This window comes from Phocoena phocoena, chromosome 2 (assembly GCF_963924675.1).
Source record: "Phocoena phocoena chromosome 2, mPhoPho1.1, whole genome shotgun sequence".
NCBI lineage: Eukaryota > Metazoa > Chordata > Mammalia > Artiodactyla > Phocoenidae > Phocoena > Phocoena phocoena.
Genome location: NC_089220.1, coordinates 108974822 through 109263179, shown reverse-complemented (window position 1 = coordinate 109263179; position 288358 = coordinate 108974822). Strand labels below are relative to the sequence as shown.

The window sequence follows — 288358 nt, the reverse complement described above, 5'->3', positions numbered from 1 at the left end:
GGCTGCACCCATGTTTTCTGCCACCAGCACTGTAGGGAGCTTCATGGCTTACAGATTCCCATACTCAGGTGGGGAAACTTCGCTTCCAAGGGGTGTCACACCTAACACAGTAAGCCCTGAGGAGAAGAATTTTAGAGCGATCTAATGGATAAGTACTCTGTCCCACCCCGCCCCCGCCCAGCCCTGATGTATAGTGGGTTTTGTTTTTTGTTTTGTTTTGCATAACTTTGCCTCTTATGAAATCCTTTAAAACGTGACTAAAATGGGATTAAGCATAGTTAGGCTTGTCTTTTAAGAAGAGGACAAATCTGACACCCTTTTCTGACGCAGTCCCCCTTGGGGAAAGCGCTCCCTGCAGCTTGGCCCCTGAGGGGGCAACTCTGAGAGGGGCATCAGGGGAGGGGCTACCCTGGGAAGAGGCATCTTGGGGAGTGAGCGTGTCGGGGAGGGGGCCGCCCGGGGAGGGCGGGGGTGAGACGCGGGCCACAGCTAGCCGGCCGGGCGGCCGATGATAAGGCGGGAGCGGCCCGTCGCCACGGCGGCCACGGCCGGGCGGGAAGGCGGGAAGGGGCCCGGCCGGGCGAGAGCAGATAACGCCCGGCGCTCGGGCCGCCGAGACTCGGAGACGCCGCGGCCGCGGGAGATAGAGGCGCCCGGGCTCGGGCGCGGCTCCCGGCCCCCCGGCGCCCACAGCGGGCAGGTCCGGGGACGGCGGGCGCGCCCACGGCCCGGAGGGGTTAGGGCCGCGCAAGGTCCGGGACCGCCCCGCGACCTCAGCGCGCCCGCAGCGCCGGGCCCCCAGCGGGCCCCCATCAGCGCTGGGACCCTGGCCTCGGCCCAGATCGGCCCCGTGACCCCAGACAAAAGTCTCCCCTTGGACTTCGGTTCCCTCCTCTGTAAAACGAGGGCATTGGGGAATCGTTAATAACCTCTCAACACAGGGCGTGTGACAGGCTCTTTACAGTGTACAAGGGCCACTCTCTGTTACCGAGCTTGGCTCTCCAAGAGCTCCAGAGGAGAGTTCTGGTGACACTGCCTGCTTCTCACAGATGGGGGTTAAGGAACTGGCCCTGGCCACCTGGCCCCTGAGCATCCCAACAGGGTCCAGGACCCAGAGCTCCACACTTCCTTACCCCACAAAGAGGGGCCTTCCCCCCTGCTCCGAGGCTGACAAGGAAATCTCCAACAGTGGCATTTGCATTCTGCCTTTTCAAATTCCTCAGATTCCCCACATAAAATTCAGTTGGCTGCCAGACAGCCAGGGAGGAGGAGGGCTGGGAGAGGCCTCACAGGGGCAGCCAGGAGCCATAAACTGGCCCCAGCTCTCCAGCAGAGAAACAACTTTGGGAGTGGGTGGAAATTCACACACACACAGGGAACCTCCCTTTAATCACCCCACTGCCAAAATTAAACATCTCCTGACAGCAGCAAGCCGGCGCTGACTTCTCCCCCTGGCATTCAAAGCCCTGCCCATCCTGGCACGGACTCTCCTGTACCTGCCAGGCCTCCACGGCACACTTTCCACTGATGCAGTTTGCCTGCCTCAATGTCTCACTCACCCTCTTGGCTCCTTGGCAATCCTAAAGCCTTCCTCTTTCTCCCCCACTCACCCCCAGCAAGGATTTAACTCTTCATGGTGCCTTCCTACAGGATTTTCAAGGGTTTGGTTTTTATGTTTTGTTTCGTTTTGTGCTTTGCATTAAATGACCTTCAGAACCGTGCCCCGAGTAAGATTTGACTCCTCTGTAATACAGCCGCCGCTGATTGCATGCCCACTGTGTGCCAGGCCGTTTCATACAGTATCAAATGCTGTCAACAACCCCAGGAGATAAGAGATATCGCTCCCATTTTACAGATGAGGAAAACTGAGCTTGGAGTGGTTCAAGAGGTCACAGAGCCAGGAACCGGTTTGACCTAACTCCAGATTCGGGCAGAACATGAGTAAAAAGCAACTGACTAGGAGACCTTGGTTCTTCTAGGCGTTTTGTCACTAACTCAGCGCTTGGGCAAGCCCCTCTCTTTTTCTGGGCCTCAGTCTACTGGATTACAATGGAGATGACAGCTCCTGCTTCTCAGGGCAGTTGAGGGACTCTGCAGAGAGCTGGACATGAGGCTGGACCTGCAGGCCAGCCCCTCCTCCAGGGGAAACTGCAGGTTATGGGTATCCACTCTTTCTCCCCCAGGAGAAAGCACCGCCTCATGGAAACTGAATTATCTGTGCCCCACCCCCACCCAGGTGGGCCTCTCCTGAAAGTCAGTGTTCCATTTCCCTCTGGAGCCTGGGCAATACTGTCAGTCTCCGGGGCCCGAAGCCTCTCTGCGCATGCCCCTGACCTTCTGCCCCGTTCCTCCTCATCCCACTCCCAGGCTCTCATGACCCATCTCTCCTCCCTCATTCAAACTTGCTGAAGAAAAAGCCACTCCATCAGTCTCTTACAGTTGAATATGAATGAGGTCAAGTTAGTAGCATGTTCTTCCCAAAATATGCATGTTATCAGCCTGGGATTCTGGACGGTTACTAATTTGGGGTAATACGTCTCTCCCTCTCCGCAGGCAGGAAGGCTGGTCCTGCCCAGTGCATCTGGAGTTCCATATTTTTATATTTTTATTGGTTTTTTCCCCCCTGCCCTCCACATCCTGAGCTGGGGGAGAGAGTTTACAGGAGCCCACTAATTAACAGAGAACAGAAGCCTTGTTTCATAAATAAAAGCATAGATACACTGTAGGAATAGAAATGCAGAATGCTCCCTGGAGAGTGTTTAAACTTTTAAAAATATCCCCCCCAGGGTCTGGGCAGGTGAACCCTGAGGGCTTTCCCCTGGGGGCAGGGGCACTGGCTGTCCCTCAGGAGAAGGGAGGTTCCTTGGGCTCTGAGCTGGACTCTTTTGCAGCGTGGCCTCCAGCTCATGGTGGCCCCCTCTGTGCCCATTCCTGCCCCAGCTGTACCAGCCCTTCCCAACGTGGGTCTCTGGGCAGGGGGGAGAGAAGGGTTAATGACGGCTGTCCCCAGGGTTAGTGGATCTGGGTTCCAGTGTGGTCAGGTGGGGCTATGAGACCTTAGGCAAGTCACTGGCCCTCTCTGGACTTTCCTCTGTCTGAGGAATGGAAGGTACCGGTGAAATGAGCCGTGAGGTCTCCTCCCACTCTGAAGTCCTGCACTCACTGCACTTTATAAACAAGGCCGTTCTGGGAGCTGTAGGCAGACCCAGAGCACACGTGTAGGTGGCTGGCTGGACTTTGGCCTGCAGGCTTAACCCTCAAATCACTTCAGATGTGGGCAGCTCTTCATCCTCATGACAGCACAAAACAGCCTCTACTGTTATACCAATTTCACAGATGTGGAAACGGAGGCTCCGTGTTTGACCTGCCATACAGACCCCGTGAAGAAAGCTAGGCAGAAGGGACTTGCACCTTTCTGCAAATGTGGAAACAGGGGTCTAGAGAAATCCAGCAACTGTCACAGTCCCAGGGCCTTGCTCAACCAGGGTAAGAACCCCTGGAAGCACAAAGTGCAGGCTGAGCGACCGTGGTGAGTTGCTGCCCTTCCTGGGCTGTTTCCCTGCGACCCGAAACTAAAGGGATGGTGGTGTGGATGCTCTCACTCAGGAGCAGCCACGCTAAAACGGCCCCTTGATGGAGACACACCTCCTCTTCCCTGAGAGCGCAGTGGTCTGTGTGCGGCCATCTGGTGGCCAGGCCTCATCACTGCAGAAGCTTCAGAGGCTGGGAGGCTCAGGGCCTTCTGGTCCAATTTCCCAGTTTCCAGAGACAATCTGCAAGAGAGGTTTGACCCTGGATCATAAGGCGACCTGAAGAATTCAGGGAAGCTGGTTTGTCTGCTGGAGCAGCTTCCACTCTGGCCCTGACAAGAGAAGTGTTTCTTCCAGGGACCTGGGGAGCTGGGCCGCTTGCAGAAGCATCTTGCATTCTCCCCTGCCTCACCCCCACCCCACCCCTGCCGACATCCCCTGCCCTGAGATCCCTGTGCCCACAGCACAAGGGGAGACCAAGGCTTAGGAAGCCAGCCCTTGATTACAATCATACAGCAAATAAGGATGAGGGCAGGCTCCAGGATTATTTCAGTGCTTACTGTGTACATCAAAGCCTAACTTGCTGTGTGACTTTGGACAAATTACACACCATCTCTGAGCCTGTTTCTTCTATGCTGGTCAAATGACATAATGTATGCAAGCGTCTTTGCATATAATAATGAGCTGTGCTTATCATTACTGTTCTGGCAGATGTTTCCATTGTAACTTCTCCTGATCCTCTCCGTGGTAAGGGGTCCTCGTAGCCCCGCTTCACAGAGGAGGACGCAGGACCTGAACAACTTGCCCTGGAATACATTTAGTAAGTGGTTGGTCAGGAATCCAAACACCGGCTATTTCAAGAAATGCACACTGAAGGCAAAAGGGGCACAGAGGTGTGATGCTAGAAGCCTACTTTTACTATTTTTATACAATTTTTAAAGGTTACGCTCCATTTACAGTTATTACAAAACACTGGCTATATTTGCCATGTTGTACAATACATCCTTGAGCCTATCTTATACCCAATAGCTTGTACCCTCCCCCACCCCATATTGTCCCCCCCCGCCACTGGTAACCATTAGTTTGTCTCTATATTTGTGAGTCTGCTTCTTTTTTGTTATATTCACTTATTTGTTATATTTTTTAGATTCCACATATAAGTGATACCATATAGTATTTGTCTTTCTCTGTCTGACTTATTTCATTTAGCATAATGCCCTCCAAGTCCATTCATGTTGCTGCAAATAGCAAAATTTCATTCTTTTTTATGGCTGAGTAGTACTCCACTGTGTTTATATATATACCACCTCTTCTTTATCCATTCATCTGTTGATGGACAACTTAGGTTGCTTCCATATCTTGGCTATTGTAAGTAATGTTGCTATGAACATTGGGGTGCATGTATCTTTTCGAATTAGTGGGTTTGTTTTTTTCGAATATATACCCAGGAGTGAAATTGCTGGGTCATATGGTAGTGCTATTTTTAGTTTTTTGAGAGACCTCCATACTGTTTTCCACAATTGTAAGCCTACTTTTAGATGGTTCCGAAGAAAGGAAATATGGGAGACAGAGAATGATGAAGCAAAATGGGACAGAATGTAAACAATTGATGAATCTGGCTACAGGTTATACAGGAGTTCTCTGTTCTATGTTTTTTATTATTAATTAATTTATTTATTTTTGGCTGCACTGGGTCTTCGTTGCTATGCACGGACTTTCTCTAGCTGCAGCGAGTGGGGGCTACTCTTCATTTTGGTGCACAGGCTTCTCACTGCTGTGGCTTCTCTTGTTGCAGAGCACGGGCTCTAGGCGCACGGGCTTCAGTAGTTGTGGCACACAGGCTCAGTAGTTGTGGCTCACGGGCTCAGTAGTTGTGGCTTGCGGGCTCTAGAGCGCAGGCTCAGTAGTTGGGGTGCATGGACATAGTTGCTCCGTGGCATGTGGGATCTTCCCGAACCAGGGCTCGAACCCACGTCCCCTGCATTGACAGGCGGATTCTTAACCACTGCCCCACCAGGGAAGTCCCCTCTGTCCTATTTTTTTGCAACTTTTCCATGAATTTGAAATTATATCCCAAAAAATGTTTTAAAGGCCAGCTATTTCAAAATTCTACCTAGTCTCATCTACCACACTCCTGGGGAACAGATGAAAATCCCGGCCTCTCAGCATTCTTTGCTTCTTTTTTTTTTTTTTTTTTTTTTTTTTTCCGGTACGCGGGCCTCTCACTGTTGTGGCCTCTCCCGTTGTGGAGCACAGGCTCCGGACGCGCAGGCTCAGCGGCCGTGGCTCACGGGCCCAGCCGCTCCGCGGCATGTGGGATCTTCCTGGACCGGGGCACGAACCCGTGTCCCCTGCATCGGCAGGCGGACTCTCAACCACTGCGCCACCAGGGAAGCCCAGCATTCTTTGCTTCTGACCGGTGGCCCCATGCTTGAGTCCTCAGTGGGATGTGACTGCTGGCAACAGACCTGCAGTCCCTCCATAGGAAGCCAGAAGTGCCCCTGCCCAGCAGTCAGCATCACCCCGGTCCCCCAAGCCTCCTCAGGGCCTCTCCTCAGCTTCCCTGTTTCCCAACCCCCCACCTCGCTCCCGCCCAGGTCCCAGCCAGGCTGTGGTGCGAGGCCGAGGTGGGGTTTATTTATAAGTTCCCGCTGATTATGAATCACTGGAGGAACTGCCTGCAGACTGGAGACAAAAGTCTGGGGCCGGCTGGCCGGGAGGAAACGCTCTTTACATTTGACTTTCCCCTCTGGCACAGGCCACCCCGCGCCTGGCCAGGCTCTGCCAGCCCCTTCTGTTCTCAGAGGCAGAGGTGCATTGGCCGCCAAATCTTGTCGGCCTGTCCGCCTTGCTGTGTAAACAGGACCTGGACCTGGCGGCCCGGCCCCGCGCTGGAAACGAGCCTGCCTTCCGCAGCCTGGCCACTTCCTCCTCACATCTGGAGACTCCTCAGAGTTCAGATGAGGGCTGGTGGTCAGGAGCGAGGAGAAGCTGGGGTTTTGCTCTGCTGCGGTCTTCATCAGCCTTGATGGAGGATCAGTGGACAAACGGAGGAGCAGAAGACTCTTAGGCAGCCGTCAAAGCCCAATATAAATGACCCCTCCTCAGAGTCTGCCCCCCATTGTAGTTTGTAGTTTTGTTACATTCAATTAACATGTACGCAGCACCTACTATGTACCAGGTTCTGTGCAAGGTGCCTGTGAGACAGGGGTGCATGAAGATAGCTTATTCATATCATCATTAATTCTTTTGACTCAACTATAAGATTCTTACAGGCAGACAGAGTTAATGTCTGATTCATGATCCACCTGATCTTACAAAGTGCCTAGCTTGGTTCCTGCACATAGTAGAAGCTCAAAGTCTCTGTTGCATTGACCTGGATTAAACTAGGGCAGGAAAACTACAAGGAGCCCGGGGTTCAGCCCACTCCCCTTTCAGGGCCTCTGTCCCCATCTGCATTGGCATTCCGTGACCTGGGAGCCATGTTCCTTCTTGGCGCAACTTGGTTTTCCTTTATGAATATCTGAACCAGGTTTTCTATCTGAGTAACTAATAATGTAGGTGATTTGATTTCAGGAGGTGCTAGAAACCCTCCTCCAAACCTCATCCCGAAACATCTTCCCCACTCCTCTGAGAGGTCACCAACTTTGAGGCATTCTCCTTGGTTAAGCATTGCCCTCTCTACCTCCAGGTGAACGAAGGGAGTTCCCTCTGGAGGGTTGACATTATATCCCCATTTTACAGATGAGAAAACTGCAGCTCAGAGAAGCGACACACTTGATCAGTGCTGGTACAAAGGAGAGACAGGTTTTGATTTTTTGTTTTCTTTTTTTTTGGCTGTGCCAAGCCGCATGGTTTGTGGGAGCTTAGTTGCTGCAATGGAAGCGCGGAGTCTTAATCACTGGACCACCAGGGAATTCCCAAGAGATGGGTTTTGAACTCAGACATCTGCAACTAATGCCTAGGATTCTTCACACAGAGTTGTACTAACTCCCCTTTATCTGATGCCGTCTCCCAGAAGAAGAAAATGGGAGGGAAGATGGAAGTCAACTTCAGAAGCTTGCTGTGCCAGAAGTTCCAGGCCGTGCCCAGTGCAATCTTCCTATCACAACATTCATTAAAATCCCCATTTAACAGATGGAAAAATTGAGGCTTGGAGAGGTTGTGATGGGCTCAAGGTCATCAAGCTAATGGTGGCAGCCAGGACCCTTGTCAGACCCCCAGCACTATCTAGACAGCCTGGGGTTGGTGTAATTCCACAGAACAGCCAGGTTGTCAGCCCAGGCGTGGCTGTGAGAACTGCAGCCAGAGGCCTTTCTTATAATGAAAGGCACAGGAGAGGGACAAACATCTGAAGGTTTTATTTTTTTTTTAATATTTGTTTATTTATTTTGGCTGCACCAGGTCTTAGTTGCAGCACGCGGGATCTTTCATTGTAGCATGTGGGATCTGTTAGTTGTGACATGCATGCAGGATCTAGCTCCCCAACCAGGGATTGAACCCAGGCCCTCTGCATTGGGAGTGGGGAGTCCTACCCACCGGACACCAGGGAAGTCCCCTGAAGGGTTTTTTATTCCAGTGGCTTCTATCTCACCTGTCTCAAGGCTTTTGCAAGACTTCTGCACAGCTGTAAAAAGCAAAGCCTTCTCCTTTTCTCTATTGAGAAACTTCCCCTCCACTGCCTGGCTCTGGAAGCCTCAGCAGGGGAGTCAGTGTTACCAGCAGAGACTAAAATCCCACTGGCCTACTAACTCAGGGGCTCAGGTAAATCTGTCCAAGAGTCAGTTTCCTCGTCTGCTCGTGCAAAAGGGGCATAATATTAGCAATTCACAGAGCCGTCTTTGGGCTGAAATGACTTAAGACATGAAATATCTTCATAGAGTGAAATGGGAGCAGAGAGACGGTCATTATGGTGGCTTGTAGTGGTCTCATTATTTCACAGAACAGTCCTTCCTCACCCCCGAGATCCTCAGGTCCCTGAGGGAGGAGAGGAAGGGGACAGCCACTGCATCCTGTTCTTCATCTGTACCTTCTTCTCCTCTTATTCCTCCGCATCTGTCCCTGCACACTACACCTAGCAAACTGGGATGTACTCCGTCAATTCCGGCTGATGGCTCAGAGTGATTAGACCTGGAAGCAGAGGAAGGGGCTTGGGATTTCTCCAAGTCCTCCATGGCCGAAGAATTCTGGGAGACGAAACCCCCTGAACGAGGTCTCCCACAGCCTCTTGCCTCAGCCAGCGAGCAGGTTGTTTCACATCCACCGTCCCAATTAAACTTCACAGCCATCCTACAAATTAGACCCCCTGAGGCCCATTTGACAGATAAGAAAACCAAGGCTCAGAGAGGCCAAGTGACTTGCCCAAAGCCACTAGACTAGTGGGTGGTTTCCAAAAGAGGATCCAAACTGAGACCAGGGGATCAGAGGTACTAGTTTCAGTATCTGAGGGCTTGGTGCCCAGGAAAGACCCAGGTCTGAATCCTGGCTCAAACTCCCATGAACTGTGTGACCTGGAGCAAGGTCGCTCACCTGAGGCTATGTCTCTATAAATGAGGATAATGACACCTATTTGTTGCTGGGAAACCTAAAGGAGACAAGGGATGCGTACCCCCCCCTCCATTTGGTGCTTGGCATGAGTGGAGCCAAATCAACGTTCAGGGGTCATCTCCCTGCTGCCCCCAAGGTTCACGCACTCTAGGGAGTCTTCCTCATCAATGATGACCTCCCGCTCCAGGTACAGGGGGCCCAGCTGGAAAATGTGAACCCACTGGCCCTGAGCTCCGAAGTCTCTCTCTGCGTGCTGGTGTCTGGCACGGTGCCTGCTCGGTAAACATTGTTGAATGAATGGATGTTGATTGGATGCTGGGAGTTTGGCACTGCTGCCCGTTTGCTGTTCCAGGGGACAATGGGACAGCCTCTGAGGACTGGGGGGGCTGTCCCGGAATGTCTGAGGGGTGAGGTCCCCAGGCTCGTGTGCACTGCTTACAGGAAGCACGCTAGCTCAAGCATGCCTGATGCCAGCCAGCAGACACTTCCTGGCTGGCAACAGTCTCCTGCCTCCTCTTCCTCCCCACCTCGGACCTGCATGCCTGCAACCTGGGCTTCTCCCCTTGCCTTGGTTCCCACCCTGGGATGGTCGGCTGGGATTCTCACTGCCCTCCTCACCTCCTAAGGACCCAGGACCACCTTGTCCAGAGCAGAGTCAGAGGAGCCAAGTGATGCACACACGCTTCAGAAGAAAAACACTTCCAGCAGTTCCCCTGTGTGAACGGCACAAGGGGAAACTGAGGCCCGGAGAGGTTACAGCAGTTTCCCAGGGTTGCACAGCAGTACAGACTGGGGACTCCCACCAAGAGCTGGGATCAATCCTACTTCTCCAGTCTTTGGGCAAAACCCTCCTCTGGGCCCCTTTTTCCTCCTCTGAAAAGTGAGCAGCCTTCTGCCCCTTCCAGCCTTCTGACTAGGAGTACACGCCCTCTTGTGTGACTCACCAAAGACCCCCATCCATTCTCTCTCCTGTGCTTTATTTCAGTGTCAGAGACTGGGGTTTTAGCTCAGGAGTGCTAATAATCCCTCACTTGCATAAACAGTACAGTTTTAAAAATCGCTTTTCACACACAATACTTTAATTTTCCCTACACCCCGTTTTACAGATGGGGAAACTGAGGCCCAGAGGGGCTGTCCCTCGAGCTGGCCAGTGGCAGAGCTGGGATTTGAACCTGTGCTTCTGAGGGGCTGTGTCTTATGCATCCTCCTTGCTCCCTTAGCCAGCCACAGGGCCAGGCATGAATCAGATGCCCAGTAAACCTGTGTGGGGCCTGACATGCGCATTTAAACAGTGGGCGCGGGGGGTCTTCTGGAGACCAAGCCCCTCTCAGGGAACGGGTTGGACCTTCAGACCCACAGCGAATCAGGGCACATGGGGGTACCCACCCATGCACCCTAGTGGTCACCAGAGCTGGGGAGTAATTCCCTCAGTTTCCCCATCTATAAAATGGATATCCATGTCTTAGGGATGCTGTGAGGACCCACTGGTGTCCAGTCACCTCCCTCCACCAGCCCCAGGCAGCAGGGCTCTGCCAAGCTCTGGGGTAAAGGCTAGGAGCTGGCCCTGAGCCACCAAGGCAGGCTGGGATCCCCACACCCCCATCTCCCAGCTTCAGCGCAGCTCACATCAAAGCTGAGCCACTCACCTTGCCCGCCAACCCAAACCTGGCTGGCCGGAGTGGCAGCGGCCAAGAAAAAGGCTGGGCTGACAGGGGTTATTTGCTCTCCAGCTCTCAGTGATTGTGGTATAGTGACTGCGGTGGCTGGCAGAGTCAAAGGGGACACTGTTCTCTGAAGCCAGGGCTCCCCCAGGGTGGGAGGGAGGTGGCTACCCACAGCCTGAACTCAGGCTGGCTCCGGGCCTGGCACAGGCCTCCACACTTTAACCCTGCCAGAGTGGTTCAACAGTCTGCACTGAACAAGCAAACTGAGGCGCAGGGAGATGAAATGACTCATCTAAGGTCCTACAACTAGTGAGGGGCAAACCAGGTCTGTCTGACCGCACTAAGGGCAACGCATGACTCCAGCACCAAGATCCGGCCATTATCTGTTTCATGGTAAGCCCCCACTGAGAGCTGGACTAGATTGACTTGAGTACCTACTATGTGCCAGGCCAGCTGCTTTTTGAATGTCATTTGACCTAAAACTGAATAACTCAGAGAAGGAGGCATCACTAGCCCCATTGTACAGATGAGGAAACTGAGGCTCACCCAAGATCCACTTTAAATACCCACAGGCCCAGGATACTCTTTAGTAGCTGAGCAGGGCCCTCTCAGGGATGTATTGTACAGCATGGGCAATTGGCTATATTGGCGTATAACCTTTAAAAATCGTGAATCACTATATTATACACCCATAACTTATATAATATTGTACAACTATACTTCAATTCAAAAAGAAAAAGACAGAGAACAAAAGCACCCAAAGACATCCTCTCGACTCCCAAATAATGCCCCTATGTGTGCTGCCTATACTGCTATCTTACCTTTCTATAGCCAGTTGGATTGGAACCTGTCAAAATGTGGACAGTAAGTAATTTAGGGTAACTGAGCATGTTGTGAAAATTTTGGATATTTGATATTTTAGAACCCACTTTTTATTTTGGTCTGTTGATTTCCAGTAGATTAAATTTTGGGATTTGTGTAGTGTATAAGTAATTGCAACTTGAATAATACTTGATTAGACTTTCACTTGCAATAGTGACTCTACTTTTCATTTCATTATGGTAGCAACTGTGTTTTGTTTCACGCCTGTACTCCTCTCTCTCCCCAATATTCAGCATATAACTTTGACCAATAAAAATCAAGTAATGAAGAAGATGGCTAGCTGGTTCATATCTCAAAGGGCTCTGCAAGGGTTCACTGGCCTCATTTGTGCTCTTGATATATTAAAGACATTTATAAGGGCAAACCGAGTATTAGTGAATACTTCAGGTGTTTTATGTTTTTAATGTGGAATGAAGTACACCCACACAAAAGGAGAGAGGTGGGGAAGGCTACATCATGGCCGAAAGGAAAGATCCTGGGTAAGGAGAGAATATGCAGAGTGAGGTGGAACAACAAAAAGTGAGACAAGGGAGGATGCCTGATGATTCCGGAGTGGGCACGGAGCAGCTGCAGGTATGTGCAAAAGGGGAGGCCGAATGAACGGATCAGCTGCATCAGGGCTCCTGATCCTTTCTGGGGTCTAGGATGACCTGGTCCTGTCCCTTTCTCCTTGGCGAGATCATAAGTGTATAGGTTGGATGAATTACCAAAAAGCAAATACAAGAGTATAACCTCCAAAACCCTGCTTTTGAAAATAAGGACGTTCACCTAAGCAGCACAGAAGCACTTGGGGAAGCCAGACTGAGGGAATCAGTGTAAGACTCTGCGTTTCTAAGCAGCTCCCTGGGGTTGCTGGTGCTGCCAGCCTCCTACTGCAAGTGCGCTCCTGAACTCCCAGCACTGGCACCATCTAGAGCTCAGTGGAAATTCAGAATGTCAGGTTGACCCCATGCATATGAGCGTTCGTCAGCTGGGCTCTTAAAAGCTATCAAGAGCCCACCTCCAGGGGTTCTAATTTAATTGTCCTGGGGGTGGGGCCTGGGCATCCGTGTTCTTGACTGCTCTGCAGGTGCCTCTGAGGCACAGTGAAGGTTGGAGCTCCACAAGTGAACACCCATGGAGTCATGAGTCCTTAGTGCTGGAAAGACCTGACTCATTACCCTGTTCGACTGCCACCTTTTATGGAAGACAGAAATAGTTCCCCAAATGGACAGCAACCTATCTGAGGGCACATCATGTATGAACAGACCATCAATTATTAAAACAGGAAGTGATCTTTTTTTTTTTTTTGGCTGCGCCATGGGATCTTTGTTCCCCAACCAGGAATTGAACCCGGGCTCTTGGCAGTGAAAGTGTGGAGTCCTAACCACTGCACCGCCAGGGAATTCCCAACAGGAAGTGATCTTGGAGTTCAACCAGTTCAACCCCCTCATTTTGCATTGAGAAAAACTGAGGCTGAGGGAGGACAGGACAGCTGGGAGGGGCACTAAAGTCTAGGACTCGTTTCCATCACAGCAAGCTGTCTCTCGGCTGCCCTCGTCTCCCTCCAAATGTCAGATTCAGACCTAGCAAAGAACAAGCCCTGTGCACTGCTCACTTTTCAGCTGCAAATGGCAAAACTCTTTCTCCCCTAAATTTCAGAATGTGGATTGAAGACCTTCTCAGTCACTGGGGTTACAGTATTAAAAATGCAGCTCGGCAAGAAACCAGAACTCCATGAAGGGGATACTGATAACTGTTACTATATAGCTGCTGGAAATGAACCCTAAACTGATAAAACATAAATAAATTAAGAAAAAATATTTGCCAGTAATTATGACATGCCAAAGATTCATTTGATTATGTCCTTCATATGTAAAGCATTTTTACAATTAGTAGAAACAGACAACTTAAAAGTGGGCAGTGGATATCAGGAAAAGTATAAAAGGCTCATAAATGTAAGAGGAGGTGTTCAACTTCACTTGCGGTTGAAAAAACCCGCAATTTTAAACACTGGGATACAGCACTCACCTATCAGATAAATAAAGATTGAAAAGACGGCCTGGCCATAAGGTGGGGAAATAAGCAATTGCCCACACAGTGTGTGAACATGTAAATGTACAAAAATTTCACTTTGTATATTCTTTGACTCAGTAAATTCCACTTCTAGAAAGTTACTCTGCAGATAAATTCATACAAGTGCACAAAGATTAGGTACAAAGTGTCATATCAGCACCGTTTGCAATAATGGAAAACTGGAAAGGACCCAAATGTCTATTAATGTGGTCATGCAAACAATGACAAAGCCTCACGTGTTCCCACTTGGAAGGGTCTACATGCTGCACAACAGTACGTAGATTACGATGTTATTTGTATAAAAACTTACACGAACGCTCACGTGTGTAGATCATATATGCACAGGAATGTCTGGACTTAAACACTGCTAGCATTAGACAATGAGGTGGAGGGGGACGGATTTCATTTTTTACAAAATCTCATATAATTCTGCAATATTCACTCAAAAGCACATACGACGTTTGTTACAAGTAATTTTTCATGCCATTGGGCTGTGCTTCCTATGAATTCAGTGGTTGCTGGAGACCGTGCAGTTCTGGGGGTGGGGGAGCAACACACTGGAACTTCTTAGAAGGACGCAGGGAAGGCTCATTTTAATAGTCATCGGCCACCAGTACGACAAAATACATGCTCTATTGCCTATGAAATCCATTGTTTAAATTAGACAATAAAACACATCTAATTATATTCATAGATATGTCTTTATATCAGGCTATTGGCTAAAAGTAATCATCAGCTCACTCCCAGAAGAAATTCAGGGAGACGAAACAAAAGGGAAGTGGCAGCAGGTTTGGTATTAATGGCTTATGATAGCACGGAGCTGTATGAAAACTCTACCGTGTCCACCTGCTATCTTCCCAGGGTCCAGGGGCTGTGAAGGGCCCAGGGGGTGGAGGAGGGTCCCAGCTAGAGATAGGACCTCTTCTCCCCGGAGATTCAAGCAGGGCAACAGGAAGTCTTGGCCTTAATTTGCAAACTGAGAAAGGAGTGCCTGTAGCGCCTCCTTTTGCTGAGCAGGTCAAAGGCCCCTCAGGAGGAAGGGCTGGGGACAGGAGCAGGGACACTTGCTCCTGTGGGTAGCGGCAGAAAGTTGCCCACAGTCCCCAGCTGCCGAGCCCTGGATCTGGTTTTGTCATAGGATGAGTGCATGCTGCCACGCCCCCATGACATAGCAGCCCCTCCTGGTCCCTCTCTGCTCTCTAGACACATCCTGTCTTCAAGACACAGTGGGTTATTCTTCCCACCAATGCACAGGGCATCAGAGCTGGATGGAACCTGGAGACCCCCTGGGCCAATCCCCTCATTTTATAGATGGGAAAACAGGTCCAGAGAGGAGAAGGGATTTGCCCAGGGTCACCCAGAAAGTTGGTGGCAGAGCTGAAGCTGGGCCTTTGAGTGAGACAATGTCACAGCCTCTCCCCACACTTTTCTGGATTATGCCTGGCTGCCCCCTCCCCACGGCCCCGTCTGTCATCCAACAAATACTTACTGAACACTTGCAATTTGCCAGATAACGTTCTAGGCCCTGAGGACACAGCAGTGTGCAAAACAGACAAAACTCCTACTCCCGTGGAGCTGACGTTCTACCTTAATCCCACTACCTACCTGTTATATTTGAGGGGGAGAGACATGCTGTCCTGCTGCAGCCCGGAAGGCCTGGTCAGCAAAAAACGCTCTGCCCATGTCTGTGCTCTGCATGCCAGAGGACCTTGCCCCTGGAGGAAAAGGAGCATCAGTCTAGAATGGCCCAAAAGGCTCCTGAGTGCCCAGTTCTGCAGGGGTAACAGCCCCCCACCCATGAAAATCCTCTCCTTTGATTCTTAGAAGCACCCCACTGAGCAGATACTCATATACCCATTTTACAAGTGAGGAAACTGAGACCCAGAAGGTGAAGACACCAGGCAAGTAAGCATCAGGACTGGGCTTTCTCCTGCCCTCAGGCCAGGGTCCTGGACACCATGCAGGCAGGGACAGGCTGGGCGGAGCAACGGGAACAGGGTGCACTTTCTGCAGGCTCCCGCATTTGGAGAGGAGAGAGGGGGCTCCCCTGACTTTTTCTCAGGGTGCTCAGAGAAATTCACGTTGCCTGCCCTGTCTGGGGGATGCCAAAAGGACCAGCCCTGATTCAGGTGGTAGCACCCCTGTTGTGGGACTCTGGTACCCAGAGCGGAGTTCATAACCATGAAGGGGTACCAGGCTTTTTTGTGATACTGAATGGAAACCATGAACCCTCTAAGAATACAGTAAGTCCCCTGCGTATGAACCTTCAAGTCGCAAACTTTCAAAGGTGCGAACGTGTGTGCAAGTCCCTGTATGCCAGCTGTCGTACCGTGCTACTGTACTTTTCAAGGTACTGTACTGCCAGATTAAAAATGTTTTCTTTATTTTTTGTGTTTTTTTAATGTACGTATTATTTGTGTGAAAAGTATTATAAACCTATTACAGAACAGTACTATATAGCCGAGTGTGTTAGTTGAGTACCTAGGCTAACTTTGTTGGACTTACGAACAAATTGGACTTACAAACGTGCTCTCGGAATAGAACTCGTTCATATATAGGGGGCTTACTGTACCCTATTTGTCCCCATCACATCATTTTGCACACAAATTCCTTGAAGCCCATCCTTCACCACGCTGGGCAGTGGTAGACCCTCCCAAGGAGCCTCCTTTAAAAGGCGAGGAAGCACGCTATGGAGGTGAAAGTTCAGTGCCCCCCCAGGGTATCTCCTGCCTCTCCAGAGAATCTCTAGTTGAGGGGCCTGCAGACCATCCTGGGAGGCATCTCTGGCCAGGCCGTGCTGCCCAGATGGCACGTGAGTGCCCCCTGGGGGCAGCTCATCCAAGAGTCCCAGAAAATATAGAGCCACCCCCTTCACTGGCATTTAATTTGATGCCAAAATTTAGTGAAGAGCTGTCATTTAACATACTGTTTTTAAATTAAAATTGTCAAAGATGGGTGTTACAATGTTCTAAAATGGCTGTTACTCTGCTCTAAATTTTAGGACAAAACCTTTCAAGCTACTTCAGTCTCCTGACAATAGGAGTGTTTACCCTGACTTCAGGGGGGTGACCATGTAATAGTATTGACCTCTCTCTGCCAGGTTTTCTCGGCTATAACATGGTCATAATACTACTTCCTCCCCCATAGGACTGTTGTTAGGGTTAAATACATGTAAAGCACTCAGAACAGAGTCCAGAACAGAGTCAGCGCCCAACGAATGGAATCTTTTGTTACTATTACTACTGTCATTATTATTATTGAAGGCCTTAGGTGTTACCATCTGAGAACCTCTGCTGGTGCCAAGCCTTCACTAAACAAAAGGACCTGGGTTCAAGCCCCACACCCATCAGGAACCCAGGCTCTACACACACACACACTCAAGTCCCCCAGTCACTCCCCAGCTCCCGCACTCTATGGGGGCACCAGGGCCCACAAGTGTCTCCAGCAGCTCAGAGGTGAGCCACAGCCGAACACTCCCCCTCCGTGTTTGCGGGGTCCTGCCAGATCTGAGGGGCTCAGTGCTGCTGGATCAGAACGCCAAAGAGTGAGATGTGCTGGGTAAGAGGTGGCGGGGAGGGGGAGACAATCCCCATGAAGAGCACTTAGTCATATAAGTGACCCTGAGAAGGGGCGAGACACCCTGGCGAGGAGCCAGGAGACCAGGCATCTAATGCCCGCTGGCTCACTTCTTGCTGTGTTACCTTGGACAATCTACTTTCCCTCTCTGGGCCTCAGTTTTCCTCTGGCAGTGAGGCGGGCGGGTCTCACTGGTTGAGTCCAAGTCCTCAGGGGCCCTGGCTCTAACTGCTGCCCTCTTGGTACAGGACCAACATATTTCCTTTGTCCAGACCCACAGGCAGTGTCCTTTCCAAAGTCTAAGAGCTCAAGACTTTGTCCCCTCCAGACTTTCCAGGGCTCATATGGGCAGCAGCAGGCGTTCTCACCCGTGTGGGTACAAACAGCAGTTTTGAGAATTGGAAGGAGCTCGACAGTCCCTCTAAAGCCAGCCCTCTATTTCATGGCAAGGTGACTGGGGCAAGAGGGAAGGGAAGTGACCTGCCTAAGGCCACAGAGACAGGATGGGCCCAGGGGCTCTGCCTCCTGGCCCTGTTGATCCATAAGCCCCTAGGACTACCTACCACCTTCAATGAAGGCCAGTCTTGGCAGGCTGCCAGCTTGGGGGTAGGAAGTGCCAAAAACAAACCTTACTCTTTTACTGGGGGTGGGGAGGGCTGGAGCTGGCCTCACCCAGGAGTCTTATCCCCACAAATCAACTTCCAAGGCCTGGTCTGCCTAGTACCCCATCCCGAATATAGAGCACAGAAATGGAGGGCATTTGATCCTGTCCCCCCGCCTCACCCACCAGTAATACCAGGCTGAGGGAGGGGAAGGGAGGGAGGGAAAGAGGGAGGGAAAAAGATAGGGTAACAGTTCATCCTGCTTTACCCAGGACTGGCCGAGCTTTAGAATCGAGAGGCCTTCATCCCAGGAAACACCCCTCTCCAGTCTGGGCAAACAAGGGAAGCCAGCCAGCCCCACCTCCCTGGGCTTGATCAGGTCTTCCCAAGCAGAGCTGGGCCACCAACCCCCATGGCCCTGGGGACACACAGTTGACTAATGATATCAGAGCAGTATGTGACCTCCCCAAGAAAGAGAATGGAAGGCCACATTGACCCTCGAGGACCCTCAGATCACTGCTGCCTTACCCTGTTAGCAGAGCGGCCTACACTGGTGGTCAGTCCCCGGGATTCCAGAGGACAGCATCCCTTGCTGCCCACCCAGCCCCCAGCCCCTGGGCCGCAGGGAAGAAAGACAATGGAAACCAATGATGAAATCCAAGATGTCCTGGGAAAGCTGCTAAGCACGCAGGCACCAAGGGGAGCCCCCCCTAACAGGGGAATTTCTGGGGGAGCACATCTAGACAGAGCCGTGAGCACCTCACAGAAGTTTCTGGGCCCCAGCAAGGCCTCAGAATCAGCAAAATGATTCTCAGGCCCCCGACAGAGGCACTGAAGTCAGGAGATTGTTGCTTGATGGAAGTGAGACACCCCCCCCCCCCCACCGTGAGGAAAGAGGGAAGAACTCAAACCACCTGAGATCAGATTTGTACCACTCCCCTCTCCTGCTTCCCCTCCGCAAGGAGGGCTCCCAACAGAGAGCAAGTGGAATCACAGAAAAACACATTTCTATCTCTTGCCCAACTGAACCACTAGCCTGAGACTTACTCCAGACACATTGCCCGACTCACTCCCCGAAATCCTCCCTTCCGGTCCCCAAATGCCATCAAACAAAGCTCTGAAGGAAGGATAGAGAAGCCGAGAAGGCACATCGGCATCACTGTCTTGGGGTTGGAACAGCGACTCTGCCACTGACCCGCCAAGAGCCGGCCCCAGGTTCATGAAGCTTCTGAGGTACAAATGTGCTCACTCCCATACACTGACCTTAACTCGGAGCCATTTCCTCCTTCCACTAGAGCCCTCGGTACCTGAGCAGGCTGCACCAGCTGGTCACCCATGTGACCTCTGGTTCTACGGTCAGGCTGGCTATCCGTACCCACACGGGGCTCATGAAACAGCAACCTCTGATAGAACACAACTCCAGCTTTCAGGAGGGCCCACTCAGCCCTGATTAAATCCTGCTGAAAGCTCTGGCTGGCCCTGGCCAGGCCCCATGCCCCGCACACACCTGTCAGGAATGAATGACCCTTTATACCAGACCCGTCCTGGAGACCCCAGCCGTCAGCCCTGCACCCCAGACAGCCCCCAGTGCCACCCTCAGTCTGGAAGTCCCCCTTCACACACTCACACACATTTTGAATGACCCTGAGTGTTTGAAGCCACAGAGAGGTGGGTTGGGCCGCCTGCCCAGTCACAAGGCACGGATGGGGGTGGGGCCACCCTCAGGTGCAGCCAGGCCTCCAGGTGGAGGGAATCTAGCATCTGCCAGCACTTCTTGCTGGATGCTCCTCCAGAGCCAACCAGAGCCTGGGTATCCAGGGAGAAACAGGCTTTTTCACTGGGGCACTCACCTTCGCTCTGGGGCTAGGACAGGGAGGGTACATGAGAGAGAAAAGGATGGACAGAGGTGCTGACAGGAGCAGGAAAGAGACCTAGCTCAGGCACTCTTCTAGAAACATTCCCTGCTGCCCATCACAGGAAGTCGCTGCCCTCAGCTGTCACTCCACAGGGATGCAGAGCTTGGTCCAAAGCTGCGTCCTGCCACGAGCACACGGCCCTGTCCTCCTGGGTCATGAATAGCCCACAGCAACCCCTTCTCCCGTGAAGCCACCTGGTCTCTTCTGGGGACCCACCTTGCAGCTTCTCCTTTTTTTTTTTTTTTTTTTTTTTTTTGCAGTACGTGGGCCTCTCATTGTTGTGGCCTCTCCCGTTGCAGAGCACAGGCTCAGCGGCCATGGCTCACAGGCCCAGCCGCTCTGCTGCATGTGGGATCTTTCCAGACCGGGGCAAGAACCCGTGTCCCCTGCATCGGCAGGCGGACTCTCAAACACTGCGCCACCAGGGAAGCCCTCTTTATTTCTTTATGGCTGAGTTGGGTCTTCATTGCTGTGCGTGGGCTTTCTCTAGTTGTGGCAAACGGGAGCTACTCTTCGTTGTGGTGCGCGGGCTTCTCGTTGTGGTGGCTTCTCGGTGGAGCACAGGCTCTAGGCACACGGGCTTCAGTAGTTGTGGTACGCGGGCTAAGTAGTTGTAGTTCGCGGGCTCTAAAGCGCAGGCTCAGTAGCTGTGGTGCACGGGCTTAGTTGCTCCGTGGCATGTGGGATCTTCCTGGACCAGGGCTTGAACCCACGTCCCCTGCATTGGCAGGCGGATTCTTAACCACTGCGCCACCAGGGAAGTCCCTACTCATGCAGTTTTTCGGGTTAAGTGTTAGGGATGAGGGTTAGGTTAGGCCTGAGCTATCTAACATGGGGACCACCTGCCATGTGTGGCTTTGGAGAGTGTGAAATGTGGCCAGTCTGAACTGAGATGTGCTGTTTGTGTAAAATGCCCATGAGATCCGAAAGATGTGGTAGATAAAAAAGTATATAAGATATCTGATTAATCATTTTTATATTGATTATATATTGAAATTATAACATTTTGGATATAATGGGTTAAAGAAAATATATTTTTAAAATTAACTCTACCTATTTCATTTTACTTTTATAATGTGGCTATAAAGCAATTAAAATGATACTTGTAGCTTAAATTATATTTCTATTGGACAGCATTGGGTTCAAGCATTCCCTCCCCTACTAGGTTATAAGCTCTCTGAGAGCAGCAAGGGCAGCTTGGGTGAGAATAAAGCCTGAGACAGATCATGAAAGGTCTTGAACGCCAGGCCGAGGGGTCTGGAGTTGGCCTTTGGGCAGCACTGAATCTGGGAAGCGGTTCTTATAAAGTCAGCTCCATACACGTGCCACCTAGGAAGATGCACTCCCAGAGCCAACCCTGGCCCCACGAGGGAGAGGAGGAGGTGGTATCTGAAAGGAGAGTGTTGTTCAGGTGGGAAAAGGGGGACAGGACATCCAGGTGGAGGCAGCTGTCTGAGCAAAGACTCAGGAGCAGCAGAGTCAGGCCTTGTTTGGGAGGGGACCAGAGAGAAGGCCAGGAGAGGAGGGGAAGGAAAAAGGGTTAGGAAGAGGAGACCAGCCGAGAACAGTGAGAAGAGTAGCTGTCTTTGAAGGAAGTTACTTCGGGGGAAGGAGTCCGGCTCATTTCAGACAGACAGACAGACAGACACACACACACACACACACACACACACACACACACACACACATTCTGGAGAAAATCTCCCAGCCTTCTTCCTCCCAGAGGAAGGGAGGCCCCAGGTGACACTGCTGGCCTCCCCCAGCAGCCCAGTCTCCCCGCCACCCCTCCCTGAGCCAGAGCCCCTGACACCACCTGAGCTGGCCCTGTCTGCACTGGCCCAGAGGCAGTCTTGGAACTGGTGGAGAACAGAGCAGAAGAGGGGCAGCCTTGGGGGCCAACATTTGCCCCTGATTCCTGCCCCAAGACAGATGCTGGACTTGGTAGGGTCAGGCCCTTGAGAAGGCCTGTTTCTCATTTAAGAAGGAGCTAGGTCTTCAAAGGGCCTGGACTTATCAGGGAACAGGACCCAGGTCCTATCTCTCCCTCCTCTATTCTAGTGACAAGCATCCAGACAGAGAGGGGCGGTTCTTAGCATCATGGCCCCCACGAGGCAAGACTCAGACCAAAGAAGGCATTGGTGCCAAGGGGGTTTCTTTTTGGTTATCAGAGGATTTAGAGAGGTGGGGTGGGGGGAGTGTCAGTAAACTACAGCTCAAGGCTCACACGGCCTGTTTGTACAGCCCATGAGCTAAGAATAATTTTACGTTTTTAAATGGTTGGGGGAATAAAATCAAAAGATGAATAAGTTTATGACACATGAGAATTCTATCAAATTCAAATTTCAGTTTCCCTAAATAAAGTTTTATTGAGACACAGCCATGCTCATTCATTTATGGATTGTCTGTGTCTACTTTTAGCACAGAGTTAAGAAGTTAGGACAGATGCTATGTGGCCCACAAACTCTAAAATATTATTTATAAAAACATTTGCCAACCCAAAAGTTACTGATTTTGAGGAGCTACTCTAAATCTGGGTCCCAAGTTCTGGTCAGACAGACCTGGGTGGGAATCCAGCCCACCGTTTCTTAACTGGGTAGCTTTGGAGATAATAATAGGATCAACCTTGAAGGGTGGCTGAGGGTGAGATAATGTATGTACATGCTTGACAAATGTTAGCAATTATCCTTACTACAATTATTATGCCTTGTAAGTGGAAGAGTCTGGAGACCCTCAGATCTCCATCACCAGCCCAGACGTTGAGCGCCTGCAGATATGCCAATATTTGGCCTGACCAGAACTGGCCTCACGCTCTGTGCTCCCAAACCTGCTCTTCCTCTTGAGCCCCCCATCTTGACTGGTGATGTTAGGGAGTTGTGGGGACAGTTGGCAAGTGCCACTCACCATAACTTCCAAATACCAGTGAGTCTGGGGTGGCAGCTTACAAATGTAAGCAGGTGAACCAAGCAAGACTTAGCAGCCAGACAGTGAAAGAAGAGATGGGGGCGATGTGTGTGCCATTGCCCTTGTGCCAGGCAACCCTGATGATCCTTATGAGGCCAACGGTGTTACTGCCATTTCACGGAAGAGGAAACTAAGGCTCAGAGAAGCCAGGTAACTTGCCTAAAGTCACACAGCTACAAAATGGCAGGAATGGGAGGTATATATAACACATTTCACGTAATTTGAAATTCCAAATGTATAAAAGAGTGCAGTAAAAAGTCAGCCTCTCAACCCTGACTCCCAGCCACCTAGTTCTCTGTCCTGGAAGCAACTGGCCTTGTTTGTCCTTCCAAAGATATTCTGTGCATATTCAAGCAAATATGAAAAAATACACATACACATATTTAGATAGATATAGGTAGCCATCCTTCCCTCCCTGTTTTTGTTCTTTATCCAAATGGTAGTAAACTGTATACACTGATCTGTGTCTTGCTTTTATCACTTACAATATAGTTTAGAGATCTTTCCATATGAATACATAGAGAGTAATGTCATTCTTTTTCACATGGTATTCCATTGCATAAATATATCATGATTTATTTACCCAAGCCTATATTAATGGACATTTGGGCTGTTTCCAGTCTTTTGCCGTTAAAAAAATAATGCTGCATGGAACTTCCCTGGTGGTCCAGTGGCTAGGGCTCTGCGCTCCCAGTGCAGGGGGCCCGGGTTCCATCCCTGGTCGGGGAACTAGATCCCACATGCCACAACTAAGAGTTTGCATGCCACAACTAAAGACCCCATGTGCCACAACTAAGAGCAAGCACAGCTAAATAAATAAATAAATATTAAAAAATAATACTGTAACGAATAGCCTTGTATTGATATATTTGTTGCTTCACGCATATGTAAGTATATCTGTAGGATAAGTTCCTACAAGTAGAATTGCTGTGTTTGTAGTTTTGAAAGATAATGCCAAACAGTCTATGATAGAGATTGATCCAGGTTACAATTCCACCTGTAACACGTGAGCAGAGAGCCAGGATTTGAATTCAGGTCCACCTGGCTCCAATGCCAGGGCTTGTTCTGCTACACCATGACCATCACTGCCACCTCGAGAAAGGCCACCTCTGCATCTTGGGTCCTCCGGCTCACTCACCTGGAAGGCCTGCCTCCTCTTCCAGGAGACCTCAGCCCTGCCAAATGCCCCATGGACGAAGGTGAACTATGCTTCCCTTAAAACCCTGTCCACCCACTGTTGGTCCTACCTCATTTCCAAGCATCTAACAGCTCTCTCCGTGTTTCCTGGGGGTTACTCTTTCCCCTCCAATGTCCCTTTGAGGACAGAGATGGTGCCATCCGTCTGCAGGCATGGTACCTGCCATGTGGGACCAACTCAATAAACGTTTGCTGAATAAATGTGTCCAGTTTTCAGGCCAGATACATAGATGTTGTCCCTGATTTCTCCTTCCCTTTCACCCTCAAGATTGAACTGATAACAAATCCTGTTGGTTCTACCTCCAACAAGATTTGGTATTACTAAATTGGTACTACCTTGGTACTTCTTGAATCCTCCCACTTGTCTCATCTCAGCTGCCACCTCCTAGTCCAAGCCACTATGATCTCCCACGCGGTTTATTACAATGGCCTCTTACCTGCTGCTCCTGCCTCCACGCTCAGGCCTTCCAATCCACTCTCCATATCTCGTGCTTTGTGGACAAAACCGTTAACTGTTCTTCCAATATCCATTCCCAACCTTTGCATTTTGTCTGGGCACCTTTCCCAGCCTGCCTTGTAGCCACGTGGGACCACGGGACTGAGATCTGGCTTCACAGGTGTGAGCACTTGTGATAGGCATGGCTTCCATCTGCCCTTAACAGGGAAGGGCACAACTTCTACCCCCCTCTAACCCTTCCCACTGCTGGGACATGATGAACAGTCAACTTCGAGATGGAGACCGGGCACTGAGAATGACAGAACCACAAACTAGGAGGAGCCTCAGGAGGCCTCTGGGCAAAGGGCAGGGTACCTGTCAGGGACACTCTAAACAGGAGTCCTGACAGCACTGCCCATCCTGTCTCAAAACCTGAGAGCCAGCCAGCCAGAGAGTGGGAATACAGCAGGAAGCAAGACCAAGTGTCTCTGAATTTAAAAATTTCTTGAGAGTTGACTTGGAGCTCAGCCACTGAAATGTCATTCTACTGGATTCCTGCTGCTGCTACTACTACTACTACTACTACACACACACACACACACACACACACACACACACGTGTGTGCTCACTCCTGGCACCTCTCTGCTAGGAAAGAATGCAGCCTTTTCCCTTCCGTCCATCATCACTTGCTTTTCAGACAGCCTGCATTCCTCCTCCCTGAAGTCAGCAGCCTCTTGTCCTGGCCAGTTACAGAGAAACTACACATACTCAATGATCCATTCTACTGGGTGAGTTCTCTACTATCTGGGCTGAAGGAAAAGCAGCAGAGAAACGGTCCCCCAAAATGTGATCAGCACACAAAGTACATATGTAAATATATCCCCTTTATCTATAACCATGAGTGTCCACTATGGGCTGAGCACTTAGCTGGGTCTTACAGGACCCACAAACAGGGAGAAGCAGCAGCCCCTGCTCTCAGGAAAGGAGGCCAGTATTGGTGACCTCATGTCATTCAGAGCTCAGATCTGTGTATAATCCATACATGTTTCACAAGCTATCTTCCCCACCTGCCAAGGCCACCTGTCCAATCCCTCGGCAAGTTCTCCTGTGTCTTAGTTTTCCAAAGTTATTTCATATGCTCTCACAGGAAAGAAAAGCTAATAAACATCAGTTTTTTACCCTCTCTTTTGTTTCCTACTGTAGCTTTATAGTAAGTTTTGAAAACAGGTAGTATAAATCTTCCAACTTTGTTCTTTTCCAAATTGTTTTGGCTTTTCTAGTTCTTTGCTTTTCTATATAAATTTTATAATCAACTTTTTAATTTCTACTGAAAACATCCTGATGGAACTTTAATTGGAATTGTATTTAATCTATAGATCAGTTTGGGAAAATTTGACACCTTACCAATCTTGAGTCCTCCGATCCATGAAAATAGTATATCTCTCCATTTGTTTAGGTTCTCTTTGATTTCTTTCATCATTTTGTAGTTTTCAGCGTACATATCTGGCACCTAGTATTACATTTCATGGGTTTTGGTGCTGTTGTAGATGGTGCTTTTTAAAAATTTATTTCAATTTCCAATTGTTATTGCTAGTATACAGCGATAGGATACTTTTTTTTTGTACAGTGACCCTGTATCCTGTGATCATACTAAACTTATTAGTACTAGTAGCTTTTCTGTAGATATGGGGGGAATTTTCTATGTAGACAATCTTATATGTGAATAGTGATTCGATCTGTCTTTATTTTTTCTTGCCTTATTGCATTGCCTGAAACAACCACTGTAATGTTGAAGAGAACAGCAAGAATGGGTATCTTTGTTTTAGGTCTTCCCTTTGTCCTTCATCTCAGAATGTCTCTCCTCCAGCAATTTACTGCTGACATTGGTTATTTACTGCTTGCTAGCTTGGTGATGAGGAGTGGAGGTGTTCACATTTCTTATTCTCAGTGATCCTGTCCCTCCCTCAGCAGTAAGAAATCTGTAATGATCTGGATCCACTCCTTTTTCTGTCTCTCCTCCATGGATTCAGGAGGCTTTTTCTATTCCCTTCCTCCTAGTTGCAATAGATCTTTCCCTGTGCCCTGAACACTGCCCTTTGTTCCCTAAGCACCTTTTGTTTGGTGGTAGAGAAAGGGTGGAAGCATCTGGGGCAGGGCTTTGCTCCTTTCCTGAAGTGGCTACTGGATATATACCACAGGCCTTCCTTTTAAAAAGGGTTTTCTACCCTTTTAAGAGCGTACCATTCTTCCATGGCTTCCATTGGCCAAAATTAAGAAGCCCTCTGATCCAATGACAATCTAAGGATTCTCGTTGTGCCCAGGTGACCCCTCCTCTCTGAGAGCCAAGCTTTGTCCTGGACTATGTCCCTCGGCCCGACTCTTGTCCAGGAGCCTTCTCTGACCCAGTGCCCATTCCACAGCTCTGCACCCAAACACGTCTGCATCTCAGGGCAGCACCAGCTCACTCTAGGGCCCGCACAACAATGAACATAACCTTCCCCCATTTTAACCATGAGGAAACAGGCTCAGAGCAACTGAGTGATGCCCGCACAGTCACACAGCCAGGCAGTGCCAAAGCCAGGATTCAAACTGGCCCTCTCCCCACAGTGCTCATCAACCACCGTCAGTTATTCAGTCAGATATCTGTGAGGTGGGATGGAGGCAGGATTTTTTTTAGGACTGAGGAAATGATGAAGATCTTTGAGTTTGTGTGATAGCAGGCAGTGGAATAGGACTAAGACTGAAGATTCAGAAGAGAAGGGGATACAAGGGGAGGGAGGTAGATGTGGATTAAGGAGCCATTTCAATTGGATTAGCAGGGGAGAAAGGGAAGAGTTTAGGGCCTTAGAACTACAGCTCCAAAGCAGATGCCTCTCTCTTGGCCTCCATTTTCTCCAGTGCTGGGAGGCACAGGGACCAAGGCTAGAATTTGCAGGACTCCAATCAGTGGCCTCCAAAGGCAACTTTCCCTAGCAGCCTTCCCAGCCAGGGAACAGGAATGGAGATAAGATATGGACCCCCAGTGGGGTGGGGCAGAGGGATTAAAGCACTGCCAGAAAGAGGCAGGTCAGACTGTGGTTGCCCAGAGGGATCATGGCCTGCTGCAGGCAGTCTGGGAAGGCTACCTGAAGGAAGTGGACCCAGTACATAGTAGTCAGTCGATACATATATTTCATAATTGCTGTAAATGTCCCAGGAGACATCTGGGGATGAATTCTCTGAATCCTTGGCTGGAGCTGATGGTGGAGACACTGCTACTGCCATCACTTCGTGTGCCTGAGCTCAGGGGAGGCAACTATGTCCTCCCAGTGACAGGGAGATATCTGCTCCTGGGCCTGGGGGAAGGCACAGGTGGCTATCTGTGCCAGGTGGCAGGAGTAAGAGATGGTGAAGGCATGGAGGCCAGGGGAGAGAAATGGTCTCAGCATGAGGGTCTTAAATGTCAGTGTAAAGCCAGAGACTCTGTGACCGCTGCCCGAGCACAGACGGGGATGTCACATATGCTGCTGGGGTCTTTCGTGCACACGCCATCTTTGCCTGTCATGTCTGTAGCTGTATTTCCAGTGTGCAGAACTGCACATGGTACAGAGTAGGTGCTTGACAAATACGTAAGTATATGAATACATTTAATCCTCATAATATCTACTTTGCAAAGGAGGAAGCTAGGATCAAAAGGCATTCAGACCCAGCCCTTGTGGGAAGCAGAATTCTAAGAATGAATCCCAATGACCCTGACCTTGTAGGAGTCCCCCAACCTTTGAGTGTGGGTGGTATCTGTGAATATGATGAGATATCATTCCCATGATTATGTTATGTTATATGACAAAAGGGAGATTATTAGGTGGGCCTAATCTAATCATTCAAGCCTTTTAAAAGCAGAATTTTCGCCAGCTGGTGGCAGAAGGGGAAATCAGACAGGTTTGAAGCACCAGAAGGATTCAATTCACCATCACGGGCTTTGAAGATGGAGGGGTCACATACAAGGACCAAAGAGTGGCTTCTAGGAGCTGAGAGTGACCCCAGATGACAGACAGCAAGGAAATGGGATCTTAGTCCTATAACGGCAAGGAACTGAAAACTGCCAACAACCTGAATGAGCCAGGAAGTGCATTCTTCCCCAGAGCCACCAGATAAGGGCGAGTCGCGCCTTCATTTTGGCCTTGCAAGACCCTAAGCGGAGAACTCAACCATCCCCACCTGGATTTCCGACTTGCAGAACTGTGAGCTGATCAATACATGTGGATTTAGCTGCTAAGTTTGTGATCATTTGCTGCACAGCCACGGAAAACTAACACAGCCCTCATACACAACACACGGAGCCCGCAAGTGCCAGCCCGCAAGTGCCACATCACCCTTGGAGCATACAGGGCTCACGATCCACACACACCACAACCCCCCAGTCTATTGCAGGCCCATCCCACCCACAGGTGCCTCAAAGTGCCCTCAACACTCACTGTGTAAAGTGTTCCGAGAAGCCTGCTGGAGACTGAGGGCGTTTCCTGCTGCCAGGTCCGCTCCCAACTGGGCCAAAGGTGGCTACCTGTCAAGCAAACACTCATGCTCTCTCTCTTCAGGGCACAGTTGTCCCTGGGACGTGGCTGCCTTGGCCCGAACTACATTTCCCAGCTCTTCTTTCATCTAGTACGGCCCCATGATTGGTTCTCACCAGTGGAATGTGAGCAGAAGTGGTGTGCCATGTCCCAGACAAGGTTGTTAAGAAGAGGGTGTGTCCCTCTGTTTCCCCATTCATCCACCGAGTGAATGGAACACTAAGGCCCTTAGAGGCTCCTAGAGCCACAAGCTAGAAGGAGCCTTGGTCACCATGGAGAAGAACCACCTGCCAACCAGGAACACCTGCATTGGACAGTTATGAGGATGAATATTGTTATTGGATTAAGCCACTTAAGTGGGGTATGGGGTGTTGGAGGGTGCTCTGTGTCACATTAGCTCGTGTTACCTTGTTATACCAGCCCTTGTTCTCCTGGCCCCTCCTCTCAGGTCAACCATAGAGAGAGGCTGGGGGGCCTCAGGTCTGATGGGTCTCCTGGACAGGGTACGCTCCCCTCCTCCCCTGACTAAGGAAAACCATGGAGGTCCCTGTAGCTGTCCACATTTGCCCAGTGGCATCCTCCACATGCTCAGTTCTGGGTTGGGGCCGGGCTTGGGGTCACCTCTGACCCTTGCTTCTCTCTCACCTCCACACCCAGTCATCTCCCGTGTGCATCCCCACGGCCACTGCTCTGGGCAGGCCCCATAGGATCTCACTTGGAAGTCAGCAATAGCCTCACACTTTTCTAACACACCATGTATTTGTACCTCGGAGACCTTTCTGAAAATGCCGATCCCGTAACACCTCTCCCTGCTCTACAGCCTTCAGTGGCTCCCCATTGCCTTCCAAATAAAGCCCATTTTCCCACTCAGTCCAGCCTTCTTTTCCATCAGAGCCCCTCAGGGCCTCAGTGGTGTTCCACACCTCACCATTCCCCCACAGGCCTCCCTGCTCAGGTGAAATGTGTAAATAAAGCACCTACCACAAAGGCACATTATTAGCAATGATGACAATCGTGATCAGCTGAAACAACCTCTCCTCCTAATCTAAGTCCAACCTGTCCTTCCAGATGGCCCAAATCCCACCTCCTCTGGGGGCCTGTGAGGGTTAACTTTATGTGTCAATTTGATTAGGCTAAAGGATGCCCAGATCACTGGTAAAACATTATTTCAGGGTGTTTCCAGAAGAGGTTAGCATTTGAATCAGAGACTGAGTGGAGAAGATGCCCTCACCAATGCAGTGGGCGTCATCTAATCTCTTAAGGGTCAGAATAGAAATAAAACGCAGAGGATGATGAATTTGCTCTCTGCTTAAGCTGGGACAGCCATCTCCTCCTGCCCTTAGATATCGGTGCTCCTGGTCCTAGGGCCTTTGCACTCAAACTGGGACGTACACCACTTGCTCCCCTGGTTCTCAAGCCTCGGGGTTTGGACTGGAACTTCACCACTGGATCTCCTGCACCTCCAACTTGCAGGTGGCAGGTTGTGGGACCTCTCAGCCTCCGTAACTGCATAAGCCAATCCCCCATCATAAATCTTTCTATATATCTACCTGTACATCCTATTGGTTCTGTTTCTCTGGAGAACCCTAATACAAGGCCCTCCCAGATGCTCCCAGCAGGCACGAGCCCCCCTTTCCTCTGCTCACCTTCTAGGACTTGGGTCACACAATTCATCAACACGGCTCATTACCAGGTGTCACAGGTTGGGTTCTCTGAGAAGACTTTAAGATGGAGCTTTAGGTGTAGAGTGGCCACTCTGCCACTCTCCCTGGTGGCAGAGTGGTTGAGAGTCCGCCTGCCGATGCAGGAGACACGGGTTCGTGGCCCGGTCCGGGAGGATCCCACATGCTGGGGAGGGGCTGGGCCCGTGAGCCATGGCCGCTGAGCCTGCACGTCCGGAGCCTGTGCTCCACAACAGTGAGAGGCCCGCGTACTGCAAAAAAAAAAAAAAAAAAGATGGAGCTTTAGGTGTAGAGTGTTTATTAAGGAGGCCCTTGGATCAACACCTGTGGAAGGGAGGGGAAGAACCAGGTGTGGGCAGAGGGAGAAGTTGAGCTGTGGTGCAGATCCAACCCCATGGGCGCTCTGGAGGACATGTGCCCTTGAGGGGTGTCCTGAGTGGGGCTGAGATGGACAGGTCTTTATATTCCTGCCTCAGTGAGTCAGGCGATGTGGGCCATCTGGGAAGGGCTGTAACCTTAGTGAAGCAGCTCTTGGCAGCTGGAGCCATCCCAGAAGGCCTGACAGTACTCCCAACCGCTGGGGCAGCAAGTCCTTCCTAGAAGGAGGATCTGGGCGCATCTCCCTGTCCACCACAATTTGACACATGGCTGTCACCTCTCCCACCCACTCCAGGCACAATCCCTGGAGGCAAGCGAACCTAGAGGCTGAGTCAGCGTTGTACCTTTGCCTCCCTTCTCCCACCCCAAACAACCTCCAAAGCCACCATCTTCAGCACAGACCCCAGGGCTAGCTGAGTTCAGAGGGTGTCTGTAAGCTGGGGGTGGGGTAAGCCCAGGCTGGGGTGCAGGGGGGTCTAGCTGGAAGCCGGCAATCTGGGTTCCCTGCATGGCCTCCTGATGCTGGTCCTCAGAGAGCAAATACTGCCCGCAGGACAGGATTTATAGAGCTGTGGGTTTGTGTGTTGGTTGTCACACTGATGGGGCATGGGGCACCATTAGTGGGCAGGGGAATTGTCCTGCAACAAAAAACTGTCCCTGGTCCCCAGCTGTTGAAAAACCTTTCTAAATCTCCAAGTTGAGAACTTAACTCTGTTCTACATATAAACACAAAGTGTTTTGTTGTACGGCTTTAAAAGCATACACCTAATTTTCTAGGAATGCAGCTACTACATAAATCAAGGGGAGATGCGTACTTGGCTTAGTTTGGAATTTTATCAAGAAATATCCTCTTTCAGAAAATTGTGTCAGGTATTTGACTCACCAGAACAACACCCCTGAATTCACCTGCGTTTCACCTGTTACGTTCTTAATGCTTCTATTTATAGCTAAAGCCAGGGGTCATTAAACATGCCAAGGTCTTCTTAGTGTAGTGTTGCTTAAACATTACAGGCTGAAAAAAATTTTATTTTATTGTCAATGACTTTCTTTTAATTTCTCCTTTACTTTACAATTAAGGCAGTATATTTGTTTTTTAATTATGTGTCTGGATTGGTTGTAATATCTGTGGCTTTCTTTTCAAGATGATAAAAGGGGTGCCCACAATACTTTATGTTAGAAGGAGGGTGATGGGTCTCACCCATCCTCAGACCTGGGTGTGTGTCCTCATCTTGGGCCTGACCTATCTCCCAAACTCACCCCATCACCCCCCACCACTGCCACCACCGCCACCATGGAGAGGTGGGCTTTAGGACCTATGGGGGGAGGGTGCCCTCTGCAGGCTGTCAGCCTTTCTTTCTGGAAAACAGGGCCAAAGGAAGCCCTGGATTTGATGATTCAATCTGGGACAGAGCCAACTGGAGTGATCCTTATCTCGCCATGTCTGTTTCCAAAACACCCTCCAGATTCACCGTCATTGATCCTGAGCCCTCCTACCATACTAGGGACCTAGGTGGAGGTGCAGAGGGGTGATGGGGGAGGGGAGAGGTGGAGCTGGCCCCCTCCCCCTTCCATGGGAGCTTAATGGAGTTTGGAGCCCAGAGGCAGGCCTCTCCCAGCCTGGCCCGCTTCATGGGGACAGCTTCCAGGCTTAATTCCCACTCTTCAAGGCCGAAGATTTTTGCAACACCTCCCTGGGTACTTCAGCCAGCGATGCTGGGCTCAGGCTGGGCATCTCCCAGGGCAGAGGCAGAGAGATGCGCCCACCACCTAACTGAGCTTACACAGGGGGCGTGAGTGTGTCTGAAAAACCAGGAAGGTGCCTCAGGGCTAAGGAGTAGGGCTACGAGTAAAATACAGGATGCCCAGTTCATTTCTATTTCAGATAAACAGCAAATGATATTTTTAGTATAAATATGTCCTATGCAATCCTTGGAACATACTTATGCTAAAGAAGTATAGGTTGCTCATGTGAAATTGAAATTTAACTGGGTGTTCTACATTCTTATTTGCTAATTCTGGCAGCCCTCCTTACAAAACAAGTCCATGTGTCTGTGTGACACAACATTGTTAGTGCGACTGTGTGAGTGTGTAGGGGCCATGCACAAACCCCAAAGTCACCGTGGGAAGGAACACGTGGAAAATGCTACCACAGTGAAGGCCAGGCGTGAGGTGCGTGCCTGTCAGTGAAAGGGGGTGGGTGAGCCCATGTGGACCCAGCCTCAAATCCTGGGCCTGTAACCCAGAGATTCTCAACCTTAGTGGGGCTCCAGGGTCCTCTAGGGTTCAGATTCCCAGAACTACCCCTCCACACACATGCACACCCCACTCCCAGATTCTGGCTCATTCAGCCGGGGCTGGCAGCTGGCTCCTATTTCTCACATACCATTCACTGGGTCGCCAGTTTTGTCATCAATGCCAGTTAAGGCCTGGATCTGGGCCTTGAGGAGTAGGAAGCAGGCAGGGGACTTCCTCAAAGGTGAGTGATGGGCTCAGACCCCCAGTGGCTGCACTGGCTGGGGCCCGGCTTATCTTCTGAAGTTGGCAGTCCAGCCTCCTGGACAAAGGCCATCCTCCATCCTCCTGGTGGTCTCCTGCCTCCCTGTGGAGAGGAAGATTCTAGCATGAATGATACTGTTCTGATGAAGAAACTGAGGTCACAAGACAGGGCCAGGACTGGAACCCAGCTTACCTGAGTGCAAGCTGATGGAAGGACCAGGCTCCAGTGTGATGTCCACCAGCCCCAGCCTGGGTCTCCTCAGCCCCCTTCCCTCCCCACCAAGGAAATGACCGCCATTGCTTCTGTGTCTCCCAGCCCGGCCAGGCCCCATTTCAAACAGCCTGTGTGCTGTCCCTTCTCAGCCCATGTGTTCCAAGCCCCTGATGACCTCCTCCTCCCCCGCTCCTCTGTGCTAAGTAATGTTCTGCACACTGGCTGTCCCTGCTCTGACCGCACCATGTCAGGATGACTGTCTGTGGCTCCCTCTACAGCTGAATGCTTTAAGGGTCCAGACCCGGTCTCCTGCACCACCGTGTCCCTCGGCACGGTGTTCCGGGAGTGTCTGAGGAATGAATGGGGGGAACTGGTCTCATCAAGTGGCCACCAGAACCGACTTTTCACACTGTCCTCAGGTGCCTGAATATCAAGAAGCCCAGTAGCGGCAGACGCCATCTTCCAGGAACCTAGGACTATCAGCTGTAGGATGCGAACGCCTTCTGATTAGAAATGAACCAAAACAATCACACGTCAGTACGCGCTTACGTGGCCACACTGAATGAGGCCAAGTCCTTAAAGTTCAATGGCATGGATATTTAAACATCTTAGGGTCACATAGAATTCAGAGGCCTTAGGGCTAAATGAAAAATTCTATTCGTATAGAGTTATTAGTTTCCTATTGCTGCTGTAACAAATTATCACAAACAGCGGCTTACAACAAAACCAATTTCTTAACTTACAGTCCCAGATAACACAAATCCCAAATGGGTCTCACAGAGCTAAAATCAAGGTGTTGCAGAGCTGCATTCCTGCTGGAGGCTCTAGGGTAGAATCTGCTTCCTTACCTCCTCCAGCTTCTAGAGCCATGCTGGCTCATGGCTCCCTGCCAGCCAGCAATCACATCACTCTAACCTCTGCTTCTGTTATCACCACTCTCCCTCTGACTCTCCCGCCTCCCTGTTTCTCTTATAAGGACCTGTGATTACATTGGATCCACCTGGATAATGCAGGCTACTCTCCCATCTCAAGATCCTTAACGATCATGTCTGTAAAGTCCCTTTTGCCATGTAAGTTATATATTCACAGGTTCTGGGTGAATATGGTTAGGATATGGACAACTTTGGGGCAGTGGTATTATTCCGCCCACCACACTCAGTTTAAGAGTCAAAATGCAATCAGGTTATCAGCCTGAGAGGGGAGCTGCACCAGAACTGGGAAGTGTGTGTAAAATTTGGCACCAAGGATACGGGCTACTTGAGACTTCCCTGGTGGTCCAGGGGTTGGCAGTCCGCCTTCCAGTGCAGGGGACGCAGGTTCGATCCCTGGTTGGGCAACCCGGACTGCACACGCCGCCGGCCAACTAAACCTGTGCTCGGCAACTACAGAGCCCGAGCGCCACAGCTAGAGAGAAGCCCAAGCGCCACAATGAAAGATCCTGCATGCCGCAACTAAGACCTGATGCAGCCAAAAATAAACTAAATAACTAAATATTTAAAAAAAAAAAAAAGGATATGACCTACTTGACCATGACATTGATATTAAGAAGTAATCTGTATATGTTCGGCACTTATAATGCTTGTAATGTATAAGATAATTTGGTCTTTTAGAGTGACGGCCTTTAACCATTGAAAGTGTAAAACTGAGTAATTTAAACTGAGGGTTTTAAGTTGAACGCTTAACGAGTTTATATACAATACTAGAACCTATAAGAGAACTTTAAATTCACCATATTTTAACTTTTACTATTATTTAATTTAGATTTTTTTTTTTATGAGTTTAACTTAATTGGTTTTGTAAGGATTACTTAGTACTCAGGAAGGAAGCTCTTCTTGGTTAAGTTAGAAATGGAGTACTGAAATAGGAAGTCTCATTGTTTTTTTTTTTTTTTTTTTTTTTTGTGGTACGCGAGCCTCTCACTGTTGTGGCGTCTCCCGTTGCAGAGTACAGGCTCCGGACGCGCAGGCTCAGCGGCCATGGCTCACAGGCCTAGCCGCTCTGCGGTATGTGGGATCTTCCCAGACCAGGGCACGAACCCGTGTCCCCTGTATCAGCAGGCGGACTCTCAACCACTGTGCCACCAGGGAAGCCCAGAAGTCTCATTTTTAAACAAAGTTTAAAATACTTTAAGATATTTGATTGAGTTTATACACTGGACCAAACATTATTGCGAGACCTCTAAAAGGAGGTTGTTAAAATCTTCTGCACATAAAGAGAATATCAAGATTTGCAAGCTGAACTTAAAGTCTAGAAGGAAACCCCTAGTTTCACTTGCCCTTTAGCTAGAGGGGAGAGGTGTTGCACTGGGCCAGCCACAAGAGCCTGAGGAAAGACTATAGTGAGGTCCCAAAGAACTGCATAGACCCGGGCCGTCACGTCAGGCAATACTGGATGGATGCCTCTGGCTGCATTTTTTTAAATTCATATTGGTATTGTTGTTTTGAATTTTTTTTTAATTTCAGAAAAAGCAAATAAGTACATTTTTATGTACATTTTTTTCATCTTTTCAGTTTTAAAAAAAATGGGGTACAGTTATAGGATCAAAGAATTTAGTAGGAACACTATCATGTTAGAATTGAATTGGAGAGGAACTTTACTTTCCGTAAAGGCAGATTTAGGTGACTCAGACCCACCTTGCTAATGAAGGCAACTTAAAGAAACTGGCCATGGCCCTTCCCTCCCTGGTGGCACAGTAGCTAAGAATCCACCTGCTAGTGCAGGGGACACGGGTTCGAGCCCTGGTCCAGGAATATCCCGCATGCCACAGAGCAGCTGAGCCCGTGCCACAACTCCTGAAGCCTGCGCGCCTAGAGCCCGTGCTCCACAACAAGAGAAGCCACCGCAATGAGAAGCCCGTGCACTGCAAAGAAGAATAGCCCGCTGGCAGCAACAAAGAACAGCCAAAAATAAATTAAAAAATTTTGTTTTGAAAAAGAGTAAGGGTGGGAATTCCCTGGCGGTCCAGTGGTTAGGACTCAGCACCTTCACTGTCAAGGGCCAGGGTTCAATCCCTGGTTGGGGAACTAAGATCCCACAAGCTGCACGTGGCGCAAAGAAGAAGAAGAAGAAAAAAGAAAGGATAAGAGTGAACCAGAAACAAACTGACCTTCACAGGTTCTATATTCTGGCTTTGATTATCTGGGTAAGTCATGAGCTCTTCAGCCTTGAAACGACTGAGGTGATCCTGGATGCCTGGCAGAAGCTCACTAAAATCCTAACTGAAGGACAATGACTTCCTTTTAGGCCTCAAGTAATTTTTTTTTTTTTTTTGTCTGAATCTCTGGGAGTGGAGCTCAGGTGATTCTAAGATATAACCAAGCTTAAAAACCATCAGACAAGCCCATGGCCCATAGCTGGTGGGAAGCAGAGCCAACACAAGAATTCCATGTCTCAAGGGAGTGCTCTTTCTTTCATCCCAAGAATTGGGGAGTCCCTCGACCACTGGCTCTTTGGGGTCCCACGAGCTGCAAGGCAGTGCTGGATGCGTGGGCTCCACAGACAAGTCTTGGCTTCTGTGAGGCCAACATGCTTCCTCCTTGTCCTTCTTTGACTCCAGAACTCGGGCCCAGACAGCTAAAGCCCAGGGGAGAGCGGGTGACTCAGACACTTCCTGTTTTCTTGGCTACAATGACAAGGGGATGGAGACAGCCCAGGCAGGGTTCATGGCCTAAGAGAGGGGTCCTGGAGAGAGGAGGAGGTGGGAGCTGAGGGCCCCCTGCCGTGAGATGTGGGAGCAAGCCGGGCAGAGCCACATGGGGTGGAGATGTGGTTGGCTGGGTGGCCAGGTCAGCAAAAGAAGGAGGATTGGGGACCAGCTTTTCTTAAAATGTGTAGATTTTCTGAGTCCTTAGGGGTTGAAGGAGAGACCTCTGCTTCTGTCTGGATGTTTGGTTCAGGCAAGCTGGGAGACTGAGTAGGTCAGGAGGAGCTCTACACAGGGAGGCAAAGGACCTGGGTTGTCCTGTCCCTGCCCTGCCGTGAATTACTGTGGGACCCCGAGCACAGCCCTGGCCATTCTGAGTCCCTGCTTCCTCTTCTATGAAATGGAAAGGGGCTGAGCTCTGAGAGATCCTGAGAGTCTAAGAAAAACCCTAACCTCTCTCAGCCTTCAGAGCACTGTGCAGGCTCTGGGGGACTCTTCATGGACGTGATTTTGATTTCAAGTTGCCTACCCTGAGAGGTAGGAGGGGAAAGTGCTATCATTACCTGATGGCTATTGGAGTCATAGATGACCAGGAAGACCAAGAAAGATGTGGCCAAGGGCGTGTGGGAACGGGGACCTGGATGCTCCTGGTGGCCCAACTTGGTCACTCCCTTCCTTACATGACAGCAATTTGGGGATGCTTATGAAAAACCATACATATTGGAATCTTGGCCTCAACTATCTCCCTGCTGGGATCATCCTCCGGAAGTGATCCTAAATTCAGGAAAGGCATGTTGGAAAGGAAGATATTCACTAAAGTGGATTTTGTATTAATGAGAAGTTAAACACAGCCCAGACATCCAGCAATAGGAAACTATAGGCTGTAGAATGTGTATTAGGTACCTATTTCTGAGTAGCAAGTTACCCTCAAACTTAGTGGCTTAATTAACAAGAATTTATTATCTCAGAGTTTCTGTGGCTCAGGCATCCAGGCCTCTGGGTCAGGGTCTCTCAGGAGGCTGCAATCTAGGAGTTGCCTGGGGCTGCAGTCATCCCAAAGCTTGGCTGGGAGAAGATCCACTTCCAAATTCACTCACTTGGCTGTTGGCAATCTCAGGTCCTTGCTGGCTCTTGAGGGAGACATCAGTTCCGTAGCTCGTGGGACACCCTGTGGCACGGCTCACAATATGGCAGCTGCCTTTCCTCAGAGCAAGTGAGTGACCTGGGAAGCACTCAGTCCTCCTGTGACCTGACCCCGGAAGTGACCTCCCCTCATTTCTGCTGTATTCTCCTCCTTAGAAGTGAGTCACTAGGTCTAGTCCAGGTTCAAGGGGAAACAAAAATTACACAAGTGTATGAATACCAGGGGACTGTAGGGGAGGGAAGAATTCTCCTGACCCTCTTAAGGTCCCTGGATGGATCTGAAAATTAAACTGACAAAGGCAGATGAACAGAAGAGCATGCAAATGTATTTAAGTTTTACGTGACACAGGAGCCTGCATAAGGAAATGAAGACCTGAAAAAAGTCCTGAGTGTTTTTACGTTGGGTTTGATGAAGAGTGGGCACCTTTATAAACTAGGTCTTTTGCTTTTCTACACATGAATTCATTTATGCATCTTTTTCCTCCCAGTTATTTATCCTCTAAACTTAAGTAACTAATTTTCTGCCCCTGAGGGCTGAGGGGCTGGGTAGGAAGGAGTCCAGGCCTCACATCTGTCCTTGAGCCTGTCTGAGCAATAAGAAGGTATAAATTCTCCCACTGAGACAGCCTCAGGGATGTGTTCCAGGCCAATTGGAACCATTTCTAATCTCATTGCATATTCCTGGGTTTATTGGAACCTGAGGAGTTGCGTTTGGGGGTGATCCTGAGGGCAGCATTGTCTGGGGAGGATTTGGTGTATAGGGGGTGGTAAGGATTGGAGAGGCAGAGGAAGGGACCCAGAGAAAAAGGGGAAAGCTGTTGACACAGTGGAAAAACACCTGAAAGTTGGAGTCTCAGACCCTGGTCATGCCAGTCACTTGAGTGTGACTCCTTCGAGCCTCAGTTTTCTCATCTGTAGAATGGGATGAAAATGAGTAACATGGCCCTTCCTCATTCAGTAGGGTTAAGTGAGATTGATTATGCACAGAAATCTACTCTGTAAACTGTAAAGCTCTTGACCAGTGATGGTTTCCTCAGGGATTACCTAGAGCAAACATACCCCCCTCTTGCCACTGAGCTCCCAGCAGGAGTCAAGTCCTTCCCCAACCATGGGCAGAAGGCAGTGTTGGTTCCCACATTCTGAGCTACGGTTCCATCTCATCTCTAACTGGTTATGTTGGTTAAATATTGGTGTTGAATATTCTTCAGTTAAAAAGAACGAGGTTACCTCTAGAGAAAGACGACTTGGCAACATCCATCGAAAGATCAATTGACTCAGCAATTCCACGTTTAGGAATACACATACGGGTATGAAATTACATGAACAGGCATATTCATTGCAGCATTCTTTGTGAGAGCAAAGCATTGTAAAGAAAAAAAAAATGCCCATCCACAGGCGACTGGTTAGATCAGTTATGGAACATCTATACAATGGAATGCTGTGAAGGCATTAAAATGAATGAGGCAGTGCTGGGTGCACTGATCCAGAAAGATCTCCAACATATATTATAAAATGAAAAAAAAAAGCATGTTGCCAAACAATATTACCAATCTAGCTCTGCTAATGTAGAGCATCAAACAAAACCTCTTCTATGTACCCAATTTCCATGAAAATACAGAGAAAATGCAGGGAGGGACGGTGGCCAGTTGTCAGAAGTGGCCACCTGGGGGAGGGATGGTGGGAGAAGGGAACAAGGAAAAGGGGCTTACCCTTTTTTACTCCATATATTTCAGAGCTGGTTGCCATTTCTTTGCAATGTGAATATATTCATATGTTTTCTGTATGGTTTTTTAAACTTAAATAAATATATATGTATTTCTATTTATATATGTAATATACAAAAGCCTTAGAATCTTTCACTGTCTTTGAAATTTTGGATCCCTGGCGATTGTTTCAGAAAACTTCTGAGCCCATGTTTGGAATTTGTGGGTACTTCCTCCTTAGGAGAGAGTCGCCAGCAGGGCTCCGTAAGACCCTCTCTGTAGATGGACCAAGGCTCCCCTTTTCCAAGATGGCGCCTCATCCCAGGTGATGTGCTCTGTGTAGCTCTGTCAGACCTGTCAGACCAGGACCCCAGACCTCCCCCACCAAGCCTGCTCCCTGCCCAGGGATGATCCCTTGCGCTTGCTCTCACACCTTCTGTGCAAGGATGAGGGAAAACAAAACCGAACCAAAAAAACCCTTCATTCCTTAAACAACTAGTATTCAATGCTGGATAAAAACAGAAAAGATTAGAGTCTAGTGAAGAGACAGACTCCAATCAGTCTCCTAAATAGGAGTGAAATGAGGTCTGCCACAGATGCTCTGGAAGACAGACTTAGAGAATGTTCTGAGGAGAGAAAAGCTGCGGAGGTTTCTCCTCCATTTTTACTGAGACTCCTCCCCTCTCCACACCCCACATCCTCACCCTTGCCGCCCTCCATGACCTGGAACCTGAAGGCTTGTGTGGGAGGTCTTCGGCAGCTGGCCCAGGGGCTCCCCACGAGCGAAAATGAGGGGAGAAAATGCGAGGCGGGACCTGGGAAATCACCAGCAGATAAGCCCAGACCAAAGAGCTCCGGTGGGGAAGCGCTGGCTGGGCAGCTTGGTCCCGGACACGTCACCATCATCATGGCTTGTTCCAGCCCTCCAAGACCACTATTCAGACCGTCATCCCCTCCCAAACTTCCGCCTGCAGGGGTCCCAGGCAGCAAGGCCACTGGTGAGTGGGTTCTTTGGGTTTGAAATTGATGGTTTCACTGCCAATGCCAGTGTCTGGACCAAGAAAAGAATTCTTCGTATGTGTGCCCTCCAACACTGTGTGTGTGTGTGTGTACACACATGCATACTCTACACACAGGTTCATACTCTGTGGATAGGGTATCAATTCATTCCAGATTTACTGGAACAGCCTCAATTTCACATATTTGGCCACCACAAACCATTGAAATATCTTGAAAATTCCACTATGATTAGGCAGAACTCCTTCAGTCTTGTTCCAAAAAAAGGATTTGAGAACTAGCTTGTATATACCTCAGCAGAATTTAAAAATAACAGACAAGGAAATCGCAGAGAAGGGAGAGTAAGATGACACAGAAATGCATAACATGTCCTGTACACATGCTGGAAGCAGGCCACAAATGTATCTCAGAATTTCCAAGCAGCCAGAAATCAGAGGGAAAGATGATGACATGGATTCCTGCTTCTGAGACCCATGGGAATTTCCCCCAAAGTCCTCAGAAAGATGCAGCTTGACTCAGTTCGAAAGAAACAAATTCATGTTCCATATCTTAACAGTGGTTTGGTTACACGTGACTGCAGTTGTCAAAACTCACCGAAGAGTGCATTTAAGATTTGTGAGTTTCACTGCAAGCAAATTTTACCTCGAAAACAAAAGAACCATAATATAGTTAATGATATGCCTACCGAAGGGTTTAGGGGTGAAGTGAACTGACACTCGCAGCTTACTTTTGAAATGCATCCAAAAAGTAAGATGAATTGCCGGGTGGAGAGAGGAAAAGAGGGATGGACGTGTGATGAAGCAAGTATAGTCTCAGTGGTGGGCACAGAGTGTGGGCAGTATACACTTTCCATTTTTCTGTGTTTGCACATTTTTATAATACAGGGTAGGGGCTCAGAGAAATGAAGTGGACCTTGGAAGTTACCATCAACACTCGGAAGGTAAAAGGCCCTGGGTTTTGTTCACAGAGCCAGAACTAGCAGCAGCCCTCAAAATCTGCTGACACCCTAGGCACCTTGCCCTCAGGCAGTGACTGGTGTTCTGGGGAGCGGAGCTTTGGCCTCAACGGACAGAGAGGTCTGGCTCCTGCAGAGCCCACAGCACAGAGGGATTTTGGCATCTCCCAAAGCTCTCCGATCATGGAAACCCCTTGTCAGAACATCAGGGAGCATCTACCCTCTGAGGCTCTGTGCCTCACCCAGAGAGCCCTTGTGAGTGGCAGAGCTGGATTTCAGCCTTCACAATATGATGGCATTGATGATGGAGATAGTTCGTTTTTGTTTTTGTTTTTTGGCCGCACCACGTGGCTTGCAGGATCTCAGTCCCCGGACCAGGGATTGAGCCTGGGCCACGGCAGTGAAAGCGCCGAATCCTAACCACTAGACCACCAGGGAACTCCCACAGAGATAGTTTTGGGGCTTTTCTCTCTGCCAGGCGCTGCATGAAGCATTTACATCTATCACGTCATTTAATGCTTAAGTGTGGCGAGCGGGGGCTACTCTTCCTTGCGGTGCGTGGGCTTCTCACTGTGGTGGCTTCTCTTGTTGCAGAGCACGGGCTCTAGGCGCGCGGGCTTCAGTGGTTGTAGCACGCAGGCTCAGTAGTTGTAGCTCACGGGCTCTAGAGAGCAGGCTCAGTAGTTGTGGCGCACGGGCTTAGTTGCTCCGCGGCACGTGGGATCTTCCCGGACAAGGGATCAAACTCGTGTCCCCTGCGTTGGCAGGTGGATTCTTAACCACTGTGCCATCAGGGAAGTCCCTGTCATCCCCTTTTATATATGAAAAATGGCTCAGAGAAATTCAGTAACTTGTATGGAACACTCAGCGGGCAGATGCTGAGCTGGGATTCAAAGATGTACTTGACTCCAGAGACTCTGATCCTAACCACCGCCCTCTTCCGTTCCACAGGCCACTCTCCTCATCCCTCCCACCTTTCCCCCACTCTTCTCCCAGTGGTTTGTCACAGAAGGACTTGTCTGCTCCATCCTCAGAAGAAAACTCAGGAGAAAGTCTGACTCAGGCCCATAGTGCTCCTTATAAACCAAGCACCCCACTCCTGCCCCTGTACTCCTGCTTCCCAGGACTGCTCTGCACCCCAGAATGGGCTCCTTTCCCCAAGAGAAAGGAGACACACACACACACACACACACAACACCAACCAACACCCTGATGGGCTCAACCAGCCCCACTCTGATCCCTGCAAATCCCCTGCCTCCATCCCAGCCCAGCTCCTGCAGAGACAAGACAACCTGAAAACAGCCTGTCACCTCTTTAATGAACCCAGAGCTGAGGAAGACTCCAGACAGCTGGTAGCCAGCCTCCGTAGAGGAGGAAATGAAGGCCCAGAGAGGGGCAGTGGCTGGCCCAATGTCACACGGCACTAAACTTTGTCTCCTGGGACTTGTCCCCTTAGCTCCAGGCTGGGCAGGGCTGAGTTGGGCTGCAGAGCTGGTGGGAAGAAGTGAGGGTTGGATGGGGCCTAGAGGCCCCTTCCTCTCCAGAGAGAGAAAGGTTAGCTCCTAGGACCAGGGAATAGAATGGCTGGGCCCTGCAGTGCCAGCAGGGATAGTAGCTCTCATTCTAGATAGGGAGAGAGGAAGTGCCTGTCACTGGAGCCCACGGCCAGTTCCTGGCGACATGGATCCCCAGTGTCCTTCCCACGCCAGCCCCTCAGTTCCCTCGGAAGGATCCAGAGGTACAGAGCGGGCTGAGCTGAGCCTCTCCCATGCCCACACCCACTGCACCCCTGTGCCTTGGACCCATCAGTGCTCCCAGGACGGAAGACCAGACATTTTGCTTTTACCAAGTCCCTTCCTAAAAGTCATAGAGCTTAGACTCTGGCCTGGGCCCTACAGAGGCTGCTGGCAGAGGGACCCCCCACTCTGCAGCCCCTTGCGGGGAGAGAAGAGGGGGAAGACAAAGAGGCCCACCCATCCCCCAACACACCTGCTCTTCAGCCAGGCCTGGCCTCCAGGGACTTTAGAACACCCCACCCACCCAAGGGAAGGGTTCTACCCTGGTTGCTCCAAGCCTCCGGCAGGGCCCAAGCAGCCCTGGAGTGGGATGGGGTTGGGAGGAGCGAGGGTGGGTGGTGGTGGTCACCCAGCTGTGAGGCCCACATCCTTCCAGCTTGGAGCCTGTGGAGGAGAACGGGGATCAGACGGTGGAGACTGGGTCTGCAGTCAGACCCCAAGCAGCCCCTGGCCAGGCCAGGCTGACTAGCCCCTCCCTCATCACAAACACTAGGCCCCTGGCTCTGAGAGAAGGGGGCATTTTTCAGAGATGACATCAGGTCTTAAAGTTTTATGTTTCCTGCCAACCTCAGCCTGGAGAGCAGAGTCCCCAGGGCCCACAGGCCTGGCGGGGCAGGTAGCAGCGCCAGTGCAGATAATGCACCACTGGCCTTGGACTCTCACGGCAATCCACCCACAGGCCGCGAGGGTGACGTCCAGTGGTCTGCTCACCTGAGGATGCAGCCCTGCCTGGTCACTGTAGGATAGATGCAAGAGGAGAGGATACCAAGCTGCCAGGTCCCCCAACACACCTCAGAGCCTTTGCTCACACCGTCCCCTCTGTCAGTTCCCACGCCCTACGTGCTCCACGCCATCTGGCGAGTGCTTCCACATCCTTCAAGTATCTTGTCCAATGTCCCCTCCCTCCCTGCGCCTCTATAGTGCTCTGTCCATCCTTCCATTAGAGCCCTGATCCCTGGCACAGTGTTTATTTTTATTGATTGATTTGATTTGATTTTTGCACAGCACTTAAAACCACCTTGCTTTCACACTCCCTCTGGCCTCCCTGTCCCGCAAGATCCCCAACCCCTGGAGGACTCAGACCAGGTCCCACCTCACTCTGGCAGAAAGAAATTAATCCACCACAAAGGGGTAATAAGACCTGTCCCGTTAAGGATCTACGGTGGGGCTTAGCTGAAGGTAGGGAGGCTGAAGGTTGAGTGAGATGCAGGGAGCCGCAAGTCGGGGGAGGGAGGGGAGGGATATGGAGAGGTGAGGGCACCATAGTGAAGGAAGCACAGTGGGGGCCTCCCTGGCAGCCTGGGTGGAGAGCAGGAGGCACTGAGCTTCCAGGGAGGGTGTGATCTAGCTGCCACTTGTGCTTTTTTTTTTTTTTAATATATCTTCTGTTTTTTTTTTCTTTTTGGCCATACGGGGAGGCTTGTGGGATATTAGCTCCCGGACCAGGGCTCTATCGACCCAGGCCCACAGCAGTGAAAGCGCCGAGTCCTAACCACTGGACCGCCAGGGAATTCCCCAGACAGTCGTGATTCAATGAGTGAGTCAGTAAAGGAATGAATGAGGGATCCAAAGAGAGGAGAGTGATGTGGGAGAACCAAATTTACCTTCTACAGTGAACTTTCTCTGGCAGCAGGAAGGGGTGGACACAGAGACAGATGCCCACACACACTACTCCCCGCCCAGCCACCACCTGGAGTTTCACAGGCTGAGATGGGCTGAAGGCAGCACACTGGGCCCAGAAGGGACCAGGGGACTGGGTCACTGCTCCTCTACCCTGGGAGGGGGCTGACTGGATGCCCCGGGCCCAGGGCCAAGCTTCCTGGCTGCTGACTCAGGACCCGCTGGCCAGCTCAGCATTCCTGCCCTCGCCACTGAATTGGGGCTATTGAAGCTCTTTGTAGGGGGGGTTAGGCCACTGGCCACGCCCCCAACCAGAGCCTTCGCTGGGCTGAGGCTCTGCTCTTGGGGTGGGGGGCACACAGGCCCTGAGGGGGTCAGTCTGACAGTGCTCTGCCCACCAGCTGCTACTGTGGGAGTGTCTGCGACCGAGGACAATCCTGGGTAAGCTGGCTAGGCTGACATCAGAGAGGGGAGCCCAGGGAAAGGAAATTGCCCTGACCCTTAGGACAGAAGACCCTGGGATGGTGACCCTGCTCATGACCCCCGGCTTGGGGAGGGGTCTGTCTCTTTGCATAGGCCACAGTGTGTAGGTGGGGTGCTGCAGCGGCTCTGTGGGTTGTCCTGCCAGCCCCATCAGACTGGAGCGTCCCTAAGGCAGAGTGCTTTCCCCATCAGACTGAGGCCATCACAGGGTATAGGCTGGGTCTCCCCCATAAGATAGGGACAGGGGTGGTTTGAAACGTTGCCTACCAGGCCCAGAGTTCCCCACGCCCCGTCTTTGTCCTCCTTAGTGTTTAACTTGGGAATCATATCTGGAGAACAGCCTCAGCCTGTGCTGGTGGGTCCCAGCAAAGCCAGGGACTAGCTGACCCCAGAAGAACCAACACTTCTCTAGATAAAGCGCCTCCACCCCGTCCCACCTCCCCCCCTCCTTTTTCCCCAAAGCCAGGATCTTCCCCCCCAAGCCCTGGCTGCATGGGCGTACACCTGTCGGATGTGCTTTTTCAGGTATGGGCGAGAGCCGGGTGCCATGAAGCCAGTGAGGGCTGTCACTCTTTGGTGGGTGCTACTGCTGGTGTCCAGGCTGGGGGCCACCATGACGGAATCCCTAGAAGAGGCCTCCTTCTACTATGGAACCTTCCCACTTGGTATGTCCACTCCTCCGGTGGTCTGTCCGTCTGTCCATTTGTCTGTCAGATTGCCTACCTTGGCTGACTTGTCAAGGAGCTTGGTGTTTTAGCTTCCTTATAGGTAGGATGGGGAAAATAACCCCATGTAGTTGTTCTGAAATAAAAGAAGTTCCTAACAGAATTTTTTTAAAGTTACTGTATAGATAGTAAATGCAAATCAGAGCTAAAATGGTGCAGATAAATGCTTTTAACGTATTGTGTCTCCCCCCCCTCCCCCCGCCCTACCACACATGCTCCCACTCCTAGGGAGACAGGGCAGGCTGCTGGGGAGGGGGCTTGCCTTGTGGCCTGGGAGGCACAGCCCAGGGTCCCAGTACTGGGTGGGGAGTGGGAGGGGACTCAGAGCCCAGCTTGGGGTCTCCGTTTGCAGGCTTCACCTGGGGCGTGGGCAGTTCCGCCTTCCAGACTGAGGGTGCCTGGGACCAGGACGGGAAAGGGCCCAGCATCTGGGACACCTTCACGCACAGTAGGAAAGGGAATGTGCTTGGGGAGGAGACTGCAGATGTGGCCTGTAACGGCTACTACAAGGTCCAGGTGAGTGATGGGCGTGCATGTGTGTGCATGATTGAGCATCACCTAGGGAGAGCTGGGGGGTGACAGACATATTGGGGGAACCCGAGTGACAATGTCAACCAAGTGCTCTGCTAACCATCCCCAATCCCAGTGCAGCTGAGCGGGGAGGGGTCGGTGGTGACTGGGGCTTGGGGAGGGAGTGCCAGGATGTGGGAAGGTGGATGAAGGAGGAAAGGAAAGTTGGGCCCCACCTGAGCCAGTGCCTTAGTCTAAGCGATGGGCAGCTGAACGGCTGAGGCCATGACCCCAGGGCCTACAGGCCACAGTAGCCTGAACCCCTGGTCCCTGCATGGGACTGGGCCCCCTGTGGGAAGAGCGGGACCAGCTCATCCTCTGTCCCTTTGCTCAGCACCCACTTTCCTCTCTGGATTGGGGATCCATCACCCTGATGGATTTCTCAAAGCATCCTCATATCCTGCATTTTACTTGACTCCTGGCATAGCCCCAGGAGTAACGGGGGCAGGTGGCGTCACGCCTGTTGCGTAGATGAAGAGTACGTACAGGAGGGGCCTTAGTGGGGTCCGGCTGACCCTGCCCTGCACCCACCTCTGTCTGCACAGGAGGACGTCGCTCTGCTGAGGGAGCTGCACGTCAGCCACTACCGGTTCTCCCTGTCCTGGCCCCGGCTCCTGCCCACGGGTGTGCGAGGTGAGCTAAGGCCACACTGCCCCAGCCCAGGAGTGGCCCCTTTTGGCCGTGCTGGCTTTGTGGGGACACCAGAGAGTCCTGGGCGGCGAGAACAGCCCATGAGCACAGTTTCCTTAGCAGCAGCTCTCACGGGTTCTGCAGGTAGCTGGGCTCCCAGCAGTAGCTATTCCACCATCTGAGACCCGAGTGCTGGTGGGCTGAGGGCGCCTTCAGGCCTACAGAAAGCTCCAGGGCCCAGGAATAGTGCATTCAGAAGGTCAAGGCCAAGGTCCTTTCTCATCAAGTCCCCCCTTTTATTTCGCCTTCAGCTGACGGGGTGAACAAGAAGGGAATCCAATTCTACAGTGACTTCATTGACGCCCTTCTGAACAGCAACATCACCCCCATCGTGACCCTGCACCACTGGGATCTCCCACAGGTGAGGCTGCGCAGGCTCAGAGGCCCAAGGGGAGCTCAGCTCAGCAGGAGGGAGCCTGATCTGGGCACTTGGGGTTGCCAAGGTGGAGGCAAAGACTGAGGTCTGGGCTCTGGCTCGGGACAGGAAGATGGCAGGGAGTGAAGAAGAAATCTCCCAACTTACCCACGTCATTAAGGTGAAGTGGGTCCTTCCGGGAGTGAAGGCTGGGTTCAAGGTGGAAGGGTGAGTCCCAGTGACAGCTGAGCCCACCCCAGGGCCCGAGTCTGAGCCCATCGTGACCCTGCACCACTGGGATCTCCCACAGGTGAGGCTGCGCAGGCTCAGAGGCCCAAGGGGAGCTCAGCTCAGCAGGAGGGAGCCTGATCTGGGCACTTGGGGTTGCCAAGGTGGAGGCAAAGACTGGGGTCTGGGCTCTGGCTCGGGACAGGAAGATGGCAGGGAGTGAAGAAGAAATCTCCCAACTTACCCACGGTGGGGAGGTCCCACTGGTTTAACTGATGTTTGTAATAAGTGGTAAGCGCAGATTTTGATGTTTTCCAAAACATTTGGCCTGGAAACGACAACTCAGACTATAAAGAAAGAAGCATCTTTTGAGTAAGAGTTGATGGAATAATGAGCAAGTTTGTTTAGCCTTTTCTCCCCCAGGTTGTTAGAACTGTATGTGCTCATATACGAGCACCCCCTCCCAAGCGATTTCCATAAAGCCTCGACATGCTTAAGAACCTCACAGTTAGACATCACTATTAAAGCAGTTTTTTTATTCGTTCAACAAGGCCCTGTGGTATCACGGCCCAGCTGGCAGAGGAGCCGCTTATGTACCTCTCTGTGACACAGGGTGGTGGGAGGTCAGAGGACAAGACATTGGCTTCAGGGAGGTGATGGGGAGAAGATGGAGTACTATCCATGCTTTAGAGGGTGGGGCACCTGCTTTTCTCTCCACCCCTCTGTTTGCAGCTGCTCCAGGTCAACTATGGCGGGTGGCAGAACGTGAGCACGGCTAACTACTTCAGTGATTACGCCAGCCTATGCTTCGAGGCCTTTGGGGACCGGGTGAAGCACTGGGTCACTTTCAGTGACCCTCGGGTAAGCAAGGCCCCGCTCCAGGTGGGAAAACCCACTTTCCAGGCAGGAGTGTACCCTGTCACTTCTCACGGGTCCTGTGGTCCCCACTTGCCATCCCTGCAGACAATGGCAGAAAAAGGCTACGAGACGGGCCACCACGCACCTGGACTGAAGCTCCATGGCACGGGCCTATACAAGGCGGCACATCACGTCATTAAGGTGAAGTGGGTCCTTCCGGGAGTGAAGGCTGGGTTCAAGGTGGAAGGGTGAGTCCCAGTGACAGCTGAGCCCACCCCAGGGCCCGAGTCTGAGCCCAGTCGTCTGCCACCTCACCTTAACATGGTCCCCTTCCCTTCCATGAGGATCTATGAGGTAGTGTCCTGCCATCCAGGACTCTGCTGGACACTGCAGCCCAGATGACAGCGTGACTGCTCCCTATAGCGCTTGCAATCTAGCCAAGGGGCTGGAGCACATGCATGTGAAAACTTGTCACCTACAGGTCTAAACTCTTTTGTGAGGAACGGTGACAGGAGGAAGTGGGGGGATGACAGTGAGCTAGGGGCTAACATCTTCAGTGACCGAGCAGAAGTAACTGGAGGTTGGTGAATGACAGCAGCAGGAAGGAGTTAGGAGTGCTTGTCTGGTAGCATGGACTTCAAAGGACCTGGAGTTTTTGAAGGAGGGAAGAGAAGTCGTTTGGAAGCAGCAACAAAGAGCAAGACAGGCACTCTCCTAAGGTGTGTGGGGTGTGAGGGGAAAAAAATGGCGTCTGCTGGAAAGAGCTGCCGTGGCTGCGGTCTTTAGGGGCAGTCAGGCTCAGTTAGGGCAGAAATTGAGGGGGACATTGAGAGGAGACAACGACGGGCGAATTACAAGGCTATTGGAAAGGCTTGAGAAGTGGGGGGTGGGGGGGGGTTGGTCACATTCCAGGACATATATGAGGGTCCAGGTGACGATGACTGGGGAACAGGGGTGCGAGGCATGATGGCCCCAATGGACTCTCAACAGAAGGTGGACAATCTGATCAGGCGGGCAGGCAGGGGATCACTGGGGACATACCAGACCCTCAAATTCATGTCAGCAAGAGAACTTTCTCATCTTTCCCTATTTGGCTTAGGGTTTCTTAAACTGTGACTATTTAAAGGGCAGGGCTCTGAATGTATCAGTGGGTCCCTGGGAGAGAACATGGAGAGAAGGCAGGTTGGCACATTTTGGATTCTGTTTCTCAAGACTGTTCCAGATGCCTGGTATTATATTTTCCTAACTTCCTGAGCACCTATGCTGAAAGCACTGCCTAGTTACTACAGAGGACGACCAGGAACGAAACAAGACACGTTAGCAAAAATCTTAGTAACAATAAATAACACAGAGTGGTGGCTTATGTGTTTATGCCAGATTTAGAGCAAGTTTCCTCTACAGCACAAAGAAAATGGAGGTCAGAGGAAGGGAGACTATGGATTAGGCTAATCAAGGCTGGACTCATGAAAAGGATAGGACCTAAAATGATCTTTAGAGTTAGGAAGGAGAGAAAGGCCACCTTGGGTTGAAAGGGAGGAGAAAAATGAATGAGGCAGGCATCTCCGATGGGCTCCTTTCTCTTCCAGGCCCATGCCCAAGCCTGGCACTCCTACAACAACACATGGCGCAGCAAGCAGCAAGGTGAGCCCCGCCACCATGTGCGCTGAGAACAGACGGGTGACCAGAGGAGCAATGTCACTCTGCGTGCCACCCCCTTTTCTCTCTCTTCTTATAAGGTCTGGTGGGGATTTCATTAAACTGCGACTGGGGGGAACCTGTGGACATTACTAACCCCAAGGACATAGAGGCTGCCGAGAGATACCTACAGTTCTGCCTGGGCTGGTTTGCCAACCCCATTTACACCGGTGACTACCCACAAGTCATGAAGGACCATATCGGTGAGCCACGTCACGTTTTTAAGACTCCAGATACCACAGCAACAGTATTGAGCTCAAGTGAAATGACCAAAAGGCAGGGGGATAGAAGAACACACTGGGTTGGTTTGGGTGAGGCACTCGAGGGATAAGCCAGCTCCCAAAGAATTTAGAACTGGTTATTCAAACTGGGAGGGTGGGGGACATCCAAACAAATTCTTAGACCTGGAAACTGAGAATTTCAGAATCCAGGGGAAAAAACTTAGCAATTCTCTAGGCTGCTCTCTTTTGTGTTCTGTTCTCCTGTCTCCTCCGCACTCCACTCCATCCAACTGTAGTGAAGTAGGAGTGAGAAGTCAAAGACACAGTCATGGGTGGAGTCAGTCCTATTGCTGGTTCTTTCTGCCACTTGAGAAATACTTTCCAAGCTCTAGTTTCCACAGTGTCAGAGGATAAAGACACAGCTCACAAGGCTGTATTAATTTCGACGCTTTTAACTGCCACATAACAGAAAACTCCAAATAAAATGGCTTGAAAAGTAGGGGATTTATCATCTCACCTGAAATCCAGAAAAGGATAATCCACAGCTAATTAATCCAGCCCTCAGGGTTGTCTTTGAGAACCCAGACTCATTCCATCTTTCCACTCTGTCTGGCACTTTTAGCTAGCTCATCAGCCATTCCCCAAGGCCACAGGATGGCTGTAGCAGCTCCAGGCATCACCTTTACACATCAACACCCTGAGGCAGAAAAAAAGGGAATAGTACTATCATATCTGTTTTTAAGAACAAGAAAAATCTTCCCAGGAAACACCATCTACTCCCAGCTGACTTCCCGCTGTGCCTCAAGGGACAGAATTGTCAAATGCCCCAAGGTGCCCTAGACCACCAGGGCTAGAGAGCCTCAGAGCCTGGGGAGGGGTCAAGACTCCCAGAAAGGATGTGGCCCTTTGGAAGGGGATGAGAAAACAGGGCATGGAAGAAGACAGGCATGGGTCTGTTGGGTAGGCAACCAGCAGTGTCTGGCCATAGGAATCTAAACATATAACTGTGATTTAGAGGTATCAGCCCACACCTCCCTAAAAAAGACAAGGATAACAGTGAAATAGGCTATATCTCATACATCAAGGCTATTTTAGATGTCTGACTAAGAATGTTTCAACATTTCAAAAATTTCCCTTTCTAAAGCACCATTTATCAAGACTTGTCTGGAATAGGAGGCAGCAAGTTCTAATTCCAACTCTGCCACTAACCAGTGATTCTAAGCAAGGTGCTTCACCTCGTCCTGTCTCAGTCTTATCACCTAAAAATGAAGGGATTAGACAGAATAATCTCTAAAAATCTTTTGACAATAACCAGTTCTGTGACATGTTCTGTACACATACACTCAAAATCTTGAGAATGATTTCCTCAAGATGCATAAGGAAAAAGCCCTCACAATGGGACAATGCCCATATGGAACATTCCTGCAGACACACCCCATCATTCACATGCTGTTTGCTCTCTTGGGACCCTCAGAGGCCACTGCAGGCGCTACAAGATTGTACTAAAAAGCCAAATTGATTACCTATCATAGAACAATTCTTGCGCTTAAAGCCAATAATCCCAGACCCCACCAACTCCAACTCTGTGATACTTCAAGTGGGAACAGGGCTCAATTTTTCCCTTATACAATGTGGAGAGAAGGATCCTTTAAGTAGTTTTTTCTTTTTCTTTTGTTTCAGCATTATTAAGTATAACTGACAAATAAGACAATTAATATTTTCTTTAGTAGTGAAAGCATTCTGCCTGAAATCTCATTCACAAATTACTTCCAGGCATCTCAGAAGCACCCCTTCATTCACAATAAATATATGAAGAAAGGTAGTTCTAGACGAGTGCTGTCCAATAGAACTTCTGGTGATCATGGAAATGTTCTGCATGTCCCCTATCTGTGCTGTTCAATATGATAGTCTGTAGCCATTTGTGTCTATTCAGATTCAAATTAAACAAAATTAAAAATTCAATCCTTCAGTGTGACTGAGTTGAAGCTGCAGTCACATTAGCCATATTCCAGTAGCCACATATGCTGAGTGGCTATTGTAGTAGACACTACAGTGATAATTCCTGTGGTTCTTCTCAAGTTACTACATGTAACTGAAAGTAATAACATGCTAATAATTTAAAGGAATTTAATAATGCAATCTTTTCACTCATTTAATCTAAGCCAGCAGTCTCTTTGGAAACATTTTTATGGCTACATTTTAGATCAACTCATAAAAATGTTACTTCTCTTTATACATTGATTTAAAACTTTTTTTGCATAGATTATACAAGGGCATGTTTCACATGTTTTGAAGTACAAAAAAGTGAAAAAAGTTAAGCTTCCTTCCCTCCCCCACCCACTGCTCCTATCCTCCCCAGAAGGAAGTACACTTCCAGAGATGCATTGTGCATGTGTGCGCCAAGAACACTGCTGCTCGGTATGTGTATATACTTGCATGTACTGTATGTATGCAACACTCTGCATCTTTGTTTCACTCGAGCATCCGTCTTGGCACTCGTCCTTGTTGTGTATGAAGCACTGCCTTATTCATTCTCATGGCTGCATAATGTGGTACTGATGGATATCCCATCATGTTTTTAACCAGTCTCTCCTGACAGACCTTCAGGTTGCTTCTAATCTTTTGCTACTCAATCTGTAGTGAAGATCCTTGTACATACATCCTTTTACATGAGTAAAGTGTAGGATAAGCAGATTTAGAATTGGTCGGTGAAAGGACACACACTTTTACAATTTTGAAAGATAGGACATTGCCCAACACAGAGGTGATGTTAGCTTACACTACAACAAGGCCTGAACGTGACCGTGTCTCTCCCCACGCTACCACTGGCCTCCTCCAGTTCCCTTCCCAGAGGCAAGCAAAATTACCAATTTTTGATGTAAGGAATAACCTAGTTCTTTTTTCCAGGTAGCTACACAATTGTCCACACATGTTACTGAGTAATCTGTAAAAATATTACTTTTAAGCAACATAAACTTAAAAATTTTTAGCTAGCATTCAAATGTCAAAATTCCAGTTTGAAAGGCTAAGGTCATAATTTCCACACAGATGAATTCCAAAGCCCAGGATCTGGATAATAGCTTTCATGTCAACATGCCAGTATCATCATGGTACATGACAAGAGAATGATTGTGAGAAAATAAAACTTGGTTAAATTCTATTTTCTTCTCTCATTAGGAAGAAAGAGTGCAGAGCAAGGCCTGGATATGTCGAGGTTACCGGCGTTCTCACTCCAGGAAAAGAGCTACATTAAAGGCACATCTGATTTCTTGGGATTAGGTCATTTTACGACTCGGTACATCACAGAAAGGAACTACCCCTCTCGCCAGGGGCCCAGCTACCAGAACGATCGTGACCTAGTTGAACTGGTTGACCCAAACTGGCCTGATCTGGGGTCTAAATGGCTACATTCTGTGCCATGGGGATTTAGGAGGCTTCTCAACTTTGCTCAGGTGATCATTACATTAGGCTAAAGGACATTTTTTACCTGAATTCATGTTCTTATAGTATAAGCTCAGGTGCCTACATTTTAAAGTTAATTTAAAAACCCAGTTACTTATACTTCAGAAGCTACTCGATATAGGCCTTAAAGAAAGACTAAAAAAGAAAGAAAGAAAGAAAGAAAACAACAAAAAAGACTAATGTGGACTTCTCTAGTGGTCCAGTGGTTAAGACTCGGTGCTTCCATTGCAAGGGGCACGGGTTTGATCCCTGGTTAGGGAAGTAAGATCCTGCACGCCGCACTGCATGGCCAAAAAAAAAAAAAAAAAAAGATGAATGCCTACTATGAAAATCATATATATAGATCATATACATGGTTGTTATACATTATATAAATTATATTCATGTAATATAATATGCACATATTTCATATGACTATATATATAATATACATATTTATATATAAAACTTTAAAATTCTTATCTCATATTTAGTTATTTTGCTGCTCTTCTCACCTGTACTGGAATATGTGGGAAAGAACAAGACCTGAAGCATATTTTCTCTAAAATGATGCTTTGTCAAGAAATATATTCTTCTGTACGAACTTGCCTCCTGCCTACACTTATCTCTAAATAAACATGTTAAGTGGCATCTACTAAATGCTAAACACACCCAATTAGAATATGGCAGCTTTCAATATGTGTTCCCATGATTCCTTTCAGACTCAATATGGCAATCCACCCATATATGTGACAGAAAATGGAGCATCTCAAAAACTACACTGTACCCAATTATGTGATGAGTGGAGAATTCAATACCTTAAAGGATACACAAATGAAATGCTAAAAGGTGAGATACAAACGGTCTTCACATATCTTTCTATTTAACTTGGGCAAAATCTGATAATACACGATTGACTAAAACGTGTTTCTAAATCTCATAGATGAAAACATTTAAGATTATCTTCGCAATACTATTTTTCCAAGAAAATGAAATATATTAAAAATGGAATGTCTTTGCAGCTATCAAAGATGGTGCTAATATAAAAGGGTATACTTCCTGGTCTTTGTTGGATAAGTTTGAATGGGAGAGAGGATACTCAGATAGATATGGATTCTACTATGTCGATTTCAACAAGAAAAATAGGCCACGCTATCCAAAGGCTTCAGTTGAATATTACAAGAAGATTATCACTGCCAATGGGTTTCCCAATCCTCGAGAGGTAGGAATAATTATCAGTGTTACTCATTCTGGATTTTAGAAGAGCTAGGTAGCTGGGGTTTAGAGTTTGGCAAGTGGGCCCATTGTTTCTTTCCCTTTCACCACCTCTCTGCTTGTTTGCTTAGAATGGGGTAAGGACACTGTAAAATGCACTCCTAGCACACAGAGCATTAAGGGCAGACTAGGGTTATGCAGGAGTCCTGTTTACTTTAGGTTATGACAGTCAACAGAAACTGTGATTTAAATGTTATCCTAAATGTTGTATCTTAATGCAAACAAATACTACCTATTCTTCAACATACATGAAAAGTTAAGTAAATTGAATATATAATGACCATATAATCTTCACTTCTTTTCCCACCAAATTGTACAGTGATACAAATGCACTGGTGCCAAAATGAGATTAAAAGTAATAATTAAAAAAATCCTTTAAAACCTCCCATTTTCAATAACCTACAAATTTTTCTATCAGCTCTCTATTCTGTATGCTGCTGCACCTAATGGCAGGGAATATAAGTTGTAATTTAGAGTGTCTTAATTAAAAAAAAACTCATTTGTTTATCCACATTCTTTAGAGTGAGCCTAGTGGGACTATAAATAGAAGCAGTGACTGATAACTATCAGGTATTCACTAGTTTTGCATTACTAGAAAAGACAGTAATTTCATTATTAGAAAAAGATAGCTAGATTATAAGCTCAAGAATAAAAACTGTTCTTTGGCTCCCTCACAATGATGCACATAGGCATTCAATAACTATTAACTGATTTAAACTACGAGCAGATTAAAAAAATATATTTCTTACCCCATATTATTCGAAACATGATTTCAAACAGCAAAAAACTAGTTTAAGACAACTTATCAAGTGGGTTTTTATTAGGTGGAAAGTTGGTACCTCAAAGCCTTGGAAACTTGCTCTATCAACAACCAGATGCTCGCTGCAGGTGAGTTTAACTCTTTGATAATTAAACCATGTAATTACGTATGTAACGGTATTACCAAAATCTCAAAATGTGGACCCACCTTAAGTCAATCTTCCAAAATCACATGATTAGAAATGGACTTTCCTTTACTTTGAAGCAATGTCAAATTTCTATCAGCACTTAAAATATGTTTTAAAAATCTACCATGGGCTTCCCTGGTGGCACAGTGGTTGAGAGTCCGCCTGCCGATGCAGGGGACACGGGTTCATGCCCCAGTCCGGGAAGATCCCACATGCCGCAGAGCAGCTGGGCCCATGAGCCATGGCCACTGAGCCTGCGCATCCGGAGCCTGTGCTCCGCAACGGGAGAGACCACAACAGTGAGAGGCCCACGTACCAAAAAAAAAAAAATCTACCATGAAAAAGAAATATCTACTCTAGTTTGATTCTGAATCATACTGTAAATTTATAAATCTACTATTTATAAATTTATCTACTCTAGTTCAATTCTGAATCATACTGTAAATTTATAAATCTACTATTGTGTTATAGTGGGCTTTGTTGGAAGGAGGGAGAAATTCAACCATTATACCAAATGGAATGAAGAAAAATCAAACACTCTAGATATTATATTCACTCATTCAGCAAGTAATTATGAAGCAGTCACTATTGACTCAAGGGTGTTTTAAGCCCTGGGGACATAGCAATAAACAACAAGGTCCCTGCTCTCACAGAAGGCATTTCTAATGCAACAGGATCTAAAAGGATCAGAGATGTAGAATAACCAGGATGTAACCATGCATCAAGAAATGCCAAAGCATATCATTTGTTTCTTTGAATTTTGTCTTTCTCTATATATAAGAGCAACCAGAGAAATACACTTCCTGTTTTAATGAATTCATCTTCCATGTGGTATCAGAGGTGGAAAATGCTAGACCAAATCCTACCAATTCAACTATTTTTACAGGCCCATATACCACTGTCCCCTCCCACCTCATCTAAATAATCAGGCAAATATTAAAGATGTATATTACATTAAACTAAAATAAACTTAATGTAGAGACATGATGTAGAACTTACTGTTGAGCCCATGAGCTCCATGAGAATTGGGCCTGTGCCTTATTTATCTCGGTAACCAAGGATGCCTGGCACAAAACTTAAAAGCAGGTATTTCGTAAATGTCCACTACAACCGTTAACACACTTGAAATATGCTTATCATTTAACTCTTAAAGACTGTTTAGCTGTGTTAAGAATGACCATGAAAATTTTCAATGCAGAAATTCCTATACCTCTTAAGATATACAATAAACATTTTTGAAAGGATGCAAATGTTTTCCAAGGAATTTTCTTTCCTAAATCCCCCCAAAGAGAATTATAGAAACTGAGGAATATTGGCTGCTAATATTCTGAGTAAGCACTAGCACTGACATACATTTAGACTTTATTACAGTACCTATGGAAGAACCAAATTTAAGCATTCTTAATCCATATTTTCTGAAATATCTTACAAAGCCCTCAGATAATTTTTTTATAACATTTAATTTACCAGGTTCTCTTTTATAGCAAATGAGAATAATTAGCAAGTGTGATGATGCCATTTTCCAAGTTTATCCAGACAACTGAAGCTTTCAGGATGAAGCTGCATTTGCCAAAATGACTACATTCTCATCTGCCATGTTGCTCTCTCCCCCTCCGCAGAGCCTTTTCTAAGTTACATGCAGATCATGACGGAGATCATGGTACCTACAGTCTGCACCCTCTGTATACTAATCGCTGCAGTTCTCCTGATGCTTCTGCTGAGGAGCCTGAGCTGAGACAGGGTCATCCATTTTGTAGCTGCATCTTTCACAGAGAACCTTCGGGATCTTCTTCAGGATCTTCCTCCTTTTGCCCCTTCGAAGGTTTACATACATCTGTTTTCAGGTTCTGTGATAATTACCTTCCCACCACCTCTCTCTCTCTTTTTTTTGGCTTGAGCTGGGATTGAAGAATTAGAAAATAAAAATAAGCGTAAATGAAATAAAAATCACCTGTAATCTCACCCCTCTCAAAGTCAATGTTAATATTTTGCTGTATATTATGCATTGATTTTCATTTTGCAAAAAGGGATCACAGTGCACAAACTGTTTTGTAACTTATCTCATTTTAAAATCTGTCTGGAAATATTATTTTAATGTAGAAATGATTGCCACATTAGCACTGCCCTACACATGACGGACAAAAACAATCCTTTAGATATAACAGTCCTTTCAGACTGTAAATCCTATCAGGCAACCATGAAAAAGCATTAGGTGGGTACCAAGTAAATGAGCATGTATATTTTTCTAAAAGAAATTTTCTTATGCTAAATACCCTTTACTCAATGAAATACCTCAAAGAAATATTATATATTGATTATTTAATTTATATATCTTCTCTGTAACTAAATATTCTGTTTTTTCTAAGTCCATTTTATTCTTAACTATGCTAAAATGCTAAAATTAATATCCATCTATTTGGGTACAAAACATGGCTTAAGAGAAAGAATGATGTTAGGCATTTTATCCATTATCTGATTCTACTTAATGTTGTTTGTGAAACACAAAAACAGTAAGATCGTAGAAAAGGCTATTCCATTAATTCTTTTGGTCAATACTACCTCAAGTTAAACATTTTAAAAAGGGTATTTACATCTGGGACTTAGTCCTACAATTGGGCTGGTTACAACTGTTTTTAACAAAACTTTGCTTTCAATGTCAAATTGGCATGCCTGTTTAGGGTTTTTCTCTTCCATCAATGGTTTTGAGACCACACTCTCCTTCTACTATATATACAGATTTCAAATGCAAAGACATTACCACTCAAAAAAATTTTTTTTTCATTTCTCCGGTTTTAGGATTAAATTGTCAGTTGACTACAGAAGGTAGAAAGGAAATTAAAGATTTGCACTGCTCAGTAACAGCTGGTAAGCCTTTTATGTGATTACTAATAATCCATATCCCAAATGTATTAAATCAGCATTTATGTTGTAGAAAGAAAAAAAGAAAAAAGTAAGGTATTTAAGACATTATAAAGTATTTGCAGAGAACAAAAAGTGAACATACCACCTTACAGAGGGCCCCATCAGCACACTTCACTTGAAATGCACCTGGCTGCAGGTAACCATGTTAGTAAAGGATATCCTTTCTTCCAGGCTACCGTTTAATGTTAATTCAGAAAAATCTATAACCAGAGAGAGAGAGATCAGAATTGAATTCATCAACAATTCATTGAACTGTTTTTCTGCTAAGTTACTGCTGAATTTTACAACAATCAAGAGGTAGTCTGAATGATGTGTCTTCTACTTTAGACAAAAATCAGCATTGACAATTCCTTTTAATAGTCAACCCTCTTGATGCATTGAAAATATGACTAAACAAACTAAAGTAGATTTTTAAAAATTATATATTCGGGGGGAATTCCCCAGCAGTCCAGGGGTTAGGACTCCACACTTCCACTGCTGGGGGCCCAGGTTGGATCCCTGGTCCAGGGAACTAAAATCCCACAGGCTGCATAGTGCAGCAGCACCCCCCCCCCCAAAAAAAAAATTATATATTTTTAATTTGGTAAGCTACTGCTTTATTTTTTAATGCCTCCTCCACTACAGTTAAATATAACTGTCTTCTTCCAATTGTAATATATATTTCAGAAAACATTTTCTACTTAGGGTTTATAGTCTTAGGGCTAGACACGTATCCATTTTTTTCTCCTGAAGATTGTTGTATTTCAAAATCAAATGATACAATTAACATTTAGATGAGATCATGTCCACTTCCTTGTGGGTCAACATTTTGGTTTCCATATTCCCACCATTACCAGCAATCATTTGCCGAGCACCCACTGGGTGAGCAGCACTCTACTGGACACTGTTTTTCTCCCCCATTAACTCCAAGTCATTATTCTCTTTTCCCAGGGCAGCTAAAAGTACACTTTTCTCTCTTCAGTCTTCCTGCTTTTGATGTCAACTGTTTTACTCAAGAGCATCATACCGTTAGGTATCTTGAAAAGCTAGTATTTGACCTAAGTGCTCAGTCCAATGAAATAGAAAGTCTAATTTTGTAAATGCCTATGATCTTTGGCCAAAAATAAATGATTATTGGACTTTAATATCTACAACTGAGGCTTTGTTTGAATAATCTATGACTTTTACAAATGAAGTCCTCCTTTAACAGTGGGTCTTGGTTTGGGCCAAAGGTCACTGAATAATTTCTAGACAAGCACATCAAGAATACATAATGGGTAGAAGAGGTTATGAAGTTCAAGTCAAAATGGAGTGTGAGTGTGTTTCCAAGCACGTAGATATATGATTTCATAAAAATTCCTTATTTTCATAAAAAGAGTCACTGGACCAATACATTAGCAAATAGTTTTAACTCTAACATTCAAAACAACTTTCATTCTTTTTTGAAGCAACCTGCATTAAAAAGACTCTAAAAAAACAAAAAAGACTCTAGAAGATAGGTTCCGTATACTTCACTTATTCAGCATCATTGGAAAAGGTGTTTAATCTTGTATTAATCTCCTAACAGGTTTAATCTTAATGTAATAAAATTTATTTTAAAATGGCATTTTTGAAAAACGTATCACATTTATTCATGTCTTTTAAACTTTAAAAATCATAACACACATGTCTTTAAGAAAAAAAACCTGAAACAACAAATATAGATAAAATAAAATGTTTAAACTGGTGGTCTTCAACGTTCGCTGCACAATGAAATCACCTGGAGAACTTTAAAAATTCTGATGTCCAGGCTCTACCTCCAGCGATTCTGATTCACTTGGTCTGGGTATTAGGACTTTAAAGGCTCCCCAGATGCTTCTAATAATCAAAGCTGAGACCCACCCCTGCCCTCATCATTCCACACCTCAGGGTTGAGCTTTAGTTGTCTCCTTTCAGAGGTTTTTCTATGCCCCAGGCCCATGGTTTTGCTACTGTAAACAATACTGCAATTAGTGATCTGGTCCACAGGCCTTTTTGCACATGTCTGGTTATATATGTGGAATAGATTCCTATTAATGGAACTGGTGGTCCAAAGAATGTATTCTTTAAAATTTTGGTGAATATCACCCTCCACAAAAGCCATACAACTTTACACTCCATCCAGCAGTGCGTGAGGTTCCCCCAAATCCCGGCCAGCACTGTGACACCAAACATGTTGACCTCTGCTAATCTGACAGGTGAAAGATGGTATCTACAGAATATAAATTTATTCCTCTTATTATAGGTGGGGTTGATCACCTTTTGCTTTTAAGATGACATTTAAATTTCCTTTTTGGTAAACGGTTCATATTACTTGCCCATTTTTTCTACTGAGTTATTAATACTTTTCTTACAGATCTGAAAGTTCTTTATATACTAGAGAATGTAGCCCCTTTTCTGAACATGAGCTGCAAATTTCTTTTCCTAGTTTATTATTTGTTTGTTGCTTCGCCTCTGGTATTTTTTGCCACGCAGAAATTTTTTTATTTTTATACAGTTCATTTTCAATCTTTTATAGGCTCCAGCTTTTATATCACACTTAGAAAAGATAGCACGATATTAACTGATGGTTCTCAGGAACATTTGATTTCTTTAGGACTTTTACAGTTCAGCCATATGAATAGAGAAGTTCCCATTATGCCTGAATCAAAATATACTCGGGGGGGGGAGAATAAACAATTTCTGGAAATAATTTTGCAAAATATCAATCACTACAATAGGACTATCTGTATTCCCAGCTTTCAAATACCCTTGAATTCTATCTTAAAACTATCAGATTTAATTTTGGATAATCCTTGCAATATTTGAATCAGCCATTTAAGACTTATACAAATAAGAGATGACAGCCCCACACAATCCATGTGCATAAAGATAACAGTCTTATAGGTACTTACGGAAGGAGGTATAAATAACTGGTGGGTCAGCTAATTATACCAGGGGCAAAAAGACATTCTTTGACACACATAATCTTTGATACAATACTAGAAATCTCAACCCTTATTCCTGCCACAGAGAAGGTATTAGAGCAGAAATATCATAACTGTTTTAAATGGTGCAGAAAAGTGTGAAGTATGAGCTGGCATTTCCATTTTATAACCTATTTTCACACCTACGTCCCTATTGCTTGGTGTCTTTTAATAAAATTTCCTCTAGCTAGGATAATGAGAAAAAGCACTCTTTCATGTTTTTTTTTTCCCCCAGAATAAATAGGTTTATACCTAGAGTTCAGGAAAATTACTTAAAACTAGGCGCAAGAGCTCTAATAATAACCTCTACTAGTAAACTGAGTTTATTTTCTTTTGGAATAATTTACGTGAATAGACTACAAACCATCTCTACCAGGTCTGTGAAAATTCAGATGATCTACAGGTGGGCTGTCACTCAGTTGCCAAACTGTTTTCACCTTCTTTTGACCACTGTTTATTTCCACTCTCCATTTCTGTGGCTTCTCACTAAGGAAAGAAAAAAAAGCAAAGAAAAAAAACCAATCCAATTCCTTCTTTCTATAGTCACATAGTGAAGTCCTTCTGTGGTAAGCACTGAGGAAGAAGAGGTGGAGAGGTCACATTCCTACCCTCAAGAAGCACAGTCAAAAGAGGGAAAGAAACAAGAATGTAAATGATAACAAATTGGTGCAGCCACTATGGAAAACAATATGGAGGTTCCTTAAAAAATACTAAAAATAGAACTACCATATGATCCAGCAATCCCACTCCTGGGCATATTTACAGAAAAGACGAAAACTCTAATTCAAAAAGATACATGCACCCCAATGTTCACAGCAGCACTATTTACAATAGCCAAGACATGGAAGCAACCTAAATGTCCATTGACAGATAATGGATAAAGATGTGGTGTGCCTATATATATATATACATACATATACATATATATATGTGTATATACACATACATACACACACACACACACACACACACACACACAATGGAATACTACTCAGACATAACAGTATGGGCACAGTATGTATCACTGATGATAGATGATACTGACATATCTCTCAGATACCCTGGGCCAGGGTTCTGGATTCCTTGACCTAGAGAATAGGATTCAGCGAGGCAGAACTTTGAGCCCATGTGACTACAGAATTTGCTCATGACATAATTTTACACAGTAACAGTAGGAAATTTTATCTCTCTTTTCAGTAGTTTAACATTGTTTCATACTGTGTACATAAGTGTTCACTCACCCAGTTAAAAACACTGGGTAAACCAAATTTTTATATAGACTACCCTTGCCATATGTTGCTTTTCTCCCCCTTAAAATATACAGTTTAAATCCTTAAAAATTCATGCATAGTACTTTGACATACCTGGGGTCTGTCTGTCTGTTCTTCTCTCATCCACAAGGGATAAACAAACCTACCAGAGCTTGAATATGATTTATTTTAGGGATCAACCCAGGGAAGGGAAAGCCCTTGGGATTTTTTTCTTTTTAAACTATTCACCAGTTAGGTAAATTAGTTCACTAAGGTAAAAAGCATTCAGAGATACAAAGATAGGAAGCTAAAGGAAATGTAACACTGTGCCATTTGGGGCTCTGAAATTGGATTGGATGAACTGAGTAAAGAAAACAACAGATGACCCAGGCTTGAGCTCCCTCATTTCTCATGCACAGTTCCTGGTCCCCCTCGTGACTCCTTTCCTAAAATAACCAAGTGCTGATGTCATTGGGTCATTTACTTACAAGTTCACAGCTTTTAGGAAAAAACAGGGAGTTGGGAAACACCTACTTTTTGAATTAGATATAAATCTTGAAACTTTTGAACTCCTGGCAGCTCTTAAATCAGATGGAACCACAAACCATAAGTATTCTCTCCGGTTGAGCAAGACCAGGAAGTTAGAATAGAATAATTTAACAATTCCATAGTTTTCTCCCTTTCTTCTCCTCTTCATGAAATCAAGAGTGATGAGAAACGGCTCTTTCAAATACCTCTAAAGGTATTGTATCGTACCTCTTTCCCCTCCAAGCAGCCCTCTTTATGCATTTTTGTCCAGGCAAACAAGGACATAGAGTATTGGCAGAAACATGGAGTGCTTTTGTACAGGCCATCTGTACATAAATGTGTAATTAATTTATTTAATTTTCCCATTTGTGTCACATTAAAGCTTTGTACAGTGTTTTAAGTTCTGTTTTAAAATTATTGTATTTTATTTTTATAATCTAGTAATAAAATATTCATTCCGTGTGCAAAAAGAAAGAATGAAATAATGCCATTTGCAGCAACATGGATGGACCTAGAGATTATCATACTGAGTGAATTAAGTCAGACAGAGAAAGGCAAATATTATATGATATCCCTTAAATGTGGAATATAAAAAATAATACAAATGAATTTATTTACAAAACAGTCACAGACATAGAAAACAAACTTATATGGTTACCAAAGGAGAAAGGGGTGTGGAGGGATAAATTAGGTGTATGGGATTAACAGATACACACCATTATATATAAAAGAGATAAACAACAAGGATTTACTATATAGCACAGGGAACTATATTCAATATCTTGTTAATAACCTACAATGAAAAAGAACCTGAAAAAAAAAATAGTATGCATAACTGAATCACTTTGTTGTATACCTGAAACTAATACAATATGGTAAATCAACTTTATTTCAATAAAAATTAAATAAACAATAACAACTCAATTTTGAAAAATGTTGTAATAGAGAAATATCAGACATGGGAGGGGACAATACACGAGGGGTAATTTAACTCAGATTGGGATTGTAGAGTTGGAAAAGAATCCTCAGATATTGTGGTCTTTGAGCTGAGCTTATAATGAAATTAGAAGGAGGAGCTAGTTAAGCGGACAAGATCCAGGATGAAAGAAGGACACAGGCGTAGGCACTGTCAGGTAAGCGTGTGCGGTGTCTGAGGAAATGCAGTAACATAGGGTCTCTGACTCAAAAGGAGAGTGGGAAGGCGTGGTGGCACGTGAACCAGAAAGGCACAGCGGCCGGGCACAGAAGGTCTCACAGACCACACTGAGGTGATGGAACACTGTCCTAAAGGCAAGGGAGCCATTTAAACAGAAGGAAGTCATGATGGGATCTGATTTTAGGAAGATCACTTTGGCGGTCACAGAGAAGGAAGTTAATGGAGGCAGACAGAGCAGCTAGGAAAAAGGATTTTACTGCACTCAGCCCAGGTATGAGATGAGCAGATATGAAATAGATGCAAAGATGTAGAGAAAGGAACAGATTCAAGAGCTTCCAAGGAGGTCAGGACTTGGAAACCATTTCAAGGAGGAAGGAAGTGACAGCAATAAGTGGAAGATAAGTCCTAGGTTTCTGTTTTGGGCATTAGGTGGAGATTAATGATGGCCACTTAAGAGGTCATATGGGAAGGGGAAACGTGTTAGGAAGGGGAGTGAAGAGTTGGGATTTAGAGTCTGAACTACCTGCAGGACGTTAAAGTTGAGAATTCATGTCTAACAGACACCTAGAAACACGGGTGTGAAGCTCAGGAGAAGCTGCAGATATGGGTTATGAATTATCATTAGCCCAGAGGAATTGAAGATTGGGGTGTGAACGAAATCACCCAGGGAAGACAGGAAGTAAGAAAAGAGGGCAGAGGGTAGAGTTCTGGTGGAAACTCACATATGAATGAGGCAGAGGGAGAAGAATTTGAAAAGAGGACCGTTCTCAGTCTTGGAGGTGGGCCAGAGAGGTAGAGTTAAAATTAAGACAGAACCTTATGCCATGAAAACAAAGGAAGGGGATGGGTTCAAGAAAGCAATAGTATTAAATGCCACAGAGCCTTACAAGTGCTTACGGAGAGAAAGAATTAGTGGGCTAGCTAATTACACAAGGAGCCAAAAAACTCTTCTCCTGGAAAGTGTCCTCTGCATTTGCCAATTAGAAGGCCACTGGCAACTTCTGCTAAACAATTTCAGGGGAGTGATGAGGCTTGGCTAAGAGGGAACTATATAGAGGGAGGGTATAAATGGAGTGGCTTCAGTGTGAGAGAAATCTCAAGTCTATTATATGCTGAGAGAAGAGTCAGTGGAGATCATGATTTGAGGCAACCTCGGTGTCCCGCATGGATGGCCGATCTATCGTCTTAGCCTCAGCTCCATACCTCCGCAATCCCCAATCCCAGATCCTTCTCTCACTCCCACAGCCATACCTCTGACTTCGCTGTCATTACCCCGATCACGTTCTTCCCAACCTGTCACTTCCCTTCTGGCTAAAGTTTCTGCCCTATTCTGTGAAGAAATTACAAATTGAGAGAAAAATGAAAGTAGAGGACCAACAGTCTAAAGAGAGCAGACCACAGGTCTGGGAGAAGGAAGAGGGAGGACTCTATCAGACTATGTTCAGGGGATGGGAATCAGATGATTATGGTTTCAGAGGTGAAGCAACTCTGGGTCATGAGGTCCCCATGGAGCAGACACTGAAATTGCCTAGAATCGTGGCTGGACTTGAAGTATAATTTAATTATTAAATTGCTTACTTTTGATATAAGTCTTTTATAGCAGTTGGTCTGACTGGCAGCTGAAAAATGTGTTGCTCATCGAGAGGATTTTGTTCATAAAATTTTATGCAGGATCTAAAAAGAAAAAAAAAGAAATAAGAATTGCTTTTGGAAAAAAATGCCACTTGGAGATAAAGGCTTTCTGTTAGTCTAAAGCTCATAAAGGAAACATTAAACCCCCATCCCAACAACACTTAGGTTAATTTTTTTTGAAAGAAAATTTCACTTTAAAAAAATTAATAGTGGACATATTTCTCATAAATATAAAATATATTTATGTTGAGCTCAAGTAAAGGTGTAACTGGGAAGAAAGAGATATCAGAAAAACAAAAAGGCAAAAGAGAGACAAAGATATAGTCTCCATTGTTTTCCAAGTATGGAGAATTAAACAGTTAACTCACATATACTACTGATCTTTAATGGAAAAAAACCCAGTAACAATTTCAAACTTTCCCTTTACAAGTAAGTCAAATTCTAATTTTGGAAAAGGAAATGGTACATTTCCTTCCACAGGGAAAAATAAACTCGGTTCTTCCACTGGATGGTTCACTTATTTCCAGTTTGAAGCCTCAAAAAATACATGTAAGACACCAGCGATCCATGTGTAAGGATTATTCCAAACTGTTTTTAGTCAAACTGACTGACAAATTCTCTAAAATTTCAGCAACACTATTGACAGAGGTCTGATAATAAAATTCGATTCCATTCAGTTACCATATAGATGGTTGGCAATGATTAGCTTGACCCAAATTTATAAGGATATAAAGAAAAGAGAAGGAACTAATACTTATTAAGCACCTCAAGGGTCAAGTACTTTATATACATTACACCATTTCTACAATGAAAAACAAGATGTAGTGAAAGGAAACTTCCTTAGAAAGGAAGTACTAGATCCAAGTGTCCAACCTGATTCCTCCTGAATCCAAAGCCTTTCCTTCTCATGGCAGTGACTTAGAACCTTTCTGTTACTGTGAAGACAGGGTACAAAAATTCTATCCTAACTGATAGTAAAAAAAAGGCAGTTATTTTGGCTGCAACTATTTCAGAAGAGAGTACATTTTTATGTAAGTAAACAACAGAAACACTTACTGTGTTAAAGAAAAGAGGAGTTCATGTTGAGGTTTAATGAAAAGCATACAACTGACTACTATTTCGAGAATATGGTGGAGTTTTTGAATACGATGAACCTGCTCTTGTGTATCTACTGATGGAGAAATGAAATATTCCTGGAATGAAAAAAAGGACAAGGAAAATAGGGAGTCAAAGAACAAGAGGAATCTCTGGAAAGAATTAACCGTGCCTACTAAACCTCAGTGTGGATGCCTGATTAATAGGGAGGGTAAAAAGAAGACAGGAGGCAGCTAGATAGCCTTCCTCCTTTCAATACTATTCCTCAAACTAAACTCCAAGTCTCCACTGAGAATGTTCTAAGCAAACCATTATACATATTCTCTGGTAAAGGCAAATCACAGAACTGCTTTACCAAGGAGGTCCAAGTAGGTAACTAGTACCACTCTCCAGATGGAAAGAATGGCAAATCCACAAGATAATTCTTAACTTCAACAAACTTGCTAGGTTGATGGGAGTACTCATGTCTAAAAATAGATAGTAAACCTGAAGTAGCAAGAAATTAAGCAAGTGTAGTGATAAGCTTCCACTAACATATATTACTGGTAAACTGGTATGAGGTTTTGGAAAAGAAAGTTGGCAATGTTATGTCAAGCCATCGTAATATGCTCAGATCTATTTCTGAGACCCAATCCTAAGGAAATAATCCATGGTAAATACAGTGGGTGGAATTCTACAATGACCCCCAAGATTCCCACCCCCTGGAATACATGCCTTGTATAATCCATTCTCCCTGAGCGAGGCCAGAATCTATAAATATGGTGGTTTGTTACTCCCATGATTAGGTTACTGATCGACTTTGTTTATTTATTTATTTATTTTTGCGGTACGCGGGCCTCTCACTGTTGTGGCCTCTCCCGTTGAGGAGCACAGGCTCCGGACACGCAGGCTCAGCGGCCATGGCTCACGGGCCCAGCCGCTCCGCGGCATGTGGGATCTTCCCGGACTGGGGCACGAACCTGTGTCCCCTGCATCGGCAGGTGGATCCTCAACCACTGTGCCACCAGGGAAGCCCTTGACTTTGAATTAATCAGAAGGGAGAGCATCGCCTGGTCATTACTATGACCTAGTCAGTGAGCTCTTGAAGCATTAGAGATGCTCTCCTGCTGGCTTTGAAGAAACAAACTGCCACGTTGTAGAGAAGGCCACATGGTAAGAACCCACAAGTAACCTCTAGGACCTGAGGCCAGTACGGGGCCAACAGCTAGCAAGAAAATGGGGACCTTCATCAAAGGGCCACAAGTAAATGAATTCTGCCAACAATAAGCGAGGGAACTTGAAAGTGGATCTTTCCCTCATCAAGCCTCCAGATGACACCTTGATTTCAGCCTTGTGAAACCCTGAGCAGAGGACGCAGGTAAAATGTGCCCAACTTCCAACTCCTAGAAACTGTGAGATAATCCATTTGTGTTCATTTAAGCTTCTAAATTTTGTTAGGTGGCGACTGAAAACTAATACAGTAAGGGAAAAGTTGTGGTCATCTTTTTTTTTTTTTTTTTTTTTGCGGTACACGGGCCTCTCACTGCTGCGGCCTCTTCCGTTGCGGAGCATAGGCTCCGGACGCGCAGGCTCAGAGGCCATGGCTCACGGGCCCAGCCGCTCCGTGGCATGTGGGATCTTCCCGGACCGGGGCACGAACCCGCGTCCCCTGCATCAGCAGGCGGACCCTCAACCACTGCGCCACCAGGGAAGCCCTATGGTCATCTTTTAATTGAGTGGAGGTAATGGCAAGGGAGTAGGAGAGATCCATGGGTAATCCTAAATTACAGTTTAAAGGAAGCTATGCAAAATGTGATAGACTAATTTAATGCAAAATCATTTATAGTTAAATCCAAAATATAGGGACATATTAATTGTCTTACACAGGTTATTCCAAAATGTGAAAATAACACAAGTAGGAAAATAGGCATGGTCCCAGGCAGAGAAGTACCCCAAAGCAGCCCCACTCACCACAGGCTACAGATTACAACGTTCTCCACACCTGCCACCCATATTCCCTGTGGTCTCCTGACAGCTCTGGAAGTGGCCCACCCAGGTCTTTTTCACAAAGGAACAGATCCAGATTGCCTTTCCCCTTTCTCTCTGCCCGTGCTACAACCCTGCCTGGTCTACCTCGGTCTGTCCCCAAGACCCTGCACAGAGAAGAGGTGACAGAGCCTGATGTTACTGATTACTTGGAGGCAGTACAGCCTAGTGAGGGCTTCTCAAGGTGTGGCCTGCTGTAACAGGCAGAAAACCACCCTCAAAAGATGTTCATGTCCTAATCCCAGAACCTGTGAATGTTACAATTATGGCAAAAGGAATTAAGGTTGCAGATGTATACAGTCATTTGACCTTAAAATTGGGAAAGTATCCTAGATTATGCAGGTGAGCCCAATCGAATCATATGAACCCTTAAAACTGGATGAGGGAGGCAGAGACACAGCACGAGAAGGACTTGACCCACTATAGCTGCCTTTGGAGATGGAAGAAGGGGGCCAGGAGCCAAGGTATGGGTTGGACCTTGGAAGTTGGGAACAGTCCTCAGTTTATAGCCAGCAAGAAAAAGGTACCTCTGTCCTATAATTATGAGGAATTGAATTCTGCTAATAACTCAAATGAGCAGGAAGTGGATCCTCCCCTACAGGCAGGCTCCAGACAGGAACACAGCCTGCCAACACCCTAATTTTAGCCTAGTGAGACCCAGACTAGACTTCCGAACTAGAGAACTACAGAGTAATACATTTGTGTGTGTTGCTTTAAGACACTAGGTGTGTGGTAATTTGTTACGGCAGCAATAGAAAACTAATATATCTGCAAGCCACCTGCATCAGAATCATCTGGAGATGGAGACGGTTTGTTTAAAATGACATATTCCAGGGAGTTCCCTGGTGGCCTAGTGGTTAGGATTCTGGGCTTTCACTGCCGTGGCCCGGGTTCAATCCCTGGTCGGGGAACTGAGATCCCACAAGCTGTGCAGTGTGGCTGAAAAAAAAAGACATATTCCAGAGCCCCTAGACCTACTGAGTCACTGGGGCCCAGGAATTAGCATTTTAACAAGCCTTCTAGGAGATTCTCAAAGTTTAAGAACTATTGTGTCAGAAGTCTGGAGTCGGGGGCTTCCCTGGTGGCACAGTGGTTAAGAATCCGCCTGCCAATGCAGGGGACACGGGTTCGAGCCCTGATCCAGGAAGATCCCACATGCTGGGGAGCAACTAAGCCCATGAGCCACAACTACTGAAGCCCACGCGCCTAGAGCCCGTGCTCCGCAACAAGAGAAGCCGCCACAATGAGAAGCCCGCGCACTGCAACGAACTGTAGCTCCTGCTCGCCACAACTAGAGAAAGCCCGCACACAGCAACAAAGACCCAATGCAGCCAAAAAAAAAAAAAAAAAAGTCTGGAGTCAAACCATATTTTAAAAAACAGGCATATTAAATGACTTGAGGGGAATTCATAAAAATGAGGGTACTCATATTTGAGTGCTGAGATTAAGGGTGTATTGGCATTATATTCTAATTTTCAAAATGTTATTACTTTTCTAAGTATAAAAAAATGTATTAAAAGTTTCCACTAAAAATATACACCCTTAAAAAATGTTTAAACTCTGAATAGCAAAAATTAACCTCAAAAGAATCCAGCTGAGTCTTACTTTGCATAATAGATAAAGCTAGAGTTTTCCTATCTTGGCATTTTTATAAGAGACCAGATGTCATTTGAAGATCCATTTTCTAAAAGAATCTTACAACAAATGTCAAGGGTCCTTATGGATGCTCTTTAATCTCCTTAACTTTCTAAATCAAGACACTAGGAAAATAAAAAAGTTCATAATCATGACCCTGAAACCCAGAAGCATCTTTTTTTAAAAAATTTAATTTATTTTTTATACAGCAGGTTCTTATTAGTCATCCATTTTATACACATCAGTGTATACATGTCAATCCCAATCTCTCAATTCATCACCCCCCCCCCCCCGCCGCTTTCCCCCCTTGGTATCCATACGTTTGTTTTCTATATCTGTGTCTTAATTTCTGCCCTGCAAACCGGTTCATCTGTACCATTTTTCTAGGTTCCACATATATCAGAAGCATCTTTTGAATCAATGTTAAGGAACATAACAAATTCTTTGGAAAGTAATCCTTCATGTGTAAAAGAAATGGGTCAAGAGAATATAAAGCAAATATTCCCTTATAAGGCCTATCAAAGAAAGGCATTCCTTAACCGTTTTAGATAAATGAGAGTTGTGGGAGTACAATGGTTTAATAAGCAGGATACAACTTTATGTCAGTATCATACATTTATAAAGAATGAGAAGTGACATTGAATAGGCTACCTTTTTGTCTGTCATATTAGACAGTGTAATTGCCTGTCTTAATTTATCTGTTTCCTAGAACAGAGGCTGGCACAGAATAGACATTTAATAACTGTATGCAGAATGACCGAATAAAGAAAAACCAATTTTAGAATAAAAACTCACCAAATGATTCAAAGATGCAAGTTCTTGGCCTATGAAGAAAAAACACATATATGCAATTAAGCCTTAGGTATTATCTATAACAAATTAAGCAACCTAAGAAAAAAATTTCATAGTTCATATATAAAAGAAATGCTCAAGCTAAACAGTTTCTCACAAAAAGCCAAATTTTCTGGTACATTACACCATAAATATAAATTAATACTTATTCTAAAAATGATCACAGTTTGCCCCTAATAAAAACAACCAAGTAATGGGTATTAAAATAAAAAGCGTTTTTTATTTACTACATTAACCTCAAAGAATCTCAAAACATTTGAATTAAAGACAAACAAAAACTATAGCTAACTTTAATAAAATATCTTTATCGAGCAGGAAGCTAAGGCTCAAAAAATGGGAGTGCTTGTCTCACAGTGAACCAGGGGCAAAGCCAGGACTACAAACAATTAGGGACAAGTACAAAGATAAAATCTGAGAATACCTATGTAGCTTTTAATTTTTTGTGATGCAGCTTTTAATTTTTTGAGCTGGGAAATGGCCTTACCTATGAAAAAACAGATATAATCTTTCTTCAGTTTATCCAAACCAATTTCCAAAAGCATCTGAACTGGAACAATCCCACTGAGAGAAACCGTGTCCATGGTTCCATAGTAAGACTGATGAATGAGCTTACTTAGTAAACTGTTACTCCCACTATGAAGCTAGAAATTGCGAAAAGTTTATAAAGCCACAAATATAAATAGTCCAGTAAGCAAAAGAGAAACAAACTGCAATAGCTAAAAGCTAAAACTTATATTATAACCTTACGTTTTTCATCACCTAAAATATTTGACATTTTCTCATTACTGTCCTTCTATTATCTCTAATTTCCAACACAAACTTCTGCATTTTCTTTTTTTTTAATACTATTTTCACTTTGCACTTGTTGTACATGGTAGCGATATACTTGTAAATATCTCACAAACACAGAAACTCTCAAGAGAAAAATTCGATGGGCAAGACTAAAATGCATAGAATGACTAATGCCAAATAGGGGTAGGGTTTGCATGCTTCTGCTCTGGAGTGTATCTCCGTTCACACCTCGGAAAGTTTCTGTCATTGTCATGAATTGGCAGTTGTGTTATTTAAAATAATTCCTATTAGATGAAGAATCTTTTTGTTTCTAGCTTTTACCTTAGATTTTTCTTCATTATAAAACCACAAATTCATTATGGAAAATCCATGAAGTACAGAAATGTATAATGCAGTTTGAGAAACTCATTTGTAACCCTACCACCAGAGGTGACTATCATATTTTAGTGTATTTGTTTCCAGGTTTTTCTCTCCAAAATTTATATTTTTTATACAATAGTGTATAATCCTTTCTTTTTACTGAACACTGTAAGCATTTCTCCACATCATCTGCAGCAACTATTACATGTGCCATTATGTGGCTATATCATTATTTACTTAGGCATTCCATTAATAGTGAAAACTCAGGTCATTTACAATTTTTGCTACTGTAAATGAGGCTGTAATGACTATCATGATACATAAAATTTTGATACATATTCCTGTGTATGGCCTTAGGATGGCTACATTTCGAGGATCTCAATACATTATCATAACTGCTTTTTAGAGAGTGTTCCAATTTGTACTCTCATAAGTAGTATATGAGAACAATCATTCATAGCAACAGTAACGACAATATTAGTAGCTTACAAATACTGTGCACATAACTATGAACTAGGTGCTAAGTGCTTCACGTGAATTAAGGAACCTGTCCAAGTTTACACAGCTACAAAGTGGCAGAGCTAGAATTCAAACTCAGGCAGTCTGCTCCAGAGCTTATGTCCTTAACCAGTTTGCTATGCTGCTGAGAAAAGGTTCTCACACACACTACTAAACCTACCCATGGCTGTATATCACCACGCTGTAGACTCTGGATGATCAACGTGAAACACTTCACCAAGTCTTGGTAAGAAACCACACCTTGGAAAGCAAGTCAGTCTAACATTACTTTCATGGTTATTTCTGCAGATCAAATATGTCATTCATTTTAAGGATACACAAATGAAGTGGAAGACAAGTATCTGAACTTTATGGATGGGGAAGGGGGAAAGAAATTAAAGCCCCCCTCCCCCCCAAAAAAAGCATTTTTAAAGAAAGAAATTAAACCCATTGCCATAAAATAACATACTTAGTACAATATTATGGAATGTCTTTTCCTAATAATTATAATTTCACTAAGGTATATGTTTTGGCTCATATAAATACAGCATAAAAACCACCTAGGTCTTATACTTCCGGCAAGAGAAAAGAACAGGTTCTACGAATTGCCTTGTCTTAGGAAAATTCTTGAGTAAAATGTGCCAATGCATTATTAGAAATGAGTTTGATAAAACAGGAACCAGATGTCCACACGAGACTAGCAGTACACACTGTATTATTTTCAAAAGACTTAAAAGTAAACCTAAGGGGCTTCCCTGGTGGCGCAGAGGTTGAGAGTCCGCCTGCCAATGCAGGGGACGCGGGTTCGTGCCCCGGTCCAGGAAGATCCCACATGCCGCGGAGCGGCTGGGCCCGTGAGCCATGGCCGCTGGGCCTGCGCGTCCGGAGCCTGTGCTCCGCGGCGGGAGAGGCCACAGCATTGAGAGGCCCGCGTAACGCAAAAAAAAAAAAAAGTAAACCTAAGAAATAACAGGAAAATTTTTATTTCACAATCCTGATGGACACCTACTACTACTCATTTTGCACCACAGCTGCTCAGCAAAATCGAGATCACCCCGTACTGTGAGAAGACACTCCATGGACCGATCAACTGCAACAGAGTCATGTTTCACTGTCTGGAAAAGAAGTGAGTGTCAGAGAATACTCAGTTTATTTTTTAAAAAGTGCAACAGTTGAAGGCCAATAAGCTTTCAAATGCTGCTCTGAGAAAAGGTGGGGTCATGAACACATGCAAAGAGAGACGTGAATGCATCTTCTACAATTTCATCCACTAATGAGGAGATACAAATAAATAGACAGTGAAAAACGGGACCTCTAAAATTGTTTTTAAACTCTGATGCCTAAAAACAAGCATTCAACTTTCCTCCCATGGAAAAATATTTAATTAAATTACCTTTGTCTCAATTTTCCTATTTGTCAAATGACAACATATTAAGTGCAATTTAATAGTACCACCTGTGGCATATTAACATGCCATCTCATAACATTAATATACTATAATAATATCACCCCACAGTATAGTAACATATTCGTTTCCATTTCTCTGCAGTTAAGTGATTAATAATAAATATGTACTAGTTCTCTTTAAAAATATTCATCGGTTCTCAAGGAAAATAATCACTAGTGCTGACATTAAAGACCAACAAAAAACTACTCTCAAAATGCTACCTTGGCTGTAGCAGATCCATCTGAGATTGCATGACGTGAAAGACAACAGTACAACCAAATTTTACAAGCTCTTTCAGTGTGCATTTCCAATAATAATCACTTACCTCTGTGGTCTTTTTCGTAGAATCACCAAATTCATCCAGCTTATTTAAGTCTAGAAAGTGGCAAAAGCTTATTAACTCTGGATTTTATTTATTTTCCTTCATTCCAAATTATTTCTATCCTAATCCTATTTTCAAATGGCAAATGAGGTATTTTAGCAAATTACTTAACTCTCCAATGAAGGTCAAAATAGATACCCACTAGGTAGGGGTGTAAAGATGAACTAAGATACAATGAAAGACCCTGACACACAATGTCAAGCACATGGTAGGTGCTCAAAGGTTACAATCTCAAATATGATTTCAGTATATAAAATGTAAATTAAATAAGTATTATTAATTCTTAAAATCACTGAGACCTTTACAGTTAGCAATTCAGAATGGAAGCTGCCCCTCTCACCATGACAGACCTCATAGCTTTAGATATATCCCAACCAAAAAGAATATCAAGCATAAAAAGACAATTTACTTTTAAATATAGCAAGCTTAAATACCCAGTTAAGGAAAGTAAACAAAAAACAAGCATGAGTTAGGAAAACAAACACCATTCAGAAATTCCTGCACAAGTTCAACAGCAGATTTTGCTTCCAGAGACTCAGGCCATTCAGTTACACCAGTCCTCAAACCATCAGCTAAAACCTGCGAGAGATTAAAAAAAAAACAAACCCAAAAAACTTGTTAGCAAAAAACATAGTTTAATCAGTAAAATGTATTTAGTAATAATATTCGTATATATATATATATATATATATATATATATATACACACACTTTTTTTTTTCTTTTTTACTTGGCCATACCACGTGCTTGTGGGATTTTAATTCTCTGACCAGGGATCAAACCCAGGTCCTCGGCAGTGAGAGTGTGGAGTCCTAATCACTGGACTGCCAGGGAATTCCTAGTACCTTGAATTCTTCAATGTTTAATGAGATGCCAGGAACTGTTCTAAATGTTTCATATGCAGTATGTTATTTAATCCTCACAAAAACCCTGTGAGGCAGATACTACTAGCACTCCCATTTTACTGAGACTAAGAGGTTAATTAACTTGCTTAAGGTCACACAGTAACTGACAGTGCTAGTACATATATCCAGCAGTCTTATGCTAAAGATGGTATTCTGAACTCTCATTATGTGTGCATAGGTGTTATAAAGGATTCAAGACCTATGAGCCTGCCTTGAAGACACTTCTAATTTTGGTTAAGAAGGACTGATAATACAGATGAAATAACTGGGGAACAAAAATGTGAGACTGAGTGGAAGTTTACATAAAAATACCATGAATGTGTATGCCTATACCTACAATATCTAAACTGAACTAAGGAAAGAGGTCGAGGTCAAGATAGGCTGGAATGGCCAGAGGAACGATGTGAAACATTAGCTCAACTCAAATGCAGGAACCATTGGCTACAGAGCAGGGGATAAGATGAAGAAGGTGGGATGCTTCCACCAAGGGTGGCGAAAACACCCAGGAAACAGTGGCAAATAAGAGTACAAGGAATAGGGATTAGACAGAAATAGTGGTCTTAAAACTTAAAAAGATTTTTTATTTCATTTGGAAGACAACAGCCATTGTTGATTTTTTGACAGGAAAATGACATGATCAAGCAGCTAAGAATTCTCCCGTCAGAAATACTCAGGATAGAGTCTAAGGAAAAAAGAAAGTACAGTGTTTCTCAATAAGAGTGAGATCATCCTCCATCCCAGGGAGTCTCTGGAAAAACGTGAAGATAAATTTTGGTGTCACAGTGACTGTGTGTACAGGAGCACTTTGAGCATTTAGTTTGGTGGGGGCCAAGGATGCTACACATCTTGCAATGTGTAAAATGGTCCCAAACCACAAAGAATGATCCTGCCCAAGATGCCCAGAGTGTGTGTCCCTGTTGAGAACAATGAAGGATCATTAGAGTGGTCCAGAAGGGAGGTAATAAGGGCTTTAACTAAGATGGGCACAGTGAGATACCTCAAAGCGAAAAAAACAAAAAACAAACAGTACGTTCGACAGAAAGAGAGAGACAGACAGACAGAAATATATAAGGAATAGAAGAAAAGAAAAAAATCCTACTTATTTATAAAAATACAGGGGATTGAACTTGGAGAGACGATGGCCACGTGCACATCTAAGAGTCTGTGAATTTCTAAGGGAGATTATAACAAAGAATGGACTTTCAACTCCGACAGACAGACATGTATTCGAATGAGTTTTAAACCAGCCCTTCCACTTACCAGTTGCTGACACCTCAGGCAAAATAACCGAACCATCTAGCACCACATGCTGGGCACACAGTAGAGTGGCAGCTTCTAGCTGTGGCAATAACTAGAGATACTTCTTACTAAAGTAAAAGACAGGGTTTCTAGCCTGTGAAACTGAAGGAATGATGAAATCGCAGAAATAAATGGGGGGCTTATTAAGGGGATCTAGTCTGGAGATTTCAAGTTTCATTTTGGACATAGTGAATTGGAGGGAAGAGCCCTCTACTCAAATGGGAACTAATTTGATGGAAGTGGGAAAGATCAGAAGTGGTAGCAGCTTAAAGATGGGAGTCTGGAGTTCCCTCATAAAGGCATTAATCAAATCACTAAATGGACAAGCCCTCTGCCGGGGTGGAGAAAGGAGGGCAGCAACAGGAAGGGAGAAGTATGACAGAAGCCCACAGGAAGGGTCCTGAAAGAGGAGCTCTCAAGAAAGAAGAAAGGTGAGAAAGGTAGAAAAAGTACCAAGTTTTTTACAAATGGGGAAATAATGAGAGGAGGTAAAAGTATGAAAAACACCTGCTACTGTGCTAGAAGCTGAAGGCACAATGGGGTACTTGGCACTCAAGCCTAGTAAGGGAGACAGAGAAGTCAATAAATTACTGTTTGATAAACCGTCTGACAAGGGGGGTGCGTAAAGTTCTACAGCAGCACGAAGCACAGGCAGCATAAGCTATTCTGGGGGATCAGGGCAATCATCTGAGGTGACAATGTCACAGACAGCTAACCCAGCAAAGAGGTGGAAGAAGGGCACACTAGGCAGAACAACACACACACACACACACACACACACACACACACACACACACACACACACACACACACCAGAAAGTGACAGTGTGATGGGACTGGAGCTGCTACAAGCAGGGAGCTCAGTATGGCAAAGTAGGGAGTGAGATTAAGCTAAAGAAATAAGTAGGAGCCAATAAGAACATGAAAAGATGCTCAATGTTATTAGCCATCATGGAAATGCAAATCAAAACCATAATGAGGGACTTCCCTGGCGGTCCAGTAGTTAAGACTCCATGCTTCTACTGCAGGGGGCACCAGTTCAGTCCCTACTTGGGGAACTAAGATCCCGCATGCCTAGCGGCACGGCCCCAAGAAACAAAACAAAAAAAACCCATAAACAAACCATAATGAGATACCACTTCCCCCCCACTAGGATGGCTGTAACAACAATAAAAAAGACAGTATCAAGCACTGGCAAAGATATGGAGAAAATGGAACCCGCATACACTGCTGGTGGGAATGTAAAATGATTCAGCCACTTTGGAAAAGATAGTTTGGCAGTTCCTCAAAAGGTTAAACATAGAGTTACCATATGACCCAGCAACTCCACCCAAGAGATGTGTAAACATATGTCACATAAAAACTTATACACGACTATTCACGGCAGCATTATTCATAAATAGCCGAAAAGTAGAAACAACCAAAACATATATCAACTGATGAACGGATAAACAAAAATGTAGTACATATGCACATTGGAATGTTATTCAGTAATAAAAAGGAACAAAGTATTACAGAAAGTAGATTAGTGGCTGCCAGGGGCTGGCAGGGGTGGGAGGTTTCTGCTAATGGGTATGGGGTTTCTTTTTTGGGTGATGAAAATACCCTAAAATTAAATATGGTCATGGTTGTACAACTCTGTCAGTATACTAAAAACTATTGAATTGTATACTTAAAACGAGTGAATTTTATGGAATGTAATTTCTATCTCAATAAAGCTGTTAAAAAAAAAAGAAAAAAGAAGTAAGTAGGGCAGTGACTGGATATAACTGGTTTTGTACGCCAAGCTAAGACATTTGGAATTTCTACTGCATTAAAATGACTCCCCCCAACGCCCCACCAGGACTTCCCTGGTGGTCCAGTGGTTAAGAATCCGCCTTCCAATGAACTAAGATCCCACATGCCACGGGGCAACTAAGCCCGCTCACCTCAACTAGAGAGGAGCCATAAGGAAAGATCCCGCATGCCGCAACTAAGACCCGATGCAGCCAAAAGTAAATAAATAAACACATAAATAAACAAAATGAGCGCCCCCCCCACACCCCTGAGATGGAATTTGTAGAGTGGAGCTTAAACTACTGAAACATAAAAACACATGCTCATTAATCTTCAGCATCAATCAAAATCCCAGTTAGTAACAAGCAGATTATACACACATTTGGAATTAACTGGCAACTGACTCACCCGGAAAGAGGGGAATCCATCATACGAATAAAACTCAAATACTTCGTAGAAAAGGCAAAAGAACTGTTACCCATTAACTACTAACTGATGAATGTTCCCTTTAACTGCAAGGACAATTACCACACAGTAACGCTGCCCCAATTGCCAAGCACATAACATTTGGAACAAATTTTGAAGAACACAAAACTAACTAACAATGACACTAGCAAACATTTTGATGAAAACATGAGATTTAATACAAGTTACAAATTCTAGAAGGATACTCACAAGGAGAAATTTCAGTTGTCTGTGAAGATGATTCAGAGGACCTCTGGGCTCTCCCAATTCCACCTTAATATTCTAAAAAGTTCCCAGAGTCAGTTTTCACTGGTAATCCCATCTTCTCTGCATCAGGGTCACAGTTATTTGCATTTCAAACTACCCACACATTTAAAAATATATTTCATGAAGCACTAGTGAATTGAAAAAGTAGGTCAATACTGCATTTAGAACACCTTCCCCAGGGATACCATAGGCCCTGCCCATCCCAATACAGTACCCTAAATTCAGGCCACCAGAACCCCTCTCTATACCACAACTGCAACTACATGGAACACATGCTCTCCTACTCCGTCCCACTGAATTTCCAAAAGGACAAGGAGTAGAAATATAAATAAATACATCTCAAGACTCGGTGACAAATTTAGCATTACCACACACCAAAAACAACACACTCCCTCCCCCAATAAATATGCTCATTAGACTTCTAAGTGTTAAATCTACAATGTGCTGTCTTAGCCAGAGGTCAAAGCTTTATAAACCTAAATCCTTAAAAAAAAAACGCGGGGGGGATGGTTTGAAAGAGAAGAAAATAGTAAATGCCAGTACGTAAATTCCTATTGCAGGAAAAGAAAAGCGCTAAAAATATAATTATCCATGAGCCACCACTCTGAGGAAACCACTTGTAACACTATACAGGCCTTTGTGTACACATTTTTAAAAACCATAGTTGAGATCCTACTGTACATATAATTTTGTACTTTTTGGGTCTTTTTTTTTTTCCCCTTAATAATAAGCATTTTCTCTCATTATTAAAGATACTTTAAATCATGATTTTAAAAATATATATACACTATTTCATCATGAAAACCTATTTAAATCATTTTCCCACTGACTATTCAGGTTTTGTTTTTAATATTTTCTAAACACAGCTATGTGACTGCATTGAATATCTTTGTCCATATATTTTTGTTACCAATTCTGATTAATTTCTTAAGAGAGATTCTAGAAATGTAAATATAGGGTGAAAGGTCTGAATAGAATAATGACTCTTGATATGTTGCCAATATCTGTACTCTTTTAAGAACAGCAGAGACTATAAGTCACTGTGATGATTCCGTTTGAGTTCCCACTCAAGAGACTTTATTAATCATAATCGCAGCACTGTGGATAACTGATAGATCAGATCACCTGGCAAAACCTCCACTGGCTGCTCTGGTGAGACTTCAGGGGCAAGCTGAGCCTTTCAGAGATGCCCAGGGAGAGCTAAGCCTGGGGCTGGGCTGGAAGCATGGAGCACTAGCAACAGGCAAGTTCAAAGTAAATCCACACTGAGTAAACACAACAGAAAGAAGCTCCTACCAGAGTTGCAGTTGAAGAGAGTGGAGGGATTTGAAGAATCTCATCCACAGGACTCCAGGAAATATCCAAAGTGATCGTAGTTTGTGAGGCAGCAACTGTATCATCCAAGGCAGTGGACTTAAAGAGCTCATACTGGGCAAAGCCGCTGGCTGTTAACTGAAAGAGTGCATCCAGCAGACCATTAGCTATGCTTTCACAAGGCCAAAGGCCCATTATCAAAATGACTTTGATTCTTTTCCCAAAAGAAAAAGTGTTGAGGACTTCCCTGGTGGTACAGTGGTTAAGAATCCACCTGCCAATGCAGGGGACATGGGATCAAGCCCTAGTCCGGGAAGATCTCATATGCCGTGGAGCAACTAAGTCTGTGAGCCACAACTACTGAGCCCACATACCACAACTACTGAAGCCCATGAGCCCTAGAGCCTATGCTCCACAACAAGAGAAGCCACCACAATGAGAAGGCTGCGCACCATAATGAAGAGTAACCCCTGCTCGCCACAACTAGAGAAAGCCCACGCACAGCAACGAAGACCCAACGCAGCCAAAAATAAATAAATAAATAAACTTATAAAATAAATAAACATGTTTAAAAAAAAAAGTGCCATGCTTTTATCCCAAATGGAAAAATATGACAATTCTTTTTCATCACAAAGATTAGCTAAAAGGCAAGGCATATATTTTCAGTCATTAGTTGATATGAAAATAAACATTTTGATACTACAGAAAAATATCTAGTCATATTAGGAGTGAAAAAACCTTTACACTAGGAAGGCAGATTGGTAGCAGTTTGAAGAAAATAATATGAATAGAAGAGAAATACTTACAGTAGACAAGTGATGTCTTTTCTTGTGTGAATTTTTGAGGTCTTCAAGATTTACAGAATAATTTTTATCAGCTATAGGACATGAAAGAAAGAAAATACTTTACAGGTACAATTCAAAATTACATCATTAGAACTAGAAAAGTATAATCCCTCAAATTCTGAGGGTATCACAACTTAACACTAATGATTGTTGAAATTAAATTTTAAATCACAGATGAAATGTTTTTAAAAGAAGGAAAGTGGAACAGAGGTCAATAATACTACCAAAAGTATAATTAAAGGCCCACTATGAAATTGGAATTATATTCAACTTTTTTATCCTCCAATGAAAACTTCCAAAAATACACACATATAAATGAAATGAAACCCAAATAAAACAGCCATAAACTTCTGTTCGGACTTCTGGAAATCTGTTTCTGGACTATCTCCTACATGCTGCAAGTTACACATTGCAGTAGATTCATGGTGGCTAACACAAGTTCCACTGTGTGCACTTCCCTCTTAACAATATCAAGTTTCAGTAAAGACTACAAAGCAATAAGTATACAAATAAATATATACACACACACACACAAAAGTAAGAGAAGTGAGCTCTCACCTTTACAGGTGACCATGCACAAGACAATTCCTGTGATGATGTTATTGGTTATGATAAGCTCAGCTCCCAGCCAACAGGTACCTTCAGGATCTGAACCATCACACCTTACCCAAAGGGGAGGAAGGGCAATAACTGGCCGATTAATCTTCAAATGGGTCATATTAGGATTGTGAGCCATGGTGTAAAGTCCAATTAACTGCCTTGGAAACAACAGTAGGAAGAATAAATTAGACGTAGAGACTGTCAATCAGTCAAAAGTTTTCTTTTCCAAAGATATCATGAACAGTAGCTACGATTCTGACTCTGATCCCACTTCTGATCACCATCTAAGATTTTATACTCAATTCCAATGTGTGGGGTTTTTCCTTACACCAAGCAATTCTGACACCAGCTGGGTATCCTACAATTCAACTCAATTCTGACACTATCTACCCAAAGATAGCATCAGCTCCCACAGGTTAAAGCCTCAGTCCTACAAGACTGCCTCCCCCCAACTTCCAATCGCCAAATTCCAAGTCAAGGTTGTCATCTGTGTGTCTATAGATCGCAGGTCCCAACAACCCCCTCCTTGGATTAAATTAACATGCTAGGGCTGCTCAAAGAACTCAGAGAAACATTTTACTTGCTAGATTACCAGTTTATTATAAAAGCGTAGAACTCAGAAACAGCCAGATGGAAGAGATGCAAAGGGAAAAGTATGAGGAAAAGGGCATAGAGCTTCCACGGCCTCTCCTAGCAAGCCACTCTCCCAGCACCTCCATGTGTTCACCAACCCAGAAGCTCTCCAAACCCTCTCCTTTTAGGTTTTTATGGAGGTTTCATTACATAGTCACAATTGATTAAATCACTGGCCACTGGTGACTGAATTTAACCTCCAGCCCCTCCCCCCCCGCCCCCCCCCCCAGGTTGGGTGGGACTCAAAGTTCCAACCCTCCAGTCACATGCTTGGTTCCCCTGGCAAGCAGCCCCCATTCTTAGGTTACCTGGTGTGGGGTTCAAAAGTCACCTCATTAACATAAAAAAAGACACCTTTATAGTTCTCCACACCTAGAAAATTCCAAAGGTTTCAGGAGTTGGGTGCCAGGAACAGCAGACAAAGACCAAATATGTTTCTTATTATACATCACAATATCACAGAATCCCAGAAACAAAAATCTGGAAATTAAGTGGCAAAATACATAAAAGTTTCACCAAGTGAAGAAGTGGGAGCAGGGTACACGAGGCAGATCAAGAAGTGACAAAAAAAAAAAAAATGACAAAGTGGGCTTCCCTGGTGGCGCAGTGGTTGAGAGTCCGCCTGCCGATTCAGGGGACCTGGGTTCGTGCCCCGGTCCGGGAAGATCCCACATGCCGCGGAGCGGCTGGGCCTGTGAGCCATGGCCGCTGAGCCTGCGCTCCGCAATGGGAGAGGCCACAACAGTGAGAGGCCCGCGTACCGCAAAAAAAAAAAAAAAAAGACAAAGTGTAGCTACTACAAGCAGGGAGTTCAATATGTGATAGATGGTCATTGGGAGTGGAAGTAGGCTGTGAGATTAAGCAAAAGAAATAACAGAATATGTCACTTATATCTCAGTAAACCTGGGGGGTGGGAGAAAGTAGAAGCCAATAAATATATGAAAAGATGCTTGAGGTCATTACTCATGGAACACTTAAGGAAATTTGAATAGATGGTAATGTAACAATGTTAAATTTCCAGATTTTGATGACTGTTCTGTGGTTATATAAGAGAATGTACTAGATTCTAGGAAATACATAGTGAAGTATTTAGGGGTGAAGGAGCATGATGTCTCCAACATACTGTTAATATTTCATTTAAAAAACTGTGTGTGTGTGACACGTGTTTGTTATACAGATGGGGGAGTGGGCAGGAGCAGAGGAGGAGGAACAAGTGACAGAATCACAAAGCAGAGACAGCAAAATGTAAATAATGGTCAATCTGGTTAAGGGTACACAGAAGTTCCTGAACTATTCTTTTAATTTTTCTGTAAATTTGAGTGTATCAGAATTAAAAGTTACCAAAAATACGGCTTAAAATTTTTTTTCAAAGAGATGAAAGCTAAATTTATTACCAACAGATGTTCAGAAAAGGCATTTCTAAGGGATTGTACTTCAATAAAGAAATACAATAATCCTAGAAGGAAGGTCTGAAATGCAAGAAGAAATGGAGAGCAAAGAAATGATAAGCCTATGGATAAATCCAAACAAACACTGGCTGGAGAAAACAATGCAAATAAATAATGTTCAAGTTATGGGACAGAAAAGCAAAACAGGCCAAACATGACTTAAAATCAAGAAGCCAAGAAAGAAAAGACTGATTAACTACAAAAGATTTTAAAAGCTTCTACACAGCAAAACAAAACAAAAAAACCCCACCATGGGGGCTTCCCTGGTGGTGCAATGGTTAAGAATCTGCCTGACAATGCAGGGGACACGGGTTAGAGCCCTGGTCCGGGAAGATCCCACACGCCACGGAGCAACTATGCCCGTGAGCCACAACTACTGAGCCCGCGTGCCACAACTACTGAAGCCCTTGTGCCTAGATCCCATGCTCCACAACAAGGGAAGCCACCACATTGAGAAGCCCGCGCACCACAACTAAGGGTAGCCTGCGCTCTCTGCAACTAGAGAAAGCCCGCGCGCAGCAACGAAGACCCAAAACAGCCCAAAATAGATAAAATTAATTAAAAAAAAAAACCCACCATGAAAGAAAGTGACTTTGTGAATATTGTTATTATGGTCCTTATTCTCTAATATTGTTATATATATAACCGGATCCTCCAGGACTCCTTGACAGCAAAGACTTCTTGGTTTTGGAGTTGAGGGAGGCCGGGCAGACAGAAAGTCATATGTTGGGGGTGGGTAGTGAAACTGGCAAAGCAGACAGAGGCGGTAGGGTTTCTAACAGGGGCACTACTGGCATCTGGGTGGGATAATTCCTCGTTGGACAGGAGAGCCCCATGCATTGCAGGACATTTACCATCCATGGCCCAGGCCAAAAGCTCCCCTGAATCACTGTGACAATCAAAAAGTATCCCTACATATTTCCAATTGCCTGCTGAGTATGGCACCCCTCATGGAGGACCACTGGATTGGATGCTGAAGGCTCATATGTGTCACTCATAAGGAATTTGGATTTTATCATGAGGCAAAAGAACCACTGAAGGATTTTTAAGCAGGGAAGCAATACAATCAGGCTTTCATTTTATAAAGATCACTCTGGCAGCAGTGAGGAAAAAAGATTGGCAAGGAACCAGATTAGAAATAAGGAAAACAATTACGAAGCAACAACAGTAAACAGTATAGGGGAATGGAGAAAGGGAAGATCACCGCAGTCGTCTTAGTTAGGCTTGGGATACCTATGGTACAGTCAAGGGACAGTCAAGTAGAGCTATCCTTAGAGAATTGAGTATACACATCAAGGGGGAGGCGAAAGGAGAGAGGGAGGGATCTAGCTAGATACATATTTTTTCCCCAATATTTATAAGAACACTTCTATTTAAATCCTACCCTCCACCCCTACACTAAGAAAAAACTTACCTGGCTCTCCCAACTGGTAAAGCAAGTGGTCCAACATTTTCACCAGTAGAGAAATCAGAAATAGCAGTTTCTTCAGACTGTAGCTCTTCAACATGACTTGTTTCTTCCTTTTCTAAAGGCTTTAAAAATGTTTAATTATTTAACCAGGTAAAAGAACACTTAAGGTAACAGTCAACTCTTTACTATGCTAGAACATAACATACTGATTTCTAAACGCTTAAGCACAAAATGACTGGGTTATGACAAGAATCATAGCTACAAATCAATTTGGTAGTAATAAATCTCACTGTCAGAAGCATTTCCACTGTCCTATAAAGATATTGATCTAAGTTGCTACTGATAAAGGAAGTATCTGATACCATCAGAAAAGGAAGTGCTCTACCACGTACCAAATGATATACAAACACCAAGGGAAACCCATGGAAGGCTCCCTGATTTTGTCACTCCACAAACTTGAAGGTTCACAGCCCTTACTCCTTAAGTCTATTCCTCTTAGGGCTATCAGCTCTCATTTGTGTTTCTGATATCCATAATTTTACGAATTAACATTTCCTGAGCATGTACTATGTACCAGTACTGTTGCAAGCTTTCTTTCATTTTTCATAAAAACCCTGAGATAGATACTATCATTAACCCTGTTTTATTGACCTGAAAACTGAGCTAGTGAATGGCTGAATAGCTTGCCTAGAATAACACAGCTGCTGCGCGGCAAAACTAACATTTGAATCTAGGTAGTCTGACTTCAAAACTCAAGTTCTTATCCACTAAGCTCTTCTAGCAGTCAATACTTAATAGGTATCTGACCTAGATGTTTCCTCAACTTTGAATTTCTTCTGCCAGATTCCAGATTTTATTCCCTTCCAGGCCTGGGTTTCCAAATAGTTCCTAGAAGTATCCAAAAAATGTCATTTTTCCTTCCGTTCTACTTTTCAATATCCATCTACCTAAAACTCATGCTTTAAGCTCTACTGATCTTTGTAGAAATAAAGCCCATTTTAATTGTTCCCCAACCAAAAACGCCAGGTAACTCCTCACAACTCCAAGCTGCAGCCTCACTAGTAGCCCGGCCAATTTCCACAAATTCCTCTGCTCACCTTTACCTTTTCCCAGGTAACTCATCTTCACCCGACCAACTTCATTTTTTCAGCTTTTGCTCAACAAACATTTTCCCTTCTATGGGAAAAGTCTAAATTCAACCACATAATTCACCTATAATTATTTTCCAAGCATCTGTCCACCACTGATAAGCATCATTAGTACAAAAGACAAATAAATATGTCCCCTCGTCAGAAAGAAGTTTCTGTGTGTATTTAAAATAAAGAGCTCTCTGTTCATTCATCTCAATCCCGGTCCAGACAGCATGTGGGCCCTAAAGCAGACAAAGATATTCCTTCTAAAGGAACATCCACTTTCCCCTATTAGATCCTGTTCCTATCTACTTCGGGAAACAATATACCCAAGAATGGGTCCTGGCCCCAAAGCAACTGTGTAATGTGACAGCGTTATCAGCACTCAGTTAACATCACTGTTACTGCTCTGCCAAAACAGTTCCCGAACTTCAAACACAAAGGTGCCGTGTGCAGGGCAGAACTAGAGATGCACATGTAGAGAACAAACGTATGGACACCAAGCGGGGAAAGCGGCGGGGGTTGGGGGAGTGGATGAATTGGGAGATTGGGATTGACATGTATACACTAATATGTATAAAATAGATAACTAATAAGAACAATAAGTAAAATAAAATTCAAAAATTGAAAAAAAAAAAGAGAAAAAAATCCCCCACAAAAGTGTAAGGCTGTAATTATAAAGTGATGCAAAAAATAAGAAGTCCCCTCTTGTTACATTTAACAAGCAAAAATTAAAGTAGAAATTTACAAGTCATAGCTACTTATGCTGTGCTGTTCAAAACAGTAGCCACCCACCAGCCACATGTGGCTTTTGAGCACCTGAAATGTGGCCAGATCAAATTGAGATTTAAGTGTAAAATACATACCAGATTTTGAAGACGCAGTATGGAAAAAAGACCTTAAAATCTCATTAATGATTTTTATATTAATTAGGTAGTGAAATGATAACATTAGATAAATTAGATTAAATAAAAGCATTATTAAACATAATTTCAGACCCAGCAATCCCACTCCTAGCCATTTACAGTAAAGAAAACTGTGCTCACATAAAATTCTGTATAAAAATGATTATAGTAGCTCTATTAGTGATCATTGAAGACTGAAAACAACCCAAATGTCCTTCAAAGGATGAATGGGTAAAGAAACTGTGGTACATCCATACCACAGAATACTACTCAGCAGTTAAAAGAAATGAACCATTAATACACAACTTGAATGAATCTCAAAGGCATTATAAAACTGTGTGAAAGAAGCCAGACTCAAAAGGTTACACACTTTTGTATGATTCCATTCATGACATTCTTAAGAAGATAAAGCTACAGTGAGGGAGAAGAGGGAATGATTTTTTTTTGAATTTTTCTTTATTTTTTTATACAGCAGGTTCTTATTAGTTATCCATTTTATAGAGGGAATGATTTTAAAGGGATAGCACAAGGGAGTTTTTTGGGGTGATGGAACTGTTTTGTGTTCTGATTATGATGGTGATTACCAGATTGTAGACATGTGTTAAAATTCACACAACTGAACAACAAATGAAAAAGTCAATTTTACAGTATAAAAATTAATTACCTTTTTTTGCAATGAGGCTACCAGAAAATTTTTAATTACGTATGTGGTTCACATTATCTCTCTGTTGGACAGCACTGTACTTACTACTAAAAGATATTAGAATCCACTGTCACTAACATGCTGACAAGAAAATGTATACATTTGAGATTGTCCACAAGACACCAAATTTGGCTGTTAAGAATTAACCACAAAGCCCAAGCACTACTTACCACTTTTTCCACGATGAATACTGTGTCATTTTCATTTAGAATATTTTTCAAAGGGTTTGGTTGGCCTTTGCTGATCAACTGCACTTGAACATCAGCCTATTAAAAATGGATTAAGGTCCAGCAATGTTATAGATACACACATATATATGTACAAATATTTAAACACATAAAGACCAGTTCTATGCAAGTAACTGGAAAAGAGAATTTGAACAAGATGTAATGGTTTTTTTTGTTTTTTGTTTTTTTTTGCGGTACGCGGGCCTCTCACTGCTGTGGCCTCTCCCGTTGCGGAGCACAGGCTCAGCGGCCATGGCTCACGGGCCCAGCCGCTCCGCAGCATGTGGGATCTTCCCGGACTGGGGCACGAACCCGTGTCCCCTGCATCAGCAGGCGGACCCTCAACCACTGTGCCACCAGGGAAGCCCAAGATGTAATGTTTTCAAAATATAATTTCATTTATTCTTTGCCCATGTTGTTTTTCATGTTGAGAAAATCTAGCTGGGGAATTCTCTGGCGGTTGAGTGGTTAGGACTCTGCACTTTCACTGCCGAGGGCGCGGGTTCAATCCCTGGTCGGAGAACTAAGATCCCTGCAAGCTGTGGCATGGGCAAAAAAGAAAAAAATTCTAGCTCTTATATCTGTTATCTATGTGCTTCAAGGCCCACCTAAAGAGCACCCTGCCTTGTAAGACCTTTTGATTAGGATCACACTGACATCCTCTTCCCCTAATCATATTGGATTTACTGTAATGAACCATAAAATTAGCTCTTCACTAAATATTATCTTTTTTTCTGATTGTACTATGGAATTAGAACTTTATCAGTTTATAGGAACTGCATATTTCTTCATTCCAATTGCAATAAACATTTATTGTAGAAAAGTTTGGAAACAGGTAGTTAAAAGAGATTTTTAAAAACTGATCTATAATTCTACTAGCCAGAGTAGTCACTACTATTATTAGTCTTTTTGGTGTATATTTTGCCTGATCTTTTTCCAGACATATAAATAAATCTATTTAAAGAGAAACATATCGGGACTTCCCTGGTGGTGCAGTGGTTAAGAATCTGCCTGCCAATGTAGGGGACACAGGTTCGATCCCTGGTCGGGGAAGATCCCATAGGCCGCAGAGCACCTAAGCCTGCGAACCACAACTACTGAGCCCGCATGCCACAACTACTGAAGCCTGCGTGCCTAGAGCCCGTGCTCCGCAACAAGAGAAGCCACCACAGTGAGAAGCCCGCGCAGAGTAGCCCTGCAGAAGCTACTCTTCTGCAACGAAGAGTAGCCCACATTCACCACAATTAGAGAAAGCCTGCGCGCAGCAACAAAGACCCAACTCAGCCAAAATAAATAAATAATAAATAAATAAATTAAATAAAATAATAGAAATATATCTGTTATTTTGATAACTCAATAGGATTTTGCTTAAAAAATAAACAGAACATTCTAATGGTTTCATATCATGAACTTCTTTCCATGCCATTAAATGTCCTTAGGCTCTCTAGTACCATGGATCTACCATCACATAATTCCATATTATCCAACATTTGGGTATTTTCAAGTTATATGCTATAACAAACAATTGATAATGGACATCCTTTAAGTACTTTAAGATGAATATCTAAAATCACATTGATATTGTCAAATTGCCTTTCATATATGTCATACCCACATATTTGCATTCCCATCACTTAGGTCAACATATTATTTTCATTGTTTATTTTTACCTCTGTTATTGTTTTAATTTTCATTTATTTGATCACTAATGAGAGTGAACAGCCTCTAATATTATTATTATTGACAAATATCTCTCACTCTTTGAACCTATTTCTTAGTTTGGATATTGAAGCATTTAGATACCAAGTTCAGAGAGCAAAGGATGCTTTGTTATTCTGATCTACTAAGTTCTTGATCAAGTACTGTTGTGGGTAGAATTAAGTCCTCCCAAAAGATAAGCTGAAGTCTTAACCTCTGATTCCTCTGAATGTGACCTTATTTGGAAATAGGATCTTTGCAAATGTAATCAAATTAAGATGAAGATTAACTAGGTTGGGGGGGGCGTGGCCCTAAACCCAATGACTGGTATATTTACAAGGAGAGAGAGATTTAGAGACATAGACACACAGGGAGAATGCCATGTGCTGACAAGGCAGGTATTTCAACAAGCCAGGAAACACCAAGGATTGTTGGAAACTACCAGAAGCTAGGAGGAGGCAAGGAAGGATCCTTTCATAGAGACTTCAGCTGGAACACAGCCCTGCTCACACCTTGATTTCAGACTCCTAGTCCCCAGAACTGTGAGAGAATACATTTCTCATGTTTTAAGAAAACTAATGTGTAGTACATTGTTACAGCAGCCGTAGGAAACTAATATAGGTACCAACTGGTAATAATTCAGATAGGGAGGGATTAATAATACATTTACTTGGATATATTTGATTTTTGAGTTTGGTTAGTGAGAATTCAGATAGTAAGAGATAATTATACAGTTGGCCATTGAAGAACACAGGTTTTAACTGTATGGGTCCACTTATAAACAAATTTTTTTCAACAGTAAACGCTATAGTACTACATGACCCACTGTCGGTTGAATCCACAGATGTAGAACTTCGGATATGGAGGAACCACATATAGGGAGAGTCCACTATAAAGTTATAATCAGATTTTTGACTGTAGACGGCCAGCACCCTTAACCCCTTTGTTGTTCAAGGGTCAACAGTATTTGTATTTTTCTTTCTGTGGTTACTTATTTGTATCCTTTGCCTATTCTTCTATTATGATTGTCTGTTTTCCTTATTGATTTTAAGAGCTTTTTATATATTTTACACACATGGATATTAGCCCATTTATGACTATTTCTCCTCAGCTCGTCTTTTAGAATATAAATTTTAGTTTGCTAATTGTTTTAAGAGATTAAGTTCTATGGGGAGTTTACCTATGGAACACTTGGCATATGCTTAAACTTAATAAATTCATGAATGTTTATAGCAGCTTTATTCATAATTATCAAAAACTGGAAACAATCCAAGTGTCTATCAACTGGCAAAACAGTGGAATACTATTCAACAATAAAAAGGAATGAACTACTGATACACACAACAACACAGTTGAATCTCAAATGCATTACATACTCATTGAGAGAAACCTGACCCAAAAGGCTACAAACTATATGGTTTTATTTATATGACATTCTGGAAAAGGCAATACAGAAGACAGAAAACAGAGATATAAAAACAGATTAGTAGCTGCCAGGGAACAGGGGAAACGGTTGACTATAAAGGGACATGAGGGGATTTTTTGGAGGTGATAGCAATGTTCTTGATTTTGGGGGTAGTTATATGACTAAATGCATTTGTAAAAATTCACAGAACTGTACTCTAAAAGGGTGAAATTTAGTCTACGTAAATTAACTTCAGTAAACTCAACGTTTAAAAACTCAAAATTTTAGGATGATTGAGTTGTTTAAGAACCAAATAAAATGTTCATACCTCATAGATAAATGGATCTTTACAGATTCCTTTCTTTTCTTCATCAAATTCCCTGAAATGCAGAACCACATGTGAGAAATAGAGCTATAGTATTCTGTCATTTAAACTCAGGAGTTAGCCATTACTTTCTCCAAGAGAAAAGCAAAATGCAAAGTATTCATGGCAGTCCTAAGGCATAGTTGAGAAGGGAGAAAAAAGCAGAAAAAGAGTATTAGGTTAACAAGGAAAAAAAAAGAGATGTGATAGAGATTAATAGACAGCTGCCCCAAAGTGGGTACTACTGCTTCTCAGAGGCAGCAGGAAATAAGGTTGCCTACCTCTACTCTTGTAACTTTTAAAACACAGTACCAATTACTATTAAAGTGTAAGTTACTACATGACTTTTGGGAAGTAAAAATGACTGGATTCTGACCTGCCACTGAATCAGCGGGTAACCATGGAGAAGTTATTTAAGGGTCCCAGGCCTTGGATTTCTATTGCTAAAATGGAAGCATCTATCCTCCCTGTTTTCATGAGCTGTCAGTAAAAAATTAGTAAATTTGATAATGCTAAAGCATTTCCTTTTTAAAATGTAAGCATAAAGCTCTAAGATACTTCATAATTATCATTTTATTCAAGAAAGTTGATCCCAAAGCATGTAAACTATTAGCCATTAACATACCAAAATGCACATCAGCCTGATCTACACTCTGAAAGAAAAGAATCTTTAGAGTCCTGAAGGAACCCAACAGAATGGTTTCAGGATACCATTTATTGTTTGATCCACTCTATAACTCACTGAAATAAAAACTACGACTCACATTTTGGAAAAGATTGTGACTTATTATTAAAGAAGTTTAACTTCTATGTATGCATAACTCAGGGATGTTATTCAATCAATCATTCAAGAATCATGTCACCAGTATGTGTATTATGGGCAGGCACTCTGTGGACAAAAAAGTTGCCTGCCATTCTGGTAAACACTGAATGCTGCCCACCATAAAACCATCAGCCATGGCAGCCACCCTGGTGCACCCTGAGGGGAATTCAGGATGCAGAAAAACAGGATACTGGCCCTAGACAGTTAAGATGCGTATCAAAGGAATAATTTCAATGAGTCCAGACTCTTACATCTTCCCATACATGGAAAAGCACTAAAATCAATTAACTTGAGATGTCTGTTCTTGTGATTAGTAGTAAACTTTTGATGTTCAACTACTTTTTTGTTTTGTTTTGCTTTGTTTTTGTTGGTTTATTCCCCCAGCAAAAACTCCTATATATTCTGACTACTCCCTTACCTCTTTGGAACAGTTCTTCAGAGCTATCTGAGAAGCTGATTCCCAGGCTATAGTCCTCAGTAAGGTCCCCAAATAACGTAACTTTTGGGTTTTGGTTTTTTTTTTTCGTCAACAATTCTTTTTTTTTTTTCACACACACACACACACACACACACACACACACACACACACACACTGTATTTTATTTTTACAAGAGATAAATAGACTGACACCAAGCATTGTAAATGGATGACCACAGCAAAAGCAACCATGATTGCAATTACCAAACACGAAGCACATACTACGTCATAATATTTAGTCAACAATTCTTATTAAATGTCCAAGATATAAAACAAATGCATAGCCTCTGGTTCATAGTCTTGACTGTAATCCAACTAGCAAACCAACAATTGCAATACAGGGTGATGAGTCCCAACAGAGGGGAGTGCCGGGTACTGTCGTGGCACAAAGGAAGAGGTTTTGCTAGAGGGCTTGAACTGTATGCTGAAAGCCAAGAGGAGCTCACTACAAGATTTTAAATGAGAAAGATCTCCCTGACCTCCTGATGTGGAGGCTATAAACTTGGAGGCCAGGAAAATAGCTGTGAATAACTTGTAGTACTTCAAAAAAGTTATGATGGTGAACAAAAGCAGTAGGGACGGAGGGAGAACAAGGGCACCTGGTGACTGACTAGATGGGACAGGGGTGGGTGGCAGTGGAAAAGAGAACCAAGTGACAGTCTTGGACTTGGAACTCTTAACTCATAGACAGAATTCAGGAGACTGTCAGATTGTTGGGAATAGATGAATTCAGTTTCACAGACGTTGAGTTTGAGGTCTCATTTGGAAATTTCCAGTAGGTAGGTAGCTACAAAGGCAGTGTGAGGGATACAGGTGGAGAGAAAGACTAACACCTATGAAATAATTAGGAAATGCAAAAGGTCTAAATAAAGTTGTATCAACAAGGGACTGGTTAAATAAACATAAAATAGCCACACAATGAAATATTATATAGCTGTTAAAAACAATGAGATGTATAGGCTCTCATACTGAAAGCTATCCAAGACATTGTTTAAGAAAAAAAAGAAAGAAAAAGCTAGTGATCTTTCTATAATGTTGAAAAACCTGACTAGCATTACCACTTTTGTGAGCAGGAAATAAAAGCAATGAAGACAAATAATGAAAAAGTACGTCATTTAGAAAAGAAGGGGTTAGATTACAACAGTTATCAAAGTGTCAGGCCTGCAGCATCTGTTTCACCTGAAATTGGTTAGAAAGGGAAATTCTTTAGCCCCACCCCAGACCTACTAAATGAGAAACCCTGGAAGGGGGCCCAGCAATATGTTTTGGCAACCTGCCAGGTGATAGTGATTCATGCTCAAATTTGAGAACTACTGGATTCGATTTTTCTGTTGGATACAGAACTGGATGGAATCCCCTTTAGTACCAGTATTCACTATACGAATAAAACGAAGTCTTAAGAGCACTGTGAAACGAAGGTGCTTTAAAGAGCCGACACACCATCACATTATCATTATAACTGTTGCTCATATAACTATCTTGAATAGACTATAACAACACGTTTCACGCCAGCCAGGCTTTAAACAGGTGAAGGATGTCAACATCTAGTTTTCTCTATCCTGGTAGGTGCCCCTAACATACCACAAGTTGTGTGCATTATAAGAGTGAATAATGTGCTTCTTGGAAAACTTGGCACCTTCCACCTCGGGAGACAATGTACACGTTTTCTCCTAAACAAGACTACAAGCAGCAGGGCCTACAGCGCCAGCCCCACACTGTAGCAGGTAATCGGCGTCTCCCCAGCTCCCAGCTCCCAGCTCCCAGCTCCCGGGAAAGCGGACTTCGTCTACAACATTCGCGCCGCTGGAAACTGGCAAGGGGCTAATCCCCAAGGCTGTGGAAAGAGGCTTGGGGCAGGGATCGAATACACCGAGGGAGAAGTGCTGTCCTCACAGCCAAGACAAAAGCATGGGCTACTACTCACTGAAGGAGATGAGCGTAAAACTCCTCAGCAGCTCGGTTGGTTCGCGACCACATCCCGCCACAGTTTGACTGCAGATCCGAAACCGCCAAACTGAAATGCGCGCCAGACGCTGACTTCCGGGGTTATGACCCCCCCCGCCGGGACTACTTTTACCACCACCACCCCCTCAACAGGTCCCGTTTGTCCACAAAGTTAAACTTTTGTTTTATAGCATACAGCTGTTTTTTCTGTCCCAATAGTTTACCATTCCCGTAAGAAAAAGTTAAAATAAGTTGTAACGGTTGAGGGGGAAAAGACACTCGTCTCGCGAGAGTTGGCCTCGCCCCTTTATGGATTACTCCGCGAAAAGGAGTCCCTTGTTTCTAAGTGCTCTTTTTGGCTTTGGAAGTAAATAGATACCGTAATTTGACATATATGAAGAAATAATACGCTATTTTTATTTTTTTAGATTGGTAGAGATATATTTTGTGTCCCTGTATTGGTTTTGAGACGGGGCAGGGTGGGGGACGAGTTGAAGGTTACATACAGAGTGGGAGTGCTAAACTCTTCCTTTTCCTGTGGGAGCCGCCGGGTTGAGAGGAGCGTGGCCTTCTCCTCTCCCCGCCATGGTGAGTGAAAGTTCTCTTCGTTGGACCTTCCTCTGCTCTTGGGGCCTGGCAGGAATGGGCTTGGGGGTTCAGGGCATAAAACCTTCATGAGGGGAAGCGAGGAGAAGGAGATGAGGACCAAAGGGCTTCTGTGGCTGGGATCTGGGAAGTGAGGCTCTCCGGCAGCCATCTTAGAGGCAACGTGTGCGAGCCGGCGCAGGGCGCGTTTGGAAGCGACACAGGAGGACCCCCAGATCGTTCTCGGGCGCAGAAGGACCTTTGGAATTCTGGCTTCCCTTGGGTCTTGAAAGAATGGGTTCCACTGAAGACTTGGAAATTTGCAGGGCCTAAGACTGAGTCTGGGTGAGAGTCAGTTTGGGGTCTTGTATCTCCGTGCCCGGCTTAGTAAGGAATACTTCGTCTTTTGAGAGATTTCGTTAAAGAAAAAACTTGTATTTCCCCTTCTTTCCTGAATTATTGTGTGTTCATCTTAAGAAATGCCTCTGAAAGCATTCTTGTCCTCTTGCTTTAAAATTTAATTGTTGTGTATGTACTGCATAAATAACGTCTGTAGATGTGCCTTGGGGAGTTGAGTGAACAAAATAGGGAAAAAGCACTATCCTTATGAAGCTTCGATCGTAATTGAGCTGGTCAAAGTGCATCGTAATGTTCGATGGTAGTAAGTGCTGTAGACATAGGAAGTTGGAGAGAAAGCAATAATTGGGCTTTATAAACAGTGATCAGAGAAACCTGAAGGAGGTGAGGAAGGGTATCTTTAGGTAGGAGACTGGTTACATCTGAGGCAGGACAGGGATGGTCCTGAGTGTAGGCCTGAGCATCTGGAAGAGTATGGAAAGCGAGGTTGAGCAGGTTGTGTACATCCTGCTTGGGATGTTTTACTTTCAGGTGGTAAGTCTTTGGAGAAGATTGAGCAAGAAGTAGCAGGGCTGTTGTTTTTACTAGTAATTTTTGGAACCTGTGTTTGGAATGGGATGAAGGGGGCAAGGATGGATGTTTGGAGGAGTGGAGCCCTGGTAGATTTGCTGACATTTGGGATGAAAGAGTTTGGACGATGGCATTAAATTGCATTTTCAAACCTTACAGTATGGTTTTGATTATTTTGCTTTCTAAGGCCTCATTTAAAAGTTTAATCATAAAGCGTTCTCTTTGAAAATGATGAAAATTCTGTGGCAGAACTTGAGAATCATAAGTGTCCTTCAAGTATTTACTGATGTTAATAGACCTGATGGTGTGTTGGTAACTTAGCCTTTGTTTTTGGTTTAAGTGTTATCTACCTCATCAAACTCTAGTCTCTTCTGGAACTGAACCGTTAATTTTGTTGGCACGTGAGAAAAGTGCCTCTGACATTGCTTGTCAATATAAATATTTTTTTTCTTTTCCCAGGCGTGTGCTCGTCCACTGATATCAGTGTACTCTGAAAAGGGGGAGTCATCTGGCAAAAATGTCACTTTGCCTGCTGTGTTCAAGGCTCCCATTCGACCAGATATTGTGAACTTTGTTCACACCAACTTGCGCAAAAACAACAGACAGCCCTATGCTGTCAGTGAATTAGCAGGTACGGATTTAGATCTTTCCTGGGTTGACTTTTTAAGAGGTACTTAACAGCAGTGATGAAATTTCACTCCATTGGTCCGTGTTTCTGAACCACATGATTTTCCTGGATGTTCTGATGCTGTTTGCTACCGTGCATGGTAGTCAGAATGGTGTGGTTGGGTAGCTAAAACTTGGGTTTCTTCACAATTTCAGGTCATCAAACCAGTGCTGAGTCTTGGGGTACTGGCAGAGCTGTGGCTCGAATTCCCAGGGTTCGAGGTGGCGGCACTCACCGTTCTGGCCAGGGTGCTTTTGGAAATGTATCCTTTGTTTAACCACCTAGACTAGTCAGCAGTGGCATTTAGCAGGCTGGACCTGTCTTTTTCTTGTTAGTAGTTGCAAAATGATTTATGCTGAAGAAGCTAGTGTCCAGATTATACATTTCTCTAGACAGATTTGAAATCTGGAAGATTTTTCCGTCATAATTTTTAAAGCCAACAGGTTTGACAGTAGGAGGTTTTGCTTGCAGTGATGTCGTAATTTGCGCCTTACTCTGTTCTCAGCGACAGTTGCCTGCTGTCAGTAAGCTGGTTCAGAAGGGTGACGAAAATTCTTACTGAGCAAGGCATAACCTGTTTTTAATTCCTAAAATTTGAGAAATGTGATTCTTAACTGGGAAAACAGATGTGTCGTGGGGGCCGCATGTTTGCACCAACCAAGACCTGGCGACGTTGGCACCGCAGAGTGAATACAACGCAGAAGCGATATGCCATCTGCTCTGCGTTGGCTGCCTCGGCTTTACCAGCTCTGGTCATGTCTAAAGGTTTGTGATATTTTATATTCTAGGAGTCATATAAAATATCCCTTTTTTTCTCTACCTGACCCTTTTCATTGGTGTTAACAGCCTGTGTACATTCACCTCATCCTAGAGTGTCTGGCTAAATTTCCGTCTGCTAAATACTAGTTATAATCATTTCAGTCTTAATCATCAGTGAATACTATGTATCCAGCTCAATCATCAGTGAATACTGTGTAACTGGGGGAACTAATTCAAATAAAGTGATGTCGTATATTGTTAGAAAACTTTTCCATTTTGTCATGTTGCTTTCTCTTTTTATTTAACTGTCAAAGTGATGAGATTCCACTTGATTGGTCCGTGTTTCTGAAACACATGATATTTGTGGAAGTTCTGATTTGGCAAATTGTATACACCATTTTTATTTTGTGGGTTCGATTCAGTTTTTCAAAGGGTGCAGGGTAACCAGGTCACTGTTAATTGGCTTTGTCAGGTCATCGTATAGAGGAAGTTCCTGAACTTCCTTTGGTGGTTGAAGATAAAGTTGAAGGCTACAAGAAGACCAAGGAGGCTGTTTTGCTCCTGAAGAAACTTAAGGCTTGGAATGATATCAAAAAGGTAGATTTTGTGGTCCTTCACACAAATTTGTTGCCAGATTTTAAATTTCAAAAGATTACTGAAGGGGACAGTATAACTAAACCGCAGTGGATGTGAGAGCAAGGACTCTGGAACCAAATTACCTGAGTTTGAAACCTGAAATCATTGCTGTGTTAAATTTAGGCAAGTCATTTTTGCCTCTAGTTTGGTCATCTGTAAAATGAAGTTTTTTAAATTATGAAGATCTATTGCAGGGATCATATATCAGTCAAAATACCAAACCTCCCTTTGTTAGGTCTACGCCTCGCAGCGAATGAGAGCTGGCAAAGGCAAAATGAGAAACCGTCGCCGTATCCAGCGCAGGGGACCCTGCATCATTTATAATGAGGACAATGGTATCATCAAGGCCTTCAGAAACATCCCTGGTAAATCTTGTACTGCTTACGTGTTTTAATTACCTATGCTACGCAAGCTTACTCAGCTTTTATTATGATGAGATTCCACTTTATGGTCTGTGTTTCTGAAACTTCATGATTTTGTGGAACTTCTGATTCTTGGCTGAATGAATGAGCCATTGATGGTTGAAATTCATGATTAAAATACTTCTTGGGTGCTATAAAGATGATTTGTGTTTCTTCTGTTGAAATACAGGCTCCCTAATTCTTGTTTTCCCTTTAAAAGGAATTACTCTGCTTAATGTAAGCAAACTGAACATTTTGAAACTTGCTCCTGGTGGGCACGTGGGACGTTTCTGCATTTGGACTGAAAGTGCTTTCCGCAAGTTAGATGAGCTGTATGGCACTTGGCGTAAATCTGCCTCCCTCAAGAGTAACTACAAGTGAGTGTAATTCATATATTAAACATGGTGTTTATGCTGTGGATAGTGTTCAGAATTGGTTTGCATATTTTCTAAATAATGGATTGTGTTGCCATTTCCTCTTTGTAAACAGATGCAATATGTGGAAATGGTGAGATTCTGAGAAGTGATAGTATAGTGGAAATTCTGATTGTATTCTGTCGAGCTTAAATGATTAAAAGTAATCTTTTGTTGAGGTTCATGGTTTTTAGTCAGTTACATGAGAAATAGGAGTTGAGCCTCTATAGTCAGTGTTTTCTGTTTTCATTTAGCCTCCCCATGCACAAGATGCTCAATACAGACCTTAGCAGAATCTTGAAAAGCCCAGAGATCCAAAGAGCCCTCCGAGCACCACGGTAAAGTTGTGATATTCACTGTAATTCTTGCCTAGCCTCACACTATTGGGTATTTCAGAAATATGGGTAATGTAAATAAACTATAAATATAGTCTCTACCTTTTTATAGCAAGAAGATTCATCGCAGAGTCTTGAAGAAGAATCCACTGAAAAACCTGAGAATCATGTTGAAGCTAAACCCATATGCAAAGACCATGCGCCGGAACACCATTCTTCGCCAGGCCAGGAACGTAAGCAGTAATTTGGGTTTTGCTGATTTATGTTGAGTTTTTAGAAAGATTTGATTCTTAGATTTTCTTCCTAATTTGTTGCAGCACAAAATCCGGATGGATAGGGTAGCAGCAGCACTAGAAGCCAAATCAGATGAGAAGGGGATTCCAGGCAAGAAGCCTGTGATGGGAAAGAAGGGAAAGGAGGCTGTTTGCGTTAAGAAGCTGAAGAAGCCGAAGAAGCCAAAGAAGCCTTTGGTGGGAAAAAAGGCTGCAGTGACCAAGAAACCAGCAGCTAAAAAGAAGCCTGCTAAAAAGCCTGCTAAAAAGAAGCCCACAGAAAAGAAACCCACAGAAAAGAAACCCACCACAGAGGAAAAGAAGGCTGCTGCATAAACTTAAATTTGTTTATTCGGTAAAGGTCAAATCATTTTGGACAGCTAATTTTGAATAAAAACCTGATGATCAAAGAGGCAGTGAGAAACATGACTTGGATGTGTTGTGTGAATCTTGGTTAGAATTTTTTTTACTGACACTGTTCTTCATAATTCAAGCCTTTTAGTCTATAATTCAAGCCTTTTAAGTCTGGTATAAAATGGAGCCTTGGATTTAGTATAAAATCCACGAAGTTGAATGAGAAGTGGGATATTCCATAAATCCAGATATAAAATCCACTTTGTAAGTAACAATGTTTTGAGAAACATGTTTAAAAGACTTCTCCCAGAAATACACAGAAACTCTTTAGTTCCCCTCTCCCATAAAAAAATCACCTTGGAAAATGGGTGAAGTTCGGTTAAAGATCTGACATTTTCAGTAACCACTAGAGGGCAGAATCAGAATGCATTTTTGAAAGTATAGCAGTAAGAAACTGACGTTTCCTTCAGAGGTGTTACAACCTGGTGTTAGAATACAGTTGATGGAGGGAATGCTTGCCACCTTGATATCTGGACCCTTGGTATGAAAAGTGCTAGGAGCTTTTTTTCACAACCACGTGTGCGTTTTTAGTAGGCATGAATGTGTTGACCGAGCATGCGCATGTGCAGAGAATGTACCCAAACGTTCGTCCTTCCCTACTTTGTCATGTCTGGGTCTTGTTTTGCATCTGGCTTTGTTCCCGCTGGCAGTCCATCCTTGTATTCATAGATTAAGAAATCTCAGTTCCTTAGCATGAAAGACACCGTCCAATTTGTTAAAACACCGCTCTGTCTTCCGCGCTTTAATTTGCGCAGGCCTCCTATGAAACCCCTTTCACGTGACTGAAAATCCTCGCCTGCCTGGACCTTCAACACAGGGCTCCTGTACCATGCACCACTATACGCTGGCAATAGTCCCTGCCTTCAAACGCGTCGGCAGGTTTGCGGGAGCGAAAGCAGCCGCCTGACGCAGCACCAGTGGAAGGGTGCCAACAGTGCTGTTCAACTGAAGCACCTGACACATGCTATCTGACCATTTTTATCTCTAGATCCTTTACAGCTCCGAGGCATTTTGCCTTAGGAATCCTCATCATTGGAATCTAGGTTTTTGGTTTAAAACCCCACTTCGTCCGTGGGCCGAGCTCGTCCGCGGAGGAGCGGCCACCCCAGCCGCCAGCAGGAAGCGGCCGCCCCGCCCCAAAGTGCCGCCAGCCCCGCCCGACCCGCTCTTCCGTTTCCGGTAGCGCGGCGCGGAGGTGGCGTCATCCGCGAGTGCCCGGCCGGCAGACAGCGCGAAGACGCGCGATGTTGAGCCGGCTTCAGGAGCTGCGCAAGGAAGAGGAGACGCTGCTCCGGTTGAAAGCGGCCCTGCACGACCAGCTGAACCGGCTCAAGGTGACCCTGCGCCCCCCACTCCGCTCCTCCCTTCCGTCGCCTCGGCGCCCCGGGCCGCCCGGCTCTCCGCGGAGCCCAGGCGTCTGCGGCGCCCGCCTGCTGCCGCCGGTTAGCCCTTACTCACCCGGCCTTCGCGGCTGGACCTGGTGGCTTACCGGCGCCTGGGGGGCTGGATTTGAGATTGTGGGTCCAGCCCTCTAAGAATCTTGATCACGCAGGTCTGGGCTGAGACTCAGCCATCAGTTTGGCTAGTACACCCTCCCCCACCCCCACACCGGACCCCTGCAGCCCCGGAAACGCGGGCGGCCGCACCACGCGCTGAGGAAGGGAGACCTCCCGCAGGCTCGCCTAGGCTGCCCCTGCCCCCCATCGGCCTCCCCTCCCGAGCCCCTATTCTCTTTACTACCTAGTATGGTCGCTCGATACAGCTCTAGTCTCGCAAAGCCGACCGGCTGGCGGATGCGCCCACTCTGCGAAGGGAAACGGTGAGGCCCTGCGAGAAGAGACCAGCCACAAAGTAGTTCCCGGTAGCTCTTATCCCCGGAGCTGTTACCGACTCCATGGCCTTGACGAGGAGTTGAGATTGACACCCATCAGCGGCAGTTCCCAGGCCTCTGCGGAAGTCACCCCCTTCAGCCTCAGTGAGACGCTCCTGCTAATTCCTGTTAGGCACTTCCAGGCTCTCTAAATCCAAGTGAGATGAGGGTTATGAAGGCTGTTTGTAAACTGAGAAGTATTGTCCACCTGCGACCTATGAAAACAGTGCGCTTTCCCTTAGGGTACATGTAATGGCCTGCACTTCTTTATGTTCTGACATCACCGCAGTGCCTGTACCAGTGCCTAACGTGAGCGTGCTGACGATGGCCGCGGCCAGAGCCTAGATTCCTTTGTGCTCCGGGGAACGCTCCCATTTTCCAGTCTTCCTGCCTTCGATTTCTCATTACGGGGTAGACAAGCTTCGGGTGTGTGGAATCAGAAGACACCTGGCTTTATTTAGCGCATGCTTGTGTTTTCTCCCCTGGGCTGCTAGGTCTGGGGGAGTGGAAGCCTCGGCTCAGCTGGACCACCTGTTCACCCTAGGAGAAAGGGGCTGGAAGCTTTCTGTGCTGTTTCCTTAAGAGGTGGGGAAAGCTCGAGGAGCCCACCCTTCCCTCTGGAGCTTCACAGAGCTTACACTGTTTTCACTTCCTCTCATGATGCCCACAGCTTACAGCGTGCTCAGTACATCTCACCTACATCAGTAGCCCAATGACATAGTAAGGAAAGTGTCCTTGACTCTTCTTTTCCAGGTTGAAGAACTGGCCCTCCAGTCAATGATTAGTTCTGGGAGAGAAGATGAGATGCTGTCTTCTCAACCTGCGCCTGAACAGTCACATGATGTAAGCTTAATCAAGTGTGGGCCTGGGGAGTCCATTCTGCTCTTAACGCTGCTTAGCCATCAAATATTGTAAATTACATTATCAAGCCCAAAGGACTCTGGGAAGTAGTGTTAAGAACTTTCCAGTTTAATAAACTGGATTGTCTGTATTACTGTTTTCAACAGGGAACATCTACCAGCTAGCTACACTGTGGTTGACTGTGCTTCTATATTGCCTCGACCTCCCTATTCATCCACTTTCTCTAGTCACTCCAGTGAACCGGGGAGAGTGTGAAGATCTTTGCAGGAAGATGTCAAAACTCTTGCTGTTCTGTGAATAAGCAAGCTTGGGATTTAAAAATAGAGTGTAGCTTCAGCTACAAAGCCTAGTGCTAAAAAATGAGTTCTTGTCCTCATCATATCCTTCTCTCACCAAATGCCCTCAGGAAAATCATCTTCTAAATATACCATATTTGAACAGTTCTCCCAGATGTGTGTTAAGCATGTAAAACTATTGGAAAGCAGCACATCTAAGCCAGCATAATTCTTATGTAAAAACCACATTTGTATGTCAGGTAATAGTCTATCAAATCTAGGGCATTTACTCTGCTCCCATTTTGGCAATGGGGGTTGGGGGGTCAGGGTAGAATTTGGAGAAATAGGAAACTGGCTACAGTTCTTAGTGATAAATATTGCGGATGAAGATGCAATTGAGATTTTATTTGAAAACATTAATTTGTTTTGAGGCCAGTGTTCTTCTTACTAATCCATAATGTGTCCTTGACTAAAGCAGATGTTGGTGCATGTAGACAATGAAGCATCAATCAACCAGACCGCACTGGAGTTGAGCACAAGGAGCCATGTGCCAGAAGAGGAGGAGGAGGAGGAGGAGGAAGAATCAGATTCCTGAAGGGGAGAAGAGCCAGGGTTAGTCACAGGAGTTAAGTTCTAAGCCGTAGGAACTTTCTCTCTTCAAAGAATTCTTGCCATGGGCCCTGTAGCCTCCTTTAAAAGGAAGCAAGAACTTTAGGAGAATGTGTAGTTGTAGAAATGGTTCCATCAATAACTCAAGTTTCAGAGTGCTTTAACCAAAATTAGTGACATACAGAAAAGCTGAGATGCAGTGTTTCAATATTGAGCAATATGGGTGGTGCTGTGTTTATATTCCGGTCAGATTCAGTAATTGTGTTCAAAACCAAAAACTTCCTCTGAAATGCTATTGAGAAGGTCTGGCATTTGCAAAAAGGGCAGAGTTTAAATACAAGCCAGCCTTTACAATCAACAAGGCCTCTTTTAAGAAAACCAATTATAAACACTGTTTGCATGCCATTGAACCCTTGTGAGCAGAGCAAGGCCACAGTGTGGGAGAGATAGATGACAAAGAGGACAGAGGGCCACTTGAGAGCACAAGCTGTTGCCACCTCTCAGTGACATCGTAAAACTGCCTACTAACATGCTTTGTATGGCTGTTATCACATCTAGGTTGAGACATCACTATGGTAAAATGTGCTTAGAAATAAAGATAAATAGTCGTCATGCAGCTTGCTGCTTTCCAGACAGAAACAGAAAAGGGTCAGTTCCTCTGGGGCGAACAATATAGTAGGATGGTTGAAAACCCATTTCTGGACTTAGGAAATGTGCCATTGAAGGATCACTAGGCTTGGGAGGTTGGATTTTGTAATAAAGAGATGATAGTTACAGAGTAAGAGTTGTTAAACTTCGTATTTGAAGTTGAGACTCATTTCTGCATACTGTCCCTTTTCCACTGAATGTACAGACAAGTAGTTGCTTAATTTTATGAAAGTAATTGGCCCTGCCCAGAAAAGCCAAACAAAACACAAACATCCTCCTCAAGCACAGCTCCTTACAAAACTGTTCCAGAAGAGAGCACAGACATATTTGTTAATATTTCATTAAAGTTATTTTGAGCTACTCTTACAGGAAGTAGCCAGAAGTTTAAGTGAGCATGTTTCTTGGAAAACACAGTGTGAAAATTATTTTGCAACAAAAAGCATCAAGGTACACATTTTGGGGTCTAACTTAAAACATGAGCATGGGTTTTTAAGAGCTAGAAAAGTTGGGTATGAATTCTAGCTTGACCACCAGCTGGTTGCTTGCTTTTCACCTTTGCAGCTCACTTTCCCATCTATAAAATGAGAGTACTCGTATCTGCTCTAGCAGTTTTACAGGTCTTTGTGAGACACTCACAAGGCATCCTTTAAAAATCCAACTATTGGCAATTTCCTGGTGGTCCAGTGGTTAGGACTCTGCGCTTTCACTGCCGAGGGCCCGGGTTCAATCCCTGGTGGGGGAACTAAGATCCTGCAAGCCTTGCGGCGGCTGGGGAAAAAAATCTGACTATTATTGGCATCTCAGTAAGGAAGTTTGAGTAAGGAATTTGGCCTGAGGAACTCAAAAAACACAGCAAGAGTGATGTAGGGAACATCGTTCTTGAGAATTAGATCATTCTTGGTGAAAAGTACTAGGAAGAAATCTTTTTGACTCTCAAAATGAAATACCTTTGGATGTGAATAGAGGATTTAAAACACCCCTCAAAAGAAATTGACCTTGGAAGTGTTCAGATCCAGGTTTTAGACACCAGGTTACCCCGTTCATTAGTTGGCACACTGTGAGACATTCTCAGTGGTGGTGACATCCTCTCTGTTAGGAAAAGACCCTGGGTGTGAGTAGGGTGTGGGTCTTAAACCTCGTCTGAATGTTTGTGTATTGAAAACATGTAAGTTAGGCTGTTGACCTAGAACAGATGTTAGCCTCGCAGTGAGAAAAAATAAATGACTGGCTGAGGCAGCTGTGTATATATAGCACTGACCAGTTTTTAAAATCCTGGTTGTATCTCAGGCTCTGATAGATCTAGAGTGGAACTACCTACTCAGGAGATTTACCTAAGTTCTGTTTTTTAATTTGAAAATGAAATAGGCCTTTTATTGTTAAATATATATTTATTTTGGTTTTCTGTCACCTGCTCTCGAAGAAAATGAGGGAAGGCAGCCTCACATATAACCTAAATCTCAGAAGTTACTGTTCAAAGAAAGAAGGGTAGCCAGTTGGGACACAGCTTCATTTTCTGTGGCTTCACTGCCGCCCCACAGTCAGGACAAACCCAGGGCCAGGCACTTGTTTCCTCTCCAGGAAAGTGTCTCAGGTGTAACTGGAGAGAGAAGGGAAGCCATTGCTCAGTGGAGCATAGCAGCACGGCACAGTGCCGGGTGGAGGCTCCAGTGCCAGTCAGGCACCGGCCGCCCCCCAATCCTACCCCCACCTACTGTTTTTCCCTTGTATAAAAAGACGGAAGGAATCAGTGGCATCTTTTCACAGGTCCACAGGAAAAGTGGTTGAAAGATAAGGGTGCTTGCTGAGAAGAACTGGACAAAGTCCAAAGATTAGAATTACAGGAAGCCGCATTAGTCCAAAGCACTGAGCTTGTCCTCAGTGTGGTATTTCCGCCTTCCAGCCTCCTTCCTGTCTTTGCCTTTTCCCTCTCAGTAATGTGTGGCTGCTAAATGCCTTGATTTCTTATGCACTACAGATACTGAAAATCCCTCCACAAAAGCAGAAATACCTTTCACCCTTTGAATTGATAGTATATTTATTAGAATAAGAGATTAGATTTGTTAAACGTCTGGATTAAAATGGTAAAAGGATTTCCATACAGTTTTTAGGCACTATACACACTGTTGTTTACAATAGCATCAGTACTTGGATTTGGGGAAAGATAAATCTCATACATGTTAATGCCTTGATCCATTTGTAACATTCAGAGTAACTCCACCATTTTAGAAACGCTAATCCAAACTTAAAGAGACATAGCACTAAATATCCCACAGGGTATATTTAAAAATAAATACAGAAATACAACCAGAAGTCTACAGATCATCACAGTAGACAGACTGGTGAAGCCCCAGCTATCATGGCAGTGAAGGGCTCTGGCTAGATTTTGATGGAAACCGCTGAATTCTACACCAAAAGCAAAAACAATGAAATAACATGATCTACTCTCTCTGATGCTCATTTTCATAGCAGCAAAGCATGCTTCACATGCACTGCCTGTGAAGGATCTTACAAGGCCCTTCCTACTCAATTGGAAAGAAGGTAAGCCTGGCAAGAATGAAGTACCACCAAGTGTCAAAAGAATCCCAAAAACACAGGCAGCCAGCCTGGGAGAGCAGTGCAGTTTTCAGTAAGAAGGACGACCCACAGTCACCAAAGTTTCACTGTAGTTCAACATTGCACGTTTTGATCATCAGCATACACAAAAATAGCCCCAAGCACAAAGCCAGTCCACTCGGGAATAACGATAGTAATAAGAATAAAGATGAAAATATTGAAAATGACACGAGTAGAATTTTGGCACATGCTGTGTTCTTCATCCTTTGTCATAGGTAAAATGCACATCTGAACAGAGACAGGCATGGGAAGGAGGCCCAGAAGCAACATGGCATGCTGCTGGGCAGGGGACTCGGCTCTTCCCCAATGCTTAGATACCAGCCACGTGGGTGGGTGTGCTGGGCTGGTTAAGGCCGATGGTGGAGCAGAGCCAACCTGCAAAATCCACTTCTTCAGCATCAGATCTCTTGATAAAAGCATGAACCTGTGTGTGAGGAGATGGACAGAAAGTGTATTTAAAAACCAAGGAGGAAAATTCAAGAATCCTGGGTCTGGAGGTTGTGCTACATTTGGAAGGTGCTCTGGGAGCCTGCCCTTGGCCAGTTGCAGGCCCAACCCCCTGGCTCTGCTGGTCTTACCCCTTCCCCAAGCCCACTCTCTCTGAAATGGAGACAGCAGCTATGCCTGCAGTGCCTCGCAGCGTTGTGAAAGGAGCAAAGGAACTGATGGACTTGAAAGCGCATGTTAACGCTGACCAGGCTCTACATGGCATGTGAGTTCAGACATTCAGTATCCCACTCCTCCTCCTACCACCACCACCACCATGTAGGAGACAAAGTTACTTGGTGAGGGGACTGAATCTAAGATAGTACTACAAAAAGGCCCTGTCCCCTTGCAGGGGTGGGCTGGCCCTTTTCCCTGGACTCCCTCTGGCTGCAGGGTCATCCCGGCTTTTCCATTAAACTGATAGGAGGACAGGGGAGATATGTTGGGTATCCTGCAGGCCCCTGATCAGCTGGACTACAGTGGTCAAGGCAGAGCAGGGTATGGGCTCTGGAAGTACTGGATAGATGACTGACGGGAGAACAAATGAGTAAGCAGGTGGCAGTGTAAGAATCTGAAATAAATGACTTACCATGAGTTGCTTCAAATCTGCTCTCTCTGCAGGGTTTTTTATTAAGCTTAAAGGAAGAAAGAGTGTGAGAGCTCTTGCTTGGCACTGGTTCTAATTCAGATTACTTACATGTGCATGCATGCCCGTCCTCCCCACACGCCATAGGCTCTGAGGAAGAGTGCCTAAGCCTTACCCACCTTCCTTTCTTAGCAGAGTGTCACACCCACAGCAGGTTAATAAACGCTTGTTGAATTAAACTAAGGCCAAAAGGCAATATGCCAGTCCCTTTACAGTAAGTGCTGAGCGCAGCAGCTGTTTTGCCCACTGCTACAGTCAGATAGGTCACCGAAGTCCTAGCACTCTGGATGAAGGGCAGCAGCTAAAGGGTAAAAGGCAAAGCTGTGCTCTCCAAGATGGATGGGGAGCCTGACAAAACCAAAGTACTTTCAGAGAACAGGAGGTGACTTACCATTTATTCACAAAATCTTGAAATTCCAGACTGAATACTCCACTGGGCAATTTTGGAGGAGGCTGCAAGTACATGTGAAGACATAAGAAATGCCCGGTGTCCTGCTCCACCCATCTCTCCCTTCCCCACTCCCACCTCTGGGCAGTGCTGCCCTTATCCAGTCAAGGAAAGGCACGGGTGAGAGGCCAGTGGCTGCTACCGGGTTACCCTGTTGGAACCATCAATCTCAAACCAGTAAGAACTGGCGCCAAGTCAGTGTTCTGAGCACTCACTTGTCTAGTGACTGAATAAATCACTGTTCCTCTCTGAGCCTCAGATGACCCTTCTGTGAAGCGAGGAGGTTGGGCTTAACAATCCCTGGGGCCCTCTTTAGCTCGGAGGCTCTACCATTGTACATCTTGGAGTGTGGCAGGGAAACAGAACCATCAATTACCAGGAACAGCAGCTAGGGGGTGTGCAAACCACTAGGCATAGCCCAGCCCGGACAGCACCTGTAAGGCTGGCTAAATAATAAAATGTTTACCCGTCCTGAGCTCTGAAGGAGCACACAAAGGTTAAAAAAACATTAACTGGCAGAGAGCTGGGTCTGGAAGAATGTTACCTACACACTCACCGCAGGAATGAGGGTGTTTGCAGGTATCAGAGCAAGCACACTGGCAGTAGCCCTCTTTCCAGGGTGTATGGTGGAGATCACACAGGGCAAGGCCCTGGGGCACCCTGCTCGTGCACCACACAGCCCCCCACCCTTCTTGTGACCCGTACTGGGGTTCTGTGCAGCTTCCTTGTGAGCTGACTCCCAGACACTGCTCTGATGTGTAACCCAAGTCAACAGGTGATTGGAGACTAAAAATCAAACACTAACGTTACCAGAGGAGTCCAGCCTAGTCCTCTTCCCCTGAACACCTTATCAGAACAGCAGGTGAATAAGCCTGGTCCCAGGTCATGGCCTAAAGCCCAGCTTTTGGAGCCCACGGTGCTGAGGGGGGACGAAGGGACTATTCAAGGGAGAGGCCAGGCAAGGGAGGGGCCGTGTGCCAGCAGAGTGTGAGGTGCAGGCCACCTGTCACCACCGTGCAGCCCCTTCCTGGGAGGTAGGACGGGGGCTAAGAGGAGAAGGTGGGAAGGAAGGAAGAGCACTAGGGGGGACGGGCCTCAGCTGCTTTTCATCTTGGAGCCTGTTTCCTTAGCTGTATAAAAAGGATAACAAAACCAACCTGGCCCACCTGAGCAGTGCTTGGAGCACTCAGTAGGAAAATGAATGTGAAAATATCTAAGAAATAGGTGCACACTAGGTGACTGGCAACGATTTGACCTCAGCCATCCCTTCCCTTAATGTGGCTCCCACCCAGCACGACCCAGTTTAGGTCCCAGCAGGAGAGGATGGCTTTCCGAACACAAATGCAACACATTCTGCCTGCCTTGAGTCCTTAAGCAGCCTGGATCAGATCCCGAACTTCCTGTGTCCCACAGTGCTTAGCATAAAGCTGTGCAGCCAGGCAGTAAAGAGAGCTGAACTAAGCTCTCCAGTAGACTGAACCAGTGACAGTGATTTTTTAACTGCTGGGGTGAGCCAGGATTTTCCCCGCTGAGTTTGTAATGAACAAAGGGACCTATCTGAGCCTTTGGGGGTCTGGTTTTAGAGAGCAGTAAGAAAGCATGAAACTCCACTAGTCTCAAGGAAGAAGAATGCCCTTTACCATGCACTTCAGCCGAGTGGGAGGCCTCCAGCTGCCTCCCAAACAGGTCAGAGCTAGACCATTCTCTTCCTCTACCCATGCTGCTCCGGACACTGAGAGCGCTGGCCTTCCTTAATCATCTGAAATCCTGTCCTGCCCTCAGGCTCCTCCAGCCCTGCCCCATCCTCCTCTGAGCAGCCAGGGTGCTAGTCCCTAGCTTCCCGCTCCCCCAAACCCAAACTGATGAATACTTGTCAGTCCCTTCCTTGATCCTTTTTACATTTAAACATACTGGTATATATATTTCACAAATAATAATCGTCTTTGTATTAAAGTTAGCCAACAGCAATTGAATCACCTGTTATTCCATCACTTCAAGACAATCACTATATCATGTTACTTTCCAGGCTTTATGTGCACATACATGCGTACATAGATTTCTTTAAAGAACCAATCATGGTATACATACTATTTTATAATCTGCTTTTTTCACACAACTAATAGTGGATATTTTCCATATCTCTTTCTGCACTGTCACTTTTTATGTTCATTGCTTTATATGGAGAAAACCATATATTGCAGTTACACATGCATTTACCTTGCCTCCCCTACACAATCTAACAGTCTTTAAGACCTGAGACTGCTTTTCCATTTGTGGATCCCCATCTCACTCCTACCGCCACCCCACAGTGCTTAGCACATAGTAAGTGCACAAGAAATGCTAGGTGAAAAAAAGGAAATGCCTGGTGAATGAAGGATGAGAATGTAAATGGGCAGGGGGAGGCTCCTGAATCGGAGAGAGGAGGAGGGACTCAGAGCTGCATGAAGATGTTCCTGGGGAAGGGACTTCTACAGCCTCTAAACCAGCCACTCAGTTCCAGGATCATGATGCACAAACCAGGACACACAAATCTTGAAGCCCAGGCAGCCCACACTGTGGGGACAGTTCAGAGGTTTCCCAGACAAATCAACTGTGAGTTTTTTTCTTAAGAGGAGCAAATAAATTCCAAAAGCCATGCAGTACCTTACCTCATTGACTATGTAATCCAACAACTCAAAAATTGCCATGGGAGGTCGGCTGTCCATTCCATAAGCTACAGATTTTATAAAAAGAGAAAAGAAAACACTTCTCAGAAACAGAAGGTTATTTGCCAATAGGAGGCTAGGGGTGGGCATGGACCCTAGTGACTAGAACAGAGTCATGGACGATAAAGAGAGAAGAGCCACAGATAAGGCCTGAACACAGAGGGGACCAGCCAAAGCCACGGAGTCAGCTGACCAGGGCTGGAGTCTGGGCTCTGCCGCATCCAAGATTTGTGACCTTAGGTACATCAGCTGACCACTGAGCCTCGTTTTGAGTTTTGTAGAGATGGGTAAAAATTATGTCCGCCCTTCTCCCCTTCCTTACACTGAAAGAGAAGCAAATGAGATAATAACTAAATCCTTTAGAGTTATTTAGTTTTCATTTTCCCTGAACTTGGGTCTCTTCCTCTTGGCTCTCCGGGGCCACAGCCACCAGCCCCTGCAACAACCTGCCATCAGCTACCCCTGCCCCCTCCTGTTTTTCCTTTCCTACATGCCCTCTCCCATGTGGGCCTCATGGAGGTAAAGACCAGGTCTCCCTGGTCAGACAGGAATGTCCTAGCAGGAGCTACATCAGAAGATGATAGCTGGGCCAGGATCTTCCAACACCAGGTTTCCTTCCCAGTTCAGAAAGGCAGGCAGTGCTACACAGTGCTTACCACCTCAGAGTCAGACTTGGCCACTTACAAATGAATGCATGTGGCGAGCCAAGCACTCTGTGCCTCAGTTTCCTCACATCTAAAATGGAAATCAGAGTAGTGCTATTAAAATTAGACAACGCCAGGCAAATCTATGGAGATAGAAAGTAGACTGGTGATTGCCCGGGGGTCTGGGTGGGGCAGCTGGGAGTGATTGCTAATGGAGATGGTTTCTTTCTGGGGTGATGGAAATGTTCTTGAATTACACAGTGGTGATGATTGTACAACATGGAGGAATATACTAAAAACCACTGAACCGTACATTTTAAAATGTGCGTTTTATGTTATGTTAATTTTATCTCAGTTTTTAAAAAAATCTACCTAAAACAAAGTCATGATTTTTAAAATTAGACAATACATAAAAAATACTAGGCGCAGTACCAGGAACACCGTGGGCACTCAACAAATGGTAGGAAGTTGTTGGTAATAATAATTTCCTACACCTGGAGACCCATGCCCCAGCCTGGGTCCAGAGACAGAGAATCAGCCCTCCAGAAACCCCTGACAGCAAAAGACCACCCACAGGCCAAGCTGGGGCCACACCAGGCCACTCACAGCTGAGGGGCCTTCCGGGAGTCCTTGGCCGGGGCGGTGTCTCAGCCGCATCTCCCTCCACCTGGCACCCAAACACCAGCTCCAGCTCCTTGGCATCTGGAGGAGGGATGGGATACCTCCCGACCGCCATCTCAACCAGAGAGAGCCCCATGCTCCAGATGTCCGACTGCACCGAGTAATGAGTCCCCTGGAGTCTTTCTGGCTGCAGGAGAGACAGACACATTTATCACCTGTGAGCTAGCTTGGCCCATGCAGAAGAGGGATGGGCGAGTCCTCATGAATACCTGGGGCTTCCTGCCCCTTTGAGGCTTGTTTGCACTGCAAGAGAGTGCAGGGCTGCCCTGCTTGGTCCCAGCCCTGGGTCCACTGATGCATTTTATCTTCTTCTGCCCCTTCCTCTCCAGAGCTCACATCCTGTTTCAGGACCTCCACTAACCTCTTTAATTTGGCTTCCCACCTGCCCCCACATACTGTATCTACCAAATCCTACCTGGCTCCCGTGGGTCTGACCCCTAACTCCTGTCTCCCCTATAACCTGCCCTGAACTAACAGCATCCTACCCAGCTGGGCCCTGGCTAAGCTTCAGCTGTGGCTCCAGCTTTGCTCATCCTCGTCACTGTCTTGCATGTGCAGGACAGCTTATCCAAAGCCCAGCATGAGAGGCTCATCTTGAGTCCTGAGTCCAAAAACATGAAGCTTCTGGAACATGGGTCATGAATGAGGTATCAGTGGGTAGAAAGAACACTGGCCTTGAGAGTAAGGAAATCTGAGTTCTAAGACCAGCTTTGCCACTAACTCACTGTTCTTGGGCAACATCGAAGAGTAGAAAAGGCAAAGGATCTGGGTTCAAGTCCCAAGTCTGGGACTTACAAGCTAGGTGATCCTGAGCCTCAGTTTCCTGGGGCTAATGAAATGGGACTAACAACATAACAAAATGGGGCTAATGATGATAGTAACAACATAACAAAATACCTGCTCTACTAACTAGGGCACTGGAAAGGTCAAGTCAAATGAAAATGTATGTTAGATGTTGCAAAATGTTATGCAAATATGAGTTGTTATTGGTGAGAATAGTCAAAGAGAAAGAAATATTTCTTATATATATAATATATAAATATTATATATAGTGCTATACAAAAATTATTTTTACTGAGCATTAATTGAAATAGTACATGTATTTCAAGAACCCTACCAAAAAAAAAAAAATCTTTATTCTGACCGTCGTGCACTTATTTAGACATCAAATTCATTTCACCCATAGGATTGTTCACTAACCCCAACACTGAACTATTTTGGAACTGACCATGTAACCACAAACCACTAAACCCTGGATCGATATAAGTTCCAGGGCCTGTTCATCGATTTTGAACTTGATAGTTGGCAGCTGAGTAGCCCAGGGTGCTAGCTGCTCAGTTTTTAGACATTTAGGGAAGAAGCTGAAGAGCTGACGGGCTTCATGCCTTTAGCCACTGGAATGGAGGGGGTGGCGATGTGGGTCAGCGCCAGGTAAGTCATGTTACCAGTGGCTGGAGCCAGTGTGGGCAGGGGACAGACAAGAAGGAATGAGGGTGTGAGCAGGACCTTCCACACAGGGCGGCCAGGAGCAGCTGCCAAATCTTACCTAAGAGGCAAGTGAGAGCCCGCAGTGCAAAGGGGGACTGACCGGCAAGGAAGCCTGGCTTTCAACGCCGGCTCTGCAAGGTGAAGTGGGCAGGTCACTTCACCTCCCTGAGTCTACATTTCCTTGTCTCTAAAATGGGTACACTAATCTTTACTTCATGGGACAACCATATAGATCAAAGAGGATCACCACTCCAGGATGTGAAAGTCCTTGAAGAGTGTACAGAAAACACAACGCGTTAAGATGCCCTGAGCCCCCGTGCCGGCCCCTCCTTCCACCTCCGCGAAGGCCTCCCACTCACTCCAACTAATGCTCCTCTACTCTGCCCTGGACAGCACTCACCCAGAGCCACATTTCCCCTTTCTGAATTGTACTCACGAGCGTGTTAGCCATTTACTCACTCATTCAGTCAACCAAACATTCACTCACTTGCCAAGAATTCCCTGAACATCTACAGCGTGCCAGGAGCCAAACCAGACGCTTGGGACAACAGAGACACCTCCGGCCCTATCCCTGCCCCCCAGGGAGCTGGTTGTATGGGGGAAGCAAGAGAACATGCCAATGTCACCCCTGGGCGCAGTGGAAGCCAGCAGGGCTGGAAGCAGGAAACACCAGGTAGGTGTGCTGTGGTGAGAGATGGGCAGGTAACTGGGAGACATGCAGTGAGGAGGGAGAGAAGAGGCTGGACTGGGGAGACAATTCTGAATAGACTCACAGGAGTTGGGGGTTGCTAGATGCTAAAAGGATGGGGAGCTGGGAAGAGAGGTTAAAGGCTGATGCTCAGGTTTCTACCTTGAAAAACTAAGGAAACAGTGATGCCATTTACCGCTAATGGAAATGGTGGGGCAATGTGGGGTGGGGGCATGTCTGGGCATGTCAGTCTGAGGGTCTGAAGACGATCAGGCAGAGGTCCTGAGGGTAGCTGGAGCTCAATGTCTTCAGAATGGAAGCCAAGCTCTGGGAAACATCCAAGTGCCAGTGAGAGCTGAAGCTGTGATCCTACTATCTCTTCCACTGAGTCAGGGCCCCAGGGCCCCAACCATGCTCCAAGGCCTGTGAAAGGCCAAGACCATCTCCCCATCAGACTTTGATCTCCTCTGGGAGGGGACCACAATGCCTCATCCCTCGTTCTTTCTCACCCACCCCCATCACCCAAGCACAAGGGTCTGGCTCCGTAGGGGAAGGCACCCACTTGGCTTCTATTCCTGATCAGATAAGAAGCTGGAAAAATGGAATGAGGTGCTCATACCGACATGTAGGACCTTGTGCCCACGAAGGAGTTAGCCATGGAGTCGATGAGCTGCCCGCTGACCCCAAAGTCACAGAGCTTGATCTCCCCACGGGAGTTCACTAGGATGTTGGAAGGCTTGACATCTGTAGGGAAAAGAAAACAGAAAAGTAGAGAATTGACACAGGTAGGTTGGGAAGGGGAAGGTCAGCGCTCCCCGGACAGACCAGCCCTGACCACGAATGCCACGACACACCCCAGCCCCCATCACAGAACCAGCCCTTGGCTTAGGAGCACTGGACACCAAGGCCCCTTATTGCCCTTCGTTCAGGGTTCGAGGAAGGGCTGTCAGCAGAGGAATGACAAGCTGCTGTAGAAGCGGGACAAAAAGCCAGTGTTTTACACTCTTTGAGAATCCAGACTGGGCCAGATGACCCACAGGAAGGAGTCAGTTACCATGAATAATCAAGATTTCAAGCTCTGTTGTTTCAACTGCCCCTGTTGGCAAGACACAATATCTGCCGCTGGATCATAAGGTAGGAAGACATAATAAGACCTGGATGCTTGCTGAGGCTACGGACCAAAGACTAAAGGAGGATGGGATGGAGGCAGGAACTCCTATTATTTTTTTGCAGAATGTCCTATAAATATCACTTAAATCTGTCTGGTCAATTGTGTCATTTAAAGCTTGTGTTTCCTTATTAATTTTCTGTCTGGATGGTCTTTCCATTTGTGTAAGTGAGGTGTTAAAGTCCCCCACTCTTATTGTGTTACTGTCGATTTCCTTTTTTAGAGCTGTTAGCAGTTGCCTTATGTATTGAGGTGCTCCTATCTTGGGTGCATATATTTATAATTGTTATATCTTCTTCTTGGATTGATCCCTTGATCATTATGTAGTGTTCTTCCTTGTCTCTTGTAACATTCTTTATTTTAGATTCTATTTTATCTGATATGAGTATTGCTACTCTAGCTTTCTTTTGATTTCCATTTGCATGGAATATCTTCTTCCATCCCCTCACTTTCAGTCTGTATGTGTCCCGAGGTCTGAAGTGGGTCTCTTGTAGACAGCATATATATGGGTCTTTTTTTTTTTGTTTCCATTCAGCGAGCCTGTGTCTCTGCGTTGGAGCGTTTAATCCACTCACATTTAAGGTAATTATCATTATGTATGTTTGTTACCACTTTCTTAATTGTTTTGAGTTTGTTTTTGCAGGTCCTTTTATTCTCTTGTGTTTCCCACGTAGAGAAGTTCCTTTAGCATTTGCTGTAGAGATGATTTGGTGGTGCTGAATTCTCTTAGCTTTTGCTTGTCTGTAAAGCTTTTGATTTTTCTGTCGAACCTGAATGAGATCCTTGCTGGGTAGAGTAACCATGGCTGTAGGTTTTTCCCTTTCTTCAATTTAAATATATCGTGCCACTCCCTTCTGGCTTGTAGAGTTTCTGCTGAGAAATCAGCTGTTAACCTTATGTGAGTTCCCTTGTATGCCATTTGTCGCTTTTCCCTCACTGCTTTCAATAATCTCTTTGTCTTAAATTGTCCATTTGATTACTATGTGTCTCCGTGTGTTTCTCCTTGGGATTATCCTGCCTGGGACTCTCTGCACTTCCTGGACTTGGGTGGCTATTTTCTTTCCCATGTGAGGGAAATTTTCAACTATAATCTCTTCAAATATTTTCTCGGGTACCCCCCCCTTCTCCTTCTGGTACCCCTATAATGCAAATGTTGGTGCGCTTAATGTTGTCCCAGATGTCTCTTAGGCTGTCTTCACTTCTCTCCTTTCCTTTTTCTTTATTCTGTTCCATGGCAGTGAATTCCACCATTCTGTCTTCCAGGTCACCCATTCATTTTTCTGACTCAGTTATTCTGCTATTGATTCCCTCCAGTGTATTTTTCATTCCAGTCACTGCATTGTTCATCTCTGTCTGTTTGTTCTTTAATTCCCCCAGGTCCTCGCCAATCATTTCTTGCATCTTCTGGATCCCCGCCTCCATTTCTTTCCGAGGTCCCGGATCATCTTCACCATCATTATTCTGAATTCTTGGAAGGTTGCCTATCTCCACTTCATTCAGTTGTCCCTCTGGGGTTCCATCTTGTGACTTCATCCGGTACATACTCCTCCGCATTTTCTTTTTGTTTATCTTTCTGTGAATGTGGTTTTCATTCCACAGGCTGCAGGATTGTAGACCTTCTTGCCTCTTCTGTATGCCCTTTGGTGGATGAGGCTATCCAAGAGGCCTGTGCAAGCTTCCTGATGGGAGGGGCTGGTGGTGGGTAGAGCTGTGTGTTGCTGCGGTGGCGGAACTCCTATTATTGACCTCATGCACAGAGCATGTGGGTTTTATAAATGTGTGTGCCAGGGGCTGGGAGCCAGCTCTTGATTCTCTTTCACTGAAGTCACATCCCTAACAGCCTGCTCAACTGCATCTACCTGTTAGTCAGGGAGAGTCTCTTGCTACCAAGGCCAGAGAACTAGGGAGGCCTGAAAGCTGCTCCTCAGGGTGAAGGCACTGCCCCCAGTACCAGCCCCATTCCCCTTCCCTGCACTCGGACCATCCCCACGGCCCGCCCTGGCTCCCATCACCAATATTAGTCCACTGGCTCTTCCCTTTGCCAAGAGGTGAATTTCCAAATGTTTTTCTTCTACCATCTCCTCTGATTCAAACAACTGCCCCGTGAAGCAGGCAGAGCAGAGCCAAGAATTCTCACTTACTGAGACTTGGTAAAGGCCCCCAGGGCTTTGTGGACAGACATCAGCAAAGCAAACAATGAGGCCGGCTCAAGAGCAGGCCAAACCCAGGAGCAAAATCGTAAACCCTGCCAGGGAATCTGACGGAAGTAATACAGACACGATATAGGACATCTGGAGAACCAGAGGAAAAAAATGAAACCCCCATAATTCCAACCTACCAGAGCCACTATTAACATTTTATTATTTTCCCCTTCAATACTCATATGAATGTGTTTATTTATCCTTAAACAGATTCTAACAGATCCATTTAAGTATCTTTCCAAGCGTAAACTGAAAAAAAAAAAAAAAAAAAAATCACCCTCTCATATCCCAGTACGTCCTTCACCTGCCTACCTCCCCTCATCAACCCCAGCCTGGGTCAGGTCCTAACCACAGCCCCCAGCCAGCTCTAGCCTCTCTCCACCCACCACAGGCTCCACCAGGGCAGGGATGCTGGCTATCTGCCTCGCCCCTGTAACTGCAGAGCTAGGACAATATCTGGTACATAGGAGGTGCTCCAAAATGCCTGTGAGTGAATGGAGATAAACTCACCATGTATACATGCACACACTCAGCACCACGGGTGCTGTCTTCTAAGACCCAGCCCTCAACGTGTCACAAGACACGACAGCGCAGGATGCGAGATCTTTCCAAACCCCTTGGCAACCTCCCGTGTCTCTCATGTAGAGACTCTCAGAACACAGGCATCAGAAACACCCTTACAGAGCATCTGGTTCCTCCCCTTCATGGTGGAGACGAAAAGCCTACAGCCCAAAGGGATCCAGGAACTTGACTGAGGTCACACAGCAAAAACTGGATAGAGCAGGAACCAGAAATCAGACCTTGTGATGCCTGGACCTGTCCTCTCCCCACCCTCCCTGCTGCCACATCACTCATTCCCATGTCCACTGAGCTCCTGCCACATGCCGGCACCACACACGTACCTGGGACACAACAGCCAGCAAACTAACCCAGTTCCCACAGTCACAAAGCTTACGCTTTAGTGTGAGGAGACAGACTAAGCAAACCAACAAACCAATGTGCAGATCAGGTGGTCTCAAGTCCATGAAGAAAACAGTAACAAAACCTAGTAAGAGCCCAGACAGTGAGGAGGCTGCTGCGGCGACAGGGAGATGAGGGAAGGCCTGTGTGCAGGGACGGCCCTGGAGCACTGACCCGCGGGAAGTCACGTGGTGAACCGTTCGGCCTCCTGGAGAATTATTTCAAACACACGGGGAGGTTATAAACTTCAGGGGCTCAGGAAGCAACTTTTCATTTGTTTCTTCCCAAGCCTGGGGTTAGGACCGGCCCCGACAAACACTTCCCGCCGAGGAGCCCTTGGTCCTCGTCTCCACAGCACCAAGACCCTTCTCCAACAGAGGACAGATGCCTGACCCTGGAGGCCAGTGTGTGCAAAGTGAGGCTGAGTAACAGGCCGGAGCCGGGAGAGCTGGGCACAGGGAGGCGCCCCAACATGAGTTCCTCCCTCCACCGAAGAACGTCCCAGCCTTTCCTTCCTGCAACTGGACCATGAAGCCCTGAGCTCCCTCACCTTCCAACGTTCCCATGGCCGGTTTAGAAATGACCTGCTAGGCCTTGTTATAAAGCAAAAGAGTGGCACTGGCTACAGAGACAGGGGACCTGTATTCAAATCCTGGCCCTGCCGCCTGCTCTACGTGCAGCCTTCAGCCAGTCCCTTCACTTCTGTAGTCTGTGGTCTGTGTATCAGTAAAGCAGTGATAACAATCCCAGCTCTCGCAACCTCACCAGATGGAGACCAGGATCAATCGAATGAACTGTGGGCATTTAAATAGCACACACGTTACAGGATCACAAAAAATGATTCTTTCACGGGTTGCCCTCTAAGACAGGCAGTTCACAGCACCAGACACCCACTCCCTCACTCCCCCCTGCTGCTCAGACACCACTCTCCAGGCCACAACTGCTGCTCCGGAGCGGCTGCACTGCCTCTGTGACTGTCCTTGTATCTGATTTCTAGTCACATGGCAAGCCAGCCTCCTTTTTTGCAGACTTATATAACGCCACTCTCCTCCCTCCCTGGCTGTGGCTCCTGCTTCCGCCACCTGCCCCAGGGAACTTCGCTGCCTGGGGAGGCTGCAGAGATCCATGCGGGTGGGGGCCAGAGTGGAGCAAAGGGAAACCCTCACGGGGGGTCTCCCTGCTTGGACCACATCCATCCTGGAAGGCAGATGCATACACAGGGCCCCTCCTGGTGACCCTGAAGGCCTGACAAGAAGTTGCTTGGAGACCTGGGCACTCCACTCCACTCCAGAGCGTGTGGCCAGAGCAGCCAGGCCAGGACATGCTCCTTCCCGGCAGCCCCGGCCAAGTCGGGCTCTTCTCTACGGGCAGAAAAGAGGTCAGATAAGGCCAGAGAGATTGTTTCCTCCAACTGTCAGCCTCCTGCATTTGCTTCCCACAGTCACTACCTCTCCTTTCTCTGCTCCCGTGCCCAGCAACTCCTCCCCCAGCCTGTCTTGCACAGTGACCGGCACTCTTCCCATGGGACAGCCCCCCGCACAGAGCCTGCCTGGCAGTACAGTCCAGGCCCCTCAGCTTGCCCTTCCAAGCCCGCTGTCCTGCTCACTTCTGCAACTTCTTGCTGCAGCACGTCTCTGTGTCCACCTTCCCCAGGCTGGGGCTCGCCTGCCTCTCTGTGCTGGTCCCCACCCCTAAAACCTCCTCCTTTCCCACCCACCCGTTCACCTCTACATCCAGGCGCCTGGTTCTTTTGAGTGCCCTTCCCAGCATGGAATACTGCCATGCTTTGGAGCCCTGGGAGGTTTAATCGGGCTTTTCCTGCCACATCTTCCCTAGCAGCAACCTCAAACATTGTTCACATCACAGGCGCAAGCCCTCTCTACTCCCTGAGGCCTCTTCCGGCCTTGGGTTCTCTTTCTGACCCTCCAATACTAGGAGAGTGAGGCTGGGAGGAGCCCCAGCGTGTGGTGGGACACTCTGTATTCCGCAGCAAGCATCCACCACTCTCTGAGCTCCCAGGCTGACAAGCTTCCCTAGGAAACCTACAAGATGCTAAGGTCTGAGACCCAGATCCTGCCCCGGCTCTGCAGCAATGAAGATGGATAAACCCTCCTTCTTCAAAAATGATTAAGGAGGTATTATGAAAAAACTAAGTGGAAGAAAGTATTTTCTTCTCTGCTATTCTCTACACCAGAAATAACCACTATTCAAAGCCTCCTGAGATTTCCCCCATGAGCACATGATATTAACTTGACGTCTGAGCATTTTCTTTCTTTTTTAAATTAATTAATTTATTTATTTTTGGCTGCGTTGGGTCTTTGTTGCTGCGCGTGGGCTTTCTCTAGTTGGGGCGAGTGGGGACTGCTCTTCGTCGCGGTGCACGGGCTTCTCATTGCGGTGGCTTCTCTTGTTGCGGAGCACGGGCTCTAGGCGCGTGGGCTTCAGTAGTTGTGGCTCACGGGCTCTAGAGCGCAGGCTCAGTAGTGGCACACGGGCTTAGTTGCTCCGCGGCATGTGGGATCTTCCCGGACCGGGGCTCGAACCCGTGTCCTCTGCACTGGCAGGCGGATTCTTAACCACTGAGCCACCAGAGAAGCCCCGACTTCTAAGCATTTTCTACTCCTCTTTGGATTAAAGAATTCAGCGGGGTCACTTGTTTATTCTATAAACACTAATAAAGTACCTGCACTGAGCTATGAGTAAGAAGGACAGGTCCCTGTCCCTGTCCAGGCTGTCACCACCAGGGGAGACAGAACTCAACCAATTAGAAGCCAGCCAACCTCGGAACACACCACAACAGCTCTGGTTCATTGAGCACCTACTATGCCAGGCCTTTTAAATATATTGTCTTCTTTAATCCTCACAACAATGGTGTGAAGTAAGCATTATTAACCCCTGCGCACAGACGAGAAACACTGAGGCCCAGAGTCTGGGAGTTATCTGTCAAAGTTACAAAGTAAGGTAATGGCAGAGGCCAGAGTAGAAGCCATAGATTGTTTATCCAGAGGCTAGCTAATCTGGGTCTCAACAACAGAGCAAATGGCAAACCACAGTGGGTTGTACTCCAAAGTTTCAGAAATGCCATTACTAAGTTGTGGGTGAAGGCGGTCAAAAGGCACACACCTCCAGTTATAAGATGAATAAGTCCTAGAGACGCAATGCACAGCATGGTGACTACAGTTAACAATACTGTATTGTATATTTGAAAGTTGCTAAGAGAGTATATCTTAAAAGTTCTCATCACAAGAAAAAAATTGTAACTATGTAAGGTGATGGATGTTAACTAGACTTCTTGTGGCCAATCACTTCACAATATACATGTATATCAAACCATTATGTTCTATATCTGAAACTAATACAATGTTATATGTCAACTGTATCTCAATTTTTTAAAAAGTTGTGGTTGGGAAGCAGGCGGGGGGGGGGGGTCACTCACATTACCAATGAAACAAGCTTTATCTGGGAATAGGAGCTGACTTGGGGTAGGCTGAAATCCTTAAAATCTGGTTGTAAGAGAAAATAATTCTGAGCTCCAGTTTAGTGAGCAAAGCGCTTCCTTCTCAGCTCCAGCTCATTATCCTCCTCCTTGACAAGTTTAACTGCAAGAGACGTGCTGACAGCAGGAACTAGAGGCTGTTTCCCACCTCCTGATTAACAAGTGAGTTCAAACAGTGAGCCTTCGGAGCACGTGTGCCAGGTCCTAACGAGCAGCTATTTTTATCTCTCCACTTTCAAGAGTTTTGCAACCACGTCCAGCAACTGCATTTCAATTTCTGCTTCCCTCCCAAGATTCAGTAGGTTTTTTTTGTTCTTTCTTTTTAATTTTTTATTCTTGGCTGCGTTGGGTCTTTGTTGCTGCGTGTGGGCTTTCTCTAGTTGTGGCGAGTGGGGGCTAGTCTGTGTTGCGGTGTGCGGGCTTCTCATTGCGGTGGCTTCTCTCGTTGCGGTGCGTGGGCTCTAGGGTGCACAGGCTTCAGTAGTTGTGGCATGTGGGCTCAGTAGTTGTGGCTCACGGGCTCTAGAGAACAGGCTCAGTAGTTGTGGTGCACAGGCTTAGCTGCTCCGAGACATGTGGGATCTTCCCGGACCAGGGATCGAACCCGTGTCCCCTGCGTTGGCAGGCAGATTCTTAACCACTGTGCCACCAGGGAAGTCCCTGATTCATTAGTTTTGAAATGCTTTCATTTTCTACCTTTGTGCACCCCTGTCTGCAAATGCAGTGCTCATCCCTGACCCAAAAGGCACACAAATGCTGACCATTAAACAAGAGATGATGTTGCAAGAGTTCAGGATTTGGTTTTCATCAGCACAAATTTGAAATCAGGTAGTAACAACAGCTACAGCAAAAGGTATAGGGGTTACAATAAAGGGAGAGGGAGAGAAGGGAGAGAGAAAAAGAAAAGGGGGGCTTCCCTGGTGGCGCAGTGGTTGGGAGTCCGCCTGCCGATGCAGGGGACACAGGTTCATGCCCCGGTCCGGGAGGATCCCACGTGCCGCGGCGCGGCTGGACCCGTGGGCCGTGGCCGCTGGGCCTGCGCTCTGCAACGGGAGGGGCTGCAGCGGTGAGAGGCCCGCGTACCGCAAAAAAAAAAAAGAAAAAGAAAAGGGAAAAGGGGGCAGTAAAGGCAAGAGTTTATGGATCCTGGATTCCCTGATCTCTCATTTCTAATGAACCCATACTAATGCATGGCAGAGCAGCCCCTATATTACAGATATGGAAATTAAGGCTCAAGTAGAAGCCACTTGCCAAAGACCACAGAGTAACCTTCCCATTAAAAGAACATGCCTTAGAGCAGTATACTTCCCTTTCTAGACTATGTGGGCGACTTCAGGAGACAAGCAGATATTCAGTCTATCACAAAGCCAATCAACCACCTGTGGGCAGAAAAACAACACTGGCTAGCTTGGATGCTTATCATCTGTACTTCAAGAAAGAGAAATTAGCTTAAAAACCTGCTTTGACCTGCTGAAAGCTAATTTTGCTCAGCAGGAGGAGAGGAAATTTTTTAAAAAGATGGAAAAAGGAACGGTAGAGGTAGATCGGAGATCTGTTCAATTTTAAATGGAAAGTGGGAGAGAATTTCTAATAATATCACCATAGTTATGGTGATCCAAGCTGCACCAAAGTAAGGCATTGACATTTGTGCCTGGGTCAGGGTCAGCATGGTTCACCCGTGAAGTCAAGGTCACTCACCAGTCGTTCCTAGCTTAGCTTGAGACAGGTCCTAAAGGAAATGCCTAGGAAGTCATTCGCTCTTGCCAGGTAAGGACAAACGTAAGCTAAGTGGAGCGGGAACATCCTGTGTGACCTACTGAGAAGGACCCTCCCCACCACATACACTAACTGGGAGAAGTGCTCCTCCCTGACTCCAACCAGCTGCTCCAGGTGGAGCGTGACAATCGGAAACCCGTCCCCTGACGCAGGCTGGGCCACTCCCAATTCCCCCATCCCCTGGCATGGTGATCTGGCGGGTCTGGGTATGTGACCAGTATTAGTCCAATTAGAGCCCTTCCTTAGGATTTTCTAACAGAAGCTGGGAAGAGATCTTGCCTCCCTGATAATGAGACTAAAGCCCAGAGGCAGTGGTTCCCATGTGGTAGAGATGGCTGGCCTGAGAGAATAAAGCCAACATCAGAAGAGAAACAAATGAGAGAGAATTAGCAGGTTTCAGGACATTCCCCCCCACCCCCCACCCCCGCCCACCCCCGGGGATGCCGAAATCTGCAGATGCTCAAATTCCTTATATAAAATGATGCAGTATTTGCACATAACCTGTGCACGTCCTCTTGAATGCCTTAAATCATCTCTAGAGTACTTACAATACCCAATACAATGTAAATAGTTATAAATACAATGTAAATGCTATGTAAATGAAGTTTTGCCTTTTGGAACTTTCTGGAATTACTTTTTCCCAAATATTTTTGATCTGCAGGTTGGTTGAATCCGAGGATGCAGGTATAGAGAACCGACTGCACACCATAATTGAAGTATAGCAGCTAATGGCATTTGATTGCTTGGACACAATCTTCCCTAAGGCCAGGCTGCATTCTTATTCTTCCTGAGGTTTGGAGAGCTAAGCCAAAAAACAAAAACAAAAAACCTCTTTTATTGTTTGAGCTAATTCGTGTTCACCAACAACCAAGAACCCTAACATCCACTGATTCTTACCATCAATTGGCATCAAAAATTACATTAAGTAGGTATACAGTGTGGTGTGGAAATGGTAGCACCAACTTTGGGGTTAGGCAGATCTGGATTTGAATCCTAGCTCTACCAGCACGAGCTGTGTGACCCTGCAGGAGGCCAAATTACAGAGCCTCCTGAAGCCTGTTTCCTTGGCTGTCAGGTGGGAACAGTAATTCCTACTTGATGGTAGGTACTAAGGGCTCAGTAAATAAGAGGAACTACATATGAGATACACAGAATGTAGAGTTCAATGTCTCTGAAGCTTGGGGGAAAAATAAGAGCTAACATTTGTTTGAGAAAAAACACAAGCAACAGAGAGAATCAGGTCCTGCTGGGTGGGGTTCCTACCTATGTGGGCCCTCCCCAAGCCCCCACCCCACCCCGTCAGTGCCAAGAGGATCCATGCTGTTCCCCAATAGTCTCTGAATCATTCAGTCTTGCTAGTCTCTAATCCAGATGCCTTCTGTATTCATATTTATTCTACCATCCTTCTAGTCTTTTTTGTTTGTTGGAGGGGAGGGGGGAGAAAGGGTTACCTCAAAGGTAACCCCTTAATTACCTCCCTTCACCTACAGAAGGGAGCTCCATCAACTATTTGCTCCAGGTATGTTTTGCTAGAATACTCAGGGACTTGGGCCTGGGCTGTGTCTGGGATGGACGTGATGCTCGCTGGGAGCTGCGGTGGGGGTGGGAGCCCTTCCTCCTGCCCCTGGACAAAGCAGAGAAAGCCAAGCTTCAGAGCATGCAGGACAAGGCGGCCCAACACGGAGACAGGTGGCCTGGGATCCCAGTGGTCTTCCATCCCTGCCCTGTCCCTTCCTGAGCTCTGGCAACATCTGGCCCTTGGGCTGCCCAAGGGCCCCCAGATCCTTATAAGGAAGTCCTCTGTTCTGTTTACACTGACTCAAGTTGGTTTCTGTTACTTGTAACAAAGAATATTCACCAAGAGGCTTCCACCTCCTCCAGGAAGCCTCGCCTGACCCCTCTACACCCACAAGGCTCCCTTCTCCCTGGAGCTCTTACCATGTATGTCACTTATCATGTCAGTAGGTTTGCCACCTTCTTTTAGTCACATTTTTTCCTCTTAAAAAATCCAAACATTCACAAAAGTAGAGAGAGTGTAACCATGTACCCAACATCAGCCTCAACAATTATCTACGCATTGCCAGTCTTGTTTCAACCAAATCCCTCAGTTTTTCCTTCGTGGGGTGGGAGGGAACAAATATTTTAAGGCAAATTCCAGACCTTATGTCAATTCATTTTCATTCATAAATTTTGTTTGTTTGTTTTTTTGCGGTACGCGGGCCTCTCACTGTTGTGGCCTCTCCCGTTGCGGAGCACAGGCTCCGGACGCGCAGGCTCAGCGGCCATGGCTCACGGGCCCAGCCGTTCCGCGGCATGTGGGATCTTCCTGGACTGGGGCACGAACCCGTGTCCCCTGCATCGGCAGGCGGACTCTCAACCACTGCACCACCAGGGAAGCCCCTCAATGTGCTTTTAAACGCCACAAACTTGACTCTGTTACACATACATGGTCCACGAGTTTCCTCTTCATCTGGTCCTGAGGACAGTTCCAGGAGATGGAGAAGGAAGCAAGATTACCACTAAATGAATGAAGGTAAGGCTCAGAAGTGATGAGGGACTCTGACAGGATCACTCAGGGAGCCAATGGCCGAGCCTGAGGGAACCTTCCATGAGCTTCTGTCTGCAGCCAGGACGCTAAAGGGAAAGGGAAGTAGTGGCTCTGAGGCCACTTGGTGGGTAGCAGCTTTCTGAGGACTCACTGCCTGCCACTACCAGCCAATGACAGCACCGCATACACTTCACAAGGCGGCAGGCACCTCCAACAATAAATTTTGAAACATGTTGTTTCCAAATGGAAAAAGCAAATCCCACCATGTTTGTTTCTAATTAACCCGGTGCTGTTAAGCCTAATGCTGGTTCCCACCCTCAAGCTGAGACGCTCCAATAGACTACGTTGTCACTCTGTAGCGTTGGGCATGGTGAGCTGGGCTCCACCTTGCTAGGGCAGTGGTTAACAAAATCTGCCCCTTCTTTGGTCACCAGGTCACCAGACTTCCAAGTCAAACCAGCTCTCCTGGGCCCACAGTCCTCCTCAGGAAGTTATCTGTAACTGGGGAGAGCGGCAGTACCCCCAGCCCCGAGTTTCCCTTAGAAATGAGGCTTTGTGATGTGAGAAGGAACAGGACACAGCTCTGCCGGGATCACCTCTCAGCCTAGGGTAGCAGGTCTTTCCTAGAGTGAAGAGGCACAGCCTTAGGCCTTGGGTCCCTTCCACCACCCGCCTTGGGGAGGGCCATGGGGCAAACCTTGCGGCTTCCTTCCCTTGCCTTCCCCATCCATCCATACCAGGACCTGGCCTCTGGTCTCAGGGGCTTTGCAGGATAATCTCTCCCAACCTGTGTCCTCTTCACCCTCCACTCGGTGACTAACCCTGACTCAGACCCACATTCTTTCTTCCGGAACCATGTCAACAGCCACCTAACTGACCTCTCTCCCCTCTCGCCTCACCTTAGCTGCAGCAGCCAGAGGCCTCCTCCTCCAAGGACAGCTTGCCTCCCGCCTCCCTTCCCTGTGCAGGAGTGCCCCTCAGCTCCCCACTGTCCAGGCTAAAATCCAGTCCCTGCACATGGCGGGGAAGATCCTCCTCAATCGCTTCAACTAATTCTCACTTAACTCCCACCAATTACCACCAGGAATCCTTTGTTCTAAACACCCCGAACGACCTGCTATTTCCTGCAAGGACATATATCTATGTTTCCCTGCCTGTGTGTCATCATGACTCATGTGTTTCCCTCTACCTGGAATTCCTTTCACTGACACTGTCACTTGCGTAACTTCTCCCTATGCTTCAGAGCTCAGCCCAAATACCACCTCCTCCACGATGCTTCCCGAAAGGGATCTGAGGAAGCGCTTTCCCTCCTCCAGCGTCCCATCTGCCTCACTTGAGATGCTAAGAAACAAACTTGTCTGGAGGCATAATCCATCGCTGTGGGTCTAGCACTGAGGTAATTCTAGAGAACATGACTCACATTTTTTTTTTTTTTGCAGTACGCGGGCCTCTCACTGTTGTGGCCTCTCCCGTTGTGGAGCACAGGCTCCGGAAGCGCAGGCTCAGCGGCCATGGCTCACGGGCCCAGCCGCTCCGCGGCACATGGGATCTTCCCGGACCGGGGCACGAACCCGTGTCCCCTGCATCGGCAGGCGGACTCTCAACCACTGTGCCACCAGGGAAGCCCCGTGACTCACATTTCTAACCAGAGACCACATACTGGATTCCAGCTATTAATCAGCCACTCTGTTTCTCTCCATCTGTAAGGTGGGGCAGTCTAGACAGAGTCCAAAGAAATCTGTTCTCCCTGTAAATTCACTGCCCCCTTGAGGCTGTCAACACACGGCTGGGGGATGAGAGTGGCGGGCAAAGGAAGCAGACGTGTAGCCAAGGCCACCCGCTGGACACCACGGGCAACCTATGGGTTGAGGCTCAGATGACACTCCCCTGCCACACACGGACAGGGACTGTGCTCAGGACAGAGCCCTGTGCGCAGCCTCAGGGGCCACCCTGACTCTCCTCAGGGAAGCCTGGCTGGCAGGATGCCAGGAAAGCTCTGGCAGGGAGGACAGTGCCTTGCAAGGGTCACTGAAGCAGCCACTCAGAAACTCATTACATGCGCGTCTGCCACCAACAGCTTGTAAAACAACAAAACAAAAACAAACTTGGGCCACTTCAAATCTTGCCTATCGGCGCCAATGGCAAGTCTGAATGAAGGGAGAGGAAGACTTTAGAGGTTGAAATCCTGACTGTTGTGAGGACCCTGTTCCTCTGGAGGCTGTTGCTGGGGTCCCTCGAAGTGCCTCGGAGACTCCCAGCTGTCCCCAGGCCTAGGATCCAAAAACACTCTCATAGTCTCTGCAGAGGGCTTAAATCTCATCCTGACCTGAGAGCTCCCTGTTTTCACAAAACTCTTCATCCCGGGCAATTAGGAACTCTTTTGGAGGGTCCTCGGAGCCGGAAGGTCCCAAGGTACAAACGACTCTAGCTCTGCAGAGAACCATCGCAGCTTGCTCCAATCACAGTCTGGCTGGGCGTCCCCTCAGGCCAGCTTTCTCGGTACACTACAGCCCAGGCCACTAATTCAGTGCTGGGCATAAAGATCAGGGAGATTACACACCGCTTCATCTGACAAAAGTTAGAGAAAAATAAGCTGAGACTTAATTTAACACTGTTCTCAGCATTTACTGCTCTTCATCTGCCAGCAACTCCAAGGCAGAAATTATTCACCAGCTAAGTTGTATGAACTCTGCATTGATCTAAATCACATAATGCTTCTTCAGGGTCTTAATCAAAACAAGATTTTTTGTTTGTTTGTTTGTTTATTTATTTTGGCTGCACCGAAGTCTTAGTTGCGCCACCTGGGATCTTTTAGTCGCGGCATGAGGGAATCTTTTTTAGTTGCGGCACGTGGACTCTTAATTGTGGCATGTGGACTTCTTAGTTGCAACATGCAGGCTTCTTAGTTGGGGCATGAGGACTGTTAGTTGCGGCAATGCAAACTGTTAGTTGCAGCATGCATGCGGGATCTAGTTCCCTGACCGGGGATCAAACCCGGGTCCCCTGCATTGGGAGCATGGAGTCTTACCCACTGGACCACGAGGGAAGTCCCAAAACAAGATCTTGATAATGACAGGGGGCTAAGAAGCATGGTGGGCTGGCAATGCAAATCACTGCTTTAAATGGCATGAAGCACAGCTGCATCTGAGCCCCCCCATACACACCTTAACTCATAGCCTAACTACTTAGGTCAGCTTTGGTTGAACTAGACCTCTGACCTCCTGCCACAGTAAGTGGAAAGACTACACAGAAACCTTTGGAGCTAAGCCCTCCCAGAGCTCCAGGATCGGGGAAATACCCTCTCTCCTACCCATGTCATACACCGATTTCATGAAGCACCTCAGGTTAATCAACTCACAGCTGACTTTTGTGCTTAAATTCTAAAGCTTTCTCAGTTGGGGGATTCTTCTTCCCCTTAACTCAGTGGTCAGGAAGCTTCTTCTGTAAAAGGACCAGAGAGAAAATATTTTAAGGCTTTGAGGGCCACACAATCTCTTTCACAAGCAACTATTCAACTCTGCCATTACAGCACAAAAGCAGCCTCAGACAACACTGAAAATAAGCCTGGCTGTGTTCCAATAAAACGTCTTGATGGACACCGAAATTTGAATTTCACATAATTATCATGTGTCACAAAATTCTGAAAAACAAATCTTAGCTTGCAGGCCATACAAAAATAGCCAGCAGGCTGTGCGCTGCCCATTTTGCCCACCCCTGCCTTAAACGCTTAATTATTGTTTTGATCCTGTGTTAGCAGTTTTCTGTCTTTCTGACCCAATGCTTAATATTATCTATAGTGGGACAACTTTTTTCACCGTAATTTGCTTGCTTTCAGAATCTGTTCCTCCCATCGTCTAGTTATAGAACTCCTCTTTTTCATTTGGGATATGCTCCTCCACAATAGCGAGTGTTCCTGCTAGGGTGCCAATGAAGGGACCCCATCAATCCTGCCCCAGAGGTGGTTTCGTAACTCAGGATGGCCCACCACACTACTCTAGTCCCCTGGACACAACAAATGGTCCAGGACTGGGCGGGGTCTCCAAGCAGAGCCAACGAGTGATTCAAGCGCTGACCTAGATGCTGAGGAGGCTGGGCGGAGCTTTCTCTGGGATACGGAGCACTAAGGACTAGAAGTATCGGGCTAGTGAGGTCCGTGCTGCCCCCAGTGGAGAGAATCTGACTGAAAAGGAAGCCCACGTAAGGAGGAGTAAAGCCAAGAGGTGACCAGAGTCCTGAGGCTATCATTTCAACCCCATATTCATCCCTGCCTTTGGACCTCCTGGTAACTCAAGCCAATGCACTCCCTCTTTTGATTAAGTAATCTTGAGTTAGGTGCCTGACACAGCCAAAGAATCCTGACTAATTATATCACATCAGATTCTTTTTGACAGTTGGCAGCATGGCGATTCATGCACAAAACAATGACACTGGCTGTGCTCCACCACGCACGCGTTAGAATCACTTACAGATATGTCTCTTTTCCCCTGTTAGACTCTAAGCCCCCAGAGGACACAAGTCATTTATGAGCCATCTTTATGCCCTCTGCAGTGATTCACCCAGTACCTTGCACTTGGTAGGTATTCAGTGAATATTTTACAATACAAATTAACTTTTCTTTGATGGGGGAAATGTCTACGAGAAGGGCAAGTAAACACAGAGGAACATGTGTGTGTACCTACCCACGACTATCCACCAGAATGTCACCCAGCGATTTCAGAAAAAACGTACACTCCCAGAGGGACCACAGATCTAATCCCCACCTCCCGACCAACAGCCCATAAGCCACGCACACCAGGCTGAGCCGCACAGACGGCTGCTCCCTTTGTACACCCGGAGGAAACAGAATACAATGTCCGCACGACACCAAGGCAGATCACAGTGGACCGCTTCACCATGGATGAAATCCAGAATAGCTGGCCACAACTTCAGACACGGGGAATACTGCCTCTACTTGTCCTGCCCAAGAAGTCCTGTTCCGCGATGGCAGAGACCAAGCACTTCAGGAACCAGAGTGAGAACCTCCTGATCTCCGGGTTCCCGTACAGCATGGACACATCAGAAACATAGGAAAGGCAGCCACAGGCACACTCACAGCAGTGCAGCTCACTAGCACCAGGACACGCTCACCTGGTCGGAGAAAGGAAACTGAAAAACTTTCAAGAGGCTACTACCTAGCTGGAAAAACAGGACCTAAACGGTACCTGAAAACAGTTGCTCACCCCCCAAATACCATTATTGTACTTCCTCTCACTTAAAAAGTAATCTGTAAGTGCAGGTATGCCTAATTTTGTATCACTGACATATTCCCACCCCCTAAAAAAAAAGTTTGAATCAAACTGATATAATTTGCTTGCCTTCTTGAAGAGTCTGTGAGAAACTGGATTTGAAAATTCCTCTAGTGAATGTTTTGAAAAAGCAAAGAAGTGCCCCTAGGGCAACTTGTGCTAAAAGTTACTTTTGTACATTAGTTTTACTTAGAACAGGGCACACCTAGACATCACTTTCAACCTAATCATTTAAAATCCTGTCACCTTTGCCCACGGATGTGCCAACCCGTACCCACACTCAGTAGGAAGGGATGGTCGCTTGATACTTGCATGACTGTCGTGGGAGCGTACGCTTAGGGGCAGTCATGGTGGCCCCCTGTGGGAGGTGACTCAGCCTGCAGCCGCCCCCCCCCCCCGCCCAGTGAGGCGAAGAAGGGCCCGCTGGCCCAGTAGCAGCATCCCTGCGGGAGCCGTGGACTCGGGCAGCTGCTTTTCTGCCTGAGTGACCCAGCCACCCAAACCAGAGGAGCCCTCCCTGGTCCCTATCCCAACACAGTCTGGGGGTTCAGCTTTTCAAAGGTTTCTCTATACTTTTCCAGGCTCCTTCCAGTGAATATGTTTTGAGAAGCCTAAACCAAGTTAGGCTGGTTTCTGTTGCTGGCAGTCATAAAAACCTACTCACTCATCTGCTAAGCAGCAGCTAACATGTGTCAAGCGCTATTCTAAGTGCTTTGCAGGCGTTATCTCCATCCTCACAACCTTTAAGTAGGCTCTAGTTTCTCCACTTTTCTGAGGTTTGGAGAAGTTAAATTACTCGCCCAAGGTTACACAGTAAGTAGCACAGTCAGCATTAGAACCCTGAACTTCTATCACTGTGACAGAGTGAAAAAACTGGCCACAATATTTTGTAGCTCCTCCCAACAAGAGATAAAGTGCATCCCTCTACTTTCTGAATCTTGGCTTGGCCACGTGACTTGCTTTAGCCAGTAAGACATTACAAAAAAACCGGACACAAGCACATGCTTAAATGGTGCTTGAGTACTGGGGTTACCAATACTTGCTACTGAAACCCTAAGACCGTCATGGGAAGAAGCCAAGGGTTTAGCCTCCCAGAGGATGACTGAAAACATGGAGAAGAAGGCCCTGCCATCCCACAGAACTGTACAAGGTAATAAGCTGTTGTTGTTTTAAAACTACTAAGTGTTGGTGTGGTTTATTACACAGCAAAAACTAACTGAAATAATCACTGAGCTATCCCCACCAAGTCAGTATCAACAAGTAAAGAATTTTAAAAAAACATGAGGCAGAGAAAAAGCCTCTTTATTCTTCCCCTTTTTTCCTCAAGGACAGAATGAGAAGAAATGGAGTTTTAATTTCATCAGGAAAGAATATATTTAGAGCAGAGGAGGAACTTACTGGCAGTGAGAAAGCCTAAAGACAGAGGCAGAGAGTCTCTCTCTCTCATTCTCACCCTAACTCAGCTTCCAGGAATCGTTCACTCATTGTGCTTCTGGCTAAGGAACCGAGTTGTGTAAGAGTACCATTTCCAGGCCAGGGCCTTCCAGTGAATTCTTTCAGGATTCTTTCTGGAGAAGACCCACAAACAGCAAGAGGCTGAAAAGCTGAGCGGCCAGGCCAGGGCTGCCTGCACACACACTGCTCACTGGAGCAGAAGTCCTTCTAGCGACTCCCCCTTCTCGGCTGGGCAGGGAGTGAACCCTCCACCAAGACATCTGTCCAGAGACCCGTCTGGCTCACAAAGCAGCTCTGCATGCCAAACAGCAATAACTGGTGGAGCCAGAAAAGAAATTCCTGGGAGAGTGGGAGCAGCAGCACCAGGCGGAAGGGGAAAGCAAGCTGGTTATTCCAGGAATGAGCTGAAACCTTCCTCTCTTTGCAACGAAAATAAAGTGAGCCCTCCGTCAGCAACGCAGAGCATGGCACATACTAGGCACATGGTAGAGAAAAAACCAGGACTAGATTCATGACTGGGTTAAAAGCAGAAGACGTGGGTTCTTAGCCCAGCTTCACTGTTGATTCCTGTGTGTTCTGGCACAAGTCGGTCACACACCCACCCATTTAACAGACCTTTCAGGAGGAGCTAGTCTGCTATCATGTTGGGGACTAGGGATACAAAGATGAATTCGACGTGTTCCCTGATTTGAAAAAATTCACAGACTAGCGAGAGAGACATATAAACTCTCTGAGCTTTGGTTTCTACATCTATAAAACAGGAAAAACACCTATTTCAGAAGGTTGTTTGGAATAATAAGTGAGATAAGCTGCATAAAGCACCTAATACAGCACTTGGCACATAACAGGTCCTCAGTAAACAATGATCATTATTTTTTACAAGAAAGGGATGGACACTGTGTCAAAGGAATACAGAGGCAGAACACTCAATCCACTTAGGGAAGGGGCTGGTTCATGGGAAAGCTTCTTGTAAGAAGAGATGTTTGAGCTAAACAGTAACATTATTACAATTAGCTATCATTCATTAATGACTTTGACTAATTTTCACGACTATATAAGTATATAATTTGCAATTATCGCTCTCTGGCATGAATTATCCTCATTTTACAGATGAATAAATAACTCAGAGAGTTTATACACCCTATCTGTAAGGGAGTTAGGATTTCAACTTTAACTGGCTGACTCCCAAGCCTCCGTGCCATAATACTTAAAAAAGGATTAGCATATAGAATGGATAAACAACAAAGTCCTACTGTATAGCACAGGGAACTACATTCAATATCCTGTGATAAACCATAATGGAAAAGAATATGAAAAAAATGAATGCATATATACGTATAACTGAATCACTTTGTTGTGTAGCAGAAATTAACACAACATTGCAAATCGACTATACTTCAATTAAAAAAACACAGACATGATATACTGATATATTAAAAAAAAAAAAAAAGGATGAGCAGACTTAGTCTAACAAAGTTATGAGTGTGAGGGGGTGGGGTGGGGATTAGAAAATCAGCATTGCCAGGAAAGGCAATAATAGGAGCAAAGGCGCAGCTCAAAAAAGGAATTCAGGGCTTCCCCGGTGGCGCAGTGGTGGAGAGTCCGCCTGCCGATGCAGGGGACACGGGTTCGTGCCCCGGTCTGGGAGGATCCCGCATGCCGCGGAGCGGCTGGGCCCGTGAGCCATGGCCGCTGAGCCTGCGCGTCCGGAGCCTGTCCTCCGCAACGGGAGAGGCCACAACAGTGAGAGGCCCGCGTAACGCATAGAAAAAAAAAAAAAAAAAAAAAAAAGAATTCAATCTCACTGGATCTCAGTTTCCTCACAATTTATATAAAGGAATAAGAAGGGCAATTCGCATTTGTTAGGCCCTTCTATATGCAAAACACCTTGCCAGATGTTTTCCATATGTATAATTTCATTAATCCTCACAGCAACCTAGGAGCAGGCAAGAGGATTCCAATTTATAGATGGAATGGAACGGAACACCTTTACTCCACCAGATCCTTCGACAACACTGACCTCATGGGTCCCTCTAAGTGAGATTACACATATTATTCGCAGCCCCAGAACACAGCCCCATGCTCAAGAAATGTTGATTCCTCCTCTCCTCTCAGCTACTCCTATTTCCTAGAAATTGACACACTAAAATATTCTAACATAAAACACAGAGGTCTTTAAAAAAACACAGATTAAGGTCCATAAACTGCTGGAAAACTGCTCCCCGCCTCAAGCCATACCATACCTCCTACTGACACTTTCTTAATTGTCAGTGGAAAGAAGACAAAATGTAGCCAGTGTAGTTAGAAAGCAGAAGGCTTTCTACAGTTTTGCATTTTAAGTGTATAGTTTGATGCATTTTGAAAAAACGTATACACCTGTGAACCCACCACCAAATCAAAATTTAATGTTTTGATTACGCCAGAGTGTTCTGTCATGCCGCTTTGAAGTTCACCCTCACTCCAGCCCCTCAGATCCCCAGGCAACCACTGATCTACTTTATTACTGTGTTACTATGGATTAAATCTGACAGTTCTAGTAGAATCATGCAGTGTGGACTATTTTCTATAAGGCTTCTTTCACTCAGCATAATGTTTTTGAGATTTGTCCAAGTTGTGTGTATCAACAATTTGTTCATTTTTATTGTTGAGCTGTATTCCGCTGTTCGAATATATTAAAATTTGTTTACTTGCTCAGCTGGTGAAATATTTTGGTTGTTTCTAGTTTGAGGCTATCATGAATAAAGATGCTTATGACATTTGTGCACAAGTCTTCGTGCGGACAAATGTTTTCATTTTTCTTAGGTCGATACTGAGAAATGGAGTTGGTGGGTTGTACGGTTTAATTTTAAAAGAAACTACCGAATTGTTTTCCAAGAGACTGTTCCCTTCCCTGGCTGTGTTTAAGAATCTCTCTTTATCACTGATTTTCAACAACTTGACTTCTCTCTTCTTTTTTTTTTTTTTTTTGCTTCTTGCTTTTTTACAGCTTTATTGGTGTATAATTTTCATACAATAAACTCCATATACTTAAAGTGTATCACCTGATGAGTACATATATGACCATGCCCACAATCAAGATTATAAACATATCTATCACCCCCCAAAGTTTCCTCATGCTCCTTTGCAATTCTTCCCTTCCTCCCCTCCCTTCATTCTCCAGGCAACCACTGATATGTATTTTGTCATTACAGATTAGTCTGCAATTTCTAGAATGATGTAAATAGATTCACACAGCATGTGACAGCTCTTTGTCTCTTTCATGCAGCATCACTCTTTTAAGATTCATCCATACTGCTGCAAGTTATCAACGGTTTATTCTTTTTATTGCTAAGCAGTATACTATTGTATGGACATACCACAATTTGTTTATGCGTTCAACTGTTGATGGACATTTGGGTTGTGTCTAGTTTTCGGCGATTACGAATAAAACTACTATGAACATTCAGGTACAAGGGCCTGATTGGACCTCTGCTTTCTTCTTTTCTTTAGGGAAAATCCTAGGAGTGAAATGGTTGAATGTATCATAGATACATGCTTGACAGTTTATGAAACTGATAAGCTGTTTTCCGGCACAACGGCACCGTTTCACATTCCTATCAGCAGTGACTGAGAGCTCCTGTGGTTCCACGTCCTCGATAACAGAGTTACTCTCTACAGACATTCTAGTGGGTGTGTAGCAGTAACTCATTGTGGCTTTAACTTACATTTCCCTAATGATGTTGAATACCTTCTCATGTGCTTATTTGCCATTCGCGTATCTTTTTTAGTAAAGTGTCTGTTCAAATCTTTCACCCGTTTGTTTTCAGAAGTCACAACTAGTTCTGATACTTTATTGTTCCAAGGATATCATAGTTTATTTTTCCTTCAGCTATTGCTGACATATAACATTATGGTAGTTTGAGCTGTACAACATAAGGATTCGTTATTTGTATATATTGTGAAATAATCACCACAATAAGTCTAAATGAGATCTGTCACCACATATAAGTACTTTTTTTTCTTTCATGAGAATTTTTAAGGTCGACTCTCTTATCAACTTTAACGTATTCGATATAGTATTATTATCTATGGTCAGCATGCTGTTTCTGACATCTCATGACTTATTTATAGCTGAAAGTTTGTACCTTTTCACCTTCAGGCATTTCACCCCAAACACCTGCCTCTGGCATCCGCCAGTCTATTCTATGAGCTGGGATTTTTCTTTTTTAAAAGATTCCACATGGGGCTTCCCTAGTGGCACAGTGGTTGAGAGTCCGCCTGCCGACGCAGGGGACACAGGTTCATGCCCCGGTCCAGGAAGATCCCACATGCCGCGGAGTGGCTGGGCCCATGAGCCATGGCCGCTGGGCCTGCGCGTCCGGAGCCTGTGCTCCGCAACGGGAGAGGCCACAACAGGTGAGAGGCCCGTGTAATGCAAAAAAAGAAAAAGATTCCACATGTAAGGGAGATCATGCAGTATTTGTCTTTCTCTGTCTGAGTTATTTCACTTAGCATAATGCCCTCAAGGTCCTTTCATGTTATCACATGGCAAGATTTCATTTTTTATTTGGCTGAATAATATTCCATTGTATATCTGTACCACAGTTTCTTTATCCAGTCATCTGTCATTGGACAATGGGCTGTTTCCCTATCTTGGCTATTGTAAATAGTGCTGCCGTGAGCATAGGGGTGCATATATCTTTTCAAATTAGTGTTTTCCTTTTCTTCAGAAGTGGGATATACCCCAATACCAGAAGTGGGATTGCTGGGCCATATGGTACTTCCACTCTTAATTTTCTGAGGAAATGCTATACTCTTTTCCATAGTGACTACACCAATTTCCATTCCCACCAACACTTCACAAGGGTTCCCTTTTCTCAACATCCTCTCCAACATTTGTTATTTCTTGTCTTTTTTTTTTTGAATTTTATTTTATTTATTTTTTATACAGCAGGCTCTTATTTGTTATCTATTTTATTAGTGTATACATGTCAATCCCAATCTCCCAATTCATCACACCACCACCACCCCCGCCACTTTCCCCCCTTGGTGTCTCTATTTCTGTGTCTCTACATCTGTGTCCCTATTTCTGCCCTGCAAACTAGTTCATCTGTACCATTTTTCTAGGTTCCACATATATGCGTTAATATACGATATTTGTTTTTCTCTTTCTGACTTACTTCACTCTGTATGACAGTCTCTAGATCCATCCACATCTCTACAAATGACCCAATTTTGTTCCTTTTATGGCTGAGTATTATTCCATTATATATATGTACCACATCTTCTTCATCCATTCCTCTGTCCATGGACATTGAGGTTGCTTCCATGACCTGGCTATTGTAAATAGTGCTGCAGTGAACATTGGGGTGCATGTATCTTTTTGAATTATGGTTTTCTCAGGGTGTATGCCCAGTAGTAGGATTGCTGGGTCATATGGTAATTCTATTTTTAGTTTTTTAAGGAACCTCCATACTGTTCTCCAGGTTTCTTTTGATTTCCATTTGCATGGAATATCTTTTTCCATCCCCTCACTTTCTGTCTGTATGTGTCCCTTGGTCTGAAGTGGGTCTCTTGTAGACAGCATATATATTTTTACCCATTTTTTAAAAATTGCATTATCTTTTTATTATTAGGTTGTCAGAGGTCTTTATATATTCTAGATAAAGTCCTTTGATGGATATATGTTTTGCCTATATTTTCTCTTAGTCCATGGCTTGCCTTTTCATTTTTGTCACAGTGTCTTTGGAAAAGCAAATGTTATTAATTTAGATGAAGCTCAATTTATTGGTTTTTCCTTTATAGTTTGTGCTTTTTTTTAAAACTTCATTGGTTTTTTTTTAAATTAATTTATTTTATTTTTATTTATTTTTGGCTGTATTGGGTCTTTGTTGCTGCAGGCGGGCTTTTTCTAGTTGCGGCAAGTGGGGGCTACTTTTCATTGCGGTGGCTTCTCTTGTTGCGGAGCACCGGCTCCAGAGCGCAGGCTCAGTAGTTGTGGCGCACGGGCTTAGTTGCTCCCCAGCATGTGGGACCTTCCAGGACCAGGGCTCAAACCCGTGTCCCCTGCACTGGCAGGCGGATTCTTAACCGCTGCGCCACCAGGGAAGTCCTATAGTTTGTGCTTTTTATGTTCCATTTTAAAACTCTTTGCTAAAACACAGTCACTAAGATAGTCTCCTATGTTTTCTTTTAGAAGTTTTAAAAGTCGATCCACTGAGAGTTAATTTTTGTATATAGAGTGAGGTAATGGTAGAGGTTCATTTTTGTGCATATGGATATCCAATTGTTCAGCACCATTTGTTGAATAGATTCTTCTTCCCCTATTGAACTACTTTGGAATCTTTGCCAAAACTCAATTGACTCTTTATGTATGTGTCTGTTTCTGAACTCTTCATTATGTTCTATTTGATCTATTATGCTTAGCTTCACACCAATGCAACACTCTATTGATTACTGTAGCTTTCTAATAAACCTTGAAGTCAGGTAGTCTAAGTCCCCCAACTTCGTTTTTCCTTTTTAAAGTTGTTTGGTCTATTCTAGGTTCTTTGCATTTCCCTATAAATTTTAGACAAAATTTGTCAACTCTACAAAGGCTACTGGGATTTTCAGTGGGATGGCTTTGAATCTACAGATCAAATAAAGCAAAACTGACATCTTAAGAATACTGATGGTGGTTGTGGTTGCATAACAATGTGAATGCACTTAATGCCACTGAACTGTATATTTTATTTTTTTTTAAATTTTACTTGAACTGTACATTTTTAAATGGTTAAAATGATAAATTTTATGTTATGTATATTTTACAAGTTCAAAAATTTAATTAAAAAAACAATACCTATTCTAAAATTTAGAATGTATTACCTAATATATAGTGGCTCATAAGCTGGCCAGTCAATTTCACCAGTCCACTCCTCTCTTCCTCCACCATCCCTCCCTAGACCTGTCACTATTAGCACACTGTAGCTAAAGGGACATGGCCGAGAGCACTGTGTTTTTCCATCTGTCTTTCCTTTGGCTTCTTCATCTTTAAAAAAAAAATAAACTTTATTGAGGTATAACTTATATACTGTAAAATGCAACCACTTCAGCGGAAAGTTTGACTTTTGATAAATGCATATACCCACGTATCTACCACCACAATCTAGATATAACATTTCATCACCCCAGAAAGTCCCGTCATGCCTCATTGATGTTAATCTCTCCCTAAACCCTCAGGTAACCACTGATCTACTTTCTGCCCCTATAGATCTGTGTTGTTTTCTCTATAATTTTATATACATAGAAACAGTTTGTACTATTTTGGGTCAGGCTTCTTTCATCCAGCAGAAGTGTTTTTGATATTCATCAAAACTACATGTGTCAATAGCCTGTTATTTTTATTGCTGAATAATACTCTCTTGTATGGATATACTGTAATTTGTTTATCTCTTTGCCTGTTGAAGAACATTTTAGTTATTTCTACTATGAATATAGCTGCTTTAAGCATGTGTATACGAGTCTGTATGGACATATGTTTTCATTTATCTTGAATAAATATCTAAGAGTGGTATGGTTATATGATAAGTGTATGTGTACCTTTATTAAAAGAACCCAGAGTTTTTTTTAAAGTCAAACTCATCCAGTTAGTCATGGCTTTGGGCCTACACACAGTCTAGTCCAGTGGGCAGCCTGGGACACTGGGGGTTGGGTAACTAAGTATTAGCTGGGCATCTGGTCTGTGCATACTGGGTGACTATGTCTGTCATAGCTCCGGGTAACAGGTATACCACATACTAAAAAGAGGATGGTTCTTGCTGCTCCAGATATCAAACTAAATAGTCAAAGAGTGGTAGTAAAAATCAAAAATACTAGCAAATGGCTCTGATACCAAAACAAAACACAAAAGATGCTGCAACAACTTTTAGACTTCAGCAAAAATCCAAAACGTAACAACCAGCAAATAAATTCTTACCTCTGTGCATAATCTTGTGCTTCTCCCTCAGGTATGTCAGGCCTTTTATTACCTAGCGGAAAGGAAATGTAAAAAGATGGAAACTGAAATAGCGGTGTTTAGAAAATACTCAACCTTTCTATTTTAAAATGATCTAGGAAATATTTCATCTAACGTCACAAATTTGCCTTCTTCCCTTATTTTTCTTCTCTCTTTTGATTTTTTAACCTGTTTTATCAAGAAACCATCTTTTTACGTGGTATATAGAGTATGATTTTTAAGCAAAATTGATTATTGCAAGTTTAGACAACTGTAAAAAAACCCCACTTTGCTTGAATTCATTTATTTCCAAATCTGCAATCTAAAAAAGAGGCTTTCTGATGCCACAAATGGGAATTCTTTTGGATACCCTGTCCTATTTTCAAGACAGACTTTAATATACAGAAATCTACTTTGCTAGTTTTAGCGAGAAAGAGCTGGGGGTGGGGGGGGAGAGATATTGTACCTAGAATCTAGATAGAGAAAATTCTGGTGAAAAACTTAACTTTTCTTACAAACCTTCCCTTTGTTGACTTCCTACCTTCCTCCTTGTCCTTTTCCTACCAACTCAACTTATCAGTGAGGGAACCTGGAAGAAAAACTTCTCAATATACTCACAGCAATGCTAACTTTTCCTAAAATTTGTTCAGGAATTCTTCCAGCTTTCTTCAGGACTTGATCCAAGGAACCCCCATCCTAAGAACAAGAATACCAGCCCATTTAGCGACAATGTTTCTAACTATCCTTTCAAGTCTTAAACTTCAGCAGGAAAGTAAATCTCACACATGACAAAATCTTCCTAGAAGGGCACCCTTCGGTTTGTTCCAGATATCAAGTAAGACATGAATGCAAAACATTGTGGGAGCTGCCAAACAACTAATAACTCAAATCCTATGAATAATCATTAAATAAATTACTAATTTAGTGGTCAAAAATTACTAATTCAGTGGTCAAATTACTAATTCTACTGAACTGACAGAATAGAGTAGCAGTTAGGAGTGCAGGCTCTAGTGGCAAACTGTCTAAATTTGCATCCCAGCTCTTACTATCTAGTGGACATTGAACAAGTTACTCCACTTGTAAAATGTGGATGATAATAATTATAAGTGGATATTATGATATCATAGGGCTATTATAAGTATTAAACAAGCTCATATATATATAAAGCCCTTAGAACAATGTCTAGCCCATAGTAAGTGCTCAATAAATGTTTGCCAGTTTGTCACCATTGTGTAAGTCACAACTTCCATTTGGCATTATCCTAACAAATTATATTTAATAAAATCCAAAGAAAAATATCATAGAAAGCAATTATTCATTCCACAAATCCTACAAAATGCCATGCATTGTGTTAGGTTCTATGGGGAATAAAGATACAAAAAAGACCTAGCTCTTGTCCTCAATAAATTTACAAACTAGTAGGAGAAACATACGACTTAATAAAATATAACAAAACAGAATACATGTATAGTAAAAGTGCTACACACACAGAAGAAGGGAGAATTCTGCCTTCACTTAGAAGATAGCATTTGAGCTGAAATCTTACTCAAAGAATGAGCATGATCTCCATACCTGGAAAAGGAGAGGGGCAAGGGGACAACAGAACAGAGCGGAAGCACGCTCCTAACCCGTGGAGCGCCAGGGAATTCCCAAGAACAGGGTATCTCAACAAGATCAAAAGCAGAGAAGCATTAACTTGCTTAGTACTCCTGGGGTGACATGCGGTTCATTCACTGTAGGCGTACGAAGAAATGCAGGGATGGGCCAGGCTGGATATGGCCATCTGTAGCCAGATCATGGAGCCCCACCAAGGAACTAAGACCTGACTTTACGGAGGCAGAAGGAAAGGTACCCAAACCGTAGCAGCTGCGAGAAAGAGACAGGGCAATTAGCAAGCAGCTGATCAGGCGGAGATGACATGAGCAGGACCCAGGGCAGAGGCGGTGGAAAGGGAGTACGCAAGAGGGGATACACATGTGGAGTGAAGCTGGCTTCTGTAGGGCTCGCATACAAGGGCCTTCCCATCCGTGGAGGCTACATTGTAACCTGAGATCTTGAAAAAATGCTCACTCAAGGAACCCTCACGTGTTGAGACAGAAATATGTTCCTGCCTCTATGGCTTCGGGTGTAGCCAATTATCAGTCACAATATAAAATTACCCTAGAAGTAGAGATAATTCCTACAAACTCAGATTGATTTTCTAAAGTACACTGTCTACACTGGGCAGCTACCATCGTCAACCATCATCTCTTAATCACCTCTGTGTAAGGCAGAGGGATACATGAGGGACTAGGAATGGGAAAAACTGTAAGTACAGGAAAAAATACCCTCTGCCTGGGGAGACAGAACATATTCATAAAGAGGCAAGGCACCTTAAATCCTCCTCTGAACAAGGCAGGGAACAAACAGTTGAATGAAGAGAACACACACTGCTACAGGTGCCCAGAGGAGGAAGCGGCTCCTGGACAAAGTGGCCAAGGGAAGGGCTCACGACAAGAGTGACACACAGAAGCTGAGCCTTGGAGGTGGGCGAGATCTGGGTCAGAGAAGCAGAGAGGTGTTCCCACTGACATCCTGCCTCCAAAACCACCCAGCCTTTAAGATGCAGCCATGCAATATAAGGTCACAGAACAATGCATACTATAATAAAGAAAAGAAGGACAGAGAATAATCCCATTTTTATAAAAATAAAAAAGTGTGCATATACTCACACAAAACCAGAATGTCAAAAATGTTACCAAAATGTTCCAGTCTAGATAGTAAGATTATCAGGGGTCTTTGTTGTGCGATAGTTTCTTCTTTGTGCTTTTCTATGGCTTATACATTTTCTACAATAAATAAATGTCTTACCTTTTAAAATTACTGACCTCATTTATGAAAGTGGAGAATTAAATCTATAAATCAATTAACAGATACTTACTGAGCGCCCATTTTGTACAAAGGCATTATTAGGTAGCTACAACACTACCTAAAGGAGGTGAGAAAATAGGTAAGACTCGTTCAGGGATACAGAGCTCTCAGGAAATGTTACCTAAAACAATGCTAAAAATAGATTATCAACTTAAAAGTTCTATGCTTATAAAAAGGATAGTTTGGACCAATGACTTTCTATCACAGATCAACTCTGGATCATGGATGCTGATAGAAAAAGAAAACAGTACAGGTGTATACTCAAATGCACACTAATACCCCTGAATACGTTAAACTTCTCATCATAATAAACTCCCTAACAGACAACCAAGGAGCACAGGAGAGGATTTCAAACTTCAACCTAAAATTCAAATGGGCCATAATCTCCACACGGATATGAGCATGGAATTATAAATCTAGAGTCAAACAGAACTCCTCTGTAAACACACATTTTCCAAGAGCCCTTGGAAGAGCCCTAACCCAGGCAGTGAGCCAGGCTGGGGTTTGAGTCATCCTTTGAGCCTGGCTCGCCTCCACAATGACACAGGCCCCTGTTGGCCAAATCAGGACAGCGCCACAGCCCAGGTAACCACACCCAAGTCAGCAGGCTCCTAGAAATGCCACAGCGCCTCTCAATTTCCCTTACTGACAGGAACAGGGACTCCAGTGCAGAAAGTTTCCAGCCATTTCTGTTTTGCTTTCAGTTGAATCTGGTTTCAGACTCTTTGTTTGAACGACTTTGCCTAATTATCAGGGAGGACTATACACTTAAAACTAGGTAACAGAGCAATTCTGTCCAAATCAGATGCAAACGAGGCAGAAGAGCCAGCCTGTGGTTCTCAGGTTCCACAGCCAGGACAGGGCGGCCCAGCTAACTGTCTTGGTTTACACTTTCCCTGGGGGTTGTGGTAAACATTTCTGTCAAAAAGGAGGAAACGCTGGCTCTCCACCCTTTAACCTCCTCTGTGCTACAAGCAGAGTTACAGAGAGAACAACGGGATTAGCAGGATTTGAGAAGCATGAACCACATCAGGATCAGCCAGTGTTGCCTGTGACTCACCTCACAACCTTTCCATTCCACTGCACTGTTGCCAAGGACCTACCTTTGCTGACTAAAGCTGCTGAAACTGTGCTTATTTTTAGAAGCCAATTATTAACTAAGTCAGTGGTGCTTCTGTGAAGGTTTTCTACAGAAGAGACAAATGCTTTATGGAAAAAAAGAGCTCAAAAGCTTTTACTCCTGCATGAGAAACATCAACCCTGAGTCCCCAGTTCTCTGGTTGCTCAGCTACCACCTGAGTAGGAATCTACTTCCCCAAAGACAAGAACATTCCTGTTCTGATCAGACAGCATCCATGTACCCCTTGGGTCTCAAAACTCAGACTGGGCAGTGCAAACACACCTTATGCCTAGAAAAGGTCAGCCCCCAGCCAGGTGCATTAAGAAGATGGGGCTCCATACACGTTGATGACAAATTTACTTTAAACTGCATCCAAAAAACAATCTGAGCAGTGCGTAAGTAGACAGTACGTGGTAAAGCAAATATGGCAAAATGTTAATGGTAGAATCTAGGTGGTGGCTTTAGAGTGTACATAACACAATTCCTTCAACTTTCTGTACTTCTGAAATTTTTCATAGTAAAATGTTGGGGGAAATGCCAATGACAAGGAACATCATGCAAAGACTGTGACACGGAGAGAACCAAAGAATCTTAGAAGCTGGGATACGGCTAATGAACAGAGCTCTATATGACAACACCTTTGAAATGTGGAAGCTGAGACAAAGCAGAAATCCCTAAAGAGAAGTGGCAGCCAGTGGTCAGAGAATTTCCTATCATAAGCAGCCAGCGCAGGAGTTCTCCTGCAGGAGGGCTTGCTCAGGGACCAAGGAGGGGTGAGAGGGCCCAGCCTAGAGTAGAAAGCTACTCTGGAGCATGGCTACTTGAACTTCAGGCCACAACTGCTTCCTTACAGGGTCCCGTCCCTGGCAACTCTGAGCCTCTCCACTAGGGTTAGCAGACAGTTCCAGCTGCCCTCTGAGCCTGTGTATACCCAGGAACAGAAGACCCTAACTCTCTCTTGAGCCCTAACTCTCTCTTGAGCTCTGACCATGCACTCTCCCATCCTGATTCCCTTATCCAGTCATTCAACACATATCACCTAATAGGTGCCCTACACTCTGCTTGGCCCTCACAAAGGTTTTGACCCTCCCAGTCTCTGACAGCCAGTTTTCCACACTCAGGCCTCCCAGGGTAATTCCAGAGATATCTTCTGCTTCAGGGACTTACGTGGGAGGATCTCAATATCCCCAGAGAGCCAAATCCATGGGGGAAAACAACTGACCTGCAGGTACTAGAAATGGGCCAAGAGAATGGGAAACCAGCCCTTGTGACATCCTGTGTCATCTCCTCCTCCAGGAGGGAAAGGCTGGACAAGGGCAAGGAGCATGAGGTTGTGATCAAGGTCTATGAATACAGAGTGAAGAAAGGATTCCAGGGCTTCCCTGGTGGCGCAGTGGTTGAGAGTCTGGCTGCCAATGCAGGGGACACGGGTTCGTGCCCCGGTCCGGGAAGATTCCACATGCCGCGGAGCAGCTGGGCCCGTGAGCCATGGCTGCTGAGCCTGTGCGTCCGGAGCCTGTGCTCCGCAACGCAACAGTGAGAGGCCTGCGTACCGCAAAGGTCAATTTAACACAGACAGAAAGACTGAACTCCACATGGCAAGAGGCCACAAAAGGCCAATAAAAGAGGTTCCAGCAGGATCTAAATAAATGAATAGGGCACTGACTATCAACGTTTAGGGCCTGATCTTAACCTCTGAAGCAAGCACCCTGGAGTTCAGCCATGCTCAAACCTACAGATAGCCTCCTGGTTCCTCTATTAAAGGGAGAGGAACAGAACTTGGAGGTTACTTAAGAAAGAATTTCTGATGGTTCAGAAGACAGCAGACATGAGGTGACGCATACCTTGTGCTCAGAAGCCCTCACAGTGGACACACTGATACTCCTCACTTGAGAAGGCCCTAGAACACAGACATGCGGCCTGTGAACAGCTCTGGGGGCAGAGACCCTGCTCTCAACGGTTCCATCCCCTCGGTATCTCATGTGGCACTTTGCCCTAATAGGCACTAAAATAAGTGTTTGTGAAGCTGAACCCATGTTGATTAACTAATGTAATCAAGTGACTGGATACAAGTGCCAAAAACCATAGAAACACAGAATGTTAGCATGGGGAGGGGTCCCTAGAGAACATCCGGTCCAAACATTTCTCTGCAGAAATGAGAAAATCTTGAGAGAGTATATGACTTACATTATGTAATGGAGAGACTATGAAATTTAAAGAAAGCGGACCTGGTTAGAGACACTGGTTAGAGCTCAGCTCTGACACTTACTGGTTATACAACTTAGACTACTTACTAAACCTCTCAAGGCCTTGTTCTCTCCATCTACCAGCTTGGGGTGGGGGTGGGGGTCAACCCATGTCATATGACAGGGCTGATGTGATTAAGAAGTCACATAACATGGAAAGGACCCAACAAGTGGTAGAAGATGGAAAAGCTAGTTACTATTATGTCCAGCCATGCCACCACCCATCTTCCGTTATTTTGGCAAGACCGAAGAGGAAAAAAGGCTACTCTGGCCTCTCTCGTTTTATCACTGGTTGACCACCATCACCTCCACCCTCTTCCCCTTCTAATTTTCAAGGACCTCCAGTGCCATTTACACATCTTCATCCAACTCTTGGGCTAAAGCTGGAAAACCAACCATCATCAGCACAAAGAGCACAAGAAACCCAAAGGATAAGGAGCAGGCCCCTCCCCCTGCCCCACCAAAGGGAGGTTAAAACCCGAGTGGAAAATAATCAGCACCCCAGGCCAGGGCTAGGACCAAGCCAGAAACATTCACATGCTTCCCACAGAGACTGCTTCACTCTCCTTGAAGCAAGAAGGAACGAGAGCTTTCTCGGTGACCTTCAGACGCACAGAAGACACTTTCAGAATCTACGTTCCATATGGCGCCACAAAAGTCAGCACATGACTGCAACACTGTGTATGGCACTTCTTGATCATTGAAACGAAGAGATGTTCAAAATAATGGGGGCACCAGCAAGGGACAAACCTCCCCTGGAGTTCATTAAGACCAGGCCCTGGGGCTCTCATTCCAGAGGTGAGGGCAGGTCTAGAGAGTCAGGAAGGAAGTGGAGAAGTTGCTGAGGGACACTAGGCTGGACTGAAAGCAGAGCAACCACGAAGCATGTAGACTCAATCATGTCAGCCCTTGTCTCTGAACTGTCAGCCCCAGTGAGAATAAAGCAAAAGCTAAAGTTTGCAGAAGGCATGCTCTGAGTCACACAGTGTGCTGGAAGACTTACAACTCTTATTTTAATCAATCCTCACTACAACGAGGCAGGTATAATAATGGCCATTTTATAGATGAGGAAACTGAGAATCAGGAAGATAAAGAAACCTGCCCAAGGTCATGACAAGAAGGTGACAATCTGCAAACAAATAATTACTGAGCACCTGCTGTGGCTTTGGAGACACAATGGCAAACAAGACAAGGTGTCCACTTGGATTTTTGTGGAGAAGGGAGATATGAATAAACATCTCAGATTCCAAAGTCCCCTGTGCCATGCTGCCTATTGGGGACAGAAAAGCATTAGCAACCATGAAGCCAGCCTCTCTCTTTGAAATTCTGGCCATCAAGGATGGAAACAGAGCCCCAGTCACTATCCGGAAGATTCAACAAAGTACACTGGGGTCAGACAGCCTTGGTTTAAATTCTACCAATTCCACTTATGGAATTGTGTATGACCTTGGGTAAGTTATTGCATTTCTCTGAGCCTCAGTTTCCTCATTTTTAAAATGTAGATAATGTACCCAACTCAATAAGGTGTTATAAAAATGTAATAAAATATTAATTTGCTTAGGGTAGTGCTTGATATGATACACACCCAATAAATACTAGCTTATCAGTAATAGTTTTGCTATCCCTGCTCTTAAAGCTGGTTATAAACTCTCTGAAAACAGCGACTGTTTCACTTATCTTCATAACCCCAGAACATGTACCTAGCACACAGCATGGCATGTAATAAATGGATTTAAACTATATTAACCAGATTTTACCCACATCAAAATCTTGGGGTCAAGAAAACTGGGAGATGTGCTCTTGGTACAACCACCAGGGACACCTGATTGCTGCCACCTCTCTTTGAAGAGACAGGGACCTAGGAAGGAGGCCTGTCATCTGCTTGGCTATTCCAACTTCTACAGCCAGGCTTCCCACATGCCCAAGACAGTGATCTGGATCCAGGGAGGAACAAGGAAGCAGCCGGTCACATCTCAGACCAAAGATTAGACCAGAGCCACCCACTTCCCAGGCCGCTGCTTCAGAGGCTGACAGGTTGCCACATACCATGTGCTCCATGCAGATACTGATCTCGCCATCACTGTAGAATGCACCGTAGAAGCCCACAATGTAAGGGGAGTTGCACTCATGTAGAACCTGCAGCTCCCGTATGATCTGGTTCCGGATTGCAGGTTTGATCTCCAGGTGAATTAGCTGGGAAAAGAAAGGTAGAAGGAAGAGAAGCTTTAAAAATATATGGATGGATGATGGATGGGTGGATGGATGGATAGGAGCTTTCTTAAATGCTTAAACTCTTAAAGGTAGGAAGAGAGGAAACAGGCAAGTTTTAACAAACAAGTTTCTGCCCAACCAGAGCACTGAGTGCCAACATACCAAGGCAGGTGTTGGCACTGGAGAAGTGGCCAGCTGTGCCTCTACTCCTGGGAGCCAAGACTGAGGAAGAGGGGGTTCACCCCTCCCAAGAACAAAAGGACCTGTGCAACTGCGAGATATGGGGAAAGTGGCCTTAAGGACTTGGTTGATACTCAAGGGTTGTAGGACCAGAAAGGTATGAGGAACTGGGTCTGCCAATCTAAGCTGCCCTAGAGATTTACCCTTGACTTAGGGGTCTGATGTGACTGAGATTTAGCCAAGGCGTTAGGGGCCACCTTATGTTCCCCACCACCCCACCCCCAATGTTGTCCCTTGTTCCAGCTGGGGAGACAGGTGACAGATACATGAAATGGTTACCAGATAAGGCTAAGCTTCTATAAAGAGCCATGGACAATGAGTGTCAGAGGACATGGAAGCAGCGCGGGTGGGAGCAGCTAGTGAAGGCTAGATGGGAGGCGGGCCTTGAAGATGGGCAGTGTTTGAAAAGATGGAAGGAGTAGCATGAGCAAAAATATGTGGACAGAAATGAACATGGTGTGCTGTGAAACACGCAAGAGTCCAACCTCGCTGTCCAGAAAGAGGAGGACACCAGGAAGGGAAGTCCAGCTCAAAGACCGCATGCCATGTTGGGGAGCCAAGATGTCATACTGCAGGGAGATGAAGGGGAACTACTGGCAGGGGTGGAACTCACAGAAACAACATGAAATCAGTGTTTTTTCTGTGTCCCTGGGGCTGGGTAAATGAAAGCAGCTTCTGCTCTTGATAAATGGCAAACGAGCATCTCAGATTTCTTTCCAGAGCACAGAGAAAACTAACAAATGGTCACTTGCTGTTATTTTCCAGTCTGGGCAGCAGGATAAATACCCTAACACATCATGAGTGTGTTTATCTATAATCTAATAGATAACATGAGTTCAAAATTCAAACAGCACAAAAGGGTACTGAATGAAAAGTCAGTCTTCTTTCCACCCTTGTCTCCAGGCCCCCAGGTCTTCTAAAAGGTAATCCAATTACCTGTTCACCAAGGCAAGCTTGATTCAGTCTTTTTTTTTTTTTTTTTTAAAGTGGCCTCACCTTTCTGGCCATAACCAGACCGGATGGCTTGTGGGAGACCTTGAACACCACACCTCCATTGCCAGCACCCAGCTCACTGATCTTCTCAAAGTCGTCATCCTTCAGTTCTCCCACCTTCTGCTTCTGGGTAAGGAAGGCCTCAAGGCGCTTCCGCTGCTGTTCATCGAGCTCCAGCTCCTCCAGCTTCTTTTGCAAGGCCTCCAGGTTGGTCCTGTCCCAAAGTAGGAAGCACAGGTCAACACTGTCATCAGAGAAGTCCACCCAGAGGAGCACCCTTGCTGTGGAGAGCTCCAGCTCTGGGGCCAGAGAGAGAACTGATCGAGGAAGCTTGGGGGAAGGTCCCATCTGCTGTGGCTCTACCCCCTGCACTCCGCCACCCCACACAACTCACCACAGACACACTTCCCCTCTCAAGGCCTGCTCTCCTCATTTGTAAAATAGGGGAATTAGTTCTCTCTCAGTATGCTATGAGCCTACGAGACAAACTGCAGAATCTACTAAAATCCAGAGTGAGCCACCTTAATTTGTTTTAAAACCCCAGTATCAAAAGACCCACTAGTGTTGGTTTTAACAACACCATATACAAAATAAAATCTATTTCCTAAAACCACTAAGATGAAACCAAAGCACATTATCAAAACAGGCTCTAAACTGAATCACAGCAGAAACCCTCCCTTCCATTGTGATCAGATCAGGAACAACGTCAATCAAAATAGAGCAAAAAGGATACACCTAAATTTTTATTTTTGCAAAACATATGAAAGTGCATTCATTCACCCACCTGCTAACACAAGGCGAGACCCTCTCTTTAAGAGCCCCACATCATCTTTCTTACACAAACCAGAAGACAATACAATGTCTATAATTTCCAAATACTGATTCTTTAGCATAAAAATGTAGACAGAGTAATCTCAGAATAAAACTTTAAGAGTTTGATGACTTCCCCCAATTTTAATGCTCACCTAATTTAACAGTATTTTTTAAAATTACCATTTCTTATTTATTTATTTGTGGCTGTGTTGGGTCTTTGTTGCTGTGCGTGGGCTTTCTCTAGTTGCAGCGAGAGGGGGCTACCCTTCATTGCAGTGCACAGGCTTCTCATTGCGGTGGCTTCTCTCGTTGCGGAGCACGGGCTCTAGGCGCACGGGCTTCAGTAGTTGTGGCACGCGGGCTCAGCAGTTGTGGCTCAGGAGCTCTAGAGTGCAGGCTCAGTAGTTGTGGGGCACGGGCATAGCTGCTCCGCGGCATGTGGGATCGTCCTGGACCAGGGATCGAGCCCATGTCCCCTGCACTGGCAGGTGGATTCTTAACCACTGCGCCACCAGGGAAGTTCCTGACAGTAATTTTTTTAGTGACCTGGACTCACTGAGTATTTCCACAGCTTTTAACTAGTATTCATAGGTGGGGGAAAAAAAAAAGAAAGAAAACCACTTCGTTTGCAGTCGTATTTCATCAGTTTCTCTGATATTTAAATACATACATTACTTAATTACAGTACCAGCTACAACTGTACAAATGACTTTCGGAACAAACCAGCTCTTGGTAAGCACATAATTCAACCAGTGGCTGCTGGAGTGAGTGGGTATGGCAGACAGCAGCCTACCAGTGTGTTTTACATAAAGAACTGAGGTGTTCATTACTCCTGGGAGCTTGTTAAGAGAAGGGTGGTAAAGAGAGATTCCACCGTGTTTCATTTGACTTTTGTCCCTAGTCTAAACAAACAACACAGGTGACAAGACAGGCAATCATTACACATCAGAATGTTGGTGACCCCCTTCCCTCAATATACACACCATTTCTGAGCTTGGGGGTAGGAGCAAGCATAATCTTCCACTCGTCATTCACACTCCAAACCTTAAGAAGGCAAGGAGATGGAGACCCAATGCCTCCCCAGGGTATGGGAGGATCCAATAGTGCCTTACAAATAACACAGTACATGGGGCCAAAGAGGACACAAGGCTGACTTTCCCAACCTTCCTCACTGGGTAACTCTTGGAGGAAGAAGCCTGGTGCCTGGTCCCCCCCAAAATTTGTAAGTTGAATCCCTAACCTCCAATGTAACTACGTTTAGAGATAGGATTTTTAGAAGGTAATTAAGGTTAAATAAGGTCATATGGGTAGAGTCCTAATCAGATAGGATTGATAGCCTTATAAGAGAGGTGGCCTTCCCCCTACACACTCCAAGGAAAGGCCATGTGAGGACACAGCAAGAAGGCAGCTGCCTGCAAGCCAGGAAGAGAGGCCTCACCAAAACCCAACCATGCTGGCAACCCAACCAGTCCTCATCTTGGACTTCAAGCCTCCAGAGCTATGAGAAAATTAATTTCTGTTGTTTAAGCCACCCGGTCTATGGCATTTTGTTATGTAGTCTGAGCAGACTAAGACAGCTGGTCAATATTCTCATCCTGCTAAAAGGTTGAACTCAGTCTCACCGCTACCCACAGTCCCTCAGGTGTGGGGACTGGAACCATTGTGGCTGGGAGTGCACAGTGCACACCCTCTGGTTTCCCTTCTCTAAGGTCTCTCCACAAAGGAGCCCATTGATGACAACGTTTAGAAACACAAGTCAAATACAGACAGACCTTACAGCTAAAACTTGGATGAGGTTACAGCTGCCTGGAGGGCTCAGCAGTCTGACTGGAAATGCAGATTCCAAAAAGCTGCTGTCAAGAACACACACACACACACACACACACACTCACACACACACACATCACACATCACACTGAATGTGTACGAGGGCGAGAGGGAAGGAGGGCTAGATGAAAGGACAATCACTCTCCTTACAACACTGTACTTTTTAAGGTGTTTTACGTGTATTAATGCATTTAACCCACAACCTTACGATTACAACACATAGCAAACTCAAACACAGACAGGTGAAGTAACTTGTCCAAGGTCGCACATCTAAGTGGCAGAGCCAGGATTCAAACCTGGGCAGAGAGAATCTCTAACCTTAATCATGATGCTATATTACCTCTTCAAAAAGTTCAATACGTCCAAGGGAGGCAACTTGCAAACATGGGTAAGATCCTAGCGTGGAGCACGTAACACACCAGGGCTCAATCAGACATGAAAATGGTGTACCTACAGGAAGAGTCCTTTGCCCCAGATGCAATCCTGTCTCCCCTGTACATCAATCTGAACTACCTTGCAAGTAACACTGGCCACAAGAAACCACACCCATTTGGGGGTGGTGGGGGGTTAGGATGGTGGGAAGGTGGGAGGGATGCTGACTCTGCTCATTTTCCTGACTCTGCAGAAATAAGGAATTCTCCCACCTTCGGGGGAAAAAAACCCTAAGTCTGGGCTTTGTGCCACCTTCCTCCCCACCCCTCTCCTATGCTCCATGGTCCAACCGCCTACCCCGTCAGCTAAGGAACTGGCTTCTAATTTGTGCTTTCAGAGGGTGGAGCCAGGGAGAGAAGAGACACTTATGGTGGCAAGACTTTCCTAATGGGGGGGGTGGGGGGACAGAGTTGCCAAATTAACAAGTCATTAGTAATCAGGAATTCCGGATTCTTATCCCAAATTGGAAGACAACTAGCTGTGTGACCATGAACAAGTCATTTAACTCGACATCTGTTTTCTCTTCTGTAAAATGGGGTAACAAGATGCTTACTTCACCAGGAGAGGATCAAAATAAAAAACGAATGGGACGAAACCCTGGAATTTTGACACATTTCTACACAAATGTTAAGGCAGGTGGGAGTGGGTTGGAAGATGAGGAGAAGCCACAGCAGCAACAGCAGGATTCAAAAATTACTGTCTTTCCTGTAATTTAATAATTATTAAAATCCCCTAAAAATTTTTCAGGGAATGAAAGACAAAAGATTTTATCTGAAGGTGAAAGGAAAATTCTGGCATCAAAATGACTTTCATGACTCATTAAAAAGAAATCAATCAATGAGGTATGGGTATTCAGTACTGCTTCCTCTCACCCAGGGAGTGGATGGTGTTCAACAAGGCTCACTTGTGCCCTCCCAAGGTGAAATGCTTCAAGCAAAGGAAACAGGAAGAGAGTGGCCCCTCACCCCTCAACCACACCACAAATCTCCAACACTCAGAGGACAAGAACTGGCCTCCTTCACAATCTTTGGTTTTAACTGAAATCAGCAAAATCAGAACTAGGGATTGAGAAAAGAAACTGGAGCCCAGCACAATACATCTCTGACACACACAGCCCTCTCCAGGGACCAGCTGTGATGGCTCCAACCCCCGTCACATTCCCCACAGCAGAAAGGAAACGACATGCTGTAACATGAATTCTGCACCAGGGCTGTCTTACAGTAAACACAAGTTCATCCAGATACAAGATTATAGGCTTGAAATGGGAACGCAGAGGAAAAACAAGGAACTTGGAGAAAAACACAGGTTGTCATTTGTGTTCTGAAAACACCAGGAAGGCACAATGAAACGGGTAGGGAAAGGATGATCCTGGGCAAGAACTTCTCCTTCCCTCTCTCTCATCTCACCCATCTGCTCAGCCTAATTACACTACCACAGCAGGAATCTTTCATTCGTGGCTCAATGGCTCAAATCAAGGAGCAGTATAAAATGCAGCACAGAGAGGGACCTTAAAGACCACCCTATCCAACCTATTTTACAAGTGAGGAAACGGAGGTCCAGAAAGGACAAAGTCACACAGCTTATTGGTGGCAGGTCTCCCGACTCCTGAAATAGAGCTCCTTTCAAGGTGCCACACCGCCACCTCCAACTCTGATGGTCACTGCAACGGGAAGCTGACCTAAAGGAATGACTGAAGGGGGAGACAGGCGATGTCCAGACCAAGGAATGGGGTCTTCAAACTGCCACACACAAAACAGAAATGGGCCACAAATGCATGCCAAACACCAGCCAGCTGTCTGTCACCAACCTGAGCAAGGCTGCTACAGGTGGCAGGCCCCACCTCCACCGGGAGGAAGCACAGAGGGAAGAGCAGGGGATGACAACACATCACTGTGCTGGAAGGAGAGAATGGGTCCCAGTGCAGGCGGGTCTCCTCACCAGAGAGCCCAGGAGTTGTGAAGTTCTCCCTTCCCTGTGGCATTTGGCAAGAGGGCAGGGAAGAAAGAGGGAAGGAAAGGCAGAAAGACCCAAGCTAAGAGGGAACAGCACCCAGAGACTAAGCCTGCAACCCTTTGATCTACACCCTATAGCATTCCCATCTGAGATATCTTGGGAGTTACCTCCTTTTCTGGTCCTTGGTTTCCATACCCGTAAAAAAAAGTATATGGGGAGTAGGGTGGTGAGTTTGTCTAGATGTCTCTAAGGAAGTCTGTCAATGTGACAGCCAGCTGAGGAGGTGCAGAATAAGGCTGAGGGTGTATTCGGGTTGAGGGAGCTTCAACCGGGTAGGTGAGGGGAGAGGGGGAGAATGTGAGGAAAAGATAAGAACCGGCATCAGGGGTCTCTATACAGTCAAACCACGGACAGCAGGAGATGGGAGGCGTTACAAAGAGTAATAAGAAAGGAAAGGAGAATGGGCCTGAATGAGGAAGGCAAGGGGGCCAAAGGTGTAGCTTACCAACTTCCAGACTCCAACTAAACTAGCCCATCTGTGTTAGAGAGTGTAGGTGTGCCAACCAGGGCAGCCCCAGACAACATGGTGGAAAGGGGCTTATACCCTCTCACACCTCAACCCTATAGGCCACTCCGCGAAGGGCTGGTTAACTAACTAGGCAATAAAATTCTAGGATTATGTATACAGGCTCTGTGAAAGAGGCCAGATGCAAAAGAATACATACGATGTCATTCCCTCTATATAAAATTCAAAACTGATCTAGGCTATTATAAAGTTAAAAAGTGATGCAAACTATCACATACAGAATGGATAAACAGCAAGGTCCTACTGTATAGCACAGGGAACTATATTCAATATCCTGTGATAAACCATAATGGAAAAGAATATGAAAAACAATGTGTATAACTGAATCACTTTGCTGTATAGCAGAAATTAACACAACATTGTAAATCAACTGTACTTCAATATTTTAAAAAATCCAAGAACAAAAAAACAAATAAAAATAAAGTAAAAAAGTGATCACACTTTGGTGGGGGAGGGTAGTAACTAGAAGGGGGCATACGATGGTTAATTTTATGTGTCAACACTGCTGGGCCACAGTGCCTAAGATATTTTGTCAAACATTTTTCTGGATGTCTCTATGAAAATGGTTTTGGGTTTGTGTTTTTTTTTTCAGCGGGGGGGAATGAGATTAAAATTTAAATTGGTAGACTTTGAATAAAGCAGATTACCCTCCATAATATGAGTGTGCCTCATCTAGTCAGTTGAAGGCCTTAATGGAACAAAGACTGACCTCCCTGAAGCAGAAGGAATTCTTCCAGCAGATTTTGCCTTTGGACTCAAGGTGTAACTCTTCCATGGGTCTCCAGCCTGCCAACCTAATCTGAAGATTTTAGACTTAACAGGCTTCCACAATCACATAAGCCAATTCCTTTAAAAGTTCCAGTCAGTGTCTGTCTGTCTCCTTTCTCTCTCTCAATCTCAGTATCTCTCGATAGTCAGATCAATCTATCAGTCTTGGAAGCTGTGCTCTGATTTCCTTTTATTCTTTTTTGTCCTCTAGGTGTTTCACCTTGGATAATTTTTACTGACTCATCTTCAAAGTCACTGATTCTTTCCTCAGTTCTGTTCGGTCTGCTGATGAGCCTGTGGACCTTTGATGTCATATTCTTTGAAATTTCTATAATTTCTTCTTGAATCTATTTTTAGTTTCCACCTCCTCTGAAATTCCTCATTTGTCCATGTATGCTGTGTAACTTTAAGATATTGATCATGGTTATTTTAAAGCCCCTGACTGATAAACCCAACATCTGGGTCGTCTCTAAGTCTGGTTCTGCTGATTATCTTCTCTCTTGATAATAGGTTGGTTTTTTTCTCTCTTGATTTTTGATTAAACGCTGGACATTGTGATGGAACAGAGACTGAGGTAATCATCTTTATACTTGGTAATGGACATACTCTTCTGTCATACTGTTAGTGTGTGTTAGGCTATTAGTCAAAGTTGAGCTGAGTTGGGGTTTTCTTGTTAATGTTAACACCACAGGCTACAAATTTCTCCAGTGATGGGTCGTATCTCGTGCTTAGAGTGAAGCCTGAGCTGCATAGGTTTTTTTCTGTGTTCCTACTCCTCCCTCAGCTTTGAATTGTCCTTAATGCCTGGCCACAGAATGGGGTCTTTCTCCATGCTCTTGGCCCTCTTCCAGGGGTAGACTGCGATTACTTTAATTTAGTGCTAGGCTTATGGTAGGGGTAAAGAAATTCTCTCTTGTCCAGCGTTAGTCTTAAGCAAGCCCTGTGAGCATATACTTCCCCTCCTCTCCATGGCAGCCAAACTCTATCACATGTCTGTGGCAGTTCTTGGGTAGAACAAAGTTTTCTATACCTCCTCCAGCAATAGTAGACCTTTGTAGATCTCTGCTTGTTGGTGCTGAGCCTAGCTTTGGGCTTATATTCTAAAGCAGCTATGGGAAGCAATGCTTCAGTGCAGCCATTCTCTTGTATCGTTTATAATGTGCTTCACTGAATTTAGCAGAGGTATTTTTTTCTTTTTCCTTGATGCTGGCTGCTCACATCTTGGGCACCTACTCTTCTAAGCTTGCTGACAGATGTGTAGATGAGAAAAACTTCAAAGTCACTGTTCTTGAAAGTAGCCCCCAGACCCACTTCTAGGACCAGAAATATATACAGGAAATCTGCTGCTTCTGGGTCAGTAAAGAGCTGGTCTTTCACAATGGCACATGAAACTACTTGAAAGGAAAAAAACATGCATGTGGCTGCCAGACACTCTGTGCTTGGGAAATAGGTGTGAAGGCTTTGGGAGGCAGAAGACCTGGGTTCAACTCTGATGGTAACTTGGTCTGTGAACTTGTACAAGTCAATTTCCCTCAATTTTTCTCATAGGTAAAATAGGGGAGTTAAGCTAAGTGGTGTTTAAAGTCCATTTCAGGGTTAAAATTCTCCAATCCTAATATCAGATTCTTCCTGTAGTATTCCAAGGATAGAACTCTGCAGCTAAGTACCAAGGCCATAGACATCTGTAAGCAGTGGTTGGCTTCCCGTGTTGTATGGTTAGAGACCCTAGTCATTACTTCTTGTCCACATATAAACCCCACTGACAGTTATCCCATCCTCATTGCTTTTTCCTTTGATACTAAATCAATTGTTTCATCTTGCCAGGTCTTCTGTGAGAATGCATGCATCTTGACACTACAAGACCCTTAGTGAAATAGTGAAAGGAATACAGACAGCTAAGGGCAGTTTAAGACAATGATGTGATGGTAAATAAAAGTGACTGCAGAGGGGCTTCCCTGGTGGCGCAGTGGTTAAGAGTCTACCTACCGATGCAGGGGACACGGGTTTGTGCCCTGGTCTGGGAAGATCCCACATGCCGCGGAGCAGCTGGGCCCATGAGCCATGGCCGCTGAGCCTGCGCGTCCGGAGCCTGTGCCCCGCAACGGGAGAGGCCACAACAGTGAGAGGCCCCAGTACCACAAAAAAAAAAAAAAAGTGACTGCAGAGATTAAATGAGAGTGCAATGTAAAAAAAAAAAATGCTGGAATCACCAAAAGTGATATTTAATATTTTATGTTGTTGTCAAGTAATTACTGGTTAATAAGAATAAGATTTGATTTGATAGTACCTACTACTACTGATTTATACCTGCTGTATGCCACGTATTCTGCTAAATATGGATGAGCTCCTAAATGCCTAATACCACCATGACGTAATTCCCACTGTTAACCCCATTTTACTGATGAGATTCCTGCATTTTCATGCAATAAATAAGTAATCCAGAAAAAATGCACAATATAATTAAATACTACCTTTATTGTCTTTGATTGGTTTCACCACCACTCCCAAAAAAGACTGGAGCAAAAACTGTCCCACAGTTCCCCTAATTCTCACAAAGGGCTTTGGACACAGATGGCTCTGTAGTTCAGGATATGCTGAGCAATCAGGGTAAATTTTATAGGATTTTGAGACCTAAATTGGTCTAGGACAACATATAAAATTTAGATAGCAAAAAAGGAGAAAGGGCATTCCAACAGGGTCTACAATGTAGACAGTGGTATAGAACTGGGAGTAAGAATATTATAAGCAAAGCGTATTGGAGGAATAAAACTTAAAAGTAAAAAAATCAGGAAATTCCCTGGCGGTCCAGTGGTTAGGACTCCACGCTTTCACTGCCAACGGTGCTAGTCCAATCCCTGGTCAGGGAACTAAGATCCCACAATCTAGCACGGCCAAATTAAAAAAACAAAAAAAAGTAAAAAAAATCAGAAAATGAGAGTTGGGACAGATGTTTATCTTTAATTTCATTTTAAATCAACTAGCTTCCAAGCCAATAAACAAATGAAAAGTGGAGAGGATGAGTTCAATTAAAAAGAGATAAGGGGCTTCCCTGGTGGCGCAGTGGTTGAGAATCTGCCTGCCGATGCAGGGGACAAGGGTTCGAGCCCTGGTCTGGGAAGATCCCACATGCCACGGAGCAACTGGGCCCGTGAGCCACAATTACTGAGCCTGCGCGTCTGGAGCCTGTGCTCCGCAAGAAGAGAGGCCGCGATAGTGAGAGGCCCGCGCACCGCGATTTAGAGTGGCCCCCGCTTGCCACAACTAGAGAAAGCCCTCGCACAGAAACGGAGACCCAACACAGCCATAAATAAATAACTTAAATTAAAAAAAAAAAGAGATAAGAATCCTGTGTTCCTATCCTTTAAGAAAACAAACAAAAAAACCCCCACTTAGTCCTTGGAATCAAACTGCCTTCTGAAATCATATAAATTACCTTCCCACGGCACATTTCCGCAGACAGACACGCTGAAAAACACACGCAGACACACAGACACACACACACACACACACACACACACATACACACACACAAAGGAACCTCTGGAGTGACAGGACCACCCACTCACATAGACTCTTCTTAAATACTGAACAACATCCTGAATCAGAGAGGGGATGTCATACTGTTGCTTGAAAGAACTGACAGCCTATGTTCCTTCCACCCCGGTGGGCAAAATTTGTTTCATATTAGCCACATGTGAATTAATTCCTGAAGGACCAGTCTTCCGTAGAAGCACAAAAAGGAAAGGAAAAAGTGATGGAGTTTGGAGAGAGAGAAAAAAAGATAAGACAGAGGACAAAAAGTGATGCATCACCTTTACTTAACAGGGACAAAAGAGGGATATAACAGTCTGATAAAGAATGAAAATTTAGATGCAGTTAAAAGATGAGCTTCCTAAATGCTAGCCATGGTACACGCATTAACTCATTTGTTCCTCACAACATTTAAAAATAGATATGTTGGGATTTCCCTGGTGGTCCAGTAGTTAAGAATCTGCCTTCCAATGCAGGGGACGTGGGTTCAATCCCTGGTCGGGGAACTAAGATCCCACATGCCACAGGGCAACTAAGCCCTCGTGTGTCACAACTAGAGAGCCCGCGCACTGCAACTACTGAGCCCACACCACAGGCCACAACTAGAGAGAAGCCGGCACACCACAAGGAAAGATCCTGCATGCTGCAACTAAGATCCCATGTGCTGCAACTAAGACCCAATGCAGCCAAATAAATAAATAAATAGTTTAAAAAACAACAACAGCAAAAAATAGACATGTTGTTCCCATTTTACAGATATGGAAATGGAGGCCAGGTGTAGTTAAGTAACTTACCCAAGGCTAGAGTTGGAATTCCAAAGTTTGATCTTTTCTCCACATCAGCTGAAGAGCTCATGTCCTTTAAACAAATCTCCCACTTAGCTCATCCCTAACACCAGGTAATTACCCATTAGTGACCTATTCCTTTGAGGTAAGAACTGTGTTCTGCTAAAAGGTAAAATCCCTGAGAGGACCACAAATTAAATCTACCCAAAAAGGAAATTCTTTCAGCGGAACATCCAAGGCTGATACTTTTTTTTTAATAAATTTATTTATTTTTCTTTTATTTATTTTTGGCTGTGTTGGGTCTTTGTTGCTGCACTCGGGCTTTATCTAGTTGCGGCGAGCGGGGGCTACTCTTCCTTGTAGTGCATGGGTTTCTCATTGCAGCAGCTTCTCTTGTTGTGGAGCATGGACTCCAGGTGCGTGGGCTTCAGCAGTTGTGGCTCGCGGGCTCTAGAGCGCAGGCTCAGTAGTTGTGGCGCACGGGCTCAGTTGCTCCGCAGCATGTGGGATCTTCCCGGACCAGGGCCCGAACCCGCGTCCCCTGCACTGGCAGGCAGATTCTTAACCACTGCACCACCGGGGAAGCCCGGCTGATACATTTTGATTGGGGAGGGAAGGGAAGCAATAGGACACTGCCCAGGTGAAGCACACGGGACAAGCAGTAAACAGTCTGGTGGCATAAGAGAGCTGGCAGGGACGGGGCAGGAAGTGCTGAAAGGAAGAAAGCACCAAGGATAACCCAGGTAGAAAATTCAATAAACGTGTGGTCACCATCAGAAAAACAAAGGCAGTGCTGGGTCTGGTGGTGGCCACAGAATGGGAGTGGCTGACTGCTCCTGAAAGGACAAGCTGGTGTACTGTGGCCTTATTAAGATGATGTATTTGACCCTACCCACTCCCTGCTCTAGAGAAAGACCTTTTAGAAACTCCCTGTGTAATAATGGTCCGTGCTGCTCTGTGAATGAGAGGTGCAGCTTGCTCTTCAGGGAGAAAGGACCCAACGTGACCACAGTCTTACCCAGAACCATGAGGACAGCTGAGTCCCCAGGGCAAAAAGACCAACAGCTAGTGCCCAGAAGCACAACTAAGAGCAGTAAGATGCAGTCAGGAGAAACACAGCACTCAAAACACATCTCCAGTGCTAGTCCATGTTGAGAAATTTTCAATTCTCCAGACCTGTTTCCCTCCTTAAATACACGACCAACATGCTTGTTACAGCTAGGCCCTTCTCCTTGCCCAAAGTTACACACAAGAGAGGTCAGCAAACCTCTCCTCTGAGCACCCATCACCTCTGGGGAAAATCCCACTCCCCAGGTGACTTTCTAGCAACTCTCAGGGAATCCTGAGATCAGGATCAGGGCTCCAGGTCCAACCAAGTGCTCACTTAGGCACTCAACTTCTTAAACTAGAGTGTGGAAAACTACTAGTCAGGCTCTCCAATTAAGAGCAGTTGGCCTCGTGGGGTCAAAACGTAGCCGGTAGAAGTAACATCATGGACCAGAGAGAATGAAATTTAATGAAAACTAAAACTGATAGTGCTTGCTTAAGTCTTACAAAAGAAGGTAGAGGGCGGGGAAATAAGTGTTTGTGCGAATAAACACCCTCGGAGCAGAGGATACCAGAGGACCAGAAGGCTGGCCCATAGTTTAAAAGGGCCTGCTTCTGAGCCTTGGCATAGGCAGAAGCAGGCCTGAACAGCACGCAGGGGTGGAGCTGGAGAGCTGAATCACGTTGCAGAATAAAATGGGAGAGACTTCTTTTGGGAGTGGCTGTGAAGCAGCAAGAAAGGAAGAAAAGAATGCACCATGGCAGAGTGGCAAAGGTCACTTAAGCCCAAAGATACCTAATACCACTAGATTTTAAGTTGTCTTTATTGCTATAATACATCCTCCCCACCCCAGACCTTCAGTCCAATCTGCCATGCACACAAATAGCTTTGTGTATATTTTGTTCTTACTGTTGTTGATGGAAAGCAGAGAAAGGAGGCCAAATTCCAAGTTTGTTCAACACAGAGCAAAAAGAAGAGAAAAATCACAGGAAGGGAAATGTGAGCCCCAAAGAAGCAGAAGTGACCATGAGAATATAAGTCTCCAAGACCGTTCTAATCTAGAGGAGTGCAGGGGATAAGGAACTGGAGTAGACATCTAGCTTATAGCTGTGATGTCTACAGATGTGAAAATGCAATGCAGATTCATTATGGAGCATCCACAGTGTGACAGGCACCATCTACGCTAGAGGCTAGGGAGGTACAGATGAGGAAGACAAGGTCCCTGCCCTCACCAGGCAGTGTGTGTGTGTGTGTGTGTGTGTGTGTGTGTGTGTGTGTGTAAGAGACAGGGAGACAGAGATGTAGAGATGATAGAGAGAGAGACAGAGAGAGATATCACAGTGCAAGCCAAAAATAGGGAATGGTACTAACAAGTACAGCAACAGCTACAGGGTAAGGGAGACAATAATGCTGAAAGTGAGGTGGGCACAGTGGGGTATGGGAACAGAAAAAAGACAACTCCATCTAAGATGAGGAAGGGAAAGTGAAGGTGAGAAAATGTAATGTCCACGTTTAGACCTGAAAGATATCAGTTGTTGCAACAGAGGGAAAAGCACTCCATCCAGGCTCCATCCCACTGTTGGTGGGACTGTAAATTGGTGCAGCCACTATGGAAAACAGTATGGAGGTTCCTTAAAAAAATGAAAAATAGAGCTACCATATGATCCAGCAATTACACTCCTGGGTATATATCCAGAAAAAAGAAAACTCTAATTTGAAAATATACATGCACCCCAATGTTCACAGCAGCACTCTTTACAATAGCCAAGACATGGAAACAACCCAATTGCCCACCAACAAACGACTGGCTTAAGAAGATGTAGTACATATATACAGTAGAATATTAGCCATAAAAAACAACGAAATATTGCCATTTGCAGCAACGTGGATGGACCTAGAGAATATAAAGCTTAGTGAAATAAGTCAGACAGAGAAAGACAAATACTATATGATATCACTTATGTGTGAAATCTAAAAAATAATACAAATGAATCTATATACAAAACAGAAACAAATTCACAGACATAGAAAACAAATTTATGGTGACCGAAGGGAGGGGACAAATCAGGAATAAGGGATTAACAGATACAAACTACGATACCTAAAACAGATAAGCAACAAGGCTTTACTGTATAGCACTGGGAATTATATTCAATATCTTGTAATAACCTATAATGGAATATAATTGTCAAAAAACCAAATCACTACACTATACACCTGAAATTAACACTATTGTAAATCGACTATATTTCAATTTAAAAAAAATTCCAGTTTGGAACCTTCATAGAAATAGAATCAAGAGCTGCACAACTCAAGAGATATTGGCTTCCTTGAGAGAAAGAGTGTGTAGAAACCTGAAGTCTAAAAACTGCTGAGTTCAGCTTTCCAGGTCCTTGAAAGTCCACTGGGGAGTTCTCTTTTAGATAATTAACCTCTCATTACCTGGTCCAAAGACTGGCTCATAGAAGCCTTTGACAGTAAAGTCAAATCCAGTCCATCATGCATACCAGCTCATTGTAAGGACAGAAGTGTTTCTCTCACGACAAACCACAGTCCTGGAGCCAATTCCTGAACCCAACACTGATTTACATTATTGCTATCTATGCAATACAGTTATAAATGATGGTTGCTTTTCCAGTGATGCTTGAAATGTTAATTCAGTTCACCTATTTCATTTCATATACACATTACTGAATTCCAGAGGGCTATTTTTATTTGCAAAATTGCACCCTCTGTCAATAATTTGCCTCCAATCTATAACCATGCTCTTAACAAAAGACACCAAGATTGTGGAATTAACCCGGGTCTGGAGCCTTCCATCCTTGAACAAGATCTCTCACCTGCATTAAATGGAAGCATCCTCTTGTCCTGTGTTACAAAAGACTGCTACCCACACAGTGAGAGTATGTTCTGAAACAAATAGCTGAACACACTAACAAGACACTTTTCTAAAACAAACAAACAAAAATACCTTTCTTCTAACTTATTCTTGGTTAAAAAAGAGTGTGACTGTGGAGGACACCTCACATTAATTGCGAATCCTCAAAGAGCATTAAAGAATACGCCAATGACTAAGATTAGAAAACAAAATTTACTAAGATGGTACTCCACTGCACATTAAACTTGAGTTATTAGCTGTGGAGAAAAACAAGACGACTGCAAAAACAGCCTTGTTAAGCGTTCTTTGGACCTTGGTCACTTTAGGTTAAAATTCTGCAGGCTCTGCCTGGCATTCAAAAGAGAAGCATGTTCTTAACAGCAGAAGATAAAAAAGATTTGTCCACCAGGCTCTTCCTCTTCACTTCTCCCCACCCACTTTCTTTTCTTCCAAAGGAGAATGGCTCTCATTTACTCACTGGTTTGCCACATCCTGCCTCAGAAGCTACTTCCTAAGAGCTGCCTGGGCTATTCTGAGAGGAGCTTTAACTCCTTCAGGCCCCCAGACCCTAGGACATTTATGACATCCCTGCCCACCATCATCTTTTACAGTCTAGTAACTAGACTCTATTTGATCACATAATTAATACTCCCAACTTTCTTTGTGCTGGCTTGGAATTAAGCACTTTACCTACAACAGAGTCAGGCAGAGGCCACATCTCTTGGTCCTATCTGGGGTCTCCAACTAGCCCAGCTTTGCTTAATCAGTTAAAAAGGACAAAAAGTAGAAATGATTCAAGCACAGGTATCAAGAAACTCAATGCACATAACACTACGTTTGATATCAGTGAAAGCCCAGTGGAGCCAATCTCCTGTCCCACATGAGCTCTGTAAGCTAACCCCGACATTCATTCATTCCATGTTTAGAGACTACCTACTACGCACCAGGCCTGGGCTAAAGATGGGGCATCAAGACTGAACTCCTGATCTCCAGAAGCTCACAGTGCAGGTGGTAAAACACAACAGACACGTGTGAAGATCACCACACATACACACCCCCCCAAGTGGTTTGTCTCCTGAGTAGTTCATGGACAGTCCCACTGGAGCTTTTCCAAGGAAGACCACGCAAACTTTCATGGTCGAAATAATATCTGACTTCAGCCTTCAAGGAGGGGTAGCCTCCCAAACATTGGCAATAAAATTGGGTGAGAGAGGTTAAGTAATGAGCCCAATCGACACAACAACTTAGGGGTGGAGCCAGGACTCCAACCTCAGCTGTCTGCCTCTGCAGATCACACTCCTGCAGAGCAAGGAGCACCCACTAAGAGCCAGAACAGAGTTTGTATCTGTGGGGAAGCGCATCATGGTATCAAAAGAGGAACAGGGCATCAGTAGCTCCTTTCTTGCCCTAAATTAAAGAGACTTGAGATCTTCGTAGTAAAGAAAATAGAGGAAGATACAGATATATTTTTAAATCAAGAAATCAATAAACACTGACCACCTACTACAAGTGAATCCTATGCAGAGAATGGTTACCTTCTGCTGTTACAGCTGGGCTTCCTGCTAGACACATCACCCAGTGCAGTGCACATCATCAACTGGCCCCTCTGGCTGGCCAGACATGTGTGCCCCTCCCCAAAATACCCACTCAGACAACAGGCCCCACCCCTAACAAGGGAGGACCAGAGACCAGTTGACGGCACACCAACTGCTGAGCTCCCAAGCATCCCCGAGTCTGCTGGCAGGAGATGTAGAACACTGAAGCTTCTATGACAAATGAGGAGTATTATTTTTTTCATGCTCCAGACTTGGACCCACTGTTACATTTTACTAATCTTTGGCGGTCTCAACACCTGACTTTGGATTATGTATCTATTCGCCATATTTGAAACATCAAAATCAGATGATTTCTAGATCCAAAGAGCCAAAAGGTATACCATGAAGAGAAAAATTAACAACAGCTTTTTCTCTCCCTCCACATATACTTATCATCCTTCCCTCTTTTTCTTTTTTTCCTGAAAGTTAAATCCTATTAGTCAAAACCACACAGGGTTACCCCTAGGCTGCACTGACTCTACAGAAATCTGTCAAGACTTTACTTGCCGTTACCAAAGGTATGTCAAGAGAGGCTGTGAGGGTCAACAGGAAATGAACTCACTCTGTGCTGGGGGCCTTTAACAATGAGCAACTGATCACCTTTATTCATTTTAAACTGAACATACAGACTCTGCCCTACTTGTAAGACAGATCGAAGCGCAGGCATTGGGACAGGGCAGAAAACAGCCCCACTCTCAAGAGTAGTCAGGGGCCTCGGATCTCGATTCAGGTCTTCACCAGCTGTACAACACCAAGTAAGCTTCCCAGCCTCTCTGGACCTCAATCTCTTCACAACACATCCAGGAGACTGAACTATCAAAATCTTTTCCACATTTAACATATAAGGACAGACAGGTGGCTGTGCTTGGGGGAGAGGGAATGAAAGGTGTTGATGGTGAAAAGGATGATTAATATAACATAATGCTATCCTGGGTCTGGAAATGGCCTGGCCTAGTGCTGCGTTCACCTTATCAGCCTAGATTTATTGGGGTGGGGGTGCAGGAGGGCTGGTGGGTGGGAATCACAGCCACCTACAGTGAAATTAAACTCTTTTCCCAAATGAGTTCTGCTGAAGTGTGATTTATCCAGAGTGTTAAAGTACTTACCAGCAGTATGAAACCATGTCACTGAAGTGTGATTTATCCAGAGTGTTAAAGTACTTACCAGCAGTATGAAACCATGTCACTGAAATTGTATTACTGCACAGACTTAACTTTTCCCCAAATATGATTTGCAGAGAGGATGCAGAGCTGAGAATCTTGCGTCTGTGGCCATCTGTCCTATCCCAATCCCTGGAGAGGCGTGGGGGGAGAGTGTGAAAAGCCACAGGTGCCGTGTATATTCAGTCACCGATGTCACACATCCATCAGAGAGCCCAGCAGTTGCTGGGAATAAGTGTTCAGCTCAGCATGCAAAAGAGGCCTGCCAATCCATCCAGCCCCAAACATTCCCTGAGCCTTCCTCTGTGCCAGGCATGGGGCTGAGGGAACACCACAGAATGTCACTGCCAGTTTCCCCACTGGGCTAGGAAGGGACTATTGACTGAAAAGGCAGTACAAAGGACTACAGGCACTTAACTGCCTGTGTGACATACACAGCCCTTAACCAGGATCAGTTTCCTCATCTACTGGGTAGAGATAACACACATTCCGCCTGCCTCATGTGGTTGAATGAGGAAATAAATAGATGTAAAAACAATAAAGAGTACACAGAGCCTCGCAGAACAAATGCTATGATTACCACCAACACTGTGACCCTCCTGTGCCAAGATATTATAAACTGAAAATAGTCAACCACTAATTAAGTCAAAGTCAGACTTCGCAGGGATCAGCAGAGTCTCGACCTTGGGAGAGGAGCATCTTCTGCCCTCTGTCATCTCAAGGCTTAAGTCGTTCAACAAAATTTTACCAAACCAGGGCTTCCCTGGTGGCGCAGTGGTTGGTTGAGAGTCCGTCTGACGATGCAGGGGACACGGGTTCGTGCCCCAGTCTGGGAGGATCCCACATGCTGCGGAGCAGTTGGGCCCGTGAGCCATGGCCGCTGAGCCTGCGCGTCTGGAGCCTGTGCTCCGCAACGGGAGAGGCCACAACAGTGAGAGGCCCGCGTACCGCAAAAAAAAAAAAAAATTTTACCAAACCAGGTGCTAGGGAACATGATGTGCACTGGAGATAATGATGAATAGGACCCGGTCCCAAGCTTCCTCAAGTCCAGTCCAACTGGACAGAGTTATGCAAACAACTAACACGTGACGGGATATGTACAGAGTGCTCTGGAAGGTGGAGTTGATGACTGCTACCTGGAGTGGGGTGGAAGACAAGTCTGTGGTGGATTTACAGAAGAGCTGACCTATAAATTGAACAAGATTAGGATTCAACATGCACTGAAGGTGGAGAAGGGAATCCCCAGTAGAAGACACAGTCTGAGCAGAGGCCAGGGCCCACTGAGGAAGATGTTTGGAAGAAATATGAAGGAGAAGTTGAACCTTAGATCTACCTGGAACTGACCCTCAACATCTGGTTTGTGCCACAGGAAGGGAGTGTTACCTTCCCTTTATGTCAGTGACTACCCTTCCCTATTCCTACACACACACACACACACACACACACACACACACACACACACACACACACACACATGCACATATACACGCGCAGTCCAGGAAATCCTCTTTAAACTCTTGGAGAAGAAAGCTGAGCTTCCTGGGTGGTGCCTGCCAGGCAGATGGCGGCCTAGAGAAGCTGGGAGGAGTCTATATTAGGCTGTACTGAGGCACTAGGCACCTTTTGCAGCCTCCTGTTTCACTGAAAATAATTCTTTTGCTTCCTGCACATCCCCAGAAATTGCAAGTATGCCCGGCGTTGTCTCTATTCTAAGTCTGTGTGGATAAAGAACAGCTGAAGAGCCTCATCACTGGAAGTTCTTTGGGAGGTGGGAATTTTCTCTCCTTCTCCCCTGATAGAAAACAAGGCACCCTGGGCTGGGAATCTAGTCCTGCCTTTATCATGAGTCCAGTTAATCATCAAAAGCAGTTTACACACACATATGAATCCTTTCTGCTGGGCAGGGGTTGTTGTGCCCATTTTACAGATGTGGAGACAGACTCAAGGATATGAAAACTTTCTAGAAATTAGACCCTACTCTAAAAAACAATACAGGAAGACCTCTGGGTGCTCTGCCTCCCCCGCCCGTCTGCCCCTATGATCTCAGACAGAAAGACCAGATGTCAAAGCTCCCTGGGATCCCTTCCAGCTGTCCCCACCATCTTTAAAGTCCTCGCTGCCCCTACCTTTGCACTCTCAGGGAAGACAGGCACTCTCCTGGACACCTTGCCAACATTCAGATTTGCTTTTAATTTCTCTGAGCATACTCATGCGCCCAAAACTTTCATTTCTCAGTTTCTGAAAGACAACTTTCTAAGCCATGAGTCAGACTGAAATCAAACATCACATTTAGGCTTCCTAAAAATATTACCCCAGCACAATGCCTTGGTTTTGTTCCCACATGCCCACCCTCCAAGCACACACACATACACTTCAGACTATCATTTAAACACTGGAATGTATAATTTAAATGTCTTTAATAGCATCTACTAAAAGGACATTCCCATGTGATTCTTCACTTTACTTCAAAGCTATGCTCCAAACTGGAGCTTTTACTGAATTTTAGGACTAAAGAGTAGATATGTGGACAGCAAATACTGACAATAAAACTCAGAATATTTAAAATGCATTCAACTCAGTCATAATAACACTGGCATCTTTTCCAATTTTCAGCAAAACTTCTTTTTGTCCATCTCTCAGCCCAGTGCCTGGTATATATTAGATATGTACTAAATATCAGTTAAATGAATGTTAATACATCTTAATCTTCTAAACATACAAGTTAGAAATCTATGGTTGTAATTCTGGTCATAATCTAAATCTATTTGACCCTAACACAAATGTCATTGGAATAAACAGCAAATAACAAGCAGCTGCTGGCATTCAAAGTATATATACCTCTGTCATTTGAACGGTTTTGAAGTTGGCCTTCTTTGGAAGACAAATGGTTGGCAGCTGCGAGTTCAATTACAAAGTTCTTGGTAGGAAGGCAGAGAAAGAACCAGGGGAATCAAAGTGCTATTTCATACATTAAGCATGGAATTCCTTTCCAACAAACATCCTTCAATTCCCTGGGGGGCTAATCATAACATGCCCTTTGAACTTGGGGAAACTCAGGACTGTACTTTGGGAGGAAGAATCTAGTTTGAAGGCCAGGCAAAGCTCAAGAGAGTAAGAGTCACTCCTTTTGCACATCTCTATTCTGCTAATGTTTTTTAAGGAAGAGGGTGGAACATAGGAAAAGCCACCAGGCAATAAGTCCAAAGGCCTGGATTAATTAAATGTATGACACTAAACAAGTTACTTCCTTCCTTTTTCCTTCATATTCTCCTTTGCAAAATAAAGGGGCAAAAATAATAAGAGTAAAATTGGATGACTTCTAGATGCTAAGAGAATTTTCTGCAATGATGAAAATGCTGTAATCTGCTCTGTCCAATACAGTAAACACTAGCCACACATGGCCATTGAGTCCTCAAAGTGTGGCGAGTGTAAATGAGGAACTGATTCTTAACTTTATTTAATTTTAATTCATTAAAATTTAAATAGCTACATATGGCTAGTGGCTATAGTTTTGGTGAGTGTAGCTCTAAGAAGACCTTCAGCATTTTACGCAATCTTTGGAGGGCTATGTGGGAAATGCATGGGTGTTAGAGAAGGACAGACCTGGGTTCTAAACTTAGTTCCACCACTTACTAGTTATGCAACCTTATGCAAGTTACTTAACTTCCCTAAACTTCATTTTCCTTATCTGTACAATAGAATATTATGAACCTTCTCACAGATTTTTAGTGCAAATTCAAGACAATGGATGAAAATAGATCAGATACGCCCTCAATAAACGGTAATTTTTCCAGTTATGATGTCCTTCAGGGATAAGTTTCATGTCTTTTGCCTTCGTCCTACTGTTCCTTCCTGATCTAGGACCCATACTTTATTACCCCACGCCTGGGTCCTACAGATAAAGCGCTTCTCTTTCAAGAAAGCCACTTGCTCAGGAACTGTTCCAGATCCTCAGCTAGGGGCGCACCTTCAGTACCCAAGTCCTCTGTGCCTCCGGAACTGCTGATTTACCCTGTGTCCCCTCCACCTCACATTTCAGGAATTCACAAAACCCTTCCCCCTGATTGCCTATCAAGCTGAAACTTTGTTCAGTGCAGCCAAAACACCTGTTCGTGGTTTCTGGTACTTTCCTCACTAACTCTCCCCTTGACTTCCCCTAGTCAATATTTTATAGCTTTTTATTTGTAAATGCTTTAAGACTTTTTAAAAATAATTGCTCAGTGATTTAGAATACTCAGAAATAAAAATGCAGCAAGCTACATTTATGGCTAACCCAGCGTTAGTTTAGTTACCAAAATAAAACAAGGCAAAAGACTATATTTAAAAGGAGTGTTTTAGTAAAATAATAAAAGTGTTGCACTGTCTATCTAAACTAATATAATGAGCTATGAACCTGGTCCAAATGTTCCGCTGGTCCTTCCTTTGGTGAATAGAACTTTTCCGTGGCTCCAATGCCCAAGTTTTATCAGTGGACACAAATGGATGCCTAAGATAAGCAGGATATATTTTCTATTGTTAATAATTATTGGGATGTTAAACTACCCTCTTCTTCTTGTTTTTCTAGCATTCCTCAGACTCAGAGAAAGAGAGAGAGAGAAGAGCTGAAATACAGGCTAGCATTTTGGTAGGATTTCGATCTGGATTTGAGTAAGCCATTAGACAAAAGGTTTACAGTTAGCTTGGAATTCCTGCTAACTTCTGAGGCCTCCCCCAACAAGGATATTCTTGAACGATTATTTACTGAAGGATGATATGAAATCAAACAGGGCAAATAATTTCGACTCTGAACTCTCAAATGCGGTGAGGGTCTAATCTAATTTTTAAAAAATAACCTGGATACATAAGTTATAACTCAATAAAGAAACGTAATGAACCTGGATCCAGACAACCTGTAAATACGACAATGTGGCTGATTAGTCTTGTCTTCTCCTCACAACTCCCCAAATTTCAAGATTTGACTGGAATCTGGAACTCATGTGGATCATTCACTCAACTCAATTGTTCCATTTTTTCTGAAAAGTAAATGCACTTAAGAGCATTTGAAATTCTGAACCTTTCTTGGTAACAGGTAAACTCAAAACAGGTCAAGTCTAGAAAGGTGATCATTTCAGAGGGACTTTTGTCTGTGGTTATTTTGAAAGCCACTGCTTTAAAAACTGACATTATGAAGCTTAAAAATAGGCCTTCCTACTAAGGATCCTGGACTAAAATAAAATACCCTTTCCTTCCCCCATTTCCTCATTCCCTTTTCCCTCAAACACCTTAGGAGAGTGGTGATATAGAGGGACAGCCTTTTCCAGTGTTTCAGATTATTACTTGAAAAGAGGTTTTCAAAAATTTTTAAGAGTACTAGGTAAAGTTACCAAAATTCAGTGTCGGGTAAACTTGGAAAATTTTCAAACCAAGTAAGTATCCCAAGTGAAAATATGTCTAAGTTGGGATAAAAGTTCAAGCACCTTCTTCCACTCCAGCTGTGTGAACTCCCAGCAAGTTCTCCCCACTGCTCCCCCCACCCCCCCAGTCTGGTTTCCTCATCTTGCAAAAGGAGTCAGAGGGCTGGAGGACCTGTAAGGTCCCATCCAGCCCTAACAGGCTCTCCTTCTATAAAGCTGGGCGGCTGCTTCCTATTTTCATGACTCCTTGGAGACAGCAGAAAAGCCCCTGGCACAGAAGGTTCCTGGGAAGCCTCATTATACTTAAAAGTGGTCCCCTGGGACATGAGAACTGCTACTGAGAGCAATGCAAGCTGAGATGGCTATAAAACAGAAATGGCATTGAGAGGGAAGAATTAAGTTATGTTTTGCAGATGACACTAGTAAATCTAGAAATACTGATATTCAATCAAAAAATTACTAGATATCTGGGACTTCCCTGACCGTCCAGAGGTTAAGACTCTGTGTTTCCACTGCGGGGGGCATCGATTCCATCCCTGGTCGGGGAACTAAGATCCTGCATGCCGCGCAGTGCAGCCAAAAAAAAAAAAAATTACTAGATATAATAGTGAATTTTAAAAAGCTGCAGGATATAAACAATTCATACAAATCAAACCACAGTCAAGAGAAAACACAAATTTAAAAATGTTCAATCACAACAGCGTCAAAACGTTAGGTATTTGAAATATTAACTTAGGACACAAGAGAGTTATTCAAAAGAAACTATAACAGGAAAAGAGGAGGAGACATTAATAAATGGAAAGATAAACCATGACAATTCTTAAAGTTTTCTTTAACCCTACCCAATTTAAGAAAAGGGAAGGGCTTCCCTGGTGGCACAGTGGTTGGGAGTCCACCTGCCGACGCAGGGGACACGGGTTCGTGCCCCGGTCCGGGAAGATCCCACATGCTGCGGAGAGGCTGGGCCCATGAGCCATGGCCGCTGAGCCTGCAAGTCCGGAGCCTGTGCTCCGCAATGGGAGAGGCCACAACAGTGAGAGGCCCACGTACCAAAAAAAAAAGAAAAGGGAAAAAAAAAGACTATCAAAACTAAATAAGAGTTAAAAAGAAATTTTAGAAAGAGATAAAAATACCATAACGACCAAATAAAAGTAAACCTGAAAATATAACAGATAAAAATCCTATTTAATAAACTCCATGAAGATATTAGAACTCACTATGTAGAAAAATTAACATAGACCCATACCTCACACCAAGAACATTAATTAATCCTAGATGGGACCATATAAGGGGCAGAAAAGTCTAGAAGAAAATGAAGCCCCATACTCCTATTAGTTATGACATGATGATAGATGTCTTAATACTAAAGAAAAGTAGCCTACACCATACAAAAGGCATGCTTTGCAAAATAAAAAAATTTTTTTTCCTAAGTAATACAATATAAAAGGAAAACATTGCAGTGGGACAATGTAGTAGCCACATAATTTATAAAACTTTAAAATATAAAGCACACTGATCTATTGCTTCAACAAACCAGAAGACAAGTAACTGTACTGGCTAATAAAAGACATGAACTAACAAAAAATAAATAAAATACAAAGCACATCAAAGCTATATAGACGTATCTATTAAAGAAGGGTCAGAGGAGAAGAAAAGTTTGCGTGAAACTTTTCAAAATGTTCAGCTGATACCACAAAACCATCCCACCTACCTCTCCAGCTTCATCTCCTGCTACCTGCAGCGATGCACCCAGCACACTAAACTACTTGCCGGCTCCTCCACACATCCCAAGCTTTCCCACTTGTGTGAAGTTGCTCATCCTGAGCTCTCTTCCTGCCATGCCCCCCCTGCCCCATTCCCATGGAAATCCTAGCCATCCTTCAAGACCCAGCTCAAATGTCATCTCCTCTGTGAAGGCTCTCCTAATCTTCCCCACTGGATGTGCGTTCTTCCTCCTCTCAATGATCTGACAGTACTTTCTTTGTACCTCTTCTCCTGGGGCACTTTTCTTACTCTGCAGCCATCTGTTTCCTTCTTCTTGTGTCTTTGCAACCTCTAGCTCCCCTCCCATATGAGATTTTAAGATCCTTGGAGGCAAAGACAATCTTACCACCTACAGCATCCAGCACAGCAAATTACATTTGGTATGCATTCATTAAATATTAGTTTAGATTGAATCGATGAAATACAGAAAATAATCCCATTTCAAAAATACAGACTGGCAAACAAAGTAAAGCAGACTGACGAGGAGTCCTATTAAACTATCAAAAAAAAATCACTAAGGCTTCCCTGGTGGCGCAGTGGTTAAGAATATGCCTGCCAATGCAGGGCACACGGGTTCAAGCCCTGGCCCAGGAAGCTCCCACATGCCACGGAGCAACTAAGCCCGTGAGTCACAACTACTGAGCCTGAGCTCTGGAGCCCATGAGCCACAACAACTGAGCCCATATGCCACAACTACTGAAGCCCACGCGCCTAGAGCCTGTGCTCCGCAACAAGAGAAGCCACAATGGGAAGCCTGCGCACCGCAACAAAGAGTAGCCCCCACTCACGACAACCAGAGAAAGCCCGCGCACAGCAACGCAGACCCAACACAGCCAAAAATAAATAAATAAATTTAGAAAAAAAAGAAGGGACTGAAATGAGGATCATTTGCTTGTAATATGTCCTCCCCCTCTAAAAAAAAAAAAAAATCATTGAACTTCAAAAAAAAAAAGCCAACTTCCTGAAGCTTGAGGGACCAGTTCAAACATACATTGTAAATTGGTTCTGTCTCTTTATGGAACATATTCAGTTAATATGTAACAAAAGCCATAACATGGTTCATTGCCTCTGATTCTGTGTATGAATTAATCTCAAAGAACAAAACAAATGGGTTTGAAACATTCATAAGAGTAACAATAATAAAAATTTGAAAGCCACCTAAATAATCAACAGAGTGTCATTTGTGAAGCCAAATCCTATTCTTTAGCCAAAAATAAATGACAAGCATTAGAATTATGTCTATGTGTAGAAATGGGGGGGAGGAGAGACCCATCAACTGATCACAGCTATCTATATATGCCTATAATGGAATAACCAAAAGTTAAACTGGAAAATTTAATGTCTGAGGTTCTTTCTTTAAAAAGGTTGTTGATACATTCAATTTTCTTTTTAAGTTGTACTTGAGCAGGCAAATATGCAAAAAGGAGTTGGGGGGAAAAGAAATCACTCTACCTTTGTCCGATTTTTCTTCAACCCCCGTGTAACCTCTTCTTAATCTGACTCAAAGCAGGATACCCCTGGGAGCTTCACCAAGAAATGAGAGGCAGAGATCAGCATTTTTAGCAGTAGGCCCTGCACCAGGATTCAGAAAACACCTCTTTTAAAAACAAAAACGCAATTCATTCTGGGAGGTGTTAACTTAGCAAACAGGTATGTGAGCCTTCAAACAGCTCTCATGGGCTTTCAGGCAAAGAACAGGACATGAAGAAAAAACACAATCAAGTGGCCAAAAGAGACCAAGATGAGTTTTTCAAAACTGGCAACTTTTGGAAGGGAATAAAAGAAACAAAACTGGGACGCTAAGCTTTCTTCTCAGGCTCACCTCATCTTCTTCCCAGTCTGTGGGTTCTCCAGGTTTTCTCAACATGTCAGAAAGATTCATCATTGCTTGACCTGTACTTCCTATGGATGTGGTAGAAATAACTACCAATTCAGACTGAGGGAAGCTCGCAAGGAAGGGTTTTTTGTTGGTAGTGGTTTGTTTTGTTTAAACATTATTTTGTTTTTTTCCAATCTACCAATAATGATTTACTATATTAAGAGTGTATTGATGTAGACCCAGGGGTTCAAAAAGGTATGGTCCCATATAATCAAATTGATGAAAAAAGACACATAAGGAACATTTAGAGAATAAGAAAGCATAAGACTTCAAAATGATATTGCATTTAATGTGATGTTTGTTACACAATATAGGCCAGAATACAAAAGGGGAGAGAGAAAACGTGAGTTAAAATTAAAAGGGGCATAAGGCTTAGGATGAACTTTAATCCTTGGGTACTCTTAAAAAATTTATTATGAATTTTTTCAAACACAGAAATATGGAAAGAATAGAACAGTGAAACTCACACACTAACCAACTAAACGACTGTGAACAATTTTGCCCTGTTTGCTTTATCTACCATGTGGGTATGTGTATTTTTTCCCTGAACCATTTCAAAGTAAGTTTCACATATCAACTATGAACAACAACATTCTCCTACATAATCATATCATTATTACATCTAAAAAATTAGCCCTAATTCTCTACTCAAATTTCCCTAATTGTCCCAAGAATTCATTTTACAGCTATCGCATTTTTTTTTTTTATCGCATTTTTTGATTCAGTACCCAACCAAGGTTCATTCATTACATTCGGTTGACATGTCTCCTTAGTCTCTTAATTCTCTGACAGCACCACTCCCCTACTTTTCCCCCATGACATTGACTTTTTAAAGAGACTGGGTCAGTTGTCTTAGAGAATGTTGCACATCCTGAATTTGCATGCTTGTTTCCTCCTGGTATCATTTAATTTGTTTCTCCATCCCTGTATTTGCTGTAAACAGGAAGTTAGATCTCAAGGCTTGATTAGATGCAGGTTTGGGTTAAACTTTAAATAACAGGCAGCATATAAAACATCTAAATCAACATGATTTATCAACATTTGCAATTTGGTATTAAGAACAAAAGGTAATAGTCAGTTGAGAAGGAAGAAACCAAAGCGGGCACCACTAACTACACTTCCCACTTGGATAGCATTCCAACAACCATAAAGTGCTTTCATACACATTATTTTGGATGATGCGTACCTGCCCGCCTTCCCTCACAGGTGTGTTATATTATCATCCTTCCTTTACTAATGAGGAAAACCAAGGCTCAGTGAAGTTAAATGACATGCCAAAGGTCAACAATTAAGAAGGGGCATAACTGAGTCTCGAACTCAGGTCCTAGAATAGCATGGAGTTACTCAGAAAAGGCTACATGGGAGATGAACTCTATGCTAGGTCTTGAAAGATGGGCAGCATTCATTCATTCCAGGCACTGGGCGAGACGCCGGGGAAATATCAGTATACAAGATAGTCAAGGTCCCTCCCCTCACTGAAAGTGTGGTGGCAAATACAAGCCAAAAATAAAATCACACAGGAAAGTGGAGGAGGGCATTCCAGACAGGAAACCATGTGAGCAAGACCGGACAGAGGTAAGAAGCAGTGTGCTGGGGCAATGGGAGGACAATAAAGGGATCAGGCAGAGAAAAACTGAGCTGGATGGGTAGCTCTAACTGAAGTATTCTCTGCCTTTCTTTCAAAGATGCATAAGTAAGTGAAAGTAAAATGTTGTTTATGTGTTTATGTTCAAACAAGCACCCCACACATCTCCTTGCTCTGGGCTAAGTCATTTTTATGAACCTTTTTGCCATTTCTGTATCTGCTACAACAACAGCAGAGACATTCTTCCCAAGGACACGGGCTTCAGCTGGCCCTACTTTTCACCTGAAGTTGTTCTCAAAAGACTGTGCCAGTATTAGTTATTGCAGCAACAAACCAGTAGAAGCATCCAAGTTCAGAACTACAAAATCAGTTAAAACCACTTCAGAAGCTTCTAGTTATCACGGTGTACATCCCAGGTAAGGCCATAAGAGATCCCCCAAAAGCACAACCACCTGTCTCAATGTTTCTGTCCCCTTCCTTAAGGACCTTCACACTAACAGCTGTGTGTCCCTACAAACGTGGCAGAAACTGCTGATGCTATGAACGATGCTCTGAATGCAATAATTAAGTCTGAGGGTTTCAGCCCCAAATCCAAAAGCTGTGGATGCCGCCAAGGCCAAGCAATGCACCTTCTTGTTTATTCAGCACCATATGGCCTTCAAAGCACTTCTGTATGTGTTATCTTGTTTAATCTTCATGATACTCCTTCAAGGTGGGAATGGTTCAATCATTTAATCAACAGATATCTACTGAGTACCTTCTATGGGGCCAGATACTGATCTACTCACTGAGCAAGGAACAAATCAAGCCCTCACCTTCATGAAGCATACATTTTAGTGCGGGCGGGGTGAGGTGCAGATAAATACTTATGGACAATGCAACATTAATTAGTGATAAGTGCTATGAAGAAAAATAGGGCAAGATAAAGGAGTAGAGCATGACAGAGAGTGCTATAATTAGAGTGATCAGGGATGGTCTCTGTGAAGAGACATTTGAGCAGAGGTCTGAAGGAAGTGAGGGAGCAAGTCATGTGGCTATTTGGCAGAAGAGAATTCTAGGCAGAGGGAATAGCAAAAGCTCTGAGATAGGAATGTGCCCAACCGACTGTGGAACAGCACAGAGAACAGCATGGCTGGAGCACATAAGTGAAGGGGACAGTGGAGGAAAACGAAGAACCTGATCAGGCAGGGCCTTGTAGGCCACTAAGGCAAAGATTTGGTAGACCATTCTCATTCTCACTCTACAGATAAGGAAACTAAAAGAGAGAAAGTACAAAGGACTTGCCTAAGGTCAAAGAGAAAGTGAGGACTCGGGAAGTACCCTGCATTGCCACCACGAATTCTACTCAGGGCTCACACTTCTCCTTGTGGAGATTAAAAGCGTTCCTTTAAAACACAAAGAGATTAAGTATGTGCCTTATCATGGAAGGAGAGGCAAGGTACCCTAAGACTCAGCAATCCCACTTCTGACTACATTCCACAGGGAACTCTTACAAGAGTCGAAAAGGAGTCGCGTCCAAGGATGGCGATGGCTGCACTGTTTGAGGCAGCAAGGGGTTGGAAACAACACAATTGTCTTCTCTAGAGGAATAATAAGTAAAATGTGGTACATGCACAAGACTGACTGCTCTGCAACCAAGAGAAATGATGAACTAGATACATGTATAACAGCATGAACAGAGTGTGCAGAAACATGGTGTTTGGTTAAAACAAAAGAAACTGAAATAAAAGTTTAGGGTGGTCATTGCTTCTGTTCAAATATTGTTGATTATCCTCCTTCCAAGAAGGCCCCTGCCCCCTTTGAAGGTCAACGTGGCCATGTGACTTGCTTTACAAAAATGGGAGCAAAAGTGACATGTGTCACTCCTGGGCAGAAACTTTAAAAGCCAGAATGTGGTTCACAAGATTCCCTTTTCATTAAGCATATTTCAGGCATGGGGTGTCCGTCAGCCTGAGTCCCTGATGGAATCCAATCAACAGAGCCTCCCACTGACCTGCAAGCATGTCAAACTACTGAGATTTTCTAGTCTATCCCAACTGATGTAGATTTATAGCACAATAGGATTTTTAATAAAAATTGAATATAATTAAGGTGCACAACACGATGATTCAATATACACACACAGTGAAATGATTATTTCAGACACGCCAATTAACATACACACCTCCTCACAAAGTTACTATTTTGTGTGTGCGTGACAAGGGCACCTGACATCTACTCTCTCAGCGAATGTCCAGTATTCAATACAGTATTATTAACTGTAGTAATCATGCTAAGCATTAGATCTCTAAACTTATGCTTCCTATTAACTGCAACTTTGTATCCTCTGACGAACATCTCCCCGTTTCCCCCACCTCCCCACCCCTGGTTAACCACCTATCTACTCTCTGCTTCTATGTCTTCCACTTTTTTAGGTTCCACATATAAACTGAGATCATGCAGTATTTTTCTTTCTGTGTCTGGCTTATTTCATTTAGCATACTGTCCTTCAGGTCCATCCATGGTGTCACAAATGGCAGGATTCCCTTCTCTTTTGAGGCTGAATAATAGTACAGTATCATTCAGCACTCTAAGCACACGAAACGATACTATCTATTGAATACCTCCCAAAGGCACACATACAGCCAACAAACAGGTGGAATTATAAGACCATATATAAAATAACCTAGAGTGGGTGAGATGGTGCCTGTGAAAAAAAAGGTAAATGGGGAAGGGGGAATGAGAGTAAAGGGGAAAATAAGAGAAAAAAATGAAAAGGTATTAAAAGGTTTGTTAAACACGTGCAAATATTAGAACTTTCATTCACTCACTGATTCACTCCACAAACATTTGTGCACTTATTATGTGTCAGTACTATTCTAGGTACTACTTACAGAAGAGTGAATCCAAAAAGGGCAGTCCTATGCTTATAGTTTATGGTGTACAGAAGAGAGAAATATTTAAAATACCCTAAAAAAGATTATGGACAGTGAAGAAATGTCATTAAAAAATCAGGTGACATGAGAAAGAGAGACGTACTTTAGATTAGGTGGTCTGTGAACAACTCTGAGGAAATGACATTTATGCAGAGAGGTGAAGATTGCTTCCTTCCTAGCTTGGGAACAGGAAGGGATGATTCATTCCAGGCAAAGGGAACAGCATGTGCAAGGGTCTGGAGGGAATATGGACCATCCCGTGGAGGAAGTGAAAGAGGACCAGGGTAATGTAGGAAAGGAGCAGCAGGAAATGTGGTTAAAGAGATGGAGTGGGGGGCAGGCAGGAGGGGGATAGCAGCAGGCTCATAGCCCAATATAAGGAGTTTGAATTTTATTCTAACGGCAATGAAACCATGAAAACATTTTAAACAGGGAAATGATATGATCTTATTTCCAATTTATTTCATTCTAACTTGGCACCCTTGCAATATGCTCATATATTTTTACAGACTTGCAGAAGAAATATTTTTGCATTCTTTTTCTTCAAGGACCCCCAGAACTTGCATAGACATCAGGTCCCACATAACCCAGCTCTGTCTGAAAGGGGTAAGTGCTATGTTAGAGATCAGTCTCAAGGTGCCAGAAAGCCACAGAGAAGCAACCTTGCCAATTTAGGACCAAGAGTTCTTTAATGTCAATGGATTTTTTTTCTTTCGTTTACACTGTATGATAATGTTCAAAACTGTGCCCTAGTCTAATCACAGAAATCATGAGTACATCAGCTTTGCTTGAAAAAGGTGAAAGATGTAGATGTGGGCTTCCCTGGTGGTGCAGTGGTTGAGAGTCCGCCTGCCGATGCAGGGCACACGGGTTCATGCCCCGGTCCGGGAAGATCCCACATGCCGCGTAGCGGCTGGGCCTGTGAGCCATGGCTGCTGAGTCTGTGCGTCCGGAGCCTGTGCTCCGCAACGGGAAAGGCCACAACAGTGAGAGGCCCGCGTAACGCAAAAAAAAAAAAAAAGAATGTAGATGTATACAGCTTTCCCCCTATTAGTGGCAGGAACTGTAGGGGAACAGTCCCTGTTTGTCTCAGGCAGCCTACACAAAGATGCCTCCTATTGTAACACAGCAATGAGTCATGGAGGTAGGTGCACATGGCACAGAAAACTGAGCAAGGGAGAGTCGTTTATCCAGAAGCTAAGGCACCTTAACACACATATCCACCGCCACGACTGGAAACTACCTTCTAGCTTCCTTGAGGCTTCTCTACCCAGTAACAAAGGTACCAGCAGCTAACATTCATGGAAGGTTTCCTACTATTAGCTCATTTAATCTTCACAACTACTCTAAATAGGTTCTATCATTAGACCCATTTTCACAGATGAAAAAAGCTAAACCTAAGCCCGAGAGAGATTTGTCCCAGGTCACAAAACCACAAACTTAGCCTGACTCCAGAATCCCACCTCTTAACCACTGTTTAGAATCTCCCAGTCCCACTCAAGCATATCTGCCACCAACTCCAGGAGAATTTCTTCTTTTCTTCCCTGTATTGTTTTCTTATAACGAAACTCCTCCCCTTTGCAAGAACACAGCAGTGGTGTCACAATTAACAACAGAAGGTACTTCCACTCAGTACCCTCCTCCAAATCAAACGGGAGCACGATGATCAGGCCACAACATTCAAAATTTGTCCTGTCCTTCCCTGCCCTGGGGGGCTTTCATACTATTTTAAGGGGGTGGCGGGGTAGCAGGGGAGGTGGGGAGGGCAGGGCGGGGAGGGAGGTCAGATATGTACAAGTTAATATCATGCAAAACAGACACTACAGTATTGAAAGGAGTTTGGGGACTTCCCAGTGGTTAAGAATCCGTCTGCCAATGCAGGGGACAAGGGTTCGAGCCCTGGTCTGGGAAGATCCCACATGCCGTGGAGCAACTAAGCCAGAGCGCCTAGAGCCCGTGCTCTGCAATGAAGAGAAGCCCCCACACCGCAACAAAGAGCAGCCCCCGCTCACCGCGACTAGAGAAAGCCCCTGCGCAGCAACGAAGACCCAAAGCAGCCAAAAATTAATTAGTTAATTTAAAAAAAAAAAAAAGAAAGGAGTTTGTCTGAGGAATGTGGTTGAGCTCACATCACAGGTCTGTCCACCACTGGCCTTGTGATCATTACAGGGATGGACAGAGCCACCAAGCCAACAGGTCCCCAGGCGATTGAAATTGAGAGAGTCAAAGGAAGGTTACAGAAATCACCAAAGGGCAGAAGATCCAAGCCTAATCTATTCATTTCATCAGCTGGCTTCCTCAAGTCTCCAGTGTGCAGGTAAGAGATTAAGAACTAAATCTTTTCTGGTTATTTCTCCAGCTCGCCGGGTCTTTCTCCCTCAGGCAGTCTTGTCCCTTACCCAGGACTCAAGAGTTGCGGGGAACTCAGAAACATTCATGAAACAGCCGCATCATTGTTTAACGAAACAAAGTACTGGTTTGTGAGCAACACTGTAAGCTGCAGAGATGGAGCACCTTGTGCGTGATTTCCAAGACCATGGTGTCTTGTCTCAGGTCGGAAGTTAGGGCTTATGGTCAAGTAAGGAACAGCCAGGAGAGACACTGATGAGATTTGTTTAATGAATGAATGAATGAAAAAGTCAGATGAAGAAAAGAAAAACCGCTCCCTTCGAGACAAGAGAGTTTCCAGGAAGGCCAAGGAATGAGAGCCCCCAAAGTCGACAAGCGAAAATCCACTGTGATGTCGGTGTTCACACGCCCCCGCTGGCCAGGCAGCGGCCGCAACTAGGCACTCCCAGCCCACAGGTGTCAGGTACGAAGGTGAGGACTGCTCACAGGTCCCAACTCCACACTCTATACCGAGTTGGTCACAAAGACTTAGATGCGATCTTAATTTTTCCAAGACATCTGCTCCCTTCTCCCGGTTACAGGCCAGAAATGCAGAGGATCTGGGGGGAAAGAGCTGGGTAGGGGCGAGCGATGAACCGGTTTTTACTTTTTAGGGAGAAGGAAAATGACCAGAGATCAGGGATGGGTGAAAGGGTCGGGAAAAGGGTGGGGATGGGGGCATCGCGATTCGTTGGGTCCACTGACTGGTCTTGAGTCAGGCGCACAATCAGTGCTTAGTCACCGATACCTCTGCGGCCGGGAGTTCCTCGCGCCTGGCAGCCCAAGACGTACGTGACGACCCGAGCGGAGCCCCGCGCGCCGCGCACACCCGACTCGGCTCCTGAGCCCGGGCCCCGGCCTCCCCAGCCCGGCCCCGGTGCTCGCCTCCCCCCAGACTTACTCCGCCGAGCTGGTCCCGTTAACCGCGGAGCCGTCGGGGGCCGGGTTCAGCTGGATGGGCGTCGGCTTCTTCTTGGGCATTTTGGACCCGGGGAAGGCGCTCGCAACTCCGAGGGGAGGGCGGCCCCTCTTGCTTCCTCCCTCTGAGCTGCCCCGCGCCCGCCGCGCGGGGCCAAGTCAGGGCCGCGGGCCCGGGGGTTGCCTTCGGGGGACGCGCTCTGCGCGGTCCCGTCAGGGCCGAGTGGCCAGTGGCGGTCTCAGGAGACCCCTGCCCCACTTGCTCGGCTCACAGGGGACCGAAGGGCTTCCCCGCCGGCGCAGCACCGCAGCCCCGGGGTTCCCTCCCGCTCTCCCTCAGTCCACCGGTCCCCAGGGCTCGAGGGGCCCCGCGGCGCGCGCACCACAGCGCTGCTCCAGCCACAGCCCGGGAAAGTGCGCCGCCGCCACTGCCGCGTTCCAAGCGACTCGGCGCAGTAGTCCCAGAGGGCCTGGAGGGCGGGGGAGGGGTGGGGAGGGATAGGGAAGGGGGAAGCCTTGCCCCCCGCCCCCCCCCCCCGGGCAGCTGCATTTTCCACACTCCCACTCGGCTCCGCCCCTTTTGCCTCGCCGGCAGCCAATGGGAACACGCCTCGGCGGCAGATGACGCGGAAATACGTCACGGGGCGCGGCGTGCTACCCTGGGGGTGGGGTCCGGCGCTGGCTCTACTGCGCCCTCTGCCGCACAGAGGCACCCAGGTGGACCCACCGGGAAGGGAGGTGACTTGGACCCAGTTGGTTGCCACGCGGTCTCCTCCGCTGGGGTGACTGTAGCCCACGGGCCGAGTCACGTTGATGGAGATGAAGTAATAAAACGAATAAAGAAAAGGACCCCTTCTTATTTCTAGAGGCAACGTCGAGGAATAGACAACTTGTCGAGAGACTCCTTGTGCCTAAGGAACAGGCAAGTAGAAAGATACATATAAAACGGTAATACACAGTACTAGTCTACTGACGAGGGTACAGGGAGATGGGTGTTCAGGGCTGATGAGACTTTAAATTGGAGCAACCTTTTCTGAGAGCAGATTGGGAATGTATTTTTAAAGCCTTTGGGAAAAAAAGCCCCTTCGACCAATAATTCCAGTTCTATAAAACTTGAAGAAATAAGATGTGAATAAAGAGCTTAATGAGATAAAAGATGATTCAGGTGATTCAGAATACACATTCAGTCCATCTCTTTCCCTTTTCCCTTCCTAAAGTATTCAGTCCTAAAGGCATTAGGTGTGTAAAACAATGTAAGCCTCTGCACCTGGTGGTCCAGAGCAGGCTATCAGCCACCCAGCTGTTTGCAATATATAGAGAGTAAGGTTCCCTTTTCATTTTGTAGCCCTTGGTACTGTTTGAATGTTTTGTTATTATGTATGTAAAGTGTTCGATTTAAAATATTTTTTATAAATTGTTTAAAGATTAACATGAGAATGTAAAATAGTGCAGAGAGTTTGGAAAACAATCTGGCAGTTCCTCAAACAGTTAAATATAGTTACCATATGACCCAGCAATTCCACTCCTATGTGCTCAAGAGAAATGAAAAACATATATCCATACAACACTTGTATACAAATGTTTATGCAAATGTATGGCAGCATTTTTCATAACAGCCAAAAAGTGGAAACAACCCAAATGTCCATCAACTGATGAACGGATAAACAAAATGTGGTACATCCATACAATGGAATATAACTTGACCATAAAAAGGAATGAAGTGCTGATCCATGCTATAGCATGCATGAACCTTGAAAACATTATGCTAAGTGAAAGAAGCAAGTCACAAAAACCCACATATTTTATGATTTCTTTTATATAAAATGTCCACAACAGGCAAATCTATAGAGACAGAAAGTAGATTAGTGATTGCTTAGAGTTTGGTGGGACAGTTGAGCAAGGAATAGTATAATAGAATGATAGCTAAAGGGTAAAGAATTTCTCTAGGAGGTGATGCAAATATCCTAAAATTGATAGTGGTGATAGTTTCACATCTCTGTGAATTTATTAAAACCATTGAATTGTACACTTTAAATGGGTGAATTGTATGGTATGTGAATTGTCTTTCAATAAAGCTGTTATTAAAACAACCACTACATCAACAAGGAAATTCAGGGGAAAAATAAAATAGCTAACAGAGTCTTGAAGAACAAAGCTGGAGGATTTACACTACCATATATCAAGATTCATCTAAGACTGAGTATTTAAGACAGTATTTAAGACACTGGCACAAGAACAGACAAATAGACCAATGGAGTAGCATAGAGTCTGGAAACAAACCCATCTGTATTTGTTCACCTGATTTATGACAAAGATAACAATACAATGCAGTGGGGGAAAGGGTAGCCTTTTGGATAAATAGTGCTGGGTCAATTGAACATCCACATGGGAAAAAAAATGAGTCTTGACCACTATATCACATCATACATAACAAATCAACTCTAGATGGATTATAGAACTAAACACAACTTTTCAAAGAAAATATTGGAGAATATCTTCATGACATTAGGGTAGGCAAAGATTTCTTAAACAAGGCATACATGCACACACACAAACACAAATCATAAAGGAAAAATATGATAAATTAGACTACATTAAAGTTAATTATTTTGACCTTCAAAAAGGGTAAAAAGACGGCGGTCCAGTGGTTAGAACTCGGTGCTTTCACTGCCGTGGCCCAGGTTCAATCTTCAGTCAGGGATCTAAGATCCTGAAAAAAAAAAAAAAAAAGGGTGTGGGGGTAAAAAGAAAGAAGACATTTGCAACATATATTGGAAAAAGAACGCATATGTATAAAGTCTAAAGAACTCCTACACCTTAACTAGAAAAAGACATGAAAAGAGGCTGAATTTCTTTAGTTATCAGGAAAATGCAACTTAAAACCACAATGTGAGTACCTAATGCCACTAAAGTATACACTTGATAATGGTCAAAATGGTAAAATTTTTATGTATATTTTACCACAATAATAATAAAAAACACTATAACACTACACCTACTATTCTGGCTAAACTGAAAAGGACAAATAATATCAAATGTTGGTAAGATGTGGAGCAACTAGGACAGGATTCTCTTACACTGATGGTGGGAGTATAAATTTGAGCAACCAGTTTGAAAAACTGTTTGGTAGTATGTACTATAAGGTTGAACATCTATCCTATGACCCAGAGATTCTGATCCTGGACATATACCTACAGAAATCAATATATATGTTCACCAAAAAAAAATGTATAAGACTATTCATTCATAGCACCACTATTCATAATAGTTATTAGGGAAACAACCCAAATGTCCATCAACAGTAAATGGATAAATTGTGGTAATTTCATGCAATGGAATACAGCATTGTGAAAATAGACTACAACTACTTGCAACAATATGAATTAATCTCACTAACATCCTGTTGAGTAGAAGATAAGACACACACACACACAAAAAATATATATATATATGCTCAAAACTGACAAATCTAATCTATGGTGGTAGAAGTTGGGATAGTCATTATCCTTGAGGAGGAAAGTAACAGGAAGATGAGTTGAAGTAGGCTTTTAGGGTACTGGTAATGTTTGCTTTCTTGATCTGGGGGGAGATCACAGGAAAGAGTGTCCCAGTTACAATTTATGTTATCTTTCAGTAAAACAGTCTATGTTCTGGATCTATGTTACCCTTCAATAAAACAATTACTAGAGGAAAAAAATTTACTCAACATCACTAATCATCAAGGAAATGGAAATCAAAACCACAATGAGTTATCACCTCACACCTGTTAGAATGGCTATCATCAAAAAGACAAGCCATAAGTGTTGGCAGAGCATGGAGAAAAGGGAACCCTTGGGTGTTTTTGGTGGGAATGCAAATTGATACATCAAAAAAGCATAAAATTTTGGAGGTTTCTCAAAAAAACATAAAATTAAAAATAGATCTACCAGGGCTTCCCTGGTGGCGCAGTGGTTGAGAATCTGCCTGCCAATGCATTGGACAAGTGTTCGATCCCTGGTCCGGGAAGATCCCACATGCCACAGAGCAACTAAGCCTGTGTGCCACAACTACTGAGCCTGTGCTCTAGAGCCCGTGAGCCACAAGTACTGAGCCCACGTGCTGCAACTACTGAAGCCCATGTGCCTAGAGCTCCACAACGAGAGAAGCCACCGCAATGAGAAGCCCGCGCACTGCAATGAAGAGTAGCCCCTGCTCGCCACAACTGATGAAAGCCCACGCGCAGCAATGAAGACCCCACACAGCCAAAAATTAAAAAAAAAAAAGGTCTACCAGATCTATCTGGTAGAGATAATCTGCACTCTTATGTTCACTGCAGCATTATTCATGAGAGCCAAGATATGGCAACAGCCTAAGTGTTGGTCAGCAGATGAATAGACAAAGAAGACCTGGTGTATAGACAAAATGGAATATTATTCAGCCATGAGATAGAAGGAAATCCTGCCATTTGCAACAACGTGGATGGACCTTATGTTAAGGGAGATGAGTCAGACAGAAAAACAAATACTGTATGATATCAGTTGTATGTGAGATCTAAAAAGCCAAACTCAGGGACATAGAGAGTAGAGGAGAGGTTACCAGGGACTGTGGTGGAGGAAATGGGGAGATATTGGTCAAAGGGTACAAACTTCCAGTTATAGTTAATAAGTTCTGGGGATCTAATGTACAGTATGGTGATTGATTATAGCTGATAATATTATATATTTAACTGAACGTTGCTAAGAGTAGATTTTAAATGTTCTCACACAAAACAGAAATGGTAATTAGGGGACAATATGGAAGGCTTAGCTAATGCTGTGGTGATAATCATTTTGCAACATATAGCTGTGTCAATTCAACAAATTGTACACCTTAAACTTACACAATGTTATATGTCAATTATATCTCAATAAAGCAGGTGGAAAAAAGAAATCATGAGAAAACTTTTTTTCCCTCAAAAAATAGGTCAGACTGACTGAAATGTATTTTTATTTATCTTTCGTTTTTTAGATTGAAAGAAAATATCAGCCTTTCTCACATTAAAGCATTTAGGTCTTCTGAGTATTTTGTGGGTTATTTATTTATTTAGGCTGTGCGGGGTCTTAGTTTCGGCACGCGGGATCTTTAGTTGCAGCATGGGACTTCTTAGTTGCAGCATGCAGACTCTTAGTTGCAGCATGCAGACTCTTATTTGCAGCATGCATGTGGGATCTAGTTCCCCGACCAGGGATCAAACCCTGGCCCCCTGCATGGGGAGCACAGAGTCTTACCCACTGGACCACCAGGGAAGTCCCTGTGGGCTTTATTTCAAATTTTGTGGGTTTTTTAAAAATTATGTAACTAATATCAGCTTATTATGTGGGGGAAAGAAAGCTAGAATAGTATAAAAAAGATAATAAGAACCATTCATGATACACTACTCAATGATAATTTCTCTTTACATTATGGAGTTCATTCATCTTAGCCATGCTCACACAGTTAATATTATAGGATCAGTGAACTTTATGATATTATCAATTTATGAGTTTTATTTTAGAGGCAAGTCCATATTTTCTTCTTACAAATTAAGATCTTTTATTCTCTTATTATGACAAATTAAGTTGGGAAATTCAAAATTAAAAAAAGTTATTATTGTCAACAGAAGTTAATCCATATGAAGCAATTCTACCTTACATTTTTTCTTCATTTTAATACCACATTTTTCTATTCTCGAGTCATAAGAGAACTCTGACTCTTTATTAGAGGCTTTTACTACCATTAACTCTCTTTGCCTGTAATTCATTCTGTTCAGGGTGGGGCTGATTTTTATTTAATGTTTAAATAAATAGCTAAGGAATATAAACTATTGTCTAGATTTTTAAGCTCCTGCGCGTTTGGCAGCTGTTCCTATTGAGTAACTGAGTGAAGGGTCACAGTGGGAAGGGTAACACCGCCCTTCCCTCCCCCTTCAGAGGAGGTACATCCGCTTCCCCGATTCTGGATGTCAGACGCTCCAAATGCAACGAAACCACTGGGTTATTTTGGGAGCCACTTTTAACGGTCACTTGCCCTTCATTTAAAGGAAAAGTTGCCTCAACGAGGTGAGGGCTGATGCAATTTCAATTGCTCTCTAAGGATGTGGCTTCAACCAGACAGGATGTCAGATCTGGCACCTTTTTTTGGAGGGGAGTGGGTGTTGGGAACTCGCCCTGGCTTGGCATCCGAGAGAGGAGAGGTGGTACTTTGCTTTTCACCCTTGGGGAACACAGTGAAAGAAGATACACTTGGAACATACTAGCTTCCTAGATGGCAGCTGTGGAGAAGGAAGTCTTGACTTCCTTTGGAATCACAGTCCAGGATCCCGGACATTCTTAATCTCTAATCTGGTTTGAGATGAAACAGATCTTTCCCAGGACATTTATTTGAATGCTTATCATCACTGGACTTTTTTTCTTTTTTTCCATGCTTTCTTCTACTCAATGGAAAACCCCTGAGTCATCCTTTTCCTGCCGAAGTGCTTTGCAAAGATTACAAGCAGGAAATTTAAAATGAAAGTGACCATTTAATCTACAGAGATTTGGGAGCTGTGATAAGAGCATGTATGGCCTACATGGGTAGAGCCATCATAACATCTGACTGTCAATCTTTTTATAATTCACACTCTTGCTCAGAGGTCAGGTCACCTTATAGAGACTTTAGATTTGCCTTAAAAAGTGTCATCTCCAGCAATGAACTGTGCATGACATGTAATCTGGGTTTATGTATATTTTAAGATATTTTAAATTATATTGATTGATACATCAACGTGTTTTGGAGTTTTATATACTCTCAGGGAGCAAGGAATCTCTTCTCTGCGATGTGCTAGATTGTTTTAACTGTACGGTCTCATAAAATATAAAGTATTGTTACTGTCATTATAATGATAGCACTGTTGTGTCATTAGAATTACTACCGAGCCATACAGCTATTTATTCTTGCTTCTGCATGTGCTTTCTCTGAATAGATAGACCTTTATAACTAGATCCTAGTCTAGTATCTGATATGGGGCTTCTGTGTAAAGAGAATGGGAGACTGAGTTCATTTTAGAATTTTAGAGCTAGACCATAGGGGTCAGGGTATCCAATCACCCCATCTTATAAATAGCAAAACTGAGCCTCGGTGTGTTTAGTGGTGTCCTTTATGGTTACATAGCTAGTTAGGGGTAGAACAGGGACACATCTTCTAATTGCCAGGCTAATGATCTTCTAAAATGTCTTGGTACCTTGCCAAATAATAGATAGGTAAAATTCGTTTTATTTGATAGTTGTCAGGTAAGTTTGTTTGGCTGTGACATTTTCAAGTATCTCCAGTTATAATGACACTAAAGGTCTTGGTCATGCCATAAATAACAATAATATAATTATTTTTCCTTTATCTACCACGCCTTTCTCTAATTTTGATACATACCTTCAATTTCAGGTGGTATCAAACCATATTTGGCGTAAGTTCAATAGATTTGAATAGATCATAATCCACACTTCTTTTAAATTTTATGAATCTGGGGCCAAAATTAGAAACTGACAAATCTAGACGTCATTCAAACTTAGTTTATAAACTGTTGAAAGAAAAATTTCATATAACGTCCATAATGCGTACAGTTCAAATTTATTTTAGGGAAAAAATCAGAGATGTGCACAACAGATTCATATACAACAGAGATGTATATTTCAGCATTACTCATAATAACAAGCTGTAGACACAAATTAATTTTTCTTTTATACTCAATTTGTTTGCTGTCTTTTATTGAATTCAGTGCTTTTTGTTTTTTTCCCCCCTGGAAGAAAATACAAGAATTTGTTAACAGTAATTACCTTTAGAAAGAAAGACTTACTGAGTGGGAAGAAAAGCTTTCACTTTTCATTTTGTACCTTTTGGTATTTTGTTAGATTTTTCTGTCCATATAAATGAACTGATATTTCCTAGGCAGGAAGATTATGGGCAATTTTTGCTTCCCTTCTTTGAATATCTCTGTGTTAAAAAAGTAATAAATTATATTATCTTAAAAAATTAATGTCCAAAAATAGAGGATTTTATGATACATCTACATGATGAAATTTAATGCATCAGCTTAAAAATCTCTCTTTAAAAGAGTAATGTAATGGCATGGGAAAATGTTCCAAAAATAATGACAAAAGCACTTGTAAAAATTATGTACATATGAGCACCTTTTTATTATTGAAATACAGTGTAAATGTATATGAAGGAGAGAGAGAGGGAGAGATTGAGAGAGAGAAGACAAAGGAAATATCTCAAGATGTTAACAGTGTTTATTTTTAGGAGGTAAAATATGGGTGAGACTATTTTCTTTTTTATTTTGTGCTTTTCAGTATTTTCCAGATTTTGTTGGTGAGCATTTATTAGTTGATAGTGCCTCACACTCAGTCCCTTTTGTTGTCTACATTCTCTGCTTACGTGACCTCCACCATCTATATGTTGATGAGCTCCCAATTTTATTACTGCTGGTCTAGACCTCTCCTCCTGAGTTTCAGACACACAGCCAACCGCCTCCTTGGAATTTCTACTTGGATGTCTCAGCGGGCATCACAAACTCAAAATATCTCAACTGGAGCACTTGATTCCACTCCCTCACCCCACTCTAATCATCTTGATTTCTCTCTTCTCAGCACCACCCACATCCAAACTGTCAGAAAACTCTGAAGAGTCCTGCTCTGGCCCTGGGCTTCAGAGCCTCCACTCTGGCCCTGTTTTTTGTTTTAAAATATTTATTTATTTGGTTGTGCCGGGTCTTAGTTGCGGCAGGTGGGCTCCTTTGTGGCACATGGGCTCCTTAGTTGCAGCACACATGTGGGGTCTAGCTCTCTCACCAGGGATCAAACCGGTGCCCCCTGCATTGGGAGCACAGAGTCTTATCCACTGTGCCACCAGGGAAGTCCCCCCACTCTGGCCCTTGTCTGGCCACACCCTCATCACACCGTGAGGAGTCCTCAGGGCCAAAGGGTCATGCCTGCACAGAGCCTGTGCCCCAGCTTCTAGACCATTCTCTGGTCACCCAAGACTCCAGAATTCCCTGTCTAAACAGTGCAGGGCCTGCAGGGCTTCTTTCCCTGTCCATCCTCCTGAGAACAAAGTGGCACACTACGCCCAGGCGTGGACTCCCCTAGGCCCAAGTTTGGCCAAGGAACTATTTGAAAGAGGTGTGGACAGAGCTTGGCTCATAGGTTGGAAGTCCACGCACCTATGGGTGAAAACCCTTGCAGTGTGGGATGGACTTGGAGGGGAGATGAAAACAGGGAGCAGAGGGAGGAAGGCTGGGGGGCCAGCTCTCCCCGAGGCACATTATGGCATTCCAGGGAATCTGAGAAATCTCAATTCCATCTTAGACTTCCATGTTGTTGTGAAAGTATATTTTTCAAGATAGGAGGATAAAACATATTTTATTTCATGAACTGTAGCTTAATTTATCACTTTTGCATAGGTAAGCATTTGGTATTTGGCCTCCATTTGACCTTTTGCCCTGGGTCCCACAAACATCAGGAGTGGGGCTGCCTTTAAGTTCTATCTTCCAAACATAAGAATCCTAACTGGGCCTCTGCTTTCCCTCTGGCTGCCTAATTGTCCGTTCTCCATAGAGCAGCTAGAGGATCTTCAAAAACAAACAAAAATTAGTCTCCCACTTAAGGCCCAGCAGTGGCTCCATCTCCAAAACCTTCATCAGAACTTACCAGCTCTGGAACTTCCTTGGTGGCCCAGTGATTAAGACTCTGTGTTCCAAATACAGAGGGCCTGGGTTCGATCCCTGGTCAGGGAACTAGGTCCCACATGCATGCCACAACTAAGAGTTTGCATGCCACAACTAAGGAGCCCACGTGCCACAACTAAGGAGCCCATGAGCTGCAACTAAGGAGTCCGCCTGCTGCAACTAAGACCCGGTGCAACCAACTAACTAAATAAATAAATATTTTTAAAAAAAGAAAAAAAAAGAACTTTCCAGCTCTGCCTGCACCAGACCTCACCTCATCCTACTTTCCCCCTCAGTCACCAAACTCTGGCCACCGTGACCTTATTTCCTCCTTCTGAACACACCTGCTTGTTCCTGTTTACTCAGTGTGGAGCAGTCTTCACCCTTTGCTTGGCTGCCTACTTCTTTCTGTAGACTGTGCCCAGGTGTCACTTCCTCATCCTCAGTACATTGTCCCTCTAGTCACTCTTTGTCACAATACCACTTTGTTTTCTCCTTTCGTTATCTTCGTTTATTTACTTGTTTATTTTTTGGTTCCCTGTTGGTTCACCTCATCTGTCACGCTCCCCATTTCATCACTAGCTCTGAGAACCATACCTGGCATACAGACGATCAATAAATATTTGTGAATAGATAAACCTTCTCTTTCTGGCCAGACCCTATAAACAAAGTCCCAGGGCATATAAGTTAGGCAGCATGATCCAGTGTGATCTCTGTTTTTAGAAGATATTGGTAACCAGAAAAGTTTGGTTTACACTATAAACCAGTGGCAAATTAGTTGTGGCACGGGCTCCTTAGGGATCTAGTGTCTCACCTGCCCAGGCTCCTTCCATAGCAATGTGTTAACTGCCTGAGAGCTCCCTGAACCCAAAGAATCCTTCCTCTTCATGTGTTTTTCTATACTCTGTAAAACTATCTGTTGAATCATCCTGTTTTAGAAAAGGAAAAATCCTTAGCGAGTTTCTAAAAAAACTCCATCTGTAATGTACTGCAGTGCCTTCTTAGAAAAAAGAAATATTTCTTGGCTTTTACTCAAAACTTTTTGTCCTAACTTTTCTGCCCTCATAGGGAATAAAAAATATATAATTTTTTCACATGAAATTATTTTGTTTTACTTCAAGACATTTAGCCATTTGCAACGTAAACGTAAAAAAAAGCATTCTCACCTTGAAGGATTAAGACTATGGGAGAGAACAATTATAAAATAAAATAATCAGTTAATTCACATGACCCTTTTTAAAAATTTATTTATTTATTTTTGGCTGCATTGCATCTTTGTTGCTGTGCGCAGGCTTTCTCTAGTTGCAGTGAGCAGGAGCTACTCTTTGTTGCAGTGCACGGGCTTCTCATTGTGGTGGCTTCTCTTGTGCAGCATGGGCGCTAGGCATTCAGGCCTCAGTAGTTGTGGCTTGCGGGCTCTAGAGCACAGGCTCAGTAGTTGTGGTGCATGGGCTTAGTTGCTCCATGGCATGTGGGATCTTCCTGGACCAGGGCTCGAACCCAGTCTCCCTGCATTGGGAGTCTTACCCACTGGACCACCAGAGAAGTCCCTTGTTTGGTTTTGTTTTGGTTTTATTTATTTTTTTAACACCAAAAATAAGAAGAAGAAAAAAAGTGATTACTCATTCAATTTCTGTAAGGTAACAGGTCCCAAATTCAGTGCTATATACCCTTGAGAACTGGGAACTCAATAAATACATTCAAATTAGTTTAAATTCTATTGAGGGAGTTTTCTTCTTTATTTAAAAAACATCTCTTACACTTTGAACCTTTTTTAACAGATCTATTGAGACATAATCATATGATAGATGGCATACGTGGAAAGGACATTTGAACAGTTTTGACATATGTGGAGAAACCATCACCACAATCAAGATAATAAAACACATCCACTACTTCCCAACAGTTTCCTTGTGCCCCTTTAGAATCCCTCTCTCATCTTCCCATTGCCCTACTATAGTTTGCATTTTCTAGAATTTTATTTATTTATTTAAGTTTTATTGAAGTATAGTTGATTTACTATGTTGTGTTTAATTTCTGCTGTACAGCAAAGTGACTCAGTTATACGTATATTTTTTTTTTTTTTTTTTTTTTGCGGTATGCGGGCCTCTCACTGTTGTGGCCTCTCCCGTTGCAGGGCACAGGCTCCGGACGCGCAGGCTCAGTGGCCATAGCTCGTGGGCCCAGCCGCTCCGCGGCATGTGGGATCCTCCCGGACCGGGGCACGAACCCATGTCCCCTGCATCGGCAGGCGGGCTCTCAACCACTGCGCCACCAGGGAAGCCCCTATACGTATATTTTTAATATTTTTTTCATTATGATCTGTCACAGGACCTTGTTGTTTATCCATCCTATACATAACTAGAATTTTATATAAATGGAATTTTATGATATGTACTCTTTAACATGCTTTTTTGGGGGGTCTGGCTTCTTTGAGCATACTTACTGAGGTTCACCCATACTGTGTGTGTCAATAGTCCCGTGATTGCTGAGTAGCAAGCCATTCTATGGCTATATCACAATTTGTTTATTCACCTTTTGATGGATATTTGTATTGCTTTTAGTTTTTTGGCTATTACAAATAAAGGTGTATGAACATCTGTGTACAAGTCTTTATATGGATATGTTTTCATTTCTCTCGAGATACCCAAGAGTAAAATGGCTGGGTCATACAGTATGTGTATGTTTAACTTTTAAAGAAACTTCCAAACTATTTTCCAAAGTGTTTAAACTATTTTACATTCCCATCAGTAGTGTAGGAGAGTTCCAGGTGTTCTGCATCTTTGCCAGTATCTGGTATGGTCAGTCTTTTAAAATGTAGGTCATTCTATTGGATGCATACTGGTACCTCACTGTGGTTTTAATTTATACTTCCCTACTGACTAATGATATGGAGCATCTTTTTATATGCTTATCTAATATCCGTCTATCTTCTTTGGTGACGTGAATGTTTAAATCTTTTGCCCATTCCCCACCCCACCCCACCCCGGTCCCCACACCAGGGATCGAACCCGTGCCCCCTGCAGTGGAAGGGTGGAGCCTTAACCACGGGACCACCAGGGATGTCCCTCTTTTGCCCATTTTGAACTGGGTTGTTTGTCTTATTCTTGAGTTGTTTTTTTCTTTTTAAGAGTTCTTTATACACTCTAGATACAAATCCTTAGTCAAATATATGATTTGCAACTATTTTCTCCTGCCTGTGGTTTGTTTTTTCATTTTCTTTGAAGAACAAAAGTTTTTAATTTTGATGAAGTCCAGTTTATTGATCTTTTGCAGTTCATAGTTTTTTGTAATCTATCTAGGAAATTTTGCCATTCAGATGCCATTAGGGAAATTTTCTTTCATATTTTGAATAACATCTCTTAAACTTTGAATCTTCAAAATATGCTCCTTGGTCATGAAAACACTTAAGGAACGGCTCCCCAGCTCCCTCATCTGGTGAGAGTGCGCTTTAAAGCATTTGAACCTACAACATTTAAAAATTATGAAAGCGTCAAAAGTGATCTAAAGCATTTTTCCTTTTATCAAATATTTTTTCAGAAGTGCAAAATACCTTACTATTGGGAACACAGAAGAAATAAGTTAAAACCATGAGACCTGAAAGTCAAATAGTACTGGTCTCAGTCCCTCAGATGGCTTGCTTCTAGTTCACCACACCTTGAGTATATTTTCTTATCACCCTTTGTTTCCATGAATTCTATTTGAATGGAGGTTAAGAGCATTTTATTACCTTAATGGATGGCACTAAAGTCCTCTTAGGGAGAGAAGTGCTCTTGCTGGGAAGAATACTGTATTTTAATAAGTGCTTCAGGTTGGTGAGCACCCACCTACACTGCCTCCTACCCCTATCCTGAGGGTGTAAATTGGCTCCAAGCTTAAGAAGATGGAAAATGGTCTCCATAACAGAGGAGATGGGAAGGAGAGAGAAAAGTAGGGAAAATGGCATGGAGATGAAGGCTTTGCCAGATATGATATAACCCTTTCCCTAGGAGCCCCACAAAGTAGGGTACATCTACTGAATGAGTGACTTTTATTGTGGTAACTGGAGAAAGGGCCTAATCTGAAACAGTTCAGAACAGAAATAACATATGAGATTCAGGAGCTCAGAGGCCCAGATGACCCTGAGAACCTAGGTCTCACTGGGTATATATAAAACTCTTGGGAAGGCCCTCAACTTTCACAGAAAGTGGAAGTGATGGGGATTTGAGTTCATTGTACTTAACCTTTGAGGAGTAAGGAGACCCCAGCTGATAGTCTGGACCTTTGCATGGTACAATATCACGCTACCCTTTGACCATAATGCGCTTACTTGCTCAAGTGCTCTCCTGGAAACAAACTTTAGGCCCCATCCAGAGCTCAGCTTCATTTAAATCTTTACTCAGTCTCCTCCTGTCATTACTCTATCCAGTTCAGATTCCAAGGTCCATCACTTCCTGAAAATACTTCAAGTCCCTTGTTCCTTTTTCCTTCCATTGCACTTACCTGGGAAAACTTCAGCCACGTAGTGACTCAGTCATCTTCTCTGATTCTTAACTTCCTATCAAAAACATAATAACACACTTATATCTAAACACCTCATCCTTCATATTTGAATGGAGAGAAGTGCTGCCATCAAAGGCTATCCCTTCCATCTGTCCTCTCAAGGTCTTTGTTCCTATACACACACACACACACACACACACACACACACACATGTATATATAAGTACATATGTAACAATACATATCTAAGAATGCATATCTAAAATACATGTATAAGAATACTATACTGAATAGTATAGAATAGCACCACTGTTCTGTTCAGAGTTGCAGAAAACCTCAAACCATTTCAAATGTTTATCAAACAAGAGAATAGTTAAATAAATTGTGGTATGTTCAGTAAAGAATTGTACAGAGCAGTGAAAATTTTCTAAACTACAGCTGTGTCAAACAACATGGAAGAATCACAGAACAAAATATGAAGTGAGGAAGTAAGCCCAAGCTGATTGCATACAGTTTGATACCATCTCTATAAAGCTCAAAAACAAGCAATAGTAAACAGCATATTGCTTATATTGTTTAGGCCTATACCTATATACAAAAACTATTTCTAAAAGAAATGATAAATAGAAAATTCAGGACAATAGTGATCTCAGTAGGAAGGGGAATCAGAGAAGGGATAAACAAATAATTAGATGTAAGATGTTGGCTTGTCCTTAGGTTGGATGGTATGTTCACAAGTATGTATATTCTATTGTGCTTTATAACATACATAAATATTATATATATTATACTGTAGGTATCAAATATTATATAAAAACAATATTTAAAACCTTTTAGGAGCTATGAAAAAAAAACTATGATGAGATCCTTCTGTTCAAAATAGCTATCTTAACTTTATTTATCAATTTCCCCAATATTTTTTATGCTTCTGTTATTTCTCTTATTTTAGGGCACCTTCCCATCCAAATCCTACCTAATTCCAAGATTCTGGTCAAGTTCCAGATCTTTCCAGAAGTCTTCCCTGACTTCTCCAGCTCTTGTTCATCTTTCTTTCCTCAAGCACTTAAACAACTTTTGTGTTCCAAGCAAATCAGCATGTAACTGTATATTGTCTTCTATCATTTATAATTGGTCAATGTGTGTTAGGGCTCTTCATTGCAAATAACAGAATCTGGTCTCATTAGTAGTTTAAACAGAAAAGAAATTTATTAAAGGATACAGATGGCTCCTAGAATCTCTGAGTGGGCAGGAAATGAGGCTTGGCAGCTATACCAGGCTGATGCCAAAACTGTGCTGTTCTGTTGGTCTAGTGGAGACACTCCTGGTGCCACCACTGGGAGGAAGTGCACTTGTATTCTCACCACTGACACTGGACACTGAACACGACCCCTAGCATGTCTAGCTCTGCTGCCCTTGGAAGCTGGTTGTTTTTTTGCCAGAATGGATTGCAAGCAGTGCTTCCATTTTTACTTCACCCTCTTCTGACCTGCAGTCTCATTTTGTTGTGGAACTGGGGTACCCAGGATATATCTAGCTGTGTGCAGCCCTGAGAAGATGAGTTTTCTTCTTCTATCTTAGGGATGAACTCATAAAGTAGGAGCTTCCAAACATAGAAAGGGTGTTTCAAAGGTTATCTTATCTTACCAATATGACTTATTACCTAAAACACATAACACTCAATAAATACCTGTTGATTTATTACTCTTCAGTATCCTCCATTAAAACAGTACCTTTGGGATCATCTAATCCAGGGGTCTCTAACCCCTGAGCTATGGATGGGTACCGGTCCATGGCCTATTAGGATTCAGGCACACAGCAGGTGAGCGGCAAGCGAGCAAAGCTTCATTTGTATTTACAGCTGCTCCCCGTGGCTCACATTACTGCCTGAGCTCCGCCTCCTGTCAGCATTATGGTGAGTTGCATAATTATTTCATTCTATATTACGATGTAATAATAACAGAAATAAAGTGCACAATAAATGTGATGCGCTTGAATCATCCAGAAACCATCCTCCCCCACTCCACCCCCATCTGTGGAAGAATTGTCTTCCACGGAAACCAGTCCCTGGTGCCAAAAAGGTTGAGGACCACTGACCTAATCCATACCTTCTGTCTTACAAAAGAGCAAACAGACTCAGAGCAATAAAGTGATTTGACTGTGGTCAGACTTTTAGTTCTTAGTAGAGCTGATGTTATGGTTTGAGGATGTAGTCCAGGAAAGATTCCCAAAGGTCTAATACAATGTACAGTGATGTAATAGTCTTCTTGTGCCGAGAACTGCTTATGTGCCTTATTGTGAAAGTACTAGTTATTCACATTCTTAATATTTTTGGAAACACTCTAAAGTTCTAGATTTGCAAAATAAAAACATTCATTTATTTTTTTCTATTTTATTGTATGTGGCAGTCTACTAATTTTCCCCCAACATCTTTTCACCCCTTCTTCCACAGTAATAGAAACCCTGAGTTTTTACTGGGCCATGACCACCAAGAATAAAGACTATATTCCCAGCCTCTTTTGCAGCTGTGTGTGGCCATGAGATTACATTCTGGACATAACCAGAATTGTCGTATGCATCTTCTGGGAAACATTCTTAAAATGTTGAGTCATGCCCTTCTCTCTTTCCTCCTTCCTGCTGACTGGAATGCAGTTGGAGCTCTAGAAGCCATCTCAGAAAATAAGGTGAACTTGAGAATGGAATGCTCACGTGGTAAAGCAAGAAAACAGGACACCAGTTTCCTAACACCATGGAGCACCATACCAACTATGAACTTACTACCTCCAAACTTCTTGTACGTGAGAGACAAACTTTCTACCTTGTTTATTGTTATTTTAGTTTATTTAGTTTTAGTTTTTCTGTTATTTGTAGCTGACCAGATCCTAATTAATAATCCCTGGGCTCAGGACATGGAAGCAACCTAAGTGTCCGTTGACAGATGAATGGATAAAGAAGATGTGGCACATATATACAATGGAATATTACCCAGCCATAAATAAGCGAAATTGAGTTATTTGTAGTGAGGTGGATGGACCTAGAGTCTGTCATACAGAGTGAAGTCAGAAAGAGAAAAACAAATATCGGAATCTAAAAAAAAAAATGGTTCTGATGAACATAGGGGCAGGACAGGAATAAAGACACAGATGTAAAGAATGGACTTGAGGACATGGAGAGGGGGAAGGGTAAGATGGGACGAAGTGAGAGAGTTGCGTTGACATATAAACACTATCAAATGTAAATTAGATAGCTAGTGGGAAGCAGCCGAATAGCATAGGGAGATCAGCTCCATGCTTTGTGACCACCTACAGGGGTGGGGTAGGGAGGGTGGGAGGGAGGGAGATGCAAGAGGGAGGGGATATGGGAATATATGTATACATATAGCTGATTCACTTTGTTATATAGCAGAAACTAACACAACATTGTAAAGCAATTATACTCCAATAAAGATGTTAACAAAATAAAAAATAAAGACACACCAAAATATTTGCTTGTTAAAAAAAAAAAAATCCCTGGGCTCGTCACCTTGATTACTAATGCTGATGCAGACCCAACTGGGTGATACGATCCCAACCTGGGCATGTTATATACAAGGCAGGGGCAAGTTGATGCCACAGTCTTGAGATGGAGTCCTCAAGTACATAGCAAATCACTACCACCAGCCAGTCCAGTACTTACCTAAGTGATAAGCCCAAATAACACTAGCCAATAGATAAGACACAGAGATTTTGCTTTTCAAATGTGGTTTAGAAATAGTTCATGGTCTTTTAGTTTTAAAAGATTTACCCCATTTTTCTTCTTTCAAACTTCACCTCTGGACTGGGTTTCCAGCTTTCCAGAAAAACTTTTACACTCTATACTCAATCCTTGTTCTTTGATAGTCTATTTTTCCTTTAACACTGTTCACTCTTTTTTTTTTTAGCTCTTTCAAATCATTTTAATAACCTGGGAGATTCGAAGTATGAAAAGATTCAAACATTTTCCCTTTAAAGGGGATGCTACCATCATTTCCTCACAACAAGCATGATCAAAGGCAATGATGAGACTGGATTTCAAAGAGCAAGGGTTGTAGGAAGGCTTCAAGGCTCACGGATTGGAGAGTTTGGTTTCAGAAAGTCTCTCGAAGGCTAGCAGGCAGAAGAGACATGAAATTTTCAAAGATCCTCAGAGGATGGGGCACGGTTTCTGGGTCATGAGCACCTTGAAGTGTCTCTTGATGGTGATTTGGTGTCTAGAATATTTATCCGGGGAGAACTGAACAGGATGGGCCGAGCAGGTCTGTTGTCCCATACGGTCAAGCTTCTTCAGCATATAGACCCGGTCTCCCAGCTCGTTGAGGTAATACTGGAGAAACCCGACCACACTGAAGCCAGAGGTTCCAATTCCATCTGTAGCTCCTCTGACAGCCTCATGTGTTTTCAACACTATTCACTTTTAAAAACATCAAACAGTTCTAAAAGTTTTAATGACATGGTCTATGAGAAAGTTATTTTTTATATTTCTGGTGCAATTGTTAAGGAAAATATATTTCTAGTATTCCTCACATATGAAAAAGAGGACAGTCTTAGACATTAATATGCCAGTGCCTTACAACTGTGGTAGTTATATTCACACAGACTTACAATCAATTACCAAAGCCTTTACATTTTCTAAAAGGGTCAAACAATTTACAAATTATATGGATAATAATAGGTAACATTTATTAAGTACTATCATTTAATCCTCCTCATAACCCTATGAAGTAGATACTATTATTAATAATAAGGAACTGAAGCACAAATGTCAACAAGTAGTAAATGATGAAACTGAAGATTCAAACCCTCAGAGCTTCACCTCTGGGCTTTTCTGGGGGGGCGGGGTGGCATATAACTTCTTAATTTCTCAAAGTGCTTTTTTTTGGCCAGGCAGATTGTGGGATCTTAGTTCCCCCACCAGGGATCAAACCCATGCCTCCTGCAGTGGACGCACTGAGTCTTAACCACTGGACTGCCAGGGAATTCCCTCAAAGTGCTTTTATATTTGTTTTATTAGATATAAAGTGGAGAATATAGACTGTTATCTGGATAATTAGAAGAATGCCTCTTGCCTCAGTTACCCGGACTCTTGAAGTTAACATATTTCCCATTTAAATTAATGTTAATTTTGTAAATTGCTTAATATTTTTTATCTTGCATTTATAGAAATAAAACCATAAAATTAAGGAAAATGTGGTACATATACATATTTGCATACATAATTTTAGATAGAGCTTGCAATTTACTTTCTCTTATTCTTTTCACATATTTATTCTATAATTTTAATGAAATATTTCAAGCTACAGAAAAGTAGAGAATGTAGCAAACACTACTCATCTTCTTGGTCTGTCAAATCTTGATGCTATAGGTGCTAAAGGTAACTTTTTTTAGTTTTCTGAATAGTTAACACATTTATATGTTCCAAAAAAGTATGGTGTTAAGTCCCCATCCCACTCTGTCCCGTATGTCCAGTTCCCATCTCCACTTATATATTTATTTTGTGTGCATGTGTGTGCAAGCAAATATATATTGCACGAATATATTTGGACTCACTTAAAAAAAAATTAAAGGTAACATATTTTTGACATTCTTCTTTGTGCCCACAATCCTAACACTAGCTCTTTACTGCCTCTTTTCTCGGCTCATTATTCAATTAATAGAACTCTTATGTTCAAGGAATTTTGTTAGTAACTCTGAAGAATCGGTAGTTTCTCGTCAAATTCTGTTTGCCTCCATCCTTTATATTCCGTCCACAACCCAGTTTTCTAAAAACCTGAGATCTACTTCCAAAGTCTGAAGTGCATAGAGCATAACAAACACGAACATCACGCGGACTAGGAGACTAAACTCCTCCGAAGAATTCGGGAGGGCGGAAGCGGTAGGGCAAGCAGTGTGGGATGGGTCGGACGCCGGAAAGGTGGGGATAGACGTGGGTGGGCGGGACCTGGGGGAGGTGGGTCCGGTAGGCACCGCCCAGGCTTTTGGCGCCAAAAGCCAAGGACTCTTCTCGCGAGAGTTTCGCGAGGTACACCGTTTCCCGGCCGCGCGGATTCCTGTGCTGTGGCTACTGCCGTCTGCTCGAGGTGAGAGCGGTTTGGCGGGAGAGTGAAGTTTCCGAGGGGAGAGCTGGCCGAGGGAGTCAGGCTGGGGAGCGGGGATGCCGGGAAGTCGCAAGGAGGGAGTGAGGAAGCAGGAGGACATGACTGAGACGGACCTGGGCTGATCGGGACTGGAGAGGAAGGAGGCCTGACCGGCTGCGACCTGTGCGGAGAGAAGGTTGGTGGGGACCAGGGCCGGCGCTTTTACTTCTTGTTTACGATTCGGGTCTGTCTCTCTAAACCAGGCCTTTTAGTGCAAGGTAACGTATGTCAGATACATCTTTATATCTCCAGTTTCTGTACCGGGGCTTCTAAACACTGGAGGCGTCCTGTGAATGTTGAATGAATGTGGTTGAAGTGAGAGGACAGACAGGGGAGTGAGGATGAAGGGAGGTCGGAGAAGAGGGATGGGATGGGAAGTTTTGTGGTTTTAGGGCTGGGTAGCAAGGAGGTCATTGAGTCAGTTTGGTAGGACTTCCTAGCGACAGGGACTTATGTTTTGGTGACTTAGGAAAAGTTGGGCATTGGACACCTAAGGGTCTGGGAACGAATTTGGGTATTAAATTTTTTTGTTACCTTCACTCTTCTGCGAGTCTGAGGACTAGAGAAGGAAGTGAAGAGACCTTAATAAATGTCTAAAAAGAGACTAGGCAACCATTGTCAAGAAGTTAAAGACAGAGCTATCTTCTTTTGCGGTACGTGGGCCTCTTACTGTTGTGGCCTCTCCCTTTGCGGAGCATAGGCTCCGGACGCGCAGGCTCAGCGGCCATGGCTCACGGGCCCAGCTGCTCTGCGGCATGTGGGATCCTCCCGGACCGGGGCACGAACCGGCATCCCCTGCATCGGCAGGCGGACTCTCAACCACTGCGCCACCAGGGAAGCCCAAGACAGAGCTATCTTATTCACTACAAATTTCCTGACAAGTCCTACCCCAGGCTTGGCTGGTTCCTTGCATTGCATCGTCACACTTAATATAGTGTGTGCCCTGTTATCTCATTCATCGCTCCCTGTTGGCTTCAAAGGTGTGAGCCCCATTTCTTCCCAGAAAGCTTAACTATTGATAGAGTGAGGCCAAAAAGTTCGTTCCTTTTTTCTGCAAGATGGCTCTAGTAGCGCTTCTTAGTTGTATTTAACTTCATTTGAAACAATGAAATATCAACGTGCATTTAAAAAAACTTATCAAAATTGGTGAATTTTTGTGTAGCCATTTTAATATTGAAGATGGAAGACAAAAAGCAACACTTTTGGCATAATTATGCTTTGTTATTTCAAGAAAGGTAAAAATGACACTGAAACATAAAAAAAGATTTGTGCAGTGTGAGAAGGTGCTGTGACTGATCGAAGGTGTCAAAAGTGGTTTGTGAAGTTTTGTGCTGGAGATTTCTTGCTGGATGGTGCTCCACGGTCAGGTAGGTCGGTGATCAAACTGAGACATTAATTGAGAACAATCAAAGTTATACCATGTGGGAGATAGACATACTCAAAATATCCAAATCAAACATTGAAAATCATTTGCACCAGCTTGGTTATGTGAATCGCTTTGATGTTTGGGTTCCACATAAGTTAAGCGAAAAACCTTCTTGACCATATTTCCGCACGCGATTCTCTATTTAAATGTAAAGAAAATGTTCCATTTTAAAACAAATTGTGATGGGCAATGAAAAGTGGGTACTGTACAATAATGTGGAATGGAGGAGATCATGGGGAAAGGGAAATGAACTACCACCAACCACACCAAAGGCTGGTCTTCATGCAAAGAAGGTGATGTTGTGTATATGGTGGGATTGGAAGGGAGTCCTCCATTATGAGCTCCTTCCGGAAAACCAAAGATTAATTCCAACAAGTACAGCTCCCAATTGGACCAACTGAAAGCAGCACCTGACGAAGAGTCCAGAATTAGTGGAAAACGCATAATCTTCCATCAGGATACCACAAGACTGCATGTTTCTTTGATGACCAGGCAAAAACTGTTACAGCTTGGCTAGGAAGTTCTGATTCATCCACCATATTCACTGGACATTGAACCTTCGGATTTCCATTTATTTCAGTCTTTTACAAAATTCTCTTAATGGAAAAAATTTCAATTCCCTGGAAGACTGTAAAAGGCACCTGGAACAGTTCTTTGCTCAAAAGGTTAAAAAGTTTTGGGAAGATGGAATTATGAAGTTACCTGAAAAATGGCAGAAGGTAGTGGAACAAAATGGTGAATACGTTGTTCAAAAAATTTCTTGGTAAAAATGAAAAATGTGTTTTTCATTTTTACTTAACCGAAGGAACTTCAATATGACCTTTAACTGCCTTTCCAATTTTGAAAACCTATGGTTGATATTTTGGTTTTTTTTTATGTACTTGTGGTCTTGGAAGTTTAGAATTGGAGAGACTTTGGAGATCCTCTAGCTCCAGTAGTTTTACAGTTTTGGGGAAGCTTTGGAATTCTTCATTCCTCCATTCAACAATTATTTCTGGGACTTCCCTGGTGGTCCAGTGTCTAAGACTCCGCACTCCCAATGTAGGTGGCCCAAGTTCGATCCCTGGTCAGGGAACTAGATCCCACATATTGCAACTAAGAGTTTGCATGCTGAAACTAAAGATCCCGCATGCCGCAACTAAAGACTCCATATGACGCAACGAAGGTCCCACACACAGCAACGAAGATCCCGAGTGCTGCAACTAAGACCCGGCACAGCCAAATAAATATTTAAAAAAAAAACCAAATTCTTTCTTTCTTTTATTAGTGGCCCATTGCAGTTATTAAATCCTGCTAGACAGGAATTACAAGTATCATTGCCATCAGAACTCTCCCTGTCCATAAACTCAGGAACTGAACAGATTCAGATAATTTTTTGAGATATCTTTCCTTCATGAACTCTCATGTTATCCCAAACTCAGGAATCTGATAGATTTGGGTAATGCATTACACTACCCATGACCTGAACTCACTAAAAATAATTCTCACCGTCTGAATTCAGGAAGCACATGGATTTGGATAGTGAGGATTCCTGGGCTACCTGCCCTGGCAGTGAAATGAGAAAGCTCAATTGGCCACCTCAGTTCTGCTCTCTGGGGCCACCCCCTTGTTCCCCTCCTCCAGGGTCCCAGCCTTGCCCTCCAGGAGCCCCTTCCCTGTGCATTTCCCTCTTGGCCACATTTGAAGTAGGCGTTAGGAGGTGTGCCCTCCTTTGGGGCTGCAGAACTGCTCAGGTTTTCTGCTAGTTCGAGTTGGGAGGACCAAGATCAACAGCTATTTCTTGAGCACTGGCTGTATATCACTTCTGGGGATACAGTAGAGGAGCACAGAGACCCACCTTGTCATTGCCCTTTTAGAGCTACAGTCTATGATGGGAGACAGACATTAATCAAATAATCACACAAATAGAACCTAATATTGGAACTGGGTGAGTGCTACAAAACTTGTACTTGACATTTTGAATGCTTGTCGTAGGAGGATTTAGTTTAGGAAAATTGGGGGAGACTTTTCTGAGGTGATGGTTGAGATCTGAAAGAGATTAGGAGTTATGGAAGAGCCTTCAAGATAGGAAACAGCTTTTGTAAAGGTCTAGTGGCCTGAGGGGTAGAAAGAAAAAGCATGGAGAATGGTGTGAAGTAAGTCTGGAGAAGTAGGAAAGTGCTAAACCCCGCAGGGCCTTGGAGTTTTATCATTATCCTAAGAGCAGTAGGAAGCCATTGAAGTATTTAAGCCTAACAGTAATGTGATCAGCTTGACATTTCCAAAGGTTCAGTTGAGCTGTAATATGGAGAATGGATTGAAAGGGCAAAATGGATAGGAGTGATGGTGTAATCCAAACAAGAAGTGTTAGGAAGTGGTTGTGGAAATAGGGAGAAATGGACGGACTTAAGGGTTAATCTGGAAGTAAAATGGACAGGGTATTTAGGATGGGGGAATGAAGTGTTAATGAAGTGTTGCAGGTTTCTGATATATAGCTGGATAGGTGTCATTCATTGAATTGGGACAATTTAGAAGGTTGGTTTTATACATGATGAGTTATAGGTACCTTTGAGAAATTTTAGAGCTGTAAAATGAGAAGTAGGGATTTAGAGCTCGGATTTGATGCTCAGGTGGAGATAAAAAATTAATGGGTCATCTATAAATTAAAGCCATGTGCATAACTGAGTGAAGAGGGCCTAAGATGAAGTCTTGGATACTAACTGACCAGGTTAGAGGAATATGAATCTGCAAAGAAGATCCAGGAGGAGTGTCCAGGAAGGGAGGAAAGCCAGTTGAGTACTGTATTTCAGGAGTCAACAAAAACACTTTTCCAGAAAAAGGAACTGATCAAAAGTGTCAGATGTTTCTGAGAGGTCAAGTAAGATGGTACCGTAAAGCATTCTTTCAAGTTACCAACTTAAGGATTATTTCCATTTCTTCAAAGGAGACCTTACTAGAAAACCAATATGTAAACAGTATTTTTATTTTTATCTTTGCTTTTTCGGTCCTCCTGCACAGCTTATGGCATATTAGTTCCTGGAGCAGGGATTGAACCCGGGCCCTCAGCAGTGAGAACACAGAACCCTAACCACTGGACTACCAGGGAATTCCCAACAGTATTTTTAAAAAGCTTCTCTGGTTGAAGTGGGGGTGAGGTACTGTACCCTGCCAATTTCACACCCCTTTGGACCACAATTTGAAACCCTCTGAAAAGTTAAAATCATCATTTTATGATGGGGAGACTCAACAGTTGAGGTAAAATGATTTGCTCAAAATCATATTGTTATTTAGTGGTAGGGTCTACATTAGAACTCAGTTCTAATTTCTAACTTTGTTCTTTTTTCCATAACTGTTATCTTCTTCACTTCAGTTCACGATGTGTGAGTTTGAAATATGGTTTAACTGACTGAAACACGTGCATTTTGCTGCAAGTGGAACTTAACTGTGTAATAAGAAGACTACTTGGATGCATAAACATGTTTACTTTTTTCCCCCCTAGAGGAAAAGATGCTAGAACCACAGGAGAATGGCTTGATTGACCTACCAGATTATGAGCATATAGAAGATGAAACTTTACCTCCATTCCCACCTCCAGCCTCTCCAGAGAGAGAAGATGGTGAAGGAGCTGAACCTGAAGAAGGTCTGTATAGGGTTCCAAAGTGGTGTCCATGTTCAGCTATCCATCTAACAGCTTAGAAATGATACCTTTTATAAATGAGGCTTAAATTACTTAAGTAATATTAAATCTTGGTATATTTCACCAGAGTTAGGGAGAGGAGCACCTGTTCCTGTACCTCCAAAGAGAACAGTTAAAAGGAATATACCCAAGCTGAATGCTGAGAGGTACATTTACTATTTCCTTAAATATTTATACTTTTCTTTCCATCATTTTTTCCCTTTTATGTTACAGGCTTTTGGTTGGGATGATTTGGAGATCAGACATTTTTCTCAGTTCAGTAGTTAATATTTTTTTCTTCTTATGGTCTTGGTTTGGCCTTGATGTCTTTAGAAAACTTGAAATTTAAAACATATTTCTATTCACAGATTAATTTCAGAGAGAGGGCTTCCAGCATTAAGGCATGTGTTTGATAAGGCAAAATTCAAAGGTAAAGGTCATGAGGTAAGAAGTGTCTGATTTTTATTTTAGACCTTTGTTTTTTAAAATATCGATAAGACTGTGGGCCCATTATCATGTTCTTAGGAATCTTAGAATGTTTCACAGATATCATCATTCATCATCATATCTCTTTAGAAACTATGAGGTAGTAGAAAGGACACTATTTGAAGACATTTAGGAACTGCACAAATGTAAATCTCTGCACAAATGTACATTTAAAAATTCTCTTTGAATCGTGTAGCGTGTAGATACAGTTTTTTGCAGATGATACCTTTGTAGAGCTTTGCAGTTTATGAAATATTTTCAATTATATTCTTTCATTATCAACCTCTGGGGTAGGTGTTGGTCCCGTTACCTAGTGAAGGAAGCTGAGTTTTAGAGTTTTAAGCCTCCACTGCCAGTGGTTAAGGGCAGAGCCTCGACTTTCCATTTCACGGCCCAGCTAGAGTAACATTAACACAGCATGAGCATGATCTTGGTGTGGTATTCAGGATAGTTGGAAAGAGGGAAGCAGCTGGAGGCAGATAGCAATTCAGAGGCTATTTCACTACCAGCAGAATGAGGTGAAATAGCCTGGATAGGGTAATAGTAGAGGGATGAACAATATATAATACTTGGAGGTGATTGGGAGGTACAAAAGTAAAAATTAATCCCAAGATTTCAAACCTGGGAGGCTGAAAATTGTAGTACACTTGCTTAGTTTCGGTGGACAGGAAGGGAGAATATAAGTCTGTGTCCTCTTTTGCCACAAAACTAAACATAAATCAAGATATTTTAAAAGCATGCCCAGCTCGGTTAATTCATTGCTCTTATTGAAATTTTCAGGTAGTAGTGATGAATTGGTGCTTTGAATTTATGACCTCTTCATCATTTTCATAATAAGTACTTTAAAAGATAAATAAACTTATACGAAGGATAAATATTTTGTGTTCCTTCACTGGGTGAGGTTGGGCTCTGAGTTTGTCTAGTCTTCTGTACTTTGCCTTTGAAAATTCTACTATTTTCTAACGAAGTTGAATCCTCGATGCTTTTTTCTCCATGTATGACTTGGGACTTCACACTGTATTTAGGTATTTCTCTTCTCTGTCCCTTGGGTGTAATGTGATATTGTGAGGTGGCTGATCAGCTATCCCAACAACTGGAAAATGGTCATAGGTGATTGAACTTTTTTTTTTAATTTAAAAAAAATTTTATTTTATTATCTTTGACTGTATTGGGTCTTCATTGCTGCACATGAGCTTTCTCTAGTTGCGGTGAGCAGGGGCTACTCTTTGTTGCAGTGCATGGGCTTCTCATTGCAGTGGCTTCTCTTGTTGCGGAGCACAGGCTCTAGGCGTGTGGGCTTCAGTAGTTGTGGCTCACAGGCTCTAGAGTGCAGGCTCAGTAGTTATGGCGCACGGGCTTAGTTGCTCCGCAGCATGTGGGATCTTCCCGGACCAGGGAGCGAACCCGTGTCCCCTGCATTGGCAGGCAGATTCTTATCCACTGCGCTACCAGGGAAGCCCGATGATTGAACTTTTGAAAGAACTTTTATCTTTATCAGAATGAGCATGAAATGACATTATGTTCTCAGCATTACATATTGAGTTATTGGTAGAGTTGTTGTTTTAACCATTAGCTTCTTAGACAAGATCATATACCACCACAAACAAAAATTGCCAACATTTGAGGACTTGCTTTGTGTCAGGCACTTTACTTGTATTACTTAATCCTCCTAACAACCCAATGAGGTATGTATGTTCTCGTTTTATTCATGAAGAAAAAGGCACACAGAGGTAAAGTGATTTGTTCAAAGTCACACAGCTATTAAGTGGTAGAATTTAGATTTGAATCTATGCAGTCTGATCCAGAGCTTTTAACCAGTCTCCTATTTTAAAATACTATAAGAAAATAAAAAAATATTGCACAGTAAAATCAGGAACTTGGAACTTTTTTCATTTATTACTCCAGTTTATTAAACTTCGTTTTTCATTTGCATTAAAAAATTTTTAATGTTAAATTGAAATTTCAAATATAGAGAGGTATTGTGGTCTGAGAATGTTTACACTGTTCTTGCTAGTCTTTGGTACTTTGCCCTTGGGATTTCTGAATATATTTTCACAGAGCTGATTCTCAATGCTTTCTGTATATCGTTTAGAGACCTGTCAGTTTGTATAGTTATTTCTAAAAGCTATCTTGCCATATTTTATTGAAGTTTATTTTCAAGTATTTATAGGTCTGAAAAGACACATGTGATTATCTTTTAACTTTCATTAAGTTTTCATACTGGGTTTCTTTTTTCCTCTGATTTTTAAAAATCTATCCAGTGCTATTAGACTGCAGTCCTCTAAGCCCGCAGTCCCCAACCTTTTTGGCACCAGGGACTGGTTTCGTGGAAGACAGTTTTCCCCGGGGGACGAGGGGTGGTGAGGGGTGTGGGGGATGGGTCAGGTGGTAATGTGAGCGATGGGGAGCGGCAGATGAAGCTTCGCTCTCTTACTCGCCCATTGCTCACCTCCTGCTGTGCGGCCCAGTTCCTAACCCACCATGGACCAGTCCATGGCCGGGGGCTGGGGACACCTGCTCTAAGCCCTTGATAAATATTTTTCTTCTTAAAGTTTCTTCTAAAAGTTTATTAACCTTATAAAAGGACACGAGTGACTTTGATACTATTATTCAGTTCTAAAATCTGCTGACAAGGTCAGTTGTGAGAATGTCTTCTATTTAGCATTTTTATTTTTATGTTCCAGGCTGAGGACTTGAAGACACTAATCAGACACATGGAGCACTGGGCGCATAGGCTATTCCCTAAACTGCAATTTGAAGATTTTATTGACAGAGTTGAATATCTGGGAAATAAAAAGGAAGTTCAGGTAGGTGTTGAGATCATTATGAATATCATTCACAATGCTAAATTGTATAAGGATAGATTAGTGAGGCTAAGTAGCTCTTTGGGGGTCTTCATTTTCAGTCTTAGTAGAGAGAAGGAACTAATAGTAGCTATTTGAACAACTTTTTTTGAAACTAATAATAAAATCAATGACCATTTTCCCCCAAATCTAAGTGAAAATGTAAAAATGTTTTTTATTTTCAGACCTGTTTAAAACGAATTCGACTTGATCTCCCTATTTTACATGAAGATTTTGTTAGCAATAATGGTAAGAATATAGGTTTATCTACTTTATAATAATTTTGCTTTTAGAAATAGATCTAGTTGGGGTAGGCAGTGTTACAGGAATGGGTTCTTAGTCTATTTTGAGTATATAAAGTACAGTAAATAGGAATGAGTTAAGATGCCTTGGTACGTCTAGAGTGTTGTGCATATTTGTTTCTTAAAGACATGGTGGTATGCCATTAAGAGATGTTGTAAAATATATTTAGCCACAGAACATGAGCTTTTGAGAACTCATAATGATGACCCATTGATCCTTTGTAGTGCTTGCTAATAAAAATATATGAGAAGATACAGTGTTCATATACATGTCCACCATTATAAAAAAGTGGCTCTGGGGCTTACCTGGTGGGAGAGGCCACAACAGTGAGAGGCCCGCGTACTGCAAAAAAAAAAAAAAAAAAGTGGCTCTGAGGAATTAGGCAGAACAATTTGATGATGAAATAGGTCACATCTCACACAAGAGTACAGATCTTGTATATAGGACTTTAATTAGACCTATGTGACTGTTCCTGGTATTGATTGCATTTGTTAGTTGTACAATGCAACCATAGGCAGTCACACACATCAAAACATATGGTTCCTGCCGACAGAGTCTGTATAGTTGTCAGATTTTCTGTGCGATGGCTCCATACATGTTTGTTTTTTGTTTTTAAAAAATTTAATAGATGTAGCAGAAAATACAGGCTCCATATAGAATCCCCCCAAATTATTTATAAACTGCTTTTAAAAGTGTGAAGGACTGTGATTTAAATAATCCAAGATTTAATTACTTGGTAAGGTATGGTACGAATTGATGGCATGGGATTTGATAGATGGAAAGGAATTAGTTATTAGAGTCTAAATCTCACAGCGTATACTACTGGGTCAGTTAGCTTATTCCTCGAACTTTTTTTTTTTTTTTTTTTGCGGTACGCGGGCCTCTCACTGTTGTGGCCTCTCCCGTTGCGGAGCACAGGCTCCGCACGCGCAGGCTCAGCGGCCATGGCTCAGCGGCCCAGCCGCTCTGCGGCATGTGGGATCTTCCCGGACCAGGGCACGAACCCATGTCCCCTGCATCGGCAGGTGGACTCTCAACCACTGCGCCACCAGGGAAGCCCTCATCGAACTTTTTGAGCTGCGTACTATGTGCTAAAGGTTCAGGGATAAAGGTGAATGCAGTCAGACCCCTTGCTTCATGGGCTAACATACCGTGAACTAGTAACATGCCAGTAGTCTGCAAGGTGCTGTAATTGGAGATGAACAGGGGACAGCATACGGGGCAAAGGAGAACACAGTTACTTTTACCTAGGGGAGAGGAAAGCTTGGTAGGAGAGGGGAAAGCTTTACAGAGGAGGTATCACAAGTACTTTAAATGATAAGCAGTAGAAGTTAGGCAGAGGTGATTTTGGATAGAGGCAGCCACTTATGCAGAGGCATAAATGAACATGGCACCATTCGTGGAATTATAGGCAAGTTGCGGTATTGGGTACATAGAGGAGGCCTGTATCAGAGAGCCTTGTTAGTTGTTGAATCTGTTTTCTTTGTATTCTAAGAGAATAGTCTCCAGACTTTTGCATGAGGCACTACAACAGTAAAAATGTTTTGAATATTTTATTTTTCTAATACATGTACTGCTGTACTGATATGATATATAATGTACATTTTGATCTTAACATTGCAGTTTTAAAGTAAGAACAATATGATTGAATATTCTACTGAATAATTTTTACCAAAAATTTTGGGCTAATACTTTTTGATCAGTGGTTTGAAGGTTTGGTTGTAGATTCAGTTTTTTCTCCCAAATCTTGGTTTTAACCTTTCTAAGATGCGTAAACCCAAATGGAAGTAGAGCATCATTAACTGCACTTAGTAAATCTTGGTATTCATCTTTCAGTCTCATTACCAGTGCAAGGACTTTTGTTGACATTTACTAGCAAATTTTCATCTGCCCCTTTTCAATCGTTTTACTTAAAATTAGTTTTTGTATTTTTAGCATGTGTCGTCATGTCATTCCTCTGCTCAGAGCCCTGTAGTAGTTCCTTATTTCAATCAAAGTAAAAGCCACAGTCTTTATATTGTCCTACTTGGCCCTAGAGAATCTTATTTTTGTGTCCTTATCCCATTCTTCTTGCCTCCCTGACGGTATCTTTACTATTCCGTTGCTTCAGCCACACTTGCATCCTAGCTGTTCCTTGAGCCTTCCAGGCATATTTCTATCTTAAGGCTTTTGCACTCTGCCTTGAACACTGTCCTTTCCCTCCCTCCTGCCCCTAAATCTGCATGGTTAACTCTCTCACCCGTGTCAAACTGTTTTCAAATGTCAGTTCAGTGAAGTCTCCCCTACCACACTGTTATAATTGGACCCTCAGCCCCATTCCTGATTTCACTATGCTTTTTTTAAATAGCTCTTATTTCCCTTTAATTATTATGTAGTTTATCTGTTAGTTTATATGTACCAGAGTGATGGCATCCTGTAGCACATTGAATATTTTTGGCTTTAGCTTCTTTGCCACAATAGCTTGCCTATGAATGTGGCAGTGAATGAATTTCATGTGTGGTTCTAATTTTTTTTAATGCCACCTTTATCCTAGTCAAAAGTGGTTATATTCACATGGATTTTCTGTTAAGACATTGTTTGTACTAAAGAGGTCATTTACTGTTGAAGAGATCTTTCCTTTCATGGCTCACAGAAAAGTATTGAATAGTTTTTTATGTATTTCATTACTATTAATTCAGAATCCTATAAGCCCTATAAGGTGAAGCATATTAGAAATCCTGTCTATTGCATAGTTGGTTCTAATACTTGTTTCTTAACTTTTCCAGCAATGTTTTCTAAATGTACTCCATCAATATTTCCTGACAAAGGAATGTATTTTAGTTTCTTGACACATTTTTTTCCATATCAGGAAGGAAAAGTATATGGCTTTCTGTCTTTCACTATTAAGGAAGAAACCTCAAAAGGGGCTTAGATTGTAAAATGCTGGATTAAATACATGATTTTTAAACCTCACTGGTTTGTCTTTATGTTTTAAATATTTTGCTAGTTGTGATGGTTTTTACTGGCATTAGCTAATACCTCACTGTACAATATGTGCATAGGACAAGGAGAGTAATTGTAAGCTCATTTCAAATGGTGGTCTTGGTGATAATGAAGTTTTTTTTACCTACTTGTCAGATCTGATGAGGTTATTTATTATTTTTTTAACACCATAATGTGAATGATACAGAGAGAAGGTTATTTTTGTTATTTTTGTTATTTTGCAGAAATCTTTTAAAGCTACCACTTGTGCATTTTGTTAGGGTTGTTTTGGTTAAAATAGATAGTATGTCAGGTTGCTTAACTGGGTAGTCAGAATTAGCTATATATCATAGTATGCTGAAATTAAAAAATGAGTGAGGACCCAATTCCACCCTTCCGCAGTATGAGCTTGCTGTCTTGAAGGTAGCTTACAGACCAGATGATTAGCTGTCATATGGATAAGTGATAGTTTGTTACTGCCAGTTCTTTTAAGTATAAGTTAGTAAAAGTTAATTTTTCGTAATTCTTAAATGAAATATAAATGGAAGATCTAGTATTTACTTTTCATACCCTGTGGATCATTTTAGGAACATCCTACTTTGAGATAACTGGTGTACAGGGCTTTAAGAATTTATTAAGACTAATCATGTAGAGAGCACTGAATTTTTTAAAAAGTTAACTTGGAAATATGTCCACAGATCTCTAAATTTCTTCCCCTTTTTCACTGTGTCTCAGTTTTACCATACACAAAAAATAGCCTATATAAAATCATTACTGTGTATCATACAGACAATATGACAAGCTACTAAAATGTTTTTAATATAAAACAAGGATAGGGCTTCCCTGGTGGTGCAGTGGTTAAGAATCCGCCTGCCAATGCAAGGGACACGGGTTTGAGCCCTGGTCCGGGAAGATCCCACATGCTGCGGAGCAACTAAGCCCGTGCTCCACAACTACTGAGCTTGTGCTCTAGAGCCTGCAAGCCACAACTACTGAAGCCTGCGCACCTAGAGCCTGTGCTCCACAAAAGAGAAACCACCGCAGTGAGAAACCCGCACACCGCAAGGAAGAGTAGCCCCTACTCACCGCAACTAGAGAAAAAGCCTGCACACAGCAACAAAGACCCAGCGCAGCCAAAAATAAATAAATTAATTAAAAGAAAAACACAACAAGGATATACTTTGGATTCTTTAAGTTCTTTTATTAGCAACTAAGAACTTTTGCTTTCTGTTCATGCATGTTTTTGAACTAGTATTCCATTTGACTTAAAATGCCTCTTTAAAGTGATTAATAAATATTCCTTCTACTTGTTTGAATCAAGCATGTATTTGTAACATTCTCATACCTCACAAATTGTTTCTTCAGGTCTGGCACCTTGTTGCTTTAAACTGGTTTTCAGTTAATAGCTGCATAAGCTCTTTTTCTAACTAATTTAACACTACAGATGTACTAATTTTTTCTTTTCTACTGCAGATGAAGTAGGGGAAAATAATGGCCATGGTGTAACTGCTACCGAGTTAGATCCCTTTCTGACAAACTCATCTGGAAGTGCAGAGTTTGCTTCTGAGTCGAGTAGAAGCCTAACAGAAGAACAACAACAAAGAATTGAGAGAAATAAACAACTGGCCTTGGAAAGAAGACAGGCAAAGCTACTGAGTAATAGTCAGTCCCTAGGAAATGGTAAATTTTATGCTGGATTTTATGTGCTATCATTAATATATCAAGGGCATGTTAGAAATTTTAACCTCTTTACTCTTCCCCAAAATAAAATACCTCTAGGAATAGACAAATGTGATATAGTATATTAAGCTTATGTATATTTGAGAGAGAGCGGGCTCGAGAGCTAGCTGGAATCCTCAAAGAATACATGCGTCCAGGACGGTTTTCTGGGTAGCTGAGTGTCTCTTAAAAAATTGTTTTAATCATTTAAAATTGATTCTGGATCTTTCGAAAACATATTCTTCCCTGACTCCTTAAAACATGTGACATACAATTTTATCGTTATGATAATTAAAACATTACTGTGGTACTTTACTAAACATATAAAATTCTTTGTACCCATTGAGGACTTTAGAGCCATTTGCTGTGACATGAATAGGTCCAAAAATGCTTTTTATTGCAGCGTTTCACTTCTGTTGTGAGCCGTCATGTTTGATTTCTTGTTGATTCCCTTGTCTCTTTTAAAACTGCCTTAAAATTTGATGTTTTTTAAACAGACTGTGGGTTTGGAAACTAGACAAGTTTGTTAAAACTATATTTAAAAATAATTGCAAATTGGTTTTGAATGAAGCACGCACAGTCGCATTTATCTTTGTCAATTTCCAATCCAGTTTTTTCCTTTTGAAATGGGAAAATAGGAATTACAGTAAGTAGTGAAGATTACATGTTGTAAAACAAGTTTCACCCAAAATAATGAAATTCTCAAGTGAAAATTATTCAGTGGTATTATGATTTTTTTTCCAGTTAGAATGATTTTTTTTTTTAACATCTTTATTGGAGTATAATCGCTTTACAGTGTTGTGTTCGTTTCTGGTGTTTAACACAGTGAATCAGCTAAATATATACATATATTCCCATATCTCCTCCCTCTTGTGTCTCCCTATCCCACCCCTCTGGGTGGTCACAAAGCACCGAGCTGATCTCCTTGTGCTACGTGGCTGCTTCCCACTAGCTATCTGTTTTACATTTGATAGTGTATATATGTCAATGCCACTCTCTCACTTCGTCCCAGCTTACCCTTCCACCTCCCCATGTCCTCAAGTCTATTCTCTACGTCTGCATCTTTATTCCTGTCCTGTCCCTATGTTCATCAGAACCATTTTTTTTTTAAGATTCTATATAAATGTGTTAGCGTTATGGTATTTTTCTCTTCCTGACTTACTTCACTTTGTATGAGACTCTAGGTCCATCCACCTCACTACAAATAACTCAATTTCATTTCTTTTTATGGCTGAGTAATATTCCATTGTATATATGTGCCACATCTTCTTTATCCATTCATCTGTTGATGGACACTTAGGTTGCTTCCATGTCCTGGCTGTTGTAAATAGTGCTGCAATGAACATTGTGGTACATGACTCTTAAAAATATGGAATGCTTCACGAATTTGTGTGTCATACTTGCACAGTGGCCATGCTAATCTTCTCTATCATTCCAATTTTAGTATATGTGCTGCTGAAGCAAGGACTAATTTTTTTTTTTAAGTTTCAAAAAATTTTTAATTATTTATTTTTGTTTGGCTGCATTGGGTCTTTGTTGCTGCACGTGGGCTTTCTCTAGTTGGAGCAAGCAGGGGCTACTCTTCATTGCAGTGCGCAGGCTTCTCATTGCAGTGGCTTCTCTTGTTGCGGAGCATGGGCTCTAGGCGCATGGGCTTCAGTAGTTGCAGCACGTGGGCTCAGTAGTTGCGGCATGTGGGCCCTAGAGCGTGGGCTTCTGTAGTTGAGGCTCGTGGTCTCTAGAGCACAGGCTCAGTAGTTGTGGTGCATGGGCTTAGTTGCTTTGCGCCATGTGGGATCTTCCCGGACCAGGGATCGAACCTGTGTCTCCTATATTGGCAGGAGGATTCTTAACCACTGTGCCACCAGGGAAGTCCAGGATGAATTTAACTTTTAACTTAACAAATGGATGTTTTGTACTACCTTGTGAAAAATTTAATGAAGATACAACTATTGTTGATGACAGTTCTTCCTTGCTGTCATTATCAAAGTTTACGTGGCAATAAGCATTTTAAGGCTCATCTTCTATTTATAATATATGACTTTAAGGGACTTCCCTGGTGGTGTAGTGGATAAGAATCCGCCTGCCAGTGCAGGGGACATGGGTTCAATCTCTGGTCCAGGAAGATCCCACATGCCATGGAGCAACTAAGCCTGTGTGCCACACCACTGAGCCTGTGTTCTAGAGCCCATGAGCCACAACTACTGAGTTCTTGTGCCACAGCTACTGAAGCGCATGCGCCCTAGAGCCCATGCTCCGCAACGAGAGACCACCGCAATGAGAAGCCCACGCACCGCAACTAGAGAAAGCCCGTGCACAGCAACAAAGACCCAACGCAGCCAAAAAAAATAAAAATTAAACAAACGATATTTATAATATATGACTTTAAAATTTTTCACTAGAAATGAGTATCTTAAATGTTCTTTACTGTAGATCACTTTGACATACATCTCATAAGAACATTTGATTTTTAAAAACTTCTATCTAGTAGTTGTGATTTTTAAAATGAGAACAGTTGCATTTGACTGATTCAAAAGTCTGAGTTCAAGACTTGCATTTTGAATGGATTTTATACATGTATAAAAATGGCTTTATTTGGAAGAAAGTTATCATAATTAACATTAACTAAAGTGATCGTAGATTTCATCTCTACTGATTTAAACATGTGAAGAAGTTTGTATTAGGTAAGATTGGATCAGGTGCTTGTAATGAATAATAATGATTTCTCTTGCAGACTTGTTAATGAACATACCCAGTACACAGACACCTGAAGAGGGTAGTACAGGTGAGGAGCAAAAGGAGGAAGAATCAAATGGATTTAACAAAGACCTTCTAGACAATCCACATAGTGATGCTGCTGCCAATACTGTAAGTGAAGGGGAGGAATTAAAAATAGAGAAAATGCAACTGGACCAGTCCTTTTAAAATACATAATAGTAAGTTAAGGCTTCATCTAGAAATGTTACTGAGGTTGGATAGGCCTCAAATGAGAAAATCTATTAACTTGCTATCTTCCAAATTTGAGATGACTATGCATTTTGCCTACTTTGAGTGAAAATCCTTATATAGTGAAACTTTTATAGATTCCTGTTTAAAATCTGGTATTATCTATACTTGCTTCTTATTCACTTTCGTTGTCTATTTATTCTCCTTAGTGTTTATTTTTATATGGGTATGACCTTGTAAAAATGATTGGTAGTTAAGAAGTAGCTTCAACTGTTAGTGTGCCATTGAATGCCCTGTTTTTACTAAATTGGGTGGTGTTTTAAGATGTAAATATGTAATAAATGCTAATGTTCTTTTTTTTTAAAAATAAGCTCACAAACTATCCCTAGAGGCTTTATAAAAGTTTCTCATTGCTATTTAGTTCTACACTTTACACTTTTGGTAAAATGTTTACAGTTGTTATATGTGTTTACATGTCTTTTGAGGAGTCACTTTAATACTTAAAGGGTCACGTGAAAAGCTGATATATTGCCTGGCCTGCATAGGTGCTGGGGAAGTTCACATGCTCCTTGGTACCTTACTGACTAGTTAGTTGGAGAGAAACTTGCAAAGTATAATGGGGAACACAGAGCACGTAGGGAGGATTCAGTGGAGATGCCAAGGATTGGGAAGAACATGTACAATAATACAGAAATGAAAATCTAAGAAATGAGAGCTTTGGGAATGGTGAATATGAGGCTGAAGTGTTAGGGCCACGTGGTGGGAGGACCTAATTGGAGTTTTTCCTGCCTGAGTTTATCACCTTGGTGGAAGGGTAGCTGCAGATAGAAAGTACCACATTGAGAATCAAGTTTAGAGGTTGGTCTGGTTCTTGGCAGGAGATTCCCATGGGGGAGAGGGAAAGGCAAAGCTAGTTTTTACAAACTAGGACATGGGAAGGTTGCTTTTTTGGGGGAAGACTGGCAGAGTGATGGTGCTAAGTAACAAGTCTCCAGCAAGGGCAAGTCTAATGCAACTCATCATCCAAGGAGAGGGTGGGAATGGAGGTTTGAGAGAACAGACCTTACCCTGTGCGCCCCACCCGGCTCCCTAAGCCCTATCCCCAATTGGTGCTGGGGACAGCAGGGGTGACTGAGTCAAATACGAAATAGGGAGTTTTAAAGTGGATACGTGGACAGGACGGAGCTTATTATCTGAAGGTGACTGAAAAGTTAATCTGGCAGATGTCAGAGGGGCCTATGACCCAAATGTAGCAATTACTGTAAAAATTAATACTATAAAAGAATGGATTTGAGACAAGCTAACCAAAAGTCAATTCTGGGTTTATTAACAAGACCAGCAACATGATTTGCAGAGCCAGGATTCAGTATCTACTTATCTCTGAAAAACCACTTTCCATAGTGACCTAACTGTACTTTATTTCATGCAACTTAAATTAACGATAAGAAAACATTTCACAAATATCTGAAATATCTACCCAATCCCACTCAGGGATTGGGTGACATTGGGTGATGCAGAAAATTATATCCTAATGTTTAAAAGAAGGTAAAATATTCACGTAAGACAAAGGTCTTTTAATGAAGTAAGAAGAGTTTCATATTCCATAACTGTTGGAAACATCCAGGAGAGCTAGGTCTCTTATTTCCTCTAGAAGTGTGTACAGGCTTCTTCCCTTTGTCTGGCAATATTTTTGATAATCTTTCTCGATGACATTTACTTTGACTTCTTGAGCAAGTTGAGCTTCCTCCATTGATCTAGTTACTTCTTTCACTAAATCACTCTTTAGCAAGAGGGAACTCTGCTGAAAAAGTTCTGTATCTGGCATCGTGTATGGTTTGTTGCTTATTATTTCAAGCCTTATTGTATCAGAATGGCAACGTGAGGCCTGTACAGATATTCTCACCTGTCATAGAGGAGAAAATGCATATTACTAAATCACAGTCTTTGTTCTTTGCAGTGAAAGCAATACTTAACATAAATACAGACTTACTGTTACGTGGTCAAACAAATGGAACGTAACAGATTCCCCTCCTGTCGTGGTAGAGGTGATTTTGTTTTGAAATCGTTGAAGGGATCCTGGTTTCCATTCAGAATGGCCATCTGGGCTGCATGAGATCACCAAACCATCTTTATTTTTTAGATAAGCAGCACCTTTAATCCCAAACCTGAATCATTGTCAGAATAAAAATCCAGAGATAATATATTCTTAGTATGCAGATTTTGTATACTTATCTAGAATGCTAGTTTTTCTTACAGATTAAAAACAACTTTTCCAAAAAAAAAAGAACTTTTCATCTGATTTACCTCCAAATATCTATTTCATTGAGCAGATGGAAACAAAATGTTTTGCTAAATAACAAAGTAAAACTCTAAGACTGATACAGATGTACTAGATTCTAATATCCATTTATACTTACATAATGAATTATGTATTACATTATGTACATATGATAACTACAAAACAGTTGCTAAAATAAATGCTTTAATAAATTACATCTAATGTACCATTTATATACCATATCTATACTTTAAGGTTAACCATGATTTCTTAATAACTATTGTGTTAGAAATAACATACCTTGGTATAAACACAAGCACACCGTTTGTCCTAATTGAATAAATAACCCCATCAGCTATGCAACGTTCCTCAGTTTCTGGGTCTTTGTCTTTAAAATACATGCACTGGAAGAGCTCTGTAGACTGCTTCTGAGAATGCTGTGCTGCCTAAGAAGAAGCACAACCCCAAAGCATGATGGTGGACTTCCCTGACATCCCCACAAGAAACATGGGATTCATATTCCCACAGAAACAATGACTTTTAAAAAAGGCTAGGTTCTAGAAAACTATTAATACAAACATTCTTCTCTATTATGAATTAAGTCAAATTTGAGGGACCCTTTATCATTCCCTCAAAAATGTCTTAGAAAATCCTTTTAAGAAAACAACTTGTTATTTAAAAACTGTCTATAGTTCATACAGGAAGAGGAAAAGTATCCAGGTCTGTGTCTTACCTTTATTTTCAAGTCTGTCCTACCCAAATCCTGCTGGTAGAAGTGCAAATTAGAACTACTATTCTGAAGGGCAATTTAGTAATAGGTATGAAAGTTTTATTTGTGCAGCCCCTTTGACTCAGCAATTCATTATTACCAGGAATTTATCCAGGCAAAATGTGAGACGTCTGTAAAAGTGTATACACAAGGATGGTTGTAAACTAGATTGCCTGGAACAGTGCTGCCTAACAGAACTTTCTGCAGTGGTGGAAACGTTCTGTATCTGTGTTGTCCCATAGGTAGCCACAAGCCACACGTGTCTGTTGGGCTAGTGTGGCTAGTGACTGAGGAACTGAAATTTTAATTTAAACCAACCTGACTAGTGGCTATAATGTTGCACAGTATCAAACTAGAACCCTGGATACAGAAAATAAGATTAAACATTTAGGCAGCTTCCAATCTTATGTATCACCAAATGGTCTAGTTCCAAGCTGTACAACATTATGGCCACTAGCAACAATATAAAATAGAATACAAAGCAGTTTCTAAAACAATGATGTAACTATATTGACATGGTATGCTATCAATAACATGTTAAGTGAAAAAAGGCAGATTTCAAACAGCAGGTATGATTGGATAATTTTATAAATAAAAAGAAGTGTCTAGGATTGTTATTATCTTTGGGTAGTAAGATAATAATCTTTCACATTTCTACATTTTGGGAAAAACAGCTAACCCATGGTAAATCTCATAAATTCACATTAAGTCACTTCAGAACATTTGTAAATGTCTTGAGAGCTACTCAACAAACTTTATGATGTTTCATGTTATTTCGTTGGTTGGAATAATTCTAGAGTTTAATTTGCTAGAATATACGGTACTTCATTCCACTATACAATAAAGCTTTTCTGTTAGCAAAAGAGATGATGGGTAAGAGAATTAAAAATTCCCTCTTACTCGGTTTCTGTTGTTGATATGTTTGCATAATTCCTCCAGATCTTTGTTGCTGAACAAATTTTCCTTAATTTCCATTTTCTTATCTTTTGAAATGGCTGCCATTAACAGTCGGTGTACTATAATATCTGAGTATCTTCTTATCGGAGAGGTAAAGTGAGTATATTTATCTAATGCTAGACCTTCAAAAATAAACCAAAAAATCAAAATAAACAAAAAAACATATTTTTTAAACAACTTGCTCAAGGTTATAGGCACACAGAGTAAAATTTTATCATTCACCATAGTGATGGAACTCTTCCTCGGCACATGATCCAGTGGAGAAATACAGTGCGTTAGACATGGCTTGTGTAGCCATTGATCGAAGCAACCAGTTGACAATGGGATCGTTGGGGTCATTTGCATTATCCAGAGAATCAGCCAGTGCTTTATTGGACCTGACAAAAAAATGTAAAAACTTTTATTTAGTCCCCAGCAATAATTTACAAGTCAACACTCTGAGGGGAACCCTTCACTCACCATCTGAATACGTTCATCTGCCAGTAGTTAAATTTATTTTGGACACATTTCAGAAGCAACTTTTTTCAACTATAGAAATCTAGTTTGCTGGGCTTCCCTGGTGGTGCAGTGGTTAAGAATCTGCCTGCCAATGCAGGAGACACGGGTTCGAGCCCTGGTCGGGGAAGATCCCACATGACACGGAACAACGAAGCCCGTGTGCCACAGATACTGAGCCGCGCTCTAGAGTCCACAGGCCACAACTACTGAGCCCGTGTGCCACAACTACTGAAGCCTGCACGCCTAGAGCCCGTGCTCCACAACAAGAGAAGCCACCGCAATGAGAAGCCTGCGCACGGCAACGAAGAGTAGCCCCTGCTCGCCACAACCAGAGAAAAGCCCGTGCAGCAACGAAGACCCAACGCAGCCAAAAGAAAAAAAAAGAAATCTAGTTTGCTTTTGAGGTTTAAACAAAGAGTGTCAGAATTCAAATACATTTCTTTTCTTTTTTGTGTGCCATGCCACGTGGCTTGCAGGATCTTAGTTCCCTGACCAGGGATCGAACCTTGGCCATGGCAGTGAAAGCGCCAAGTCCTAACCACTGGACCACCAGGGAATTCCCTCAAATACGTTTCTTAAGTACTGAAGAGTAATGTGCTGAACTTATGAGATGAAGTTATGCTCAGCACATAGTGGGTGGCCAGGTACTTGGCTGAATTAAATTCCTAACACCCTTAACCTTAAACATCCTGTACAGGTCAAAGAATGGATTTTTTCTTTTTTTAAATCAAGAATTACTGAGCCAGGGACTCCCCTGGTGGTCCAGTGGTTAAGACTCCATGCTTTGATCCCTGGTCGGGGAACTAAGATCCTGCATGCCAGGCAGTGCAGCCAAAAAAAAAAAGTATTGAGCCAGAGAGAGTTAAAAAACAAAACAGAACTAAACCTGAAGTACACAAGTAAAAGAAACCCAGAAAAAGAAAACCTTTTTCTTTTTTTAAAGAGGGCGAGAGGAAGTATCTATTTACTTACTTTTAAGTAGTTTTTTAAAACCCAGGAAATATAGAGCTATATTAACAATTTAATAATATAGTATATAATTCAGTTCTGTACCATAGCCTGCCAAGAGAAATAGGGAAGGAGAATGGCGGATGATGAAAGGAGAAGCAATGTGACAGAGTGGGCACTAATGTGAGCTTTCAAGTCTGACAGACATGGATTCCCATCCTGGCTCTGCCCTAACCAGCTGCTAAATTATTGGCAAATTAACCTCTCCAGACTTAATTTCCCTATCTGTAAAATATAAATGAATGATCCAAGCTAACACCTGAAAGCCCTTAGCATGTGTGTCTGGCACGCACTCAGAGCTCAACCACAGACTAAACCAGTTAAGAGATACTATCGCCTAAAGAGAGAGGCAAAAAAATCCATTTTCATAAATGAATAAAAGATATATTAATTAGCACCTGTTACAACAAAATATTGAAAAAAGAATCCCCTTTATACATCATTTTTAACGGAAAATATTTTATCCTGGAGGTGGGGAGTAAAAACGTCTCATTCTACAGAGGGATGGTAGAAATTTACCATCGGTGTGGTGTCTTACGATACTGCCACAGAGATAGGCTGCATTTTTAAAGTTTTGAAATAGAGGATTAAGTCTTCGCATTTGCCTAAGGGGCAGATGAAATTAAATCAAGGATAACAGGTTCCTTACTTTTATATTACAAACTAGTGGGTCAAAATTACGCCTAAATAAACTTGTTTTAATTTGAAGTCTCTAGGGAACTCCCTGGCAGTCCAGTGGTTAGGACTCCGAGCTTCCACTGCAGGGGGGCATGGGTTCTACCCCTGGTTGGGGACCAAAGGTCCCACAAGCCACGTGATGTGGCAAAATAAAAAAAAAAAAAATTGAAGCCTCTATACCTACATTGTAGTAAATGAAGAAAGCCAAGAAGTTTTCTATTTTTGGTCAAAGATGTGGCTGTCACATTTTAAGAACTACTGTAAGATCAATAAGTGCACAGCGTCCTCTTCCAGTTCCCTGCCCCCTCAAAAGAGGAATTACCGTGTATCTATGAAGAAGCCCTTTGCTTTAGCACACTCTCGGAGTTCAGAAAAAAACTCCTGGTGTGGAGGAGGGTGCCGGCGCAGCAAGGCCTGGCGAGGGAAGCTCTCGTAGATCTTCTTGGCTACCCAGTGGTTGGCCAGGATCATGCATTCAGCCACCGTCTCATGGACTTCCAGGGGCTGCTTGGGGATGAGGTCGTGAATGTTCTTCTTCTCATCGAGCTGGATGCGAACCTCTACCCCTTCCAGCCCCAGGGCTCCGCATTGGTCTCGTTTGGCTCGGATGTGGCGGGCTATGTCCGTCAACTTTCCGATTGCCCACAGTAACTCCTCTAGCTTGGCTTGTCGGCTCTTCTCATCCATGACCCTGAATTCTGGAATATCATCAACAATGTCGACGTTTCCGTCCAGTAATTCTTGGGCTGCTTCATAAAATAATTTGTATGCTGATCGAATAATGGTTCTGCCGTACCATACTTTGTTAATTTCATAGGAGGTTTTATCCAATTCCCACATGATGCTTACAGCATACCTACAAAACCAGTCACACTCACATCATTATTTAATTCTTGCATTTTTGAAATAAACAGAACTAGACCCTAAATGTAATGAAAAAAAAATGACATTGCTACAGGGCTCTGGTCTGATGTTTCAATCCAGCACTCCACTGCTAAATCAAAAGATACGTAAAATTAAAACAAGGTTAGATTAGGTTCTGGGGAACTCTGAGCAAATCTGAAATAAGTTCACATGGAATGTTACAAACCTGACTTTACGGTTCTCCATTTTCCTTAGAACAGCATAGCACTGATAGAGTTAAGTCTACTGGGCTCGCTAGCAAAGAAGAGCAGTCTTTCGAATGCTACAGGATGACACTGAACTAGGATATCAGCCTTGATGGTAGGTTCATTAGCAAAAAGTTCACTAAGTAAAGAATCACTTTACCACCAAATCACTCTAATATTTGCAACTCACATAAAAAACACTGGGCTAACTTCTTAATGTATAAAGAGCTCTTAGATATCAATTACTAATAGATCAAGAAAGCAAAAGAAAAAGGGGCAAGAAACATGAAATAGTTCACAGAAAAGGATATACAAATGACTGTTAGGCATACAAAAAATGTTTGACTTTACTCATAGTAGAAAACTGCAAATCAAAACCACTCTAAGATAACATTTTTATTTTTCAAATTGGCAAAGACACAAAAAAACACAACATATTGTGCTGGCAAGGCTGTGGGGAAACTAGCATTCTCATACATTGACGGAGAGAATATAATTGGTATAACCTCTGTGGAAGGCGATTTGGTTATTATCTATTTAAACACAAATGCATATACCCGTTGACACAGAAATTCCACTTCTAGGACTTTATCTTCCAGAGATACTGTACTTTTAAAAATGTGAAATGAGTTATATTCCAAGTAATTCAGTACAGTTTTGTTTATAATAGCAAAAGTTTGAAAACAATCTAAATTTCCACAGATAACTGTTATTAATATGGAATGATTTCCATATTAATGATCTCCAAGATACATTGTTAATTAAAAAAAAAAGCAAGGTCCGAACAGTATATATATATATATATATATATATATATATATATATATATATATATACACACACACACACACATATACATACATATGGTCACCATTTGTATAACAAAGAAAGACCACATGTCCATAGGTATGCATGCGTGTGTGTGTGTTTATTTTTGAAATAATAGAAAATAGATATTGGTCTTTGTCCCTAGCTCTTGATACAGGGCTTCTGAAACCCTTGTAATTTCCTGGGAGGTAGGAGTGTCTTTTGTTCTAACGAGGAGACTCTGGGTGGGCTCCTGGATGAGGGCTGGTCACTGGAAAGACCAAGCCATGATTAGAAGCTTTCAGCCCTGCCCCTCATTCTCCTGAGAAGGGAGAAGGGCTGAAAATGGAGTTACTGATCGATCGTGCCAACGTGATGAAGCCTCCATAAAATCCCCAAAGCGTGAGGTTCGGAGAGCTTCTGGATTGGTGAACACATGGAGATGCTGGGGAGAGTGGCATCCTTGGGCCTGGAAGCTCTGTGTCCTTCCCACATACCTTGCTCTACACATCTCTTCCATCTGGATGTTCATCTGTATCCTTTATCATATACTTTTATAATAAACCAGTAAATGTAGGTAAACTGTTTTCCTGAGTTCTGAGAGCTGCTCTAGCAAATTAATTGAACTTGAGGAGGGGGTCTTGGAATCTCTGATTTATAGCCAGTTGGTCAGAAGTACAGGTAAGAATGTGGACTTGCAACTGGCATCTGAAGTCTAAAGAGGGGGTCATGGGAACCTCTAATCTACAGCTGGTCGTTCAGAAGCATGCTGACAATCTGGGCTTGTGATGGTGTCTGAAGTTGAGGAGTGGGGACAGTCCTGTGGGACTGAGTCCTTTACCCTGTGGAACCTGATGCCATCTCTGGGCAGACAGTATCAGAACTGAATTAAATTGTAAGACACCCAGCTGGGGTTGCAGAGAACTGCTTGGTGTAGAGAAACACCTCCACACGTTTGGTGACCAGAAGTGTCAGATGTGACGTGTTCCCCGTAAAGGCAAAGGAGACTCACAGGAAAGAAAGACATAGCGGGGAAGAGCTGGATTTTTCTCTACATAGGAAGGTGGAAAACTGAGGGGTTTTTTTGTTACAGTATTATGTCTAGGAAAATACAGAAGAAATCGGTAACTGAGGGAAAGTGGCAGGTGGGAGCCTTTCATTAAACATCTTTTCGAACGTATGAATTTTGGGCTACATGGTTTTATTATCTATTCAAAGACAGACATAAACTTTACAACAAATAAACAAAAAACTCCCTAAGATCATGATCCTCATTGCAAAACAGCCTCAACCAGGGAACACATATGTACAAAGGTATATACATTTGTTCCTAGACTTTGACTTTAAAAAGCCAACAAGAGGGAGAAGCAGCCTCACAGCTGGACAGAAAGAAAAGAGAAAGAGGAGCAGAAGGGAAGGGAAGGTGAGAGAGACAAAGCTGCCCCCAAATAAGTGGTGCAGCAGGGTGTAGAGGATGTAGGGGGAAAGCAGGGGTGGGGAGGCAGGCAGGAGAGTATATCAGAAAGAAGACGAGGAAGAGGCCACAAGCTAGAGTCACTAGTCACCACAGAAGGGGCAAGACAAGCTCTGATGATAAAAGTAATGAACAAACTCACCTATCAACGCCTCCCAGGAGGGAGCACACATCAGCGCTGAGGATGGAGGGCAGCATGTCATAGCGACGGTCCGCTAAGTAATAAGTGGTGGCCCTGTGAATGACACATATGCAGGCACACGACCTTCAGCAGCAAGAAGCAGGACTGCTGACGGTACGGGCTGCAGTGAGGAAAATGGCCGAAAGTTCAGCACAAACTCCCCAAGGCTGTTGCTTTTTCATCAAGTGCAGCAGACTGGGTAATAAAGCTATTCCCATGTTCCCACTTTTCTAAGTGATACCGCTTTGGGCTGAATATTCTTCCACTGATATAAAAGAGAAAGAAAAAGTGGTACGAATCTTAGTTGTACAAGAAAAATTAGAGTGTAATGATCTAGTATTTATATAAAATAGGATATTACTACATGAGAAGTTTAACCCATTTCAATTTAGAAGAAAACAACACATGAAAAGATTCTGTTAAAAAAGGAAAGGTAAATTGATCAAGGTAGTACTTTTCTAAAGGAGAAGGGGAAGTGGACCTCAATTTTTTTTTTCCTGGAAGAGATCTTCAGAATTGTTCCCAACTGTGAAATCTTTGTTTTAAAAATCTGAAACTAGCAGTTACAAAATACATTAGTCACACATAATCGCAGTGCTGATTTCAAACAGCGTTACCTTGTTCTAGCTTCAATATCAATATAAGAATGCGATGTCACAAAGTGTGTCACGTCTGCGATGTGGACCCCGAGCTCTAGGTTGCCGTTATCCAAGGCTCTGACTGAGAGGGTGTCGTCCACATCTTCACAACCTCTGGGGTCAATGCTGAATACCAGATGGGTTTTCCTAAGGTCTTTACGTTCTCGTTCCTCTTCGGAACTCACCTTCCAGGGATTTTCGGCTGTGTTTACTGGCATCTCACACATCTGTACAAGGAGAGTCCCCAAATTCAGCAATTCATGCATCAGAAATTTCCTATAAAAATCCACTCTCTAACATTCTCAATGTGACCTCATGGAAACCCCATTCATTACCCATTACCTTACGCAATTAACCTATGTTTGCTTTTTTGGAGCAATAATTATTTATTGGGTGCCTAAAATGTGTCAGGAGCTGTGCTAGGCTCTGGAAATATGGGAGTCAATAGGAAAGACACAATCCCCATGCGCCTGAAGGTGTTACAGTCGGACAGGAAATGTCCCAGGGTGTTTACAGCCTCTTCAGTCGTGGAGGCTGGAGAATGAATGGGTGGCTTATAAAGAGTACAATATCCACCCCATTTTCAAATGATCCATTTGAGCTTTTAATTCAAGTCAAGCCTGGATGAAAACCAACATGTCCCAAATATTAAAAGCATATTCCTTTTTGAAGCAGGATCAATCTCGAGCATTTTTTCTGCACTATTACCTGTTCAAGCCATCAATTTGCAGTTAAGTAGGCTAAAAGGGAAGAATTCTAGTCCTGTGAAGTCTAATCCACGCTTTATTTTGCTCTAACATTTTCACTAAGCTGTCAAAACAAGTCAACAAATAATTTCCAGATACTAACGGTAAACATAAAAACTTAATAATGTAAAATATTCTAAAGTATTTTACTATTGTAGCCACCACTCTGTCAAAAATTATAATGAAAAGAAGAATACCCATATGCTCTTTTTTTTTTAACATCTTTATTGGAGTATAATTGCTTTACAATGGTGTGTTAGTTTCTGCTTTATAACAAAGTGAATCAGCTATACATATACATACATCCCCATATCTCCTCCCTCTTGCACCTCCCTCCCACCCTCCCTATCCCAGCCCTCTAGGTGGACACAAATCACCGAGCTGATCTCCCTGTGTTAATGCGGCTGCTTCCCACTAGCTATCTATTTTACATTTGGTAGTGTATATATGTCCATGCCACTCCCTCACTTCGTTCTAGCTTACCCTTCCCCCTTCCGGTGTCCTCAAGTCCATTCTCTATGTCTGCATCTTTATTCCTGTCCTGCCCCTAGGTTCTTCCGAACCATTTTTTTTTTTTTTTAGATTACACATATATGTGTCAGCATACGGTACTTGTTTTTCTCTTTCTGACTTACTTCACTCTGCATAACATACTCTAGGTCCATACACCTCACTACAAATAACTCAATTTCGTTTCTTTTATGGTTGATATCCATTCATCTGTCAATGGACACTTAGGTTGCTTCCCTGTCCTGGCTATTGTACATAGAGCTGCAATGAACATTGCGGTACATGACTTTTTTTTTTTGCGGTACGCGGGCCTCTCACTGTTGTGGCCTCTCTCGTTGCGGAGCACAGGCTCTGGACGTGCAGGCTCAGCGGCCATAGCTCACAGGCCCAGCCGCTCCGCGGCATGTGGGATCCTCCCAGACCGGGGCACGAACCCGCATGCCCTGCACCGGCAGGCGGACTCTCAACCACTGCGCCACCAGGGAAGCCACTATTTTTAGTTTTTTGAGGAACCTCCATACCGTTCTCCATAGTGGCTGTATCAATTTACATTCCCACCAACAGGGCAAGAAAGTTCCCTTTTCTCCACACCCTCTCCAGCATTTATTGTTTGTAGATTTTTTGATGATGGCCATTCTGACTGGTGCGAGGTGATACCTCATTGTAGTTTTGATTTGCATTTCTCTAATGACTAGTGATGTTGAGCATACTTTCATGTGTTTGTTGGCAATCTGTATATCTTTGGAGAACTGTCTAGGTCTTCTGCCCATTTTTGGATTGGGTTGTTTTTTTGATATTGAGCTGCATGAGCTGCTTGTATATTTTGGAGATGAATCCTTTGTCAGTTGCTTCATTTGCTACCCATACGCTCTTTTTTTTAAAAAAATAAACTTTATTTATTTATTTATTTTTGGCTGCGTTGGGTCTTCGTTGCTGTGCATGGGCTTTCTCTAGTTGCAGTGAGTGGGGGCTACTCTTTGTTGCGGTGTGCATGTTTCTCATTGCAGTGGCTTCTCTTGCTGCGGAGCACGGGCTCCAGGCTCACGGGCTTCAGTAGTTGTGGCACGCAGGCTCAGTAGTTGTGGCTCACGGGCTCTAGAGCGCAGGCTCAGTAGTTGCAGTGCACGGGCTTAGTTGCTCCGTGCCATGTGGGATCTTCTTGGACCAGGGTTCGAACCCTTGTCCCCTGCATTGGCAGGCGTATTCTTAACTACTGCGCCACCAGGGAAGTCCTTGCTACCCATATGCTCTTGATGGCAGTGCCAACTGGCCCAATTTTTCTGAAGAACAATCTGTCAATTCATAGCAAAAGCTATTTAAATTTTTTATGCCCTTTGACTTGGTGATCTCACTTTAAAGATTACATTCCAAAAGAAAATGATCAAAAAAAAAAAGTAATATTTATGAAATGTTTGAAGTGGCACCTTTTATAATACTGAAAAATGAAACAGCCCAGACGCTCAGCAAACTAGAGTACATAACTATAGAGTAACTGCCACCACTATTAAAAATAAGTAGGCTATGTCAATACAGAGAAATGATTCTTAAGTGAAAGCAGCAGAAAATAGACTGTGCACACTGTGAGTATAGCTATGCGAGAATAATAAACAAGATTTACGGGGATTTTAAAAGATCATAAAGTGATGAAAATAGCTGACGTTTTATGTTCACGGAATTTTTGTTTTCTGTAAAGGTTACAAAAACAGTTTCATAATGAGCATGATTTTTTGACCCATGGGTCAGAGATGTATGGAACCCAAGAAGCTGCTCCCTGCAGCTTTCTGCAGGCCTCTGGTTCAATGATTATGACAGGGACTAGAGCCCAGTTGGGTCTGTAACCAGGTACCCGTGTAGTACCACGGGGGATGGACGTATACTGACTGTAAGACACTGACATACCATTTGTAAGCACAGTAGGAAAACGTAAAAATTTGAGAGCTGTGAGGCTGCAGGAAACTAACTCTGCACTGGAAGCTGACTTCAATCTGGTTCAAACACAGAATAAAGAAGAGTGAGATTTTCCCATTATCTGTGGTTTTAGACAGTGGGTTGTTAAATAGTACTAAGATTTTTCTTAATGACAAAACGGACAACAAAAGAAAAAAAAAAAAAGTAGAAAAAGTCTTTTATCAGAACAAAGGACTGGCAGAAGTCTGACCTGAGCTTCTGAGAAGGGGACGACTGAAATGCTGTTCTCCACCAGGATGGTTGCAATTTCCCCTTCCAGGTCTCCGATTCTTCCTAAAACACGCACAAAATGTCCACTTGGATACATGGATGTCGACTCCCAGGAATCAATGCGCACAACCACCCGGAAGTCCTGAACAAAGAGGGGGAAACATGAGCCCAGCACCAGGAGTCGAATGGGTCAATTAGCAGCACCAAACAAACGAGCGATAAACAGCATCAAGCTCCAAAGAGAGTGGCCAATTTGCAAATAGCGGTTTTTCTTTCTTTTCTGTTCTTTTTTTTTTTTTTTTTTTGCGGTACGCGGGCCTCTCACTGTTGTGGCCTCTCCCGTCGCGGAGCGCAGGCTCAGCGGCCATGGCTCACGGGCCCAGCGGCTCCGCAGCATGTGGAATCTTCCCAGACTGGGGCACGAACCCGTGTCCCCTGCATCGGCAGGCGGACTCTCAACCACTGCGCCACCAGGGAAGCCCCTTTTCTATTCTTTTATTGGGTTCTTCCTGTTTTACTAAATTGCCAGATGGTAGGTAAATGCTTAGTGCAATGCTTTGAAGGGAGGCATTACCCCTCCACACCAAATAAGTGGGCTGGAGAGTGTAGCCTGAGACAGAAAGCCAACTGTGACACATTTGAGTTAACATTTGTGATACAAGGGAAAAACCCAATTATGCATAGTCCAAATTAAATTTCAAAGCAAAAAATCTCAATGTTTTTGTGGGGGTGGGTTACTTTCTAATTTCTTTAAAGTTACTTTCTAATTTCTTAAGACAACTTTTGGTGGAGAAGAAGGTTATCCGTATGAACTGAACCCCACTGCCCCCGGATTCCAGCAAACCATAGACATGGAGAGCAATTGTTACAACTGGCTTCAGAGAGCCTGCGTGAGGCTTTGGGATGGAAAGGTACACAACGACTAGATTACTGGCTGGGGACATCCTGCTTCATTGTCTCACTTGCAAACTCCAAAACATCGGGCAAATCAAATTGGGCGATGCCTACCCCCTTCGCCACAGTAAAGGTTCATTTCTAACTTTCTTGTTTTTGTCTTCTCTCCAGGGCTCTTATTCCTTTAAGGATAATCGATTCTGTGAAGTACCACTATATCATCCCTACAGGGCAGAGCCATCGTATTTCTATATCGCTTGCTGAAAGAAAGCTTGTTAGTTTTGGCAAAGTGTATCTATTGAAAAGTTTCTGTGTTGGACAGCTGGATAATAGATGTTCTCTCTAGCTGTCCTACACAGCTCTTTCTAGGACGGTTTCTCTCTGGCCTTCATTTTTTAACCAAGGACTACTTAACAGATGGTTCTATATATTTAGAATTTTTAGAAAACAGGATCTCAGAACACCAGATGCCATCACTAATTTATCCCTTCCTATGCAAAGGAGTTAACAGTTCCTGGTACCGCTCAAAAGCTGGCAAAGACAAGAGGCAAAGAGTAAAGGTACCTGGAGGGCTTCTGCTTGCTGAGTGCTAATTCGGATTTTGGGAATTCTGTAATCCCAAGGTGTAACTAGGATTTTCCGAGCATTTTTGCCCTGCGATTGGACCTCTTCTTTGGATGGAAATGTCACCACATAATCCCGCCAGTTCTTCTGAAGGATACCCACCACTCTGCCTTTGGGAAAACAAAACAAAATAAAGCCTTAACTGGTAAGATGTCACCTATCTGGTCTCTGACCAGTTCAGCAGTGAGGAAGAAAACAGGAAATGCAACATCCCATTTTTCTGAGCACATCCACACAAGTTGAGAGATGCTTAAACATTTGCCTTCCTTCTATTTTATTATTAAATGGATCATTTTTTTAAGATAGATAATTTTTTAAATTAACATTGTCAGTGTGCCCCTTCTTTTGTGGGGCCTGGTGTGACATTTATTTATTTTTAAAATAAATTTATTTATTTTTGGCTGCGTTCGTTGCTGCATGTGGGCTTTCTCTAGTTGCAGCCAGCGGGGGCTACTCTTCATTGCGGTGCACAGGCTTCTCACTGCAGTGGCTTTTCTTGTTTCAGAGCACAGGCTCTAGGCACGTGGGCTTCAGTAGTTGTGGCACTCAGGCTCGGTAGTTGTGGCTTGCGGGCTCTAGAGTGCAGGCTCAGTAGTTGTGGCGCACAGGCTTACATGCTCCATGGCATATAGTATCTTCCTGGACCAGGGCTCGAACCTGTGTCCCCTGCACTGGCAGGTGGATTCTTAACCACTGTGCCACCAGGGAAGTCCCCCTAAGAGGGTTTTTATTTTAAGATGAGACATACTATATAGCATATTTGGGTGCTGATGAGAATAAAATAAACCAGAGAGGGGAAACTGACAATGTAAGAAAAGAGATGATATCATATATTAATAACTGCAGTATTTCTGGACTAAAGAGAGGAAAAATAAACATTCCACATGGACGACCAGGCAACTTTACAGCTGGCTCACCTGTGGGCATGGGCTCACTCGGGGACTCGCCGTCATTCTCACCCAGGGCGGTGGTTCTTCCTTTCCATTCATTTTTAGGGAGTAGTTCGACAACTACCACGTCCCCGTGAATAGAGCGGTTTCGAGCCTTCATCCCGTGGATTAGGATGTCACTGACTAGACCTGTTTTGGGGGCAGCACAGAGAAACCCCACAAGGTCAAGGGGTAGGCCACACCAGTGAGGCCTTTCAAACATAACACGTTCGAGATCTAATCAGCATTCCTGCAAATAAAAGCTCCCTCCTTTCAAAGGTGAAGTTAAACCGAAATGAAACTTTTGTTCCACAGGTTAGGAAGGAAGAAACACTGCTGCTATGCCGTGCTGTATAATGTGCTTTCATAAGGCCACTCTCAACCATCTTTTAAGGTAGGTTCTCTGCATGAGACAATGTAAGCCCACACTGGGACTCTCTCCCATAACTTCAGGGGCTATGCGGCCAGGGAGCGGTCAGCTGGCTGCTGAACTATGGACACTGCAGAACTGACAGGGAGAAGTCTGATGAGCAGAAGCCCGGATTAAGCCACTGCTGCTCATTCTCCACAACCTCGCCAGGTGCCCTTGACTATCTATCAGGGTTACTTTCACCCTGTCATTGCAGAACTAACAATACACTCTATTATGATAAAACTTATTTACACATTTTTTTTCATTGACGTTACATTTTATACAATTCCAATGAGGCAATACAGCTCAGTGAGGCAGTACAGGGCAAAATCTTAAAATCACAGCCTGCCTGCCTCAGCCTCAGGTTTAGCCCCGCCGCGTACCAGGTGAGTGATCCTCGTAAAGTCACTTTGTTTCTCTGTATTTTAGTTTCTTCACGTGTAAAAGGTGGTAAACAATAATAATACCTACTTTAAGTGCTTACAACAGTATCTGATGTATAATAAGCACTCAATAAAATATTAGCTATTACCATTTTTTAGAGTTATTACCATAAAATCAGAAATTATAGACAAAAAGCTGGGGAGGAAAAAAAACCAACCCACGATCCCACACAGCCAGTGTAGGTAGGGATATTTGACATGGCACATATGATCTGACAATTTCAACTTTGCTTTCTTCAATGTGTAATATCAGAATTAAAAAGTGGTACGGAAATTTATGTAAGGTTTACACTGAACCTGAATCTTTACTGCTGGCTCCTTGAAGTCGAACAAAAGCTTCTATTTGTGCTCTGTGTTTGTTGACGTTCAGAGTTCCCTAAAATAAAAATAAAAATCAGTGTGAAAAATTTCTTTTCTGCTTGCTTTACCCTCCAAAAGGTATAGTTAAAAATTTTTATGAAAATATCCCCATTATATTCTTATAAGGTTTGTGATCCCTTTCTTTAGGAATAATAATTCATCACCGAAGTTTATTTTCTCCAGAGAATGTACCATCATTTTGACATACTCTTAGCTATACCAAGTGTTGCAAGTGCCAGGATTTATCTTACCTAAGTGATGAGCGGTCTTTAAAAAATCTTCTTCCTCAAAATACCCTCCCAGGAATGCTGTAAACTTCATTACCAATTGGAAGCATTAGCCTCTCCATAGATATACTCATTAAAACACCCACATTTTAGGGAAGGAGTTTACAGTGGTAGGCTCAGCCTTCAGACTGCATAAAAATTGTCTGAGTTGCTGGTTAGAAAATGTAAAATTCGTGGTAGAACAGTTCTGTATCTTGATTGTGGTGGTGAATACACAAATCCATGCATGTGATAAAACCGTATGTGCACACAGACACACACACACACACACACACAAACACGAGTGCATATAAAGCTGTTGAAATCTGAATAGCAATTTTATTTGATTCCTTCTCAAGACCCTGACAGCACGTGGGTCCTGGGTTTTGAGGGATCACAAGGGGACCTTGAAAGAGGCAGGAAAGTGGCAAAGGCCTGAAGAAGCCAAATTTCAACAACTTTAAAATTCTGCCAAACCTCTAGACCTTGATTCAAAAATATATTCTTTCCCAGTGACAGGAAGCATTTAAACCTACTGTGTAATGCTCGGTATGTAACCTAATTAAGAACACTAGAGGGACTTCCCTGGTGGCACAGCGGTTAAGAATCCACCTGCCAATGCAGGGGACATGGGTTCGAGCCCTGGTCCAGGAAGATTCCACATGCTGCGGAGCAACTAAGCCTGTGTGCCACAGCTACTGAGCTTACGCTCTAGAGCCCATGAGCCACAACTACTGAGCCCGTGTGCCACAACTACTGAAGCCCGTGTGCCTAGAGCCTGTGCTCTGCAACAAGAGAAGCCGACGCAGTGAGAAGCCCGCGCACGGCAATGAAGAGTAGCCCCCGCTCACCACAACTAGAGATAGCCCACACACAGCAACAAAGACCCAGCACAGCCAAAAATAAAATTAATTAATTTTTAAAAAAAAAAGAAAGAACAGTAGAGAGTAGGTCCAAACCGGAGGGCACTGTCTACAGAGGAGACTCCCACGTCACCTTGAACATCAACAGCCCTGGCCTACTGAGGCCCGTCTCATTGACAGCCTTTGAAATCAGAGGCCTGTGACAGGAGGCAAGTAAAGAGAAGGAAACACACTGGCTGATCCCGGCACCGATTCCCCATTACCACCCTCACCTGGATGTAGCGCGCGGACTTAATGCCGGCTTCTAACACTTCCAGGGGTAGATGTTCTGGGTACTCCTTCCCGTGGCTCTCCTGACTCTCATTCTCTCTTTCTCGTCGAGACTGAAGGATAGACTCACAAAGCTCGTGGGTGGCCTTTAAATCAGGCCAAAAATTGTCCAGGTAATTCTGCATTTAATAAAGGCACAAGAGAAACATGGTCAGAAGATAATGATTCTTTGTTATAGCAGCATTACAAAAAATCCTGAACAGGAACTGCTGGCATGCAGTTTTGAAGAAGTGTTACATGAGCATTACCCTCCCAAGCCTCCTGCTACCAGTTCATTTCTACCATCTCACTAATCCCTGCAGCCTTGCCAAAGGAACCCAGGGAGGCCACTCCTACTGTGGAATGCTTCTACCTCCCTGATCACTCTGCACTTTCAAATCTCCCTCTCTCTCCACACACACGCGTGTACGTGCACACGGCCGGGATGCCTGTCTTTACACGTTATCTCACTGCTGCAGATAACGGCCCACAGTGAATGGAGAGGAAAAGCTTCTACGTGTGCACTGTCTCTTTGTTTTTCACCCTGAAATATCTGAAATTTATAAGAAACCTAAATCAGCAGGCAAAAAGTGGCGAGGAGTAAAGTGTAATAAGGAAGTATCTCCCCTCCCCCAACCCCCTGGCAATCTTGGATGAGCAGAGAAGGGGAAAGATGTTTCTGTTCTTTGGTGTTAGGCTTTCCAGCCTCATAAACTCCCCAAGGACTGCGTCTTCTTTTGTGACTATACAGATGTAGTCACACTTTTCACGTGGGGACACTTGATGCTCTGTCTATGTGACAACCCAGTACGAAACATAATTCTGAAACAAGTGTCATGGTCCCCTCCAAGTAGAACATTATTGAATATTATTGCACTTCTTGGTGTAACTTTCAGAGAGGCCCTAGACAAGACACCAAGGCGACCACCCACAGGGGTCTGGTGTGGTGAGGCTGACTCTGCTCCATCTACTTCCTGTGTCCAGAATACATGTCCTCGCATGGTGGACCCTCACTAAATAAAATCAAACTTACGTATGATTTTAACTCTACTTTAAGCCTAAATTAGAGGCTGGCACATTCTCTTTTCTCAAACTAAAATGAAGTCAATTATCCTTATTGTCAACTCCAGCACTTCTCCCACTAATTTCAGGGTCTTGTTCAAACTGCTTCCTTTCTTTCTCTAGTCCTTCCACAAGTTCTGTCTGTGCTAATAACACTGCAATTCTATGGTCACTAATCACTCATCAACACCAAATTTTTGCCACTATGAACCAACTCTTCAAGAGGGATTTATTGTCCTCACTCTTCCCCATCTACCTTCAAGTCTCCACAGAAAATTCTGGGCTTCCTGCTCATCTGAACTTCATAGCATCTCTTTTTTTCTGCTATCATACACCTCTATGAAGCCCTCGGTCACACAGTTTGCTTTGGAAATGCTATACAAAATCAAACTGTACGATACTGCCAGACTGCAGAGAAAAGTAATTTTCATAAAAAGTAGAAAAATATAATTTTAGTCAACTGCCCTCTGCAGGAACAAGACATGATGTATTGCAACAGAAAAAATAAGTGACACTGCCATTAATATCCAGCGCCCTTGGAATTCTCTGGCATGCCAGAACGCTTTTTTATAGCAGGGCAAGAAAATTCTATTGGCAAATCTTTAGCAATACATGCACGTGGGAACCCTCATAGGATCTACAATTCAAAATCCAAATAGACTCTCTGTAAACTGACAGGGGTAATGGAGGACCTTAGTCTAGTTTCTGAATCAAAAAACAATATCAACCACTGGAACCTGATTGACCAACTGGGCAGGCAGAAGAGACCAGTAATCTATTTTTTGTTTTTTTGTTTTGAGATCAGTAATCTATTTAGAGATTAACAGGCATCCTACTCTCTGAAAAGGTACCTAAGAAATAGGAGAACTGTGTCCTTAAGACACCTCAAAAAACTGTCACCGATAATGCTGCCTCTATCTGTTACATGTACACCAAGCTGGTCCAACAGCTTTCACATAAGTAGTATCATATATCGCCCCTTCCTTTATCCCTACTGCCCCCCACCCATGGTCACAAGTAGAAAAGAGTGAGGAACAGTGGACAAATAAGACTGGCCTTTAACACTATGTTTTGGGAGAGGGTATGGAGAAAAGGGAACACTCTTGCAGTGCTGGTGGGAATGTAAATTGATATAGCCACTATGGAGAACAGTGTGGAGGTTCCTTAAAAACTAAAAATAGAACTACCAAATGACCCAGCAATCCCACTACTGGGCATATACCCTGAGAAAAACATAATTCAAAAAGACACATGCACCCCAATGTTCACTGCAGCACTATTTACAATAGCCAGGTCATGGAAGCAACCTAAGTGTCCATCAACAGATGAATGCATAAAGAAGATGTGGCACATATATATAATGGAATATTACTCAACCATAAAAAGGAACGAAATTGAGTTATTTGTAGTGAGGTGGATGGACCTCGAGTCTGTCATACAGAGTGAAGTCAGAAAGAGAAAAACAAATACCGTATGCTAACACATATATATGGAATCTAAAAAAAAAAATGGTTCTGATGAACCTAGGGGCAGGATAGGAATAAAGACGCAGATGTAGAGAATGGACTTGAGGACACGGGGAGGGGGAAGGGTAAGCTGAGATGAAGTGAGAGAGTGGCATGGACATATATACACTACCAAATGTAAAATAGACAGCTAGTGGGAAGCAGCCGCGTAGCACAGGGAGATCAGCTCGGTGCTTTGTGACCACCTAGAGGGGTGGGATAGGGAGAGTGGGAGGGAGACGCAAGAGGGAGGGGATATATGTATACGTATAGCTGATTCACTTTGTTATACAGCAGAAACTAACACAGTAGAGCAATTATACTCCAATAAAGATGTTAAAAAACAAAACCTATGTCTTGTGCGTATTCAGAAAGACAGTCTGGGAGGCAGCATGGTGGTTCAGAGTGCTGGAGTCAGACTGCCTGGGCTCTAACCCACTTCCAGCACTTTCTCCCTGTGACTCTGGGCAAGTTGCTTAGCTTTTCTGTGCTTTAGCTTCCTCACCAATAAAATGGGGATTATAACACCTGCCTCATAGGGTTGTTGCAAGAATTAAATGAAATAATACACTCAGAACAGTGCCTGGCATAGATCAACGTTGGGTATTATTCTTAGGTGGAACCATGTAGAATAGCCATTTTGTAAGTCAAAAACAACAGAATATTGGCAGTTTTATCAGATTCAACCTATCATCATCATCATTACTACTAGTATTATTATTATAACTATAAACATGAGTTTACTATGAACTGGAGTTTATTGGGCTGCAGTCTTGGATACCGGAGGCCTTATAGTCACAGGGAGTTTGCCCAAATTTGGCAAACTCAAGATTAATTAGTTGGAGAGTGATGAAGACATGGAACTTCTTAAAGTCGTCCTTCATTCTTTTTTTTAATTTATTTTTTACTTTAATTTTTATTTTAATTTTAAACTATTATTGTTTTTTCAGTTTTCACATTTTATTTTTATTTTTTACATCTTTATTGGCGTATACTTGCTTTACAATGGTGTGTTAGTTTCTGCTCTATAACAAAGTGAATCAGTTATACATATACATATGTTCCTATATCTCTTCCCTCTCGCGTCTCCCTCCCTCCCACCCTCCCTATCCCATCCCTCTAGGTGGTCACAAAGCACGGAGCTGATCTCCCTGTGCTGTGCGGCTGCTTCCCACTAGCTATCTATTTCACGTGTTTGGTAGTGTATATATGTCCATGCCGCTCTCTCGCTTTGTCTCATCTTCCCCTTCCCCCTCCCCATATCATCAAGTCCATTCTCTAGTAGGTCTGTGTCTTTATTCCTTTCCTTCATTCTTTATTTTCCCTTTTCTGTACTGCCAAAGCCATCTAGAGCCTCACGGGCACTACTATGGAAATGAACACACACAGACACACACACTCACGCACACACACATACTTATATAGACACACCAGCTGGAAATACCTTGAAGGAAATCACAAACACTCCTTCCGTTTCACTTCCATACTGCTGAATTGCCTCTTCATCTTCTGTCACCATAACGATTGGCATCCTGTCTTGGCAGTGGTGATAGTACCAAGTGGCTGCATTGTAGATGCTCCTAGAAAGCAAGAGGCACGTGAGCCCTCCCCGGGCAGACAAACCCAAGCTCTTGTTCAGAACTTCACACCTGGCTTTTAATCTTTTACCCTTTGGTTTATATAGACAGTCATTCGTTCATTCGTTCAACAAATACTTCCCGAGCATCCATTATAAACATGCCCTGGGTTGGGTATGCTGGGGGATACAAAGATGAATCACAAAGTGCTTGACATCTCTTCTTCTCTAAGACAGCCAACCACCACAGAAACCGCTTTCATTTCTTGATATGGCCTAGCAACCGTGAGGCTCTGCCACCTTTTCACACATTTTACTTGGTGGGACGAGCCACACAGCACCACAGGGATGATAAGCTAAATTGTGAGAGGCTTAAAAGATGAAGAAACAAGTCTTTGGCTAAGAGAAAAACTAGGCTGCAAGTAGCTGAAGATCATAATCCAATAAAGACAAAATCCAATATGGCATCACCAATATGAAATGTCTGAAAATCTTCCTGAAAAGAATCTGAATTGGAAAATGGAGTCTAGGTCAGGGGACATGTATTCAAAAAAGGATCATGTGTCCAATGAAGTGGATCAACTCAGAGAGTCAATTTCTGTAGGCATCTGTTTCCCTTTCTGCAAATTAAGATGTTATGTAAGGTTCCTTTAGTCCTAGAATTTAAAAAAAGATTCACTGAGTACTGACTGTGTGCAACGCTGTGTAGTTAGTAAGTGTGAGTACTCACATATGACCCAATCTAGGGAAAGATTTGCTTTCCCTTGCTGGTGGGAACTTGGGTTCTATTAAGGACTCAATATATATCGGTGCTTATTTTGCTTTAGAGAATTTAAATATTTAATGGCTATACAGATAAAGAATTATAAGGAAGAAGATGATGTAAATGTTTTGTATGGATAAGCTATTTTAAAGCTTAAGGTCTCTTCTGCCTTCTACAGAAGACTGAAGCAGAGGCTATGGGTGCCTCGCACCTGTACCCTAAGCCCACCTCTGACTTTAGCTGCAGCTGGGTGGCAGTTCCATCCCTCATCGATGGCCCACTGACTGGAGTTAACACCCCTGGGGAATGGCCCTCAGCTAAAGGGGTAACTAACTAAATGCCCTCGCCTCCACCCTTGGAGGTGACTTCTGAGGCACACTCTACATGGCTTCTTAGAGGTTCCCAGAGGACTGAGCCTCAGTTTCCCTCAGCAGTAATACATCCTTTACTGCTTTCCCTCCTTCTCTGGGTCACTCTCCCCACTCCTGCTTCTGGGAATTGCTTCTCACATAAACAACTCACCTCCAAAATCCTTGCTTCAGGTTCTGCTTTTAGGTGGATCTCAATTAGGACACCACACTTCCTAAAACAGCTTTACTAGAATTAACCTACCCGTTTCAGTTTAATAAGACTGGTTGGGATATTAAAGCAACCTATACCAGAAAAAGTGAGATGACTTTAGCTTAAAAGTAGGACGTGTCCCTGCCGCTCTCTCTTTCTCTCTCGCTCTCTCTCTCTCTCACACACACACACACACACACATGCACGCACGCACGCGCGCACTCACACAGCATTAAAGCTATGTATGACTTTTGGGTCACTGGAATGAATGATCCTACTAGCCTTTAGAGGTCTGGGGCAAACTTACTCTGGGCACCTATAGCTCCTTAATTACAATTCCTAAAATATATGTATTCAAATGACATATCTAGAATATTGACACATTAAGCATTTCAGTATTAATCACGGTTCCAGAAAAATTGTTGGTTTGTTCTGCCATACTATTTAGATCAACTCCCAAATAACCAATGATAAAGAAATTAAAGAAGATGATCGTGTGAAAACCCAGCTATTCAGGGCCATACCTGCTCTGCCACTTCTCCATGGACTCCCCTCTTTCCCGAGGGAGATAGCAGGACTGCTGGAATTCATTAGCGAAGAGAACACAATCATGACGCGCATCCTTCAGGAGATTTCGCAATTTGTTATACTGTCTGTGACACAGAGGAGAAAAGTAAATCTAATCTAGCAGGTACTCATCTCCTGCCACCTCTTGCTAAGGTTCAGAAAAGATGAGGTATTTTAGAGCGAAAGATTGATTGTTTAAAACCTGAGAAACACTTATTTACATTGGCCTTAATGTGTGCTGCGCTCTTGGGCTGCTGTTTCTCCATTTTGCCTGCTAGAATGTGCTGGAGCAGGGCCTCATTAATTAGTTGTGGATCGGTTAAACTCCTCTACTCCCCTCTCCCTTTCTGGCTATTTATTATGTCATTATACAACCCTGCCCCACACAGCCCCTTCATCAAAGGCTCACAAAGGACAATGAGGCAAGCAGAGTTTAGTGCTCTATTTTTTTTTTTAATTTTTTTGCTGTACGTGGGCCTCTCACTGTTGTGGCCTCTCCCGTTGCGGAGCACAGGCTCCGGACGCGCAGGCTCAGCGGCCATGGCTCACGGGCCCAGCCACTCCGCGGCATGTGGGACCTTCCCGGACCGGGGCACGAACCTGTGTCCCCTGCACCGGCAGGCGGACTCTCAACCACTGTGCCACCAGAAAAGCCCTAGTGCTTTATTTTTGTAACTCACTTTGTTCTGTAAATGGTATTAGACATTAATGTTTTACTTTTTGCTGGCAGCCCTAGAAAAGAACATGTAAGGTAAGTTTGGGAATTTATCTGTGAACTTTATTGATGCAGCCACATCGTTTACACGAATGAAGGCTAGCTTCATCTATCAGACAACTAACAGAAAGTTTTAAGGTTTTTCCCCATCAGGAGACTTTTTTTTTTTATGTTTTAAAATAATTATATTTAACACACAGTGTGAACAGGTAGCTCTATCAAACTAGGACATACAATTTTTCTAATCCCTTGTACAATGGAAGAAAGATGTTCAATTTTTTTTTAACATCTTTAATGGAGTATAATTGCTTTTCAATGGTGTGTTAGTTTCTGCTTTATAACAAAGTGAATCAGCTATACATAATACATACATCCCCATATCTCCTCCCTCTTGGGTCTCCCTCCCACCCTCCCTATCCCACCCCTCTAGATGGTCACAAAGCACCGAGCTGATCTCCCTGTGCTATGCGGCTGCTTCCCACTAGCTATCTATTTTACATTTAGTAGTGTATATATGTCCATGCCACTCTCTCACTTCGTCCCAGCTTACCCTTACCCGTCCCTGTGTCCTCAAGTCCATTCTCTATGTCTGCATCTTTATTCCTGTCCTGCCCCTAGGTTTTTCAGAACCCATCAGGAGATCTTTCCAATAATCTTAGCCAAAGAAAATAAAATATGAAGCCTCATATGGGTCAGTTTCTAAGAAGGTGCTTTTCAATTGTCTAGATAATGTGAAATACATAATATTCACAATTATCTTAAAGGAAGTCAATTGTTTATTTTAAAATGGATTGATATTAAACCAGATGTTAAATTAACATATAAATTATCCAAGGTAGATAACTGGCATTTAACATAATAACATTTGTGCCCTTCCATTCCCACCTCCAGCCTGCCGCCACGGATTTTTAAAAATGAGTCTTTTCATTAAAGCAAACGCAGAACTCTCTAACTTATCCCCTCTAAATAAATGCCAACTACCAGTATCTGCGTCGTCTCAACACTTCATCAGAAAACAAGGAACACTGATTTTACTTTCTTAGTAATTCTAATTTTGAGCCACCTTAAAAAGAATCATCAAGTAACTACAATTTACAAAATGTCCTAATAAACAAAGGGATTCAGTTTCATTTCTGTGAATGGCAGCTTTCCTTAACAGAATTCCACTTGTGTAAACAAAAGCTGCCTCCCCACCGGCAGAAGTGCCTAAAACACATTAAGTTTGTAATTTTCCCACTTTCACAAAGATACACTTAAAATCATTTTTCAAAACCTCTTAGAATATGCATACAAGAGTCTCCATCACCGTGCTAACAGGGTCGTCCCTGCAGGAGGGAAAGGCAAGGACTTTCACTTTCTGCTTTACGCATTTCTGTCATGCATGAATTTTTTTAAATGAGCACTTTTTTGGTTAAGCAATCAAAGATTCTAGAAGAATCTTTATAAACATCTGAAATTTATTATTTCAGAGAAAACACTGAAAAAATATTGACTATTTTTCCTGATCTTTTCCACTTTTTGCTCCCTTTATCCACACCCCTAATAAAGCACCTGAACCCAGGGCAGGTATTTGTTTACAAACTTCCTCCTCAGTGCTCCACTGAGTGCCCTCAGGGGACACACCTAGACATTCCCGATGCTGCCCTTCGTCTGCGTGATCCTGCTCATGGTGAATGCAACTCAACCATCCATCTCTCAAAAAAGGTCAGAAGTAGAACTACCATATGATCCAGCAATCCACTTCTGGGTATAGACCCCGAAGAACTGAAAGGAGGGTTTCAAAGAGATATTTGTACACCCATGTTCAGAGCAACATTATTCCTATTAGCTAAAAGGTGGAAGCAGTCCAAGTGTCTGTCGGGCAATGGATGGATAAACAAAATGTGGTATATACATACCGTGGAATATTATTCAGCCTTAAAAGGGAGGTTCTGACATATCCTCAACACGGATGAACATTGAAGACATTATGCTGAGTGAAATAAGCTAGTGAGTCTCAGAAGAACAAGTATTGTATGAGTCCACTCATAGGAGTTTCTTTGAGCAGCTAAATACCTGGAGATAGAAAGTAGGACAGTGGTTGCCAGGGGTCTGGGGGAGGGGGAAATGGGGAATGAGTGTTTAATGGGTGTAGAGTTTCAGTTTGGGAAGATGAAAAAAGTTCCGGAGATGGGTTGCACAACAGTGTCAATGTACTCAATGCCATCAAATTGTACACTTAGATATGGTTAACATGGTACATTTTATGTTATATATATTTTACCACAATTAAAAAAAATAGCTATAAAACAAACAAAAAAATAGAACCACCCATTTCAGCGGGATGAGTGCCATGAAAGGAAAAGTGCAAGGTGTGACAGGAACATGGGAGGGATGAGGGAGGCACCCAGGAGGAGGCAACAGACCTGAAGGATGGGTAAGAGTTAGGTAGACAAAGGGCCCAAAGGAGGAGAGAGAGGGGACAGAAAGCTCAAGAAAGCAGACAGTAGGCTTCCTCCTTGTATCTCTAGTACTTAACCCACGGCAGTCGCTCAATAACTATTTTCCAAATGAATCCATGAACTCACAACCCTTTGTGACAACAGTGATCCAAATACAAGATAAAAATGTCCTGGGACAAACTGATATTTTCAGAGCCCGGTTACTCTTTTGCTAGGCTTCACATACATCACTGCCTTGGTCGGCACACCCGTACTTTAAACCTGGGGCTTCTCGAATCCTGTCCTCTCTGAATACTGATGCTCCACAAGCCAGACCCAGGGGCTTTACCACCACATGAAAGTAATGACAATCCTTGCCAATGTTTAGAAAAATATATCACTTAACAAAAAGAATTTTCTCAGTTTTAAGTTTCACTCCCATGTGTTTTCCTTAGACTTTTAGTGTGTGCTTCCATTTGTCGGCTACCTATCAGCCAGATAAAACGAATGAACAAACGGCACAAGAATATTAATGGGGAAAGCAGGAAACAAACAGTGAATCACTCTGAGTGTGACAGTCGGGTTGTCTTGTAGGCATGTGGGCTTACGGCTATAATTTAATAGTGCATCCATACAACACAGTCGTAGTTTTTGCTAGTTAGGGTTGGTGGTGCATATGATGGAATTAGATATATGAGTATTCTGCATGGAGCCAGCAAAGAACATCGTGGTGCCTTGAACAAGTCTGGCCTGAATGATAGGACAACAGTTCCAGATAGTCAAGTACAATAAAATTATCTGAAGTTTAAAAAATTCCAGGCTTACAGAAAAACCCTAGTTTCCCTGGTCTGGCTGAAGTGTTTTCGAAATCTCCATTATCTAAACATTTCAGACAATTTCTTAGGGAGACAGCAAAACTTACCTTCTCTAGATTGATTTTTTTTTTTTTTTTTTTTTTTACTATTTTTATCCAATGGTGATCTTACCTTCAGATGCAACATCCCTTCCCCCTGCTGACTACAGTCTCTGGGGATTAGAAGTGGGTGTCCCACAACCAGTGGTGAGAGGTACAAGGAAGTCAGTCCTGTACTCAATGTTGCATTCCTTCAGTTTCTGCAGAACCCAGATAGGGTCTCCTAGACTTAAATTCAGCGGTCCTTGAGTTTTCTCCAAGAATTTCAGAAGTTTCTATTTCCATTTATATTAGGTGATATTCTTAAAACATTTTTAATGGAGTATATTTTGGACCAGGCTTCAGGCTGCAATGCCATTTGGTGTCAATGTCTGCCCTCTTGGAAGCCTCCAGACACCTCAAACTCATGACCTCCCACCCCCCACCTTCTCCAGTGTTCCCCCTCTTTATCCAGTTTCATAAGCCAGAAACCTTAGTGTCATCCTTGACACCACCTTCTCCTTTATCTCACTTACCTAAATCCACTACTAAGTCCTATAGATTAAAAAACAAAGAACAAAAAAAACAGTGGGGATTCCCTGGTGGTCCAGTGGGTAAGACTCTGCACTCCCAATGCAGGGGGCCTGGGTTCGATCCCTGGTCAGGGAACTAGATCCCACATGCATGTCCCAACTAAGAGTCCGCAGCCACAACTAAGACCCCAAGCAGCCAATATAAATAAATAAATAAAAATTTAAAAAAAAACAGCTTTATTGAGATATGATTCATACCAAAAAATTCACCCTTTTAAGATGCAGAATTCAATGGTTTTTAGTGTAGTCACAGCATTATGCAACCATCACTACTATCTAACTCCTCTTTTGTCAGCCCCCAAAAGAAACTTATACCCATTAAGCAGTCACTCCCCATTCCCTCTGACCCTTAGCCCCTGGCAACCACTAACCTACTTTCTGTCTCTTGGATTTACCTATTCTGGGCATTTCATATACACAGAATCATACAATATATGATTTGTGTGTGTGTGTGGGGGGGGGCTGGATTCTTTCACTTAGCATAATAATTTCAAGGTTCATCCATGTTGTAGCATGTATCAGTACTTCATTCCTTGTTATGGCTGAATAATATTTCATGGTATGGTTAAACCACATTTTGTGTGGTTATCAGTTGATGGACATTTGGGTTGTTTCCATTTTTGGCTATTATGAATAGAGCTGTTATGAACAAACATTCACACACAACTTTTTGTGTGGACATATTTTCAACTCGCTTTGTTATATACTTAGGAAGTTCTATGGATCTTACCTACTAAACAGCTTTTAGAAATGTCTATTTCTCTCTCCATCTCTAAGCTACCAACATCTCTCATGTGAACTAAAGCAAGTGCCTCCTCTTCTTTTCTCCAAGCCTCTTCTCCACTAGCCTAGTAATCCTTTAAAAACAGGAATCTGATCATGTTATCCCCCCTACTTAAAATGCTTAGGAAATGCATTTTAAGTAAAATGCTTCACCACATCCCTGAGGCCCATGGGGGCCTACCTTAGTCCAATCCAGGGCTCTCTCCTCCCTCATTCTCCATGTTCTCTCTCCCCATGGCCTTGCATAGCAGTTTCCTCGCCTGGAAAGCTTTTCTCCTTTCTTTGCCTGGTTTCCTCGCACTCATCCCTTAGAGCTCAGCACATGCACCTCACTCAGGAAAGCCTTTCCTCCCTGCCTAGTCTGGGCTCTCCTGAGCCCAGCACCCCTCCCTCAGCGTGCCTGTCACAGCTCACTTCTCCATCTGTTTCTCTGGTTATCGATTACTGCCGGTCTCCCCCTCAAGAGCGTGTCTGCCTTTGCTCACCACTGTATGCTCAGTGCTAGCACAGTTTCTGGCACATAGAGCCTCTCAATAAATATTTGTAGATACACAGATGAACACCTGAACACATGATTGAAGGCAGTGGACAGGTCACCCTTACAGGGATATCACACGAGCCCTCAGTAAATAAGCACTTGAGGATTGTTAGATAGCAGAATGTGTGATTATCCTGATCAAAAACTTGACATTTTTCATACTGTTTTGTATAATATACTTATGAGGACATTTTTCTGCATTGATATTATTGAAATCAAACTACAAAATCATATTAAATATAGAGCTTATGCCTGTAGCCATAGAGGCTGTGTCTTTCTAGTATTAAACCCAACTCTGGTGATTTCATGTCAGTAAAATAATGTCACTGGTCACATTAAATTAATATTCATTTGTAGCCTTGTTTAGTTTGAAGGTCTGATTTGGGTTTAGGGTTGCATTAAGTACTTAGGTATGAGGATCTATGCCTAGATTGATGTTGAAACATATTTAAGTAACAATACAATAAATTAATTTAAATTAACACTGGGTATCCATGAGAATTTTTTTCTTTTAGAAACAGAGTCGACTACATTACTCATGTTGAGTAACACTGATGTAGGATGGGGAACACGTTGACCTCTTAGGTCCTCTCCAACTATAATATTTTGATTCCAGTCTTATGTTATGTACTAAGAAACTGAGATTCAAGCTATACAGAAGGCATTCAGGAGGGGGTCAAAAGGAGAAAGCAAGGCATCCTTCTACCAGACACTAGACCAGACTAGGTATTTTCACCTGACAAACCTTTCCTAAGCAATAATATTCCTAAAAGCATATAAAATAGAATGAATTATTTACCAGCATCTCAAAAATCGCAGAGTAAGAACTGAAAAACAAAATGTTTTCCAACATTAAATGAAGCAAAGCACCAGAGAGCCTCTGCTAGGCCACCTTTGGTTAAATACAAAAACTCAAATGACTTACGCTTAACGCTTATGAAGGCCAAATTAATCAAGCAAATCTCCTGGATCTTACATATTGAAAGGCTCTCATCAACTTTAAAGTTAGCTTTTAATATATGACACTTTCCAGGGCTTAGGTAATTGTGGCCGTTTAGCTGTTTCAACCTGAATACACCTGCTGGTTGCTTAACAGGTAAAGAAAGCACAAAGTCCCCAACTTGCTGATTCCTTTTCCTGCCTCTTGTTCCTCTTCATCAATCATGTTCATTTCCCTGCATTAAGACCAGTCTCAAACCTATTTCCTTCAGAGGGCTTTTTAAATCCCCACACCCCATGTTTACTTCTGCACTTTACATAGTCCACATTAAATTATCTTACATGCGTCCAAGGTATGTCATAATTACCTTCTTGCTTCTTGCATTTAATCCCAACAAGACAACAAGTTTGTTGAGAGAGGGAACAAGACTTCTTTTTGTACTCCAGAAGGCCTGGAACTAGGAACTCGAAAAGTGCACACCAATGGCAAAACCAGAGTATTATCCTGTGGGCCTGTTCCATAACTCCTCAGCTTTTGTTTTCACGTTTAGTGCATTCAGAGACACGGTAAAGCAATGGAAAACCAATCATTTTTCATCAAGTTGACTACTTTTGAAATGTTCAGGAAAAAAGACATTTAAATTCCAATTCTTTGCTTTTGAATGTCCCCAGGAATTGATTTTTAAAACAATCCTTAATATTAAAAATATTTTAGAAAACAGAAGTTGAAGAGGCTCGGCAGTGTGTTAGCAACCCACATGATAACAACAAATTGATTTTAGTAGCAGAAATTGAAATACGACACCTGGAACAGCATTTAAACCTGGATGTGTATAACATCTATATCTTTGTGTCTGAACAAAATCAACTTCAAGCTCATATAAAAATATTCTATCTAAAAAACCTGCACACAACCTAGTTAATGCATATTTTTTGAACTGAGCATATAATAAGAACAACTTATCATTTTCATACACAAATAAACACACTTCATCTTTTACTACCAAGGTCTGAAGAAACCACAACATTTGAAAAAGAATAAACACACAATTTCTGCTTAACTTGTGGTGTTAAGAGGTTGGGTATATAATTCTAATATGCTGTTTCCATACAGTCTTCAAGTTCAAATCACAGATCTTTTCCCAATGTAAAGGAAGCAAAACCATTTATAGAGTATTTGTTTAAAAGGTGAACAACTGTTCTTCATTTAGGTACAAGGCAAGCATTTTAGACTGATTTCAATCAGAAATTCTTTGTTTAGCAAATACAGTTCCTATGGTTGATGGTTATACTAGTAATCTAAAAATAAAACAAGTTAGTTCTGGTTTCATTGAATAAATCACAAGTACAACTTGCCTCCACAATAAAGGAGCCTCAAATTTTAAAATACTTTCTTTTTCCCAAGGGGAAAAAAATGTAAGTTTCTGAAACAATATATCTATAAATAAGAAGATTAAATAACATGCAGTCTTCAACATGATATAGGCAATAGCTCTGCTAGTATAAAAATGCAAACCAAAAGCCAAGAATCTTAAATACCCACATCGTGGGGACACTGCAGTTAGACCTTTTGGCCAGGTGTTGAAGCAGAAATATAAAATAATGTTACTGCATTCCTCACTGGCAAAAAGAATGCCAAATTAGTTCAAAAAGTCTTTTCCGACGAAAATAATGAATTCCTCCCCTTTCTCTCCAACAAGGAACCTCTTCTAAAGGGGGAAAAAAAAATCCGCACCATAAAAAAATAAATAATGCAAAACAGATACCTCCGGCCTCTTTGATGCTGCACAGCTTGACAAGCCGTTTGCATGAAAATAATTCCCTTCAATTCAGGAAACTCAAGGATCTCGAGGTAATCTTGAACGACTTTCCAATCTGGGATCATGTAATGAGTCACGTCACTAGACAAGAGTTTCCCATCTGAAGCATAATTCAAAACAGAAAAGATTAGACAACGTATTCAAACTTAGTTTAATATGATTTCAATGTCACGGTGCCCCAGTGTGCAGAACAACTTCCAATCTTAACTACATTGTGTAGTTTTTGTTTTGTTTTGTTTTTTTTTGCGGTACGCGGGCCTCTCACTGTTGTGGCCTCTCCCGTTGCGGAGCACAGGCTCCGGACGCGCAGGCTCAGCGGCCATGGCTCACGGGCCATGGCTTCGTGGCATTTGGGATCTTCCCGGACCGGGGCACGAGCCCATGTCCTCTGCATCGGCAGGCGGACTCTCAACCACTGCGCCACCAGGGAAGCCCCACTGTGTAGTTTTTAAAAGACAAATCTACTTTGGTAGAGGCCCAACGTTCAGGTAAATTCAGCACCTTCATTTTTCTGAAGCTGTGATAATAAAAGCTCAACGTGGTTCATGGTGTTGCCAGTAATGTAAAAGATGACGGATAAAAAAAAACACACACAAAAACAACCAAATCTTCAGCACAACTTAACTATATATTGTTAACCCACTGACCTACACTCACATTCCAATGGGGCTCCCCAAATACACGTTAACCACTTGTTTATGCCCAGCCATTTCAAGTCTGTTGTGTCTCAAGCTTGTGAACGTGTTCAAAAGTCTCCAAGGGCCAAAAAGACTGAATTGACTAGAAAAGATGCTCAGTGCAAGCAGGGGCGGTGGTGGCATTTCCACCTAGCCCGCGTCTCGGAGCTGGTTAGTCAAGCTGTAATTGAAATGTTCACCTTAACCGTAAGCTGAGGATCCCAAATATTCGCTGAAAAGGTCCACCACGCTCCTCTCCCACCATAGGGAAGAGAACCAGTAACCATCGTTAATTCGGCCACCCCAGCAGCCCAGAAATCAAGTGGAGGAAGGTGTAGTGGGCAGCCGACCCAAATCCAATTTCCCCATGACCTTCCTGTACAATGAGGGCCCAGATGATCCACAAATCCTACAGTCAAGAGGGCTCTCCACTGGATGTCTGAGGCCTAGGTGCTGGCAGGGAGCAAAGCAAAGAAATGTACAACGAGGAGCTGCAGAGCGTCAGCTCCGCGTTCCCGGCTCGCACTGCAGGGCCCACAGCTCGGGTCCACCGGATTTCACTGCGGCGAGCCTGGGGGCAGGACGCTCCAGCGCCCACAGGCCCCTCGGAAAGCCCCAAACCGCGGCCTCTGCCCTGCGGGGGCGCCCGCCTCTCGGCCCTTCCGTTTTCCCGGGCAGAGCAGTCGGGAGTCGCTGTGGAGCGAAGGCGGAGCCGTGGCCCAGCTCTCTGCGGCTCGGAAGCCGCCGGCCCCTCGCGCCCGACCTGCAGCCGGGCCGGAGGTGATGCCTGGAGGCCGGCGGAGGCCCGGGGGCCTCGGACTCGTCGCCACCACGGCCTCGCGCTCCGCCTCTGGGACGCGCCCTTCCGCCTCACGGCCGACGCTCTACCCCGGCGCCGCCGCCCTGACGCCCGCCCGGTACGGCGCCCGGCGATCCCGCCCGGGCCGCCCCGCTCCCGCCGGTCCTCGTCTGCCCACCCTCCCCAGCCTCCACCCCCTGCCCTGACCGTTGCGGCAGACGGCGGGCTGCGGGCAGAGCGGGCTGTTGCAGGGCACGCTGGGCCGCAGGTAGTGCTCCCGCACGATCCGCAGCGTCCGGCCCTGGAAGGTCCTCAGGAGCAGCACCTTCTCCCGCTTCTGCAGCATGCTGGCGGCGCTCCCCGGGCAGAGCTCCGGGCCCCGCGAGGCCGCCCGGAGCAAGCGGCGGGCGCAGCGCGGCGCGGGCGGAGGCGAGGCCGAGGCTTCGGGCCCGCCCCCTCGGCCTGGTTTCCGCGGAGCTCCCGGCCGGTGGGACCTCCTGGCGGCGGCCTAAGCGTTCCGGACTCCGCACCGAAACCGCCGTAACGGCCCGCGTCCTGGGGTTGCGAGCAGCAGGAGGCCGGCGGTGTGGGCGCTGCAGCTGGGCCCACAGTCTCCCCCCAACCCCGCCTCAGTTTCTCCCCTCCCTACAATTGCCTGGGGGTGGAATTGCCTGGGAGGGGTGGAAACCACGCAAAAGACTTAAGGGAGACAACCATAATACAGGTCTTCCTCCGCTTAACGATGGGGTTACGTCCTGATAAGCCCATCTAATTTGAAAATTTATTTAACACAGCTAACCGACCCAACATCACAGCTTAACCCAGCCTACCTTAAACCTGCTCAGAACACTTACATTGGTCTACAGTTGGGCAGAATCATCTAACACAAAGCCTATTTTATGACAGTGTTGAGTATCTCAAGTAATTTATTGAACACTGCTGAAAGTGAAAAACAGAATGGTTGCAAGCGTATCGGTTGTTTACCCTGTGCTGTCTGGGAGCTGGGACTTGCCCGCCTGCTCAGCATCACGCAAGAGTAACGCTAGACCGGAAAAGATAAAAATTCCAGGTGGGTATCACTTTCACACCGTGGCAAAGTCCAAAAATTGTAAGTGGAACCATGGGAAGTCGGAACCGTCTGTGCATGGAAGCTAGTTTAGTTTAAAGTCTTGCGAAGATTTGGTGCAACTCTGAAGGATTATTGTACTTTGTTTCTACCCTCAGGTTCATATGGGAATGGGGCTGCCTTATTAATATGGATAATTATTAGTTTTGTATTAATATAGACAATTATTAGTATGTTCTGTTTGTTGCTCTTGCTATCACTGAAAGAGCTAAAAGAGCCAGCAAAGAAGCCAGCACCGCTGCCAGCCCAACATTTTTTCCCCTTTAAAAAGCTGTATTTATTTTTAATTTCTTGTATTTTTAATCCATATAAAAATTCAAACAGTGCAGATAAAATGGAAACTAATCTTTTCCTCTGAGGTAAACATTATCTATTCAACCTCAACATGATGGCGTTTGAAGCCTCTGGCAAAGGAATTTCCCTTTAAATTTGATAGAGACTAACACACGGTCTCTTCTGAGATCATACTCTTGGCTGGATGGAAGCCACTGTTCCGCCAAGCTCTCAACAAAGACTTTTGAGCTGCATCAGGAGCTTTACAAAGAAGTGTCACATTTAATTTCCACAACAAGTCAGTGGAGTCAGGCACTATTATCCCCATTTTACAGATGATGAAACAGGATTACAGAGGTTAAGTGTCTAACATGACACAGTTATTAAATGATGGAATCAATATTCAAGACAGAATCTGGCTGAATCCAAAACAGGCTCTTCACTAATTACCATGCTATTCACAGATGAATAAAATATAGCTCTTGTATCCAAGGAGTTTCTAGTCAACTTGTTGAGCAATAGTTAAGGAAGCTCAACCAGCTGGCTGGGAACATTGGCACTTCCTGTTATGCTAAAGTGAGCAGAACTAGAGTATCCTGTTTGATCACTTACTCTAGGGGAACATATTAAAAAGTCATGTTCCCTCACTCATTGCATTTTTTAAAATATTTATTTATTTTTGGCTGCGTTGGGTCTTCGTTGCTGCGTGTGGGCTTTCTCTGATTGCGGCGAGAGGGGGCTACTCTTTGTTGCAGTGCATGGGCTTCTCATTGGGTGGCTTCTCGTTGCGGAGCTTGGGCTCTAGGCGCGTGGGCTTCAGTAATTGCAGCACACGGGCTCAGTAGTTGTGGCTCTCAGGCTGTAGAGCGCAGGCTCAGAAGTTGTGGAGCACGGACTTAGTTGCTATGTGGCATGTGGGATCTTCCTGGTCCAGGGATCGAACCCGTGTCCCCTGCACTGGCAGGCAGATTCTTAACCACTGGGCCACCAGGGAACTCCCCTCACTGCATTTTAATGTCAAGTTATCTGCAGTGTGGGACGATATGAGTGAGATCTGAGACAGAATTTCACAAGTTAGGTGAACATTACAGCGCTGGTCCACAGACCAGAGCACTAGGAGGGCCCATGGGCAACCAACAGTGCAGGAGGTCAGTTCTAGAGACCCCAGAGGACAGACAAGCAAAAGGATTTGACCCCTACATAAAAATGCTTCTAACAGCTGCCCATGATTCCCTCCAAAGCTCTCCCATTTTCATTTTTCTTTTACTTCTGATTATATGTCCTTAACATCTCTCTAGCATTTCGTAACTTTAAACTTTCTCTAAATTGGGACTAATGATCTTTTTTATTTTTTATTTTATTTTTTTTTGTTTATTTATTTATTTTTTTTGGGACTAATGATCTTTTAAGGTCGAGAGTATGTCTGGGGCCTGTTGAAAGTTGATGTTATCGGTATTTAAAATAATCCAAGGCCCATCAAGCACTTCTTCTGCTGGCATGGCAGCAATAATGTACAAAGTATGTTCTCGAAAGCATGCTCCCTTAGTTCTTCGAGCTGATGATCTAAAATGGACAAGAATGCCTTTTTGTTGATTCGTTTGTAGATACAAATATGTTTCTCTGTCAGTCAGAATAAACTAGGTTATACTGCAGTAATATACAACTTCAAAAATACCAGTGACTTAAAACAAGATGTTGCGTGGGTACCTGTAGGATCCATTCTGTATCCTTTCTCCAGGGCCCAGGCTGATGGAGCCAGTCCTCACTGGAACACTGTTTGCTGTCCATTGGCAGAGGGAAGGGAGCCCTCGAGACAGCCCACAACGGCAATTAAAAGCTCAGTCCAGAAGTGATACATGTTGCTTCTGCCTATTGGCCAGAGCTAGTCACGTGAAAACACATCCAAGGTCGAAAAAGTGTGGGGTGGGGTGCTTGTGTTGCGTAGTGCGGATGCTCCCTCCTGGCTTGAAGGCAGTGCGCTGAGACCCTTCGGTGAGCGGCACTGGTGACTCCTTGTCTGTCCTTAACTCAGACCCCTTAGCCCTAAGTCAGTTGGCTCTACCATCACCTCAGCACGTGTACCTATGACGACTCCAGCTCGGCCCACTCTGGTCTCACCTCTTTTTACAGTGCTGGTCTACATGTGATTTCTTGTGGCAGAGACTGGCTCTCTGTTAACCAAATCCATGTCCTTTTTTCCTCTGGGCACAGGTGAAACACATTTCCCAGCCTCCCTTGCACGTAGATAGGTGTGGCCACAGAATGGAATGGCACCCTTTCCAGGCCTGACCCTTAAAAACCTCCCATGGATATTGCTCTTTCCTGTTCCTGAATGGATGCCAAAGCCCAGGGGATCTTGGAAGCCTGCATGTTAGACAGCACACACACCGACCCCTCGCACCAACTGTGCAGTTCTTCAGGGAACTGTTTATAGTTCCCTGAAGAACTGTGCAGAGCACAGCCCTGCCTTGCCTACCCAGGAGCATCCACAGGGGTCTCTTGCAGGGGAGAAATAAACTTTTCTTATAGCAGCTGTGTTACCCTAAGGAATACACACCCACTTTACAAAGGAGATTAAGGAACTTGCCGAAGACTTGCCTATTTGTTTAAAAACTCCTCACTGGATATTAAAAGTCCTGATGAAACTGCTTCAGGATCCTCCAGCAGTTCTAAATTTCAGTGCCACACTGGGAAGGATGCTTGGTGGCCTGCTTCCTTTGCAGTTTTCCCTTTCCTTGTCAATCCGAGCGCAGATGGACAACCTGGTGCCCAGATAGCATAATGCTGTGACAGCTTGTAGTGCTCTCTTGCTGATAGAAATCTCTGATTGTGGTCTGGTTTAGCTGGTGCCTGACTGCAGTCTCCTTCAGGCTGAACACGAGCGTGTTTATGCTGCAGGGTTTGTAGTGTTCGCCTGCCTTTTTTGCAGAGGCGCCCTGGGAGTGCAGACATCAGCAACCACTGGATTATTATCAAAAGGACTCATCCAAGGGTTAGCCCAGAGAGGGTGGGGCATCTTTACAAAGAGCTAAGAGGGCCGGGAGGTTAAGTATATAAAAGGAATTCTGGACAGTGAGCTCCAAGGGCTAGAGGGGATTACTGAAGCAGGCTTTGAAATATTCTGTCTTTATTTATTAACCTGCTTGTTGCAACACATTCCAACAATTCTGAAGGATGCCAAGTAAAAACGGTGAAGTTCTGCTTGCATGCAAAGTCTACTTCTCCCAAGAAATTTACCACTGCTGATATCTGATATGCATCCTAGAAGTCTTTAAATATAAGGCAAAGTTGGCAACTTTTTGAAGAGCTTGTCAATCTATGCCGCATCAACTACTTACCGCTAATGTTTCTCAAGCTTTTACTAGGTGCCAGGCCCTGCTCTAAGCACTTTTCCTGTGTTTTCTCATTTACTCCTCAAAACAATGCCTGGACTGTAATACTGTTACCAATTTCATTTTGCAGGCAAGGAGACCAAAGTACAGGAGGACTGAATAATTGCCCCAGGCCACACACTCAAGCAAGACTTGGAACCCAAGCAGTTTGGTTACAGAGTCCAGGCAGTGATGACCCAGCCATGCCACCTTTCAGCTGGTAAACAGCCAGGTACAGAATGGGGTACCTTCTTCGTAGCGGACCATTGGATAAACTCAGTTATTTTAGTTTAGGGAATTGGAAACAATGGGTTTCAAATATTGACCCTACTACTTTCCTAACTTCCCTGGGCCTTAGTGATTTCAATGATAAAATACAGCTAGCAAAACAGATGTTGCTGAGTATTAGTATTAATGCGTCAATGACTCTAAAGGGTCATGCAAATGTGTAACGTTATCCCATTTAGCTGAAGAATCAGCTTACTTTCATTTGTGCTCCATCTCAGTGGAAGAGTCACTGGAGGACAAACTGCTGTTGAGATTGCTCTGCTACTTGTGTTAGGGATAATTTAATTTCCTATCTGTTAAAGGCTGTTAATCCTTGATTTTCACTTTTCTCAGCAGATACAATGACTCCCTCTTGGCTCTCTAAACACCCTGTGAGTCCCCATAATCCACTTTGCAATGATTAGTCTAAAATGTTCTGCTTCACTCTTTCTAATTTTTTAAAAGAGAAAATTATTTTGTGCTTACCAGTTGTATCTCGCCAAGATTTTTACTGTACTGTTAACGTACCGATAGTTTTGCCCTTCTACCACAAAGGGGCGCTGTTTCACTGATTTTTGTTTGCGGGGAGGGTGCTTCAGCTAAAGTACCTTCTGCGCTGGTATCTGAGCTGTTGAAATTTGGCCTTTCACATGTTGCCATTAAAATGCAACCAATTATTTGAGACAAGAAACAAACCAGCAAATAACCTTAGCATTAAACAATACCTTCATCCAAGGAGCTCAAAGATCCAGATGCTCCACAATTAATTAGAAACTAAGCTTCAATGATTAATACAGAAAAGAAAAAGAAAATCCTTTAAGTCTTGAAGCTGACTAAAAGAAAATTCAGTTATGTGGATAGCCATTTATAATTCAAATATAGGAACGTCACTATTTGTCATTTTAATTTTTTTGTATTGGTGTTATTTGATGAAATTGTTTTCATTCATCTTGTAGGATTATTATTACCAGTGAAATACCAGTCATGGTGAAGAGTTATTTCATTGGATGAATGTATTACAAGGAGTTTTCCTGTTTATTTTACTATTTTGTTACTGTGTATGTTTGAATTTGGGAAAGTGAATTCCATTTTATATCTTACAATGATAAACTTTGAATTCTAAAACCTAATAATGATGGTAGAAATGTGAAAAAAAATGGAAAAGAGAATAAGGAGTACTTAGTAATAATCCTAACCTCTAGGAAATCCTCCAGGTTTTGGATAAATATAAACAAAGTATTACATTTTAAACCTTAAATTTAGTTACTTAATAATCAAAAGGCATGTTAAACTACACATTTGTTATCTTGTTCTAAAGGAAGAAGAATGAGGGCCGAAAGTTAAAATTACATTATACTTAACTTTCTTTACATTTTAGGGCAGAGCGAGGCCTATTTCTGTTCGTATTAGGTTTCTTTTGCTGCATAATGAATTACCATAAACTTAGCAGCTTCAAACATTCATTACCTCAGTTTCTGGAGTCAGAAGCCGGGGCATGGCCGAATTAGGTTCTTGGCTCAGGGTCTCACAAGACTGAAATCAATGTGTCAGCTGGGCTGATTCCCTTCTAAAGCTTGGGGTCTTCTTTCAAGCTCACAGAGTTGTTGGCAGAATTCAGTTCCTTGCAGCTGTAGGACCCTGGCCCCTCTTCTCTTGCTGGATATTAGGCAGGGCTCTAAAGATGGGCTGGATGTTAGGAGGCCACCCACAGTTCCTTGCCATGTGGCCCCTCCATAGGCCCTTTCACACTTCAAAATCTCTTTCACCTGGAGAACCCAGTTCCTTTAAGGGCCACTGAGGATAATCTTCTATTTTAAGGTCAACTGATTTGAGAATTTAATTGCATTTGCAGAATCCCTTCACAGCAGCACCTAGATCAGTGTTTAACTGAGTAACCTGGGGAAGGTGTGTGTACACTGGGGCACAGGAATCCTGAGACCATCTTAGAATCCTGCCTACCTTTATTAGTCTGTTCAGGCTGCTATAACAAAATACTACAGACTGGGTAGTCTATAAAAAACAGAAATTTATTTCTCACAGTTCTGGAGTCTGGAAGTTGGAGATCACAGTGGCAACATAGTTGGGTGAGGGTCCTCTTCTGGGTTTCAGATTTCTTATTGAATCCTCATATGGCAGAAGGGGCTAGGGGTCTCTCTGGAGCCTCTTCTATAAGGCACTAATTCCATTCATGAGGGTTCCACCTCGAGCAACTCCCAAAGGCCCCACCTACTAATGCTATCACCTTTGGGGGTTAGGATTGCAACATATGAATTTTAGGGGGACACAAACATTCAGACCATAGCACTACCATAATAATGCTTTATAACAAACATTTGAACTCAATAAGTTATATTTAAAACGATGGTATTTATTAAGTATCTGAGAGCAGCATAAATGACTTAAAAAAAAAAAAGAGAGAACCAAGCCAATAATTCAGAGGCTATATGAAAGTAAATGAATGATAGATAATGCTGCCTTGGTTAGTTCAAGCTAAGGAGGAGAAAACTCCACCAATACAAACTCACGTTCTATTAATCTTCAAGTAGCACTGATTTACGCTGGGCCCAGAATTCACTGAGGAATCATTGCATAGAGTCCAGCCCCTTTTGCTAACACAGGATCAACTTGGAGTGGGCAGTGTGTCTAGGGCATCTGGTGGGTAAGAACCATCTCCTTTTGTTTTACCCCTTAGTTGCTACTAAGAGGAGTGATGCTGTATCCCCCAGATTAAGATCCTCTCTTAAAATCCCACTGTGACAGGTGATAGGTCACCTTGGCATTTTTGAATATTTGAATTTTAAATTTAAAATGTCATCATCATCAGAGGCATCATTCATTGTGTCGCTGACTGCCGTCATCAAACCCAGGAAAGTGGGAGGCTGCCAGTATTTGCAGCCCATCTTCCGTGTAGAATTGTGATGGGGTCAGAGCCATGATTAAGGAAACTTCTCTGATTGCAGTGTTTGGGTGGGGAAAAGCAGGAGGGTTTTCTTCTCATTTTTTTCTATTAAATCTGACAATTTAAGAGATATCATTAAAAAATACTCTTCTCCCCAGGAGAGAAAAGGCTTGGCTCTTCAATATCTTTCATTGAAACCATAAGGCTCTTGTTATATTCACCATATTAGCCTTCAAGGCCTTGTCTTTTCTGACTTGGAGCACTGAAGGCATTTTGATCCCCTTCCAGTTCTACAAACAACGTTCTTTAATCAGCTTGAGGCATCACTTGATCAGAGAAAAGCACTTTCTCACTCCCTAATGCAAACAGCACCTGCCAATCCCCCATCCAGAAGCAAGAGAGAAGGGCTGTTCTTTGAGCCCGCAGAGCACTGTTAATTCAAATGTACATTAAACCAAAGAAAATAACCTGAAACCTACAGCCTCATTAATAGATGCAGAGCATAGTGGCATTTAGAGATTTAAAAAAACAAGTCCACGGACCCACATATCCACACAACATATTTGTTTACTTATGGCCAGTGTGGAAAGCCTGATATTGATAGCATGGTGTTTCATTTCCACTGGCATTAAGTTCATCATCTTAGTGAAAATGTAAAAAGGATAAATAACTAAACGGGAAGTAAAAAATGTATTGTTAATTGTATTGTTGATTAATACTGAGCAGGCTGTAATAAACCACACATTTTTCTTTCAAACTACTTGTTTTAAGCTTTCTCCAATTTTAGAAGGGTAAGATATATATATATATATGAATATATAAAAATATATGTGTGTATATATTTTAAATAATATGATATGTACATATGATATATAATGTATATATCACATATATATTATTTATGTAAAATCAGTTATGATTAGCTGTGTTGTGCTGCAGCAATAAGCAACCCTCAAATCTCAGTGATTTAAAACAACAAAGGTTATTTCTTGTTCACACTATATGTCCCTCCACTCTGGGGTGTCAAATGTTTGTTTGTTTTGGCCACGCCACGAGGCTTGTGGGATCTTAGTTCCCTGACCAGGGATGGAACCCACGTCCTTGGCGGTGAAAGCATGGAGTCCTAACCACTGGACCTCCAGGGAATTCCCTGTCCCTCCACTCTGTGTCATCCTTACCAAGAGAGCTAGGCTGATGGAGCCTCCCTTTAGTGCTTCTGCAATTGCTCTGCAGGGGAAGAAGAATGAGACAAATTGTGGACACACTCTTAAAGATTCCAGTTGGAAATGACACTCGTGACTTCTGCTCACATATCACTAGCCAAAGCAAGTCACTGGGTCACACCCAATTCCAAGGGCAGAAGACAGCCAGAGATATTTGGTGAACAGTACTAATGTCTCTGTCTTTCTCTCTCTCACACACACACACTCTCTCTCTCTATATATATCTATATATGTATATTTAATGTGTAGATTGAAAAGGGGGGAAATAAGTTCAGTTGTAGCCAAGTGAATAGAGTCAACTTTGATTTATCATTGTAATATTGTTACTAAATTTAGAATCATTGAAAACAATGACATAGGCTATGTTCATAGAATATACTGCAGTCATGTGGAAGCGTAAGGCAGATCTTTACGTACAGACATGCAAATATCCCCCAGAAATATTGAATTTTAAAAAGAGCAAATAGCAGAATACCATGCTATCATTTATTTGAAAAAAGACATATAATTATATTTATGTGCATATGCCTCTGTGTGTGTGTGTCTGCGGGTGTGTGTGTGACATGCATAGGAAAAGGCCTAGAAAGGTTATTACCAAACAGTTACTACTCATGGGGAACACAGAGGGATTTGTGTGGCATGTAAGAGACTATCACCCTTTTTACTTTACATAATCCTGTATTGTTTGAATTAATTACATCCATTTATTCATGTATTGTTGTATTATTTTCCTAGGGCTGCCTCAACAAATTACCACAAAATTGACAAAACAGAAATTTACTCTTTCACAGTTCTTGAGACCAGAAGTCTGAAATCTGGCAGGACCGTGCTTCCTCCCAAGGCTCTAGGGTCTGTTCTTTTCCTCTTCCAGCTGTTGGTGGCTGTTGGCATTCCTTGACTTGTGGCCGCATCACTCCAGTCTCTGCCTCCATGGTCACATTGCTTTCTCCTCTTCTGTGTGTCTCCTCTGTGTGTCTCTTCTAAGCATATTTGTCACTGGACTTAGGAGCTACCTGGATAATCTATCATGGAGGGATAACTAGATTTGGAGCTGGAAACTAGGGCAACAGTGGTGCCATGGGCTAAATTCTCATCTCAAGATCCTTAAGACTCCTTTTCCAAGTAAGGTCATGTTCACAGGTTCCAGAGATTAGGATGTGGACATAATTTTTTAGGGGGAAGTGGAGTGGAGGGCATCATTCAACCCACTACCCTTACGTGATGTGAAAAAAATTGGAAAGGAAAAGATTGAAAAACAGGAAATCACTATTAACAGTGATTACTTCAAGGAGGGAAAAATGTACAGATTTTCTACAGTGAACTTATATAACATTTATAATTAGTAAAAACAAACAAACAAACAAAAACATACAAAATAATAGAGCAATAGTAACAACCAGCACCATAACATAAAGAAAAACACAGGCAGGTCCTGACTTACACATACCCTATTAACAAATGACCCTGACACATCAGAAAGGAGTGGGCAGGTCACATCTTCACACTCAGTGATGGGGCCAGGTGTGGGGCTTAGATTTAGACCAGGGACCCTACAGCAGCCTTGGGTTTTAAGAACCCCAGAGACGTTAGCCTTCTCTCATGCAAGGACTGGTACCCAGGAAGAGCCACCCACCTCACCAGAAGAGGGGAGGTACTTTCCTGGTGTTGATTTGTAGAAATTAAAATGCTTTCTTTTTAAAATGCTTTTCTCCTCAAAGAAGCAACATTATTAAATAGAGGTTGCAAGCATGAGCTCAATTTCAGCCCAACGATGTGTCTTATTGCATCTACACTGTGTATAAATCTTTTCACCAACTATTTTCACCTGAGATTTTGGTGTTTTGCTTCTCCTGATCTGCTGCACTGGGCCTGCATTCTCCCAGGGCAGCCACTGCTTGAGCTGGGGAGGGGCTGCACCCTTTAGATGGGACATGCGCAGTGATCTCCATCATTCCCTGGTCTCCTGACCCAACTCTCCTCATTTACATTGTCCACCTGGCCACTACAGGCATTTGAGTTTGCAAACCCCCGATGAATAGAATGAACATCATTTTGTGGTACTAAAACACAGTACGTTAAGGGTTAAGTGGGCTTGGGCACACTGTTGCTTCCAGGAAAGAATGCGATCTGAGTTCCAAATAGCCAACAAATGAACTTGAAGCAGACAAACTGTTCATAAATTGGCAACTCCTCTACAGTGATGTTTTATACTCTGTGTAAACAAGCAATGGAAAACGCATATCCATATATGCACGCAGATACCAGAAATTCAATTCCATGGGCGATTCGGGAATGAAGTTTCAAAATTCTGCTGAGGATGATTATGTATGTCTGAGTCTGCATGCAGGTGGGCGTGTGTGTACCCCTGGGGGCCTGGATGTGCTGTCACTCTGCTCAGGCCAGAGCCTGTCCTTGTAACCCCAACTGTAGGGCTTGCTGTGTCATGAGCCAAAATTAACCTCATCATGATTGGGTTAGATCCGGGGGCCTTTATAGAATTTCCTTTCTGGGATCTGTGTTGACTCCTGGCAGGTGTTTCCAGCAAAGCTCTTGAATTTTTAATTTGAGTTGAGCTGTGGAGGTGAAATGAAGTGGGTCATAGGGGGAGTGTTGCCTTATCCAGAGCTGGAGCCTTTTGGGACGGCAGTCCTTTTCTGTAATTTTCAGAACAGATTGCTGACTTTCAAGACTTTTGTGAGAAGAATGCCCTTAAGGTTTTCCCCTCCTAAGTTGATAAGTATTTAATGAGCACCTACTCTGTTCATAGCAGTTGGTTAAGATACACCAACAAATTAAGATGTGGGCAGTGCTTGCAGACCAAGGAGCTTTCAACCTGATCAGGCAGTGGAGACACAAAGAGGCAAAACATTAAATAACAGCACAATGTCATGTGAAACAGATAAGATGCCACAGGTAGTGAGCCGTGAATTGCCGCATGGACGTGTATGTGGAAGAGTATCGCCGAATACACTTAGAGACTCTAAGTATACTGTCTATAGTTTCAGGGAAGAGAAATGTCATTTCAGGCCAGGGGATGGCCAGGCAGTGGAGGTGGTGGCTGAACCAAGTGTAATCAGAGCGGAAGGTAAAACACCAAGCAGACATGTGACAATGGGAGAATGGAAGGTGGCTTTGGCTGAATGACAGGGTACCTAATCCTGGGCTTTGTTGCATAGGCAGTGGGGAGCCCTTGAAAGTTTTTGAGCAGAGGAATGGTATGAGCCAATTCATACATTGGGAGATCAATCTGGACACGATGTCAGGATGGTTTGGAGGAAGAAGAAGGAAATGAGAACAGAAGGAGACTGGGAGGGAAGCTCCTACGGAGGAGGAATGGCTTCAGCTTGGGTAGGTCAGAGGGACTTGAAAAGAAGGGATAGATGGGGGAGAGTCTTAAAGGACTTGGTGGCAGACAGATTGCCATGAACGGGGAGGAGGAGAAGGGGCAGCAACGGCATCAGGGAGGGCTGACTCTCAGTTTGGAGTCGGAAACTAGGACAACGGTGGTGCCACAGGCTAAAAGAGCCAAGAGTGGTGGGAGGTCCACGGAGAGATGGCGAGAAGAGCAGGCTGATTTGAGTCCTGCCTTGAGGCCCTCATGGGGCGCCCAGATGGCAATGACCCAGCTCTGGTGCCACATTCTCAACTACCCTGTGGTGCTTTCCACCTGTATGTGTTCATCTCTTAACGCACACTCTGGGGGCTCAACACCAGTAAGTGGATGGGACCTGTTGCGGATGCTGAAACTCACTCGGTGGATATCCACGCCCCCACTGCCTTTCCAGCTGGTGCTCAGTAGTCTCAGAACCAGCAGACCAACCACCATGAATCGTTGCCTGGTTGAGTAAGTATTTGTACCTGAATGATATGAGAGATGTGCGGTGGTTATTCTACTCCGTATCTCCACCTTCGGGAAGGCCCACGCCTCTGAAATTCTACAAGCTCTTTTGATTATGCTTCCAGGGTTCAGCACTCCCCAGTGTCAGAAAACCCTTGCTTACACTCACTTTATATTATTCACACCGAGCTTTGACCTTGACAATGGCGTTTCTTTTTTCTTTTTCTTTTTTGGCTGGGCGCAAGGCCTGAGGGATCCTAGTTCCCCAACCAGGGATCGAACCTGTGCTCCCCGCAGTGGAAGCGCAGAGTCCCAACCACTGGAGCGCCAGGAGATTCCCCGCAATGGAGTTTCAAAGTGCCCCTGCTTTTCAACTAGGCCCCCTTGACGTTTGTGAGCTCATGTGTATATAGGGGCAGGGGGGAGTAATTCCATTAAAGGAAATTTCGGCAGGGACATTATTATGTTTTTGCAGGTAATTAATGAATACTCATTAATTACTGTCATGCCTTCACCGGAATGGGGAAAGCAAAGGAACAGCCACCCTGACTGTTTGGGATTGTGGCTAAATGTAGGGACAAAATCACCAAGCGAAGCCTGTTCCTAAGGACCGATTGAGGATGCATTGTTAACGGGATTCTGAGTAAACCCGTCCTTATTCCTTTTTATTCTTCCTATTTCTTTGTCCTCTTCAGTTTTCGCCTGTCGGGCATCAAGTCCTTTTTCTCTGCTCTCTGTGCTCCCTCCACTTCAATCCTCGCCCCCCTTCTTTACCCCACAACTGGTCTGCATTGATATTCATTCCAAAAAAATTACCCAGCCCATTCTGTGGTGGAAAGCTGAGACCAGGGACTGGTGCAACTGTTGGAATATATAAACGTGACTCTTTTTCAGGTAGCATCTAAGATGCCAGTCATAGCAGCCTCATTTTAAAAACTATTTATATTCACAAAAGTCTATAATAGCATTTTTATTGTGTACGCCTGTGATTGGGCACGTGTTTTTCCCCATGCCAGTTTCTTATTATCGTTCAACACTGACTACAGTCTTAAAAGATAATGAAAACAGAAACACTCTTTTTAAAAGGCGATGACTGCTTTCCATGTCCTGTGCTCCCCTGCCTGAAGGGGCCGGTTTAGTGTTTAAAACATCCGGCGCACCTGACTCCCTCAGAACCCAAGTTCACATCCTTGCAGCATTGACTCAGTCTTTTATTCCTCTGCAGAGAATAAATTGAATACAAGGCTATTTACTGTGCCGGTGTCTTTCAGATGAGCCCTTAAAACCCAAAGGCTGTCTTTGGTTGCTGGGGATGTTGGAGTTTTTTCCTGTCCTGCTGTCCTTGCCCTGGGTTCCAGAACCTGGCCTGGTCCCAGATGTCACGCACTCGCCTTTGAAGAAAGACGTTTATTTGGGCCTTTCTTTTCTCAGCTCCTGCTGTTTCTTTGCTTCCATGACATGACCTGCTGCTTTCACCCCTTAGTTTTCCGGTGCATTAAAAAAATCAAGTAACAAAACAGTTTCCCTCAGAGTGAAAGTGCTACAAATACAAGCTCGGTACCTGTATTCCATTATTATGAATAACTCACAAACTCTCATGCCATGCTTATGATTGACTTGCAATTATGGGTTGTGTTTTTTACAGCGGCTTCTGAATGGTATTCTCCCCTGGTTGTTCCTTAAGGCAAGCCTGGAACCCCTGGGTCACATGAGAAACGGTGGATTATATAGATTCTACCCTATCGTTGTTGTTTTTTTACCCCAAGCCTAGATATTGGATCTGTCATTAGTGATGCAATAATAATACCTTCCATTTGCCGTCTTATGCCTTTTCAAAAGTGCTTTCCACGTTCTTGTGATTGATTCTCACAGAATGAGTTTGACGCAGGCAGTGCAAATATTACGGCCTGAGTTTATAAGGAAACATACAAAGCGAGGGTAAATGACTTGCTCAAGTTCTTACAGCAAGTCTAAGAGGGACCTGGGATGGAACCAGATTTCATGATTTCAAGGTGTGTGGTTTTCCTACGGCCACTGCATCTGTGATGAACTCAAGGCGGTTGCTTTCACATACAAGATTTCATCGGATCCTATGCTGACCTTACAACCAAGGGTGAGCAGGTATTATCCTCATCTTCCAGATCAGGAAGTAGAATCTCAGAGACATCGAGTTACCAAGATAATATGGTGATAAATAACAGAGGCAGGATTTGACCCCAAGGCTCCAAGCCCACTGCTCTTGGTGACACTTCGCTGGCTGATTAAGGACACCACCAGCTTGGCCAAAACACTTAGACTCATCCTTGGCTCTTTTTATTTTCTCTTAGCTTATATCTGAGTCATCAGTAAATCTTTCTGATTTTACCTTCAAAATATATTCTAAATCAACCATTTCTCACCACCTCCACTGCTATTATCCTGGTCGAAGCCTTTGCTTTTTCTCACCTGGATTGCTGCAATAACCACCTAGTTACTGTCCAAAGATGGTCCCCAATGAATCAGGCCTCCTAGGAGTCATGCCCGTCTGGTTCTGCAACATTGAATTTCAGCTGGTCTGTGACCCATTTTAATCAACAGAACGTGGAAAGGTGTGATTCGGTGCATTTCTGGTGTAAGCATTGAGAACGTTTTTGTACTTCTGAGAGCCCTTGAGCCCCCTGTAAGAAGTCCAGCGACTCTGCTGGAGAGACAAAGTGAAGGGGCCACGTGGAAAGTCCACATGAGGGGGTAGAGGCCCTGAGGCTGTGGAGTGAGGGAGAAGCCCCCCTGTCAGAGTTCCAGCTGAGCCCAGCCTTTTCGTGGTCCCCACAGAGGTTCCAGGCTTGTGGGTGAGCATCCTGGGCATTTCAGCCAGTGGTACCCTCATAGACTGCAGCCCAGACTGATGTCACCTGGAGCGGAAGAACCATCCAGCTGAGCCCAACTGACCCACAGAATTGTGAGAGAGAATAAAATGATCGTAGTTTTAAGCCACTGAGTTTTGGGTTAGTTTGTTGTGTAGCAATAGAAAACAAACACCTGTTCCACTCTCACTTGCTACCGGTCTCTTTTCCACACAGATTTTTAAAAAATTGTTTTAAAATACATACAACATCTTAACCATTTTTAAGTATATAGTTCAGCAGTTAAGTACATTCACATTGTTGTGCAACCCGTCTCCATAAATCTTCATGTTGCAAAACTGAACCTCTGTACCCATTAAACAACTCCCCATTACCCACTTACCCCAGTCCCTGGCAACCATTATTCTGTTTTCTGTTTCTATGAATTTGACACTTCTAGGTACTTTGTATAAGTGGAATCATATAGTATTTGTCTTTTGGTGACTGACTTGTTTCACTTAGCCTGATATCCTCAAGTTTCATCCAGGTTTAACATGTGTCAGAATGTCCTTCCTTTGGTTGCTTCTACCTCTGGGCTATTGTGAATAATGCTGCTATGAACAAAGGCATCCAAATATCTCTTTGAGGCCCTACTTTCAATTCTTTTGGGTATACACCCGGAAGTGGAATTGTTGGATTGCATAGTAATTATATTTTTAATGCTTTAGGGAACCATCATACAAAGAAGATTTTAAAACATAAATTTTATCACTCTGTTGCTCAGAACTCTCTGTTGACTTCTCATTACTCTTAGAATAGTATCCAAGACCCCTACTCTGGCCTACAAGGCCTGATGTCACCAGCCCACGGGCACCTCACCAGCCTTCCTTCTTCCTTCTCTCTGCTTCAGCCATTCTCAGCAACTTACTGCTCCTTGTCACCCCAGGCATGATCCTACCACAGGGATTTTACACCCGCCATTCTCTCTGCCTGAAATGCTCTTCCCTGGTTACCAACATGGCTCTCACCCTTATCTCATTCAGGTCTCAGTTCAAATGTCCCTTCCTTCAGAGAGGCCTTCTCTGATCACCCCCATCATCTGTATGTCTTTTTAAAAAATTCCTCACTTCATCTCTACCTGGTAAGTAGGGAATTTATATTAATGGCACACACATATAATACTAACCAAGTGCCTGGCTCTGTTCTAAACACTTCGCATATATTATATGTAAATATGCTAAATAATTTCCCTAAGGCTCTACAGCTAGTAATTGACAGAGCTGGGATTGAATCAAAGCTATTGGGATCCAGAATCCACTATATTATACACACCTCAATGTAAATGTATATGTGTAAAATATGTATATATCATGTATGTGCTTTTTATTGTCCGTCTCTCCCATTGGGTGTAAACTCCACGAGGACAGGGACTTTGTTTTGTTCACTGTTCCCCAGGGCTTAGAACAATGTCGGGCACATATTAGGTTTTCAATAAAAGTGAATTGAATGAATCAGTGAGGGAACGAATGAATGGGTTCTTTGTATATTAAAAAGAGGCTCTCAATTGTTTTCTCCCTTGACGTTGATTGTGCCCTCAAAGCACAGCTAGCCAAATAGAGCAATTGCACGTTGTAGGTGCTCAAGAATTATTTATTCAGTGAATGATTTGTGAGCTGCTTGAGGACCCAGACCTGTGTCTCTTATCTCTGTCACCCTCACAGCCCCAGTCCCACTGCTGGGCTGCCCAGCCTTTGTTGCTGCTGTGGGAGAGGAGACTTTATTGAGGGAATCTCGTCTCCTGTGTTGTGGCAGTGAATAGGGGCACTTGTTATCGCAGAAGTAGCTGCAAGGAAACTGAGGTTGCAAGTTCGAGGCCAAAGACTATGTGGAAGAGATACCGTTTTCAGAATCTTTCACTGTTTTCAATCCTACACATAAAAAGCCTCATTTTCCATAGGATTTAGTGTCAGCTTGTTTTATTTTTTTATTTCTATTTTTAATAGATCTTTATTGGAGTATAATTGCTTCACAATACCGTGTTAATTTCTGTTGCGCAACAAAGCGAATCAGCCATATGCATACACGTGTCCCCATATCCCCTCCTTCCTGAGCCTCCTTCCCAGCCTCCCTGTCCCGCCCCTCTAGGTCATCGCAAAGCACCGAGCTGATCTCCCTGTGCTATTCGGCTGCTTCCCACCAGCCAACTGTTTTACATTCAGTAGTGTATATATGTCGATGGTACTCCTACTTTGCCCCAGCTTCGCCCTCCCACCCCGTGTCCTCGTCCATTCTCTGTGTCTACCTCTTTATTCTTGCCCTGCCACTAGGTTCATCGGTACCTTTTTTTTTTTTTTAGATTCTATATATATGCATTAGCATACACTATTTGTTTTTCTCTTTCTGACTTACTTCACTCTGTATGACATAGTCTAAGTCCATACACCTCACTAAAAATAACTCAATTTCGTTTCTTTTTATGGCTGGGTAATATTCCATTGTACATATGTGTCACATCTTCTTATCCATTCATCTGTTGATGGACACTTAGGTTGCTTCCATGTCCTGGCTATTGTAAATAGTGCTGCAGTGAACATTGTGGTGCATATCTCTATTTGAATTATGGTTTTCTCAGGATATATGCCCAGTAGTGGGATTGCTGGGTCATATGGTAGTTCTATTTTTAGTTTTTTAAGGAACCTCCACACTGTATTCCATAGTGGTTGTGTCAATTTACATACCCACCAACAGTGTAGGAGGGTTTCCTTTTCACCACACCCTTTCCAGCATTTATTGTTTCTAGATTTTTTGATACTGGCCATTCTGACTGGCGTGAGGTGATACCTCATTGTAGTTTTGATTTGCATTCCTCTAATGATTAGTGATGTTGAGCATTTTTTCATGTGTTTGCTGGCAATCTGTATGTCTTCCTTGGTGAAATGTCTATTTAGGTCTTCCGTGCATTTTTTAACTGGATTGTTTGTTTTTTTGATATTGAGTTCCATGAGCTGTTTGTATATTTTGGAGATTAATCCTTTGTCTGTTGTTTCATTTGCAAATATTTATTCTCATTCTGAGGGTTGTCTTTTTGTCTTGTTTATGGTTTCCTTTGCTGTGCAAAAGCTTTTACGTTTAATTAAGTCCCATTTGTTTATTTTTGTTTTTATTTCTGTTACTCTAGGAGGTGGGTCAAAAAAGATCTTGCTGTGGTTAATGTCAAAGAATGTTTTTCCTATGCTTTCCTCTATAAGTTTTGCAGTGTCTGGTCTTACATTTAAGTCTTTAATCCATTTGGAGTTTATTTTTGTGTATGGTGTTAGGAAGTGTTCTAATTTCATTCTTTTACATGTAGCTGTCCAGTTTCCCCAGCACCACTTATTGAAGAGGCTGTCTTTTCTCCATTGTATGTTCTTGCCTCTTTTGTCGTAAATTAGGCGCCCATATGTACGTGGGTTTATCTCTGGGCATTCTATCCTGTACCATTGATCTATATTTCTGTTTTTGTGTCAGTACCATACTGTCTTGATTACTGTAGATTTGTGGTATAATTTGAAGTCAGGGAGCCTGATTCTTCCAACTCCGCTTTTCTTTCTCAAGATTGCTTTGGCTATTCAGGGTCTTTTGTGTTTCCATGTGAATCGTAAGGTTTTTTGTTCTAATTTTGTGAAGAATGCCATTGGTAGTTTGATAAGGATTGCATTGAATCTGTAGATTGCTTTGGGTAGTATAGACATTTTCACAATATTGATTCTTCCAATCCAAGAACATGGTATATTTCTCCATCTGTTTATGTCATCTTTGATTTCTTTCATCAGTGTTTTACTGTTTTCTGTGTACAAGTCTTTTGCCTCCTTAGGCAGGTTTATTCCTAGGTTTTTGTTTTGTTTTGTTTTGTTTTGTTTTTGCGATACGCGGGCCTCTCACCATTGTGGCCTCTCCCGTTGCGGAGCACAGGCTCCGGACGCGCAGGCTCAGCGGCCATGGCTCACGGGCCCAGCCACTCTGCCGCATGTGGGATCTTCCCGGACCGGGGCACGAACCCATGTCCCCTGCACCGGCAGGTGGACTCTCAACCACTGTGCCACCAGGGAAGCCCTATTCCTAGGTATTTTATTCTTTTGGTTGCAGTGGTAAATGGGAGTGTTTCCTTAATTTCTCTTTCTGACTTTTCGTTGTTGGTGTATAGGAATGCCAGAGATTTCTGTGCATTAATTTTGTATTTGCTACATTACCAAATTCATTGATTAGTTCTAGTAGTTTTCTGGTGGCATCTTTAGGATTTTCTATGTATAGTATCATGTCATTGGCAAATAGTGACAGTTTTACTTCCTCTTTTCAAATTTGTATTCCTTTTCTTTCTTTTTCTTCTTTGATTGCTGTGGCTAGGACTTCCTAAACTATGTTGAATAAGAGTGGCGAGAGTGGACATCCTTGTCTTGTTCCTGATCCTAGTGGAAATGCTTTCAGTTTTTCACCATTGAGAATGATGTTTGCTGTGGGTTTGTCGTATATGGCCTTTATTATGTTGAGGTAGGTTCCCTCTATGCCCACTTTCTGGAGAGTTTTTATCATAAATGGGTGTTGAATTTTGTCAAAAGCTTTTTCTGCATCTATTGAGATGATCATATGGTTTTTACTCTTCAATTTGTTAATATGGTGTATCACATTGTTTGATTTGTGTATACTGAAGAATCCTTGCATCCCTGGGATAAATCCCACTTGATCATGGTGTATGATCTTTAATGTGCTGGTGGATTCTTTTCTTTTTTAAATTTAATTAAATTAAATTTAATTTAATTTAAATTTAATTTATTTTTATTTATTTTTGGCTCTGTTGGGTCTCCATTGCTGAGTGCGCACCCTCTCCAGCTGTGGCCAGTGGGGGCCACTCCCCATTGCAGTGCCCAGGCCTCACTGCGGTGGCCTCTCTTGCTGCGGAGCACGGGCTCCAGGTTTGCGGGCTTCAGCAGTTGTGGCTCGCAGGCTCCAGAGCGCAGGCTCAGTAGTTGTGGTGCATGGGCATAGTTGCTCCACAGCATGTGGGATCCTCCCAGGCCAGGGCTCGAACCCATGTCCCCTGCATTGGCAGGCAGACTGTCAACCACTGCGCCACCAGAGAAGCCTGTGCCGGTGGATTCTGTTTACTAGTATTTTGTTCAGGATTTTTGCCTCTATGTTCATCAGTGATACTGGTCTATAATTTTCTTTTTTTGTGATATCTTTTTCTGGTTTTGGTATCAGGGTGATTGGTGGCTTCACAGAATGAATTTGGGAGTGTTTCTCCCTCTGCAATTTTTTGGAAGAGTTTGAGAAGGATCGGTGTTAGCTCTTCTCTAGATGTTTGATAGAATTCGCCTGTGAAGCCATCTGGTCCTGGACTTTTGTTTGTTGGAAGATTTTTAATTACAGCTTCAATTTCATTACTTGTAATAGGTCTGTTTATATTTTCTATTTCTTTCTAGTTCAGTCTTGGAAGGTTATACCTTTCCAAGAATTTGTCCATTTCTTCCAGGTTGTCCATTTTATTGGCATATAGTTGTTTGTAGTAGTCTCTTATAATCCTTTGTATTTCTTCAGTGTCAGTTGTGATTTCTCCTTTTTCTTTCTAATTTTATTGATTTGCATCCTCTTCCTTTATTTTTCTTGATGAGTCTGGCTAACGGTTTATCAATTTTGTTTATCTTCTCAAAGAACCAGCTTTTAGTTTTATTGATCTTTGCTATTGTTTCCTTTATTTCTATTTCATTTATTGCTACTCTTATCTTTATGATTTCTTTCCTTCTACTGACTTTGGGTTTTCTTTGTTCTTCTTTCTCTAGTTGTTTTAAGTGTAGGGTTGGATTGTTTATTTGAGATTTTTCTTGTTTCTTGAGGTGAGATTGAATTGCTATGGACTTCCCTCTTAGAACTGCTTTTGCTGCATCCCATAGGTTTTGGGTTGTTGTGTTTTCATTGTCATTTTTTTCTATGTATTTTAAAATTTTCTTCTCTGATTTCTTTAGTGATCTCTTGGTAAGTTAGTAGTGCACTATTTATCCTCCATGTATTTGTGTTTTTTATGTTTTTTTCCTATAATTGATTTCCAGTCTCATAGCATTGTGGTCAGAAAAAATGCTTGATAGGACTTCAATTTTCTTAAATTTTTGAGGCTTGATTTGTGACCCAATATGTGATCCATCCTGGAGAATGTTCCATGTGCACTTGAGAAGAAAGTGTATTCTACTACTTTGGGGTGGAATGTTCTATAAATATCAATTAGATCTATCTAGTTTATTGTGTCATTTAAAGCTTGTGTTTCCTTATTTATTTTCTGTTTGGATGATCTGTCCATTGGTTTAAGTGGGGTGTTAAAGTTCCCTACTATTATTCGATTTCTCCTTTCATGGTTGTTAGCATTTGCTTTATGTATTGAGGTGCTCCTATGTTGGGTGCATAAACATTTATAATTGTTATATATTCTTGGATTAATCTTCTAATCATTATGTAGTGTCCCTCCTTATCTCTTGTAACAGTCTTTATTTTAAAGTCTATTTTATCTGTTATGAGTATTGCTACTCCAGCTTTCTTTTGATTTCCATCTGCATGGAGTATCTTTTTCCATCCCTTCATTTTCAGTATGTATGTGTCCCTAGGTTTGAAGTGAGTCTCTTGTAGACAGCATATATACGGGTCTTGTTTTTGTATCCATTCAGCCAGTCTGTGCCTTTTGGTTGGGGCATTTAATCCATTTACATTCAAGGTTATTATCGATATGTGTGTTCCTATTACGATTTTCTTAATTATTTTGGGTTTGTCTTTATGGGACTTTTTCTTCTCTTGTGTTTCCTGCTTAGAGAAGTTTCTTTAGCATTTGTTGTAAAGCTGGTTTGGTGGTGCTGAATTCTCTGAGCTTTTGCTTGTCTGAAAAGCTTTTGGATTCTCCATCAAATCTGAATGAGATGCTTGCTGGGTAATCTTGGTTGTAGGTTTTTCTCTTTCTTCACTTTAAGTGTATCCTGACACTCCCTTCTGGCTTGCAGAGTTTCCATTGAAAAAACAGCTGATAACCTTATGGGGATTCCTTTGTATGTTATTTTTTGTTTTTCCCTTGCTGCTTTTAATATTTTTTCTTTGAATTTAGTTTTTTTTAGTTTGATTAGTATGTGTCTTGGTATGTTTTTCCTAGGGTTTATCCTGCATGGGACTCTCTGTGCTTCCTGGACTTGGGTGACTATTTCTTTTCCCATGTTAGGGAAGTTTTCCACTATAATCTCTTCAAATATTTTCTCTGACCCTTTCTTTTTCTCTTCTTCTTCTGGGACCCCTATAATTCGAATGTTGGTGCATTTAGTATTGTCCTAGAGGTCTCCAAGATTGTGTTCAATTCTTTTCCTTCTTTTTTCTTTATTCTGCTCCTTGGCAGTTATTTCCACCATTTTGTCTTCCAGCCCACTTATTTGTTCTTCGGCCCCAGTTATTCTGGTATTGATTCCTTCTAGTTTATTTTTCATTTCAGTTATTGTGTTGTTCATCTCTGTTTGTTTGTTCTTTAGTTCTTCTAGATCTTTCGTAAACATTTCTTGTATTTTCCCAATCCATGCTTCCATTCTATTTCTGAGATTCTGGGTCATCTTTACTATCATTACTCTGAATTCTTTTTCAGGTAGATTGACTATTTCCTCTTCATTTATTTGGTCTTGTAGGTTTTTACCTTGCTCCTTCATCTGTGACATATTTTTTTACTGGTTGTTTGGCCTGAGGCTTCCAACACTGGAGTTTGTGGCTATGGGTAGAGCTGGGTCTTGGTGCTGAGATGAGGAGCTCTGTGAGACCTCACTCTGATGAATATTCCCTGGGGTCTGAGGTTCTCTGTTAGTCCAGTGGTTCAGACTCGGAGCTCCCACTGCAGGAGCTTCTGCCTGACCCCGGGGCTTGCGCACCAAGATCCTGCAAGCTGCGTGGGGTGGCAAAAAAAAAAAATAATAAAGAGAACAATAACAAAGTAAAAATAAATATTAGAGTAGGAAACTAACAGATATGTTAGAAAGAATGTAAAAATAAAAATATAGATGAATCAACAACCAGAAGGTACATCAGTACCACAATAGTAAAAAAGAGGAGGAGGGAAAAAAATAAAAGCAGGGGGGCGGGGGGTGGTGGTGGTGGAAGGCCTTGGCTGTGGAGAGCAGGGCCTAAGCAAGGGCGAGGTTTGGGCGGTGGGCAGAGCCAATGCTCAGGACCCACAGTGCTGGAAAAGGCCCTGGGGGCTGTGCGGGGTGGGGCTTAGGCTCAAGGAACAGAAGGGGCCCAGGCGTGCTCCCCACCCCTGGTCTCAGAGGGCAGGGGACCTCACCTGGGAGCCCAGCAGGCTTCCTGGGCTGGAGTGAGCGGGGCAAACGCCCTCCTCTCCTTTCCTGCTCCTCCCGTCTGGGGTCTGGGAGGGCCCCTCCCGCCTGCCTCTCCTGACTTCCCGGGCCTCCCTCCTATGCACCCAAGACCAATGCAGCTGCGGGTGGGGGCAACAGGGGGCCTTGGAGGGCGGGAGACCAGCCTGGGAGCTCAGCAGGCTCCCCGTGCCTGAGTGGGCGGAGCAATCTCCCTCCAGTCCTCTCCTGCTCCTCCCTGAGGGCCCCTTCTGTCTGCCTCTCCTGTTCTCCCCTCAGCCTCCTTCCTATGCCAAGGGCCCACACAGCCTGGAGGGTTCTTTGGAGGGCAGTGGATTGGCCTGGGAGCTCAGCAGGCTCCCCGTGCCCGAGTCTGTCAGCTTGTTTTAGACACAAAAACAAGTTTCTCAAACTATTTCCAAAACGATGTTTCAGAAAATATCCATGATCTCCTTTATCATTCTCCTCCTAAAGAACTTCCATGATGTAAAACACATCTCCTCTTGTTAGCTTTGGAAGAGCTGGAACTTCAGAGTTCTGCCTAGTGCCTTGCACAGAGAAATTGCTCCAGAAGTGAATGCCAAAATAATTAATTATTTAGTGAATTGTTCTCTTCAGAAATTCCTACAAGGAACTCAGTTCCATGATTGGGTAGTTTTTCGTTGAGGATCTGGTTGTGGTGCAACATTTTTTTTCCTCTCTCTAATTTCGAATATACCTAGGAGAGTCCTTCCAGCTACCTTTTCACCAGATTGTCATCAAAATGCAGGTCAGAAGTAAAGGAGACAAGTATCTATTGAAGAGTGGCATCAATGCATTAAAAGGTACACTGGTGGCCTTAAAGTCTTAATGCAGCTTTTTAAAATAGCTAATTTATACACCAGGCTACTCCAGTTCACCCTGGCACACTGGATCATATTATACAGAAAAGTAGATGGAACATACATATAATAGGCGATGGCTGGGCTCAGTTATGATCTTATTTTTACTGATAAAGACAAATCTCATAATTCACTGGTAGCAATGTCAGTCTTTTATCTTTCCCTGGACTCATGAGAATACAAGTCACGTCCACTGAGCCTGCTGTCTGTGTGACAAGGAAACTCAGGCAGCCAATCATGGCAAAGGTGATTCACTCATTTGCATTCAGAAATCCTGTTGGTTAAAAAGCAGTAAAAGTGTTGGGGCTTTGTTTTTTTCTTTCACTCTATAAAAAGTGGCTCACTCATGAAATATACGCCTTCACTCATCTCGCGGAGCTGCTGTAAAAAATAACATTTGGCAGTGGGAAGTGGGACTTTTGCTTGAGGAGCTGATGTGCGTGTATAATATTTGTGTATTTCTTAGATGTCCATGGACACTTATCAATGCTTCTGTGTTCCAAAGACTTGCACGGTTAAAATTTACTATGGTGTGGGTCTTGAGTTTTAAAGTATACGTCAGGATTTGTAAAGTGCGAGATCGCAGAATGAAGTGGTAAGAGAAACGGGGACTGGAACAGTAGTATGGCGACATTAAGTGAAGTAGTTAATTTGACTCACACTCTAGTCATGAGAAAACACTGTGCTTTCTTTCCCCGTGCTCCCTGCCTGCTCTTACTCCATGTCAGAGTCCTGGCTGCCCACATCTGCTTCACCCTCTGCCCTGTTCTTCGAGTCCTGATTTGATCTCAGAACCCAGACAAGGCCTCAGAACACACGGCAGATTCGAGAACACCCCAAGTTGCTCAAGGGAAATAAGAAAGTGTAGGGGCTTCCCTGGTGGCGCAGTGGTTGAGAGTCCACCTGCCAATGCAGGGGACACAGGTTCGTGCCCCAGTCCGGGAAGACCCCACATGCCGCGGAGCGGCTGGGCCCGTGAGCCATGGCCGCTGAGCCTGCGCGTCCGGAGCCTGTGCTCCGCAACGGGAGAGGCCACAGCAGTGACAGGCCCGCGTACTGCAAAAAAAAAAAAAAAGTGTATGGGGGTGGTGGTGCTGAAGGCTGGTCCCTGCCCCCCGCCCTGCCCCCCAGCCTACCCCCTGCTGGAGCATAAATCCAGTAGAGGGACCTAGACATTTATTTTCAGAGCAGGAGCTGCATCTTCCTTTGTGCTCTGCACTGTGCTAAGTGCAATGTAGGTGCTGGATAAATGTTAATAACAACAGCCGTGTGATGATGACAATGATAACGTGGTAACCCCACTTCCTTCATGCCAAGGGAGTTTAAGAGATTCAACCACTTCTTGTGGTTGATGTTAATATACCCAAGGGTAGTATTCCTTGTCTGGCAAACCCAGACTTTCCTGTTTTCCCATCTGACTGGAAAGCGGGTAGGAGGTAGGAAAGAGGTCCTGGAGCCCAGGGCTTCCTGCGTATTCATCTTCAGAACTGTCACTCTGAGAATGAGCAAATGCCCCTCATGCGTTTTGTCTGCCAATCAGACCTCTTTGTCCGCAGAGACCCTTTAAAAAAACAATAATGACACCTTTATTTTAATTCTCTGTTTTGGTCCCACGTCAGGGTTCTGCCTTTTAAATAAGCTACACCAGAGCTTCTTACTTCTCATCTTGCTCCTAATTAAGGACAGTAGGGGGTTTCCTTTGGTCTTATTATTTTTACAGTTTTAATTACACTGATCTTAGCTTAAAACAGAACTCATTTAAGTGCTGAGAAGATATGTATTTTCTGGCTCAGTGAGGGTTTTCCCCTCCCACGCCTCTTAGAAGAGGACAGAGCTGAGAGATGGCCCCTCTCTGAGCACCAAACCTAACTAAGCTTGCTTTGTTCTGGATGAAGGACAGGGAGACCATGCAGGGACCCAGCTGCTGCAGGAGAGAGCCCTGTATCTTCAGGAGAATTGGCATTTTGCCAGAAAGAGCAGCCATCATGGTGGGAAGCCAGAGCTGGGATGTCAGCTCTAGGAAATGGGCTGTCTCTAAAGGTGACTGATCCACTGGTTGCTCTTCCCTGCGCTTCATCGCACCTGGCTGGTCATGCTTAGAAGGACAGTCACCATGCCATTCCCTTCCTCCTCCTCTTTCCTCTGGATCCTGGTCTATCGCGGCCTTGTTGGAATACTGCCACTCGCTCCTTCCTAGAGTCCATGTGATTCCGTGGTAAAAGATTTTGAGCACTGAAGGCCAAGACCAAGGTTTGAAGCCCAGCCTGGGCAACACTGGTGATGTAGTCTTGGGCAAATGATTTTCTGTTTGAGCTCTGGGGGCCTCTTCATAAAAGGGGATTGTGATGTCTTCTTGGGAGGGTGGTTGTGAAGGATGAATATGGTAATGAATGCTAAGTGAAGAATGCCTCTTGGCATGAAGTTGGTGCTCCATAAATGTTTGTAGCCCCTTTCCCTAGTCTGATAGGTATAGGTGAGTACCTAGAAGGGTGGGCAGATATTTGAAGGCCTGAATAATAAAGACAGCAATTCCTGAGAACACACAAACACACACTCATAAAATATCTATCTTGTCCTTTCTGCCTGTCCCCATCCCATGCTTTTCTCATGCCCCTTTTCACTGCCTCCTCTTCCACAAGCTTTACTCTGATTATTTCCAGACCACATGGATCCTGCTGAACTCTTTTCTACTTATTGCCTCAACCACACGACTTAACATTTCATTATAAGAAGTCTTGGTTTGTATATTAAGATCTCTCTCTAATAAGGTAAGCTCCTTGGGAAGCGACCAAGCATGATTCTTTTTCCTGTGTCTTTGCAGCACTCAGCACAGTGCCACGCATGCGGTAAATGTTTAATAATTGATTATTAAGTGCAGTGCCAATACTAGTTCTACCTGAGGGTAGAGACTGTATTATATATATATATATATATATATATATATATATATATATATATATTTTTTTTTTTTTTAATAAATTTATTTATTTTATTTACTTATTTTTGGCTGCGTTGGGTCTTCGTTGCTGCGTGGGCTTTGTCTAGTTGCGGCGAGCAGGGGCTACTCTTCATTGCGGTGCACAGGCTTCTCATTGCGGTGGTTTCTCTTGTTGAGGAGCATGGGCCCTAGGGTGCACGGGCTTCAGTAGTTGCAGCACGCAGGCTCAGTAGTTGTGGCTCCCAGACTCTTGAGCGCAGACTCAGTAGTTGTGGCGCATGGGCTTCGTTGCTCCGCGGCATGTGGGATCTTCCGGGACCAGGGCTTGAACCCGTGTGCCCTGCATTGGCAGGCGGATTCTTAACCACTGCGCCGCCAGGGAAGTCCCTATAATATATTTTTTTGTGTCTCCACAGCGGTTTGCCCAGTGCTAAGCAACTAGGCACTCACAGGTATTCAGTAAACATCTGTCAGATTGAGA

At 43.8% G+C, this 288358-nt stretch overlaps 7 protein-coding genes, 6 non-coding genes and 1 pseudogene across 18 annotated transcripts; 9 read left to right on the top strand and 5 right to left on the bottom strand.

The window, feature by feature from the left end:
* The first annotated feature begins 46594 nt into the window (after positions 1-46594).
* Positions 46595-59013, top strand: LCTL (lactase like). Its single transcript, XM_065870934.1, has 13 exons — positions 46595-46712; positions 47125-47288; positions 47888-47975; positions 48284-48393; positions 49348-49476; positions 49579-49674; positions 51060-51114; positions 51210-51371; positions 54567-54841; positions 55553-55679; positions 55853-56052; positions 56930-56993; positions 58672-59013. The coding sequence occupies exons 1-13, from the start codon at positions 46595-46597 to the stop codon at positions 58785-58787; spliced, it is 1704 nt and encodes a 567-aa protein (XP_065727006.1). The 3' UTR covers positions 58788-59013.
* Positions 58398-97506, bottom strand: ZWILCH (zwilch kinetochore protein). Of its 3 annotated transcripts, XM_065870930.1 has the most exons (19): positions 97208-97506; positions 93948-93999; positions 90460-90555; positions 87555-87673; positions 84018-84217; positions 83421-83491; positions 82597-82752; positions 81244-81315; positions 77075-77168; positions 76533-76582; positions 75770-75875; positions 74942-75021; positions 73595-73751; positions 73054-73082; positions 68560-68696; positions 67450-67545; positions 63311-63423; positions 60060-60174; positions 58398-58950 (listed from the first exon to the last, which is right to left on the bottom strand). In XM_065870930.1, exons 1-18 carry the CDS (start codon positions 97258-97260, stop codon positions 60086-60088), a joined length of 1770 nt encoding a protein of 589 aa, XP_065727002.1. In that variant the 5' UTR covers positions 97261-97506; the 3' UTR covers positions 58398-58950; positions 60060-60085. The 3 variants fall into 3 exon arrangements, with proteins under 3 accessions (XP_065727002.1, XP_065727003.1, XP_065727005.1); XM_065870931.1 differs by lacking the exon at positions 58398-58950 and having other exon boundaries at positions 75770-75871; positions 76529-76582; positions 97208-97260; XM_065870933.1 differs by lacking the exons at positions 58398-58950; positions 81244-81315 and having other exon boundaries at positions 97208-97255.
* A 1101-nt stretch (positions 97507-98607) lies between these two features.
* Positions 98608-102558, top strand: RPL4 (ribosomal protein L4). Its single transcript, XM_065871737.1, has 10 exons — positions 98608-98703; positions 99199-99370; positions 99562-99668; positions 100033-100171; positions 100638-100762; positions 101037-101166; positions 101423-101579; positions 101870-101953; positions 102063-102183; positions 102268-102558. The coding sequence occupies exons 1-10, from the start codon at positions 98608-98610 to the stop codon at positions 102556-102558; spliced, it is 1422 nt and encodes a 473-aa protein (XP_065727809.1).
* On the top strand, positions 99419-99489 carry LOC136119526 (small nucleolar RNA SNORD18). The gene has a single exon (XR_010655513.1). It is a non-coding gene; the product is annotated as a small nucleolar RNA SNORD18 (small nucleolar RNA).
* LOC136119629 (small nucleolar RNA SNORD16) lies at positions 99873-99971 on the top strand. The gene has a single exon (XR_010655603.1). It is a non-coding gene; the product is annotated as a small nucleolar RNA SNORD16 (small nucleolar RNA).
* LOC136119524 (small nucleolar RNA SNORD18) lies at positions 100474-100545 on the top strand. The gene has a single exon (XR_010655511.1). It is a non-coding gene; the product is annotated as a small nucleolar RNA SNORD18 (small nucleolar RNA).
* On the top strand, positions 101226-101296 carry LOC136119525 (small nucleolar RNA SNORD18). The gene has a single exon (XR_010655512.1). It is a non-coding gene; the product is annotated as a small nucleolar RNA SNORD18 (small nucleolar RNA).
* A 1292-nt stretch (positions 102559-103850) lies between the features above and the next one.
* On the top strand, positions 103851-107287 carry SNAPC5 (small nuclear RNA activating complex polypeptide 5). 2 transcript variants are annotated; one of them, XM_065872353.1, is made up of 3 exons: positions 103851-103970; positions 105260-105349; positions 106121-107287. In XM_065872353.1, the coding sequence occupies exons 1-3, from the start codon at positions 103881-103883 to the stop codon at positions 106235-106237; spliced, it is 297 nt and encodes a 98-aa protein (XP_065728425.1). In that variant the 5' UTR covers positions 103851-103880; the 3' UTR covers positions 106238-107287. The 2 variants fall into 2 exon arrangements, with proteins under 2 accessions (XP_065728425.1, XP_065728426.1); XM_065872354.1 differs by lacking the exon at positions 105260-105349 and having other exon boundaries at positions 103881-103970; positions 106121-106237.
* Positions 107288-108914: 1627 nt separating this feature from the next.
* Positions 108915-188571, bottom strand: MAP2K1 (mitogen-activated protein kinase kinase 1). Its single transcript, XM_065871133.1, has 11 exons — positions 188060-188571; positions 153862-154072; positions 152461-152607; positions 144757-144834; positions 144121-144172; positions 117918-118042; positions 115048-115249; positions 113741-113805; positions 111036-111097; positions 110588-110633; positions 108915-109936 (listed from the first exon to the last, which is right to left on the bottom strand). The coding sequence occupies exons 1-11, from the start codon at positions 188137-188139 to the stop codon at positions 109823-109825; spliced, it is 1182 nt and encodes a 393-aa protein (XP_065727205.1). The 5' UTR covers positions 188140-188571; the 3' UTR covers positions 108915-109822.
* Positions 188572-213311: 24740 nt separating this feature from the next.
* TIPIN (TIMELESS interacting protein) lies at positions 213312-224717 on the top strand. The gene is made up of 7 exons (XM_065872465.1): positions 213312-213444; positions 213569-213647; positions 213849-213924; positions 216651-216773; positions 216995-217058; positions 221547-221753; positions 224527-224717. Exons 1-7 carry the CDS (start codon positions 213312-213314, stop codon positions 224715-224717), a joined length of 873 nt encoding a protein of 290 aa, XP_065728537.1.
* On the top strand, positions 217575-217710 carry LOC136119724 (small Cajal body-specific RNA 14). The gene has a single exon (XR_010655685.1). It is a non-coding gene; the product is annotated as a small Cajal body-specific RNA 14 (non-coding RNA).
* LOC136119487 (U6 spliceosomal RNA) lies at positions 223156-223256 on the bottom strand (annotated as a pseudogene).
* A 1325-nt stretch (positions 224718-226042) lies between the features above and the next one.
* Positions 226043-260288, bottom strand: DIS3L (DIS3 like exosome 3'-5' exoribonuclease). 3 transcript variants are annotated; one of them, XM_065870830.1, is made up of 17 exons: positions 260087-260288; positions 258350-258503; positions 249661-249789; positions 247681-247816; positions 243633-243809; positions 242169-242247; positions 241005-241166; positions 240028-240197; positions 238550-238711; positions 235115-235362; positions 234459-234551; positions 231249-231782; positions 228965-229119; positions 228686-228864; positions 227317-227462; positions 226729-226903; positions 226043-226641 (listed from the first exon to the last, which is right to left on the bottom strand). In XM_065870830.1, exons 1-17 carry the CDS (start codon positions 260223-260225, stop codon positions 226333-226335), a joined length of 3147 nt encoding a protein of 1048 aa, XP_065726902.1. In that variant the 5' UTR covers positions 260226-260288; the 3' UTR covers positions 226043-226332. The 3 variants fall into 3 exon arrangements, with proteins under 3 accessions (XP_065726902.1, XP_065726904.1, XP_065726903.1); XM_065870832.1 differs by lacking the exon at positions 260087-260288 and having other exon boundaries at positions 226333-226641; positions 249661-249716; positions 258350-258388; XM_065870831.1 differs by lacking the exons at positions 249661-249789; positions 260087-260288 and having other exon boundaries at positions 226333-226641; positions 258350-258495.
* TRNAE-UUC (transfer RNA glutamic acid (anticodon UUC)) lies at positions 229725-229796 on the bottom strand. The gene has a single exon. It is a non-coding gene; the product is annotated as a tRNA-Glu (tRNA).
* Positions 260289-288358: the final 28070 nt, after the last annotated feature.

Coding starts and splice junctions, on each gene's coding strand:
- LCTL (XM_065870934.1), top strand. CDS start 46,595: ATGAAGCCAGTGAGGGCTGTCACTCTTTGGTGGGTGCTACTGCTGGTG. Junction 47,976..48,283: donor CCTGCCCACGGGTGTGCGAG/GTGAGCTAAGGC, acceptor TTTCGCCTTCAG/CTGACGGGGTGAACAAGAAG. Junction 56,994..58,671: donor CAACCAGATGCTCGCTGCAG/GTGAGTTTAACT, acceptor CCCCCTCCGCAG/AGCCTTTTCTAAGTTACATG.
- ZWILCH (XM_065870930.1), bottom strand. CDS start 97,260: ATGTGGTCGCGAACCAACCGAGCTGCTGAGGAGTTTTACGCTCATCTC. Junction 83,492..84,017: donor GTGCATGGTCACCTGTAAAG/GTGAGAGCTCAC, acceptor CATGTCCTATAG/CTGATAAAAATTATTCTGTA. Junction 63,424..67,449: donor ATAAAAGACTTATATCAAAA/GTAAGCAATTTA, acceptor TTCTTTCCTTAG/TGAGAAGCCACAGAAATGGA.
- RPL4 (XM_065871737.1), top strand. CDS start 98,608: ATGGTCCTGAGTGTAGGCCTGAGCATCTGGAAGAGTATGGAAAGCGAG. Junction 99,669..100,032: donor GCCAGGGTGCTTTTGGAAAT/GTATCCTTTGTT, acceptor CTGGGAAAACAG/ATGTGTCGTGGGGGCCGCAT. Junction 101,167..101,422: donor GGCCTTCAGAAACATCCCTG/GTAAATCTTGTA, acceptor TCCCTTTAAAAG/GAATTACTCTGCTTAATGTA.
- SNAPC5 (XM_065872353.1), top strand. CDS start 103,881: ATGTTGAGCCGGCTTCAGGAGCTGCGCAAGGAAGAGGAGACGCTGCTC. Junction 103,971..105,259: donor ACCAGCTGAACCGGCTCAAG/GTGACCCTGCGC, acceptor CTTCTTTTCCAG/GTTGAAGAACTGGCCCTCCA. Junction 105,350..106,120: donor CGCCTGAACAGTCACATGAT/GTAAGCTTAATC, acceptor TGACTAAAGCAG/ATGTTGGTGCATGTAGACAA.
- MAP2K1 (XM_065871133.1), bottom strand. CDS start 188,139: ATGCCCAAGAAGAAGCCGACGCCCATCCAGCTGAACCCGGCCCCCGAC. Junction 110,634..111,035: donor CAAGATTTTGTGAATAAATG/GTAAGTCACCTC, acceptor TCTTCCTTTAAG/CTTAATAAAAAACCCTGCAG. Junction 109,937..110,587: donor CAGATTTGAAGCAACTCATG/GTAAGTCATTTA, acceptor CCTCACACACAG/GTTCATGCTTTTATCAAGAG.
- TIPIN (XM_065872465.1), top strand. CDS start 213,312: ATGCTAGAACCACAGGAGAATGGCTTGATTGACCTACCAGATTATGAG. Junction 213,925..216,650: donor TCAAAGGTAAAGGTCATGAG/GTAAGAAGTGTC, acceptor TTTATGTTCCAG/GCTGAGGACTTGAAGACACT. Junction 217,059..221,546: donor AGATTTTGTTAGCAATAATG/GTAAGAATATAG, acceptor TTTCTACTGCAG/ATGAAGTAGGGGAAAATAAT.
- DIS3L (XM_065870830.1), bottom strand. CDS start 260,225: ATGCTGCAGAAGCGGGAGAAGGTGCTGCTCCTGAGGACCTTCCAGGGC. Junction 240,198..241,004: donor GAGTGAGCCCATGCCCACAG/GTGAGCCAGCTG, acceptor GTTTTCCCAAAG/GCAGAGTGGTGGGTATCCTT. Junction 226,904..227,316: donor GTGCTTGTGTTTATACCAAG/GTATGTTATTTC, acceptor ACAATGATTCAG/GTTTGGGATTAAAGGTGCTG.